General features: G+C 37.1%; 1 protein-coding gene across 1 annotated transcript; it reads right to left on the bottom strand.

The window, feature by feature from the left end:
• Positions 1-14907: 14907 nt before the first annotated feature.
• On the bottom strand, positions 14908-153204 carry Neto1 (neuropilin and tolloid like 1). The gene is made up of 10 exons (XM_052155444.1): positions 153046-153204; positions 150989-151042; positions 150608-150745; positions 144531-144779; positions 56813-56854; positions 56569-56696; positions 42437-42665; positions 19966-20079; positions 16116-16674; positions 14908-14976 (listed from the first exon to the last, which is right to left on the bottom strand). Exons 1-10 carry the CDS (start codon positions 153071-153073, stop codon positions 14916-14918), a joined length of 1602 nt encoding a protein of 533 aa, XP_052011404.1. The 5' UTR covers positions 153074-153204; the 3' UTR covers positions 14908-14915.
• Positions 153205-288358: the final 135154 nt, after the last annotated feature.

The following is a 288358-nucleotide window of genomic DNA, read 5'->3' on the forward strand; positions in this document are numbered from 1 at the left end:
TTCTGGAAAGACTCAGTGTAGTATAGGGCAAAACCAGAACAGGGAAGTGGGAAAGGGTGGGTGGAAGAACAGGGGGAGGGAAGGGGGCTTATGGGACCTTCAGGGAGTGGGGGGGCCAGAAAAGGGGAAATCATTTGAAATGTAAATAAAAAATATATTGAATAAAAAAATAAAATAAATAAAATGAAAGTATAGTTTCCTTTAAGGGACTCTCCATAGGAAATGAACCATTTTCAATTGCCAGCCCTATGTGCAACAGCAAATGGCTAACAACTAAAAACAAAAAACACAAAACAAGAACAAAATACAAAACAAAACAACAACAAAAAACTGACAGCAATTTTTTAGTGTTCTTTTGTCTCATAATGTGCAATCGGGGCATTCTTTTGATCTTAACCTTGTGGGTCCTTTGCTTTATGGCTTTGGGTTTTCCTTTTGTGGACTTCCTGTATGCTTGAACCCATGCACCTGTGCATCTACATGTGTCTCTTCTGACTTTTCCTTGACTACTTTTCTTCTGTTTGATTTGTCTTATTCAGAATATTTTGGTTATGCTTTTTATCTCATTTTATGTTATTATTACCTAGTTGCCTGTTTGTTTTAAATGTAGAGATAGAATGGCTGTGGATCTAGATGGGAGGGGAGTAGGGAGGAACTTGGAAGGGTCAGTAGAGGAGAAATTGTAAGCAGAATATTTCATATGAAAAATAATCTATTTACAATTTTTAAAAATGAGTTTGTTTATAAAATACAGAGTATGGATCTGATCCCCTGTTTTTTGACTCTAGAAAGAGAATCGTTAAATTGGCACTTTTAAAACTTAGTTCAATTACCTGTAAAATGGAGAGGATGAAAACATTTTTAGAAATATAAACAGGACAAAATTCATACAATGTAAGTCAAAAAACCTTTTTTAAAATAAGTTCTAATTTATTGTAAACTTATAGTCATTATGAATATATAGTCTACAAATGATAGAAATCAGATGTCTCAGGTTCCTGTTTTGGAAGAGCTTAGGTTTTCCATTGCTTACCTCTGAAGGAATTATGGGTCTACAGAAATAAGTGTGTGCAGAAAGACATAGGAGTGGAACTTTTGACTACATCACTGCTTTGAAATAAACTTCTAAAATGTATTCTTGAAGTCATTAAAAACATCTTTCAGCAAGTGACATAAAGATTCAGCTGTTCATTTGCAATTTGTATAGAATTGAACCAAGAAAATAAAAGAACATCAGAAAAATTCACAGGATTATTGAGGCAGTTTTCCTTGATAAGCCTCTAAGAGAATGTAAATCTCTAAACTTTTCCTCATTAAATACTTGAATTGCAAATAAAAAAAGATTAAAGAATAGTTTTATTTAAAAATGCTAAACAAGTGGAGAGTAAGAACTAGGTAGCCAGGCCTGTGACTGTAGACCTGTCACCTGGCCACACCCTGTTATATTTGACATTGATGACATTTTCCTGACATTATGAATTATTCTCTACCAGACAGTCAGATACTAGCAAGAATGCACTGCTCTGCTTGATTCCTCCAATGACTTCCCAGTTGCACCAGAAGAAAAGTATCTTTAAAGCAATACTCAATCATCCCATTTGATTTTACCTCAATTTCCCATAATCATTCTCTTATCCTGTACATTTGGCTTCCTCAGAAATTCATGAAACCTGCTTCTTGGGGACTATCTTAGATGTCCATGTCTCACCATGTTACTTTATTGAGAGTGTTGTTAAACCTTTGCCCCTCAGATACATTATGACTCTTTCAGCAGCAATCTACCTCCATACTGGATTCTCTCGTATGCCTGTTTTTTATAAACCAAGACACAGTGACAATGTCGCATATTTTAGCTATTTTGGCTGTTGTTTTGTTCTCTGTTTGTCTTACACTACATTAACTAAAACAGTTTTTATATGATTAAAATGATTTTGTGTAAATAATCTGTACATACGCAGCAAGTATTTATTGAATGAGTTGCTGGTGAATTTGTCATGTTGATGTAAGCACCAAGAGAATCAAGAAAAACTAGGGGTTTTTTTTTTATGATTTTTCTTTAAGCACCGAAGAACTTGAAATTCAACAAGGTTTTCCATGTTGGAGATCATTGATTAAACCATAAAAGTGATACTACTTCATCATATTTACACAGATAATGTATCTTACATCTGACCAAAAGGTATCACTGCCTGAAAGAACATGGACTGTGCACAGGAAGTATGAGGGCATGTAGATCTTCTACAGGATGTACTAGCACCATCTTTGCCACCACTTGCAGTTGGTCTAATGCAGGCACAGTACCACTTACACAGGAGGAAATATTTCCTTTATACTGAAAATATTAAATTGTCCAGGGAATCACCAGATGACTGTGTCATTTAATTTCAACATAAATTATAACAATATTAAGAATATAATTCTAAATGTATTCAGTTAAAATACTATGGAGAATTGGTATCAGCGTGTTTAACAGAAAGAACAAAGATATTTCAGACTTTGGTTCCTTATAACCTCTATTTCTCTGCACTTCACATGCGGTAGTCATGAGTAAATTTTGGCTTCTCTCCAATTCTGAGGAATGAAGGAAAATGTAAAGAGAAGCAATCCAATCATGGTTAAGTCTGCACTTTATCCACATTACTTTGAAAGTTCAAATATAGCCTTAGAATTTATGAAGTCTATGATTCTGGGAGGGATTTTAAGCAGTTTGGGATTTCAGTTTATCTCTTATAAAATGAAGGTGAAAAATCATTATTTTACAGTGCTTTCCTGAGAAGTAACCAGATACTGTAAACTAATTGGCACAGTGCATTATATAGATGTAACATTTAATAATATGGTTTTATTAACCAAATGCAGGACTATTTTCTTATTGTCTATAATTCAAAGACAATGATTATTTGTTTTCTTTTTTGTACCTTCAAAATTAGCTAATTTAATATGAAAATTTACTATGGGAATTTATATATTCCCATAGGAAATATGTACATACAGATGTGAATGTGTGTGTGTGTCTATAAGAAATTTTAGAAATGTTGATTTTTTTGTACAAAATGAATTTGATGAAAAGAAGCTATGATTTTGTCTGATTAGGCTAAAATACTCATCTATATATTCTTAGGAAGTTATGGTTCCATCTGATTAAGAAAAATAAAATCCTTCCCCATATATTCTTAGGCTGTGGGAAAACTCAGCTTTAAACAGACCACAGAAGGAGTCAAAATTCACTAAATTCTATCAGTCTCCTTCAGTTGCCTATTTGCTTCAGATAAAAGTAAGATGATGATTGGCTCTAAATAGATTAAAATGGTTTTATCACCAGGTGATTTGATTTAAGGTTGGTTCCTGGGGAAAAACTGAGGTTATATATTCTTAAGTTTTTCAAACTCTGTGGTTGATTGGTTAAAGTCAAAGCTATTAATCCTCTCAGAAAAAGCTTTGTAGCTTGTAACAGACCAGAGCAGCTTCTCTTGGTTGCCCTTGAAGACAACTGCAGGCTCCTACTGGGAAACAAATTTGAAGTAAACTTTATTTGTAGATAAGAGTAAAATTGAACTAAATACTTCAGTAAAGCTACAAATACCATCATGTGAGTGAAGAGGCATTCTGCTGAACGGGAAAAAATGTACCAGCCATACATCCAACAGAGGGTTAGTATACAGAACAACAAAGAACTCAAAAAACTAAACCCCAATGATAGAAACAACTCAGTTATACATTGGGGCATACAGAAATTCACTGAAGAAAAATATTCAAGAACTATTGGAAAGGTTTTCAACATCCTCAGCCATCATGGTAACATAAATTAAAACATCAATTTCATTTTACCCCACACAGAATGATTAATCATAAAAATACAAATGTTGTACAAGTGCTGGCCTTGTAATTTACCCTTAATAATGATAACAAACTCTTAAGAACATTATGGAAATCAGTGTGCAGTTTCATCGAAATGCTGGAAGTACATGTGACATACAATCTTGGTATATACCATGTCTGTGACTATGCCTAGAAAGCTTTATGTTTTATTAAGGTATACTGTAGTGGCTATTCCTGGTTGTCAACTTGACTATATCTGGAATGAACTACAGCCTAGAATTGGAAGGCTCACCTATGATCCTAATTTGGAGGCTCAGATGTAAGTTTCTGACCTGGATCTTGGCATGGAGACCTTGAAGCATAGTGGCTAAGAAAAGGAGATCTCCGAGTTTAAGATCATTTGAGATTAAAGGCATGGATGCACACACCTTTAATCTGGGTCACACCCTCTGCTGGAGACCCACAGTCCAACAATCTGGGCCATACCCTCTGTTGGAGACCTACAGCCTTTAATCTGGGCTACACCCTCTGCTAGAGATATATAAGGACATTGGAAGAAGGAAGATTCTCTCTCACTCTTCCTTCCCTGCTTGCTTCATGGGACTGAGAAACTGCTAGATCCTTGGACTTCCATCCACAGCTGCTGCTGATCATTGTTGGGGAGTTGGACTATAGACTGTAAGTCATTGACAAATTCCCTAACTATATAAAGACTATCCATACGTTCTGTGACTCTAGAGAACCTAAACTAATACATATACTTCCTTATCTATGGTAAGTATTGCTCAATTTATAATAGCCAATATATGAAAACACTCAAAATTCCCATCAACAAATGATGGATAGTGAAAATGTTCCTATATATACACAATAATATTCAACTGTAAAATATTTCCAGATCACAGGTAAATGGATGGAGCTGGAAATAATCATTCTGAGATAACCTAGATTCCAAAAGACAAATAATACATGTTCCTTTCTCAAATATGAATGCTGGGAAGAATGTACTCATTACTCAATAGCAAGTGTTCATCCATGAAAATATATATACATGCAACATTATATAGACTCAACAGGATAGATTTAGGAATATATATGTATATTCCTTTGTATGTATAAATACATATATGCAAGTAACAACAAATGATTTAAAAATATTCAATGAAATTGAAATATAACAGGGAGGAATATATGGAAGCAATGAAGAAAAGGAAGGGGAACTAATTTAAGTAGGTTTTAATATTAATAATAAAAGAAAGAATGAAAATTGTGAATGCTAGCTTTGAACCTTTAGATATATATATAAAATGGAAATGCCCATGGAAGGCAAGAAATTAGTTAGGGTGCCATTGGTAAGGTAAGAGAATGGAATATAGGTGATAGGAAGGAGAAAAGGAAAATCATGAAGCAGAATGGTTTAAATTGGATGGGCAATGGGTAGGCTGCACAGGAAAAGGAGTATATATAGAGCCAACTAACACTAAAGACATTTTAAAAAGCTGCACATAAATTTAGTGTTATAAAATCTTCCTCAAAATGTGTACATATTTATATGAGAAAGTAGTGTAATTGGTGTTGCATTACGAAGAGGTCTCTAGGCACCATAGGTTACAAATTGAATATCTAGTGCAGGATTTGAGTTACCTCTTTACAAGTTATTGGATGGCGGGCTCTCAAAAAACACCCACCTCCAAAATAAAATTTATAAGCTGTTGTTATTGTTCTTGGCTACTCTTCAAATTTGGATCAAATGTCTGTATTGCTGAAGACAGAACACAATTGAGAAAATAGGGAAATCAAGCTGCTACTAATCTGGAAGCTTCATTCCCACTGGCTTGCATCATCAGTGCTGGAAACTTCTATTTATTCTGCCAGTGTACAAATCAATAAGTCAGTAGTCATACCCAGCTGTGAACTTTGAAAGATATAACCATAAGTTACCTAGAAAGACATGTATACTAATGTGATAACGGCATGAATGCTATATGTGTAAGTAACTACTTTCTGACTGTTTTTAAGGCCTAGTTCACAGTACCTGTGTGGGTACTGTTAACTGAACCTAAACCAAGTGGTTTGCTAGGTTGTAGGCCTGGGGTGTGGGCATTGCATGACATCATTATTTTGCTAAATGGAGAATATAGACTGATCCCTACTTTTTTTTTTTACACATATATTAGTATATCTTTAAACCCTCCATCAGAAACACTTGCTTCTGCAATAGATGGTTCATATAAAGACTGGCAATTGGCTAAAATAGAGACAAAGAAACTATGGAGTGCTCAACATTAACTGGAGCATCTATATCACACCTTCTACTACCAAGGCTAAAGGGTCATCATATAAGTAGAAGCAGAAACATTGTAAGAGATGAAAGTGATAGGTGTTTTCAGAACAGTGTTTCCAGGATATTACCAGTCATCATTTTCATGGTTTGCAGTACTTGTGATTTCACAAGGTGTACAAAATCAAGGAAATCATTGTTCAATGGGTGGAGGAGGGGCATATCAAGGGTCCCCCTTAGATGATCAATGTATCAATTGATGTGTTCTGGGCAAAGAAGATTCAGCTTTCTTAAGGTATGTAAACCCTCAGAGTCTATACATACTCCAGTATGTAGTCCTATACTCATGCATGTACAGGTATCCAAACTAGGCTAAATGAGTTTACAAATAGATTATATAAAACTGAAAAGGAAAACTATTAGCATTAAAGAAATTTGAGAGGAGGGAAAGGGGTTAAATTTGTTCAAAACACTTGTAAATGTATATAATTTTCAAACAATTAGAAAATTATTAAAAATATTCTGTGGTGCATCAAGATGGATTAGAGAGGGCCTTAAAGTAGACTGTAAGAGATACCAATTTACCCACAGAAAGGATGTGTATGAAATATGTAAATCAGAAATAAAAATTAATATTTTATGGTACATAGTTAATGTTCCATAAATAACCCTGTCACATACTTCATTCTTGTAGTAAGATTGGCAAATTGTCATAAATTAAACAAAATTTTCTTGAGAAAGAACTTCACAATGCCCTTAGGAAGGGAAAAGGAAATCAATGAAAATTCAGTTAGTTCAATAGTGTTTAAAGTATAAAAAACATTAATTTGCCAAAACATTAGTGGAGCCAATCTTACAAGTTTAATGGCAAAAACAAATAGGAGATTTGATTGTCACATAGAGATAATTGTCAGTTTCCTCCCACATATTCTGGACTTGAGGGAACAAGGAGGGAAAGAATGGTTCCTTCAGAACCTACCAAAGGCTCCAGGAAAGGAACCTTTGCAGAGTGCTCCAAGGTACTCCACCTGGGACTCATCTGCAGAATAGCCTTGTGTAATGAGAAAAAGCAGAGGAGAGCAACCAAGCGATCAGGGTATCTGTAGACCTTATTTGCTGACCTCTAACTAAAGCTCCTAATAGGTGAGGTTAATGTGGGTCAGCTGATAGAAAACTGGGTAAGCCAGGATAGAAAACACCTGGAAGAACCTGAGTTATTCAATCTACGGTGTTTTGATGGTGAGTTTTGAATATGGCCATGTAACCACATCCTATGGAAAGTAAATCCCATGGACAAGAAGTTACAAAATAAGCTTCTGATCTGTTGTATGTGAAATACTGTAAGTTATTGTGGTTACAAAGTCAATACACTTGCTTTAGTCAGTAATATTCATGTAGATACAAAAGTTTCAATTAGACGATATGCCCTTTACCAATGTAGAGTACAAAATGGAAAAATAGAGAAAAGTAAAGTCTTTTCTCTGGACCTATGATCTCATGTTTTTTACATTTTTACCCATTCTATCTCTTGCTCTTGTGGAGACTTTCTTCAAAAGATTTATCTTTCACTGTGTCACAAGGTGAAATTGAGAAGGGTGTTTTAAGGAGCACATGTATAGTAAAAACTGCAACTAAAATATGAACATTTGGAAAAATATCAATGGCAGTGTATGACACTATTATGTCATAATTATGGTCACAAGACTATACTTAACCTCCCTAACTCTCTTTTAAGTCTGCACATATGTGGAAAAATTGTCCATGGTTGAATATAGAACGCCTCTTTCTATGTTTAGGTTTGTGAACAAATTGACAACTATGTCATTGAGGTTACTTAAGATCCCCAGTATCACTGCTGCTCACACTCATTAGTGAGAAACAGCATTTGATATGAAGGTGCAAAGAAAGGTGCCCTGGTGGGAACACTATCCACAGGATGTCAAATTCAGTGGTTTCTGGAAGTCACATGTTTTACCCAGACATAAGAAGTGAATATTTTTTCTTGGTGTCTTTTTTAGATGTGTAGGTACCATGTTAATTATAAAATAAAGTTTACACACAAATTAAGAAAATGGTTTATTTTTACAATGCATCATAGAATATAAAAAATATCTTCCAGTACATGATCATTTGGTCTTGATACTTTCATGTGAAAAGAAGCTTTTATGATACACATTTTACAGATGAATAAATACAAAATTATGGGGCAATATGGATATGTTTCAACTTCTCTTGATGGAGTACACTAATTAACAGTTATATTTGCACATTGGTGGAAAACACTGCAGTAGTTAGTCAGCCCAGTATAAGAGATGAACTCACCACTTACAGAGTATTAAAAAAGTTATAAACCACTTCATATTCCTTGACTGCCCAAATGCTAATAACATACACTGCAGTAGTTTCATTTGCAGAATCATACTTTTTGTGAACAAGGAAAAGGTTTAATGTAAATCTCAGAGAATTGACTTTGTCATAAGACCCTCAGTACGTTTCCTCATTAACCATAACCATAGAATTAGCATATTGTAGACAATAAATAGGATGACAGGACATCCTCCTGCCCCTCCAATCATATGTTACCTTTAATGTCTTATTATCTATTATATTAATTGAATTTAGTATGTGTCATTCTGTACCACACTTAGTAAGCATAGTGTCTTCAGAGAAGTCTCCATTCACACCATCCAAAAACATACTAAATTCATCTTTGTACAAAGTGCAAACTCTGTGGTAAGCTCCTAGTGTGCTCAGAAACACAGCAGCAACTCTGTCTATTCTTTGAACTGCATTTTCTGTAACCCTTCATTACTTACCATCCAAATCAAGTAAATGGTTTTCAAACTTGTGTATGACCTTATTACTCTAAACCCAAGTGTTTTCCTTCACATGTTGGCAATGGTTTCTTTCACTGTGTTCTTAGGAAGCCTAAACTTTGTAGGGCTCCTCTGGTGCTCCTAAGAAAATGCTATTCTCATATTTCAACTTCTCACATCTTGATTATACAATATCATCTCTATTTTATTTGCTCAATAATCAATTATGTTTTGTGTTCAATATATGAGAAGGAGCTAGGGAAATATATTTAGTGTTTTAAGATGGGTCACATGGTAAAAAATACTTTGAGTGGAAGTGTCTTCCTTCTATAGGTCTTAGCACCATTTCTCCACCAGTCTTCACCATTATCCTTTTTCCCAATGTGCTGAAGAAGAGGTTTTAGGATACAGCCTGCATAGACACCCACTTCCCCCCCCCCAAAATCTAGCAATATTTATATAAGTTTAACTCTAGGGAAAGTGAATAAAGAATACGAATTTTATAATTTGATATAAAAGAAATAATTTTATTTTAAATAACTTACACATCCTGGTCAGCTGTAATTTTCATTTGAGTATTGGTGAGTAGTAAGAGACACCCCCCAAACAATTTTTCAATGAATGGCTGGAAAATAGCATGGCTCAGCAGTGAAGAGGGGGGAAAAGATGATAGGGACAAAGAATGTGCTGGCTGCACAACTGTAACGATTCCCAAAGAGAAATGCGACCGACAGTGTGAGCATGCTGGTTCACATGGATGAGGAACTTCTCTAAATGCTCCAAGCAAATGACAGAAGCTTGATGAAGCTTTCTTTTGCATTTGTTTCCTGACCTAAGGAAATGAAGGGATGTTAGAGAAGACCATGTACCTCTCTAGGAAAACAACAGAAAGAACAGCCTGGTGCCCCAGGGAAAGTCCTAAATTGTATTCTTGATATTACTTACTTATATTTCTTCCCTTTGTTTCTCTGTTGGTTTTATTCAAATAACACCATTTAGTTAAATAAATTTTAGAAGAATCTAAATTCATTACAAAATGAATATTTATAATTCTAAATTAAGCATTGCTTTGGATTTGTTGAGTTGTATAACTAATTTAAAAACACATCTTTTAGAAAAAATTTTGCTATGTAGTTTTCTTTATCCAATCTTTTTAAAGGGGATATAAGAAATGTTAACTAAAGAAATAAGGAACAACTAATTAATTCAAATTCAACTTATCATATTCTTTTACCTATTTGATGATATCTTGTCTGCATCTTTCTCATCAAGCAGTGATAAATAAAAATTGTTTAATGAAGAAATGTATGCATAGCAATTCACCATTGTGCTCATTAGATGAAAAAACCTCACTTTCCATATCATATCCATTTAGGATTCAGATGAATTTTAAATAATGTATTTATTTTACTTCCCTACAGAATTGATAATTACTATCATTTAAAATCGATAGTATCATTTATTTGATACTATACAAATAATGGTGCATTGTTTGTTGTTGCTACTCAAAGGTGATAGGACCCAGAACAATATTATCTAACTTATTTCAATAATTTCAGCTCAGAGAAATTGATTCTTGATCTAAAACCTAAAGAAGCAAAACCTGTAATGTAAGAAAGTCTTGACTTACTTTGGGCAATACAGAAGAACCTAATGCAAAGTTTAAGAGAATATTCACATAATTAAAAAGAACAAACTGAAAATGTTGGGAGGCAGAATTGTTAATCTATTCAATACCCTTAAGTATTTGTAATAGAACAAAATATAGGAAAACAATCAGCATCTCTAGGTCAGGGTTGATTCTCCTTTAAAGACTTTGTAACATTGATCTCCAGTTATGCTTACAGCACATTTTAATTATCTGATTAAATTAAGTTGTGACAAATTACATATCATGTCTATTTTGTGAAATGATGCATAAAATATGCGTGTTTATAACACCAGGTACAGAAAAATCAGAATTAGACATCAGAATATCAACCTTTCATTGAGCTACATCACTGCCTTTTGAAAGAATTACAAAGCTTAACTCAGGCTGATGTGGGTATTTCATATAACATGGGAGAACACCAATATTCTAAAGACTGAATCAACAAATTTACATAGTAATGTATTTAGAAAGAGCTCATTGAATCGGTATAGCTCTTATGCTAGTTCATTTTGATTCACTTTGTGAATAAAATATTAACTGCTAAATTTGTTTGACGGTTTTGAACACTTCATTCTACAACAAGTGTTACCCAATTTTTAAGATTTTGCAAAGGTGGATACTAAAGCAAAAATATCTGATGTAGTTAATAGGTATTTTTAATGTTAAAAAAATCTCAATATTGGATTTTATGAAGGCACCTGTAGGGAGCTCCAAAATATACTTGAAACCTTTTCTGAACTCTTCACACTCTATTACAAGATAGCATCTCTAATGGGGACAATCACGGGCCGCAAGGACTCTGGGCAATGATCCTAGCATCTCCTCTTTTGACAAGTCAATACGTGTTAATTCATCATGAGCCATAGGGAGCTCTATCTTCTAAGAGGGATTATTTTTCACATGGAGTTTTCACATATCAAATACATGTGAGCCATCCATCCTTAAATTTGTACTTAATTCAGTTTGATGTAAAAAAAAAAAGGAATCCGTTTCATGGGCTTGAGGCATAAATACATTTAAGTATAGAATAAGCAGATCTGCAGAATTTTATGAATCTGTAAAGAATTGGAAAAACCTGTAAATCTACATGCTAGGTGCATGGTGATTTATCTACTCAATTTAATTGTCTTCATTGTTGTGTAATGAAATACACAGAAACACATATAGCAAGTCTTTGCAATTCTTCATTCTAGGTTAATAAAGTCCAATGAGGACCCACAAAGAGATGACATAACCCAAAATAGTGGAACTAATTTAAATGATAATCTGGAGTGCCAACTTTTAGTTAGTGGGTACAGAATTACATGTGATAACAAATAAGTTGGCTAGCAAAATGGGTAAAAGTGAATTTTCTTGTAAGAGATATGTGTAAAACATGAATCATGTTAAAGAAAGAATATTCACTATGTCAGTACAATTTCTTCTTGGACAATTTGTCAAATTAAAGAATGATCTTTTGTATGCTATTTTCTTTTTATGAACATGTGTAGTGTTTGTGTGCATACATGTTGGTGTGTATGTGTGTGTGTGTGTGTGCATGTGCATGTGTATGAGTGTATGTGTGTGTGTGTGTATGTGTGTGTGTGTGTGTGTGTGTGTGTACAGGCCAGAAATCTACACTGAGTGTCTTCTTCACTCAGTTTTTACTGTTTGCTAAGGAAGGTGCTCTTGCTGAATTCAGGCTTCTCTTTTTCAGCTAGTTTAGTTAAATAGTTTGCCCTTCTATATCTTCAGATAGCTGGGATTACAGGGCGGCCAATGGGCACTCAAGTCCATGTACTTGTCAAGGTAAGTTGATTATGTTTCCAATATTCAAAAACTGCTGTATTTGTTTAGTTAGTTTTTCTAATACAATTTACTTTATCTGACTTTACTTGTTGTTGATGTTTTATTTATACTGTAATATATACTGGATTATCTTCCTATTAGAACTATATGACAAGGAATATCCTTTTAGATTGTAAATGCTGCTCCAGATGCTGGCAAACATTGTCTTAGACCAGATTTCTTTGCTATTTGAAGGTCCTGGTTTCATTATTGAGAATTTGGCTATTTTGAAGGTAGTAAGTAGGTTTACTGTAATTGTAATTATAAATTTAATTGTCTAAGAATACAATTTTTTACTTAAAAAGGTATCCATTCAGTGATTATGGTGATACATATAATTCAACAGATCTTCCATGTGCTATAGGGGTTTTAGAATCTCTTTATGAAACTTATTTCAACCATTAAACTTTCAGGTATAGGTGTTCATGGATAAGAAGTAACTCAGAATGGTATAGTCATAAAAGGGTCTATGATTTTTAAGGATTGACTTAGAAAGACTTTTAATATAAAAGAAAATATTTGTAAGATGTTAATAATCAAATATGTAGGGAAGTAAGCTCAGTATCAAATGGCATCCTGTAATCTAGAGAGTGGAGAGTGTTGAAAGTAATAAAGCATGGACTTATGTAGTTCTGCTTTTTGTCACAGTAGAAGAAACAATTCTCTTAACTCAAATTAGGAAATTATTATACATTTTATATATATTTATATAAAAGTTACAAGTAGCAAGCATATGACACAAAGAAATGGAACAGTAACAGCAGTATTTGAGAATGCATGCTTTTTACAATGTGTCTAATAAAGAGGGCATTTTTTCCCCGACCTAAATATCCAGTACTGACATGCAGGGTATTTTCTCAAACTGTCAGTTCAATCATATTGCTAAGTGCTTAATCAAATGAGATTCTGTTGAAGAGTTTGAATGGTAAAACACCTGATTTCAAAAAGCCTTTTGTGAAACTCAATATCTTTCCTAGGTGAAAACAAAAAAGGAAAGCGGGGATACATAGAAACAATAAGGGGTTAGACAAGGAAAAAGACAAAGAGAGAGGGAGAGAAATTTGTCTTATTGCAATCTAGATTTTTTACTCCTTATACTTTACTAAATTTAATTATAATAAAACAATGGGTGTGTACAGTCCATTGAGCCTCTTGATGGCGTTTTCATCATCCACCTTAGCAGGTTTCACTGCGGCTTGCTCAAAATCACGAAGGAACACACTATTCTAAAGCAGTCTATATAATGATAACAATGGACATGTAACACAAAGTTCACCGAAAGCTGTTTTTTTTTTCTTTTCCCATAGATCACATAGGTACAATCATGTAACAAAGACACACAAACAATGTATAAACAAATGTGAAACTGACAGTAAACATAGTGCTGGGGTAGTCTCAATCAGGAACTAATTTCTTCTTCAAGTTTCCATAAATCTCAGAATGTATTTAAAACCTAAGGAGCACTTGGTGATCAGCAACCAAATTAGGAAATGGACACATCATTGTGCAGCAGCAGGGTGTCTTGCCGAAAGAATAACACATGTCTGTAACTCTTAAGTTTGGATAAAGGCAGTGGAATGAATATTAGAAATATGTCCACTTTTCACAATTCACTATGGAATTTTCTTTTCACAGTCCCCATGTTTGTATAAATAGTTCTTCTCTGAAAATAAAGCACAGTTAAAACATTTTCTCCCAATGAAAAAGAAATGCAACAAACACACCAACTTATTAAGGTCAAACTGAGCATAGAATGTGTTCTCCTAATTCAAGAACAGTTGGTAGGCTTGAGGAGTTTTGAGGAGATTAGCTGTGAAGCAAATTTAAATGGAGATGAATTAGAGTAAAATAAACACAGAATACCAAGTGAAAATGTCAATCATGTGTGATGTTTCATGACACATAGCTGCACATGTAGACAACTGAAGGTTGTGAGTCTTTTAAAGAATAAAACATTCAAATTTTATATCATAAAACCTGATCAACATGCCACATTTAATTTTAATGAGATAAGCTAATTGTTCATGCAAAAATAAAAGCCTCATAAATTGTGTGAACATTACCAAATTTTTGGTCTTGCAATCAAATGGATTATTGTGTAATTATATAAATAATTGCCACTTTAATGAATTTACTTTAAGTACTTTAAGAGTGAATATTCTTGTATTTGATTATTTGAAAGCATAAGTCTCTTGCACTAGTTCTTGAGGAAACATTGTTGCTTTTATCATCTTTAACTTACAATGTGAAGATGAATTAGCTAATTCTGTTGTGAAAAATGCATGATGAAAGAATATTAAAATGTATTATTAAGCTATCTATCCTAAGAATAGTCACTCCATTACCATTGCATCTACTATATTTCTAAATATGAAAGTCCATGAGGTAGGGAGCTTAACCAATGATGAACACAAACCACATTCCCTGAAATATTGTGAGATGATTACAGTGAAACAGAACAAGACTGAATATGACAAAGGGAGCATGAGTCAAGGATGTTTTCTTACCTTGAATTTTCGTCTTAGACCCTAGTTGTGTTGTATTCAGATTCATGTTTGCTTAGAGATCCAATGAGGCAGAACCTGGAATGTTATGACTATTTCATTCAACAAGGTAATATTTGCAATACAAAATATAAATACATGTATTTTCTTAATGAACATTCCTAAAGTTAATAAAGCAATGAGACCCATGGTATTATAGGAGCATGCAAAGTATATTAGATATTTTAGATATTTTAGAAGTTATGAATAGGGGCTGGAGAGATGGATCAGTGTGTAAGAGCACTAACTGCTCTTCTGAAGGTCCTGAGTTCAAATCCCAGCAACTACATGGTGGCTCACAACCACTTGTAACGAGATCTGATGCCCTCTTCTGGTGTGTCTGAAGACAGCTAGAGTGTTATCACATATGATAAGTATATAAATCTTAAAAAAAAAAAGAGTGCCAACATAAAAAAAAAGAAGTTATGAATAAAGTATATATATCTATATAATTAAGTATAGTAAACACATGGAAATACAGTAAATTAAGCATGTAAACACAGCATAATTAAACTAGATAGATTTTGGAATTTAAAAATACATTATTAAATTTGAAAATTTTGTCCAAATACTTGTATTCATTTTTGGAATATTAACATATAACACACAACATTTTATATATGTATAACTGAAAAATAAATTAAAATGATTACCTGATTTCTATATCTAAATATAAATTTTCAGTATTTTAGCATTCAATGTTATAAGATATAATTTTTAATACAAATAGTGTGTGGAAAACATACTTTTGTTTTGTTAGCAAAGCAATATTCTACTAAAAATATTTTGAATTAAAAATGTTCAATAAGATGGCATAGCTGTCTTGGTAAACCAACCATTTCAGAAAATCATTTTATGTCCTAAGATATATAAATATTGATAAGATCAACAGCTATGACTGTGAAGGCAGGTTAGTTTTCTCAATCTCTGTCATAAATGAGGTGTCTCATTTGTGTAGAGAGAGTTTTTGTATGTGCAGAGATAAAAATCTCTGGTCTGTGTGCTCATGTGTCTTTGCACGGGTATATAGTTCATGCTCATGTATACAATATAAAAAGAGCTGACTTGCACACTATTATTCACAGAGCAAGTGAGGGTGAAGACAGATTAGAACTCAATGCTGTGGCAGCATTTCTGTCTTCAGTTACAGTTGCCATCAAATATCTATGTATACTGACCGCTGGACGGATTTTTCATGTCTGGATAGCCTGTGGCTCGTGGTGGGCACCTCCTCAATCTCGTCGATGTCACAGGCATCTGCGGCATCTTGTGAGTAGTTGTGTTTCATGACCAGGATGTTCCTTCTGTTCACGGGTGGGATGAGGGGCTTGACGGGCTGCGTGGGTATCTCTGCCAAGATGGAAGCATCCCTTGTGCTGAGGTTACTGCGACTGCCTTTCGTGCTGGACAGTTGGGATCCACAGTGATGGTCATGGATGCATTTGGAAGATGATCTTCGCAGTTTATGGTAATTTTCAAAGTCTTCTGCCACGTCTGCAAAGTCAGCTGTTGCTCCGGTTCCTCTGAGCGTACATAACTCATAGTGAGGAGGCTCAAAGACCTCCTGGAAAACGGTCTGGTCAAAGTCTGACTTCCTTTGGACGTATTTTTTACGAGGCTGTTTGATCTGTACAATGACAGAAACGATAATAAGGATGATCACAATGCAGGAAGTCACGCCAATGACCGTCCCACTGGTGTTGGTCAGCTGATCCAGCAGGCTGGTTTTCCTCTTTTCTGTAGGTAGGAGAGAGTGAAAACAACAGACAGACAAGAGGAGAAACAACCCACCATGTGTTAATATCACCTTCAAAATGCAAATTCAAAACTTCAAAGCAAAATAGGCGGAGTATACAATTTTCACAGCCTTAAATTATCACACAACAATTCTTCAAAATTAAGATTCTATTTTCACTATGTCTGTATTTCCACCGTTAAAAGTAAGCATTCAGTTGATCACACCTCCACTTTGAAAATGAGCTTATTCATATAACATAATCATGCAAATTTTGCATTGACTTTTAACACAATGTTTATGAATGTTGTGGTAATTTCTGGAACTATGACTTGTTTTCTTTTCTCAGTCATAAGAGGACCTCTTAAATACTGAACTGGTAATGAATAGTCTTTTTTTTTCCTCTCTATTTTTGCTTGACAGGTATAATTGAAGTTATAGGGCACACATCCTTCTGATACCAAGAATAATTCAAGACAAAATCACAGCAGACATTTTGGAATGGTTACAAGAGTTGAGCACTAAAGTTCTGGTGTAATGATGGTATGGAAAATTTCCTATTACTGGGTAGCAAATGGACACATAGAGATGTAGAAGAGATAATGCATTTGGGAGTTAGTATCTGCATGTACTGAAGGTTGAAAGAATATGTTATAAATAGTCCTAACAGAAGGACTGAAGGAATTAATATACTTCATAAAATATAATAAAGCAAAATAAAATATGAGAAGTTTCCTGGAACAGTGAGCATCTGTGGCATGTAAACAATTAGAGAAATTAGATCAAATAATTTTAATCAAAGTTCAAAACTTCCCATAATAATGATAAAAATGTAAATCCAAATTCAAAAACTCCAAGAAGAATAAATATAGTAGATATACCCAGACGTAAAGATTTTTAAATTCTAGAGGAAAACCAGGGAAAAATGATACATCAAAAGAAATGTTTCACACAGTTTATCCTGAGGTTAATAAGCACTAGAGGTCAGAACATGCTCACAGATTCAAGTTATTTCCAGCAAAATCAAATTAAAAACTGTAGAAATAACAATATACTAAAATTCTAAAAATTCTAGTAAATCTGTTTTATAAAGGAAAACAAATCATTAGTAAAATTATTTAATAAAACAAAAAAGATCAATAATTGTAGGATCTGCCTCATAAAGGTTTTTAATTTACACATAAGGAAAACCATGGCCATGGAAAATCCAAATGAATAAGAAGAGGTAGAGAGACAAACATATTTGTCTTCTTCATATTCAGTAATCTCTTTCATAAAGAATATAGTGAAATATTTATTATTGCAGTATAGAGCCCACACCTCATAGAACTGTGGTTCACTGGTGCCAGTAGTAGAACTACGTTTGCTGGGATATAAACAATTACATATAATAAAAAAAGAGCACAATGTTAAGAAAAAAACACCTAAGTATAGTTTAATCAATACAGAAAAAATAATCAAAATGTATTTACAGCAAATCATGCTAATATAGATTGCCCTTATTCTGTTACCACCCTGCACAGAGAATGATATAAAGTGTCAATTATTATGATGAGTTGTTGAAGTTGTAAGATATATAAATAATATGGATATTAATGAGAAAAAGAATATACAATAGTGATATGTGCAAGAAAAGCTCTACATTTTATTAGAATTTTCAGCCTAAATCATGAAAGCTAAGGTGTGTAGTTTAAGCCCTTAAGCCAACACAATACAATTAAATCAAAAAAAAATATTTAAAATCACTAAAATGTATGTATTTACTTAGTGTAGTAGACCTTATAAAAGTAGAAAATGATAAAAAGATATATGATACATACAGAAAACAAAAACATGTATAAATATCATTATATATGGATACATTAAATAATCTAATGAAATATAGAAACAATTAGAATGAACGAAAATTAATATTCAACTATTCATTGACTATAGCAAACATTTTCCTATATAAAAAGAATAATGAGGTTTTAAAAGAGTGAAATGTTAGCCAAAGAAATTTAGATGCAAACAAATATACTTTACAACAAAAGTATGTTACCAAACATTTAGGTCAACTTATGATGATAAAGAAGGTAATTTGGGGAGAAGTTTTAACAATCCAAACACTCATGCGTTCAAAACCACATGAAAGGGAAGCTTTATAAATGTAGAAAGGAAAGCAGGCCATGTAAAATGTGATGAGGAAAATTGTAATATTGTGTTTGAGTCATGTAAAAGACAGATAAGCCAATGGAATTAGATGTCTTGCACAATGCTATATGAACCTACCAGATATATAGATATAAAATCCTCTGCCCATTATCAGAAGGTATACACTCAGAACCTTCTTTTGTGGTATAGTATATGCTAAGCCATAAAACCAATCCCAGGAAATCACTAACGATCATAAAAGTAAGTTCTGCTATCACTAGAAAATTAAGACTTGAATGATGGTTTAACTCTCTACAATACATATGGTGTGCTATTATAACGAATTTTCCATCATCTTTTCTTGATTGCTCTTTTATTTCTGTCGCATTTACTCTCCCATTCGACAAACCTATCTTGATGGCTGCTCACTTTCACTAAGGTGTGAGAGTAAGTCAGAAACTATTTCCTTTCCTATTTATTCTCAGATGGTTCTTCAGACAGAAATCATGACTAACACTCATTATCAAAAAACATTTCCATTAGACAAACTTTTCTTGATGGACAAACCTAAAATTCAAGTGGAAAAAATGTTCCTTGTTTATATTCATTTGAACAGGGTTTTACATTCAGCCTTAATAATGGATGTTTTTATGTTAACTAAACTGGAGCATAACCCAGTCAACAAGCCCTACTTAAATACCAAATGCACAGGGCAAGGACACTGAGAACTATGTCATGGGAGAGGAAAGGGTCTTTTAGTTAACAAAATAAAAGTGGCTTCAATCAAAAACATAAATGACCTTTCTAAATATTTTATCTCTAGAGCATTGTACAAGAGATGAATTGGGCATATTTTGAATAAATGAAAGAGACCAGAAGAAATGGAAGAAGTTAAGATGGAGTCATAGAGAAGTGAAGCTCTTCATGGCTACCACTCTTTTTCTCCACTGTAAGTTCTTGTGAGGTATCTTTAATGTTGTAGCATGTAAGTAGAGTCCACTGTCTGTATAAATGAGTAAATATCCAAACACTGAGACTTGACAAACTGACATTAAGAGACATGAAAAGACAGACAAACTCATATCCTCTGTTTTTTTTAAGACTGGTGCAGATATAGTTCCTTCTGTAGCTCTAATTTCCTTTACAGTGATTCTAATTACCTTTACAGTGATTTTCATCCCAGGGATATACACAGTTCTGGAGCCCATTGCAGACTAGTGTGTTGTTAATACACATATTACTGTGGCAGAAGAATGTGTTGCCTTCACAGGGAGCTAAAGAAGAAACAGAAGGAAAGGGGAGAAAAAACATGACAAAGAAAGAAAATTACATTCTATGTTCTTCAATGCAATTCAGTTGGGATGTGCACTAAACAAGATATGTTACTTATTTCTCAAAAAAGTTGCCACAATAATCATTAACCCAGGTGACTGGCACTCCACTGTAGGCTCACATTCTTGGAAGGACACAATGTCTCCACTCTCAACAGGACATGTAATTCAGCAAAGTTTATGAAACATCCCTGGGCATATGATATGCCCTACACTGAAATTCTATGAATGAATACATAAACATAGATTACTCTAAAATAAAAAGTACTAATAAAAGTGCTTATGTTAAAAATATGTTTGACAAATACTATTGGTAGAAAATATATTAAACAAAACCCCACAACGCTTTTGAACATGTAAACTAAAAGCTATAGAGATCCAGAAACAAAAGTAAATTAATCTTCAACAACCTCAAAATATATAAAAATGCATATTCTGCTCATCCTCAGATGCAAATCACTGGTTTCTGTCTCAGCACCAAAGGGGAGGGGGACCTGGGACCTGTTTTAGGAGAGCACTGAAGCAGAGCTGATAGTCAAAGCATCTGATTTTGAAACCTAGTCCACCACTTCTTACCTTTGTGAGCTTGAACGGATGTGTTCTGATATAACCACTTTCAGTATACACCTATCTAAGCAGAGTCATGGGGGTTACCACAGAAGATCAACAATTAAATTTTTAAACCTTTAAAGGCTGTGAAACTGATACTGTGTGTCACAAGCAGGCAAAAGACAAATACCTGTCAGTTCTCTTATTGTGTTGAGGTAATAAGAGAACTAAGCTAGGAGCTTGTAGAGATGATGTTTTCCAGACCTTTCAACAATGCAGTGAGGAGGCAGTAAGAATAGGGTCAGGAAGTCACACTTGGCTGTATGATAAGTAATCTACATCAAAAAATCAATACTAGGGAAAACAATCTTGCAGCCTGGATAAGATGCATAATATAATGCAAACTGGCTAAGGGGATGTTTCCTTGTTAATTTGGAAAGTAAATATTTTTGGTTGTTTGTTCTCTTTTGCTTTTCTTTTTTTTTTTTTTTGATTCTTTTTTTTTGAGCTATCACTGCCTTTTGCTAAGTGATAAGTCATATTGGACTATACTACGAACATGATTTTTATTTATTTTTATCTTAAATATATTGCAAAAATCTAAGATGTTCAAGTCTATCAAAATGCAAAAATCAAGCTTATACGTATTAAATACCAAGAAAAATATAAGCTTTTAGCATGTATGTGTGAATAAGACTATAGCTTTAAAAGACCATATCTCAAGTACACATTTATACACTTTAACAGGATCATCAAAATAGCATGTATTTCTGTTCTTAAATATTAGCCACAAATATTCAAGTTTCATCTTTAAAAAACAATATTGACTAATCTAGAAAATATTTATATGGGTTTTAACCTCAATCTATACAAATTTAAAGGTTGAGATCCTGTGGAATTACAGGTTGATAAAAGTGACAATGTTGCTTTTTAATTATGGAAAAAGTATTCAAAATTTTCAGAAAAACATATAGTATATCTAGACTGTGAGTCATCTATAGGCACCTTCATTGCAGTTTAACTTTTATTACTGAAAACCCATCCAAATACTTCACTTGTGAAATGGAAGAAGAGCCCTGTGAGCTATGGGGTCTTCATGTCAACCAGGGGTATCAAATAGGAGCTGAGTTTTTGGGGAAGTTTCATCACCAAGAGCCTACTTACCTTTGTTTACTTTAAATAATTCCATTTGTTATTTAAAAGGGAAAACAATATTTAAAATTTAAGGGTCTTGTCCTCAATGTTATAACTTCATTTTAGCAGGCCCTTTCTTAATTTGTAAGGAAATACAGCTTAGTGTGGAGGCTTATCTATGTGCATGAAATTCTTCAAATAATGAAGTCATCAAACAAACACTCTGTGGCAAACGTACAACAAATATGTAGATAAATGCAAGTTATTTCTAGTGGCTATTTATAGAATTTACTGAAAGTGGTTTCTGTTTATCTCTTTTTGGGAACATTTCATTATTTTTATATGCATGTGTAAACTTGGTGTTGAAAACACATGAATTTTCATTAAAAATTTAAATTATTGATTAAAAATCAATTTTAGATTTCAGTTTTGAAGGATCTAAATGGCAGTTTTCATAGGTCATCTTTACTTCTCTACAGTGAAAAATAGTTAATGAACATATAATGTTATCACTGACTATTGCTTTCCTATCCTCTCAATTTGCATGTGTGCACACTCCATCCACAAGGTGGCAGCCGTCTCCCACATTTCACTGAAGCTTCCACAGGGCTGTTTAATGTTGCTGAGCATTGACAGTTGAAGAACCTCAGCATCAATGTTATGCCAGGTTAAAGGAGAGAAGTGCTAGAAAGACGCACAGTCCAAGCAGGATGCTGTTTAGTGACCTTAAAAATCCATATCTTATAAGATCAAAAATCTAGTCAGAGATGATTGTCTCCTAAGTTCATGAACACAGTTTCAGTTCCATAATTATGCAGTTTTAGATGTATAGCTACTGTTTTAATATTGACTTCAGTAACTGCTCAAATATACTCCTAAAGTCTTTCTTCAAATAGACAAAAATTGAGTAAATATTAAATCAAATGTGAAATAAAACATTTCTTTCTGAGCTGCTGATATTTCAACTCCCTGCATTTCCCAGATAAATAAATCTACAAGGGGTAGATAAAGTCACACAATTATCACATGACAGTGAGAAACTGAGAGAAAGGAGGCCGAGTTTGCATATATTGTTTTAAGAGTGATCTCACAGGCTGACTTTGGGCTTCAGCTCTGGTCTATCCTTGTACTCGCCTTCCTTTTATCTCCTTCAAAGTTTGTCTTAAGTGAGTTAACCTCTGCTTACTCCAGAGCTCACATAGGATGGTGAAACACTCATCACACACTCCCAAACTCACACAGGATGGTGATGCACACATCACACATTCACAGGCATAGCACACTCTTCTGGTTAGTCCAATTCTGCTTTGTCATATATTCAACCTTTAAATCAGTGGAAATTCCTTCAAACCTATGAAGAGGAGGAGGAAGACAATGAGGAGGAAGAAAAGGAGAGGAAGAGAATGAGGAGGAGGAAGAGGAGAAGGAGGAAGACAATGGGGAAGAAGAGGAGGAGAGGAAAAGAATGAGGAGGAGGAAGAAATTGTCCTGAGAATATTTGAAACTCGTATTTATTTCTTGAATTAAATGGTTATGACCCTTGATTACAGTAGTTTATTAAAACTTTTTGTAGAAATAAGGATTTATTAAAACTTCCTAATCTTTAAGATAATTTGGAATATTTTTGATTATTATTTTGAAGGAAAAATTATGAAAAAGTTCACAGTTATAATTATGTCTATGTGCTATGTATCTATATTTCATTTATATTTATGTCTATATTTCATAGCCAAATGCATAGTAAAAAGTCTTGTGAGACTGAAAACTCAGTCGATTTCACTTAGTAATGCTTTGTTAACATCATTCCCTCTGTGTTTCCAGGCCCCTAGCACAGTTTCTAGAGGCATCTATGGTTATATTCTCAGGCCTTTTTCCACTATGTCCTTTCTACATAGGTTTATTGTTTACAACGACCCCATTAGTTTGTACTCAGTCTGAGCTTAAACCATTGAACTCAGGATTCACCCTGAGCTCTGGAAACTGAGAAGCAGCCTTGCCCTGAGCATTTAAATTCCCACATAGCTCCTCTACTTGGAATGCTAATTAGTATCCTAATTGAATATGGCTAAATAGAGTCATGGAAATAGACTTTCCACCTGTTCCTATATTTCACAACCTCCCCCTTCACTCTCTCTTTTTCTTTGATTTTTATCATTGGATAATTGATTGGAACCTTTTTGGTAGCAAAAAATGATTAAGTTTGTGATCGCATACCATACTGCTACTGTGCCTTGACCTTGAAGTACATTTCCTGTACCCATTATTTAATTTTCCTTGTCTTCTATCCAGGTTCCTGCTAATCCACTTCAAAATTCAGATTATTATAAAAACACATTTTGTAAAATTACGTTTCAATTAAATTGAAAATACAAAAGGAATGAATTACTTTCTAGTATATATGACTACTAAAATTAAATCAGGAAGATAAAACAAACTAGACAGATTAAGAACAAGCAACTGAAAAAGCTGAGCAATTAATGTGTTGGATGGGTTGGTAACTAAAATCAACCTATCTTTTTACAAAAGCGTTAACATTAAAATTCTTCCGAATAGTTACACACACCACACACACACATACAACACACACACACACACACATACATACATACACACACACACACATACATACATACACACACACACACACACACACACACACACACATGAGATGCAATATTCCTGGTGAATGGGATGAAAAATTTGTAGAGATTCTTGCAAAGAGAATTCAACAACACATCAAATATAAAACACCATAAACAAGGTGGTTTCAAGATGCAAGAATGAATTAACATATGAAACTCAATAAAGGTATATAGCCCCAAAGTAGACTTAAAGAAATATACTACATGATCATCTTAATTGAAGTAAATAAAATGTCTTTCACTGAGTCCAGCATCTCCTCATGATGAAAGACCTGAAGAAATTAGAAGAAAGAATGTATCTCAACATAATGAAGGCTGAATATGGCAACCCTAAAGAACTGAAAACAGACCTCTAACAAGAGGAACAGGAAGGATTCTCTCTCCACTTACATCATTTTCATTATACTACCTGAAGTCATAGCCAGAACAACAAGGCAAGGGAGAAGGAGAAAAAAATAAAAGAATGTAAATAGGAAAAGGAAAAAGTCATCCCTATTTGCAGTTTTCACCCTACTCTATTCTTAACACACCTTAACCACTCGACCAAAAAATTCTTAGATCTTTTTAAAGTTCAGAAAAACAGCAAGACATAATCAACATCAAAAATTGGCAACTTTTTTATTACACTATTAATAAACAATACCAACCTATACCTTTCTGGCCCTGATTAAAGATGTTTTGATTCCTCAGCCATTCAGTCTAAACTCTCTGGAGTATATCAAGTCACCCCTGTATTGATAAACTTCTGCAATTATCCTAACTTGTTTGCTTTATCAGAAGCCAAAAGAGGATGTTGGGTAGCTGCTTCTTCTTCTTCTTCTTCTTCTTCTTCTTCTTCTTCTTCTTCTTCTTCTTCTTCTTCTTCTTCTTCTTCTTCTTCTTTTCTTCTTCTTCTTCTTCCCCTTTTCCATGTTACCCCACCCAAAACCCATTATCACATCCTCTCTCTCCCTGTTCACTCCCCCTCCCTAATTTCCTGACTTGCATTCCCCTATTCTGGGGAATCGAGCAGTCACAAAACCAATGGCCTCTCCTCTCATTGATGTCTGAAATGCTGCTACATATGTAGCTGGAGCCATGGGTCCCTCTATGTGTACTCTTTGGTTGGTGGTTTAGTCCTTGGGAGCTCTGGTGGAACTGGTTGGAATACATTATTGTTCCTCCTGCAAGGCTGCAAACCTTTTCAGCTCCTTGGGTCCTCTCCTTAGCTGCTTCATTGGGGACACTCTGTTCATTCTATTGGTTGGCTATAACCCATGGGAGTTTTGATCCACTTTCTAATAAGGATCAAAGTATCCACACTTTGGTCTTCCTTCATCTTGAGCGTCATGTGGTCTGTAAGTTGTACCTTGGATGTTCCGAGCTTTTGGACTAATATCCACTTATCAGTGTGTGCATACCATGTATGCTCTTTTGTGATTGTGTTACCTCACTCAGGATGATATTTTCTAGCTCCATTCATTTGCCTAAGGATTTCATGAATTCATTGTTTTTAATTTCTGAGTAGTACTCCGCTGTGTAAATGTACCACACTTTCTGTATCCATTCCTCTGTTGAGGGACTTCTGGGTTCTTTCTAGCTTCTGTCTATTATAAATAAGCCTGCTATTAACAGAGCATGTGTCCTTATTATATGTTGGAGAATCTTCTGGGTATATGTCCAGGCACTACTTTATTGAATATTTTTGCATCAATATTCATAAGGGAAATTGGTTTAAAGTTCTCATTCTCTGTTGAGTCTTTGGTTTAGGTAGCATAGTAATTGTGGCTTCATAAAAGGAATTGGGTAGGGTTCCTTCTGTTTCTGTCTTGTGGAATATTTAAAAGAATATTGGTATTAGGTCTTCTTTGAGGGCTGATAGAACTCTGTTTTGAACCCATCTCTTTCTTTTGGGGTTATGGGATTGTTTAGATCATTTATCTGATCCTAATTTAACTTTTGTACCTGGTATCTGTCTAGAAAATTGAAAAAAGTATAAATGTACTAAATAAAGAGAGAATATTAAAAGCAGTAACAGAAAAAGGTCAAATAACATATAAAGGTAGACCTATCAGAATTACATCAGACTTCGCACCAGAAACTATGAAAGACAGAGAAGCTTGGGCCAATGTCATACAGACCCTAAGGGAATACAAATGCCCACCCAGACTGCTATATCCAGCAAAATCTATCAATTACCATAGATGGAGAAACCAAGGTATTCTATGACCAAAACAAATTTACACAGTGTCTTTACACAAATCCAGCCCTTCAAAGGATAATGAATGGGAAACACCACCAAAATGAGGGAAACTACACACTAGAAAAAGCAAGAAATTAATCTTCATTCAACAAACCAAAAAGAAGATAACCATACAAACATAAAAATTAAATCAAAAATAGCAGGAATCAACAATCACTATTCCTTAATATCTCTTAACATCAATGGATTCAATTCTCAAATAAAAAGACATAGATGAACAGACTGGATACATAAACTGGACCCTACATTTTGCTGCATACAGGAAAGGCATCTCCGTGTCAATGACAAACACTACTTCAGAGTAAAAGGCTGGAAAACAGTTTTCCAAGCAAATGGTCCCAGGAAACAAGCTGGAGTAGCCATTCTAATATATAATAAAGTAGAATTTCAACCAAAAGTCATCAAAAAAGACACAGAAGGATACTCTGTATTCATAAAAGGAAAAATCTACCAAGAATTCTCAATTCTGAACATCTATGCTCCAAATACAAGGGCACCCTCATTCATAAAAGAAACTTTACTAAAGCTTAAAGCACAAATCACACCCCAAACAGTAATTGTGGGTGACTTCATTAACCCACTCTCCTCAATGGACACATCAGGGAAACACAAACTAAACAGAGGCACAGTTAAACTAACAGAAGTTTTGGACCAAATGGATTTAATAGATATCTATAGGACATTTCATTCTAAATCAGAAGAATATACCTTCTTCTCAGCACCTCATTATACCTTCTCCAAAATTGACCATATAATTAATTGGTCACAAAACAGACCTCAACAGATAGAACTAATCCCATGCCTCCTATCAGATTACTATGGCGTAAGGGTGAACTTCAATAGAAACAAAAACAACAGAAAACTCACAAACACATTGAAGCTGAACAATGCTCTACACAATGATGCCTTGGTCAAAGAAGAAACAAGTAAAGAAATCAAAGACTTTTAAGAATTTAATGAAAATGAATGAACAGCATATTCAAATTTATGGGACAAAATGAAAGCAGTGCTAAGAGGCAAACATATAGCTTTGAGGTCCTTCAAAAAAAAAAAAAAAAGCTGGAGATAGCATACACTAGTGGCTTAACAGCACACCTGAAAGCTTTAGAACAGAAAGAAGCTAATATACCCAAGAGGCTTAGAAGACAGGAAATCATCAAACTCAGGGCTGAAATCAACCAAGTAGAAACAAAAAGAACTATACAAATTATCAACAAAACCAGAAGCTGGTTCTTTGAACAAATCAACGAGAAAGATAAACCTTTAGCCAGACTAACCAGAAGGCACAGAGACAGTATCCAAATCAACAAAATCAGAAATGAAAAGGGAGGCATAACAACTGATACTGAGGAAATTCATAAAATCATCAGATCCTACTATAAAAGCCTATACTCAACACAACTAAAAATCTGGATGTAATGGACAATTTCCTAGACAGATATCAAATACCAAAGTTAAATCAGGATCAGATAGACCATCTAAATCTTACCTTAACCCCTAAAGAAATCGAAGTGGTCATTGATAGGCTCCCAACCAAAAAAAGCACAGGACCAGATGGTTTGAGAGCAGAATTCTATCAGACCTTCAAAGAAGACCTAACACTAATTCTCTTCAAACTATTCCACAAAATAAAAACAGAAGGAACACTACCCAACTCATTCTATGAAGCCACAATTTTGGTGATAACATAATCATACAAAGATCCAATAATGAAAGAGAAACTTAGACCAATTTCCCTTGTGGCTATTGATGCAAAAATATTCAATTAACTTCTTTCCAGCCAAGTTCAAGAACACATCAAAACAAACATTCACCATGATCAAGTAGGCTTCATCCCATGGATGCAGATATAGTTCAATATAAGGAAAACAATCAGTATAATCCATTACATAAACAAACTCAATGAAAAATACCACATGGTCATTTCATTGTATTCTGAAAAGAGATTTGACAAAATTCAGCATACTTTCATGTTAAAGGTCTTGGAAAGAAAAGGAATTCAAGGCCCATACCTAAACATAGTAAAAACAATATACAGAATACCAGTAGCCAGCTTCATACTAAATGGAGACAATCTTGAAGCAATCCCACTAAAATCAGGGACTAGTCAAGGCTGCGCTCTCTCTCTCTCTCTCTCTCTCTCTATATATATATATATATATATATATATATTTAATAATGTACTTGAAGTTCTAGCTAGAGCAATTAGACAACAAAGGGAGGTCAAAGGGATACAAACTGAAAAGGGAGAAGTCAAATAATCACTATTTGCAGATGATAAGATAGTATACTTAAGCAACCCAAAAATTCCACCAGAGAACTCCCCCCCCCCCTTTTTTTTTTTTTTGGTTTATTGAGACAGTATTTTTCTGTATAGGCCTGGCTGTCCTGGAACTCACTCTGAAGACTAGGCTGGTCTCTAACTCAGAAATCCAGCTGTTTCTGCCTCCTGGGTGATGGGATTACAGGTGGGCACCACCAATGCCCAGCCACCAGAGAACTTCTACCTACAACTGATAAACAACTTCAGCACAATTGCAAGATATAAAATTTACTCAAGCAAATCAGTAGCCTTCTTATATTCAAAGGATAAAGAGGCTGAGAAAGAAATTAGGGGAATGACACTCTTCACAATAACCACAAACAATATATAGTATCTTGGTGTGACTCCAACCAAACAAATGAAAGATCTGTATGACAAGATCGTCAAGTTTCTAAAGAAAGAAATCAAAGAATACCTCAGAAGATGCAAAAAATCTTCCATGCTCTTGGATTAGCAGGATTAATATAGTAAAAATGGCCATCCTGCCAAAGGCAATATACAGACTCAATGCAATCCCCATCAAAATCCCAACAAAATTCTTCATTGTGTTAGAGCAATTCTCAAAAGCATTTGGAATAACAAAAAACCCAGGATAGCTAAAACTATTCTCAACAATAAAAGAACTTCTGGGGGAATCAGTATCCTGGACCAAAGCACTACTAAAGAGCTATAGTGTTAAAAACTGCATGGTATTGGTACAGTAACAGGCAGGTAGACCAATGGAATAGAATTGAAGACCTAGAAATGAATCTACACACCTATAGTCACTTGATCTTTGACCAAACAGATAAAAATATGCAGTGAAAAAAATGCCTTTTCAACAAATGATGCTGGTTCAATTGAAGGTCAGCATACAGAAGAATGCAAATTGATTCATTCATGTCTCCTTGTACTATTCTCAAGTCTAAGTACATAAAGGACCTCCACATAAAAACAGACACACTGAAACTAATAGAAAAGAAACTGGGGAAGAGCCCTGAGCACCTGGGCACAGCGGAAAATTTCCTGAACGGAACACCAATAGCTAATGCTCTAAGATCAAGAATTGACAAATGGGACCACATAAAATTACAAAGATTCTGTAAGGCAAAGGACACTGTGAATAGGACAAAACAGCAACCAACTAATTGGGAAAGATCTTTACCAACCCTACGTTCTACAGATAACTAATGTTCAATATATACAAATAAGTCAAGAAATTAGACCCCAGAGAGCCAAATAACCCTAAAAAATGGGGTACAGAGCTAAACAAAGAATTCTCACCTTAGAAATATTGAATGGCTGAGAAGTACCTAAAGAAATATTCAACATCCTTTGTCATCAGGGAAATGTAAATCAAAACAACCCTGAGATTTTACCTCACACAAGTCAGAATGGCTAAGATCACAAACTCAGGAGACAGCAGGTGCTGGCAAGGATGTGAAAAAAGAGGAACACTCCTCCATTACTTATGAGATTGCAAGCTGGTACAACCACACTGGAAATCACTCTATTGGTTCATCAGAAAACTGGACATGAAACTACTGGAGGACCCTATTATACCACTTTTGGGCATATACCCAGAGGCTTTCCCAGCATGGAACAAAGACACATGCTCCACTATGTTCATAGCAGCCATACTTATAATAGCCAGAAGCTGGAAAGAACCCTCCTCAGAGGAGGAACAGATAGAGAAAATGTGGTATATTTACACTATGGACTACTACACAGCTATTAAAAACAATGAATTCATGAGATTCTTAGGCAAATGGGTGTAACTGGAATATATCATCCTCGGTGAGGTAACCCAATCACAAAAGAACACTCATGGTATGCATGCACTGATAAGTTGATATTAGCCCAGAAGCTTAGAATACCCAAGACACAATTCCCATATCAATTGATATCCAATAGGAAGGAAGGAGAGGCTCCTGGTCCTAAAAAGGCCCAATGCAGCAGTGTAGGGGAATACCAGGACAGGGAAGTGGAATGGGGTTGATTGTAGAACAGGGAGGGGGCAACCAGGAAAGGGGAAATCATTTGAAATGTAAATAAAGAATATATCTAAATAAAAAATATATTGTGCAACACTCCTAGAAATTTGTCATGATGGTATTGTAATTATTGACTAAGAATAATAATAAATATAAAATTAAAAATTATAAGATATGGGCCTGCTAGAATGACTTAACAATTAAGTGCAATTCATTGCTAATTAATAAGCGATAATGTGGAATAGAGTTAGGATCTCAGAATCTATACAACTAGCTACACATCTTTTCAAAGCCTTTAACTCCAATTCCTGTGACTCTGACCCACTGTTCTGGCCTCCATGCTAATGCAGGGAGATATACCCTCACACATGCAAGACACATTCATGCATACCAAAGTCTTCTTAAAATTATATACACATCTAACCATCTACATTGCCACCACAATTTTCCCCTCAAGTGGAATTTTTCTTGCTATCATATTGCAAACTAAAATTGGTCCTTAGATTTCGAGCTAGAATAAATGTCATTTAACTAAAAAATGTTTCCCAGACTGATCCCAGATATCGATTTATGCATCTTCCCTTCATGCATTTTATCTTCTTTCCATTTGTTTTGAAAAAAATCAATGTTTCTAAAACTCTGTGTTCTGAAATGATTTTTCACAAAATCATCCAGTCTTGGAAAAAAATGTATTTTTCTGAATCTATATGATATACAATATTCTGCTTGTAAAATGCAATTGAGTCTCACTGAATTATTAGATTATTAGATTCCTCCGAAAAGCTGTGATTAAATTATAGCATCCCATCCTTGAATTTTGTATTCAGGGGTGAAAAACATAATTTCATGTACACGTTTAATTCCATAGGTAGAGAAAATTCTTTCCTCTCTTATGATGTGAACATCACAAGACAACTACTCCAGTTTTCACTCCAAGGAACTATTGTAAGCCTTTCTACCATCATTATGTCTCCTCTGACTCAGCTGCATGATGATTTATTCATTGTGTGCAATTAGACATCACAATTATAATGAGGAGGATGTTGGATTGCTTTGCACTGGAGTTATTATTAGGCCCTGCACATTTGGTACAGAGTTTATTTTGTGACGATTTATGCGTGCCTGCAGCCACTGGTTAGTTTAGACACATTGTTCTTACAAAGGTACAATATTTGGCTTTGAAGCTGAACATTTCAAGTTCCAACAGAAGAACCTGCAGTAAACAGAGACTTGAGCCAAGCTTAACAGGCCACATTGCCTGGAGCTTGTAACTGGACCACTTCAAAAGCTCAAATACCAATCTTCCATCTCTATACAGAAACAGATAACGTGGATCTTTATTAACAAATAAACACTATACAATGGTTGTAAAATAACAACCAAAGCAGTTAATACGTAGGATTACCAAGGAGCCTCAGATGCCACATGGCTTCATGATTTTGAGTTCTACCCACACTCTTGCAGTCCCATATCTCACCATCTATATCACTCTCCAATGTGCAAAGAAAGAGCTTTAAAGACTACAAACTGAAGCTAAGTTAATTTTAATGAAAGCATTTGTCTTGTCCTCAAAAACTGAAGGAACTGATTAGGATATAATACAATTTCATTCTATGTACATATGGATATAGAAACTTCTTGGTGACTCAAGTTAAATGACTAAGTCAGTCATAAGAGCCCATTAAAATAATCATTAAATATTAAAGTGTTCTGGCTCTTGTTTTCTTTACAGTGCAATTGAAATGAAAGAAAGATTTGAGAAGGAATGAGAAAGTGGAAAGGAAGATACAAAGAAGGATGGAAGGGAGAGAAGGTTGGAAACTTTCAGATTATGCAATTTTGAATAATTTTCCTTGCCTCCCTGCATTTGGAAGAAACGTGGAAGCCTTTTGTCTATTCATTATTGCTCCTGTTTCCTGGAAAGTACACTGTGAGTCAGTCCAGTCATTGCTTATAATAAAGTAGAATTAACTAGCTCATATTAGGATATGGTATTAAATATTCATTGTTCTATTATAGCTTTTGTTTCAACAACAAACCCTGTATAAATAGCTGACAAAAGATTTATTTTCCTGAAATCAACTAACATTAATTTTGATATTATAAACATATGCCCATTTGTCAAAATTATATCGTTAATTTGATGCTTCACTTTTGTTTTGTAAAAATAAAATTACTTAATTTAAAAAGATAGTTTCTTTATACAGAAAAAGGATTATGTACTCCTAATTTATAAAAATGGACATGTTTTGGGTACATCACAGTTCCTTGACATTGATACATACAGGCTTCAAATCATATTCACTATCTTGTTTCAGCAAAGAAGGAGGAGCAGGGGCAGTTGCACCCCCATGGGAAGAATGACGATGTTGGCCAACCAGATGACCCATGGCTCCCAGGGACTAAGCTATCAACCAAGGGGTACACATGGTTCCAGCCAAAAGAGTGGCAGGGGAATGCCTTGTCGGACATCAGTGAGAGGAGGGGTCCTTGGTCCTGTGAAGACTCAATAGAGGCCCCATTGTAGGGCTATTGAGTGGGGCTCATGGGAGTGGGTTGGGTGGAGGAGCATATTCTTGGAGGCAGGGTGTGGGAGGATGGATTGGGGGTTGTCAGGGAGGTGGGAAACCGGGAAAAAATCAAAAGAGAAATAATTCATATGTAGTAACATAACTGTCAACATCCTACCAAACTACAATCCTGTCTCACCAATAATAATAAAAGAAAAAGAGGCCATCAATTTGAGAAAAGTTGAGGTTGAGATGAGATAAGTTGGAGAGAAGAAAGATGATAGGAAAAGTGATTTTTAATTAAAATTTTTAAAATATATTATATTAAATAAAATTAGCTTCTGAATTTGTTCATGTTATGATTATTTTACATGTCAAAGGGAATTCACAAGTGTCATGAGATTAGTAATTTCAAGAAAAGGATCTGATTATCTAAGATATATAGGTAGGCTCACCTTGAGACAGAGGATGTTACAACAAAGCAGATGGAGCGAAGGGCAGCCTGCTGCTGGTGGAGGAGAGCTGAGAAATACAGCTGTTAAACTGAAACTGATCAGGAGAGATACTCTCATCAGGAGTCTCAGGAGACTATGCGACGAGACCAGAGTGTCACTAGTCTTAGCCCAATCAAACCATCCTTAAAACTCTGACTTCAGAAATACAACAAGTTTGAAAGAATGGAATTTCTGTTACAACATCAACAGATAGCTTATACACATGATAAACAAGACAATTTTGTAGTAGGTAAATCTGATCATTTTGTGTCCACATTTGCTGTGAAATGTGCCAGATTAACATCTTTTTAAATTATTTTTCCATCTTTGAAAACATTAAAATGAACTCAGGGGTGTAGTTACAAGTAACAGAAAATTGTCATTGTTATATCAGAGGCTATTGTAGTTTGATTTCCTTGTTACTTTGATAACCAACAGAACCAAAAGCAACTTAAGCAGGAAAGGATTTATTTGGCTTTGATGTCCCTATCACAGTTGATTACTGAGCAGTCAGGGAAAGAACTTAAGGCAGGACCCTGGCCTCTGTAATTGAAGCAAAGAAGTTGGAGGAGAAGCACACACTGGCTTGCTCCCCAGGATTTATTCAACTTGCTTTCTTATTCTACTCTGGACCTCCTGCCCAGGGATAGCACTACACTCAGTAGAAAGGGCCTGCCCACATCCATCATTAATCATGAAAATTTTGCTAAATTTGCCTAGCTGACAAAAGCAATTGGACAATTAAGTTTCTTTTCCACAGATGACTCTACTTTGTGGAGTTGGCAAAACAACAATAAACAAAATAACAACAACATCATCAAAACACTAACTAGCTCAATGACATTGTAAAACTGAGGATTTACCCACTGAAGATTGTCACACACAATTCAGTCATCAGCTGAGCATCTATTGGGAGTTGGTGGAATACCACTGTGGTGGATTCATAATACCAACACACAAGGCACAATGGAACAATGGGGTTTCTTAAGCAGTAATATAAGCCATATTGATTAACTGCTTTCTGATATTATAAATTATTCTACCATAAAATATAATGTGGGTAATCTTATTTACTTAAATACAATTTATCACTTTGGAAAGTCTATCTCTAGCTTTTAATATTTCACTAGAACAATACATATTCCATGTAGAAAAGGCAAAAAACAAAACAAAATAAAACTAAAATGATTAGTAAAAACTGAATCCTATAATTTTCTATGTATATGCTCAAGATATATAGTGGGCATTTATGTTACATAATTATCTATTGTAATTTCAAGAATATGTATATAGTAGAGACACCTTCTGTTAACTGTTTTAGCATCCCATGTTTAATATCGTTTGATTCCATTCTCCACTATAATGTTATTCTAAATAGAAAACATAAGTGCATTCTCAGAAATATTTAACCTTTCCACTTAAGAACATCAATTTGGGTTAGCAATGGTAATATAAGCCTTTAATCCCAGGCTTGAGGTGAAGAAACAGACAGATACTTGTGAGTTTGAAGCCAACTTGTTCTGCTTGCTCTACATAGAGAGTTTCAGGCCAGCAAGGGCTCCTTTCAAATAACAAACAGTTAAAAACATCTCTCATGTATATTGTTTGTTTAATTTCTTAAATATTTACATTTATTTTTAAGTGTGTGTGTGTGTGTGTGTGTGTGTGTGTTTATGTGTGTGTGTGTATGTTTACATGTGAATGCAGGTGCCTGTGGCCTGTGGAATTCTTAAGAGGAATTGGATTTATTGGAGCTTGGTTGTACAGTTGTGACCCAGGATTGGTTGTGCAGTTGAGATCATCCTAGCATTTTTTGGGAAAGGCACTAGGATCTCTAGCCATACACTATGAGCTCTTCACCAGTGAACCGTCTTTCAGCTCCAGTCTTCACAGTTTTAAGTGTGTCCTCTGCTATTGTATAAACTACTTATCATTAAAAAAACATTCTAAAATGTAATGGTGCATGTTTTAGTGCGAGGTATTGGACTATCCCTCAGGCACCTTGTTTCTTAAGAGAAATAAAAAAGTTTTCATTACATTTGGCCACCTCCAAACCATGTTCTTTGTTTCCTACTCTGATAGAGGAAAAGCAAATGCCATACTGAGCACACAGTCTTCTTTTACCACTGTATGGACTCATTTCCCATGGAGAAGGGGACTTTATGGGAAAGCACATAGACTACTTTATGATTAACTACTTACTTCTTTTTTTCTTCATTTCTAATATAGTCCATCTTTTTCTCACTGCCTTCTTCAATTCCTACTTCTTGTAGAGTTAAAAACAAGATTTTTCCTGCCAGTTGTTCACGCATTCATATTTTCCTTCAATTTTAGCTATAATGATTTTTCATCAATACAAATATTAAATACCACGCACATAAATATAGTGAATTTTATTACCCACATTGTGTTTTGCATCTGCTTTAGAAAGACTTGCCAAATTATGACAAATATCCAGCAATTTTCTCAGCATATCTTGTGTACTGTTGATATTTAAATCTATGCCATCTGGTATTTATGTTACTGTATGACATACACAAGTAAATATTTCCTACAGTAATAAAGTGCTCTTAATCTACTTTAAACCCAGCAATTTATAATGGTGAGATCTTGAAATCTAACTCACCAAGACATCAATTTATAATTTGAATAATCATAACTGATGGCATTTCTTTCCTTAAAAAAATGAAAGTTACTTGGTGAAACACAGATTGAATATAGTCCCTTTGGATCTCAGTAATCATCCATAGTTGATTATCGTACCTGGCATTATGTTTCTAGAAAAGAATGTTATTATTGATTAAATATCTTAATGATATTTTATAACAATATAATTTATAACTACAATCAAATGTTTATCCTAATATCTGCAGATAAGTGTAGTTCTCACTGCCAATCAAAGGAGCCTCTTTTTGCCACAGACGGAGACCACAATTGCTCAAAATGCAGAGCACAACTGGTCAAAGGTACCTGGTCTCAATTCATAAGTCTACAATACAACTCCTACATCTCAGCCCAGAGGACTAGAATATCTGCTGTGACAGTAATGATATCCCCACTAAATCTCAACAATTTGTGGCTCTAAAAGACCAATTGAATGATTAGATGATAGTATCAGTTAACAAATTACCAGAATCTTTAAACATCATCCTGTTATTTGCACATAATCTCTATAAGATCACCACAGAAGTTGCAATGCACTTCAGCTGCAGCTATGATCAACTTTGTGCCAAGAGTCCTCCTTCTGTGTTTTTAGTCTATGTAGAATTCATGTTCTTGGAGTTGTCTGACTCAATTCTACATTTTCCTTCTTATTGGTGGCCAGACACTTTTTGGTCTGCAGTGTCTGATGCCCTAAGAAGCCATCAGTTCAACTGGCTGTAAGATATATATCTGGATTAAGTTTCATTTTCACTCATAGTATTACCTAGTTAGGTCAGAGTTTCCAAGGTGGCCTTCCCTTTTTTTTTATCACCTTTTAACTATTTGATTAAGGATACACATTCTGAGGGAAAACTTTGTTATACAAATTTAACACCATTCATGTCAGAAATGTCAGAAACTAATTCTAGGTACTGATGTATCATGGGCATTATATGTTGTCTTCATACTCTGAGAATTTTTAACACATCTAAGAATCATTCTTCATATATCTCTTGAAAAGCAAAGGATATCGCTTTCAATTTTAATCATAAATATACCTACTACGTTGGCTTGTCTATATACGTTGACATGAAATGTACAACATAGGGTTATTTGAGCAGATTATTGTAAATAATTTCTTTATGACCTTAAAGTGTTCACTATATAAAAATATCTTTGTTTAGCTATTTATAATGCACATATTCCACTCATCAGTCAAGATAGTTATGATGCAGTACCTGTGCATGAAAGCAAAACAGCAAACAGCACTCCGTAAGTGAGAATTGTACAGAGTGATGGGGTGTGCCCATCCCCATTACTGAATTCATGCACAAAATCCAGAGCAGAGTGGCTTGGGAAAGGCAGTCATTGATTCGACCTAGACAGGTGTTATTTACCAGCATCTTCATCAGTCCCATACTGACATTCTTCAGTTAATGTTAAATAAGTATGACTGCCATAATTTGATGTGAATAAATGCACTTGAAAATAAATTTTACTACATGTAGTCTTTTTTATTATTCGATATAATTTTATTTACATTTCAAATGATTTCCCCTTTTCTAGCCCCCCACTCCCCGAAAGTCCCGTAAGCCCCCTTCTCTTCCCCTGTCCTCCCACCCACCCCTTCCCACTTCCCCGTTCTGGTTTTGCTGAATACTGCTTCACTGAGTCTTTCCAGAACAAGGGGCCACTCCTCCATTTTCTTGTACCTCATTTTATGTGTGGATTATGTTTTGGGTATTCCAGTTTTCTAGGTTAATAACCACTTATTAGTGAGTGCATACCATGATTCACCTTTTGAGTCTGGGTTACCTCACTTAGTATGATGTTCTCTAGCTCCATCCATTTGCCTAAGAATTTCATGAATTCATTGTTTCTAATGGCTGAATAGTACTCCATTGTGTAGATATACCACATTTTTTTGCATCCACTCTTCTGTTGAGGGATACCTGGGTTCTTTCCAGCATCTGGCAACTATAAATAGGGCTGCTATGAACATAGTAGAGCATGTATCCTTATTACATGGTGGGGAATCCTCTGGGTATATGCCCAGGAGTGGTATAGCAGGATCTTCTGGAAGTGAGGTGCCCAGTTTTCGGAGGAACCGCCAGACTGATTTCCAGAGTGGTTGTACCAATTTGCAACCCCACGAGCAGTGGAGGAGTGTTCCTTTTTCTCCACACCCTCTCCAACACCTGCTGTCTCCTGAATTTTGGAATGGTTCTTCAAGATAATAAGTGACTATGGAAAGAGATGTAAATGTACTAAGCTGTGTTATTAGAAAAACTTTGGCATAATTCAGTAAGATATACCTCAAACTTTCAGTAATAATTCTATTTAAGAATGGCTCAGAATTACTTTCCCTAATAATATAGAGATCCTTTTTCTTCCTGTCAAATAACTGGACTTTGGGGTCACTGGATAACTTTACTTCTGAGTTTGTTCATCTTTAAAAAGTGTTCATCTGTCAAAAACAGCAGCATATGCCATAATTCTGGTAATGTCTCTGGTGAGAGTGAGAGGGACTGTAGAGGATACTGGTTTTTGTTTTATTTTGTTTTATTTTTATTTTATTTTCTGCCTCAGGAAGCCACTAAACAGTATGATTTCACAGCCTTCACTATGGGAAAATCCTTTTCCATTTCTGAGGACTTGCATCTACTGTTAATTAGTATTATTTCTGTGGCAGATATGGTCTTGCAAGACAGACTTTGTAATAAGTTTCTAATGGGCTTGTGCAAGCTAAATATCTGCTGACTCAACAATGGACTCACATCCTCATGATAAATACATTTTTCCCATTATCTCAACTAATTTGGATGAGAAGAGATAAAAGTTTGATGATTTAAAAATGTATATACTGGTATTTCTCAGCCATCATATTTGTAGAACCTGTAGAATGTGTTTATTTTTATTTTATGTATGTTTAATAGTAATGTGATGCTGACATGCTATAAGCTCTGATTTTAACCTGTGACTAGGCTATGCAGCCAGAATTTGGACATGATGAGGTCAAAGGATCAAATCAGGATTGAGAATCATGTAGAAGTCTGCTAACAGACACTGGTGGTCACCTATTTTCATCAACCTATGATGAATAGACCATACATCAACAATAGATATACTAAATATATGTTGTTAGGTATACATTTACTTTGGGCATACATTTGCATTATGTATTTTGTGATTAAAAAAACAATTTGTATATCTATGGATCTTGTTTGAATATTATTTGTCTAGACATGTTCGTGCTTAAGTTCTGTGGTAACATATGTAAGATATGGAGATATATTTGTCTTTGATGTATGCTAGGAATGGAGTCTTTGGGAGGGAATTATGATGAAAAAAATCATCTCTATGGAGTCCTGTCATTGACTGCTGGAGCCTCCATATAAAACAAACAACTGATAGTACAAAGAGAGGAAGACAAAGAGAGTCCCACACATAATCATGTATATACATATATACATATATGCACCCAGGTGCAGATGTGATTTTATTCGGTGGCATGAGATGCTTTGTGCCACTTTGGACACTACCAGAAAATCATCCATATCAAGAACAGGCATAAACTTTGCACACTCTGCACATTAATCACTCTAAAACCTTACTTTGCCTCCCTCCTTTATGACATATTCTGTGTACGCATATTGTGTTATTAGCAACAAAAAACAAGATAACATACACATACACTATATGTATAATATATATAAATATTATATATATATATTATATATATATCCACAGTCATCACCACCTTTCACAATGCAATTCTAAATTATCTGCCAAAAGTAATGTTTCATAAAGCCACATTAGGTAAGGAACCTGAAGCCTCTTCAGTAAGTCACCTTGATGCCTATATAGAGACCCCAATTCCAACTAAAGTCCTCTTTGTTTTATCTTATTTATTTAAAATCACAGTTTAAATTGAACAGCATAGTTTTCATTTATCTGCATTAAATTTTACAGAGCAGTAGATAAAAATTGCAGATTTTTCATGATACTTAAGAGATAGCATGGTATTTGCCATTCCATATTTTTTGACAGTTAAATTAGATAGGTGACCTCAGTAGGTCATGATTCCAAACTGAAAAAATATTAAAAAAAAATAAAAACCATCCAGGCAGGGATCAGGTTAAATGGTTGAGCAGCTAAAAAATGCACATGCCACATAAATCTGGTAATCTAAGTTTGATCCTTCAAACGAAAGAACTAACTGCACAATGTCATCCTTTGCCTCTCCAGAGTTCATGCTCACATATCACAGAACCCTTTAGCAGGAACTAAAAATATAAAGTCATCACATGACTTTATGCCATGGCTACTTCTAGCCCATCAATGTGATCATCTGAAATTTTTCTCTCCTTAGTGAGAACAATTGCTATTCCTTTCTTGGCATTCCACAAGAGACAAATACATCATTAACAGTTTTGTAACATATACGTACTTCAAAATTTCATGTTATGTATGGCAGATATATTGTGTTATATAAATAAAATATACCAAACAAAACATTGAGACTGAAATAACTGAAATGATAGATCTCCTATTAGCTATATTCCACAATACATGTAAATTGCAATTAATAATTTAATGATGGAGTCTATAGAATTCTCTTATCAGGCACATAGCACTAAATATGACTAAGCTCTGCAGCGTAAGTGACCATAATTTTCAGTAAGAATTTCGTTATATTATAGTCTTCGAACTACAAAATGAATCTTTTTTAAATATCTAAATGAATTAAAGATCCAAAATCTCCAGAAATTAATCAAGCCCTGAGATGAAGACAGAGATTTCAACATGTACAAACAACCCACAGCTGGGCAGGATATCTAACTCAGTTTAAGTTTATGGTACTATTTAGAAAGATCAAGTGTCACTCAAGGATTCTGGCACCCTGTCAGAAAGGAATTTAAAGTCAAATGAATTTGTGTGTTTCATAAAATAATTACCTATTTTTTTTTTACAATCCTAAATGGAAAAATCGTGCCCCCTGTTCTGTTTACAACAATATTTTTAAGTAGGGTCCAAACTTTTTGTTGTTGTTGTTTCTATTTAAGCAAAACAGCACTGCGTGAAAGTATAAGACTCTTACCCTTTAAAGCTGAATTTCTTGGGGTTTTTTTTTCTCTTTAGTTTTGAACCATGAAATAGCCAAAGTTCTCTAAGAATATCCTAATATATCCACTCAGACACCTCATTATTCATTAAACTGTAATTTCCAACGTGGGGGAAAACAAACTTCTGTTCTTTACAGTAACTTTAAATATCATTCTAGAACTTAGATATTTTCTGAAGTTATTCCTAATTCTCTGTCTTCCCACACAACTCTTTCTCCCCTTACTTTAATTGTGGCTTTACAGTAGGAACCTGTTTAGTTTAAAGCAGACTGAAGGAGAAACTTATGAAAGCTAACAAGTCACATGTTTTATGCAGTTTTGAAAAACGATATTTAAACTCAAGCTTCATCAGAAACTGCAGCACTACCTCCAGGTACTTGGGAAGAGCTAAACCCCAAGACAAACAAAACCCATTTCCCAATGGACAAGTTAGCACTAGCTTAGGAAAGGCTATGATGCACTTTCAGAGATAAGTACCCAGATTGTAATATGTAACCCTCACTTGTCACTGAATCAAAATGAGGGCGAAAGAACCTCACTTGTGTTAAAAGCTTATTAGGGAATACCCTGCTGTGTGCAGGCAGCATGAAGAAAACCCCATTAGCAGCTGAGGAGATTTGCAGCTATGACACTTCTGAAGGACAGTCAAGTAAGGGAATCTTACGTTCTTGAAAGGATGTGAAGAGCATCTGAAACCTGCTGTTGCGGCTGCCCTCATCTGCCCACATGCGGATCACCCCAAGGCCTGTGCGCAACATGACATCATTAGCCACTGTGCTGCAGAACTTGGCCTTCAAATCTTCCACAGAGCTGCTTCCGTCATAGACCGCCACAAAGTTTCTTTTGCACTCATTTGAATTCTGCATCTCATAGTCCAAGAAACGTAAGTAAATCTGTAAAATAAAGACAAAACAAACTGTTCATTTAAAGATGCGGAGCAGGGCTAGGGCTTCCTTCCTTTCTGTTCGGTCGCACAAGACAGCCTTGATTGCAATCAGCCCCATTATTTCTCCTTGTGGGCCGTAGGCAGACAAACTAGTGCAAAGCAAATTACCTTTAATATTTTTTTCAACTGTTATTATGGTGTTTAAGAAAATTGTAGATGCACCATTTCCTTTTGCTAAGCTTTCAAATGCTCCACACCCCCATCCCCCACCCCACCTTCAATTATCCTTATGTCATCCCATGATGCATCTGAAATCAACTATTAGCTCTTAAAACTTAAACTCTCTTTTGCTTGGTTATGGAAGTAACTTTAAATTCTTCTTTATGTACTATTGTTTTTGTGCCCTAGTTGCTTTGTTTGGGGAAAAAATGTCTATAAAAGAATGATTTACATTAAAATTAAAGAAAAGCAAAAGGGATATTGAAAGTCAGATTTTTTTACTTTGATATTAAAATATGAGTATCATTTTGCCTTTCCTTCCTTCAAAACCTGCAATATACCCCTCCTTGCTCTCTTTCAAATTCATGGCTTCTCTTTTCATTAATTATTACTGCATGCATATAAATACATGTGTATACTATATCTTCCTAGGTATAACCCACTAAGTCTGTTTAATGTTATTCTATGTATGTTTTCAGGGTTGATAAGTATGTATTGGACAACTAGTTATTATGCTCTTCCCTGGAGAAAAGAAATCAATTTTTCCCAATCACTGCATTTTAGTTGCCTGTAGTTCTTTGTGTGTGATTTGAGCCCTTGGGGGCCCATTATCTAATTTAGCATTTTATTTATTTATTTATTTATTTATTTATTTATTTATTTATTTATTTATTTATTTATTTTTATTGAGTATCTTCTTCATTTACATTGCCAATGGTAAAACCTTTCCCAATTTCCCCCCTACAAAAAGCTCACCTCCCCAAAGATTCCCTACCCCTCCTCCCACCCCCTGTCTCCATGTATATGCCCCTCTACCTGACACACTCCCACCTCCCCCCCACCCCACCTCTGTCCGTTTCCCTTTGTTGAGGCCTCTAGTGAGCCTTTACCTGATCAAAGACCACTCTTTTCACTGATGCCCAACAAGGCATTGTTCTGCCACATTTTTGGCTAGAACCATGTGTACCCCTTGGTTGAGGGTTCAGGCCCTAGGAGTCTTGGGGTGTCTGGGTGTCAGAAGTCATTGTTCTTCCTATGGGGCTGCAAACCCCTTCAGCTCCTCCAGACCACTCTCCAGATCCTCTGTTGGGGACCCAAAGCCCAGTCCAATAGTTGGTTGCTAGTTTCTACCTCTGTAATTGTAGGGCTCTGGCAGGGCCCCTCTGGAGACAACCACGGCATGCTCCTTTTGGTACACAATTCTTGTCATAGTGTCGGGGTTTGGTGACTGTTTATAGGATAAATCCCCAGGGAAGGCAGTCTCTGGGTGGCCTTTACTTCAGACTCTGCTCCACACATTGCCTCCCTTATTGCTCCTGTGAGTATTATGTTCCCTTTCTCAGAGGAAATATAGCATCCTCACTTAAGTCCTCCTTCTTCTTGAGCTTCCTGTGCTGCATGAATTGTAAACTGTTTATTTTGAGCTTTTGAACTAGCATTTGCTTATTAGTTGGATGCATACCATGTGTGTTCTTTTGTGACTGGGTTACCTCTCTCAGGATGACACTTTCAAGTTCCATCCATTTGCCTAAGAATTTCATGAATTTCTTGTTTTTAGTAGCTCAATAGTACTCCATTGTGTATATATACCACAGATTCTGTATCCATTCCTCTGTTGAGGGACATATGGGTTCTTTCCAGCTTCTGGCTATTATAAATAAGGCAACTATGAACATAGTGGAACATGTGTCCATATTACATGTAGGAGCATCTTCTGGGTATATGCCCAGGAGTGGTATAGCTGGCCTTAGGTAGTACTATGTCTAATTTTCTAAGAAATTGCCAAACTGATTTCCAGAGTGGTTTTACCAGCTTGCAATCCCACCAACAATGGAGAAGTGTTCCTCTTTCCCCACATCCTCTCCAGCATCTGCTGTCCCCTGAGTTTTTCATCTTAGCCATTCTGACTGGTGTAAGGTGGAATCTCAGTGTTGTTTTGATTTACATTAACCTGATAACTAAGGATGCTGAACATTTCTTTAGGTGCTTTAGAGCCATTTGAGTTTCCTCAGTTGAGAATTACCTGTATAGCCCTGTACCCCATTTTTTATTAGGGTTATTTAATTCTCTGGAGACCAACTTTTTGAGTTCTTTGTATACGTTGGATATTAGCCCTCTATCGGATGTAGGATTAGTAAAGATCTTTTCCCAATTTGTTGGTTGCCGTTTTGTCCTATTGACTATATCCTTTGCCTTGCAGAAGCTTTGCAGTTTTATGAGGTCCCATTTGTCAATTCTTGTTCTTAGAGCATAAGCCATTGGTGTTCTGTTCAGAAACTTTTCCCCTGTGCCCATGTGTTCAAGGTTTGTCCCCACTTTTTCCTCTATAAGCTTCAGTGTGTCTGATTTTATCTGTAGATCTTTAATCCACTTGGACTTGAGCTTTGTACAAGGAGATAAGAATGGGTCATTTGCATTTTTCTGCATGCAGACCTCCAGTTGATCCAGCACCATTTGTTAAAAATGCTGTCTTTTTTCCACTGGATATTTTTAGTTCCTTTGTCAAATATCAAGTGACTGTACGTGTGTGGGTCCTTTTCTGTGTCTTCAACTCTATTCCATTGATCTTCCTGCCTGTCTGCATACCAGTACCAAACAGTTTTTATCACTATTGCTCTGTAGTAGAACTTGAGGTCAGGAATGATGATTCCCCCAGAATATCTTTTTGTTGTGGAGAATAGTTTTTGCTATCCTGAGTTTTTTGTTATTCCAGAGGAATCTGAGAATTGCTTTTGATTTCAATCTGTTTAGATTACACTGTTTCAATTTTGAGGTGGCGCATATCAAAACATTTTTAAAAGACCAATCTGTCAATTTATCACACTAAAAATCAGTCCATTTAGCTAAATGTATGCAAATAAAATTTAAGTTAGCATATAATAGGTGCAATGCACTGTGATACCAATTCGTCTTTAAAGCTCCCAACAATTTTGTGACTCTCAAGCTGCTGTACTCAGATGTGACAACAGAAGCTCACAGAGTATAAGATGCAAGTGAGATGTGAGGCCTCCTTTCACAAGGATACCCTGCTTCTAGCATACTTGATCTTGATGAAGGGACATTCTCTGACTCTTGCCAATGTGTATTCAGAACAATAAGTGATGGATTCCAGCAAGAATCAGATTTCCACAATTTGTTTGTTCATTCATCCATCCACTCAGCAACAGCCACAGCCTGGTCTTTTAGTTGGTTGCAGCCATAATGGTGGATTGGGCGAACAATAGTAATGAATGGAATTGAAAACATGTATTAACTAAATCATCAAACCAACATGGAATGTGAAACTAGAGGAATAATGTAAAGAAAAAGAGTAAATAAAGCAAATTAGTGAAGGATCAAGGAGAATGACATCTGAATGAGCCTGTCTCCTTTAACACATCGATTATTATTTTATTTTCTAATCATGTGCATGTAGACTATTTCCTTTAAATTGTATTTACTTCATCTAACATGCACACAAACTGAAAGTATACATTTATTTTAAGTTTACTTTTGCCTTTCTACATCTGTTTTCTCTAAATTTATTATTTCAAAAACCGTGAAGTAAATCAGAAAACTTTTTCCAGATCTGCAAATGTCTATCCTGCTCAAAACTTCAGTATTTCAATTAATAAAAATATATTAATTGCCTTCAATGTTATTATAAAATAGGCATTGGTCCCTATCATTTCCCTTACAAGTCAAGTAATTGTACGTTATGTTTCATGAAACCGTATATTTTAACAATTGCCTCAACAGCCTGTGTGTCTGTCAGGTTCAGTTTCTGGAATGTGGCTCAATTCCCAATCCAGGTAAATTAACATCTGTAAGTACAAAGTAGATGATCCCATGCCTTTAATCCAACTTCTCACGTGAGGCAAAGTAAAATCATTGAGAAACCTTGAGTTTCTACTTCCTATCCTTCCCTCTCTCCCTTTCCCTTTTGGCCCTTCCTTTCTCTTCTCTTCCTTTCTCTCTCCTTCCCTCCTCTCCCCTCTACTCCCCTCTCTTCCCTTCCTTTAACTTCCCTTCCATTTTCTCCCAATGTTTTTTTTTTTTTGTCCCCATCATCCCAAGTTTTATTCCTCAGATGCAGACTTTCATTTGAAAGAAGTCATCCCTACTGTGTGTTGCAACTTCTTCTGGATGTGAAAAAGTCTAGTTCAGTTATTACATTCCAAAGAAACAACCTCCCCCTTGCCTAACTACCTAACTCTAGCTGCATTCTCTCTAATAGCCTCCACGCTCAATTTGAATTGAATGTATTTTAAGTTACAGTCCCTGTGGTACTTCCTGTTGACTTAACTAACCAGAAATCCTATTTCCTTTATTAATTTTATTTGTTCAGTGTTCATATTGAGTATCCTTAAATCCAATATAGTTTTAGGTGCTATAAATAATAATTATGGATACATTCTACTGCCAGGGGTGATGATTATTTAAAATAACTATAAAAAAAGACATATATCCAAAGAATATCAAGTGTAGGACAATATGCTATAGGCCTGTGTAAGGTAAAAATGAACTGTGATATCTCACATCAGGTCTCCCTGATATAACTTTGAGAAGACACAGAGAAATATGAGCAGATGAATCGAATAGAAACACTAAGGAGAACTGGAGTTTTACTCTTATTTTCATGCAACACAGCAGCTTTGTGGGGCTCCCAGCTTAGCCAAAGCAGCTTTTTGTTGCTGTAGATAACAGAGGGACAGCTCAGTAGCATATTGCTGTCCAGCATACTGAATGTCCCTAGAAGTACTCAGTTGTTGATTTGTGTTTATCTACCCCTGCTGAGGTGCTATTAATGGCCTCTGTGGGAGGAATAGTCTTTCTTCTTTAGACATGTAACATGTGGCCATTCTCACATCTCTGAAGTCAACCAATTCACATATGCATCATGAATTGAACTTAGATGGTGAAAATAAATAAATAAATAAATAAATAAATAAATAAATAAAATAAATAAGCAAACACACTGCAAGGAGATATGAAGTAGGAAGATTGTGCTACGTGTGTCTTAGGGACAGTTAGAGTGGATAAGAGGCATACATATGATTAAATAACATCTGTGCCTATGAAAATTTCAGGCAACAAATAAAATTATGGAAAAATAAATCTCAAAAAATGTTAAATCTGCCAAATTTTTGCCATGTGAAACACTCTGTCTTTCACATACTCACATTAAGTCCTTTGTGAAATAAGACATTTTTCAGGTGACCTTTATTAAGAACCTGGAGGAAGTAATAAAATCATAACTTACCTAAGAAAACTAATCGAATCAATGTGAGTTCCTAAAATAAGAATCATAAGATCTATCTTTTTGAGTCGTTTCATCATGTTCCTTTGCTATCTTCTGGATAAAAGTCATCAGTCTGAAAGGTCTATAAAAGCTAAAAGAGAATCTGCCAATTTTTGTAAGATAACAACAATAATAAATATTTGGAATATGTGTATATTATAAAAGACTCCACAATATCCCTAACATAGTTTATCATCTGTCAAAACAACATGCAAATTCAAGAAAGGAATACACAGGTTTACCAGCAAGAGATGCATCTACAAGTATATGTGACAAAGCACAGTCCACTTTTTGAAATACAACACAAAATGACCATGGATATCACTAGTTTTACAAAATTTAACAACAAAATACCTATACTTACAAGAAGAAAAATGCTGAATGAAAATGATTAACTGAATCAGGAAGGAAAATAAGTTTTTCATTTGACATTTTTAAGTCCAGATATTTCATGACATAATATATCTAAGCACTTTCAAATTCCTTATACTGCAAATAGAAACACAGATTGGAATACTAATTTATTATTATTAGAAAGGAGTCACTAGACCTCAAATTAATTATTTTGTACAGTTCCCTAGGCAACAAAAGATGTAAACGTCACTTTTATATTTTCACATGAAGGGATGAGATGAGAGTCATACCCACACTGTGTGGACAAACACCCTGCGCTAAGCCCAGAGCATTTTTACCCCTGTGGGCTTAGCTATCCCTTGACCTAGGCCTGGGAGCTTCTAGCTTTCAGACAATCTAATCTTCCTAGCTTACTGATTCAATTCAGCTACTCTTGGCTTCTGACTCTATTGTTCTGCTGAGCCTCATACTAACTTTGGCAATATGATCTGATCTTGTGGCACCTTCTCTAGCTCATTTGGTCTTCACCTGTGTTTAGATTGGTCTCCCTGTCCCAGTAAAACTGGCACATGCATTTTCTCTTACTGTGCTGCTCTTAACTAGCTTCTCTTTCCTGCCTGTTCTCATGAGTGTTGGTCTTAACCTATCTCCGACTTATTCTGTCAAATCTTTCTCTGATTTGTCACTTTGTCTGCTCCTCAATTAGACATCACTTTCAAACATGGATTCTTGCTTCCAGAAACAAATCATAATTTCATTGTTAGAGATTAAACATGTGTACTAAGGGAACATCTGTATTCCAATCAGTACAGTTAATAGTGTGCTTTTCCAGCTGGATCATATAGACCTATAAGTCTTTGTATGTGATGCCTTACCAGTACAGTGATGTTACTGGATTTAAATTCCTCTATAAGCAGATTCCTGGAAGAACTGTTAAAGACAGAGAGAAGTGGGATACAGGAAAGTCAAGTCTTTTATTTTTTGAAGTGACACAAGCACTGTCACTTTTATAGTTTTATCTTTGTACACATTTGGATTTAAATTTGCTTGACACCAACCTGCTCAGTATTTTCATTGAATCTTAAGAAGTCTTATGGAAAACTATAAGGAAACATTCACATCAGAAATTGTGAATGTAAAGTTAACAAATTGAAAAGGGGGGAATGGGAAAGCATGTAAAGTTAACTCTTTCCATTTTCCTAAAGAAGTTCTGAAATCTGTTGATGAAGGTAGCAATGAAACTCAGATAATAAATGTGCCCCTTGAAGTAAATTACTATCTTTAAAAAGCATACACAATAAAGCTAGGGCTACTACTTCATTTTGTAGGGATGCTGTAGTTAGAAAATCAGATTGCATGCTTGGCTCAAGCTTTGACTTTTGACATTTCGTAGTGTGTTTGCGTTGTCACTGTAGTCACTGGCTGTCATGTGTTCATGATGAGCAGTGATGGGCAATGCCTGCTGTCTCAGATGCTTCTGTATAGCAAAGGCTCTCCTCACCCACAAAGACATATTTATGGAGGAACTATACAACTGCCTTTACTGGACTTTTCATGAACACATATGAAGCATATAGGATTATTTTAAACCTCAATGTTTGTATTTACTAGAGAAATAAAGTGTAAGAGAAAGGCAAAAGCTAAATTTCTTTCAAAACATTATGATCAAGATTTTTTTCACTAGCTACAGTCTCTGTCATATAATATCTCTCTGAAAATTTCAGAAATATCTTCCTTGCATTGGAGAGCAACTGCCAACATCCTCCCATAAATATTGGTCCAAATCGCTTGTCATTTTGTGTATTTTTTCTGAGAATAAATTTAGTTATTTCTATATTCAGGAGGAGAAGAATAAAAAAGGAATAATTTTAATTGTGAAAATAATACTGGAGGTTTTCTAACTCCATGGACATCTAAAGTTTTAAGTATATATATTAAGTGCAATATGCTAGACATTTTATATTATTATATTTTCCTTAAAAAATAATCCACAGTCAGAAAAAAATGGTTCAGAGATTGAAAGCACTTATTGCCATAAGCGCTTGCAGAAAAGGCTCAAATTCAGTTCCCAGCACCTACCAGTGGTGTGTCAGAACCACCTGTATATCCAGCTCCAAAGGATCTAAATTCCCTCTTCGGTCTCTGAGGGCACCTGTACTCATGTGAACACACAGATACACACACACATGCACATGCATAATTATAAAAATAACAAACCATTCAAACCCTTAATTCGATCTATGCTCTATTCAATTATTTTGAAAACTTTCACTTTAATACAACGAGGTTGTGTTTAGCCCATGTATTCTGAATTTCTTATCATACAAATACCTAATATAAAGCAGTATCATTTTAAACAGTTTCAAGATGAGCAATATGACTGGAATCATTGTTTAAGATTTGTGACATAGTGGCTCCAAGAAAAGACTTATTTCAGAGAGCAAATGAAAAATAAAGTCTCTTCACTCCCTCTGTGAGGGAAGGCAAAGTAAAATATAACTCTAGTGAAATAGTCAGATCCAAATCTCTTCTCAGTGAATCATTTTGATGTGTTTTCCTTTTTAATCAATCACAAAGGGTTGGAACTCACAGGATGATTTATTGAAAAAGACATGGGCAACTTCAGAACATAAAAACCATTTTTGGTAGTATCTATTTTGCAAACTGCAGCAATATAGAAGGCAGTCCTGTGTTTATATGCAAAGCAAGTAAATTGAGCTGAAAATATTACATGATTCATTACCAAAAAATTAATACCAGCTGCTCAAAAGTCCCTCCCCTTGTGTCATAGTGACATGAAAAGTAAGGACTGAAGCAATTATTTGAGTCTCAAAAGAAAATTTTATTTGTAACAAATAAATGTTTAGTTACCTCTGGTCTGCTATATGTTATTCATGAATTCAAGATAACTGGACATCTTAATATTTGAAGCACAGTCTAAAAGCATGTGCCTAGGGCTTTGCAGTTGCTGTTTGTGACTGGAAAGTTCATGATTACATCAGATGGAATATTACATGAATTTGGAAGGTTGTAAAATCTTCACTTAGGAAACATAAATATTCTTTTTTTTTCCCTTTGGTTTTTAAAGACAGGGTTTCTCTGTATAGCCCTGGCTGTCCTGGAACTCACTCTGTATACCAGACTGCCCTCGAATTCAGAAATCTGCCTGCCTCTGCCTTCCAAGTGCTGGGATTAAAGGCGTGCACCACCACTGCCCAGCAGTACTACTATCTTCTAAAATGTTAAAATGTAAAGCCTCAAAAACAAATCTTGGTATAAAGATATCAAAATGGTATTTAGACAGTTATAGAAAATAGCAAAATATTTGAGTAGCCTTCTACATTCTTACATTCTACAACTAATATTTCCTTTTAAAAGTTGTACTATAACTCTCATTGGCTATTTACTAAATTAAATTTTCAATTCTTATTCTTCTCATAATTTGAGATAATGAAGGCAAACTTGGTGCCTAAAACCCTTGATACTTTTTATGCTTTCAACTCTAATCATTACCCAGAGTGTATTACATTTACCTTCTAATGTTACATATGAAATTCATAATATTTAGTAGGTCTGTTTATTACTACACAAATCCAAGGTTAGAAGGACTCCAGATTTAGATTTAATTATCTTTTCAAAGTCTGAAATTCCATGCTCTTGGACTTCTGAGACCAACACCACCATTTACACCCATGGTAATCATCATGCTGAGGAAGTTCCTTCTGACTCCATGGCTCCTTCCTTAGCCAATAAAAAACCTGTTTTTAAGGTCTATGTGATCAGATCAGACTCAGCTGGGCTACTTCCCTTTGCTCAATGGCACATGAATAACAGTTTCACAGGTATCCCTCAACCATCCTTTACCAGGCAAATTAATATAACCAGATATGTGTTTCTTTGATATACTTACAAAGTTAGAACTGGAGCTGGAAACTGTAGAGTTCTTATAAGCTCCTACCCCAACACATAGATCATCATATAAAAGTGTTAACAGCATGATAGAGTTTGTAATGAAATACTGAATTATTTTTTAACTTTCCATGTTGATTGAGTATAAGCAGATTTGCAATATTTTGGTTTTATACAAAAATTAACTTTAATTTGAAATAAGAAAAATAATATGTAGCTATCAAAAGATAGATCTTTATTTTCCCCAAACATCAATGATTCACTCTTCTTGGCACATGTTTGGTGATTCTTTTGACACCATCTCCTATCTCCTTGGGTAAATTGGATCTTTTTCCTGGCTTTGTAATATCAGCCTGGCCCAGGAGTTCTGAGATTATTGACCTTGCTCCAGCCCCTGCTAGTAGTTAGCCAAATGTCTGAGCTAGTCACAAACACATATTTATGGGATTTGGATTTGAACAGGATTTTCATGTGATGTTGGCCAAAAAATTATTTGATGTAATTATTAAGCAAGACCCCTGCCAAATTCTGCTCTCATTCTGTCCCTGGGATATCATTTGATCCCCATCACAGAACCCTAAGTATATAGAATTAATAGATGTTTATCTCTCATTTCAAATAGACAAAGTAGAGTTCCCAAAATAATGTAGATGACTGTTAGGCTCTTTTTTTCTAGATATAGTTTAGTGTAAATGCTATATGAGTTTTCTAAATATTATTTGTAAGAATTTCTATTGTCCTATATGTATAGACATATAATGTATAGTAGCTATATTCATCTCTCCAGTATCTTGTTTTATCCCCTCCTTACTTTTACTGCCCTTTTCCAAGTAGTCTGTCTCCTATATTCTTGCAATTTTTAAAAGAACCAACTTTAGATAAAGTCTCTTGCAGGAAGAGGACTAATAGGCTATTTCACTAGACCGTGGTTAATTTGGCAATAGCTATGAAAGGGCTTAAAAGGGGGGAGAGTATAGGGGGTTAGGGGAGTGTGGTTAAGCGGTATGGGGGAAGGTGTCCAGGCGGGCCCTTGCCTGGGCACCTCTGCCCCTGAGGGACCACACACACACACACACAGGCATAGTATAGAATAGAGTTTATTCAGAGTAGGGGATGAGAGTTAGTGGTAGAGAGAGAGGGAGGGAGGGAGGGAGAGAGAGAGAGAGAGAGAGAGAGAGAGAGAGAGAGAGAGAGAGAGAGAGAGAAGAGAGAGAGAGAAGAGAGAGAGAGAGAATAGAGAGAGAGAGTGGAGGCTGGCCATGACCACCACGTGGAGGATGGAAGAGCCCCAGGGGCAGAGAGGTGAGAGAATGTGGGAGAGAGCTGAGAGCAAAGAGGGAGAGGAGGGGCAAGTAGCCCCTCTTATAGTGGGCCAGATCTCTGGGGCGGGGCATACCTGGCTATTGCCAGGTAGGTGTGGGGTGGAGCTTAGACAGAACCCCAAAAATAGGCTATTTCACTAGACCGTGGTTAATTTGGCAATAGCTGCAACAGAAGAAAGTGGTATATCTTCTTCTGGAAACCATTGACTGCCAATATTCCTCAGAAAACCTCATGAGTCCACCCCCAGGCAGAATTGAATGGATAATGGTTCATTTTTCAGGTGCTGCATTCCACCTAATGTGGTTATCTAAAAATACCTGAAGTTCAGTCCTCATGGAATTCAGGTTTAAATTCTTACCATCGTTAGGTCTTGAATTATTCCCCAAGGTGACCTTTCTCTAGATAATATCTACAACTGGACACACTAATGTCTTTTCTATAACCTTGTTCCAGAATCTCCATCCAAAAAGTCTGCTTACAAAAGTGTATTTGTACCCAATGGTTAACTGAAAAAGGCCTCTACTGTCCTGACACTGCTTATTCTGTTTGTAAATGGCCCCATCATGATCAAATTTCCAAAAGTAGTTTTTCTCTGATTTTCCTTGGGGATGCTGAATGATGATGTTAATAATTAAAGGGGTCATCTACATTAGTAATGAAGATATTGGTACATTTCCTAATTATCAAATGCTAAGGAACAACCTGTAGTATATTCAAATTTTAATCCCATTGTGTAAACTCTTTAGCTTTGTATTCTGTGGTAGGAGCATGAGATAGCATTCAGATAGTTACAGTGAGCCATTTCAAACTCGACTTATGCTTTGAAAGCTTATACTCATAATTACTAGGATATCCACAAAAATAGGAAGCCCTCATCGGCAGTAAGCCTTGTTTCTTGGTTTTCTCCAGAGCATTCAATACCACTTCCTGTCTCCTCAACCTCTAATTGAACAGAAAAAGGCTGTCATAATAGAACCATCTTAGTTCAGCTCTGTAGGAAGCTTCCCCTTTGGGTCACAGACTGCCAGATTCTGTGACAGGCAGGTGCACTAGGCATTGTTGTTCTGGGACTATACAAAAGATGGATTATTTGCCATCTGGAAGAAGGAGGCGTGTGTTTACACTCCACTTTAACACTGAAGTGACAAGGTGCTGCTAAAGACAGCAAGGTGCTATGCTTACAGTTCCTGTTTATGAAAGTTGGCTTTTAAAAAAAGATTTTCATTCATAAAGGTGAAGAAAAACAAGCACTTTCCTGAGAATCCACAAATTGTATAGAAGATAAATTTAGCTCTCTGATCATCCAGGTGAGTGTTTATGACTTTATATTACAAATACCAGTTACTTCCTTAAAAATCCTTCTGGTATCAAGGTTTGAATCCAAGGCCTGCCCCAGGGTAAGCAGGTATTCTATCACCAAGCCCTCTTTGCCTTTGTTTTAGAGATAGGGTCTCACTAACTTGTCAAGTCTAGTAAACACACTCCCTCTGTAGTCAAATCTAACCTTGAATTGAACTTGTAAGCAACAGAAAAAAAGAAAAAGAAAACCAGTGTCTGAACTGTTACAAAGCAAAAATATTTTTTAGACGTTTTACTCAGATGCAAAGAGACTTGTAGCTTTCAGAGCTGTGAACAGGACTGTGCTTTCTTCCATCCCATTACATAAATATGAAGTATATATAGTATACATATATACCTCAAGAAGTACTTTGGTTTTTTTTTTTATACATAAGCACTTCTTGAAGGTCAAACTCCCTTCAAATTCTAAAGAGAGAAGACTGTAGCATTGTTTTTTGCTTAATCTCAATATACCACCACCAAATTCTGTGATATTATTTTTAGTATTTTCTTCACTAGCTGCCAGAAAAGAGTGAGTTCTGTCATGGACTCGCTGTCTTCTCCCTAACAAGGCTTCTGCTCTTGTCAGTTTACCTATCTTACTTTCCCACATGTTTCCAAATTCCATTTCTAACATGCAAACCTAGTCACATTCCCTTTCTGTTTACCTTCCTTGATATTACTAAACATTTGTGGTAAAATCTCCATTCCCAGCAAAGACCCACAGAGGTTAGACTTTACAGACTTGTCTCCCTCCACACCCATTGGCTCAGTAGATCAAATGCTACTGAGTTAATTCCTAAAAGGTTTGCTGTTTTCTCTACACATAAAGTTTCTAATATGCTCTCTATTGTCTTGTGTACCTTCCTACTGTCTAGTTGCTCTCCTGCTGTTTCTTATGCCTTTCCAATGAGACCCTGGCTACTACTGACTTTTTTCTTTATGTAGTCTTTTCCTTTATAATTTCCTTACCAACAGCTCTGGATAAGGCTGATTTCTTTATATGTGTATATATATATATATATATATATATTACTAAATATAGTACTTATACTCTTAGTACTAAATATAGAAAACATGAGGAATAAGTATATAGTAGTATATGTATATTTCTCTGTGTGTATGTGTGTCTCAGAGATCTCATGGACATGTGAATGTGTGAAGGTCAGATTTAGAAATTTGTTCTCAAGTTTCATTTACACTCTTTTGGAGTCAAAGTATCTTAGACATGTTTCAGGGTTTCTTGTTCAAATAGCTCCTACTGTATTATACAGTACAATTACACAATCTGTTCACCAGGTCCTATACTCCCATTCATGCTGGAAAGCCAGGTTGAACAGGTGAACACAATTCTCATTTCAAAGCACAGGAAACTAACTGCTACCTAGTAGCACATTTGACACATGCCCTAGTGCTACCAGATAATGTGAAAAGTAAATGCTTCTCAAGTTCACTAATAGCTGTGGTTTTCACTTTTGGGACTGACCTTGGATCTTGGTGGGGCTCGGATGTACCATTTGCAATCGACGGCTTCACTGGCAGAAGCTTTGCCTTCCTTCAGAATCTGTATGGACTCCACAATTCCTTCTGGACCGCCCATCTCAAACTCACACGCTAAATAATAAGATGCCAAACACACACAAAGATGGATCTTGAATAATAAACCCAAAGTATATTTCATTACAAAAAACAAAAACCTCTGGACATTATCAAATTTCTCTTTTACCAACCTGGCAATGGTTTCAAAACTCCAAGGTCCTTAAAGTCAGGATCTTAAAAATTGAAAAAATGACAATTAGTTCTATTCTGCATGGATTCCTGACAATGACAATGAGCAACATTCCATAAAATTATCCCGGAAGAAGCCTGCATATACATTTGGAAAATTTAAGTGATAAAATAAAAAGTACATGCTAATATTAAGTCAGAAATTTCAGGCATATGTCAATACAACTGTTTATTGCTACTGGCATGTTTTCTTACTACAGTAGGAGCTGTTTGAAACTTTCAACATCATTACTGTATCTTGAACTTGAACTCATTATATGTTTCTTATAGTATATCAACAGATAAGTCACGGTTTGAGTCACTTCTATATATCACAGATATAATTTATGTTCTAGTTCAAAGGATTCTGCCATTGTTGAAACACATTCTTGCCTGGGTGCTTAACAGGCAGGTGTTTGACTTCATGTATCAAAGTGAAAACAAACCTCTCCCTCTAGTTAAAACATTTGTTCTGTTTTCCTGCCATCTCTGGCTTTCAAGATGCTGTCTTTTATGGTATTCCTCAATTTTCTACTTTGTAAAGTTAACAACTTTTTCTCCTATCTTTTTCTGCGAACCTAGTTTCACAAACCCCTCCCTTTTTGTTTGTTTGCATGCTTCATGGGAAGCTGGAGTTATAAGTTTCCTAAGTGTCCTTGTTAAAAGGCAAAACCCATATCCTCATTCACACTTTTCAGATAGGAACCCAGCCCATGCTGTGAGCCTGAATCAGAAAAATTTTCCCCATGAATACACAAAGCATTTGTAGCTTCTTTTTTTTTACATTGGAGATCCTCTGAAATCATTTGCAGTGGACCACTTCATCGTTGAGAGGCCCGAAAGTCAGAACACACCAACTGTGTTGACAAGCTGAATGAAACGCTTCATATGAAGAAAATTTCTCTGATTTGAAATGGCCATAGAGCCTGGACTTTTTGAATAGAATTTTCTCTTACCTGTGGTTTAATTATCAATGGCTATGGTATACAATTAGAGACTTTGAGTAATTTAAAATTAACTGTGGAGTTTAATATGTTTTTTTTGTAATAAAATTTGTAGTGGATAAAAATGTTACAGATTTTAAAATATTTTATAAAATACCTTTCAAGGATGAATGTGAAAAGTCATATTTTGTTATGATACTAATTAGGTGTATTTATTAAGACCATGTGATTCTTTGATATCTGTGTCTGTTTGTACCACATCTTGAAGGACTCAATGCCCTTGTACGTGAACATACTGAACATGCATGTGCAGGCATGTGTTATTGGCTTTCATTGTTTCCTATTTATGTGAACTTCCCTGTTGGCAGTGGGAAATGCAGTATTAAACATAATATTCCCCAATTGGATCAAGGATTTTCACTCAGCTGATTATAAATACTACGAGAATTTATGTATGCATGCTGAATCAAGTATAAAACACTTTTAACTAATAGACCATTATTTTTAGAAATACATGAAAATGATTTCTTTTAATGTTATGGGACAAAGAAAATGCATGTATATAATCTCCCTATAAAACACAAGAAAAAGGTATTGAGTAATTTAAATCACTACTTGCCAGTAGTGATTTCTTTTCTTCCTTTAGCATCAATGGCCATGTATTCAATAAACCTCTATTAAATTCCTACATTTTATATTTTATGTAAAATTATTCATGTTCTCACCACTAAATAGTCTACTTACCAGTAGACTTCCTCTTCTTAGAAAAAAGTTAGGGTTAAAGTTAGGAGTCAATCATATTTTTTGGAAAAGAATCCTTGGAGTAGGCTGAGATTGTATGAGTGTGTAAGCCAGCACTCCAGATTCAGAGATTGGAGTATCACTCCAAGTTCAAGGGCACATTGGTCTGTACAAGTTCTAGGGCTACATGAGGCAAGTGAGGCCTTGTCTCAAGAAGTAATAATGAAAATAAAATCAAGACAATTCATGAGCAGTGCAGTTCATGTGAAGGTCATATTTGGGACTGCAGTCTTGGGGTAAAGCTATGGTTTAATTCTCAGCAGCAGCATCAAAAAATATTTAGCAAGATTTCCCACATCATGTATGTAGATTTTTCTTATTCATTTCCCCCTTTTTACTCTTTTGCGTTTTTAAAAAACAATGTCTCTTATTAATGTATATTATTGCTTTCTTGATCAGAAAGTTTTAGCTGCACATGGTTATAATTTTGGGGGAAACACTTGTCATTTTTATAACTCATACTACATCAGGTTGCTATGAAAGCTAGTACTGGGAAAGAAAAAATTATTTTTGATTCATATTAATGGTGATGGTAACAATGACTTAATGTATTGTGGAAAATTGTTTTTGCAGCTCCATTTTGGTAAACTATAATTACAAATTCCTTATATGATCTGCAGCCAAACAATCAAAATCAAATCAAAAGAGCCTGCGTTGAATTTAAGAGTATAAAGGTTGATTGATCAGGGTTATTTGGGAGACAATGACACAGATTATTATGTAGATGGTCAGTAAAGTTGAACATAATAAGCAGCTTCCTCTCTCGCAAATGTCTCTCAAAATGGGTTCTCCACAATGAAACCTGAATCAGTTTTCACCATGTAAATGAACTCGTGAGGGTTACACCACATCACACTGTCCTAAGTTCTGATCACAGCACTCCATCTGTTCCTCATGTGCCCCAGAGGGAGCCCAGAAGTGTCATGTTCTTTTCCCACCACTCTTACTTCCTCTGATAGTACAATCTCATAAAACTTTCCCAAACTTCCCAGTTGAAAAGAACAAATTTTCTTTCATTTTCTTTTGCAGTTGCTGTTTTTATAAGAAGTTGTAGTCATTTTTCTCTGTACTTCTGTTTTTATTAACAATCTATTTCCCTTCCATGAGCTCAAGACAAAATAAACTCTATGATATAACATGTTTAATTAGGATTTACAGTATTGTGGATGGCCAATAATGTTAATGAATTAAACATAATTATATATGTACAGAAAATTATATCTGTACAGAACTTTATTCCTACTTCTTGTTCTATATGTACAAATGCTTGCAAGTTTTTATACTTTTACTTTTCCTATCAATATATAGGGTCAGGCTCATAGATATGCTTTTACTGTAAACACATCAGTGTAGGTGCCCTGTGAATACCCAAGACACAATCCACATATCAAATGATGTCCAAGAAGAAGGAAGGAGTATCCCCTGGTTCAGAAAGGCTCAGTGCAGCAGTGTAGGGGAATACTAGAACAGGGAAGTGGGAAGGGATGTACGGGGAAACAGGGGAAGGGAAGAGAGCTTATGGGACTTTGGGGTAGGGGGCATCCAGGAAAGGGGAAATCATTTGAAATGCAAATAAAGAATATATCAAATATAAATAAATAAATAAATAAATAAATAAATAAATAAGTAAATAAGAAAGACCACTTTATGATGACATGGTTTTCTCATATATGCAGTTATGCCTTTTTCACTCAGCCTTTTACAAGTGCATGTTGTCATGTAACAATTCTGACCTAAAACATAATAAGGAAAGTTTAAATTTGGCAGGTGAGCTTATAAATCCTTCCTAAGAAATCCTCCATATTCTTTTCCTATAGTCTTGGAGCAACGTCTATGCAATACTTCTAACTCTGTCAGCTTCCTTTCTGAAGTGCATTTGTACAGTACATACATGCATACACAAACATATATAATCAATTAATGCAACTAAAGGATGCATGACATGTTATGAACATTAAATCTCATATGATAATATAAATATGATTATAAAAAGAAGCCATTTGTTGGTGTTTCCAAAGAGTCCCTGAGGTAGAACACTTTTGCTTACAAATTCACATGTGTTTAGAAACTATCTCACATTCCTTGGTACCTGCTGTTTTCTGTGTTCTTCCTGGAAGCAACTATGGTATCACAGTAGTCTAGGCGCTACAGTGCTATGCCGAACTGCATCTACTCTTGACTTTACATGAAGAACAGCAAGTATTAAGATTTTCTGCCCATGTTTTAAATCTGCTTCTCAATCTACATGTTTTCCTATCTGTAAAACTTAAATATTTTATATATTCTCAAGTTTTTTTAAGTATAGTTGTTAGAAAACTGAATTGAATTGTTTACCGTAAAACAGAAGAAAATGTGTTCCTATAACATCCCTCTTCTGGTGAAAACATATTTTTCTTAGAAAAATGAAAATAAAAGGCTTCCTCATTTGCATCTATGCAGTCTTATCTCAAGGCAAAAGGATGAATACATTGCAGTTTAAACAATATTCTTACTATGGAAGACATAGAAACTACATAGAAATGAATTTATATCAAAATGTCTTTCAGGCTTACAGATATTACAAATTGATTTTACAGAGATTTAGACAAATACTCTATGCTGATTTTATTATGCCCTTTCATAATAATACAGTCTGTGTCAGATATTTAAGCATTCTGGAAAGCAGTTCTAGATATGTACACATACACATCATTACCTTTTCAAAAGCCAGATATTACTGAGAAAACCATAAATGGGTAAGTCACTGAGGCATCACACAGAGTAAGAAACTGTGCTCCCTGATAAACACACACACAGAGACACACAAAAGGCTCAACAATAAAGCTGCAGAACCTGCCTTTGCTGAATGCATACTGGCAGAGATCACTGAAGGAAAATGGGACTCGGCTATATCCACCTATTTACAATTACAAAAATTCCTCGACTAAAGATTTAGCTCAAACAAGAAGGTAAAGTTCACATTATCAGTGAAGCACTACTCTTGGGTGCTCCAGAGTTAGATATTGCTGTTCATCATGTTTTACTAGAATTTCACAAGTATTAAGAATGGATAAATCAGCAAAAAATGATCTACTATTTGAATGTTTGGTAATAAATGCAAGCTACATTAAATACCAAAATTGTCATTTTATTTTAAACCTCATATACTGTATGGATTGTACTACAGGTATATTTGCATCAACTGTGTGAAAACCATGGTGTTTCTAAGAATTGGTTCTTAGCCATGAGACAAGATGGCATCACAAACCACAGCAGCTAGTATCCGTGGTACAGAGCCTTTAAAGGTACAAGATTACTTAACTTCGAAGAAGCAAAGATAAATATCCACATTGAATATCTGAGCCCTAGAAGAAGTGTCTTAATATTCCCTAGTGTGAAGTGCAAACCATCAATAAGGCATCATCACTCTCAATTGTCTGGTCTGCTGGTTCTCTTTAGAAAATCACTTTCACAGTTGTTTATTCTGTGAAGTGATGTGTACATTTTACTCATGAAACATCATTTTTGCTTGAAAGACAAATTGTAATTATTCAGATGTAGATGCTTGCCAGAACTTTTCTTGAAAATGAACAAAATGAATCTGTTGACTTGAATCACAACTGACAGCATTGCCAATGATAAAATCTGAGCTTCCATGGAAGAGAATGCATTTGTCATTGTGTGCCTGACAGCGTTCTCATATTTGGAGAATTTTAAATTATGGTAGTTACTGACATGAGAAAATACAGTTTTTGATATTTTATAAGTAATTTTGTCAACATTTGTTAGCTCTTCATAGTAGAAATGTAAAGACTGCCCATCAGACATTGAAAACCTCTTAACATGCCTGCAAGGGTATAAAAATGTGCATGGCCTATTTCAAGAAGAAAATACAGGTGTACAATTAATGTATTAGAATACAAGTTAGTCATTGATGTAGCTTCATTAATCTTATCATGAATAGCCATATTAAAACTGTCACTAGATGCAACTTCATGTTGCTTAAGACAATAACCACTGATATTTGAAAACACCATGAAAGTAATTTTCCTTTTATCCACTAAACATCTCTATGAAGTTGGATTCTCTCTATAACCACCAAGACCAAAGTATACTATTAAGCAGATATAAAAGTCTAGTTATCAGAGAATTAGGGAATTCCATTTGTTAAATTATAAAAAGCAATGTCAATTTTTGCTAATTTGTCAATGGTATCTTAATGTACATTCTGCATTCTATGTCAGTAATTGGCTTACTGGAGTAATATTTTCATGATTTACAAGCAAATTTTAAAAACCTTCTGAATTTAATTAGATAATTTGTCAAACATTGCATGGCACAACTTAATGTTCTTTTAGGCTTTGAAACCATACCTTCACCAAGCCTATCAGTATCTAATGGACATCCCTTTCCAAAGAATCCAGGAATGTAAGCGAATACCAGAGGGCTAGGGATGCATTCCTCTTATTGTCTCAAGAAATTTCATATGTCATGAACAACTTACTGTTTTTGAGATGAATATTAATGAATCTGTCACAGGCTTTTCTTAAAGTGATATCTGACATCTTCACACACACAAATGACTGTAATCGGCTGAAACCTTAAGCAGTGCCAGTGTTTTCTCTGGAAACTTGAAGATAGCTTCAAACATTCTTAAAGCTATTTCCTTAACTATGTTAACATGAGATCTGGTTGTTTAGCTTTGTACAATTCACATATGCCAGTCTCCCACAAAACACAAAGCTGTTTCCAGACAGAAGCAATTCAGGAGAAAATGGGGCTCTCTGACATAGTTATATACTATATATGTTTTAGTATTTTACTTCTGTGAACAAGCACCATGAGTAAGGCAACTCTTAAAAGAACAACATTTGATGGTGTCCTTTGCCTTACAGAAACTTTGTAATTTTATGAGGTCCCATTTGTCAATTCTTGATCTTAGAGCATAAGCTATTGGTGTTCTGTTCAGGAACTTTTCCCCTGTGCCCATGTCCTCAAGGGTCTTCCCCAGTTTCTTTTCTATTAGTTTCAGTGTGTCTGGTTTTATGTGGAAGTCCTTGATCCACTTGGAGTTGAGCTTAGTACCAGGAGATAAGAATGGATCAATTCGCATTCTTCTGCATGCTGACCTCCAATTGAACCAGCACCATTTGTTGAAAAGGCTATCTTTTTTCCACTATATGTTTTCCGTTCCTTTGTCAAAGATCAAGTGACCATAAGTATGTGGGTTCATTTATGGGTCTTTAATCTTATTCCATTGGTCCACTTTCCTGTCACTGTGCCAATACCATGCAGCTTTTAACACTATTGCTCTGTAGTATTGCTTGAGGTCTAGGATACTGATTCCCCCAGTTCTTTTACTGTTGAGAATGGTTTTAGCTATCCTGGGTTTTTTGTTATTCCAGATGAATTTGAGAATTGCTCTTTCAAACTCTATGAAGAATTGAGTTGGGATTTTGATTGGGATTGTTTTGAATGCAAAAGACACAGTCAAAAGGACAAAAGAGCAACCAACAAATTGGAAAAAGATCTTCACCAACCCTACATCTGAGGGCTAATATCCAATATATACAAAGAACTCAAGAATTAGACCCCAGAGAACCAAATAACCCTATTAAAAATGGGGTACAGAGCTAAACAAAGAATTTTCAGCTGAAGAAATTCAGATGGTTGAGAAGCACCTTAAGAAATGTTCAACAGCATTAGTCATTAGGGAAATGCAAATCAAAACAACCCTGAGATTTCACCTCACACAAGTCAGAATGGCTAAGGTTAAAAACTCAGGAGATAGCAGGTGTTGGCGAGGATGTGGAGAAAGAGGAACACTCCTCTACTGCTGGTGGCATTGCAAGATGATACAACCATTCTGGAAATCAGTCTGGAAGTTCCTCAGAAAACTGGGCATGACACTTCTGGAGGACCCTGCTATACCACTCCTGGGCATATACCCAGAGAATTCCCCAGCATTCAATAAGGATACATGCTCCACTATGTTCATAGCAGCCTTATTTATAACAGCCAGAAGCTGGAAAGAACCCATATGTCCCTCAGTGGAGGAAAGGATACAGAAAATGTGGTATATTTACACAATGGAATACTACTCTGTAATTAAAAGCAATGAATTCATGAAATTTTTAGGCAAATGGTTGGAACTGGAAAATATCATCCTAATTGAGGTAATCCAATCACAAAAGAATACACATGGAATGCAATCACTGATAAGTGGACATTAATTAGCCCAGAAGCTCTGAATACTCAAGACACAATTAGCATATCAAATGATTCCCAAGAAGAAGGAAGGAGAGGGTCCTGGTCCTGGAAAGATTTAATTCAGCATTGTAGGTGGGTTCCAGGACAGAGAAATGGGAGGGGGTGATATGGGAATGGGTGGAGAGAAGAGGGCTTATGGTACATATGGGGAGGGGAAACATTTGGAATGCAAACAAATAATATAGAAAATAAAAATAAAGAAAGAAAGAACAACATTTAATTGGAGCTGGCTTCGAGGTTCAGGGATTTAGTCAATTATCTTCAAGGCAGGAGCATGGCAGAGTCCAGGCACAAATGGTACAGAGGAGCTGAGAGTTCTACATCTTTATCTGAAGACCACTAGAAGCCTGGCTTCTAGTCAGCTAGGATGAAGGTATTAGAGCCCATGCCCCCAGTGACACCTCCAAATAGTGCCATTCCTTGGGCCAAGCATATGCAAATTACCACAACATCCAATGCTTTTTCAATATAACAATCAAGGTTGGTATGTTCTTATATTTATATTCAAATACCTGATAGTGCTCTCTCTCTCTCTCTCTCTCTCTCTCTCTCTCTCTGTGTGTGTGTGTGTGTGTGTGTGTGTGTGTGTGTGTATGTGTGTATTTGGATCCTTGGCAATTTTTCTCTTTTTTATTTTTTATACCAGCTTTATGATTTGACAATTATATTATTTCCTCTACATTAAAATTTGAATTCTTTTTTATTAGATATAATATTTATTTACATCTCAAATGATTTCCCCTTTCCTGGTTCCTCCCTCCCTGAAAGTCCCATAAGCCTTCTCCCCTTCACCTGTTCCCTAATCAAACACATCCTGCTTCCCTGTCCTGGTATTCTCCTTGCATAGAACCTTTCCAGGAACAATGGCTTCTCCTATCTTCTTAGACATCATTTGATATGGAAATTGTGTCTTGAATATGCCTACCTTCAGGACTAATATCCACTTATAAGTGAATGCACACCATGTGTGTTCTTTTGTGATTGGGTTACCTCACATAGAATGATACTTTACATTTCCACACCTTTGCCTAAGAATTTCATAAATTCATTGTTTTTAATAGCTGAGTAGTATTCCATAGTGTAAATATACCACAATTTCTGTAGCCATTCCTCCATTGAGGGACATCTGGGTTATTTCCAGCTTCTGGTTATTATGAATAGGGCTGCTCTGAACATAGTGGAGCATGTGTCCTTATTAAATGCTGGGGAATCCTCTGGGTATATGCCCCGGGGTGGTATAGCAGGGTCCTCCAGTAGTATCATGATCAATTTTCTGAGGAACCACCGGACTAATTTCACGACTGATTGTACCAGATTGCAATCTCACCAGCAGTGGAGGAGTGTCCCTCTTTATCCACATCCTTGCCAGCACTTGCTGTCATTCTGCCTGGTCTGAGATGAACTCTCAGGGTTGTTTTGATTTGCATTTCCCTGATGACTAGGATGTTGACATTTCTTTAGGTACTTCTCATCCATTCAATATTCCTCAGGTGAAAATTCTTTGTTTAGCTCTGTACCCCATTTTTAATGGAGTTATTTGGCTCTTTGGAGTCTAACTTCTTGAGTTCTTTATATATATTTGATATTAGCCCTCTGTTGGATGTAGGGTTGGTAAAGATCTTTTCCCAATTTCTTGGTTGCCATTTTGTCCTATTGACAGTGTCCTTTGCCTTCCAGAAAAATTGTAATTTTATGAGGTCCTATTTGTCAATTCTTGATCTTAGAGTATAACTACTGTTGTTCTGTTCAGGAAATGTTCACCTGGGCCTGTAAACTCAAAGCTCTTCCCCCGTTTCTTTTTTACTAGTTTCAGTGTGTCTGATTTTATGTGGAAGTCTTTGATCCACTTGGACTTGAGCTTAGTACAAGGAGATAAGAATGGATTGATTTGGATTCTTCTGCATGCTAGGTGCCAGTTGAGCCAGCATCATTTGTTGAAAAGAGTATCTTTTTTTCCACTAGATAATTTTAGCTCTTTTGTCAAAGATCAATTGACTATAGGTATGTGGGTTTATTTCTGGCTCTTCAATTCTATTCCATTGATCCACCTGACTGTCACTCTACCAATCCTATGTAGTTTTTAACACTATTGCTCTGTAGTACTGCTTGAGGTGTGGGATAATGATTCCCCCAGAAGTTTTTTATTGTTGAGAATAGTTTTAGCTACCCTGGATCTTTTGTTTTTCCAGATGTATCTGAGAATTGCTCTTTCTAACACAATGAAGATTTGAGTTGGGATTTTGATGGGGATTGAATTCAATCTGTAGATTACTTTTGGCAAGATGGCAATTTTTACTATATCAATCCTGACAATCCACGAGCATGCAAGATTTTTCCATATTCTGAGGTCTTCGTTGATTTCTTTCTTCAGAGACGTGAAGATCTTGTCATACAAATCTTTCACTTGTTTAGTTAGAGTCACATCAACATACTTTATATTGTTTGTGGCTATTGTGAAGGGTGTAGTTTCTCTAATTTCTTTTTCAGCCTGTTTATCCTTTGAGTATAGGAAGGCTACTGATTTGCTTGAGTTAATTTTATATCCAGTCACTTTGCTGAAGTTGTTTATCAGCTGTCGGACTTCTCTGATAGAGTTTTTTGGGGCTCTTAAGTATACTATCATATCATCTGCAAATAGGGGTAATTTGAATTCTTTATTACTAATTTGTATCCCTTTGATCTTTGTTGTCTAATTACTCTTGCTAGAATTTCAGTTACTGTATTGAACAAATATGGAGAGAAAAGGTAGCCTTGTCTAGTCCCTGATTTTAGTGAGATTGCTTCAAATTTCTCTCCATTTAGTTTGATGTTGGCTACAGGTTTTCTGTATATTGCTTTTACTATGTTTAGGTATGGGCCTTGAATTCCTGTTCTTTCCAAGACTTTTAACATGAAAGGATGTTGAATTTTGTCAAGACCTTTTTTAGCATCTAATGAAATGACCATGCATTTATTTCTTTGAGTTTGTTTATGTAGGGGATTACATTGATGGATTTCCATATTTTGATCCATCCCTGGATCCCTGGGAGAAGCCTACTTGATCGTAGTAAATGATCATTTTGATGTGTTCTTGGATTAGGTTAGCAAGAATTTTATTGAGTATTTTTGCATTAATATTCATAAGGGAAATAATTGGTCTGAAGTTCTCTTTCTTTGTTGGATCTTTGGTTTTGATATCAGCAAAACTGTGGCTTCATAGAGTGAGTTGGGTAGTGCTCATTCTCTTTCTATTTTGTGAAACAGTTTGAAGAATAATGGTGTTAGGTCATCATTGAAGGTCTAATAGAATTCTGCACTAAAACCATCTGGTCCTGTGCTTTTTTTGATTGGGAGACTGTCAATGATCACTTCTCTTTCTTTATGGATTATGGGACTATTTAAATGGTCTATCTGACGTTGAATTGACTTTTGCAGTTGGTATCTGTCTAGGAAATTGTCCATTTACTCCAAATTTTCCAGTTATGTTGAGTATATCATTTTGTAGCAGGATCTGGTCATTTTTTTAAATTTACACTGTTTCTCTTGTTATATCTCCCTTTTAATTTCTGATTTTGTTAATTTGGATACTGTCTATATGACCTCTGATTAATCTGGCTAAAGGTTTATGTATCATGTTGCTTTTACCAAAGAACCAGCTCCTGGTTTTGTTGATTCTTTGTTTAGTTTTTTCTGTTTCTACTTGGTTGATTACAGCCCTGAGTTTGATGATTTCCTGCCTTTTACTCCTCTTGGGTATATTAGCTTATTTCTCTTCTAAAGCTTTCAGGTGTGCTCTTAAACTTCTAGTGTATGCTCTCTCCAGCTTCTTTTTGGAGGCACTCAGAGCTTTGAGTTTTCCTTTTAGCACTGCTTTCATTGTATTCCATAAATTTGGGTATGTTGTGCCTTCATTTTCATTAAATTCTAAAAAGTCTTTGATCTCTCTCCTTATTTCTTCTTTGACAAAGGTATCATTGAGTAGGTCATTTTCAGCTTCCATGTGTTTGGGTTTTCTGTTTTGTTTTGTTTTTGTTTTTGTTTTTACTATTGAAGACAATCCTTACTCCACAGTTGTCTGATAAGAGGAATGGGATTAGTTCCATCTTCTTATACATGTTGAGGACTGTTTTTTGACTGATTATATGGTCAATTTTGAGACGATACCATAAGGTGCTGAGACAAAATTATATTCTTTTGATTTAGGATGAAATGTTCTATAGATATTTATTAAATCCATTTGGTCAAAAACTTCTCTTAGTTTAACCATTTCTGTGTTTAGTTTGTGTTTTCCTGATGTTTCTTTTAAGGAGAGAGGGGTGTTGAAGTCACCTACAATTTTTGTGTGAGGTTCACTTTGTGCTTTAAGTTTTATTAAAGTTTCTTTTATGTATGAGATTTCCCTTGTATTTGGAGCATAGATATTCAGAATTTAGAGTTCTTCTTGGTAGATTTTTCCTTTGATGAGTATAAAGTGTCCTTTCGTGTCTTTTTTGATGACCTTTGGTTGAAAGTCTATTTTATTGGATGTTAGAATGGCTACTCTAGCTTGTTTCCTGGGACTATTTGCTTGGAAAATTGTTTTCCAGTCTTTTACTCTTAGGTAGTCTTTGTCTTTGACACTGAGATGCACTTCCTGTATGCATCAAAATCTTGGGTTCTGTTTATATATCCAGTCTCCTATTAGATGCCTTTTTATTGGAGAATTGAGACCATTGATATTAAGGAATAGTGATTGTTGCTTCCTGCTATTTTTGATGTAATTTTTATGTTTGTGAGGTTATCTTGTTTTGGGTTTCTTGAAAGAATATTAATTTCTTGCTTTTTCTCATGTGTGGTTTCTCTTCTTTTGTTAGCATTTTCCATTTATCATCCTTTGAATGACTGGATTTTTGGAAAGATACTGTGTCAATTTGTTTTTGTCATGGAATACCTTGGTTTCTCCATCTATGGTAATTGAGAGATTTGCTGAATATAGCCATCTGGGTTGGCATTTGTGTTCTCTTAGGGTCTGTTTGTCATCTGCACAGGCTCTTTTGGTTTTCATAGTCTCTGGTGAGAAGTCCAGTGTAATTCTGATAGGTCTACGTTTATATGTTACTTGACCTTTTTCTCTTACTGCTTTTATAGCATTCTTTCTTCTTCTTCTTCTCTCTCTTTTTTTTTTGGTTTTGGTTTTGGTTTTGGTTTTTTTGAGACAGGACTTCCATGTGTAGCCCTGGCTGTCCTGGAACTCACTCTGTAGACCAGGCTGGCCTCGAACTCAGAAATCTACCTGCCTCTGCCTCCCAAGTGCCAGGATTACAGGCGTGCGCCACCACGCCCGGCTCTCTCTTACTGCTTTTAATATTCTTACTTTGTTTAGTACATTTTGCATTTTAATTATTATGTGATGGGAGAAATATCTTTTCTGGTCCAATTTATTTGGAATTCAATAGGCTTCTTGTACATTCATGGGCACCTCATTCTTTAGGTTATGGAAGTTTTCTTCTATAATTTTGTTGAAGACATTTACTGGCCCTTTTAAGTTGGAATTCTTCACACTCTTCTATACCTATAATCCTTAGGTTTGGTCTTCTCATTTGTCCCGGGTTTCCTAGATGTTTTGAATTATAAGTTTTTGCATTTTGTCTTTTCTTTGACTATTGTGTAAATGATTTCTATGGTAACCACCTTATCTGAGATACCCTCTTCTATCTCTTGTATTCTGTTGTTGATGCTTGGATCCATGACTCCTGATTTCTTTCCTAAGTTTTCGAGGTCCACAGTTGTTTCCCCTTTGTACTTTCTTTTTTGTTTCTACCTCCATTTTTAGATCCTGGATCATTTTGTTCAAATCCTTCACCTGTTTTGTTTTGTTTTCCAGTAGTTCTTTAAGGGCTTCTCCCTATTTACTTGTGTTCTCCTGTATTTCTTTAAGGGAATTAATTATGTCCTTCTTGAATTCTTCTACTAGTATCATGAGCTGTGATTTTTAAATCTAAATCTTAATTTTCTGTTGTGTTGGGGTATCCAGGACTTGCTGTTGTAGGGGAATTGGGTTTGGATGATGCCATATTGCCTTGATTTCTGTTAGTTGCTTCCTGCCATTTTTGATATAATTCTTCTACATTTGACTTTTGTCATCTGGTTATCTTTGTTATCTAGTGTTAGTTGGTCCTGCTGTCACTGGCTAGGGCATGTCCCTCCTGTGTGTCTGCCAGCCTATTTTAGCACTCCTGGGTGACCGACTTTCCCCTGGCACAGAGTGCTGTGTGACTGCCCATTTCCTGGGTACAGGTGGGGCCCTGGCAGATAGAGTCCCAAGTGATTTTACACTCAGGTGTTCTCTGAGTTCCTGGTTGTAACTCCTTAGAAATTTTTATAAAATTTTCTTTATTATTGAGATTATAGTATAAGAATAAAATGAAATATAATGATCTTATTGATCCCAACCCTCAAAGTTTCCCCATATCCTAAAAGACATTTTCTCTTACCACTTCATATCATCTTATAATTGCTGATGAAAACCTACTAAACCCAATTCATACTACACAAATATTCATGAATTAGGGCCATCAACAAGAGCATGGGCCTGCTATCTATGTATAATCTTTCCATGAGACTGATTCTCCCTTTTTCAGAAACTGTATTCTGCTAAGAGCTCCTCAGTAAGGGGTGGGGTCTAGATACCATCTGCCTCTCCATGCCTGGATGTTGGTTTGCTAGGTCTTATGCAAATATTATGCAGGTAACCACAGGTGCTGTATGCTAATGAGTATAATTATGATGCCATACCCAAAAGGCAGCAGTTTCCAGTACTCCTTCACACCTTTCTCTTTTATATGTTTTTTTTTCAAACTTGTCTTCCTTGACAAGCTCTAATCTTAGGAGGAAGAGATTTGACATACATAACTGAATATTTAGTCTCTTATTCTCTTTACTTTTGACCTGTTATAATCTCAGCCTTTACTACAGTATATTACACAAAGAAACTACTCTGACTACAATTGACAGCAACATAGGTATCCTAGAATAAACATAAATACTTAGGAAGCAATTTGACAGCATGAACATTGAACCAAAACCAAATTCTAATATAGAACTTCAGATATAAAGAAAGGTCACTTACAGATTTTCAGGAAAATAGATGGAACCTGAAAAAACTATATTGATTAAGATAGCTCAGGCTGGAAGACAAACATCCACATGTTCTGTCTTGTATCAATGCCCTGATTTCAAATCTTATTTTGTTTATTTAACATGGAACACAATAGGGACTCCATGAAGGAAAAAGTGGCCTGGGGTATGAAGAGAGTATGGTCAGTAGATTATAGTAAAGCTAAAAGTAGAGAGGTATAATACTCAGGATAGAAACAGTTAAGCAGGACATAGAATATGAGATGAGTCAAAAGAAGGCAGTTGAGAGAAGCCATCTGAAAGCTGACTTTCTCACAAGCCAATTTAAGTCACCTGCAGAGATATAAAGCATATGAGAAATGAATGAAAACAGGGGATACATATGGCTAAAGAATTAAGCAGTAATGTATAATGTAATAAGACATCTCCTGTCTCCAGTGGATGAACTAACCCAAAGTAGATCTCTACGAAGAAACAATCTTGTATAATCCCACTAGTAAGCAGGCTCATTTCAGAACAAATTTTAAAACATTTAAATTGAAATGCCCTGAATGGGTGGACAATGTCTCTTTCAAAAGCTTGGGCCCTTACATGTAAACTGCAGGATAAGGCACATTCTTGTGGTTATTGAGAACCAGAGGTCTCCAAACTAACACAGACTATTGTCACTACAGAGCAACAACAAAATGACTACAGAGTAAGATACGATTCTTCAATATACTTTAAACTTTTGGCTTTAGAACACAAAGAAATCAATCTGAAGCTGACTAGGAAAAAAAAAAACCTTCCTGTTATCAAGCTTTTAGATTGCTGGAAAATGCTATGCAGTCTGCTATGGGACAAGTGTTATTAGTGGACATAAAAAATGTTAGACCCTGCATACTCGAAGAGCAACCAGCCAGATACAGAGTATGCCCCTTGATACAATAGTTTCCTGTTGTTAAAGGGTGAATAAATGCTTTCTGGTTAGATGTGAGGCCTACTCCACAGGAGGAAACTTTATGCCAGATAGGATGATCCTGGTCAAAGCTCATGGCTCGGACATCACAGGACAGTCTTACAGAAAGTTAGTAAATCCTACCACCAGGTTCCATGACCACGGACATTCTGAATTATGTCTTTCACTCTCATGATTCCCTCTCTCACTGAAAACTAATAAATGCAACACTAGACTGAATCCTTATTATTTCCCGAATTATCCAACAACTTCTGCTGTCCACATTGACTTTGGCAAAACAGGGCATTTTCATGGCCATTAGCATTTTATGTCTTCCTCAAATGGATGAGAAATCAAATACCAAGATTAAAAAAAGTTACAGTGTTATTTTCAGTTTCCATTAAAACAGTATGAAATAATATAACATAAATATTTAATTGCAAAAGATATTGGTCATAGGAAAACACACAATATTTTGGCAGAAAATCACATTTATCCTCCAAATAAACATGCAAGATCTAGAATTAATTCATATTTTTAAGCAATTCACAATTTCTGCATCTATAATTTTCTGAAACGTTAATAAAATAGAAATAGCACTATGGATTTTTATGAGTGTTTATAAGTGTTCACAAGAATGACAAGGTTTTAAATATATTTCTAATTTATAAACCTAATTGATCAAAGATCGTTTATCATTTAATCACCTCTAGCTGAGAGATACTGACTGCTGGTGGCTGCTGAAGATGAGAGAGGAGAGAAACACATTTTACCACTGTGAGTCTACCTATGCCCTACAGGCAGCTGTATGACATGGACATATCTGCAATAAGACTCTGTAGATTATAAAAAATATATAGGAGATAATAACATAAAACCAGAGGGGAGAGTCCTCTAGAAGAAATGTAACGTAAAAGATAGAAATGATCAAAATGTTTCTTTTATATACATGGAATACTCAAAAGGAATACTTTCACATGTGGAAAATAACATTATTTTAATTTAGTTATGTTATTATACAGCCAACAATACTGAACTAATAATATCTATGAGACATGATTTATTTTATTGACTTTAGATAAGTCCTTTCTGCTCCAATAATGTGATCTGAGATATGTAGCAATATTACTCCTGTTTTAGGCTAAGGAGGCAGACAGAAAGAAATCAAACAACTCACCTAATGACATACTCTGTCATCTAATGGCATACTTCTTGTAAATCATGAGGCTTGGCATCAGAGTTAAGTAGTCTAATTTCTTTTCTTTCTTTCTTTCTTTCTTTCTTTCTTTCTTTCTTTCTTTCTTTCTTTCTTTCTTTCTTTCTTTCTTTCTTTCTTTCTTTCTTTCTTCCCTCCTTCCTTCCTTCTTTCTTTCTTTCTTTTTTCTTTCTTTCTTCCTCCTTTCCTTCCTTCCTTTCTTTCTCTACTTTCTTCCATGCCATGTCTTCTCCTTGCTCTCTTTCTTCCCTCCATATCTGTTTCTGATGCTCCCCGCCTCTCTTTCCTGCCTTCTTCAAGGTCATCCATGGAATTTTGGCTTGATGACAAGGCCTCCCTCCAATCATCACTGTCACAGTGGTCTTATATATTGCCTAAAGTAACCAGGACAGAGGTCATTTAGAACTTGACATTATGTGCCCATTGTATAGAGCTAGTTGAATGGAGCACATCTTGGTGGTACTGTGGGTAGAAAATGTAATACCTCAGCTGACACTGCTCTATTAATTTCTTAGTATTCATGCCCATCCTTATACTTTCATTGACATGAACAGAAAGGCTTCCATAGTTATCAGGGGAAATTAAGCATTGAAGAACATAAGGACGTAAGAGCTGATATGGTAGCAGTGTTTGGAATTGAGCTAAGATCTGTTCCTACTCGAATAGTAGGAGGAAACAGCATTCAATAGCAAACCTGAGAGTTCAGAAGTTACAGATTGTACTTTGGGAGCTGAGTTCACAAATTTATCACAAGCCATAAAGGGGGAGAATGCCCTGGCTTGCAACATCTAGAACATCCTGAAAAGCTGAAACTGGTGGCACATTATAGAACAGTCTGTCTGTGGTGGAAAAGGTTTACTCTCATGCTGCATCCTAATTGTATCCATATTACTTAAATAAGCCACTCTAACTGAGCTAAAGTTGTAATATGTATTGTTTTTTCAATAATATTTATAAATATATATAACCATAAAGGTATCTATCTTGTTAGATACCAATATGTAGGCTAAGAGAAAAACTAAAGCTATATAAGTCATGAAAATAGAGCTTGAATAAAAGATATATCCTCTGTTCAGTAAATTTGAAGTGCTTTGGTCTCATCTAAACAGAGTTGGAACCGTTTCTTATTGGAAACACTAGGAGAGTCCTGTGATAATTCCCTTGGCAAAAATACCAGGACTTCTATGCCATGCATTGGAAATGCACATGGGCAGGTGGAGCCATCAGGGATGTGGAAGAGAACAAATACAGAAGGCCAGATACTGCTACTGCCAAGAGTTTGGGATGGAAGCTTGCAGGAGATACCTCTTAGTAAATCCCAGAGCATCTCAAGGATGCTTTGAAGAGCACATTTCTGCCAATGTGAATGAGGAAATTAAATTGTCACATTTTGTTTTGACCTTACTATTCCTTGGCTTTTTAAGTTTTGGTGCTAGTGGTTAGTCACAGGATTTTATGCTTGCTCATCACATGTTGTCACTGAGTAACAAACATCACCAGCTCTCCAATTTTTCTAATTGAGTGTAATCTACTCTCTGAAGTTTTACTTGTTCTCCACTAAACCATTGTAAGAAAAATATACTTGATGTGTTATTAAGCAAAATACTTGCAATATCTGCTCATATTAGATACTTGATATGATACTAGATAGTAGATGTTAGATACTTGCTAAATATACAAGTATTGACCTCCCTTTTAACATATGGTATCACAGCCTATGTATAAAAATCTATTTGGAATAATTTGGTCCAATATTTGAGACAATATGTAAAATTATACCAACACCAAGCTAATCAAAACAGGTGTGGCACAAGTGAGACTGTGTATCTGATGTCACATTTCACAACATAAGTAATTCTTTCTAAATATATACAATCATATGGGAACTTAAATGACTTGATTGTGTTCCAACATCAAGCAATATTTTTAAGTAGTGTGATAGTTATCTTCACTGTAATTTCCATGAAAAACAGAATCATCTAGAAGAAGCACCCCTAGGTATATTTACTACGATGTTTCATGACATGTTTAATGGGGAAAGCATACCTATACTATATGTGTACTCCTCTATCACATGGACTCGTATGAATAAATGGGAAAACAGAGGAAGCCAGACAATGTTTGTCAACATGTTATGTGGTTTTTGGTCTACATGGATGTGAAGATTCACAGCTGCATGTTTCCACTATATCTGCCATGCCTCCCATTCCATGATTGTCTGCTATCCCCCAAATTCTCATAAAACACAATCTTATTTTTCCCCCCCCGAGACAAGATTTCTCTGTATAGCCCTGGCTGTCTTGGAACTCACTCTGTAGACCAGGCTGGCCTCGAACTCAGAAATCTGCCTGTCTTTGCCTCCCAAGTGCTGGGATTAAAGGTGTGTGCCACCACCGCCTGGCTAAATACAATCTTTATTAATCTGTTTTTATCACAGCAAAGACAATAAGTAACAAATGCAAATAATGGAAGTAAAATGTTATCTGAAATTTACATGTTCTGCTTTTATTTAGTATTTTATGTTTGCATTCTCCTGGATTCATCCTTGCTGACTTGTTACAGAGCTGCAGAAGGTGTGTGTGGGTGTAGGAGGCTGGTATTTTTTATGTGTGGACCTCTGCAAAACAGGTGTGATGCATATTATGTTAAGGAAGGACCTTCTGTTAGTAAAGTTTCAGTTTTTGAAAGTAGTTTCCTCCTTAGAGACTGGGAAGATCCAATCTGGAGCTAAATCAGAACTATATTCTCAGAGTAGTCAAATGCTTCTCTATTATGTCTTCTCAAGGACTAAAAGACACAAGGGCATTCCCCCCCTCCTGTTCCCAAATACAACTGTAAATATGGACTGAAACTGTTGTCTTGGAATATTCAATTATTTACAATTTTGTAACAGTTTCTTCTGATTACCATTTAAAATGTGCAATGATTTGTTTGTTTATTTTTTTCTTCTCAAATGTATTTAATTAGTAGTCATTTTGGGCTTAGTATTTTTGTAGTGGAATGTCCATATGATCATAAAGCTCAAAGAGTTACTTGGGCTAAGTTGTATATATATATGTATGTATGTATGTATGTATGTATGTATGTATGTATGTATGCATTCATTTGTGTGTGTGTGTGTGTGTGTGTGTGTGTACAAGGCTGTAGTGTTGACTTCAAAGTAAAACTTGCAGACTGTAGTTTTCTCCTTCTACCATGTGGCTCTAGGCATGAAGTTAGGTCCCCAGGCTTGGTGTTAGGTGCCTTCTGATAGGACTTTGAATGGCACATTAACAGGGTTCAGGCAATAAAATGCAACCATTTATGGAGATAATTGCCAAATCTGTGGTTCTATACAAGTCTGTGATCTTAAGGCAATCAGAATAACATAATACTATGCAGTTGTGTGATTTAAAGTTCCTTTATTTTGTTTTGTTTTTGTGGGGGTTTTTTGGTCAGTTATTAGCTTCTCCAGAGAAACTGAGTTGGAAACTTCAAGAACAAATTAAATGCCTGCTCTAGTGATAATATTCTCATCAACAGTCTCTGAACACTCATTCACACACTGATTTTCTCTACATTGTTTTCTAAGAATCATATGCCAAAACTTAGAAGTTCTCTTGTTCCCACACACCAAAGGAAACTCCCTAGACAAACCACCTTCTGGAATGGCCGAACTTTCCCCATTTCCAGCCCCAAGTTCTTTCTTTCACATGATTTGAATTGCGAACTAATTTTCCTTATCTCTTTAATTTCATGTGGTTGAATTGGAAGAAGATAGAAGGTGATAAATAGGTTACTTCCTGTCTGGGCTGATCTACCTTGGGAGGGAACTTCCCAGCCATCCCTGAAACACTGAGCGGAACCTCTGACCCCAGGTACTCTAACGCACCCAGGATCATAGGAACAGAGGTGAGGAGGACTTACCATCTGGGGAGGACCCTTGAGGACATCGGTACAGGGAGAAAGTTTCTGAACAGAACACCAATAGCGTATGCTCTAAGAGCAAGAATTGACAAATGGGACCTCATAAGGTTACAGAGTTTCTGTAAGGCAAAGGACACCATCAAGAGGACAGATCGGCAACCAACAAATTGGGAAAAGATCTTCACCAATCCTACATCAGATAGAGGGCTAATATCCAATATATATAAAGAACTCAAGAAGTTAGACTCCAGAAAACCAAACAACCCTATTAAAAAATGGGGTACAGAGTTAAACAAAGAATTCTCACCTGAAGAACTTCGGATGGAGGAGAAGCATCTTAAAAAATGCTCAACTTCATTAGTCATTAGGGAAATGCAAATCAAAACAACCCTAAGATTTCATCTTACACCAGTCAGAATGGCTAAGATTAAAAATTCAGGAGACAGCAGGTGTTGGAGAGGGTGTGGAGAAAGAGGAACACTCCTCCACTGCTGGTGGGGTTGCGAATTGGTACAATCACTCTGGAAATCAGTCTGGCGGTTCCTCCGAAAACTGGGCACCTCACTTCCAGAAGATCCTGCTATACCACTCCTGGGCATATACCCAGAGGATTCCCCACCATGTAATAAGGATACATGCTCTACTATGTTCATAGCAGCCCTATTTATAATTGCCAGATACTGGAAAGAACCCAGCTATCCCTCAACAGAAGAGTGGATACAAAAAATGTGGTATATCTACACAATGGAGTACTATTCAGCCATTAGAAACAATGAATTCATGAAATTCTTAGGCAAATGGATGGAGCTAGAGAACATCATACTAAGTGAGGTAACCCAGACTCAAAAGGTGAATCATGGTACGCACTCACTGGTTATTAACCTAGAAAACTGGAATACCCAAAACATAATCCACACATCAAATGAGATACAAGAAAAAAGGAGGAGTGGTCCCTGGTTCTGGAAAGACTCAGTGAAACAGTATTCGGCAAAACCAGAACAGGGAACTGGGAAGGGAAGGGAGGGAGGACAGGGGAAGAGAAGGGGGCTTACGGGACTTTCGGGGAGTGGGGGGGGCTAGAAAAGAGGAAATCATTTGAAATGTAAATAAATTATATCGAATAAAAAAATTAAAAAAAAAAAGAAAAAAAAAGAAAGTATGTTGCAACCCCCCCCCCAAAAAAGAAATGGATATTAACCTAGAAAACTGGAATACCCAAAACATAATCCACACATCAAATGAGGTACAAGAAGAAAGCAAGAGTGGCCCCCTGTTCTGGAAAGACTCAGTGAAGCAGTATTTGGCAAAACCAGAACGGGGAAATGGGAAGGGGTGGGTGGGAGGACAGGGGGAGAGAAGGTGGCTTGTGGGACTTTCGGGGAGTAGGGGGTTAGAAAAGGGGAAATCATTTGCAATGTAAATAAAAAATATATCGAAAAAAATAAAAGACAAAAAATAAAATTATGTTTAGCTTTCTTTATGTAATTAATACAGTTTAAATGTGTCTAGAATTTAAAAAAAAAGAATAGACTAGAATGAAGATTCCCAACTTAAAGGGTCAGTAAATATCTTCAACAAAATTATAGGAGAAAAATTCCCTAAAATAAAGAAAGAGATGCCCATGAACATACAAGAAGCCTACAGAACTTCAAATAGACTGGACCAGAACAGAAATTTCTCCCACCATATAATAATCAAAATGCACTAAATGCACTAAACCAAATGCACTAAACAAAGAAAGAATATTAAAAGAGGTAAGGGGAAAAGGTCAAGTAACTTATAATGGAGGACCTATGAGAATTACACCAGACTTCTCATCAGAAACTATGAAAGCTAGAAGATCCTGGGCATATGTCATACAGACCCTAAAAGAACATAAATAACAGCCCAGGCTACTATACCCAGCAAAACTCTCAATTTCCATAGACAGAGAAAATAAGACATTCCACAACAAAATGAATTTTACCCAATATCTTTCCACAAACCAAGCTCTACAAAGGATAATGGGTAGAAAATACCAACACAAGGAGGGAAACTATACTATAGAAAAAACAATAATGTAATCTTCTTTCAAAAAACCCAAAAAGAGATAGCTACACAAACTTAATTACACATCTAACAACAAAAATAACAGGAAGTAACAATCACTTTTCTTTAATATCCCTTAACATTAATGGACACAATCCCCCTCCCCCCCAAAAAAAGACATAGACTAACAGACTGGATACATAAGCAGGCCCAACATTTTGCTACATACAGGAAACAGACCTCAGTGACAAAGACAGACACTACCTCAGAGTTAAAAGTTGGAAAACAATTTTCCAAGCAAATGGCCCCAAGAAACAGACTGGAGTAGCTATTTTAATATCAAATAAAATCGATGTTCAATCAAAAGTTCTCAAAGAAGACAAGGAAGGACACCTCATACTGCTAAAAGAAAAAAAAATTATCAAGATGATCTCTCAATTCTGAACATCTATGCTTCAAATGTAAGGTCAGTTGCATTCATAAAACAAACTTTGCTAAAGCTCAAAACATACATTGCAACAACCCACACAATTACAGTGGTAGACTTCAACACCCCACTATCAGCAATAGACAGATCATAAAAACAGAAACTAAACAAAGACACAGTGAAACTAAGGGTTGTAATGAACCAAATGGATCTAACAGATATTTATAGAACATTTCATCTTAATGCAAAAGAATGTACCTTCTTCTCAACATGCCATGGGACCATCTCCAAAATTGACCATATAATTGGTCACAAAACAGGTCACAACAGATACAAGAAGATTGAAATAATCCCATGCACCCTATCAGATCACCACAGTCTACGGCTGGTCTTAAATTCCAACAACAATGGAAAACACACATGCTCTTGGAAGCTGAACAATGCTCTACTCAATGAGAACTTGGTTAAGGGAGAAAGAAAGAAATTAAAGACTTTATGGAATTTAATGAAAATGAAGACACATCATACCAAATTTTATGGGACACAATAAAAACAATGGTAAGAGGAAAACTCATAGCTTTGAGTGCCTCCAAAAAGAAGCTGGAGAGAGCATACATTAGCAGTTTGACAGCACACCTGAAATCTCTTAAATAAAAAGAAGCAAATACATGCAAAGGAGTAGATGGCAGGAAATAATCAAATTCAGGGTTGAAATCAACCAAATAAGAAACAAAAGGAACTATGCAAAGAATCAACAAAACCAGGAGCTGGTACTTTGAGAAAATCAACAAGATAGACAAACCCTTAGCCAGACTAACCCGAGGTAACAGAGACAGTACTCAAATTAATAAAATCAGAAATGAACAGGGAGACATAACAAGGAAACTGAAAATTCAAAAAATCAGCAGATCCTATTACAAAAGCATATACTCAACAAAACTGGAAAATCTGGATGAAATGGATAATTTTCTAGACACATACCAGGTGCCAAAGTTAAAATAGGATTAGATAAATGACCTAAATAGTCCCATTACCCCTGAAGAAATAGAAGAAGCCACTAATAGTCTCCCAAACAAAAAAAGCCCAGAACCAGATGGGTTTAGTGGAGAATTCTATCAGACCTTCAAAGTAGACCTAATACCAATACTCTTTAAACTATTCCACAAAATAGAAACAGAAAGAACACTACCTAATTGGTTCTATGAAGACATATTTCAATTTTACCTAAATTTAACAAAGACCAAACAAAGACAACTTCAGACCAATTTCCTTTATGAACATTGATGCAAATATACTCAACAAAATTCTGGCCAACCAAATTCAAGAACACATCAAAATGATCATTCACCATGATCAAGTAGGCTTCATCCCAGGGATCCAAGAATGGTTCAATATAAGGAAATCCATCAACAAAATCCACTACATAAACAAACTTAAAAAAGACAAGAGCATCTCATTATATTCTGAAAACTCATTTGACAATATTCTGCATCCCTTTATGATAAAAGTCTTAGAAAGATCAGGAATTCAAAGCCCATGCCTAAACATAGTAAATATAATATACCGAAAACAAGTAGCTAACATGAAAACACATGGAGAGAAACTTGAATCAATCTCACTAATATCAGGGACTAGACAAGGCCTGTATCAACTCAATACAGTACTTGAAGTTCTAGCTAGAGCAATTATACTACAAAAGGAGGTCAAAGGGATACAAGTTGGAAACGAAGAAGTCAAAATATCACTATTTGCAGATGATAAGATAATATACTTAAGTGACCCCAAAAATTCCACCAGAGAACACCTTCAACAAAGTGGCTGGATATGAAATTAACTCAAATAAATCAGTTGCCTTTCTTTACTCAAAGGATCAACAGGCTGAGAAAGGAATTAGTCACTAGTCACAAATTATATTACATATCTTGGTGTGACTCTAAGCAAACAAGTGAAAGATCTGTATGACTAGGACTTCAAGTCTCTGAAGAGAAAATTAGAAGGTCTCAGAAGATGGAAAGATCTCCCAAGGATTGGCAGGATCAATACAGTAAAAATGGCCATCTTGCCAAAAGCAATATAAAGATTCAATGCAATCCCCATCAAAATTCCAAATCAATTCTTCATAGAGTCAGAAAGAGCAATTTGCAAATTCATTTGGAATAACAAATCACCCAAGATAACAAAAATTATTGTCAACAATAAAACAACTTTGGAGGAATCAACATCACTGACCTAAAGTTATATTACAGAGCATTAGTGATAAAAAAAAAACAAAAAAAAAAAACTGTATGGTACTGGTACAGAGACAGGCAGGAGGATCAATGGAATAGAATTGAAGGCCTAAAAATGAATCCACTCACCTATGACCCCTTGATATTTGACAAAGTAGCTAAAAACATCCAGTGGAAAAAAGATAGTATTTGTAACAAATAATGCTGGTTTAACTGAAGGTCATGTATAAGAACACAGATCCATCCATTCTCATCTCTTTGTACAAACCTCACGTCCAAGTGGATCAAGGACTTCCACATAAAACCAGACACACTGAAACTAATAGAAAAGAAACTGGAGAAGAGCCTTGAGCACATGGGCACAGAGGAAACTTTCCTGAACAGAACACCTGTGGCTTATGCTCTAAGATCAAGAATCAACAAATGGCCCCTCATAAAATTTCAAAGGACACTGTGTATAAGACAAACTGACAACCAATACATTGGGAAAAGATCTTTACCAATCCTACATCTGATAGAGGAGTAATATTCAATATATACAAAGATCTCAAGAAGTTGGTCTCCAGAGAATCAAATAACCCTATTTAAAAATGGGCTATAGAGTTAAACAAAGAATACTCAACTGAGGAATATTGAATGGCTGAGAAACACCTAAAGAAATGTTCAACATCCTTAGTTATTAGGGAAGTGCAAATCAAAACATCACGGAGATTATACCACACACCAGTCAGAATGGCTAAAATAAAAAACTCAAGTGAGAGTCGATGCTGGCAGGATATGGAGAAAGAGGAACAATCCTCCAATGCTGGTAGGATTGCAAGCTGGTACAACCACTCTGAAAATCAGTTTAGTGGCTCCTCAGAAAATTAGACATATTACTACCCGAGGATCCAGCTATACTACTCCTGGGCATATACCCAGAAGATTCTCCAACATGTAATAAGAACACATGCTCCACTACATTCATAGCAGCCTTATTTATAATGGCCAGAAGCTGGAATAAACCCAGATGTTTATTCAACAGAAGAATGAATACAGAAATTGTAGTATTTTTACACAGTGGAGTACTAGTCAGCTATTAAGAAGGATGAATTCATGAAATCCTTAGGCAAATGGATGGAACTAGAATATATCATTCTGAGTGAAGCAACCCAATCAGAAAGGAACACACATGGCATGCACTCACTGATAAGTGGATATTGGCTCAAAACTCTGAATACCCAAGATACAATCCACAGACTACTCAGGAAGAATGAAGACCAATGCATGGGTGATTCGGTTCTTATGAGCATGGGACCAAAATACTCACAGAGGCAATTATGGAGATAAAGTATAGAGAAGAGACTGAAGGAAAGGCCATCCAGAGACTGTACCACCTGGGGATTCACCCTATATACAGTCACCAAACCCTGACATTATTGTGGATGCCAAGAAACACTTGCTGAAAGGAGCCTGACATGGCTGTCTCCTGAGAGGCCCTGCAAGAGCCTTACAAATACAGAAGCAGATGCTCACAACCAACCATTGGAATGAACACAGGGTTCCCAATGAAGGAGCTAGAGAAAGGACTAAAGGAGCAGAAGGGGTTTGCAATCTCATAGGAAGAACAACAACATCAAGCAACCAGAATCCCCAGAGCTCCCAGGGACTAAGCCATCAACAAGAGGTACACATGGCTCTAGCTCCATAAGTAGCAGAGGATTGCCTTGTCAGCCATCAGAGGGAGAAGAGGTCTTTGAGCCTATGAAGGTGGATTAGATGCCCAATAGGAGGAGCATCAAGGGTGGGAAGTAGGAGAGGCTGGGTGGAGGAACACCCTTGTAGAAGTAGGGGGCAGAGAGAATGGGATAGGGACTACTTGGGTCAGGGGAGAGGGGACTGGGAAAGGGGATAACATTTGAAATGTATATAAAGAATGTATCTAATTTAAAAAAAAAGCATGTGTGAAATAAACATGAATTTAAAACATCTTATTAAAGAAACCACAAATCTGAGATCTGTGATTTTCTTTGTTGTACAGAGCCATATTGGGGCAGTCATGCACTTGGTTGGAGTTTGACATTGGTCAAGGACAATCCCTGGCTTCGGGCAGGAAATCTCCCTTTAGGACATAATAGGGAAGTAGGTTAAAGCAGGAATTTTTATCTGTGGGTGGAGTGCTAAGAGTGTACTTGACTATGGTCAAGGTTAACTTCTCCCAGATAGCCAGGATCCTGCTCCACCTAGGGTGGAGTGCTAGAAGTAAAGGTTAAATTCATTGTTCCTCCAGGTCTAGGAATTCCTGAGTTAAGCAGGTGACCCACCCAGCTGCAGGAGCAGTTAAGACGAGGACCTACAAGAGAAGCTAGACAACTTCCACCAGAACTCAGCCAGGAGTCTAGGGGGAAGGGTTTGCCCAAACTGTTAAAAGGTCTGGTGCCATTAAAGTTTCTGGCTTTGATCAGTGAATATTGTCTTGGCCCTTATTCCTTTCACCCCTCTCCCATTCATCTCTTAGCTTCTGTTCCAGCAACCCAGTTCATAATAGCTGCTGGCAGCTATGAAATCCAACACTTTGTGATTGTGGGTGACCTTTCATTTGGCTGTTTCATTGATACCCACACTTTTGAAAACAGTTTGATGACTCCCACTTCTACAATGTGTGGGAACTGGGCAAGCAGATCTGGGCATAGATTTATTGATATCATAGTGGCTCCTAAGGTTATTGCACTCTTACAATTATAATCATAGATCTTAAAGCATTGTTATAGAGGAACTACAGTGTGCAGAGCATGGCCACATGATTGCTTTCTTCTTTAAGACATGAGTTTACTATGTGATATACACACAGTTATTCTTATTAAATACAAGAGAGTAAATAAAATTCCGAAGAAGTCATACAAAGCCAGCATGTCTATAAGAAGAGCCAGTAGTACATGCCATGGCCTTGTTTGCCTCACTGCACAGCTCTTCTCAGTGCTACTTATCAAGGTCTATAAGTAACAAGGGCACCAACTTCATAGTCAGTCCACCCACCTCATCAACATTTCAATTAATATGAAGGCACGTGTCATTCCAGCACTACACTCATAGGGCTGAGGCAGAAAGATTATGAGTTCAAGGGAGTAGCCTGGGATTCCAAGATTCATAATAAGAGCCCATCTCAGAAAAATAAAAAAGAAAGTAAAAGAAAAGAAAAGAAAGAAACTTCAAAGAATTAAAATATGTATTGTAACATTAGTGACTATTTTAGGATTCTAAACTAATTTAGTAATATATATATATATATATATATGTGTGTGTGTGTGTGTGTGTGTGTGTGTGTGATTTTAATTATATACACTTCATTTAAATTTATATATACTGCACTTATAATGTCCATGGCAAGTGCTTCTTCCCACCAAAGACTACTCATGAGTTGAAAACTCTGTCATCACCAGGTGGAGCTAGTGAGTAGTAATGAAATAACTGTATCTCTGCTGAGAGTTTAATACATTATAATAAATGATCTGGGTTATTAGAAATCCAGGCCCAGCTGAAAAATCAAGCTCTAGTCTGTACTGTCTGATGATTTACTGCTTCCCCAGAGCATTCCTTCATCTTGATCTCCCCTCAATACTGGCTTCTTTTGCTTGTTTGCTCATGTATTTCTCCACTACCCTTTTAATCTGTAAAATATCTTGCATGAAGTGGCAATCATCCCATCCTCACAAGGTTCCTAAGATAATGTTGTGTCTCAACCACATCATGGCTTAGAAAAAAGTTAGCGAGTCTGTGAATCCTGAATTCTCTGAAATGATGAGTTCAACATACTCCTTTACATTCTTAAGTGGTTTCTATCCTTGTCCTGTCAGAGCAAAGGAAAGCTAACATAATCATTTTATGCATAGCATCACTTCTATCTAAATATGCTTAGATAACCTCAAAGAGATCTAAATGTTAATTTACCTAGTATCATTTGTGTATTAGTAACTTTTCTGTAACAAAACACTGAGCTGGGTGTGGTGACTCACACGTATAATCCCAGAACTTGGGAGGCAGAAGCAGGCATATTTCTGAGTTCGAGGCCAGCCTGGTCTACAGAGTGAGTTCCAGGACAGCCAGGACTACACAGAGAAACCCTGCCCCCCCAAAAAAAACACAAAAAAGAAACAAACAAACAAACAAATAAAAAACCCAAAACACCATGACTAAGTTAGCATAGGCAAGAATGCATTGAAGTTTACTTTTTGTGGTTCTACAGGTTTAGATGTCATGATGGCAGGGTAAGGCTGTGGAAGCAGGTACAGCTAACAAGTAGCATCTTGATTCACAAGCAGAAAGCAGCAAGAACAATGGGAACTGCATGAGATTTTTAAACCCCAAAACCTGCTCCCAGAGACATACCTCAAGCAAAGACATACCTCCTAGTCCTTCTTAAACAGTTCCACCAAGTAAGTACCACCAAGTATGTAAACCTATGACCCTAAGGTCACCATGTTCATTCAAACTACCATAAAAGGCTACAACAGTGAGTCTTGAAGTGTAGAAAAATGGAGATACAGAGATGATTTTTAAATCTTTCCTAACTTTGCTCTATACATTATGCATATATCATAGAGACATGTAAACAGCTGTGATTTTCTTTTTTTCTATGTTGAGCATTCTGAGGCCATGCTTAAGAACAGACCCTCATGACTGTTCAATATTCTAGTCATCAGGAAAATACTAATCAAAATAACTTTGAGAATTTGGATAGCCAAGATCAATAAAACAAATGACTATTGATGCTGGTGAAATGTTAGGTAAGAAGCAAACTCAGCTGTTAATGACAGAACTTCAAACTTGTACAGATACTGTGGAAATAAGAGAGGCAGCTCCTCAGGAAGCTATGAATAGATCTGCCTCAAGATCCAACTGTAACATTCCTTGGTATAAACCCAAGTAACTTTACATCCTACTACAAACACACTTCCTTAAACATGTTCAGAGATACCTTATTCATAACATCCAGAAATTTAAAGAGAGTAAATATCTATCAACAGATGAATGTATAAAAAAATGTGGTAATTTACACAAGGGCAAGACTATCATATCATCTGCAAATAGTGATAATTTGACTTCTTCCCTTCCAATTTGTATCCCTTTGACTTCCCTTTGTATTCTGATTGCTCTAACAAGAATTTCAAGTACTATATTGAATAAATATGGAGAGAGAAGATAACTTTGTCTAGTCCCTGATTTTAGTAGGATTTCTTCAATTTTCTCTCCATTTAGTTTGATGTTGGCTATTAGTTTTCTGTATATTGCTTTTACTAATTTAGGTCTGGACATTGAATTACTGTCCTTTCCAAGACCTTTAACATAAAAAGATGCTGAATTTTGTCAAATGCTTTTTCAGCATCTAGTGAAATGACCAGTTGGGTTTGTTTGTTTGTTTGTTTGTTTTTTAGTTTGTTTATGTAGTGGATTACAGTGATGGATTTTTCTATATTGAACCATCCCTGCATCCCAACGATGAAGCCTACTTGATCATAGTAAATGATCATTTTGATGTGTTCTTGGATTCGGTTGGCAAGAATTTTATTAAGTACTTTGCTTTGATGATCATAAGGGAAATTGGTCTAAAGTACACTTTCCTTGTTGGATGTTTGTGTGGTTTTGGTATCAGCATAATTGTGGCTTCATAGAACAAGTTGGGTAGTGTTCCTTCTGTTTCTATTTTGTGGAATAGTTTGAAGAGCATTGTTGCTAGGTTTTCCTTGAAGGTCTGATAGAATTCTGCACTCAATCCATGTGCTTTTTTGGTTAGGAGACTGTCAATAACCACTTCTATTTCTTTAGGGGTTATGGGACTGTTTAGACGGTCTATCTGATCCTGATTTAACTTTGGTATTGATATCTGTCTAGGAAACTTTCCATTTCATCCAGATTTTTCAAGTTGTATTTAGTATTGCCTTTTGTAATAGGATCTGATGATTTTTTTAATTTCTTCAGTTTCTGTTGTTATTTCTCCCTTTTAGTTTCCTATTTTCTTACTTTGGATACTGTCTCTGTGCCCTCTGATTAGTCTGGCTAAAGGTGTATCTATCTTGTTGATTTTCTCAAAAACCAGCCCCTTGTTTTGCTGATCCTTTGTATAGTTTTTTTTTGTTTGTTTGTTTCTACTTAGTTGATTTCAGCCCAGAGTTTGATGATTTCCTGCCTTCTACTCCTCTTGGATGTACTGGCTTCTTTTAGTTCTAGAGTTTTCAGATATGCTGTTAAGCTTCTAGTGTATGCTCTTTCAAGCTTCTTTTTGGAGGAACTCAGAGCTATGAGTTTTCCTCTTAGCACTGCTTTCATTGTGTCCCATAAATTTGGGTATGCTGTGCCATTATTTTCATTAAATTTTGAAAATTCTTTTTTTTTATTGTTATTTTTTTATTCGATATAATTTATTTACATTTCAAATGATTTCCTCTTTTCTAGCCCCCCCCACTCCCCAAAAGTCCCGTAAGCCCCCTTCTCTTCCCCTGTCCTCCCTCCCTCCCCTTCCCAGTTCCCTGTTCTGGTTTTGCCGAATACTGTTTCACTGAGTCTTTCCAGAACCAGGGACCACTCCTCCTTTCTTCTTGTATCTCATTTGATGTGTGGATTATGTTTTGGGTATTCCAGTTTTCTAGGTTAATAACCAGTGAGTGCATACCATGATTCACCTTTTGAGTCTGGGTTACCTCACTTAGTATGATGTTCTCTAGCTCCATCCATTTGCCTAAGAATTTCATGAATTCATTGTTTCTAATGGCTGAATAGTACTCCATTGTGTAGATATACCACATTTTTTGCATCCACTCTTCTGTTGAGGGATACCTGAATTCTTTGCTTTCTTTCCTTATTTTTTCCTTGACCAAGTTGTCATTGAGTAGAGCATTGTTCATCTTCCATGTGAGTGTTTTTGCTGCTATTGAAGACCAGCTTTACTCATAGTGATCTGATTGGAGGCATGGGATTAGTTTGATCTTCTTATATCTATTGAGGCCTGCTTTGTGATCAGTTTGTTTTGTGATCAGTCTGTTTTGTGATCAGTTTGTTTTGGAATCAGGTCTGTTTTGTGGTCAATTTTGGAACAGGTGCCATAATGAGCTGAGAAGTATGTATATTCTTTTGGCTTAAGATGAAATGTTCTGTAGATATCTATTAAATACATTTGGTCCAAAACTTCTGTATATTTTACTGTGTCTCTGATTAGTTTGTGTTTTCCTGACATTGAGGAGAGTGTGGTGTTGAAGTCACCCACAATTATTGTGTTGGGTGTGATTTGTACTTTAAGCTTTAAAAAAGTTTCTTTTATGAATGAGGGTGCCCTTGTATTTGGAGCATATATATTCAGAATTCTTCTTTGATGAACACAGGTGTCCTTATTTGACTTTCTTGATGACCTTTGGCTGAAAGTCTATTTTATTGGATATTAGAATGGGTACTGCATCTTGTTTCCTGGGACCATTTGCTTGGAAAACTGTTTTCCAGCATTTTACTCTGAGGTCCTGTTTGTTTTTGACACTCAGATGTGTTTCCTGTATTGCAGCAATATGTTGGGTTCTGTTTATGTATCCAGTCTGTTAGTCTATGTCTTTTTTATTGGTGAATTAAGTCCATTGATGTTAAGAGATATTAAGAAATAGTGACTGTTGCTTCCTTCTATTTTTGATGTAATTTTTATGTTTGTGTGGTTATCTTCTTTTGGGTTTGTTGAAAAAACATTAATTTCTTGCTTTTCTAGCAAGTAGTTTTCCTCCTTTTCTTGGTGGTTTCCATTCGTTATCATTTGAAGGGCTAGATTTGTGTAAAGAAACTAAATTTGTTTTTGTCATGGAATACCTTGGATTCTCCATCTATGGTCATTAAGATTTGCTGGATTTAACAGTCTAGGTTGGCATTTGTGGTCCCTTAGGGTCTGTATGATAACTTTCCAGGATTTTCTGGCTCTCATAGTCTTTGTTGAGAAGTCTGATGTAATTCTGATAGATCTACCTTTATATGTTACGTTAACTTTTTCTTTTACTGCTTTTAATATTCTTTCTTTGTTTAGTACATTTGGAATTTTAATTATTATGTGACAGGAGGAATTTCTTTTCCGGTCAAATCTATTTGGAGTTCTGTAGGCTTCTTGTGTATTCATGGGCATCTCTTTCTTCAGGTTAGGGAAGTTTTCTTCTATAATTTTGTTGAAGACATTTACTGGCCCTTTAAGTTGGAAATCTTCACTCTCTTCTATACTTATAATTCTTAGGTTTGGCCTTCTCATTTTGGCTGGATTTCTTGGATGTTTTGGGTCAGGAGCTTTTTGCATTTTGCATTTTCTTTTACTGGTTGTGTCAATGCTTTCTATGGTATCTTCTGCATCTGAGATTCTCTTCTATCTCTTGTATTCTGTTGTTGATACTTGGATCCATGATTCCTGACTACTTTCCTAAGTTTTCTATTTCTAGAGTTGTTTCCCTTTGTGATTTCTTTATTGTTTCAACTTCCTTTTTAGATCCTGGATTTTTTTCAATTCCCTCACCTGTTTTGTTGTGTTTTCCTTTAGTTCTTTAAGGGCTTCTCCCTCTTAAGTTGTGTTCTCCTGTATTCTTTAAGAGAGTTATTTATGTCCTTCTTAAAGCCTTCTATCAACATCATGAGCTGTGATTTTCAATCTAAATCTTGCTTTTCTGGTATCCTGGTTTATCCAGGACTTGCTGTTGTGGGAGAATTGGGTTTGGACTGTGCCATGTTGCTTTGATTTCTGTTAATAATGTTCCTACCTTTGCCTTTTGCCTATCTGGGTAACTCTGGTGTTAGTTAGTGCTGTTGTCACTGCCTGGTGCTTGTCCCTCCTATGTGCCTGCAAGCCTATCTCAGTACCTGTGAGTGACCGGCTTTCTTCTGGCACAGATTACTGTGGGTCTGCCCAGCTCCTGGGTGCAGGTGGAGTCCTGGAGGGTTGTGTAACAAGTGATCTTCAACTTGAGTGATCTCTGCATACTTGTCTTGATCTTAGCTCTTAAGTCACAAGAGAGAGAGGAGAGGTTATGGAAAAGAAGGAGAGGGAGGGAGATTAGGTATAGAGTAAGAAATTGTGGGTGGTAGTTGCAGAAAAATAAAATAGACATTTATGGATGACTGAAGGCTGGAGACTGGAATGGGAGCATCAAATGGGAACAAGAAAGAAAAAGGGAAGAATGGGAGAAGCTCCCTCCTGCAGGTGATGGGAACAGATATAGAGACCCACAACAGGGCAATATGCAGAGTGTGGGACCATGAAATACTCTATTGTAAATTGGGTGTCTTCATTAAATCCCTTCCCCTTGAGGCTCATAGAACTCTGCGAAAAAGGAGGTAGAAAGATTATAAGAAAGATGAAATACAGGAAGGGACAGATAAAACTGAAATTTACTTGAGGGATTATATGAAAACCTAATACATTAGAAGTGTCTTAAAATATATTCTCATATGGAAGAAAACTAAACAGTATCACAAACAATGGGAGAGTGAAAGATCCAAATGGACACCCTTTGCCAGCAAATGAAACCTTCAGTGTAAGGAATGGGTTACATCTAAATATTTCTTTGCCAGAGGAGTCTCATAAAAACCCCTAAACAACCCAGACCTTTTCCACTGCTATTGATTGCTCTCCACAAACTAATAGTAAGGCCCTATTGCTGAAAAAATCCACATAACTCACTAAACATTGAGAAGTTGAGCTCCACCCATACTGAATAGTGTTCACATCATTATAAGTAGAGTTTTACTCATACTGAGTAGTGTTTATATTATTAGAAGGCACTCTGCTAACCACCAAATAAAAAAGGGAAACACCAAACCAGCTAGCTCTCTGATCTACAGCTGTGACTTGCCTGTACAGAGAAAGAAAGTGACTCCTAACAACATTCTCTTATACTGATAGAGAAGTCATCATCAGAGAAGCTTCTTCCTAAAGGAGATGGGAACTAATATAGAGACCTACAATTGGACAATATCAAAAGAGTGAGAGACCATGGAATGCCCAGTTGAAAATGAGGCATCTCTATCAAATTCCTCTCCTTGGGGCTCTAAGAACTCTGCAGAAGAGGAGATAGAAAGATTATAAGTGCCATTGGGATTGGAAGAAGAAGCAGTGCATTCCAGACACATCTGGACTGATAAATATATGAACACACAGACTGTGGCAGCATGCACAGAACTCTACAGGTCCAATCCAGATGGGGTCCCAACACTGAGAGGGGGAGCGGACACTTGCTCCATCTCTAATACAGTAACAACTTCCAATTTGAAGCCACTCACAAAGAAAATAATTAGTGCTTTCCAATGGATTCTCTCTCAGAATATTAACGATACTTCAAGGCAAGCCCTATGCCCAGCAGTAGAGGGGTAAAAACAAAAGAAATTCAATTATGCTTTTGAAGATGTTTTGTTTCATAACACTTTGTTTAGGCATTATTTTACCTTACCTATCTTTGGTTCATCTACTATGGTTTCAGATTTGTGTTTTTATGGGCTTTGTTTGTAAACATGTGTTTGTGTGTATATGTTTTTCTTTGTTTTGCTTTTTGTTGCCTTTGTTATATTCCCATCAGTTTGGATTTTAATTGACCTGCCTTTTTGTTTGTTTCTAAAGAAATGGATAGAAGGCCTGGAGCTGAATTGGTGAGAAGGTGAGGGTGATCTGGTAGTAGACAAGAAGAGGAAAACATGATCAGAATATACCGTATGAAAAAATATTTAAGATATGAACAAATCAAAGAATTACAAATGTTAATGGAGTTACCAGTTTCACAGAGCTTAAAACAGAATTTGTGTCAGTCAGTGTGACACTCTATTCTACATTTGTAACTTCTCCCTGGATGTAGAAAATAATGTCTATTGCTCTTGAAGGAAAATTTAGCATAGTATTCAATGGTATTAAGAATGTGACCAAACAAGTGGAAGATCTGTATGACAAGAATTTCAAGACTCTGAAGAAGGAAATGGAAGAAGACCTCAGAAAGTGGAAAAATGTCCTATGCTCATGGATCGGCAGGATTAATATAGTTAAAATGGCCATCTTGCCAAAAGCAATATACAGATTCAATGCAATACCCATCAAAATCCCAACTCAGTTCTTCATAGAGTTAGAAAGAGCAATTTTCAAATTCATCTAGAATAACAAAAAACCCAGGATACCTAAAACTATTTTCAACAACAAAAGAAATTCTAGGGTAATCAGTATCCCAGACTTCAAGCAATACTATAGAGCAATAGTGTTAAAAACTGCATGGTATTGGTACAGTGACAGGCAGGAGGATCAATGGAACAGGATTGAAGATCCAGAAATGAACCCACACACCTATGACCACTTGATCCTCTACAAAGGAGCTGAAAACATCCAGTGGAAAAAAGATAGCATTTTTCCACAAATGATGCTGGTTCAACTGGAGGTCAGCATGCAGGAAAATGAAAATTGATCCATTCTTATCTCCTTGTACTAAGATCAACTCCAAATGGATCAAGGACCTCCACATAAAGCCAGACACTCTGAAGCTAATAGAAAAGAAACTGGGGAAGACCCTTGAGGCCATCAGTACAGGGAGAAAGTTCCTGAACAGAACACCAATAGCGTAGGCTCTAAGGTCAAGAATAGACAAATGGGACCTCTTAAAATTACAAAGTTTCTGTAAGGCAAAGGATACCATCAAAAGGACAAATCGGCAACCAGCAAATTGGGAAAAGATCTTCACCAACCCTACAGCAGATAGAGGGCTAATATCCAATATGTAGAAAGAACTCAAGAAGTTAGACCCCAGAAAGCCAAATAACCCTATTAAAAATGGGGTACAGACCTAAACAAAGAATTTTCACCTGACAAAATTCGGATGGCCGAGAGGCACCTTAAGAAGTGCTCAACATCATTAGTCATTAGGGAAATGCAAATCAAAACAACCCTGAGATTTCACCTTACACCAGTCAGAATGGCTAAGGTCAAAAACTCAGGAGACAGCAGGTGTTGGCAAGAATATGAAGAAAGAGGAACACTCCTCCACTGCTGGTCGGGCTGAAAGATGGTACAACCACTTTGGAAATCAGTCTGACGGTTCCTCAGAAAACTGGATATGACACTTCCAGAGGACCCTGCTATACCTCTCCTGGGCATATACCCAAAGGATTCCCTGGCATGCAATAAAGACACATGTTCCATTATGTTCATAGCAGCCTTATTTATAATAGCCAGAAGCTAGAAAGAACCCAGATGTCCCTCAAAGGAGGAATGGATACAGAAAATGTGGTATATTTACACAATGGAATACTACTCAGCAATTAGAAAAAATGAATTCACAAAATTTTTAGGCAAATTGTTTGATCTGGAAAATATCATCCTAAGTGAGGTAATGCAATCACAAAAGAATACACATGGAATGCAATCTCTGATAAGTGGATATTAATTAGCCCAGAAGTCCTGAATACCCAAGGCACAAATCGCATAACAAATGACTCCCATGAAGAAGTATGGAGAGGATCTTGATCCAGGAAAGTATTGATCTAGCATTGGAGGGGAAAATAAGGACAGAGAAAAAGGAGGGAGGTGATTGGAGAATGGATGGAGAGAAGAAGGTTTATGGGACATATGGGGAGGGGGGATCAGGGAAAGGGGAAATCATCTGGAATATAAACAAAGAATATAGAAAATAAAAATATTTAAAAAAAATGGGGTAGAGAGCTAAACAAAGAATTTTTACCCGAAGAACTTCGGATGGCTGAGAAGCATCTTAAAAAAATGCTCAACTTCATTAGTCATTAGGGAAATGCAAACCAAAACATTCCTGAGATTTCTCCTTATACCAGTCAGAATGGCTAAGATTAAAAACTGAGGAGACAGCAGGTGTTGGCAAGGATGTGGAGAAAGAGAAACACTCCTCCACTGCTGGTGTGGTTGCAAATTGGTACAACCAATCTGGAAATCAGTCTGGAGGTTCCTCAGAAAACTGGGCACGTCACTTCTGGAGGAAACTGCTATACCACTCCTGGGCATATACCAGAGGATTCCCCAGCAGGTAATAAGGATACGTGCTCCACTATGTTCATAGCCGCCCTATTTATAATAGCCAGAACCTGGAAAGAACCCAGGTATCCCTCAACAGAAAAATGGATGAAAAAAATGTGGTATATATACATTCAGTCACTAGAAACAATGAATTCATGAAATTCTTAGACAAATGGATGGAGCTGGTGAACATCATACTAAGTGAGGTAACCCAGTCTCTAAAGATTAATCATGGTATGCACTCACTTATAAGTGGATATTAGCCTAGAAAATTGTAATACCCAAAACATAATCCACACAGCAAATGATGTTCAAGAAGAATGGAAGAGTGGCCCCTGGTTCTGGACTCAGTGTAGCAGTATAGGGCAAAACCAGAACAGGGAAGTGGGAAGGAGTGGATGGGAGAACAGGGGGTATGAAGAGGGCTTATGGGACTTTCAGAGAGTGGAGGGCCAGAAAAGGGGAAATCATTTAAAATGTAAATAAAAATATATCGAATAAAAAATATTAAAAAGAAAAGAATCTCAAGAAGCAGGTATTCCACATAATTTCTCATTTCAAAATGCTCTCAAAATGTTCAGAACATTGATAATAATCCCTCACATAAAAAGATACAGTAAAATGTCATTAATTCATCTCTAAACTGTTAAAATATAGTCATGACTATATATGAAAAAATATATTTTGTGGATATATATGTATCTACAATATTGAACGTCAACTTGTTTTTCCTGTTCATGTACAATTGCAAATTAAAATAGAGCAAAGCAATAAGATATTAAATTCTATATATAAACATAAAGCATAAAGCTACTATTAATAATTTTAAACATAATAAAGTATTAATTTACTAAAATAGGAGAAAATGTGGTTAAATAAGTGTATATTAATTATATCTAATTCTTTTAAGTTGAAATAAGCAATGCCAATGGCATTGTGTAAAAACAGGCATATGTATATATGTGTGTGTGTGTATGTGTGTGTATATATATATATATATATATATATATATATATATATATATGTTTAACATCAAGGCATTTAATTGAACATATAATGTACAAAAATGTCTGTTTTGAAGATATAAGATGAATGAGACAAAGCTAACCATGGACTCTCTCCCTTTGGGGAAAATCAAGTTGTTTGAATTGGTAAGTAAAAGATACAATATATTCAAGTGTTATAAATTACAGTATATGGAAAATAATAAAATCATCATATATTTAGAAAGGGAAGAGTTTTTTTTAAAGAAAGCATCATTTGAGCTCATGTATACAACTATTTTAATATATTAATAAACAGAATATTTAAATCAAAAATTGAAATTTATCCTGAATGTAAAGTCTTTTTAATTATCATGTGATCTATTTAATAAAAGTTGATAAAATGTATTTAATGCCAGATTTTCATGTAAAATTAACAATTGAGATATAAAAGAGTTACCAAGAATTAGAAATAAGAAAATAAGTCTACTATAAATTTGGAAGAATCAGAGATTGATATTTACCCTCTGCAAAATGACCAGCAACAAATAAAATGTGCTGGTCATATTTCCATAATAGTTTACATTCTGAAGCTATATATTAGATAACAATATGACAAGCATCAGACTAGACTTTCTGTATACTGTTTTTACAATTTTTAGTTTTGTAGTATCACATCTCATATGTTATAAGATGAAGTCTAGAGTCTAAATAAGGTCAAAAATCTGAGAGAAACAATGTTTAAGAATCTGAAATTATACAATACAATAAAATACAATATGTTATACAAGCATGTGATTGAGCAAGGATCCTCATGCCATGCTAATTTTCCAACAACTTCCAAAGATGGTGTGGGGAACTCATAAAAACAAACAAGAAAATGAAAACATTGCTGCTAAACAGTGAGATGAACATGCAGGAGTCCTTTTTAAACCATGTTTCTCCACTTGGATATTTGCAGTCCACATGGAAATAATTATAAAAATATCTTCAACCATCCTACACTTACATGGAACACAAGATAATACAGCCAAAGAAAACAGAACTTCTTTCTGTAATTGTTACTCCACTCTATGTACCAAACAATTGCCAAAAATAATTATTAAAAAGACACTAAATGTTTTATGACATGCTAAGATCAGGACTTAATGGAATGGGCATCAAACTTAATGGAATGGGCTGAAGTGACATATCACCAAAACTGATGACTCCTGGAGACAGAAAGCTCATACATAAACTGTAAACTAAATAAGAATATCTTAACACATAAGAGATATTATAAGTACAAACCAGCAAGAAGAATCATCTATATCTTAGAAATATGTAGACTTCAATATGGGAAATTTTGTAATCTAAGTTAGCAACTCGTTGCACAGATTTTACAGGTGCTTGCAATTCATGCTTTGAAAGGGCCTTAAGAAAATTCTTCACTGTAGAATTTATGTAGAGAGCGAATAAGGAGAAATGTAATGAAATGAAAAGACAAAATAGGATAAAGACAAAAACCTCCACAGACTTTTCAAGGATGAATTATAAAAGTATTAATTGCTGGAAATTGTCTAATGTTCAAAAAGGGGTTATCTTTATAAGGTCCAGAGAGGAAGAAGAATACTTTCTCCCAGGGTGAGATGGGGACACATTCAATTGTTTCACTCTGTATGCTAAAAGTGAGTAGCAACCTGGGTTCTAATGCCTCAGCCAAACGCTCTCAAGGATAAGAGCAAAATAAAGTGGTTTCAGACAAAACTGGGATTGTTTCTCAAAGCCAATTTTCACTTAATACATCTCCGAAGGACGTAACTCACCAAAGGTAAGTGACACTTGGAAGTTGATTATTATGTGGGAAGGAATGCAGAATGACAGTGCATGAGAGAACAAGAGTGGACACAAATCTGATGACACACTGAGAACGGAACAAAACAACAAGACTGAAAGATAATAACACGAGATCCAAAACTCAAAGAACTTTTGAATGTATTTCCTAAGAAGAATATAAAGTCAGATCACAATGTACATGTATGTTTGGTAACTACAATGGGTATATGCAAACAGGATGATTTATTTGCAAATATAAATAGAGATACCTAGACATCATGATTGGGAAAATTAAAAAGAGAACACTACAGTGAAGAAAAGATCAATGGAATACTACAATACACTACAAGGGAGAGAATACTATGAAGGCTGACACAGTGCGATTCATCTAAGTCAATTATACAGGTACAAATGAACAAATGAGATGAATGTACTATTGAGAAACAGACCAACTGACTGTGGGAGGTCATAGGTCTAACATGATGCTTTTCTTAATAGTTATCTAAAAATATGGAACACAGTAATGTTCACAGTGGGCACTATTATAACTGCTGCAATAGGTATCATCTTTGAACAGAGAGTCATTCAGAATGTCTGTGTGTTTGTGTGTTATTGATACAAACAATATTAATTTTAGTTATATTTTCTTGTAGCAATAGCATATTTTTACTCTATCAAGGTTTCCTGTGAAGATTAGATGTGCTTAAGTTTCACATTGTCCATTTCATCAATAATTTTTGAGACACAAAAACTTTCATTTATCAAAATCATGTGGGGATTATTTTTATCAGTTAAAAACCATAAATCAAAAAAAATTTATCATAGCAATAATCATAAGACCAAAAATACTAAAGGGGATATTAACACTATTTGATATTAGCTGAGCAATTGCAAAAGTTGAAATGATTCATTTCACTGAAATGTTGGAAGATTTTAAACTCTACGTGCTCTTATTCAATAGATGCAATGTTGTTTTATTAATGGATTATTTCTGGAATCTAAAAAAACCTTAGAATCTACAATTGAGCTGACAAGATGAGTCACCTGGTACAGTTATATACTGCAACCAGGAAGATTTGAGTTCAATGCATAGCACCCACGTGATGGAAAAAGAGAACCAAATCTTAGCTGTTTTTCTCTATTTCTATAATTGCTCTGTACCATATGCATACACACAAATACTCACACACAAATACACACACACACACACACACAAAGTGAGACAGAGAAAAATTACTAAATTAATGTAAATAAACATTTTTTTAAAATATACAGCTGTAGCAACATAGATTTGTTACTGAGAAAAACTTAAGCATCACTATAACTTTCTAAAGTCATTGTAAAAGTATTACATAAGAACATGTTTTTCTGTAGCTGAAATGGGAATCAAAAAGAAACTCTTAGTGCAAATCCACATGTTAGTAGGTAGATACTTCTCAACTTTCTGCAACAGAACATTCTTTGGGGGATCTTCAGCAAATATTTGTGATTGTATACTTGTAATCCATGGATTACACAAGAGAAAAGAGTTTAGCTTAATTCAACATGTAAAACCCTAGGCTAAAAGTAAGTAAATATGCAATCCCCACACGATTTTGATACATGAAAGTATTTCAATCACAAAATTATAGATAAAAATTGATAAAATGAATAATGTGAAAACTGAGAAATTTAATCTTCAGAGGAAACCTGAAGAGAGTGAGTAAACATTTAAGCTATGTACCAGAAAATATAACTAACATCAGCACTTTTTGTATCAATTGTGCACAAATATACAGACTTTCTGAGTGAGTTTCTGTTCAGGGATGATGCCACAGATGGGTACTTTATACAGGAGGAAAACTAGGTCTTCATTAATTGCCAAGGATACAAATGCTATCCTGCTTCTTCTCTACAGGTCTCCTGAAAGGCAAACAGGACTTTTAAAAAGTCAGACTAAGACAAATGTTTGCTGAAATCTCCAGGCAATGTGATCCATGCATGCTGATGTTAGAATTCACTAACAAGCTAATGAGGAGGAACATGGACATTAGCTGTGGGGATGGGTAGGATAGTAACTAGGGGCTCAAAAACCTCTAGAAACCCAACAGCAGTGGTTCAGAAAGCAGTTTGGAAAGTCTACTGGGACACTACTATATATAGCGGAAGGATATCCATTCACTACTACTGGGGTGAGTTCAAGGAAATGAGTCCTGAATGAACTTGAATATCTTCAGGAGACTCAAGGAAAAATGCTTAGAATATGTAGTGATTTCTTTTAGATACTTATGAGTATCCATGGAGAGAAAGAAACCACAGAAGAATTTTTGTCACAACTGTAATAAACTTTCCCAAATTGGGACTCATGGGGAGTAGAACTACCTTGTACTGTTGCACAGCCAGGACTGAAGTTCAGGGCACCTTCACTGCACTTCTTAAAGAATACTTAATGAGACAAACTGTGATGAGATCGATTCAAATCATAGAAGTCTGAGGACTCTCCCTTTAGTTCGAACAGTTAGACATTTGAATGGTAAAGAAATATATTCTTTTAAAAAATCACTACCATAACCAGGAAAAATGCTTTCCTCTAAATGTATATAACTGAAAATGTCCAAATTTTGAAAGCTCCTATGAAATTATAAGAGAGGTCTATCAATACAAAGACAATCCTTTAATTTCCATTTATCTTATATCAAGACAATGAAACAAGAGTAAGTGGTCTTCACTACTTTTTACGTAAAACCATGTGAAATGAACGAGAACAATCATGTGTGTAAAGTTCTAAATTATTAGAAGACACTCCAAATTTGAACAATTAAATGAGATTGCCATGTTTTAAATATTTTAGAAATGTAGGTCTGTGATCTCCTTTGATATCTTTATTAGTGAAATTGTCACTCTTCAACCCATACTATTAACACTACTATCTCTTATTGCAAAGATGCTTCTTCCACAATTGCCTGAGCTCCTTGTCACACTTTTGCAGTGCCCATTGTGGTAGGATAGCTCATTTTATATACCAAGTCTGCTAGAACAATGGGTCACCAACCTGTAGTCTAGCATTAGTCTACAACTGTATCAGAGGGAAGGGACTGCATGAGGAAATAATTTTAATTGAGTGAGAATAGAGGATTATGCTAATCAACATGGAAAGACCTAAGTCAGTGAATCTAAAATCCATAGGAACAACTAAATAAAAGGCAATTCTTATGCCCTGATGCATGCATGAACATCAAAGTTGGTCCTTTGTCTTTGGACTCAAATAACAATCTAAGTCTTTTGTCTTGAATTTAACAGAGTTTAGACTAAAACAAACTACTGGCACTTGCATGCTTTCAGTTTTATGGTTTCATCTCTTGAAATGCTCCCATAACCATGCGATGTAATCATGTAAGTCAATTCTGATAAATCCTTACAGATTGACAAATAGACTCCCATTCAAAACATTTAGAAACACAATGACAAAACAGCCTCTGTGATCTTCCCCATAAATTTCTTTGCACATCCATTGCCTTGAACACAACTTCAGCTTTCTGAGCTGGAAGTGGTTTCCACAAGAAGACACTATGCATCTTGTTCTTTCCTGAGCTCCCTGCCCTGAGTTCCTGAGTTCCTGAGTTCTTGACATGTCCCTTTCTTTATATAAAATGTTTAATTGGGAACATTCTCTACAGGAGTAACATACAGTAATAGCAAGCCCTTACTATTGCCCTAAAAGACACTAAAACTTTAACAAATTGGTGCATTACTCTTGATAATAAAGCCTATTACATAGGCTTCACCTGGTCAGGTTTGAAGTCAAAGGGAGATAATTGGTAAATGTCACAGAACAGACAAATGCCATAACTGGAATTGGTGAAAGGTTGTTCTATTCTTGAGCCGAAACTTTTAACTGCTATGCTACCGAAGTAAAGTGACTTTCTAAATTTAGTATAATGGAAAAATTAGCACAATGGAAACATTAGCATAATGGAAATATAACAAAGATACATCCATAAGGCACAATGTTCATGAATAACCTAGGTTCCATGCTTAACTTTCTTCCTGTCAATTGACAGTGTTCCCCTGAAGGTGACAGTGTGGGTACTGCGGTGTTAAGTAACTGCTGGCATTGGCCTATCCCAAAGCATGTGATGAGGAGAGAATATTCTCCACCAGATTTCTTTGTCAAATTTTCCCAGGATGTAAACAAGTCAAGAGAGGTTGTGGTACCCATACCTTACCTTTCCCCCAGAAAAATCTTAAGTTACCTAGGCTCAAATAGGCTCCTCTCAGAGACTGCATGGAGTTGAGAAGAAGCAGGTGGGAGAAAGAAAGCAACATACAAATGGGCAGGTAGCCAAGGCTAGGAAGCCAAAGCCCCATGAGTTTGCTAAGTCAGGAAGCTGTAAAATGTTTAATATTTCTTATCAGGCAGCAGGGATGGTACAGAGAGGAGTGCTGTTGGCTTGATACCCCTCACAGTAAGTCTACTGACAGAGCAGAGAACAGGATAGGCATGTTATTGCTACAGGAGCTCAAACATTGAGTGAATTTGATATTAAATTTGATATTTACAGTAAAGAAAAAATAAAGATCTTAGTAGATAAGATTGCATTTCTAATGATGACAAAAACCATGAGTTCAAAGCCAAGGAAATCACTTAGTTATAATGAAACAGGAAAAACTATGAACTTAAAGTCCAGTAAATTATATTAGTTACAAATAATTGACATTTTTCTACTCCCAAGCTTTGTCAGTCTTGATCCTCTAAATTATCTACTAATAGTTCTACTTTATTGAAATGTTGACTACTTTACATGAATAAATCTGAAGATTTATCTGCTGGTAATGACTGTTTTATAAGCTTATGTGTAAGTTATTTAATTTCCATATATATTATATTATTAAATTATTAGTGATCAATTGTTGATTATATCCATATATATTTGCTTTCCTCTGAGAACAAGAACACATTAGCAGCAGTCCTCTGAAAAGATCAGAAAAGATGCAGAGCTGTCTATATGCTGTATACTCATTTATACTCATTTATACTCTTATGTATTGAATATATAGAACAGTATGAGAATTTACTAAGTAAACTGTTTACAATGCCTCAGAGAAGTAAGAATAACAAAAGTATGTTGGATTTACTTTTTTTCCATGCATTTTTGTAGTTTTTGGTGTCTTCAAGGGATATACTACTTTGACAGTAGAAAATAGATATGTATACAGAAAAATCTTTCTGCTAACATCTTCACATAGCTGGGCACAGCTCTGTCACAGCTCATGTCCTCCCTGTTACCCTTTACTTGCATCTTATTGAACAAATTATCCTGAGCACTTTATAAATTCTAGTTGTTGAGGGAAATGTATATGTATAAAAGCCTTGCAAAGTTCCTAATATGGTATACAAAATATCCTTACTGCAAAAAGCAGTGGCTACAATTTGGGAAATTAAATCAGATAATGGAGATAATTTTAGAGCAGCTCAGTATATGGTGGAAAAGAAGATGTAGCAAAGAAAATTCTACCATAGCTACAACAAAGCAACATTTCTAGAGGAAGGGGAGACAGACATGCTGACAACAGAAAGATGAAGAGCACCAGAGAGAGTTGAGTACATCTGAGCATCACTAGACTAGATTAATAAGTAGCATTGGTGAGGACAGAGTAGCCTGCGCAATGTCAGAGACTTAAGTTCAGGTAGGAGTGTGGGTCAGTGGTGATGAGGAGGGCAATGAAGAATGTTCTCTGACCACTATTTGCTCTGTGAAAATCAGAATCCAAAAGTGCTTTGTGATTTTATATAAATTTTACAAATAATCAGAAGGCACCATTTTGTGACATGAGTAAATTAAGAAATTCAATTTTGAGGGCCTTCGGTACATTTTGAAAGAGATCATATACAGCCACATATTTCTGCTTTCTGAAACAATGGTTGAGACAAGTGGGTAGCTACCACACTGATGACATTGTCCTAAGGAAAATGTTAAGTACCTGTTCTTTTTCCAAGAGAAGTTTGGTAATAGCTAATATGCATCAAAGGCAAAGTTTAGACTTGTCTATTATTACACAGTGTGTTGGAAGAGAAGTTACTTGATTCTGACTTTAGTTAAAGCATTGTGCTGCTTGACTCATGAAAAAACTGTCCCATAAGGGTATGACTATAATGCATGGTTTTATGCAAGTATCCTAGCACTTTGGTCTTAGTGTTTGGTTTACTCATCTAAAACTCAGAACAGGTTAGCTAAGCATATTTAGAACAAATAGATTTGTTTGTTTTAATATCTCGGGATAAAGCTCTCAAAGTTCCTCACATTTAGTGAGTTCTCATTAAAATGTTGTTAGGAGCTAACATACTCTAATCATTGGCTAGAAGGTGACTGCTGGCAAATTCATTTCTAATTATCTTGCAAGAGTTTTCAATTATTAATATGTTTCTTTTCTTGTGTAATTTTTGTGAGTCCAAATTTTAAAATTACAACATCAAATTGAATTTATAATTTTTTGACTTCATGTACTATGCATATATGAGTTAGTGGTTCTGACTGGACAATAAAAAATGTGTTCTTGAGGACGCTCATGAACTCGGGTGGTATATAACCCAAGAATAGAATAGATCACAAGCAGCCATTTCATTTCTAAGATTTGGATGCAACTAAATTATGACAAAGAAGATTTGGAATTAGATTTTTTCCTCTGAACCTTAGGAAAAAAATATAATTACATTGTCAATTACATTTTGGCATCCAAAAAACAATATAGACATGGAAATATATTAAAGATTCATGAAAATAAAATGAAGCTATAACAATTTAGTATATGAGTTTTCATATCGACAGGAAAGACCCACTCCATCTCTAGGTGGCTAGTCTAAAGGGACCCACTTCTGGGAAGGATTCTCTCAGAGTTCAGCTTATTGACCAGTGTTTTGACACATATTTGCCTCAAATAATAGCATCTTCAGGGTATCTGTTTTTCCTGGGTGATTTGAGGAGTGAGGTATCTAAGAGGTGTATTTATTTATTTATTTATTTATTTATTTATTTATTTATTTATTTATTGAGAAGCTCAAGAATAATTTTTATCAGTTTAGAAAATTATAATGAAATGGAACTTGGATTTGTCAGTGTCATTAAAATACAGCATAACATTTACAATATCTATTCGCTGATATCTAAGACAATTTCAGAAATTACCAGAAACAAGACAATGATCTAGAAGGTATATTATTAGTGCTCACACAAAAAACAAGCCAAAGAGCACACATAGACAGAGCACACTGAGATTGAAAAAGGCATAAGATGAAGATAAAATCTTAAGTAACAGAAATAAAGCCCATGCCAGTGAAAGGAAATGAATGTACACCACAACAGTACAAACACCATCTACCAATGGCACAGAGGTGGGGGTTATCAATCTGTAACTGTCAATCAAGTAAAGGTGCTTTCAAGAATGAAAGGGAGATGAAGATATTCAGAGAAAAAACCAATAGGTGTTGTTTCTAAGAAGCATGATCTAAGAGAAATTTCAAGTATTATAGTGTAAGAAGAAAGATAATGATGCAGACTTGTGACAGATGAGAGACAACATGAAGAAGGTGATCTAGTCTCTGATCATAACACTTATATTACAATTCAGTAACAAACATGACTTTCTCTTAGGAATTGAGAAGTATAGTCACTTTAATGACAGAATGAATTAATTGAAATAATTGCAATGACTTTGAAAGTAGTGTTTTACTAGCAGATACTTATTTAGGCATGATCTTTGTTCTATCATACATATCTAAATTATTTAGCCTATTGCTGAAATGTCTTCTAAAACATGTTAGAGCAGGGACTCTGTGGAAGCAGACAAGATTAGGTAGGCAGCCATATGACTCAGGGTGGGGCAGCCTTGAGGAGGCATTCCTGGTCAGTAGGACAGGGCAGCATATATTTATCACATCAGTACTGCTCTCACAGCTACACATCCATAAAAGGATTAGGAACACAGTCCTGTTCCACAGAAATTTGAATCCATTTTACCCTGGGGTTGACTCAGATCCTTTGAAATGCTTCCAAATACATTTGCAGTATATTTAGAGCAATAATTTATTTCATTATTTTGAGCCAATAAAGGTCCTTGAGAACATGGCTTAGGAAAGAGCATTATGTGTGCTTTAACTTGATTTCCAAACTGTGCACATAACTGGTTTCTTTCTTTCTTTCTTTCTTTCTTTCTTTCTTTCTTTCTTTCTTTCTTTCTTTCTTTCTGTCTGTCTGTCTTTCTTTCTTTCTTTCTTTATTTATTTATTTATTATCACATATTGTTATAAATAGCCACAGTACTGGTCTCATTGTGGTTCAAGACAATGAACAGAGATCCAGTTCAGAGGCTGCCTGGTCTGGAGGAGCACCATTGAATCATACTTCATGGTCACTCAGAAGAAGAGGGTGCTCCAACATAGAAACCCAACAAGAAGGAAGCAGTGTTATAAATAACAGATTTCCAAAAAATTTCTCTTTAATTAAAGAGGATGCCAGGGTCTTCTAGAAGCAACTTCTGCATTGAGAGAAGAAGGTGGGGTGGGTTATGTCAGGAGAGTAATTGGGTTGATTCTTTTAATTTAATTTCTTATTAGTGTGTGGATGTGTTGAGTGTGTGTGTGGTATGTATGTGTGCATGTGTATGCATATGTGTATTGAGTGTCTGTGTATGTGTGTTTTGTGCTTGTTCATGTAGGGACATTTGCATGTGTGAGTGCACATGTTGAGTGTGCATTTGTATGTGCGTTGGAGTGTGTATGAGATATATCGGGGGCTGTAAGCCATAGAACCTGTATGGCAGTCAGAGGACTTATTTTTGGAGTCAGTTCTCTCCTTTTACCTTTCAAAAGACTCTGAAGTTGGGACTTGGGTCACCGGGCTTAGCAGCAAGAGACTTTACTTGCTGAGCCATCTCCCTGGCTCCCCCTTAGTTTACTCTTAGTCATCAAGTAAGTGCAGGATGAGCTTTAAAAATTCACTTTAGCAGAGTTCTGGTGGTGGCAGCGGCGGCAGCAGCAGTGCAGCAGTAGCTGGTCCAGCTGAAGGGCCATCAGCAGTGGAGCCAGGGCGACACAGGGACCAGTTAGGCCCTGCGCCCACGACCACTGACCTTCGCCGACCAGCCGGGTGGCAAGCAGCTGCAGTTGTGCTGCGCCTTTCCTGCACGGAGGCCACTTCAGAACTCGGCCTCCCACCAGTCAGGAGAGGTGCATCCATCTTGGTTCCGGACTCCGGGGATCGGACAGACTGAGGTACACAAACATAATCCGAGGCCAACACTGCGGTGGTCTGAGCCCGACGGGCGTTGGCCTGCACCCAGGCCCTGGGCTTGTCGGGGGGCCATCGGGGTGCCAATCCAGCCAGGGGTTTTTTTGCCCAGGCCTGTGCACGCGCCGCCGCCATTTTGCCTGCAGGACAACAGAGAGCTCTGGCAGGCAGACCTGTAACAGGCATACCCTGAGGCTAACAAAGCAAGGGTCTAGGCCCCAAAAGGCACAGGACTGACCCCAAGGACTGGGCGGCTTGGTGGGCCATCTGTGAGTCAGTCCGCCCAGGGGATTGTTAGCACAGCAGACTCTCCCAGCGCTTTCGGGGAGCACGGGCGCGCACGCCCGCCAGCCTAGTCACCTGGCAGACCCAATTAACAGTCATAGCCCTAGGGGAACTTTGCTCAGACCTTGGCCTCCCAGGCTTTTGCCTGGACTCAGGGACTGGGCGGCCAGGCTAACCTTGTGTGCGACAGCCCAGTTGGCGGATCGGCTGCCCAGCGGAGTGAGTGGAACACAGGGGAGATCACAGCAGCATACATCATCGGCACTCCCTGGGGGTGCACACAGGCTCCATCTGGTCCACAGACACAATCTGGGGCAAGGCCTCAGGCTGAAGCCCTCAGCTCTACTCCCTCCGCTTCCGGAACCAGATCAGCCTGGGCGGCAGCACCACATCTCCAAGTCCTGCAAGTGGCTAGCTGGGCTTCCGGGAGGCCAGCTGGGAGAAGTCAGTGTGCTCCAGTGAATCCAGCGGGCCCCAGCGGGAGCCTTCGGGTGCCTGCTTTGGGATCTGAACAGCCTGGGCAGCCTTCGGGTGCCTGCTTTGGGATCTGAACAGCCTGGGCAGCAGCACCCTGTCTACAGGCAGTGCAGGAGGTAAGCTGTGCACCAGAGGCCAACTGGGAAGGGGCAGCTTACACTGGTGAGTCCAGCACTGACAAGACAAACTAACATCAGTGAGAACTAGATGGCAAAAGGCAAATGCAGGAACGTCACTAACAGAAATCAAGGCAATATGGCAACATCTGAACCCAATTCTCCTCTACCAACATGTCCTGGATACCCCATCACACCAGTAAAACAAGATTTGGATTTAAAATCACTGGTCATGATGCTGGTACAGAAACACATGAAGGACATACTTAAAGAAATTCAGGAGAAAATGGATCAAAAGTTAGAAGCCCTTGCAAGGGAAACACAAAAATCATTGAAAGAAATCCAGGAGAATACAAAAGCCAACAAGGAGGAAATGCAAAAAACACTTAAAGAAATACAGGAGAACTTTGGTCAACAGGCTGAGGTCATGAAAAACGAAACACAAAAATCTCTTAAAGAAATACAGGAGAACTTTGGTCAACAGGCTGAGGTCATGAAAAAGGAAACACAAAAATCTCTTAAAGAATTCCAGGAAAACACAAACATGCAAGTGAAGGAGCTAAGCAAAACCATCCAGGATCTAAAATCAGAAGTAGAAACAACTAAGAAAACTCAAAGGGAGACAACTTTGGAGATAGAAAGCCTTGGGAAGAAATCTGGGGACAGAGATGCAAATTTCAACAACAGACTACAAGAGATAGAAGATAGAATCTCAGATGCTGAAGATTCCATAGAAACCATGGACTCAACAGTTAAAGAAAATGCAAAATGCAAAAAGCTTGTAACCCAAAATATCCAGGAAATCCAGGACACAATGAGAAGACCAAACCTAAGGATTATAGGCATAGATGAGAGTGAAGATTTACAACTTAAAGGGCCAGCAAATATCGTCAATAAAATTATGGAAGAAAACTTCCCTAACCTAAAGAGAGAGATGCCCATGAATATACAAGAAGCCTACAGAACTCCAAACAGACTGGACCAGAACAGAAATACTTCCCGTCACATAATAATCAAAACACCAAATGTTCTAAACAAAGAAAGAATACTAAAGGCATTAAGAGAAAAAGGCCAAGTAACATATAAAGGAAGACCTATCAGAATCACAGCAGACTTTTCACCTGAGACTATGAAGGCTAGAAGGTGCTGGGCAGATCTCATGCAGACTCTAAGAGAACACAAATGCCAACCAAAACTACTATATCCAGCAAAACTCTCAATCACCATAGATGGAGAAACTAAGATATTTCATGACAAAACCAAGTTTACCCAATATCTAACCACAAACCCGGCCCTGAAAAGGATAATAGGAGGACAACACCAATACAAGGAGGGAAACTTCACCCTGGAAAAAGCAAGATAGTAACCTTTCATCAAACCCAAAAGAAGATAAGCATTCAAATTTAAAAAATAACGGCAAAAATGATAGGAAGTAACAATCACTATTCCTTAATATCTCTTAACATCAATGGACTTAATGCCCCAATAAAAAGACACAGACTAACTGACTGGATACGTAAACAGGACCCTACATTTTGCTGCTTACAGGAAACACACCTCAGGGTCAAAGACAAACACTACCTTAGAGTAAAAGGCTGGAAGACAATTTTACAAGCAAATGGTCTCAGGAAACAAGCTGGAGTAGCCATTTTAATATCAGATAAAATTGGCTTTCAACCCAAAGTCATCAAAAGGGACCCTGAGGGACACTTCTTGCTGGTCAAAGGAAAAATACAAAAAGAAGAACTGTCAATCCTGAACATCTATGCCCCAAATGCAAGGGCATCCTCTTTCGTAAAAGAAACTTTATTAAAACTAAAAGCATACATTGCACCTAACACAATAATTGTGGGTGACTTCAACACTGCACTTTCCTCAATGGACCGATCAGGAAAACAGAAACTAAACAGGGACACAATGAAACTAATTGAAGCTTTGGACCAATTTGATTTAACAGATATATATAGAACAAAAGAATATACCTTTTTCTCAGCACCTCATGGTACCTTCTCCAAAATCGACCATATAATTGGTCATAAGACAGACCTCAACAAATATAAGAAGATAGAACTAATCCCATGCCTCCTATCTGATCACTATGGAGTAAAAGTGGTCTTCAATAGCAACAGAAACAACAGAAAACCCACATACACGTGGAAACTGAACAATACTCTACTCAATGATACCTTGGTCAAGGAAGAAATAAAGAAATTAAAGACTTTTTAGAACATAATGAAAATGAAAACACAACATACCCAAATCTATGGGACACAATGAAAGCAGTGCTAAGAGGAAAGCTCATAGCCCTGAGTGCCTCCAAAAAGAAAATGGAGAGAGCATACATTACCAGCTTAATGACACACCTGAAAGCCCTAGAACAAAAAGAAGCTATTTCGCCCAGGAGGAGTAGAAGGCAGGAAATCATCAAACTCAGGGCTGAAATCAATCAAGTAGAAACAAAGAGAACCATACAAAAAATCAACAAAACCAGGAGCTGGTTCTTTGAGAAAATCAACAAGATAGATAAACCCTTAGCCAGACTGACCAAAGGACACAGAGAAAGTATCCAAATTAACAAACTTAGAAATGAAAAGGGAGATATAACAACAGAAACTGAGGAAATCCAAAAAATCATCAGATCCTACTACAAGAGCCTGTACTCAACACAACTGGAGAATCTGGAGGAAATGGACAATTTCCTTGACAGATACCAAATACCAAAATTAAATCAGGACCAACTAGACCATCTAAACAGTCCCATAATGCCTAAAGAAATAGAAGGAGTCATAGAAAGTCTTCTAACCAAAAAAAGCACAGGACCAGATGGCTTCAGTGCAGAATTCTACCAGACCTTCAAAGAAGAGTTAACACCAATACTCTTCAAACTATTCCACAAAATAGAAACAGAAGGAACACTACCCAGTTCCTTCTACGAAGCCACAATTACGCTGATACCAAAACTACACAAAGATCCAACAAAGAAAGAGAACTTCAGACCAATTTCCCTTATGAACATAGATGCAAAAATACTCAATAAAATTCTTGCCAACCGAATCCAAGAACACATCAAAATGATCATCCACCATGATCAAGTAGGCTTTATCCCAGGAATGCAGGGTTGGTTCATTATACGGAAATCCGTCAATACAATCCACTACATAAACAAACTCAAAGAACAAAACCACATGGTCATTTCATTGGATGCTGAAAAAGCATTTGACAAAATTCAGCATCCCTTCATGCTTAAAGTCTTGGAGAGAATAGGAATTCAAGGCCCATACCTAAACATAGTAAAAGCAATATACAGCAAACCGGTAGCCAGCATCAAACTAAATGGAGAGAAACTTGAAGCAATCCCACTGAAATCAGGGACCAGACAAGGCTGCCCCCTTTCTCCTTATCTTTTCAATATTGTACTTGAGGTACTAGCTCGGGCAATTCGACAACATAAGGAGGTCAAAGGGATACAAATTGGAAAGGAAGAAGTCAAACTATCATTATTTGCGGACGACATGATCGTCTACCTAAGTGACCCAAAGAACTCCACCAGAGAGCTCCTACAGCTGATAAACAACTTCAGCAAAGTGGCAGGTTATAAAATCAACTCCAGCAAATCAGTGGCCTTCCTATACTCAAAGGATAAGCAGGCTGAGAAAGAAATTAGGGAAATGACCCCCTTCACAATAGCTACAAACAGTATAAAGTATCTTGGGGTGACTCTTACCAAACATGTGAAAGATCTGTATGACAAGAACTTCAAGACTCTGAAGAAGGAAATGGAAGAAGACCTCAAAAAATGGGAAAACCTCCCATGCTCATGGATCGGTAGAATCAATATAGTTAAAATGGCCATTTTGCCTAAAGCACTATACAGATTCAATGCAATACCCATCAAAATCCCAACTCAATTCTTCACAGAGTTAGAAAGAGCAATTATCAAATTCATCTGGAACAACAAAAAACCCAGGATAGCTAAAACTATTCTCAGCAACAAAAGAAAATCTGGGGGAATCAGTATCCCTGACCTCAAGCAATACTACAGAGCAATAGTGTTAAAAACTGCATGGTATTGGTACAGTGACAGGCAGGAGGATCAATGGAACAGGATTGAAGATCCAGAAATGAACCCACACACCTATGGCCACTTGATCCTTGACAAAGAGGCTGAAAACATCCAATGGAAAAAAGATAGCCTTTTCAACAAATGGTGCTGGTTCAACTGGAGGTCAGCATGCAGAAGAATGCGAATTGATCCATCCTTGTCTCCTTGTACTAAGCTCAAATCCAAATGGATCAAGGACCTCCACATAAAGCCAGATACTCTGAAGCTAATAGAAAAGAAACTGGGGAAGACCCTTGAGGACATCGGTACATGGAGAAAGTTTCTGAACAGAACACCAATAGCGTATGCTCTAAGAGCAAGAATTGACAAATGGGACCTCATAAGGTTACAGAGTTTCTGTAAGGCAAAGGACACCATCAAGAGGACAGATCGGCAACCAACAAATTTGGAAAAGATCTTCACCAATCCTACATCAGATAGAGGGCTAATATCCAATATATATAAAGAACTCAAGAAGTTAGACTCCAGAAAACCAAACAACCCTATTAAAAAATGGGGTACAGAGTTAAACAAAGAATTCTCACCTGAAGAACTTCGGATGGCGGAGAAGCATCTTAAAAAATGCTCAACTTCATTAGTCATTAGGGAAATGCAAATCAAAACAACCCTAAGATTTCATCTTACACCAGTCAGAATGGCTAAGATTAAAAACTCAGGAGACAGCAGGTGTTGGAGAGGGTGTGGAGAAAGAGGAACACTCCTCCATTACTGGTGGGGTTGCAAATTGGTACAACCACTCTGGAAATCAGTCTGGCGGTTCTTCCGAAAACTGGGCACCTCACTTCCAGAAGATCCTGCTATACCACTCCTGGGCATATATCCAGAGGATTCCCCACCATGTAATAAGGATACATGCTCTACTATGTTCATAGCAGCCCTATTTATAATTGCCAGATTCTGGAAAGAACCCAGGTATCCCTCAACAGAAGAGTGGATGCAAAAAATGTGGTATATCTACACAATGGAGTACTATTCAGCCATTAGAAACAATGAATTCATGAAATTCTTAGGCAAATGGATGGAGCTAGAGAACATCATACTAAGTGAGGTAACCCAGACTCAAAAGGTGAATCATGGTATGCACTCACTAATAAGTGGTTATTAACCTAGAAAACTGGAATACCCAAAACATAATCCACACATCAAATGAGATACAAGAAGAAAGGAGGAGTGGCCCCTGGTTCTGGAAAGACTCAGTGAAACAGTATTCGGCAAAACCAGAATGGGGAAGTGGGAAGGGGTGGGAGGAAGGACAGGGGAAGAGAAGGGGGCTTATGGGACTATCGGGGAGTGGGGGGGCTAGAAAAGGGGAAATCATTTGAAATGTAAATAAATTATATCGAATAAAAAAAATAAAAAAAAAAGAAAAAAAATCACTTTAATTCTACACTGAATTCAACACCCTTCTTGATCCTTCTGCAATGGTTTCTTTCATAGAAAAGGATCTTATGTGTCATCTGTAAAGACTGCTTAGTTTCTTATTCATTGCTGTTTTCTCTCCAGTTTCTATTCTAAGTTTATATTGGAAGGGAAATCATATTTTTTAAGGCTCTCAATTCCTCTCATAGTTGCAAAGCAGTCTTCCACATTGCATGCTGTATGCTAATTTGACTGAAGTTTGTTTCTTCCCCCTGCAAATTTTTAATCTAACTTCACTTTGATGACCACCCATGTCATGGTTTATTTTTGGCTCCTGAAACAGCAGCCCATCTCTTTCCTTGCCAGAACACCCACACAAATGTCCTGTCTTTATCTTTCTTGATACTTCCTTGCTTAGGAATGAAATGCATGTTTTCTACTACCACCTCCGTGCCAGTGACTAACACTTTAATTCAACAAACCAGATCTCTCAGATGATTTAAAGTTCTCAAGAAGTTGAGCTCTATCAATGCACTAAGATGATCTATTTCTTCAGAGTTGCACTAGTCTGCCAGATAGTGACAGGTTATTTTATATATAAATTTCAAAGGTACCTGAAATGCAAGTTGTAACAATATAAATTATCATGTCCCCCCGCAACAGGCAATCAGACATAATATGCCATAAAATTCAACCTCTGCAGAAACACTGATGATGATGGATCTCTCTAACAGTATCTAGTGTAGCTCTTAGTATTTGTTCTAATTTATTGGAATGCTTTTTTCTGTTTCCCATATCATCAATACTTCTATATTGTCTTGGAGTTATTTTCCATCTATGAATCAAATAGCCTTTCTAGATATACAGTACAAATTTTATTTCGTAAAATATTTTGCTGGTCCCTATTATTTGCAGGCTATGCTCAATAATAAACCACCCCAAACACTAACACTCATGTTGGATATCACTTTCAAACATGTCATTCACTATGTATGCAAGTTAGTTTTTTTTAACTGCTTATTTTATATTTTACTAAAATATAAAGATTTCATTGTTTGCTTTGATTTAATCCCTCAGCATACCTAAGCTGCTTGTGGGTTTTCCATTTATTTATTTGTTTTGTTTTGTTTCACGTAGGGTTGAAGCCTCTTTAGTTTCCCCCTCTTGAATGCCTCTTGGTGCTCTCGTTCATGTTTAGTGTTCATGCTTGGATAGGCATGTTGCTGACACTCTATAGGTATAATTTCTGACACTACTAGGTGACACAATCTCACAGTAAACTCTGATCCTCTGGTTCTTACAGTCTTTCTACTGTCTCTGCAGTATTTCCTGAGCCATAGATGTGAGAATTGTTTTGTAGATTACTATATTCTACAATGCTGAATTTTGATTGGTTTATAGTTTTAAGACCTGTTTAACTAGAAAAAAAATATTATTCCTAATACTGGAAACCTAGCCAGTTTCAGTGAACTCATGGGTCTTGGAAAAGAACCTAAAATCAGCATTTTATTAAACCTGAATAATCCCTATGTACATTCTAAATATCTACGCTCAGACCTAGAGATAAATGAAGACCTCACATATCTTCAAGGAATCTATTTGGTACAGATGGAGACCAATATAAAAATTCATAAATAGTCACGATGTAGGTTGGTTTGTAATGGTCAACTTGGCACAACCTAGAATCACATGAGGAGAATTTCTCAGTGAGGTATTATCTAGGTCAGATTGGCCTAAAGACATATGTATGTGGAATCCCCTTGATTGTCAATTGGTGTAGGAAGACCCAGACCATTGTGGGTAGACCAATTCCCTCGGCATCGTGATCTGGAATAGTATAAGAGAAGAAAATGCTAGATGTCAACAAGCAACATTACAAACAAAAAGAGAAAAAGACTAGAACACCATGTTTCTGTGCACAGTATTTATTTTAGCTGAACAAAATCACTTGTGGTTTATCTCCTAGAAAACTGCAAGGACAGCATCTCAGCCTTTGACCATTGCAGTTCTACAGCCTAGAAGGCCCATTCTTGCCTCTCTTCCAGGAAGTGTTCCAGGTAATTTAAGATCAGAGCTCCTGAAAATATCTGTCAATCAAGTAATGTAGCTCAAGTGACTGTTCCTTAACTTCCTCAAAGCAATAGGCTTACCATTGTTACAGCCTATGAACCAAAGAAGTGATTTTTGCTGAAATCAGTATTATGTCTTTACTAATATATCTAGCCAGGTGACCACAAGAGTCCATAACAATTGCATTTTAAAATCTGGGATTGAAGAAGGGCCTCTACACCCATGCCTTTCTACATGCGTTTTGGTGATCTAAATTTTGATAATAATTATTGCAGAGGAATGTTTTGCCCACTAAACAGTCTGACCAGTCCATCTGAATCAAATATATTTGAAAAAAAAAAACTACTTGAAAAAGTTGTCAGGTTTCTGGAATTACAATCACTGATCCACACCCACAAGAAACAATTTCTTGAAGGAAATGTAAGCATTTGAGATTTTATTTAGTTATATTTTTCAATCAGGAAGAGACACTTCTATATTTCACAGCAAAATAATTAAGAAATAGCCATGGAATCTTGCTTCAAACTTTACTAATCAGTACCCTACTATTACTAGCTTCTGACATCTCAGACTGCTAAGCTCCTGTGACCCCTGAAAGTCAGTGTGTCTAAGTTACATTATATAGCATTCTCTAGCTTGTTAGTACTGTCTAAGGAATTGATATGTGAGTGAACAAGTCCAACATTCTTTGCCTGTTCCCTTGTTTATAGGTTCTATAATGGATGGACAGAAGAGTACCTTATTATAATTCAGTTTTTAACATAAAACTTTATAGTGTATATAATAATGTATACTGTAGGATGATAAAATCATTCTTAATGTTAACATATTTTCACTAGAAAGGGATGCTAGCTTGTGTTTTTATGTACAGCTTGTAAATTCTGTTTCTTTGCAAGTTTGGATAAGGGAAGTAAGGATTAGAGATGTTCTTAAAGAGACTTTGTTGCAGTAACAGGAAACATATCCTGAAGAAATAAAACCTTCCATATTATGGTTTTATTTCTGAAGCTTAGATATATGCAATAGACCAAAACAGCTTTGAAGTCACTAATTGTCATCTTATAAAACTGCAAGCATGTATATGGTCTGTTACTGACAGAGTTGTCCTTCATCTGTTATTGATTGCAGTTAAATATTGTTTAATGGAAATAACTAATAAATTAAGTATTTGAAACTGCTACTTTTTCTACATTATCTTCCCTAGTGATCAGCCTGAAATTATTTACCAATCAAGAAGATGGCTAGAAGTTATTGTATGAACTGTTGTATATTAGTACAAGGAAGTCCTGCCTAGAACTATGCTCTGCAACAGCATAAAACTGTAAATAATATTGCATAACCATACTAAGTATGGATTTTCATATGTAGATTATTCAACTGCTGCCATGTATGATGGAATGATTGTCAGGAGAGTATAAAATAGACCGCAGGTGTTGGGATAGGAGTGTGGCAGATTGCCATCCTGGTTGAAGGAATACGATCTTTAGAGAAAAGAAGACTAATTTTTCCTGACACCATTGGGTTATATTTCTTTTGTGCTTGAATACTTATGCTCATTTTAAAATCTTTTTTGAGATTATAACATAATTTAAGCATTACCCACTTCCTCTTTTTTTTCTTCAAAGCTTCCTATATCCATATACTCCTCTTATTCTCTACTATTTTTCCACATGGCTTGCTTTTAGCCTTCTTTGTGTCCCTTAAAATTAGAGAGCAAATTTCAAAAAATATATTGAAATGAAGGAACATTAGATAGATCAAACACTTCTTTGAATAATTAATTAAAACCGAGACTAGATGAGTTGCATGTAGTTTAGAAATAAATGTGACACTAGGGCCGTTTTGTCCTGCCCTGCAGACATAGACCCTGGAATTTGAGTGCTTACTTGAATTTCTAGCAGAGTCTTCATGGCAACACATACTCGCTAAGTAATATGGCTGGGTGATGTTTTCCAAACTTTTCCACGTCAATCAACTTAGTGAGTTGATGATGTTTCCATTCCATATATGGGTGATAGATCTGAAGTTTCTTAATGCCAGAATCATGCCATCTCTACTTGGCATCCCAGATACCCTGAAATGAGGCACTTTACCACTATTATATTTTATCCTAATAAACTCCTAAGAACAGCAGTTACAGAGATATAAGGATGAGCTATTCTTCCTGTATTTCTACTTAGTGTTCAACTCTAATCAACTATCATGAAGTATAGTGGTATAGACAAAAGTAGATCGCATTAACACCAACTAGCCTTAAAGATGTTTCCAAAACAGTTTCAGAAATCTTATAGATCTTTCTACTCATCATTTGTGTAATGGTGAGTTAAAGATTTTTACTTCTAACATTGATGATATTTTAGTAGGTCATTTAAATGTCTCTTTTAAGTGTTTATCATGTACTTAATCCTCATAGACATGTAAGTTAATTGAACTCGAAGCTTCTACAGATATCTACATTTTTTGAAACACACACACACACACACACACACACACGCACACGCACACGCACACGCACACGCACACGCACACACACACACACACACACAATAGATCTGAAATCCCTGACACTGAGAATTTTGAGAAGCAATACAGCTTTCTAGAAGCATGAATCTGCTGATTTCTGCCTCCTCACCTCGTGAATCATGGATATTCTCAGCACTTGAATCTTATCCACCATTAGGTCTGCACTAGAGTTGTTTGGTAAGGAGGCTTCCTCTGATTCTGCCACAATTTCTGCCACCAGGTTGCTAGAACAATATGTTAATCTCTTGTTTGTACCCCTAATCTTTAAACTCCACATTCTTCATTTCAGTTACTTCTACTTAAAATGAAACCCTTCACAATAGTCACAGGTAATGTTACAAAACTTGGTGTGACTCTAAGCAAGCAAGTGAAAGATCTATATGACAAGAACTTCAAACCCATAAAGAACGAAATCGATGAAGATCTCAGAAGATGGAAAGATCTCCAGTGCTCACAGGATTGAGCAGGATTAATTGGCAGGATTAATATAATAAAAATGGCCATCTTGCTGAAAACAATCTAGAGATTCAATGCAATCCCCATCAAAATTCCAACTCAGTTCTTCACAGATATAGAAAGAGTAATCTGCCAATTCATTTGAAAAAAAAAAAAAAAACAGGATAGAGAAAACTACTCTGCACAACAAAAGATGTCCTGGGGAAATAACCATTCCTGGCCTTAAGCTCTACTACAGAGCAATAGTGATAAAAAACTGTATGGTATTGGTACAGAGATAGGCAGGAAGATCACTGGAATAGAATTGAAGGCCTGGAAATGAACCCACACACCTATCGTCACTTGATATTTGACAAAGGAGCTAAAAACATCCAGTGGAAAAAAGACAGCATTTATAACAAATGGTGCTGGATCAACTGGAAATCAGCAGGCAGAAAAATGCAAATTGATCCATTCTTATCTCCTTGTACTAAGCTCAAGTCCAAATGGATCAAGGACCTCCACATAAAACCAGATACCCTGAAGCTTACAGAGGAGAAAATGGTGAAGAGTCTTGAACACATGGGTACAGGGGAAATTTTCCTGAATAGAATACCAATAGCTTATGCTCTAAGAACAAGAATTGACAAATAGGACCTCATAAAACTTCAAAGCCTCTGTAAGGCAAAGAACACTGCCAATATGACAAAAGGGCAATCAGCAGTTTGGGAAAAGGTCTTTCCCAATCCTACATCTGATAGAAGTCTAATATCCAATATATACAAAGAATTCCAGAAGTTAGACTCCAGAGAGTCAAATAACCCTATTAAAAATGGGGTACAGAGCTAAACAGATAATTCTCAACTGAGGAAACTTGAATGGCTCTGAAGCACCTAAAGAAATGGTCAGCATACTTAATTATCAGGGAAATGCAAATCAAAACAACCCTGAGATTCTACCTCATACCAGTCAGAATGGCTAAAATGGAAAATTCAGGGGACAGCAGATGTTGGAGAGGATGTGGAGAAAGATGAACACTTCTGCATTGCTGGTGGGGTTGCAAGCTGATAAAACCACTGTGGAAATCAATTTGGTGGTTCCTCAGAAAATTAGACATAATTCTACCTTAGGATCCAGTTGTACCACTCCTGGGTATATACCCAGAAGATGCTCCAACATGTAATAATGACACATGCTCCATGTTTATAGCAGCCTTATTTATAATAGCCAGAAGATAGAAAGAACTCAGATGTCCTTCAACAGAAGAATACATACAGAAAATGTGGTATAGCTACACAATGAGTACTATTCAGCTATTAAAAACAATGAATTCATGAAGTTCTTAGGCAAATGGATGGAACTAGAAAGTGTCATGCTGAGTGAGGTAACACAATCACAAAAGAACACACATGGTATGCACTCACTGATGAGTGAATATTAGCCCAAAAGCTCAAAATAAACAAGTTATAATTCACAGACCATAGGAAGCTCAAGAAGAAGGAAGACCAAAGTGAGGGTGCTTCAGGTTTTCTGAAAAAAGGAACAAAATACTCACAGGAGCAATAAAGGTGACAAAGTGTGGAGCAGAAACTGAAGGAAAGGCCATCCAGAAATTGTCCTACCTAGATATTCATCCTATAAGCATTAACCAAACCCCAACACTATTTTGGATGACAAGAAGTGCATGCTGAAAGGAGCAAGTTACAGTTGTCTCTGGAGAGACCCTGACAGAGCTTTACAGATTCAGAGGCAGAAGCTAGCAGCCAGTCATTGGACTGAGCACAGGTTCCCCAATGGAGGAGTTGAAGGGCAGACTGGAGGAACTGAAGGGGTTTGCAGCCCCATAGGAAGAACTAGGATGTTGGCCAACCAGATGCCCCAGGCTCCCAGGGACTAAGCCATCAACCAAGTGGTACACATGGTTCCAGCCAAAAGTGTAGCATCAGTGGGAAGAGAGGTCCTTGGTCCTTTGCAGGTCTGACGGATGCCACAGTGTGGGGAAATCGAGCAGGGTAGGTGGGAGTGTTTTGGGTGGAGGGACATATTCTTGGAGGATGGGGTGGGAGGATGGGGTGGGGATTTTCTGGGAGGGGGAAAACCGGGAAAGGGTATAACATTTGAAATGTAAATTAAGAATATATTCAATAAAAATAACATAAAATTTGGCTTAATGAATAAACATACCCCTCAACTGTCTGTGACTAATTCCTGATCTACAACATATTCCTGATTTTCAGGACGTGCTTGACACCTAAACTCAGATGTACTTCATGGTTCATTCTTTTTAGGTCCCCATTTCTGAAGGAGGGGCCAGGAAGATATAGCCTGTTGACAACATACAAGAAAGGCTCTTGCACATATTTTCTGAATCTTGAAAATTAGAGACTAATGGCTCATTTGGGTGCCTCAGAAAATGGTTATTGCTTCCAAATAACTACAAAATTAAGGATGCTAAAATGTGCCTGCACAAAAATAAGTGCTTCGACTTCCTCTCACAAAACAGTATTCCATCTACCTACCCAAATGAATCCAATTCTAAAAATATTTGATCCAAGATAGGTTCTTTCTCTACAGCATTGTTCTGTTAAAATTAACAGGAATCTTATGAAGATAACACTATAGAATTTAGATTTTTCAAAAGGCATATTATTTAACTTGAATATTTATTATTTAATGAAAAGTTTGTTTTATTACATAGATTAACAATGTATCAGAGTATTTAATAAAATACTGATATTAAAATCAATATTTTAGTTTGCAGAATTTCAAATTCTTATATATGGAATCATTTAAAACTGTGATTAAATATGCATAGCCTATTATATCATTAAAATTTTCACAGTCATAGAAGGAAATAAGATTTATCATCCCTACAGTAAAAAATTATTGACAGCAACAAATAAGAAAGCTATAATTTAACATTATACAACCTTTCAAATAGACCAAAATTAACTATGAAGTGGCTATGTAACTTGATGGACATGGACTTATAAAGAAATTAAAAAATGTAAATTCTATTTCCACATTTAAATTCCATGCTGTTGCTAACAGTTCATCGAAGATTTTGACTTTTTATCTCTGCATAATATATACAATATAATAAAATTATATTTATCTAATTTAATAAACTTGTAATTGCTCAGATAATTATATTAGAGTAGTAAAAAATTTGTGTTTTAATATATTAATATTTGGTCCTTTAAGAACTTCCAAATTTCTCATAGAATGTAATAGAAGCTAATATTATTGTCTACATTTACCTCTGAGTAAAACTTGGGTAGGGGTCTGTGTCTCGGAGGAAAGTTCTTGTGTTGAAAGTATCAGAACATGAGTTTGGATGCTCAGGATGCATATACAAAATTCAATGCAGTCATGTATGTCTATTAATAGGGAGAAGGAAACTAGGAACATCCATTCGCTCACTGGCCAGTGAGTCTAGCCAAATTGATGAGCTCCACAATGAGTGCTAATGCTCCCATACACACACACACACACACACACACACACACACACACACACACACACAAATAAATTAACTGCACTAACTATTCTAAAATATGTTGACTGTATAATTATTCACACTCAATAATAACAAGAAAATATAGTACAATCTCTAGGCTGAAAGAATATGAAGACTTTCTAAATACAGAAAATTGAATGTCTAGGGAATAAATTACTGTGCCTTACACACTTTGGGCCAACCAAGCCTGAACTAGATCAAAATGATAGGCACTACATCATCTAACGAGGAGATGATGGGGAACTAAGGTGGTCATGAACCGTTTTCCATGTCCCCAGAAGGAGCTGATTTGCACTGCAAGTAAAGAAATCAATAACAACGTTTAGACTCTGACATATATATTTTCACCTAGCTGGTCACATGAAGACTTCCCAAGACCATTATCAACCACCTTCTTCATGAAATATATTTCTTTTACTAATTTTAGACCCATGCAGTGATCAGTCCATTAGCCACTATTACTATGTTACAGATAAGTGCTCTCCAAATTTTATTATCTCATTAGCCAATTGAAGGAGCAGCTCTCATGTAAGAATAAAAGTTAAAATTTCAGGTAAGAAATGAAATGGTTCTTCCATTAATGCTGAAGTAATAAGCTTAGCGCAGAAGAAATACTAGAAGCTATTTCTGAAAGCTTTGACGTTTAACAGGGATAGCTCATAGTTGTTTGCCCAGAGGACTAGAAATTGTCATTATCATTACCCCCAAATTAACTGAAAAAGAAAGAAGACATAATTTTATAGCAAAAATATGGATATTCTTGATTTTTGAAAAACAAATGAATCAGGAAAGTAAAAATAACAGTGGGTTGAAAAGCAAATTGGTGAAAAAAGGTAATCCTTGGAGTACATTCTTCCATATGTTGATACTATGGCTAATGTTTGGCACTCCAATATGACTCATAGTTACTTCCTGAGAAATCTCACAGTTCAGCAGGAGAAAAAGACGTAAACAGATAATTACAGAGCAATGTGAGAGAGCAACAGAAGAGGGGTGTGTTAGAGTGTGGGCTCAGAAACGAGAGAGTGGAGGGCTTATAGGAAATGAACAGTTTACGGGAATAGCTTATCAAAATTTAGCAAGTATCTCTCAAGTAAACTATTGGAATATCTTACTTACATGCCATGCATGTCTGTCTCCCTTAGTCTCAAAATGAGCTACATCCTTTGCACTTTGAAATTTCACACAGTCTCTCTCCTAAATCCAGGAGAGCTCCCAATCATTTACCAGCCCATGATTTCTCTTTTTTCCTTCTGAATTTTGACCCCAACCAACCTGCAAACTTCAGCTCAAAGTCTCCATTTCAAGGTTGTAAGTTAATTTTATAAAGTAAGTCAATTTTTTAAACTATGCCCATTCCATATTTTCTGCTTACTTAATATTCTATTTTCTTTTATCACAGACATATATACTTACATATTTATTATACATAATCAATTATTTAATTGTGTCATTTAATATCTGCAACTAAATATGTAAGGTCTTAGAGATTATTATCAACACCCATGGAGAACATCTCTACTTCAGTTACCAGCTGCCCAGATCAAAAACCCTTCCACAAACAGTATAACATATATGAATGAGCTGAGAAATACACAAGAATCAGGAAAAATCTATGAAAATCAAACTTTTAATTCATAAATGATAGAACATCATAGAAGAAGATTATGTGTAGTAACAATCTTTGGTATGAGTGGTTTTATTTTGTAGATGTAAACAATTAGAATGTCATTTCATATAGCTTTCATCTATCTTACTTGGATAAATGAGAAAGGCAATTATGATAAGGAGATATAGGTTAGTATGTTGGGGTAGATGAGAAACCATAAGGCAAGAATATAATTCATGTCAGCAGGATAGAGTACACAATTTTAACACTTATTTCCCAACACTCAGCAGGTGGAGGTGGAGAGTAGGAAAAATGAAAGTCAAATACATTTCCTTTATTCTGAGCCTGAATGGCTACCATGCTGATTTTGACCAACTGTGAACAGATAATAGGAAAGCATTTTGTCTTGTGTATTTTTCAGTGTGTAGTGTTCATTTGCAGCATGGAGTTCAAGTTTGACCACAGCAATCATACTATCTAGAGTCCACATAAGGAATTCCTAGTAGATTTCTGACTGGAGAGCTGAATTTCTATGCAAATGTCAGGAAGCAAGAAGATTCAGACACTTTAGTTCAAGAAAAAGCAGCCATGATATTAGCCAGCTCGGTAGGAATGGAATCAGCAGCATTCTTTCTCTGTCTTGTGAAGACATTAAAGAACTATTACCTATCAGTAAAGAGCAAGTGTCAAGGGCAAAATTGTAATTTGAATTTTCCTTCCATAATTTGCAAATTTAGATATCCAAAGTTTTTCAAGCTTTTCGAGGCCTCTAGTTTCTTAATTCTAATTTACTTTAATATTTCTAATATATGTATCTAATTTATTGGACCTGTATCTATGGAAATCAAAGAGGACAAATCTTAGCAGCTACAACTGAAATGAATTACATTCAGATATTTTAACTCTTTAAAATACAATAGCTGAAGATATAACTTCCCATATATCAAGTACTGTTGTCAGGAACCTGTAGAGTAAAAAGGGTCCTCTTCTCCCTGCTCTCCCCTCCCCCTTACAATCAGCAACTTCCTAGTTAGACATGAGATAAAAACAAAATTTAGGAAAATCATGAAAGCTAACATCTTTAAAGCATGATCTGTGAGGCTGCCTTTAGTTTATGTTGGATACAATTTAGTTAGAAGGTATCTAGGGTAAGTCTCACAACACAAACATGGTTAATAGCATTTCATCTTTGAATGATTTTCTAGGACTCAATGTGATTTCAATTACCACATAGTCCACAAGAATACATATTCTTTTCAGATTGTTTCAGAAGGGTCCTTTAAGTTACCCTTAAACACTTAAACCCTTAAACAGGAACTTAAACACTATTGCTACACTTTTCACATAGGGTAATCCATGTCCACTTCCAGGTTACATTGAAACCCCAGACTGCTGTACATACGCTCCAGACAATCACATCATCCCAGCAAACAACAGGCCAACTTGGCTTTGCCCAGGCTCAAAAAACAGGGACCTACGAGCAATCCAGTTGCATGTCTCCAGACCATTTTGATATCCAGCATCTTTAGAGATGCCCTCAGGAGAACCTACAGACTAGGCTGTATCTGGAGAGAGCCTTCCAGCATAAAAATTTTCCTGCTCAAAGATATTCTGACTATTATCAACACATCCTGCAGTAGAGCCTGTTGAGAGATCTGAAATTAAAAAAGATAATCTGTGCAAGTTTGACTACTTGAGCTCTATATCAATAAATTTAATGATCTCATTAGAATTTTGGATTTATTTGATCACCCATTTGCAGATTTCTAGGCAACAGTAAAAACAGTGCCATGTAATGTTTATAGTAATGGTTAAGCTTCCTAACTTTTGAGATTAATGGGAATAAAGAAAAAAGAATATAAATTCTCTGGATGTATTGTGACTGTAACTAAACATTTAGAATCAACTGACCTTAGACAAATAAATTTGCATTAGTGTGGAGAGACAGTAAACAGAGTATAGAATTAATGTATTATTACTGTAGAGAAGCTGTGAAGAAACCATTGTATCAAGAATTTCTGAATGCATGAAAGGGTCCTGAATGTCTCAACTTCTAATTTGAGTGAAAAGAACCCGATCAAAATATGGAATCATTGAGAGTGTATTTGAATGTTAGCTTCTAGAGCAAACCATTTACCACTCCAAATTTCAAGTGACTCATATATAAAACCAGGACACAGCAAAAAACAGTGTAATTTTGTTTAGGAAAAAAAAAACTCAAGTGATCTGTGTTTCTAAAATCAGTTTTATTGGAAGGAATAGGAAATGATTGTGTAATTTTGGAACAGTGGTGATACAGTAGTCTTAAATAACATGCACAAATTCCTATACATAGAGGCCTCAACTGTGGAGGTTTATGTGTGGTCACATAGCCAAACTGCTAGTTCAGGATCCTTCTGACTATAGTGTTATGTGTCCCAAATGTGAGTGAGCTCTTCTATTTCATTCTCTTTAAATTGCTTTAAAATGACTAATTATTTGAATTGTTGTCACACGAAATGTACAAATTATCTATAAAATAGAGTATAAGTAGAATGATATTATCCAAGTAAAATTATTCTAAAAAGAATAGAGGCCAGGAGGTGGTGGCGCACACCTTTAATCCCAGCACTTGGGAGGCAGAGGCAGACGTATTTCTGCCAGCCTGGTCTACAGAGTGAATTCCAGGACAGCCAGGAATATACAGAGAAACCCTGTCTTGAAAAAAAGAAAAAAAAAAGAAAGAATAGAGAATAGGTTTTCCATTAATTCAAATGAACATGCACATTTAAGAAATACAAGATTTTTTTTTTAATTTAGTCCTAATCTTTTGTGTTACAGATGGTTGTGCCATTCTAACTTTTTCCAGAGAATTTCTCTGGGACTATGTACCTCTTCCTTCAAACTTGACATACAATCAGTACTCTATGAACATCTCATTTATGAATATGCACATAGTGTGTTAAAGGCTTTGCAACTGGTTTGTCATTATCCAAAGCTATTTCAGTTTCTACATCCATTGTCCCATTGCTCAGATTTATCCTCCATGCTGCATTCTTTTGGAACCAGTATGGGTTTCAGTCTTTCTGATCTCTGTCACTGCAAACTCAAATGACCTTGGCTGGTTTGAATAATACTCCTCCTGAGATGAAATATCTCATTAGAAAATAAAGGCACAGGGTTTAATGCTATTATGCTTAGTGGGTGCTCCCTGCCTCTTTTATTCCCAGGCTTTGCATCAAGTAGTATCCAAAGAATGCAGTCCTTTCTCCCACTCCCTCTTAAGAACCTTGAGTCTGAAGAGCAGTAGCGACTGGAATTTGAGCATTGCCTGGATTTAATGACAGCTCTTCTTGGGAAAAAATGATTTGAACAGTAAGATAAATTTACTTGTGAAAAACTCAGAACAGCACTGTTTCGATTTCATCAATAGAGAGGTAGCATCCTGAAAGGCTCGCCCATATGTGCACTGTATTTGCCAGTGAGGAGGTATTTTAGCTAATACTGAGGTCTAAAATCCTAAAATCACCATGCTTTTCTAAGACAAAACCGGGTGGTATTTGTCCAGTGTACAGGGACCTCCAGAAAAGGCAAACTGAGCTAACCTAAGGCTCATTCTATGTTGGCACTCATAGCTAAGGAAATGCAGTTAAGTGAAGGCATACTTCCTTCCTTCTGAAGTCTAGTAAAAAAGGCAAAACTTATTAAAACAACATCAACTTACAGGATCTATTAAATGATTCATGTACAGGAAGGATGGAGGGGCTATACTATCGTGCATGCAACTTATAGGAAAGTTAACTTTATGAAAGTAAGTTCACAAGAATATACAGTAGTAACTGTGGGGAAAATATTCAAAATGAAGGAAGTCAAATAAATAAAGAAAACAAATCTTGAATTGCGGTTTAGCATGCTCTACCTATTAGTAACACTGATTAAATTAACTCTTTTCCCATGAAATGTATAAACTGTACATACATGAATAATGTAAAAATTGTCTTTAAAGGTTTTTAATTGATTCATAAAATAAAATTGTAAATGTGTATATGAAATTATCAAATGACTAAAAAATGGAAATTCTAAGTAGTAATATTAATATTTATTTCTAATGGGATTATGTGAATATCTCTGTGTGCATTGCTTACATGTGTTTGCATATACAGGACAGTAGTGGTTGAGTTGATGGTATAGGTCTGCTCTTCCTCTGCTGCACTTAGTCTTCTTTTTTTTTATTTTTTTTTAATTTTTTATTCGATATAATTTATTTACATTTCAAATGATTTCCCCTTTTCTAGCCCCCCACTCCCCGAAAGTCCCGTAAGCCCCCTTCTCTTCCCCTGTCCTCCCACCCACCCCTTCCCACTTCCCCGTTCTGGTTTTGCTGAATACTGCTTCACTGAGTCTTTCCAGAACAAGGGGCCACTCCTCCTTTCTTCTTGTACCTCATTTGATGTGTGGATTATGTTTTGGGTATTCCAGTTTTCTAGGTTAATATCCACTTATTAGTGAGTGCATACCATGATTCACCTTTTGAGTCTGGGTTACCTCACTTAGTATGATGTTCTCTAGCTCCATCCATTTGCTTAAGAATTTCATGAATTCATTGTTTCTAATGGCTGAATAGTACTCCATTGTGTAGATATACTACATTTTTTGCATCCACTCTTCTGTTGAGGGATATATATATAAAGAACTCAAGAAGTTAGACTCCAGAAAACCGAACAACCCTATTAAAAAATGGGGTACAGAGTTAAACAAAGAATTCTCACCTGAAGAACTTCGGTTGGTGGAGAAGCATCTTAAAAAATGCTCAACTTCATTAGTCATTAGGGAAATGCAAATCAAAACAACCCTTACACCAGTCAGAATGGCTAAGATTAAAAACTCAGGAGACAGCAGGTGTTGGAGAGGGTGTGGAGAAAGAGGAACACTCCTCCACTGCTGGTGGGGTTGCAAATTGGTACAACTACTCTGGAAATCAGTCTGGCAGTTCCTCCGAAAACTGGGCACCTCACTTCCAGAAGATCCTGCTATACCACTCCTGGGCATATACCCAGAGGATTCCCCACCATGTAATAAGGATACATGCTCTACTATGTTCATAGCAGCCCTATTTATAATTGCCAGATGCTAGTCTTCTTTCTTAAAGCACAATCTCTCACTGAATCAGGAGTTCACCAATTCATCAAATCTAATTATGCAGTAAGTTCCACAGATCCTCCTTTCACCATGCCACTAGGACAGGGCTTATCAGCATGAGGAGTATGCTTGCATTTTCTTGAGTGTTGTATATCAAAAATTACAACCCCATGCTTTCATAGTATGCATTTTACAAATGGAATTATTTTATCAGCCCTGATATTGAGGGTTAATGATAATGTGGAATTAATGAAAAAAAGTTATTCAAATTAAGATTCAGAAATTCCAGGTGATTTTTGGTCAAATTGCTATAAGAGGACAAGAGCTGTTGTGAATGGAAAGGGACAGACAGACAGACCACGCATACACACTCAAATCTATCTATATCTATATCTATATCTATATCCATATCTATATCTATATCCACATCCACATCCACATCCACATCCACATCCACATCCACATCCACATCCACATCCACATCCACATCCACATCCATATCCATATCCATATCTGAAACATTAAATACTTTTGGAGCATAAGAGAAATATATACATATATATAATATATATGTACATGTATGTATAATGCACACACATATGTGTATCATATATTCATATACATGCAAACACAGACACACACACACACACACGGTTCTAAATCTAAGGTCTGAAAGATTCCCAGAAAGTTCATAAAGGAAAGAAAAATCGGACTGTGAGCTGTTAATCATGAAAATGAATGCACTTGTTTACTCTGGAACACAATATCGAAATCGTATTCAAATCTCATCTATGTTAGTGATATGAACTTTTGTATATCATTTAAGCATTTTACATATTTAATTTGTGAAATTCTGAACTTATATGAAATTAATATGTCTCACAGGTGGCTGGTAAAAATGCTACATGATAATGCATGCAAAGTGCTTATTTTAATATCTGGAATGTAATAAAAATTCAATAATTCATTATTATTAAGATGAATTTCTTATAATGAGACTTTTAGAAAGCAGGAATCACTGCTTAATTATGTCATATTTCACCTGAATTAATTTTGAATGACTACATTTATCACATTATTCTGCAGGGCAATTTTTGAATAACTTGCAAAGGTATATTGGCTAGTTAATATAATCAAATACATTTGAAGCAATGAAGAAGCTTTATAACTATGTAAGATATAAATAATTTGAGATAGCTAGAGTTATGCACATAATAGATATTAGGATATTTAATTAGATATTTGATAATTAGGATACATTCTTAATTAGATAAAAATAAGTGGGGAGATTTCTGAAAGAAAACATGACAAAGGTATTCAGAAAGAAAAGTTAAAAGACGAAGTGATATATTTCTCAATATTTTTTTTCATTTTTATGCATTATAGTTTGTATCTATGCAGTGCCTTTCAAAAATGTTCCGAGAAAGCTCTTTAACCAGCATCGGGAGAGCATTTGGCTACATAAATCAAAATATTTTTCTCTTTAATTTAAAAATCAATGTGCAGTATAAAAATCTGCCTACCCTCAAAGAAAAGCAAATGTCAGTTGGTAAATTAGATCTATAAGGAAAGAAGCCAAGAATGAATTGAAGGTAAAAATTTTTAAATACCTAATTTTATCTTTTAATTTGCTAACACAAGGGACCTGGCTCACATTCAAGGTCTGTCTTTTTAAAAATATATAAGTATCATGATTCACTTGACTTTTCTCCTTAGTTCTCCCCTAAACTGTGCTTTATCTTTTTTGGCCACAATTTTCACTCAGCTCTAAACTCCTCCTATGCACTCAAAGGTATTTAATTGACTAATCTCTCAACATATTTCAAAATAAAGGAAACACTTTCTAAGACTTGGTTCTCCAGGGCAAATTTTACCACAACTTAATCAAGGAAAAAACCATTGACACTTCACTTTTTAAACACTACTACTGAATTTCTTACAGACTTTTTCTAATTCCGGGTTTCTTTTACAGCTCATCACATCAGACCGTTTCTTTTACAGCTCATCACATCAGACCGTGCTATCAGCACTGCCTGCATTCTCTTACCCGGTAGCTTTCACTGTGCTTTGATTGTATGTGTCTTGTATCTGTGCTTCTGTGTTCTCTGTCAGGCTTCCCTCACATCCAGACAAATTATCCTATCATAAAATACAGCCTCGAATTTCACTATTCAATCAACCCATTATTGTGTTTCCCACTTCTAAAGTCACATGTGTGAATCTTTTGCTTGTCTCCCAGAGTCCTTAATCATAGGAATCAAAGTACTAACTTCTTAGTCTTAACTTCTCCCCTTCCAAAGTCGCATACTACAAATGGTTTTCACTACAAAATAGACATCAATACATCAGCATTTCTTCTCAAATATGGAGTCTTACACAGTATTTCTTCTTTGATTATTGATCCTTGCCCTTTCTTTCACAACCTCAACAAGGAATGCACACAAAATTTATGAAGTGCCAGCTATTGCCTACAACTTCTGAGTCTGGATTGTAAAGGTGTATTACAAGGTCCCCTTTGTTCCAAGCATGGTGTCAATCTAAGGAAAGACTATTTTGTTGTAATTCTATTCAGGGAGACATGACTGGTTATGGATGCATGGGTACATGAATACTCCTCATCCATCTCAGTGAAATGAGGGAATGCTTTGGGAAGAAGCAGCTCTGACCCACAGGAATCTCGGCTCATCTAGTTTATACTCTCACTTTGCCTGAAGCATACATGATACTGTGCTCATACCAACGTACTCTATAAGTTGGAGATAAACATTTATTTTTTTTAAATGCTGTTAAGCTCAAGACAAAATTCTACATTTCATTAAAGTACCTATCTCAGCATATAACAAAAAGCTGGAGGCACGTAGGTGCCAGTTACCACCTGTTCTGCTTAAAGGGTCTGTGCAATATGAGCCAGAGGTCTACAAATGCTCTCACCTGATGCTAAGGTAGCAACATGCACAACTATACTTGTCAGGTTCTGAGATAAAAAATTAAAAAGTTACAGAAAATAAAGTAAATGGAATGGATCTGACTCTAGGTTCACAGAAAATGGTGTGATGGGAATTGTTTATATTTTATGATCTATGATACATCCAGCAACGATATCAGCACATATACTATGAGAATATGTGTGGTAAAATAAATTACTACAAAGAGAAAAACATTAAGCCCTACACAAACAGACTCCAAAAAATGTCGCATCATATTGTTAAAATCCTTAGAAAGAATGATTACACAGTATTTTTTAAAGGGAAAATCTTTAACACAAAATGTTTCTAGTTAGGTGCAATTAATTATGGCCAGGACAAATGTGTAACATTTTGTGTGTGAATGGAACTAGAATTTAGCCATATTCATTGTCTCTTGGTTATGGAAGATTTCAAAATTAGGTAATGAGAACATATTAATAACATTTTGCCTTAACAGAAAGTTGGACTTTGCAGTACAAACATTTGGTAATTTCAAAGAGAATACTTAAAAGCTGTAGTGAAAGGAAAAAAAAAACTTTTCCAATCTAAGATGAACATTAAAAAATCCAGTCCAGTGAGCAGAAATGCCAGTGGTAATAGTCCGCACAACAAACTAACACTTGTTCTATTTATAGAATTTGCATTGAGGAATTGTTTATAGTTCATATGCAAGTGGACATATAATATTTTCTAGATGCGTGGGAACAGCTCAAAAGCATTAAACAGGGCTGGCAGCATCAAGAAATATGATTCCTATGCAGAGCTTAAGGAAGGAGCAGGCAGAAGACTGTGAGAGGGAAATGTAAGACTTGGAGTTGTCAAGGAACAAAGTGTACAGTCCTGGAGAAATTCCTGCAAGCAGAATCAGAATCCAGGAGAAAAAGGCCTGCCATGGAAATGATACTGAAGTGACAAAAGTGCTGTCAACTGCAAATCACCATGATCACTGTTTGAAAGTAACCTCATTATTTTGTTTTAGAGTAAGAGGCAAATGTTACTTGAAAATAGTTATGAAGACAAAGCAATGTGCTCCTCAACACATAAAACTGGCTATCTTTTTCCTAAGAGTTAAGTCACTGACAGCAGGAGACCTCTGCAGAGCCAATGCATTTTCTGCTGCTGCCATATTTATATATATAATCTTTTTGTATTGCTTGTCCTTGTCACAGCAGCTCTCAGCTGTGTTTCCCTATCAGTCCTGCCAAAAGCCACTCCGCTTTCTGCTTTGTTCACATCTGCCAGGGGAAATCACATTCTCTCAGATGAAAGTTTTTGCTGATTTCTTACCTTCCCTGTTATATGATTCTCCCTCCGTATCTCTTAGTGAAACCCCTTGGAGTTCTTTAGTGCTGTTTTCTGAAGAAATGCTTCCAGGGAGAACATCATCTGATTTGGATTGCGATCAACTCAGAGTAGAAGTGACATATTTATGACTAATATGTCCTCCTGTCTAAAACAGTCAACTATAACTCTGTTGTGGGCTCATGTTCTGCTAGGTGTGAAATGTCATGCTGAATTAGAATCCCTCTGTTGCTCCTAGGCCAGACTGGGTGAAATGAGTTGTCTGAAAGGGACTGTGAAGAGAAAAGTGCCATAAGGGACACAGAGAATTTCAGGCAAGTCAGCAGAGCTGTGGACTGGCGGGAAACTAGCCAACAGAGCAGGCAGGAACAGACAGCCCTGGTTGCTGAAGCAAATTCATCAGGCAGATATGCCACAGAGGCAGAGCCTTAAAGGGTGCCAGTTCCCACAAATAGCTATTATTTGTCAAAAGCAAAATTACCACCATCCCATGTACATCTCTGAAAAGGGGGTTGCAGATTTTTTTTTGGTGGGAATTGCAGTCAAATTTGTGCATAAAGATGGGATTCACATAAAATCAAATGATGTAAAATACAAACAAAGAAACAAACACACACACATCTAGATACACATTATTAATTTTTATGCAGAAAATTCAGAGTAAAAGGACATTATGAAAAGGGTTATTTTAACATTTGAACTGGAAGTAAGCATCTGTTCTCTGTCTCCATAGCTAATGTCTTACTTTAGTTACCCTTTCTTCATCATCCGTATTCAACACACCCTTTAAACATTTAGTTTCAGGCTACATGTGAATTCTGTTACAACTGCAACAATACACCACAATATCAGTGGCTTTAGACACATTGAAACTATTATATCTACAAGTCAGGGTCATCTGTATTTTCTCTTTGGAAGAGCTGAAGGGAGAATCACTCTACCTGCCTTCCAGTTTCTGGAGGCTGGCCACATTCCTTGGTATGTGGCTTTTCATCTTCAAAGGGCAGAATAACCTGTTCTATTTCTTAAGCTGTGATCTGACCGAGACATTTTGCTTTATTCTTTCACACTGAAGGACTTGGTGTTAGTTCCCTGTGACTTCACATGAGACACAGGAGAATCTTCCCATCGTGAAGTCAGGTGTATATCAACATTCAGGCCATGGGGGTCAGCTTTATTTTCTCTGTTATTTACCATGATAATTTCAGAGGTTTCAAAATCAAAGACATGGACATCTTGGTTTATTAGGTTTTTTTTTTCTCTTTCACCTGTAGATCTCTGACACATCAAGACAGATTTCTATGGCAAAGGCAGACTGTGTTCCCTCCTTCACGGTACCCAAAGTTCCCAGCCTATTAGAGCATCAACTCAAAGCCAGGGTTGCTTTCAGTTGTCAGTATCTGCATCCTCTAAATCAGCTGTTTTGTGGTTACGAATAGGATGTTCTCTGAGGTACAACTTTACTCCATCTCTGAACATATAATATTCAAGAGACATGTTACTTGACTCAAAAACAGAATGGTGATGTGGTAGGTATAGCATAACATTCCTTCCCAATAGAAGTAGAAAACAGAGAGTGAAAAAAATATCACCAGTATAAATAAAATTTGAAATCCAGCTGAAGAATTCCATTTCGTTTTATTGAGTTTCTGGGAATTACCTGCAATTCAACTAACTATTTCTATACTAAGGGCTGTATTGCAACTGCAGAATCTGCATGGTTCAGTCTATTATACCAATCATATTTGAGTTTGAATCTTGTTTGGAAATAGTGGGTGGGGCATTCTCTTTTATTTTACTATCTTTCTATCACCTGTAGCTCACAAGGGGAATGTTTCTGCTGATACACATTCTCAACAACTGTGCCTCCCGTGGATATCATAGAATTTATTTAGCTTTTCTTACGTGTCCTTGAGAGACTTTTCCAAACTATTATGATCCTTATTTTTGGCTTCTGCTATAATGACTGAGGTGATTTATCAAATTGTATCCAGAATCTCTCTCTCTCTCTCTCTCTCTCTCTCTCTCTCTCTCTCTCTCTCTCTCTCTCTCTCTCTCTCTAAAGAAGTGATTATTTGTGATCTTTAATACTGTGATCCCACTTTGTGATGAGTTCGAGAAGTGATTTCCAACTTCCATTTGCTCTTTTTGGAATGTGTGTGTGTGTGTGTGTGTGTGTGTGTGTGTGTATGTGTGTGTGTGTATTTGTAAGGAATTGTCCATGTTGCCTTTTGAGACACACTCCACCCCCTTATTTATTACCTTGGAGTTCACCAAGGCTAAATTGGCAATCCCAGAGGTACCCCATGTCTCTGTCACTATAGCACTAGAATTACGAGTACAGTCCACATACCTAATTTTTAAAATCTGAGTTCTGGAAATCAAGTCTTGGCCTTTATTTATGCATATATGGCAAGCGTTTACTGACTGGGCTATGTCCCGAATCCATCTGTTTGTTCTGGATTCCCATTTCCTTTAAGGTAAGCTTTTCTAGTTATATCCAAAATTACCTAAATTTTAATTGACAGTGAATTTCTTAAAACTGTAAGTAAATGTTAAAAGTTCCACCTTACATGTAAGTCTGGAAAATGACTAAATTCAACAGTGATTCCATTCCTCTCATTTCCAAATTCTTGTTCCTGATTTCCTGTGAATCTTAATTACCAGATTTCAATTTTCATATTTTACCAATATTTTACTTAGGTATGTATATGTTCTAAAAAGCATTAATGTTTTTTCCCATGAGCCTTACTTCCTCAGAAATCCCAAATGACAGTCAGTTTATGCCATGTGTAATCCAACAGTCCACTTAAACAATGTAAACTTTTTCTGTAGTATATTTCTCAAAATGCTTCCAGATTTTTAACACTGTTAATTCCTATTCCATTTTGAAGATTTTTTTTTCTTTTTTTCTTTCTTTCTTTTTTTTTTTTTTGATTTTTTTTCAAGACAGGGTTTCTCTGTGTAGCCCTGGCTGTCCTGGAACTCACTCTGTAGGCCAGGCTGGCCTCGAACTCAGAGATCCGCCTGACTCTGCCTCCCAGAGTGCTGGGATTACAGATGTGAGCCACCACCGCCCGGCTTGAAGATATTTTTATAGCAACATTTTACTTCCAAGAAGTAAAATCACTATTTGTCTCACACCAATGTTGGAATAAATTACCACAAACTTTGTGGTTGGTTTTAAGGAACTCAAGAATATTATTTTGCATTTTTGGATATTAGAAGTCTGAAATGTCAGTCATGCTTTCAGGGGATGTATTGAATAATCCATTTGTTCTCATTTTCTGTTTCTAGAAACTGCCTATCATCTTGCTTTTTTTTTTCATCCTCCTTTAAAGCTCACTGGGTCTTCATTACATCACCACATGTGACTCAAAGTCTTCTGGCTCTTTAGTGCAAAAGAAACAAATTTGAGCTTTGTTCTGCCAACTCAGAAAATCTAGAATAATCCCCCAGTATTAAATTTGACTGATACATGTCTTAAATAAGGCATATTGCCTATGATTCTAACTCCTCTTTGACATATAATGACCCATTCATGGATGTATGGGATTCCTGAAAAACATATTTGGGGAGGAGGGAGAAGAGCATATCCTGACCATTTACTACGACTACGACTACGACTACGACTATGACTACGACTACTACTACAAAAGATAAAAACAAAACAGGTATGATCACAGATAATGAATCAATTGTATGTTTGCCATAAATGAGTCATAGGGTAGTTTTATCATCATGATCAACAGAGTGGACAAGAAACATCCACTAAATAAGTGGCTAAGAGAGTGAGATGACAATCAACTTAAGGTGTGCATTCAATTAAAGTACAGAACTGCAAGTCTTTCTTCTATAGCTGTAATGACATCAAACACTAAAATAGAGAGCTATTTTCTTATAATTCCTTAAGTCATTTCATACACAACTAAATTAAAAATAAGCCTCAATCTGTATGTAAAATGCTACAGAAGACAATGATTTAAATATAAAGATTTAAAGATATTTTCTTAGGCAAAATATATATGAAATTCATAAATTGAAGTGTATATTTATTAAAAATGCAATGATAAACCTAATGTTCTTCAATGGATTATGGTAAAGATTACACTAGTAACTTCTTCCAACTATACTGGACATAAAATGTGCTGAAATGTACTACCAATACCTTTGTTCTATGTTTTACTTTGGTCAGATTTCTTGAGTTTTTAAATTGTTGCTATGTATCTTAACAATTAAAATGGAGGCTAAATGTTAGGGACTTAATGATGGTGTGGATGCAGAGGTTATCTCATAACCTGTTGAGGCATGGTCTCCACTTAGCTTATCCGACCTCCTTTCTATACATTAATACCAGGCCCATTCCTACTGTTAAGCCTCCTCTAGGAGATTAGACAATATCCCTCTCTCTCTGAGCTGAACTACTTACAGCAGCCTTAGATAAAGATGCATGTTTGCAGTGACTAGATGCAACTCGTAGTACAGATAAACCTCGAAGGAAGATAGATGATAAAGAGGATGAAATTGAGTTATACCTTAATGAAGATACTTTCATTTCCTCTTGAATATTAACAAGTGAAGAATGTGTTTAAACACAGGGTTATATACATACAGAATCATGTCAACAGGAACAGATAGAAGAGATGAACAATAGAGCAACTGTCTACTTAATGAAGAGTTGGGCAACGAAGGCATACATTTTAAGAGATGAACAAGAGAGTGAAGAAAACATTGTTAACTTAAAGACATTTCTGACAACATGAGAAAAGTGATTTTTTCAAGTAATAGACTGTAGTGACCTGGGATATGGTACTGTAGGTTTCTCTTACTAACTTCCTTAATACAACTACACTAAAAGAAATTCCAATATATGTGATAAAATTATGGTAATAATCACTACTCTTTGCAGAAGGCACATCAGCATAGAGTTCACAGCTATATAAACTGATAAGGAAAGAAGAGCTTAAAATCATGAGGAGTTTACAAGCCAGTCAGTGAGTTCTCCCAAGTCCTTTCTATGTGAATTCTATGTGAAGTTTTTTCTTTTTTCTTTTTTCTTTTTCTTTTCTTTTTTTTTTGTATGAAGGTGTAAGTGAAGGTTCAGAACTCTAAAGTCTTTTTTTTTTCAAATTCAAAGAAGATCCATAACTATGGTGAGATCTTTGCGGCCCAATTGAAGGACATACCATGTTTCAAACAATCACTGCAAACAGCACACCCACACCTGGACACTATCTGTCCTAGACAAGCTGATATCTGTATTGTACAGGAAACTGCTCAGCAATCTTTCCTTTCCTTTTATGTTGCTTTCAGTGTTCTCTGCACAGATGGGAGCTAATCCTGGAAAGTCTCTCCCACTCTCAAGTTCTCTCCTGAACACCCACCTATACCAAGCAGCAGTTTCATCTTGCTGACTTTCTCAACTCTCAGCCTGAGTCTTCTATAATCTATCGATGAGATGAACCAGTTAATGGTCTGGCTGAGTGAGAAGTAGGAACAGAAGAATTGAGTCTCACATGACCATCAATGCTACCTGCTCCACACTTAAAATTTTTGTTACCATGCTTCAAGTTTTGCATCTTGATTCTTAAAACAATATGTCAAATATGAAATATGACTCAACTCAATTTTGTAGTTCATAGGAGTTCCTAAGATGAAGTGAAACCAGTTTGAGTCAATATTGTAAACATGATAGTTTAAAAAAAACCACTAATATAAAAATAATATGTTTGTTTGTATGCTTGTTTTACAAATCTTAGACTTATAAAATTTCTATCATTCAGGTAAAAGTCAATCCAATCTATAAAGAAATTATTTTTACTTTATATCAGGATAGATACCAGAACTGTAATTATCTACCTCTAAGTGATCACCTGTGCTGCTGAGAAAAGAGTCAGTCTTTTCTAGGGATGGGGCTCCTGCTAAGTTATTCAGTCCTAGTGCTTAGCCCTAAGTGCATCTACATACATGTAGTGTTAGAGGAAGCTGTACTGATAACTACATATGTATGTCGATATAGTTTGTGCTTCTGTGCATATATGTGTATATGTAAAAATAGTAATTGAAGAGGTTTTGACCTTGAAAGGGAGTGGGGAAAGGATTTCTCAAGCATCTGGGGGAAGATGTGAATACAGTGTAAAAATACTCATTTGCAAAGTTCTCAAAAACTAATCTAAATTTTTGGTTAAGTATCCATAACTATACATTCACTCTTGTCATAAACAGGAGGATAAAGTTGCATGAAATAGTCGAGGAAACATTAAAAGCAACCCTATTTCTATTCAATAGTACACTTCATCTACTGTGTATAGGGGTATGTTAGAAACACTTGGCTTAAACCCCTGCTGACAGTGTACTCTTTGAAGTCAATCAGCATGTAGTTTGCAAGAGGCTAGGATTCAGCCTACTGTCCCTAAAAGACTTTGAGCTTCTTAGATGAAAGGTGTTATTTAAGTACAAAGTATCACAAACATCTCAGAGTATTTAAAAACTCTACTCACTTCAATGGGGGTGACTAACTCAACTTCACCTCTGTTACTGTGAGGTATAGAACTTTAGCTAAGCTTTTTTTTTTTTTATTTTTTTTAAGTAGGGTGTATGTAACTCCTCATGAGAATAGTATAGAAAAATATCATCAAAAGTTGAAAATTTTATGTTTTACCTTCTTTGTCTGGAAATAACAGGCAAAAAAAAATATTCACTTGTGTTCAATGGAAAGAAACGTAAAAGACTAGCAAAATATACGTGTAACTGAAGGAAAAAAAGGTTGCCTTCCCCAGAAATATAACCTCCAGGGTGTTTTTGTTCACTGATGTAGTCAAGAGTACCTGCCACCGATTGAAGATATCCAATGGTATAGTTATGTTAATGCCACTGATCAAGGAGGTTTCCAATGGTACAGCTATGCTTTTCTCTGATTAAGTTAGATTTTCTAGTGGGAAAGGAAACCATGCCAAGGAAGCAGCTGGCTGCGGAGAAGTGCTATTCCTTGCTCAAAAGGCTTTCTTAGGTTGAATTTACAAAATGTGGAATTGAGAAACAACATTCTTCATTTAAAACTATTTAACTAGAGTAGCTCCTATTTATATTTTTATCTTAAATCATTTGTTTATACAAATAATACCAAAATTATAGAATCTGCTTCAGAGGGACCTTAAACTTTTACTGATATCTCTAAGTTATATTTTAATATAGTTCTATCCAAAAATACCCCTCTTTTGCCATTCCATACCTGGGTTACCCATTATTATGAATTTGATGTACATTATTACAGTTTTATTCAAGGTATTATAAATATTACTAGTTATTTGAGTTTCTGTGTTGTTTAAGTATTTTTAGTGAGACACCCTGTTAAATGAGCAAATATACAGTTTTCAAACACTGTACATGTTATATGTTTAATATGATTTCTTGTTGAATTGGCTGTGAGTTATCATATTGTACAAAGTGTAGTCCTTAACATTTTTCACATCTTAGCACTTAGCACTGGTGTTTCATTTTGATTTGGTTTGGTTTGGTTTGGTTGAGATAGCATTTCTCTGCCTAGCCCTGACTGGCACGGAGCTTGCTACACAGACCAGGTTGGCTTTGAAGTCATAGATATCTACATGCTTCTGCCTCCTCAGTGTTGAGATTACATGTCTGTGCCACCACACTCAGCCACAGCAACATAGATCTGTTCTTGAAACCCAGAAAATGTATGGCTGTTATGTATGCACTTCACAGGATGCAAGGGAAATCTCCCTAAGTTCCTCCTCTGTGAAGTACTCAGAGGCTCTGTGCACATCGGCACTTGTTTATGTTTCATGCAAACCCTAGAACCTGAACTCCTTGATTGCTGCCTCATCTTTACTGTAATTTTTAGATATGCTAGACAGTAGTCCTGGGTGATTCATCCCTGTACTCAAGACCTGAATGATGACACAGGTCAGTGAACCATCAGTAAACTAAACACTAAAGAAACATTAACATGTTTAGGAAGAACAGAACACCTCCCTCAACATCATTTCCATGATATTTTTGTTGGCTGTCTCCCCACCCTTCCTATCCTATCCTGGTGGACTGATTTTCAGACATCACTAAGAATTCAAAGCCCAAACACTAGGGCCAGCAGGAGCTAGAGATGAAAAGGCTATTTATTTTATTTTTGAAGTGAGTAAAAAAGAAAGTCAAACAGTCAGATATTAAGAAATAGAAACAATTTTGGAGTGAGTGAAGGCACAATTTAACATGCTAGCAACGAAAGATGGAAGCGGGAAGATAGAAAGATAGGAGAGGATATGACAATAAGAAAGAGGAGTTTAAGTTCTAAAGCAGCTCTGGAAATTTGATGCATACCATAGTGACAAACTACCAAGTACCTTAGCTCAGTTATGTAAAATCTATCTATTACGGAATTTGGCATCAAAACTCAGAATGCTCATAGAATCCCCTTGGGTTCAGTCATCAGTTCATAAGCTGGATATGCAGGAAAGTCTGCATGTGGGAAACATTACACTCTCAGATCCTGAAATCCTGGCTGGAAATGTATCCAAATGAAAATGTATTCAGATTTTAGATTGTGATACATAAGAGAAGTTGCCTGATGTTTCTGCTGTTATTTCTTCCAGTATATATTTTATGATTATCATCAGAAATGGACAATTTAGCAAAAGCAATCTGACATAGGATTAGTTTTTCCTTCATGATAACACGTACAAAACCCACCAAAAGCATAGACAGAGTACATACTTCCAAACTATCTAGGATACTTGTTTCCCAATAACATAAAATATTCTTATTTTTTAAGAATGCATGGTCTGATTCATTTTTTAAAAGTAACTATAGGACAATTGAAATCTTTTAAACATTCAAACAGTTTTTATCCAGAACTATATACTGGTTGATGTATACTTAAACAATTCTAAGGTATTCAATAATATTCATTTCAATATTATTTTTAGTTTTTTACAAAATAATGTAGCAAAAGGTAAAAATATTATGGGCTATGTCTAAGGTCAATGGCATGGAAAAGAAAACTAAAGCCAGACCTGTAGACCTTGCCTGGCCCTGAAGCTGCTGTGCCTGCCTCCCCATGCCCTCTGCTGAACCAGGTTCCAGCCTTAGACCTGGTGAGTTGGCCCTCCCTCTCCACTCTGGTTATTGTTATGAAAAGGTGATATTTACAATCATTAATGCAACCAGCGGAACTCTTTCATCCTCAGTTTTGCCAGCTTACCATGCATGTCAAACAACCAAGTAAAATTTAAACAAAGTGAGAAGGAAATCAGGACTCTAGGTTGAAATGCTTTTTCTGCGTCTGCCTATTCTTCCTTGCTTCCTTAATCCCTCATTCTTATGAGGAATGAGCTGCAGGTTGCTTTGACATACTTACTAGGCCTTCCATAATACATCTTCTGAAACCATGAAAGCAGTGTTGCCCCCCTTCTTATGGTCCTACTGATTGTCTGAAGACAATAGTTCTCCTGAATTTATCTAGTAAAGACGAACCCAAGGGTATTGGTAAGTCATTCTAGTTTCCTGATAATTTTCTCATAAGTTTTCTTCTGACTGAGTTGTTCCTGGTAATGAAACACTGTAGTAAACATGAAGGCTGTAGTTCCAACTAACCCACAGAAATAACTGATACTCAGATTCCCCTATGACTATTGGAAACCTGGGATAACAGAGAGGCGCCATGATTTATGTTGTGCCACAGAAGCTGGCAGGGTAGATGATGTTGCTTTGTTGTTAATCATTTGAAATATAAATAAAAAATATATTGAATAAAAAAAAAGGTTCTGGCTGATGTGAAATTTTTTTTTTAGAAGAGTATACTTTCAAACCCTGGACATTATATTCACAATCAAAAAACTCATATTGAAAATATACTCATAAAACTCTAATGTAAGCATTTCTATTATAGGTTATATTCAAAATACTCACAAATAATACATTTAAAAATCCAACAAAAATATGCTAGCCAAGATAGTATAGAGGTCATGAACACATGCGATAGTAACTTTAAAGATTTTGCTTATATTGCATGTTTCTTCTTGTTTACGTAACTGGAATAAAATAACACACACAAAGTGATAAGTCTGTCAACATGTGTAAGTTTTGTGCTGTGTGTAATTTGAGTGATTTTCTTCAATTTGAAAAAACAATGGCTTCACTTCATCAAATATGTATTAATGAATATGGAATGATTTTTGAGGTTTATCAATATAATAATATATTTTTGTAGTAACAAAAGACAACTTTTAAGAAAATGAGCCTGTCACCATCACAGAATCCTTTGAATATCTGATGAAAATCAACATAATCTATAATTCTGTGAGTACTTCTAGTTCCAGCTAGACTTTAGAGTGAGTGGCTAGCTCCCATTGGCTCCTGTTTTCTTTTCTTCAAACCTCTGCAAGATTTCCATTTCTAAAAAGAAATTAGGCTATTGTGTGTCAGGATGCCTTTGACTTATAAATAATAATATTAAGAACAGATACATTTTTATTTTCAAGTTCTTAAATTTTATTTTAATGAACATCCTTTTTAATACTTTTTAATTGTCTTTTAAAGTTTAGTGAGATCCTACCTAGAATTAGTTTCCATATGACAGATTGTCTATCAGATTACACATTTCAGTATAATGGAAGTTAATTTGATTAGTTGTGTTCCAGTTGACCACATGGACTTCTGATTCTTTCTTTAGTAAATGATAGCTAAGGTTTTGTGATATTTTTTTCAGGATTTGTAAAGCATAAGGAAAGGAGTTTTTTACAGATTGTATTTTAACCATAATTGGAAAATTCACTGAAAATTTTAACACTTACAAAAGATCTTTTTACTATGAAAATAAAAAAGGAAAGGGGGAGAAAAGCAAGACAAAATTGAAAAAAGAAGCTTTTACTTACCAGGTGTGAAATTATACCGAGCTGAAAATCCCATAGACTCCAGCTCGCCATCAGCAAAAAATTTAATCCACAGAAATCTTCCACTAGATTTTATTACAGGTGGATTCTGTTGTCCACAGAACCTTCCAATTATTGGAGAAAAGCCAAAGGGTCCATCTCGAACTTCAATATGATCAAATTTGCACTCCCAAGATGGTTCGATTGAGTATTTTTCATCAAAATAAAGTTCAATGCACTGCCTTGGGGCAGCTGTAAATAACAAAAGAAAGATTACATGTAGAAAACAGTTTCTTAACTCTTGAGGCTAATTTACTGATTCTACATCAGGTCCTATTTGTATAGTGTCAATAGAACTCAGTAGAAGAGTTACAGGGAAATGCACAGAAAGGAGATGCTTACTGATGCAGGGATATGTTCACTAAAAAGCACGTAAGGGTTGGCCTTAAAACTGATGATGTTGTAATGTGAAATGACTGACAAGGAGCAAACCCCAAGTCAGCAGTGCTGATAGCTCATGTTAGGAGAAGGAGGGGTGTAGTTCTCTCTCTTCTTAGAATCTGCAGTTCTCACATGAAAGATCAGAAACCACTTGAGAATTATTACCCAGGCAGCTATGTAACTACTCAAGTAGTTGCCACCAGATGCATATGCAAGGTTCTAAAGATAATGGCTCCAGAAGGCAAAAGTGATCTCCTCATTCCAAGGCACTTGACAGATAAAGGTGTTGTGGACACCCCACTTCCATGATCTACCCCCTTCAGAATCAGCAGATCAAGGCACTTGGCATAGGTCTTCTTTTCTATGGCAAAGTCCTCTCCAATTGGGGTACATTTACTCACTCTGTTCCATGTCTAGACACCTATAAGTTAACTTCTGCTATGGGGGGGGGGTATTTGTTTGATTTCTATTGTTTGCTTTTGTTTTGTCTTGTTTTTCAGTGTGGGTTATTAAAAGCAAAGCCTGGCACATGATAAAGAATGTTCTACCACTAAGCTATATCTTCAGGCCTCTAAGACAATCTTCATTAGTAGAAATCCCTCTCTCAGTCTAATCATTAAAGACAAGAACTCTATTTGTTTCTTTTCATGGTACTTAAGTATAATATATGTCATTGAGAAGCTTTTTAAAGATTATTTTGAGTAAATTAAAACTAGTTTAATCTTTATAAATATTTCTATAGCTCTCTGAAGAATAGAAGCATCCTCTGGCTTAGCAACCATATAAATCAGCACATTAATACATATTTTAATATTCCCTCCTTCTTTTCCCTTTCATGACCAAAACAGTAATAATCACAATTCCCATTATACTCATCTAGGATGTTCCACAGTAGGCATAGCATTGCTAGAAATATCAGTGCACATAGAGTCAGTCCAGGAAATGCTGCTTCCTTGATGCCTTTAAGAAGAATTCTTGCTACCTGATCTCCTGCATGGGCTAACCCTTCCAAAAACATGGGCACATCAAACCCTGCTGCCTCTGTGGTTACTAACCATTGGTAGTGCCAGCTCTCCATGCTCCTCTGTTTCCTAAATGTATATAGATCACCACAAATAATGACCTAAAAATTAAATTTGTACAGGCTTTGATGTCAATGACTTATATAGAATTACGATAATTTAGAAATCAGAAACATTTGTAATAAAATAAAAACTTACTGGTCTTCAGCTCTAAAATTTAAAATCAGCACCAAAGAGGCCTACTTGTGTTATTCTCTAAAAAGGCTTTACTCGGTAAGATATTTCCAATTCATTATCCACTGAAAAAAAGACATTTATAATCCAAGCCACATTTTTTTTTTACATTAGATCTAAGGTCAAAAGAATGAGGAAGTATGAGAGAGTTGAAAGAATTTCCAATAAATTTCTAAAACTTCCAAATTGAAAAAATATTCTTTTAAGCTACCTGAGAAATCTTGGCTTTATTGAGCATATTACTCTACAAACAGAAAGATTTATGTTTAACGAATGGGATGTTTATAAACAGCATCAAGTGTATTACTTGAGAACATTGTAATCTACAGTATGAGTCTGCTTGTATATCTGATCTTTGATAAGTCAGAGGAAGATTTTAAGAAAATAAACTACTTCAGCTTATCAGTCATTTCTTTTAGATGCAAATAATATGTGGCAAAGGAAGAGCAAGCCTAGAGGACTGTCCTGTGCTGACTTACTCAGCATTCAGTATGTCACCTATCAGCTTGTGCTGGATCTCCTACGCTGGTCCTCAGCCAGCGAACTGCCATCATTTGCACAGAGTATGTTTCTTTTCCTTCTCCCTAAGGCCCTTACTGTCTGCAGCATGGAACACAGATCGCGTCCAGCAGCACACCCTCACGCAGCTTCCGGAGAATCCTGTTACTCACAGATGATTAGTTTCTCTTTCAGCCAGCATGCTGAAGCTAACCACACATAAGCTCATGGAAGAAAATTCCATGAGCTCAATTTTAGGAAATAGCAAATAACTTTTGAAAAAGTAAACATGCTATACAGAGTTGTTCTCATCGATGTACAAATGGTTGGTGACAGTATGAGTGAATTGAATCTGTCAGGTTTCAGATCTATAAACTCTCTTTTTCTTCTTCGCCGACTTGGTAGAGTCACAGCCCCCTTCACTCTATTTCCCCTACCGGATGTGCAACTGGAACCAAAGTTCCGTTAGATTTCCACCCATCTCTCTGAGGCTCTTGGGATACTGTGTCCATACACACTCATTTGCTATACAATCAGTAGACCTTGCTAATCTGATCGAGTGTTGATACCATTTGGAATCTACAAAAGGATCTTGCTCTCCATGATTGAGAGTATACATGACTTTGTTAAACACACTTTCGCTTATTTTCAGCAACCTAGCTATTTATTTATCCATCTTAGTTTTCTTTCTTGTTGCTATTATGAAATATCCTGGCAAAAGCAATTGGAATGGGAAAATGTTTATTAAACTCGTAGTTCCAAGTTAGAGCCCTCATTGTGAGAGAACATCCAGGTAGAAGGAACCTGATACAACTTGTTACATTGTATCCACAGGAATAGAAGGCAATAATAGAATGCACTGGCTCCGTCCTTTTACAATGAAGAGCCAGGCTAAAAAACAGTGTCAATCACTTTCAGGATGTGTCTCTTACTCACCTTACCCAATTATGAAAATCCCTCACAGATATACTCACAAACACAAACTAAGTCCTCCTAAACAATCCTCATTGAAACTACATTGTGTCAACAATAAAAAAATAATGATGCATTTCTTTCTAATTTTCAATTTACTTATTTTTCTACTGCTCCAACAATTCCTTTTAGAGATAATTATGTGTAATTTTCCTCTTAAAAAAATCCCTGATTACTATGGCCCCTGCATCCTCCATCTCCACGGACTGTTTCCTCTCAGTCTTCTACTGACTGGGAGACCGTTTCCTCGATCACTGTATTAACCACCAAGCTAAAGTCACAAGCAGACTTTTACTTGCTTCAAGCGATAAACACATATGCGTGTTTGCCTAGTTTTTTCTTGTAACAACTGCCACTTGGAAACTGATTCTTGAATCTCACTCACACATACTCCATGATATCCCTGCATGATTCCTCTCCTCATGGTAGCCTCCTTCTGGGAGCCATTGGGTCTCCCTATTCAGTCCATTCCCAAAATGTTATGTTGCAGAAACATAACACCCAACCTCTCTTAATTCATCAGATGCCAGTGCTCTGGATGGTGTTAAAATCCAACGGGATGATTTCACAATCAGATGGTGCTTGAGCCTCTGTCTCCAAAAAAGGCAATCTAGGGAAAGCTCCAGACATCTGCATTTTTAATACATTGAAATATTAGTCTTCTAAATGCTTCCTTCCAGTATTTTTATCCATATGAAACATTCACAGACAATCTCTGTATTTATATCCTATAAATATGAAGAATTGGCATAGAACTAAAAATCCACAGATTTGTTCACTCCAAAAGATACTCATGTATATGGCAAAATTGAGCATTTATCATCTTTTAAACCCAGTTATCTCCTATCGCACTCAATCATTTGCATTTCAATTTTCTAAATTCATGTCATTTCCTCCCTTTGTCCTGTCATCCCTGCCAACATCTGTAGTTTCAGGTTTATTGCCTTTATTTGGCTATTCACAGTAGCCCCTTGGTTAGTGTTTCTTTTCTTCAGTTACTTTTCCACTGTAGTCACACCTCATTAGTTCTCTGAATTCTTTCAGTGGTACTCCATTGCCTGCAGTTACTGTATGAATGTCCAAAGACTTGGCCTCTAGAATACAGATCTTTTTAGGATCATCTCCCTCTTGCCTGTTCATCTCTTTACTTTTTGAGGAGTCCTAGGGATCCCCACCTCTGCAATTTAGTACATGGTATTCTTAACGAAAGAAGACTACCACCTAGTATCCACAAACAATGAAGAATAACACCATAGTTCTATTTTTGTCTTGTTGATCCAGCTATCCTATATAAACCTTGAAGTCGCCCATTTGCTCTGACTTCCCAGCACCATAATTCTAGTATCTTGTAAGTTGTGTGCAATGCTTATAACAAGTCCATAAAGAGCTGCTACAACATCATTTGTACATGTGGAATGTTCGTGGGCTCACTAATAGCAGATATTCTCCTCCTTTCCTCACTTTATTTTGTCCTTGGTATAAATACAAAAATAAATGAGACTATATGAGTATATTACATTCAAAGCTGGTAGAACTTGTTAAGGCACCAAAGAAATACACGAGAAAACACAGCAAACAGGCAACACTCCATTTCTGAGTCAATTAATCTTTTAAATAAGATAAAACACTCTGACTCTCCTCCTTAAGAGTCTAACAATTTTTAAATTTTACTCTTTCAAATACAAGTATTTTAAATTTCAGTCAGACATTCAATTCATAATTCACAACATTATGTTATTTTCCTATGAGGAAGTGTTTTGGAATATAGTAAGTTCTTCAAAAGTTCATGATAGTTTAATTTAGATTATTAATAAATATATAACATGAACTTGATAAAAATATCAGCTGGCTTCAACCAAAGTGTTAATTTTCTAGCAATCCAAACTTCTAGTTATTTGTTTTAATTGGTTTGTTTTGTCCTATAAACATCAAAGTTTATATAGTTTTGGGTTATGTTTGATTTCAAAACAATCCCCACTTTGGACAATACAAGAAGAGGAAGGCTCCTGACTTATGTATGAAAATAAGAATTAAAAAAAATCATAAAATCAGGGAAACAGAAGTTAGAGATATTTTTGAATGATCTACTATGTGTTCATGAACCTGGCTTATGAGTGGACACTGAGCAGTCACATTTTTCTCATTACCATCACTTATGCTGCATCTGTACACGTTATAGATGATACCGAGTTCTAGGTTATCTCAACACTTAAAATTTAGCTTTCATCACTGGAACACATGATCACCTATTTTAAAGTTCCTTCTATATTTAACATATAGGTGGCTCAAACTCAGAAGAAATGCAAAATACTCAGAAGGGTGAATCTTCTTTTAGGTACTTTCTGTCCTTTAGATTGGGAAAAAGATGAAAACATCCTATGTTAGAACCCTGACTGACTTGAAAAATTGTATCATGTCACTTCCAAGTAACACACAGCTACAAAACTTCAGAAAAACATCATTACAGATCCCCCTTTGCCATTCACATGGTCTGTCTTGCTTGTTCACATTGAAGAAAACATTAGAAACATATCAGATATTATAATTATTGTTAAACTAGTAAAATACTAGTTTCTCAAAATGTCATAGATTGGCAAAGTCTGTCAAATACACAATAATTCTATTGTTTTAGAGTACTGCAAAATAATCTTTTAGGTTGTGGGTTTGTGTCATTTGCTAGATATTTGTCTATTTATAACCAATTTCTAATAATTTCAGTAATCACCCTGAATCTAGATTTATAATTATTTGTTCATGGAGAAATATTTTTGTTCAATATCTCCCAAATCAGCTTTGTAATGTCTCTGTTCACATCACATACTCAGAGACTCTCACGAGCCTGGAGAAGGCCGGGCTTGGGCGTGTCTCCCAGGCTTGGGCGTGTCTCCCAGGCTCTGCCTCTTCTGCTCTTACCTTCTATGATGTAGACACACTCTCTGTCTGGGGGATATTTGCTGGGATAATTGGGAGAGGTAAAGACACCTCCCTCTGCATGCTTTGTCCACGTTCCACACTGCACTGACTTCTGGGTTTCTGGGGTGATTTGTTTTTCTGTAAAACAGAACAAATTTTAAAAAGAGCCAACATTCAATGTTGTATAATATGAAAATAGATAAAATAGTCTCATATTATCCATAAGTAAATTAAATTTGAAATGGTCTTTTAGTCAAAGCCAATCAATTATATATACTATATGATGTTCAGGTATTCTGGAATATAATGCATTTAGTGAAATAAGAAAATGAAAAATAATTAAACATCTCCATTAGAACTTTTCCAAAGAAACATACATACCTGTTCCTTTCTTGGTTGCTCCAGAAGAATGGAGAATGATTAAACTTGCTATAACTGAAACAGAAAAGAATAATTAGAAGTTTAGAATTCACACACACACACACACACACACACACACAAATGACCAAATCTTATAAAACTATAATATAATTTGTAGATATGTTGATACCGAAATAGAATAGTGTTTTCATTACTAATCCTACAAATATGACTCAAAATTTAGGAAATCTAAGTCAAAGTGCTCCTATTTAGATTGGTCAATATTTAAACACTTCAAGGCTTGAGACCATGTTGCACTCTGCAAATGTTACACAGACTGCAAAGAGGATTCAAGATCTCTTAGTAAAGGGTTACTTCCTATGAGCTTGCCAGTGTCTTTCGAGATAATGGAGGCCACTAGCTAGCGGATAGAAAACTGAAGAGCCACGTCTCCATGATCCACCCTAACATATTGTTAATGAGCTTAGATATTAGAACATAAACAGTCCTGCAAAGCCTAGGACAGGTAGGATGTGAGAGCAGGAGGAAACAGATCCAAGTGGATTGGCACTTACTTTGAAACAGAACTACAGGAAGGGATTGGTTCCTTTGTCTTAGTCTAGCTTTTGTTACTTTCAAAACTCTACCAACTAGCTCTTTTTGTGACATTCTCCAGCTGTTCAAACCGTAATTTCTAACTTTTACTGTGATTCTAAATTGATGACTACCCAGAAGCAGACAATACTTTTGAGAACAGGGATTTCTAGAAGCAGGCACAGAGTCAGTGCGGGGTCAGACACTGGTCTGTGGCTGACCAGTGGATGTGCAATGCCACAGCAACCTAAACTTCTGTTTACTTATTCTTGCTTAACTCAGAAAAATGTCTAGAAAACCTGAACCTAGAAAACAGTTATAAACGTCTATTCTTAGTAATAACTAACATTTTGCCTTTGTCATTTTTATTATTTATTTTGACCAATTACATAAAAGACCTTCCTTTGCCCATTTCCACTTAAAATTAATTTAGGGAAAAGGAATGGGGACATAATTCAGTCATCTTATCTAAAGTACATCACAGGAGCTGAAGTATTGATGCCTAAAGATTATTCTCAGAAAAAAACATTTTCTGAGTCTTGACATTAAGTTTTGAGGAATTATAAATTGCAGTACTTTATAATTTGGCCAGGCCATCCATATACCCTTAAGAATCAAAGATTGTCGGTGTGTGGGGTATGTGTGTGTGTGTGTGTGTGTGTGTGTGTAGATCGTTTCTACCTCTTAACATGCTGTCATTCTACAACTCCCTCCCCCACCTACAGACACACAGAGGCAGAGGCTCCAGGCTTATCAGCATACACATTTGGCCTTCTTACCCTGTTTTTCACTCTTTTGATGGAATCACACAGTGGACCTGTACAGTGTGGAACTCGTGGATTAAGTGGATCTCTTAACTGACAGTGGCACAGGTTTTGCTTCATAGTGTGAGATCCTCAGCACATGTTTTCCGTTTTCTGACATTCTCTTTACTGACTTCTGAACCACTGGCCTCCACTCCTCCCCACCTCACCCCCAGGCTTGACCACACTCCCAAAGAGAATCAGAGCTATAGAGGGCAGCGGCTGCACTCCTCCTGAAGCACCTGGGTTCAGGTATACATTAGCTTACCTGGGGATGAAAGGTGGGCCCTTGAACCCCTGAACCCCACAAAGGAGGATTAGTTCTTCTTGCCCAGCATAGATCAACCCTGCTGCCTCCCTCTTTCCACCTGCGTCCTCTCTGGGGACCATCATCTCCCGCACGTGTCCACTTTTTTAACTACACGCTCCTCTGAACCACCCAGAGATCCTGCCTATGGAGAGATGGTTTCCCCTGACCAACTCTGAGGTCCAGCGCCACTCTGTGAGCCGCCCCCGCCAGGCTGTATGATGCTGCAGTACCGAAAGTTTACATCTGCCCCAGACTCCAAGGGACTGCGGGATCTGGCTGGAGTGGTTGGTAGGGCTTTTCCTGGCGCATGGGTCCAAGAGGAGAGGTGGCAGCACCCGGGGAACTGACTGGCACTCTGGAGAGGTACTCACTGTGAAACAAACTGCGTCCATAGATCATGTCTGTGCGTTACACCAGAGGCTCCGATCTCCACTAATTCCATTTAGAAACGGGGAGACTTCGGTGGTAGGGAGAGGATTGAGTCCAGAGATTTTAAATATGCAAACCACGGGTAAAATACAGTGCGGGGAAGCGACAGAGGAAAGGAAGCATCGGAACTGGTCTGTCTTCCGCCCTTGGTTGGCTCTCACCCTGGTTTGCTCTCTTACCGCCGCGAAGCCAGCATCTCCACCATGATGCTCGCATTACACCCGGGCGCCGACCGCCACCATGAGCACCGCCGCCGGCAGCGCCCTCCTCCTCTGCATCACCGCCGCCGCAGCTGTCAGGAGGACGCGGCGGGCAGTCGGCGCGCGGGCGGCGGCAGGCGCGGGGCGAGCCCCAGGGCGCCCGAAGCCCGGACCTGATCTGGGGTGAAAGGCAGAAGCCGCAAGGTGGGGACCGGTCCCGATCGACGGCAGCGACTGGGCGGGCGACAGCGAAGGCAGAGGCAGGGACTTGTTCAATCGCCAGTCTCATCCACCACTAGCACCAGGTCCGAGCAGCGTCGCCCGGAGACTGTCCAGCCGCAGCCCTCCTCTCTCCAGCCTTTGGGGGTCTTCTGCTGAGGCATTGAAGGCAGGAGGCAGGGGTCCGTCATCGGCTCGTCGGGCTGCGCGCCACCTCTGCGATCTTGCAGGAATAGGAGTCTAAGGGTGGGCGTCTGGGGGCGGGAGAGGGCTCAAGGGTGGTGGAGGGGAACACGGGGGTGGTTAAGGGGGGAGGGGAGGAAAGGGGGGAAATAAGGAATATGGCAGAGTTACCAAGTGAGCGCCTTAGTCATAGCTATGGGTTGAATGACCCTCCAGGAAGCCCGAAGCCTGGGTGAGACTCGGCAGCTGAGCACAGCCGGTGCCCCCAAGGCTGGTGCGCGGTGGAATGGGGCGGCGGCGACAGCAAGGACATCACAGCGGCTTGGTTCGTGGGGGATGGGGAAGGGGTGAGGACCAGGCTGGGCTCTTTCACTCAGCCAGCTCCAACAGAAGGGGCTAGAGGAGCTAAATGAATTCCCCACAGGATCTCAGTGGAGGGTGAAAGGGGGAGGGGCTATCATGCAAAAATGCTCCTTCGAGTTCAGTTTTTCACTTTTTAAAGGTTAGAAATGACTCTGTCTCCCGTCCCTCCAACTGGAGCTTTCTAGTGCCCTTTCTTCACCCTTTAGCCAACTGGTCTAAGAGTGAAAGCCCGGGCGCTGGAAGAAAAAGGAAGAACGGTGAAAGTTTCACAATTAATCGTTAGAGGAGATTCGCTGGAGAATCCTCCCAAACTGCTACTGCAAATACGCAGTTCCTTGGAATGTACTTTTCTCTCAGAATAATACTCAAAATCATCCAAAAGCAATCACAGATCACCCCTCCCTGATACATCCAAACGCGCGCACCAGGCTCATGAAACTCACAGGAGAGAGAGGAGTTGTTGGAAAACAGCAGGACGAACCCCCAATTCGGAAAATTACGAAGAGATGAATGCGAAATCACAGTAAACAGGATGAGGCAGCTCTGTTGAGTTGGTGAGGTTGGCGGGGAGGGGGCTGGAGAAAGCAGCATCTAGGAGTCCTCCTCCTGCTGACAGTACAGCACCTCCGCCCACCCCTGCCTGTCCAGGAGCACTAGAATGGCGCGCTGGCTCCTAGATCGCTGCTGCCAGGCCTGTGCTGACCACAGCGGAACGAGCTACAAGCTGTCCGGGTGAAAGACCCTTGGGCACCTGCAACACTACAGCTCAGACTGTACCAGCTAGGGATCACAGTAGTGTGAGAATGAGGGCGGGAAGAACTAGAGTGAGAGACAGTTACAGATGCTTGAGGTGGCTAAGAGGTACTCTCAGAGAAGTCCAAGAACTGGGACCTACAACAGAAAGGAGAGAGAGAGAGAGAGAGAGAGAGAGAGAGAGAGAGAGAGAGAGAGAGAGAGAGAGAGAGAGAGAGAGAGAGAGAGAGAGAGAGAGAGAGAGATCCAAAACCAAAGCTACAGTCACGCTGCAGCAGCTACCTGCTGCTGCTGCTGCTACTACTGCTGCTACTGCTGCTGCTGTGGCAGCGGCGGCGGTGGCAGCGGCGGCAGTGGCGGCTGGAGAGGACCACGTGGGTGTGTGGGTGTCTGCCCAGTGCGTTGAAGGCAGGTGATGAGGTCCACCAGTCCACCGGTTCCCATACTGGAGCTGGAGAGGGTGGCACAAGTCACGCCGCGGTGCAGAATGAATGACTCTAGTCTAGAGAGGATCAACACTGAAGTTCAAGCATCTGGTTCCTGGATCTTCAGGACAGCAAGTCTTGAATGGTGGAGTAAAGGAACCTAACAGCCCATTTAGACTAGGTACTAAGCATATGTGTCTAAGGAGACAAGAGAGCTATAAAGAGAATTAGGGAGAGGGAGAGAGAGAGAGAGAGAGAGAGAGAGAATATGAATCACAGGAAAGAGTACCATTCCTCAGCAAACCAATTTCTCTTGAAGTCAGGCCTGTAAGCGGAGCTATGAGCCTGAAAAAGAGAAAGCTGTGCCCATGGCTGCTTCAGAGCTGGTGAGTCTCTGCACACAACTCCTTGCACAAGGACCCCGCAGAATGTCCTATGGAAGTCACATGACCCACATGTGCACCCTGTTGGGTTTGGGAATGGGAGTAGGAAGAGCATACTAGAGCCAGCAGCAGTAAGAGATGCTGCAGCAGTAAGATGTGTGACAGGGAATGCCTGTGAGAAAGGCTTCCTGGAAACCGGGTGACCTGCTGCGTACAGGGTGGGCTTCAGGCCAAATGGTGGTGGCTTGAGAGGATAGCTGTGCTGTGCGTGGGAACTCTTTAAAGGAAGTGGTCGTTAATAGACAGACCCAAAATGACAAGCTCTTCAAAGAAACGGTGGCAGCACTTGAAATGGTTTTAGAGACTTTTCGACTACAAATTAAATACAGGAAAAAAAAAAAAAGATCTGATCCTATACTAAACTCCCATTCCAAGTACCCTCTTGTTTCCTATTTATCCAGTTTGTCCAGTCAGGGAAGTGGCCACACAGCTGCTCCTAATCAGGTGGTCCTTGTATCAGAAAATAAGGGCACACTACAGACTACACTCCACAAAAGTCTATCATGAGAAATTCAGAGAGGAAATCCCAGGAAGAAAGGGAGTGGCAGAAGAAAGGGTCAGGGGGAGCCTGACTTGTGCCCATGCCTTTGTTGTTAAGTCAAAATCTCACAGCGGCTTGCCTAGTTTTCTGCGCCTACAGCACTTGTGGGCAGTACCTGAGCCTGATCATCTTAGCCTTGGCTCCAGCCTAGGTACTAAAGGAGCAAATATGCATGTCTGCCCATACCCCTCTCCCCACACACACCTAGATCTTAGCAACACCCTGGAGCTCTCCCCTGAGATCGAGTCAAGGCAGATGTACAGGCTATTAATCTGCTCTACCGAACTTCCCAGGCTGCAAGAGCTTCCATTTCATTACATAGCACACTATTTTTCCTTCTGCACTTTTACTCACATCTTCAACCTTCTCCTACATCCTGCTTGCTTTACAAGTTACCTCTAATTCCTCCTCCTCCTCCTTCTCCTCCTCCTTGTTCTTCTTCTTCTGTTTATTTATATTACAGATGTTGCCCCACATCCCAGAATTCTTCATCCCATTCCCCATCCCCTTTGGCTCTGAGAGAGTGTTCTTCCTCTAATTCCCCTTCCTCCCTTCAGGTATCTCTCTTCCTCCCTTCAGGTATCCCTCTTCACTGGGGCATCAAGTCTCCATAGGATGAGGCACTCTCCAACTGAGGCTAGACAAGGCAGTCCTCTGCTACATGTGTGCCAGGGACTTCAGAGCAGCCTGTTTATGCTCATTGGTTGATGGTTAGTCTCTGGGAGCTCCCAGGGGTCCTGATTAGTTGACCCTGTTATTCTTCCTATGGGGTTGCAATCCTCTTCAGTACCTTCAATCCTTCCCCTAACTCTTCAATAGGTGTCTATAACCTCAGTTCAATGGTTGACTGTAAATGTCTGCATCTGTGTCAATCAGCTGCTGATAGAGCCTCTCAGAGGACAGCAACACTAGGCCCCTGTCTAATAGTGTCAGGGTTTGGTACCTACAGATGGGATGGATCCCAAGTTAGGCTAGTCAATGGTTAGCCATTCCTTCAGTATCTGCTCTGCTTTTTGTCCCTACAGTTCCTTTAGACAGGAACAATTCTGGGTTAGAAATTTTGAAGGTAGGTTAGTGTGATAGTTTGTATATGCTTGGCTCAGGAAATGATACTACTTGGAGGTGCGGCAGTGCTGGAGTAGGTGTGGCCTAGTTGTGTCATTGTGGACATGGGCTTTAATAAGACCCTACCCCTTTTCCCCAAGAAAGCCTACTCCTAGCTACCTAGAAGCCAATATTCTTATGCTTTAAGATGAAGATGTACATCTCTCAGCTTCTCTTGCACCATGCCTGCCTGAATGTTGTAATGTTCCTGCCTTCATGATGATGGACTGAACCTGTAAGCCAGCCCAAATTAAATGTTGCCTTTATAAGAGTTGCTCTGGTCTTGGTGTCTGTTCACAGCAGTGAAACCCTAACTAAGACAGAAGTTTGTACCAGGGACTGGAATATTGCTGTGATAGGACTGACCATGCTTCTGTTTGCAAGAATGTGGATTTGGAGACTTTGCATTTGGAAAGCATTGGAATGCATTAAGTGAGGCTTAATGGCCTATCCTTGTAGGAATAAGGAAAACTTTGTTAATAATAGCATTTTGAACTGTGTAGACCTGGCCCAATTGGTTTAAATGGAGAATATGTCACCTAGAGATTGTTTTAGTGATATTTTGGTGAAGAATGTGTCTGCTTTTAGCCCTTGTCTGAAGAGTCTAGCTGAGGCTAAGGTAAAGTGATTTATATTAAATGCAATGACAAAGGAAATCTCAAAAAAAAAAAAAAAGCTCAGCAGTGACTTTGTTCTCTGGTTAGGTCTCATGAAGAGCATTTTGAACAAGTGTAGCAAGCTTAGAAAGAAAAAATATAAAATATGTGGTTCAATTATTAAAGTGGCACCATGGAAGTGAAATTGAGCTGAATCCAGTGTTCAAAGATATTAAACTGAATTAAGAAAGTGGTAACCTTGGGTCAAGATCCTACCTAGCTAAGTTTAGGAACAAGCATGGTAATACAAGCCTTTAATCCCAAGAGGCAAAGCTAACTAGATCTCTGCTTTCAAGGCCAGCCTTTGCCAGAGCAAGTTCTAGGTGAAGTTTAAATTTAGGGATGGTGGTATACCCCTGTATTGGCTGGTTTTATGTGTCAAGTTGACACAAGCAGGAGCTATTACAGAGAAAGAAGCTTCCCTTGAGGAAATACTTCCATAATTTCAATTAGTGATCAAGGGTGGGTGGGCCCATTGTGGGGAGTACCATCCTTGGGTTGGTAGTCCTAGCTTCTATAAGAAAGCAAGCTGAGCAGGCCAGGGGAAGCAAGCCAGGAAGAATCCTCCCTGACCTCTGCATCAGCTCTTGCTTCCTGACCTGCCTGATTTCCAGTTCTGACTTCCTTTGGTGATGAATAGCAATGTGGAAATATAAGATGAATACATCCTTTCGGCCCTAACTTGTTTCCTGGTCATGACATTTGTGAAAGAATAAAAACCCTGATGAGAAACACCTTTAATCAAAGCTTTCAGGAGACAGAGCCATGCAAATCCCTGAGTTCAAGGTCAATTTACAGAGCAAGTTCCAGGACAGCCAATCTTAGGCAGTAGAAGAGTTGGAAAACAGGAAGCTGGTGATAATATAATGGACCAAAGGTGACCATGTTCCAGCTGCAGCATACAGCATGACTAGGCAGCGTCAGACATGACACTCTGGCTTTAGAGGCAAGAATAGAAGACACCAAAGGGACAATTGATGTCTTATCTGACAGTATTTTAGCTTAACCATCAATTGATGGTTAGCTGCAGTTAAAAATTTAGTGAGGTGAAATTTTCTGGGAAGTGTTTTCTGAAAGCACAAAGAAGCTGTTTTCCAGAGGTAGCCAAAGTTGTATATCATGGTACAACTGAACTTGGTAGGTTGTACGAATCACTCAGGTGGTACCAGTTCTGAAAATATAAACAGGTCATGAACAACTGAGGCTTGGCACTATGAGAGGCCAGGAAAGGCTATTGGTGAAGGTGCAGCCTTAGTTGGAGTTGATAGTCAAGAACTGAAGAGTTATGCAAAAAGGTTGAGGCTTGGCACCTAGAGCCTAGGAGAGGCTATTCATGAAGTCTAGTTTAAGTGGAAGACCCCAGTTGGAGATGCCAGTACCATAGGATGATCATGAAAATCAGCAGCAGCAGTGTAATGGAGCCTAGAGTTCTAGAGCCTAGAGAGCAGAGCTGGAGATGTGACCCAAGCAATTTGGAAAATCCAAGATCATGTGTGGATTGCAGACACTGGAATAAGAAATAGTAACATTGAAGTTGCCTTGGAAATCTCAAGGTGTTTGAGATGCCAAAGCTATGGGATATCTGCTTAGTAAAGCTACTCGCAGTGAGTGGGATCAGCCCAGGACAAGAAATTGAGTGGGGAGCCAGAAAGGGGGAAATAATTTGAAATGTAAACAAAAAATATATCGAATAAAAAAAAAAGACATGAAAAAGGAGTGAAAATCTGAAGATTGCTTTGACATTAGACATGGAGACACAGTTTAAAGTTTGCTGGTTTCCTGACTTGCTTTGGGAATTACAGTTAAGTGATTAAATGAATCTCAGAAGAGGCATTGAACTTTGGACTTTTACTATTGTTGAGACTGTTGTACACTATGGGGAATTTTGAAGTTGGACTAAATGTTCAGGTTCAGAGGTTTTCATTATGCTATGTAAATGTTTGGCCCCCAAAGGCTCATGTATGTGAAAAGCCTATGGGGGACAGGGACTGGAATATGATAGTTTGTACATGCTTGGCTCAGGAAGTGACACTATTTGACATGTGGGTGTGGCATAGTTGGTGTAGGTTTGTCACTGTAGGCCTGGGCCTTAAGACCCTACTCTTAGATGCCTAGAAGCTAGTATTCTGCTAGCAGCATTCAGATGAAGATGTGGAATTCTGAGCTTCTCCTGTACCATACCTGCCTGGATACTGTCATGTTACTATCTTGATGATAATGCACTAAACCTCTGAACCTGTTAGCCAGACCCAATTCAATGTTGCACTTATAAAAGTTGCCTTGATCATGGGGTCTGTTCACATCAGTAAAGTCCTGACTACTATAGTTAGTGACCCCATCCCTGCACTGGGGGCCGTGTCTATCTACTGGAGGTGGTCTCTTTAGGTTCCCTTTTCCCATTGTTAACTATTTTGTCTAAAGTCATCCTCATTTTGTCCTGGGAGCCTGTCATGTCCCAGGTCTCTAGGACTTTCTAGAGGTTCCTCCCATACCCACATCCAGATGCTGTGTATTTTCATTCATTCTCCTGGTCTTCTGGGCTTCTCTCCTAAGTGGATTGAACCATCCTCACTAAGGCCTTCTTTCTTGTTAAACTACTATGGTCTGTGAGTTGTATGATGAGTATTCTGTACTTTATGGCTATACACATTTATCAGTAAGTATATACCATACATGTCTTTTTGGGTTTAGGCTAGTTACCTCATTTGGGATGAGATTTTCTACTTCCATCCATTTGTCTACAAAATTCATGATTTCCTCATGTAAATGAATCATATTTTCTGTATCTATTCTTTTGTTGAGGGACATGTGGGTTCATTTCAGTTTCTGGCTGTTGTAAGTAAGGCTGCTGTGAACATAGTGGAGCATGTATTCTTGTATGGTATAGTATCTTTTGGGTATTTGGCCAGGAGTAGTATACCTCGGTCTTGTGGTAAAACTATTTCCAGTTTTCTGAGGAAGCACTGGATTGATTTCCAGAATGACTGTATCAGTTTGCAATCCTGCCAGCAATAGAGGAGTGTTCCTCTTTCTCTACATCCTGAGCATGTACTGTCCCTAAGCTTCTTATTCCTAAGATTAATGGATTGATTGATTGCTTGCTAAGTAATGTTACTTGTGTAGGAAGAGCCTATAGGTTTGCTGTTGCTGTTTTATTTATTTGTTTTTGCTTGTTTTAGTTATAAAGAAAAATCAGCTTCCATAGAAGACTATGAATACATACAATACATTTGCATGGTGTGGCAGTCGGTCACATTTTGTGGCTCTAATCAGGAAGCAGAGATATGATTGTTGGAGCTCAACTTGCTTTCTCCTTTCCCCCTTTACTCAATTCAGAACACCATCCCTTAGAATAAAGGCCCTAATTTTGAGAGTGAATCTCATCAATAGGGACTCATTTTGGTGCACTGTATAAGAGGATCTGTCGTCTATCTTAATGGGGAAGCCATGGTGGCAACAGTGTAGGTGGCTAGTCACAGGGCAAGGCAGGCAAACAGACAAGGATAAATGTTTGTAGTCATTTCATCCCAACCGCTTTTATTCAGTCTACAGTCCAACCAAGGTCATGTTACCCTTCACACTCACAGCCTAAGTTCTTCTCTGTGAAGTCTCTTTGGAAACCTCTGAGAGATATTTTCATAACAGTCAATTAAGGTTCTAACAACTTGGTTCAGCCTTATTTGGATTACCTGAAAGTAGATATTCAGCACCTACATAACAAAGGCAGATTTAGTAGAATAACATTGGGACTTGAAGACAAGGCCTGAATGAACTGTAAATCTTGCTGGTTAATGAGTTCCATATTCATTGAACTCTTCCATGGATTCTGTATCATTCATTCCTTTGGGATCCTGGCCTGTTTGAGTATCTGTCTGGACTTCCTTCAATGACAAAGAATGATGTGAAATTACAACCTAAATAAACTCTTTTCTCCCCAAGTTGCTTTGGTCATTGTATTTCATCACAGCAGTGGTAACCCCAACATGAGGTAAGTCAGATGCATAGACAAATAGATAAATAGATAGATAGATAGATTGATTGATTGATTTGGGAAATTGCAAGATGGTTCTTCTAGTAAAGATGCTTGCTGAATAGTCTAGAGACCTGAGGTCAATCCCAGCAACCTGCATAAAGGTGGAAGGAGAGAAGTGACTTCACACATTTGGAGTGACATGCACTGTGAAACACATGCACATATGCAAAAAAACAAAACAAAAAACCCTAAGCATGTGAGTAACATCATTTCAGCACTATGAAGTAAGAGTGTAATCCCAGCTACTCTCCAGCTTTGGAGAATCACAAGTCTGAGATGTGTTTAGGCACATACTAAGTTCAAAACCATGCTAAGCAACTTAGTGAGGTTTTATGTTAAAAACAAATATAACAAGAATTGTGCATATAGTTCAACAATAGAGCACTCACATAGTATACACAAGGCTCTGATACCAATCTTAAGTATTTTAATGCAGCCAAATGAAACCACATAAATAACAACAACAAATTACAAAAATAAACAAAACATGTAATCAGGGACAGGGTTAGAAGCATGAGGGAAAGGGGAGTAGGTTAACCAAAGTTAATATTAATGAAAACCTATGATATCCACTATCCAATAGTTTGTAAGTTAATTTTATAAATTAATAAATATATAATTACATATTAGTTAATTATGTAGAGAGATACCTATACACATGTGCATGTATATATACATACACACATACGCACATGCACACACACATATGCACATTTCTCCTGGGAATCATGGTTTTTAAAAGAAAATCTCAGTTCTAGGCATAGGTTATTGGCCCATGAGTTCTTGATCAAAAAAGGCTCTGGAGACTCCCAGAAAGGACACAGTCTGTTGCCATTGCTCTTTGTCATCTGTCATGGGTAGTTGTCAAGAGTCTTTTGTGAAGATACTACTCACTTTGAATTTAGGACAAGAGAAATAAGGCTTGTAATGACTGGAAAACTCTTCCAGCTGCTTAGTTCTCATAATTCTAGCAGGTTCTATAAGGCCAGTGAGGATAAAAGACACCAATAGTGTTGTCAAGCATTAAATCCTTCTTGTTCTAATACTAACTAGATGGGCAAGATATGGCCCCTGGCACAGCAGTGGCCAGAGTGTATATGGAGTTTAGCAATTGTTCCTTTGACTGGATATGAGTAAAGCATTTTTCATTAAAAAGATTTAATATCTGATGGCAACTCCATAGGAAGACCAACAGTCTCAATTAGCCTAGACCCCTGGGAGCTCCGAGAGGCTAAGCCAACAACCAAGCAGCATACATGGTCTGGTTCTTGACCCTTGGCACATATGTAGGCGAGGATTGCCTTGATTAAACTCAGTGGGAAAGAATATGTCAAATTCTATAGAGACTTGCTGCCCCAGGTAAGGGGGATGCTGGAGGAGTATTGGGAGAATGTGGAGGAACAAATGGGGGATGGGATGAGGAACTCTGGAGCAGAAGACTGGGAAGGGTGGCAACATTTGGAATGTAAATAAATAAAAAAATTAAAAAAAATTAATACCTGCTATTCTGAAAATGGTCAAAATAACTATGGATATAGAAGGTTTAGACCATAGGGAGTACCTATTGATGTTACTTCTCTAAATGTTCATGTTGGAAAACTCCCTTCTACATGGTGATTTTTATATCTATAGATTTGTATTCCTCCTCCCACTTTTTGACAGAGCTACATCTTATTCCAGTGGGCAGTCGTTGGTTAGTGCAGAGTTCACAGACTTAATTCCTGTTCATAGAATAAGCAATGGTGAATGTTCAGCTGTATGCGAGTCATGTGTATCAACATTTTCCCCCAGGGCTCAGAGTTCAGAAATATTAAAAAATGTGGATTGAAACAATGTAGAAGTTGGAGGATGTGGCAAAGTGTTGTATAATACTGTCATCTGGACAGAGCTTGGATATTAGAAAATGGCTTCAGAGTAGTTGTGGTTGTTCACATAAGTCCTGCAAAAGCTGAGCTGGTTAAAAGTCCAGCATGAAGGGGCAAGGAATCCTAAAACCTTACTAGTGAAATCATTAGCAGTTGATGGCTCCTAGGTTCAGAAATTTACTTTTTTTTTTTTTTTCCGAGTGTGGTTTACCATACTCCCAGTATGAAGGGCTTATGAGCAGCACTCACTGGATACAGTGGGTTAATTTTGTTGAAGCTAAATACATGATTATAAAAGGAAGACATGAACTTAGGAGGGAGATGAGATGAGTTTTCTGGGAAAGTTAAAGTTGAGGAGTGAGGGGTAAATATGACCAAAATACACTGCACAAAGGTTAAAAAAATTGCAAGACTAAATAAAATATAAAAATGAATAAGAAACCCAGACTAAATAAAACTGGACATTCTGGGAATCAATATAAATGAAAGGAATATATATGAAGGTATATCCCAAGATGGGAAAAATATGGCATCTGTGTTCTGGGCTCTCTATATACCATCACTTTTCAGATACTTTCCACTAAGTCTTCAGGAGGACAACACACATTTTCAATAGTTGTTAAAAAATAGATTTGAAGAGTCCACCATCTTTGTTCCTGTGACTGAGCAGACCAGTGCAGCCAGGAACGCAGGGAACAACCTATTGAAAGATCACTTGGGACACAGTCCGCCAGGGCCCCACCTGTACCCAGGAGCAGGGCAGTACCACAATCATCTGTACAACTATCCTGGCAGGGGACATCTACTCTGTAACAATTCCCCCATTTAGAGGGAGTCCTGCCTTTAGAGGTGAGGCCACCATCTTTGCTCCTGTTACTGAGCAGACTGGTAAAGCCAGGAACACAGGTCCACCAGGGCCCCACCTGCACCCAGAAACTGGGCAGTACCACAGCACTCTGTGCCAGGGGAGAGCCAGTTAGACGGGGTGCTGAGACAGGCTTGCAGACACACAGGAGGGACAAGAACCAGCCAGAGACAGCAGGACCAACTAACACCAGAGAAAACCAGATGGCAAAAGACAAACATAGGGACATTACAAACAGAAATCTAGGCAACATGGCACCATCCAAACCCAATTATCCCACAACAGCAAGTCCTGGATACCCGAACACACCAGAAGAACAAGATTTGGATTTAAAATCACAGCTCATGATACTGATAGACGGCTTCAAGAAGGACACAAATAACTCCCTTAAAGAAATACAGGAGAACACAAGTAAAGAGGGAGAAACCCTTAAAGAACTACAGGAAAAAAAAAAACAGCATAACAGGTGAAGGAATTGAACAAATTCATCCAGGATCTAAAAATGGAGGTACAAACAATAAAGAAATCACAAAGGGAAACAACTCTGGACGTAAAAAACCCAGGAAAGAAGTCAGGAGTCATGGATCCAAGCATCAACAACAGAATACAAGAGATAGAAGAGAGAATCTCAGATACAGAAGATAAGCATTGACACAACAGTTAAAGAAAATACAAAATGCAAAAAGCACCTGACCCTAAACATCCAGGAAATCCAGGACAAAATGAGAAGACCAAATCTAAGGATTACAGGTATTGAAGACAGTGAAGATTTCCAACATAAAGGGCCAGTAAATTTCTTCAACAAAATTATAGAGAAAACTTCTGTAACCTAAAGAAAGAGATACAAATGAACATAAAAAAAGCCTTCAGAACTTCAAATAGATTTGACCAGAAAAGAAATGCCTCCTGTCACATAATAATTAAAACACCAAATTCACTAATCAAAGAAAGAATATTAAAAGCAATAAGGGAAAAAGGTCAACCTATACCTATCGGTCAACAGGACCCAACATACAAAGGTAGACCTATCAGAATTACACCAGACTTCTCACCAGAAACTATGAAAGCCAGAAGAGCCTAGGCAAGTGTCACAACAACCCTAAGGGAACACAAACCCAGGCTGCTATAAGCAGCAAATCACTCAATTACCATAGGTGGAGAAGCCAAGGTATTCCAGGCCAAAAAAAAAAAAAAAATTACACAGTAACTTTCCACAAATTCAGCCTTTCAACGGATAATGAATGAAAAACACCAACGAAAGGAGTGAAGCAGCACACTAGAAAAAGCAAGAAATTAATCTACTTTCAACAAACCCAAAAGATGATAACCACACAAATATAAAAAGTTCATTAAAAATAACAGGAAGCAACAAACACTATTCCTTAATATCTCTTAACATCAATGGACTCAATTTCTCAATAAAAAGACATAGGCTAACAGACTGGATATTTAAACAGGACTCAACATTCTGCTGCAGATAAGAAACAGATATCAGTGTGAAAGACAAAAAACTACCTCATAGTAAAAGGCTGGAAAACATTTTTCCTAGCACATGGTCCCAGGAAACAAAGTGGAGTAGCCAATCTAATATATAATAAAATAGATTTTCAACCAAAAGTCATCAAAAAAGACACAGAAGGACACTTCATACTCATCTAAGGAAAAATCTACCAGGAAGAACTCTCAATTCTGAATATCTATGCTCCAAATGTAAGGGTGGCCTCATTCATAAAAGAAACTTTACTAAAGTTTAAAGCACACACTGAAACTCACATAATAATTGTAGGTGACTTCAACACCCCACACTCCTCAATGGAGACACAAACTAAACAGAGACACAGGGAAACTATAAAAAGTTTTGGAACAAATGAATATAATATATACTTTCTTCTTAGCACTTCATGTTACCTTCTCCAAAATTGACTGCATAGTTGGTCACAAAACAAACCTCAACAGATATAAGAAGACTGAATTAATCCCATGTCTCCTATCAGATCACTGTGGAGTAAGGGTGGTCTTCAATAGCAGTAAAAACAACAGAAAGCTCACATTCACACGGAAGATAAACAATGCTCTATTCAATGACACCTTGGTCAAGGAGATATAAGGAAAGAAATCAAAGACATTTTGCAATTTAATGAAAATGAAGGCACAGCATACCCAAATTTATGGGATACAATAAAATCAGAGCTAAGAGGAAAACTTATAGCTCTGAGTGACTCCAAAAAGAAGCTGGAGAGAGCATACATTAACAGCTTAACAGCACACCTGAGAGCTCTAGAACAAAAAGAATCTAATACACCCAAAAGGAGTAGAAGTCAGGAAATCATCAAACTCAGGGCTGAAATCAACCAAGTTGAAACAAAAAGAACTGTACAAAGAATCAACAATACCAGGAGGTGGTTATTTGAGAAAATGAACAAGATAGACAAACCCTTAGCCAGACTAACAGAGGGCACAGAGTATCCAAATTAACAAAAGCAGAAATGAAAACGGATAAATAACAACAGAAACTGAAGAAATTTAAAAAAATTACCAGATCCTACTACAAAAGCTTATACTCAACATAACTGGCAAATCTGGATGAAATGGAAAATTTCCTAGACAGATACCAAATATCAGAGTTAAATCAGGATCAGACAGATCATCTAAACTGTCCCATAACCCCTAAAGAAATAGATGTAATCATTGAAATTCTCCCAACCAACAAAAGCACAAGACCAGATGGTTTTAGTGCTGAATTCTACCAGACCATCACAGAAGACCTAACACCAATACTCTTCAAACCATTCCCAAATCATTCTATGAAGCCACAATCACTATGATTCCAAAACCACACAAACATTCAACAAAGAAAGAGAACTTCAGACCAATTTCTCCTATAAATATCTATGCAAAAGTAGTCAATAAAATTCTTGTAAACCTAATCAGAGAACACATCAAAATGATCATTCACCATGATCAAGTCAGCTTCATCCCAGGGATGCAAGAATCATTCAATATAAGGAAATTCACCAATTTAATCCACTATATAAACTAACTCAAAGGAAAAAAAAAAGAAACACATGGTCATTTCATTACATGCTGAAAAAGCATTTGACACAATTCGACATCCTTTCAGCTTAAAAGTCTTGGAAAGAACAGGAATTCAAGGCCCTTACCTAAACATAGTAAAAGCAATATATAGCAAACCACTAGCCAACATAAAACTAAATGGAAGGACTCTTGAATCAATTCCACTAAAATCAAGGACTAAACAAGGCTACTCTCTCTCTCTCCATATGTATTCACTATAGTACCTAGCTACAGTAATTAGAAAACAAAAGGAGGTCAAAGGGATACAAATTGGAAAGGAAGAAGTCAATTTTCATTATTTGCAGATGATATGATAGTATACTTAAATGACACAAAAATTCTACCAGAGAACTTATACAGCTGATAAACAACTTCAGCAAAGTGGCCAGGTATAAAATTAACTCAAACAAATCAGTAGCCTTCCTATACTCAAAGGATAGGATAAAGAGGCTGAGAAAGAAATTAGGGAAATGACACCCTTCACAATAGTCACAAACAATATAATGTAACTTGGTGTGATTCTAACCAAACAAGTGATAAATCTGTACGACAAGAACTTCTGAGTCTCTGAAGAAAGAAATCAAAGAAGACTTGAGAAGATGAGATGGAAAGATCTCTCATGCTCATGGATTGACAGGGTAAATATAGTAAAAATAGCCATCTTGCTGGAAGCAATCTACAGATTCAATGAAATCCCTATACAAATTCTAACTCAATTCTTCATAGAGTTAGAAAGAGCAATTATCAAATTCGTCTGGAATAACAAAAAACCGAGGATAGTTAAAACTATTCAATACAGTAAAAGAACTTCTTTGGGAATCAGTATCCCAGACTGTTCTACAGATCAATAGTGTTAAAAACTGCATGGTATTGGTACAGTGACAGGCAGGTAGATGAATGGAACAGAATTATAGACCCAGAAATGAACACACACACCTATGGTCACTTGATCTTTGATAAAGGAGCTAAAAATATCCAGTGGAAAAAGACAGCCTTTCAACAAATGGTACTGGTTCAACTGGCAGCTAGCATGCAGAAGAATGCAAATCGATCCATTCTTATCTACTTGTACTATGCTCAAGTCCAAGTGGATCAAGGACCTCCACATAAAACCAGATACACTGAAACTTTTAGAAAAGTAAATGGGGAAGAACCTTGAGCACATGGGCACAGGGGAAATTTTTCAGAACAGAACACCAATAGTTTATGCTCTAATCTCAAGAATTGACAACTGGTACCTCATAAAATTACAAATTTTCTGTAAGGTAAAGGACACTGTCAATAGGAAAAAAAGGCAACCAACACATTGGGAAAAGATCTTTACCAACCCTACATCCAACAGAGGACTAATATCTAAGATATATATATAAAAAAAAAAAAAACCCTCAAGTAGTTAGACTCCACAGAGCCAAATAACCCTATTAAAAATGGGGTACAGAGCTAAACAAAGAATTTTCACCTGATGAATATCGAATGACTGAGAAGCACCTAAAGAAATATTCAACCTCCTTAGTCACCAGGGAAATGCAAATCAAAACAATCTTGAGATTTTACCTAACACCAGTCAGAATGGCTAAGATCAAAAACTTGGGAGACAGCAGACGCTGATGAGGATATGGAGAAAGAGGAACTCTCTTCCACTTCTGGTGGGATTACAACCTGGCTCAACCACTCTGGAAAACAGTCTGGTGGTTCCTCAGAAAACTGAGCATGATACTTCCAAGGGTCCCTGTTATACCACTCCTGGGCATATACCCATAGGATTCTCCAGTATATAATAGTGACACATGCTCCACTATATTCATAGCAGACTTATTTATAATAGCCAGAAGCTGGAAAGAACCCAGATGTCCCTCATTGAAGGAATGGATACAGAAAATGTGTTATATTAACACAATGGAATACTACTCAGCTATTTAAAACAATGAATTCATGAAATTCTTTGGCAAATGGTTCAAACTAAAAAATATCATCCTGAGTGTGTTAACCCAATCACAAAAGAACATACATGGTATGCATTCACTGATAAGTAGATATTAGCCCAGACCTTGGAATATACAAGACACAATTCACATATCAAATGATACCCAAGAAGGAAGAACAAAGTATGGATACGCTGGTGCTTCCTTTAAGAGGGAACAAAATACACACAGAAGGAGATACAGAAACAAAGTGTGGAGCAGAGTCTGAGAGAAAGCCTATCCAGAAACTCCCCCACTTAGAGATCCATCCCATATACAGTTACAAAATCCAGACACTATTATCTATGCCCACAAGTACTTCCTGACCTGAGCTGGATGTAGTTATCACCTGGGATGCTCTGCTAGTGTATGACAAATACAGAGGGGGGCACTCTCAGTCAGCCATTGTACTGACCACAGGCTTCCCAATGGGAAAGCTATAATAAGAACCCAAGGAAGGGGTTTTTAGCCCACCCAGTAATCCAAGAGCACCCAGAGACAAAAATATCACCCAGATGGTACACATGGTGTTATCCATGACTCCAGAGGCATAGGCAGCAGATGATGGTCTTGTTGGACATCAAAGGGAGGAGAGGTCCTTGGTCCTAGAAAGGCTTGTTGCAGCAGTGTAGAGGAATAGCAGGACAGGAAGCAGGAGAAGGCTGATTGGGGAACAGACTGAGGGGAGATAGCTTATGGTACTTTCCTGGCAGGGGTAGGAGATGGGGTGGGGACCAAGAAAGGGGAAGTAATTTGAAATGTAAATAAAGAACATATCTAATAAATAACACAAAAAATAGATTTGAAAAATGTATGGAAACCAAAGATATATAGTATATATATATATATATATATATATATGTAAAGCTGAAGATAAATCTGTCAGAATGTAATTTTCTGTCAAAATGTAATGATTCAAAACATTGCATAAAGCTGATAGGTCAGATTTAAAAATATTATTTGATGGCAGAACACATATTTAGCTCAATAAATTAATTGTAAATAACTTATATATTTATTGAGCATAGAACATAATGTTTATTTCTTTTTATGTGATGAAGTAAAATTTTAAAATCCAATAATTGCTTGTAGAAAATAAACTTGCACTGTAAAGTGAAATTAGATCAAGAAGTACATTTTGATTAGAAAAGAATGTTTGGGCTCATGAAATAAAAGGTAATCTAAATGTTGATTTAAAAAAAAAAAAGGCTGGGCTTGGTGGTGCACACCTGTAATCCTTGCACTTAGGAGGCAGAGGCCAGCCTGGTCTACAGAGTGAGTTCCAGGACAGCCAGGGCTATAGAGAGAAAACCCTGTCTTGAAAAAAACAACAAAAAAATGTTGATTTCTTAAATAACAAAACCATTCACTCATTTTTGTGCGTATTCATTTCCTTTTCTACTGTATATAATTTAAGTGTATTTGTCATAAGACAAATTAAGTAACATTTGTAAGATGAAAAACAGAGATAGAAAACTGCTCTAGTCCTAGATTTAAAGTAACCACATAATAAAAGGATGCAATTGCTTACAGTAGCCATCCTCTAGATCGCAAATACATACTGCTTACAGTGATGATAGTCTTAAAACAATCACTCAGAGTACTATGATGATGTTTTGACCACAATGTCATTTAAAACAATCAATTGTTCTCTAACTGATGTACAGTTATTTTATTAATTTATTTCTCTCGGACCTAAATGCATGTCTTGAGTTTATCTCCATGTTACCTAGACTCCCCAATTACTCTTGTCATTTTAAAGTGATTTCTTGCTAATGATATAAGAAGACAGAGCAGATTACAGGAACTGACACATTGCAAGGAGGACACTGACAGTCGGGTTTACAAGGCCGGTGGAAGGAGTGTGGAGTTTTCAGATAGGCAGTGGTAAGAAAATACAAATTTTATATGTGCATATTGTATAGATTTAAATATTTTACTCTGTAAAGATAGGTTTTATTTTTCTTTCTTAGGGTACATTAAGTAGGATTTGTGATTTTTCACATCAGAGGATTTGATTATTCTAGTCTAATTGTCAGAAATGATCTTACATCCGAAGTAATATCTGAGATAACCAAGTTAAATAATGTTAATTTATAGCTGGAAAGCATAGCAGCCTTTGATCCAAAGGTTATATAAGCTTCTGCTTTTGAGTCACGCCTTTTATTAGCCTAATTATGGATAACTTCTACTTCCTTCAAAAGTTCTTAGGTAGGAGAAGGAGGCGAGGAAGATAACTAATTCTGTAAGAACACTGAAAGCACAAGCAGGAGGAGCTGTGCTCAAAATACATGTAAAACCCCAAGTGTGGTCCTATGTCCTTGTAAATCCAACTTGCAAAGGAAGAGACTGTACAGAGCCATATTGGGGCAGTTATGCACATGGTTTATTCAGAGCCATATTGGGGCAGTCATGCACATGGTTTGAGTTTGACATTGGTCAGGGACAATCCATGGCTTCGGGCAGGAATTTGCTTTAGGACATAATAGGGAAGTAGGTTAAAGCAGGAATTTTTATCCTTGGGTGGAGTGCTAAGTGTCTACTTGACTATGGTCAAGATTAACTTCTCCCAGATAGCCAGGATCCTGCTCCACCTAGGGTGGAGTGCTCGAAGAAGTAAAGGTTAAATTCATTGTTCCTCCAGGTCTAGGAATTCCTGAATTAAGGTGACCCACCCAACTGCCGGAGCAGTTAAGATGAGGACCTCCAAGAGAAGCTAGACAACTTCCACCGGAACTCAGCCTGGAGTCTGGGGGGAAGGGTTTGCCGAAATTGTTAAAAGGTCTGGCGCCATTAAAGTTTCCGGCTTTGATCAGTGAATATTGTCTTAGCCCTTCTTCTTTTCGCCCCTTCCCTATCCATCCCTCAGCTTCTGTTCCAGCAACCCACTTCGTAATAGCTGCAGGCAGCTATGGAATCCAACAAGAGACATATAGAAATCTAAGTGGGGTGGGGGGGGGCAACTTAGTTCCATGTTGTGAAAGACCACGCCTTAAAAAATAAGGTGGTGAATTATATATTCAATATATTTTTTGTCCTCATCTGGTCTATGTACACACATGGGCAAATATAAATCTCAATGTATGGTGCATGGTGAGAAAATGATGAACCTGTACCCTTGTCAACACTTTGACTTTTCAAATAGGCTCTTTTTTATTTTTATGGTCTTGTAAACATGACTGTCAGTGTTCTTGTAATGTGTCAATTCCTGTATTCTGCTCTTTCTTCTCATCCCATTAGCAATACATCACTTTAAAATTATAAGATGATTTGGGGAGTCTAGGTAACATGGAGATAAATTCAAGACATGCTTTTAGGTCCCAGAGAAATATATTCATAAAATAACTATACATCAATTAGAGAAAAATTAATTGTTTTATGACAATGAGGTTGAAACATCATCATAGTGCCCTGGGTGATTGTTTAAAGACTATCATCACTGTAAGCAGTATATATTAATGATCTACAGGGATGGCTATTATAAACCATCTTGAACTTGTGATACTCGATACTCGTGTTTCAACCGCTAGAGATCTGGCATTATATTCCTGCACCATTCACCCAAACTCTATCAACATTTTCATGACACATATTTGTTTTCATTTAGGGTCCTGGATATAGGTACAATGTATCAGACATTATTCACCTGCCAGCTATGTGCATTTTACTTATAAGCCTATGTAATTGAAGTGAAAATGAAGAAAAGCAAGACAGAAAAATTACAACAGTTTCTATGTCTATTTATTTTAGGATAGCTGATAGAATTCCAGATCTTCCTAAGGCTGAGGACAAAATGAGGTCTCAAATGATCTCTTTAGATTTCAAACATTTTCTGCACTTTTTCCCTTGCTTGCTACTTGCTGGAGTATCATTACACACATGCTGGATTAATCAGTATATATGAGGGTTAATATACAAACAATACAATTCATTGTGAAAGAAAACACAGAGAGCAGAATTTGCTTACTAAAATGGTGATCTCCTAGTGGTATTGTCCATTCTTATTATAAGCACACACACACATCTCTACACACAGAAATTCACCTTTAAAAGGAAGTAGGGATCTCACACATACACACACACACACACACACGCACATGCACACGCATATGCACACACACACACACACACACACAGACTTACATGTATAAGTCATATACACTTACCACTCTCAATATTACAACTTCAACCATTAGAAACCTCAATCCTTTAGGAGAATTGTTATTTTCTTTAAATGTGATGGAGGAAATTAAAAAGATTGGAGTCAGTAACATTTTTCTAAATTTCACTTCTGCTGAGATTTAATAAAAATTGCATAAAATTTCTTTTTTAATTTTTTTGCATAAAATTTCTTAACCCCAATGTTCTCATCTGTAAGTCAGCACAGAAACTATTTGATTGCATATGGAACACTAAATAAAGTGACTATTGTATAGAAATAATATTGCTATTTTCATTAACATAATGATCATGTTCTTGATGCATAGCATATGAAAGCAAATATAAGCAGGTCTAGGTAACTGGATGATATCTATACTTATATACATAGTATAAGTGAGGGATGTACCCTCACTTATTTCTCAATCACTGGCTGTCATAGGTAGTGTTCTATTGCTGTGAGGAGATACCCTGGCTATATGAACTTTTATAAAGGAAAACATTTCATTGGGGTTGACTTACTCTTCATAGGTTTAGTCCATGATCATCATGACAAGAAGAATGGTGGCGTGCAGGCAAACACTGTGTTATGAATGTAGCTGAGAGTTCTACATGCAGATCAGCAGATATCAGGAAGGGAAAGTCTCAGTAGATCTGGTTTGATATCTGACACTTCAAAGCCCACCACTAGTGACACATTTTCTCTAACAAGGGCACATCTCTAACAAGACCACACCTCCTAATAGTGTCATTTCTAATGAGCCAAGGAGGCCATTTTCTTTAAAACCACTACACTATTTCAATCTTTTTATTTACCTATGTATCTTTATCTCAATCTCTAGATATATATCATATCTATAGTAATATCATACAGCATTGAGTTAGTTGTTTTGAATGATAATTGATACAGATCTAATTTCAAACTGTATCTAAACATCTTCTTTTCCAAGTACCATGTGTTAAAGATCTCTTTTATCCAGTCTATCTTTTTGTCATTTATGTCAAATATTAGATGGCCATAGTAATGTGTACTCAAGGTTGGGTCTTAGCATTTTTCTCAATGGGATTACATATCTGTTTTGGTGTCTGTACCGCCGTCTTATTGTTATGACCCTGTGATATATCTTGCCATCTCTGATGGTAATGCCCCCAACATTATTTTTTGGCTTAGGCTTGTTTTAGCTATACAGTGTCTTTTTAGTTTGTTTCTTTGTCTGTTTATTTTATATGAACTTCAGTGTTTCTTCTTGTTCTTTGAACAATGAAATAAATTCAGTGTCCTGTTACGCATAAAATTTTAATAATTTCTAGATGGTTTCTGGTAGAAATTTTGGGTTCTTTAAGGTATCCTATCACTCTGTAGTTTGACTCTTTCTTTCCCGTTCTGTGTTCTCTTGAATTGTTTTTTTTTTCAGCTGGTGCTTCAAATGCAATATTAAAAGGGAGTGAGGATAGTGAAAACTCTATCTCATTTCTGACTTCAGTGGGATCGTTTAATGTTTTTCTCCATTATGAAAATGTTGGCTGTGGGTTTTATTTATTTATTGTTTTATTTTTTCACTAAACAGACTTTATCTGGTTGAAGTATGTTCCCACTCATATTAAATTCTCTAAAACTTTCATCATGGTATTGAATTTTGTCAAATGCTTTGTAGGCCTTCATGGAAATAATAATTTGTTTTGTATTTAATTGTATTTATGTAATTTATTACATATATGATATATATATCTTGTGTGTGTGTGTGTGTGTGTGTGTGTGTGTGTGTGTGTGTGTGTGTGTGTGCGCACATATCTGTGCATGTAGCTTAGATTTTTTAAAATCTACTTTAAAAAGGGTTCTCAGAGCTCCAATCCAACTCTAGGGCCCAAAGGTAGGGAAAAAAAATTGATTGTAAGTAGGACAAAGAGATGTGAATCTGTTTAGTAGTAATTCTTTGGGGTGATTCAAATCTCCACTTTCAGGATACCAGCAGTTCAGTAATTTCAAGACACCAAACAAGAATCAGCAGCTTCAATCTCCTCATTTCTTGCTGCTTTTTAGTTTCTTAATTTTTTTTGGCGGGGGGGTTAGTTTTATAGGTTTGGCTGAATCTTGAAATCCTTCATTCCTTTTAGGTTTTCCAACTTAATGGAGCATTTTTAAAGTGTTATTTGACAAGATTCTGAAATTTCTTAGTGTCTACTGTAATGCTTCCCTGATCATTTCTGATTGTATTAATCTGAGCCCTATCTTTCTTAATTTTGGTTAGTTGGGACAAATGACTATTGATCTTCTTTATCTTTTCCCAGAACCAGCTCTTAGATTCAATGATTTTTTTGCAGTTTACTTGATTATGTTATATTAATTTGGCCTCAGATTTTTTGTTAGTTCTTACAGTCTGCTGGTTTTGTATTTGATCGGTTCTTGTTTTCTCAAATTCCTGAATTAAATTATTAAAACATTCATTTGTGTACTCTCTGATTTTTATATGCAATTTATACTTTATTTTAATTTTTTTACTAGATATATTCTTTATTTACATTTCAATGTTATCCCTTTTCCTTGTAACCCCCACCCCCAAAATCCCATAAGCCATCGTCCCTCTGCCTGTTACCTAATCCACCCTTTCTGTTCCTGCTTCTCTGCCCTGGTATTACCCTACATTGCAGCATCTAGCCTTTCTAGGACAAAAGGCCTCTCCTTCCTTTGATGTCCAACAAGGCCATCCTCTACTGGCTATGCATCTGGAGCCATGGGTAACTCAATCTGTACTCTTTGGTTGATGGTTTAGTCCCTGGAATCTCTGGAGATATTGTGTGGTTCATATTGTTGTACCGCTAATGGCACTGCAAACCCCTTCAACTCCTTGGGTCCTTTCTCTAGATCCCTCATTGGGGACCTCTCGTGCTCAGTTCAATGACAGGCACAGAGTGCTCCCCTCTGTATATGTCATGCACTATCAGAGCATCCCAAGTGATAGCTATATCCTGCTCAGGTCAGCAAGCACTTGTGGGTATCTATAATAGTGTTGGGGTTTTATAACTATATAGGACGGATCCCTAGTGGGGTAGTCTCTGGATGGTCTTTCCCTCAGACTCTGCTCCACAATTTGTCTCTGTATTTCCTTCTGTGGGTATTTTGTTCCTCCTTAAAAGAAGTACCAGAGTATCCATATATTGTTCTTACCTTTTCTTGGGCATTATTTGATATGTGAATTGTGTTTTGTGTATTCCAAGCTTCTTCGCTAATATCTACTTATCAGTGACTGCATTCCATGTGTGTTCTTTTGTGATTGGGTTACCTCACTTAGGATGATATTTTCCAGTTAGAAACATTTACCAAAGAATTTTATGAATTCATCATTTTTAATAGCTGACTAGTATTCTATTGTGTAAACATATCAGATTTTCTGTATCCATTCCTCCGATGAGGGACATTGGGTTCTTTCCAGCTTCTGGCTATTATAAATATGGCTGCTATGAACAGAGTGGAGCATGTGTCATTATATTCTGGAGAATCCTCTGGGTATATGCCCAGGAGTAGTATAATAGGGTCCTCTGGTAGTATTTTGCCCAGTTTTCTGAGAAAATACCAGGCAAATTTCCAGAGTGGTTGTACCACCTTGCAGTCCCACCAGCAGTGGAGGAGTGTTCCTCTTTCTCCACAGCCTCACCAGCATCTGCTGTCTCCTGAGTTTTTGATCTTAGCCATTCTGACTGGTTTGAGGTGAAATCTTAGGGTTGTTTTGATTTGTATTTCCCTGATGATTAAGGATGTTGAACATTTGTAGTAGGATCTGATTATTTTTTGAATTTCCTAAGTTACTTTTGTTCTACCTTTTCATTTCTTATTTTGTTAATTTATATACTATCTCTGTGCCCTCTGGGTAGTCTGGCTAAGGGATTATCTATCTTGTTCATTTTCTAAAAGAACCAGTTCCTGGTTTTGTTGATTCTTCGTATGGTACTTTTTGTTTCTACTTGGTTGATTTCAGTCCTGAGTTTCATGATTTCCTGACTTTTATGCCTCTTGGGTGTATTAGCATCTTTCTGTTCTAGAGCTTTCAGGGGTGCTGTTAAGCTGCTAGTGTATGCTATCTCCAGCTTCTTTTTGGAGGCACTCAGAGCTGAGTTTTCCTCTTAGCACTGCTTTCATCGTGTCCCATAAATTTAGGTATGTTGTACCTTTATTTTCATTAAATTCTAAAAAGTCTTTGATCCTTATTTCTTCCTTGACCAAGGTAACATTGAGTAGATAATGATCTGATAGGAGGCATGAGATTAGTTCAATCTTCTTAGATCTGTTGAGATCTCATGTGTGACCAATTATATGGTCAATTTTGAAGAAGATATGATGAGGTGCTGAGAAGAAGGTTTATTCTTTTGATTTAGAATTAATGTTCTACAGATATCTGTTAAATCCATTTGGTCCAAAACTTCAGTTAATTTCACTGTGTCTGTTTAGTTTTTGCTGCCCTGATGTGCCCATTGAGGAGAGTGGGGTGTTGAAGTAATCCACAAGTATTGTGTGAGGCACAATGTGTGCTTTGAGCTTTACTAATACTTCTTTTACAAATGAGGGTGCCCTTGCATTTGGAGCATAGATGTTCCAAATTGAGAGTTCTTTGTAGATTTTTTTTTTATGAGTATGAAGTGTCCTTCAGTGTCTTTTTTGATGATTTTGGTCGAAATCAATTTTATCCGACATTAAAATGGCTACTCCACCTTGTTTCTTGGGACCATTTGCTTGCAAAATTGTTTTACTACCTTTTACTCTGAGGTATTGTGTGTTGGTGACATTGAGATGCATTTTCTGAATGCCTTTTTATTGGGGTATTGAGTCCATTGATGTTAAGAGATATTGAGGAATAGTGATTATTGCTTCCTGTTATTTTTGTTATTATTTTTATATTTGTGTTGTTATCTTCTTTTGGGTTTTTTGAAAGATTACTATCTTGCTTTTTCTATGGTATAGTTGCCCTCTTTATATTGGCGTTTTCCCACTCTTATCCTTTGTAGGGCTGGATTTTAAAAACATATTGTGTACATTTGGTACCCATTATAAAATATCTTGGTTTCTCCATCTATGGTGATTGAGAGTTTTGCTGGGTATAGTCGTCTGGGCTGGCATTTGTGTTCTCTTAGATCTGTATGAGATCTGCCCAGGATCTTCTTGCTTTCATGGTCTCTGGTGAGAATTCTGGTGTAATTCTGATAGCTCTCCCTTTATATTTTACTTGTTTCTTTTCTCTTACTGCTTTTAATATTCTTTTTTGTTTAGTACATTTGGCGTTTTGAATATTATGTGACAGGTGGAATTTCTTTTCTCGTCCAATCTGTTTGGATTTCTGTAGGCTTCTTGTATGTTTGTGGGCATCACTCTCTTTAGGTTAGGGATGTTCTCTTCTATAATTTTGTTGATGATATTTCCTGGCTCTTTAAGTTGTAAATCTTCACTCTCTTCTATACCTATAATCCTTAGTTTTGTCTTTTCATTGTGTCCTGGACTTCCTGGATGTTTTGCATTACAAGCTCTCTTCATTTTGCATTTTCTTTGACTGTTTAGTCAAGGCTTTCTATGGTATCTTCAGAACCTGAGACTCTTTCTTCTATCTCTAGTATTCTGTTTTTAATAATGGCATCTATGTCTCCTGATTTCTTTCCAAGATTTTCTATTTCCAGAGTTGTCTCTCTTTGTGATTTCTTAATTGTTTATAATTACATTTTTAGATCCTGTATGGTTTTGTTTAATTCTTTCACTTGTACGCTTGTGGTTTCCTGTAATTCTTTAAGGGATTTTAGTGTTTCCCCTTTAGGGACTTTTGTTGACAGATGTTCTCCTGTATTTATTTAAGTGACTTTTGTGTTTCCTCTTTATGGGTTTTTACCTGTTGACCCATGTTCTCCCATGTCTCTTTAAGTGATATTTATGTTTCCTTCTTAATGTCTTCTACCTGTTGACCCATGTTCTCCTGCAGTTCTTTAAGGAGGTTATTTACATCTTTATTGAAATCCTCTATCAGAATCATAAGATGCAATTTTAAATCCAGATCTTGCATTTTTTTTTGTGTGTGTTGGGTTGTCCTGGAGTTACTGTTGTGGGAGGACTTGGTTCAGATGGTGCCATGTTGCCTTGGTTTCTGTTGGTAATGTTCTTGCATTGTTCTTTTGCCATCTGTTTTTCTCTGGTGTTACCTGATATTGCTGTTTCTGACTGTGGCTTATCTGTCATGCAAGCCTCTGTATCTGTGCTCCTGGTAGACCTGTTCTCTCTGTGTACATAGGTATGTAGGTACTCTTTGAGACCTGCTCTCTTGTTGCTATATTTGGGTATGTAGCTCTGTGGCCCTAGTCAACTCTGGGTGCAGGCAGAAACATGACACTGCAGGACAGTGCAGAACAGTGCAAGACAGTACAGGGACAGTGTGGGGACAGAGCAGGGAGAGTGCAGGACAGTGCAGGTCTCTACATTGTCTCATTAGCTCTGCTCAAACAATTCAACTACATTTCTAATGTACATTATAAAGTCTTTCATTGTCTTACCAATAACGTCATGCTCACATTGGCCAAAGAACTCTTAGAACAACTTCTTAGAGTTACTATTGAGGAAACATCATGACCAAAGCAACTTTTTAAAGAAAGCATTTAATTAGTGGCTAGCTTACTTTTTCAGGGGAATAGTTTATTGATTATCGGTGCAAGGTTTCTGGTGGCAGGTAGGCAGTCAAATAGGCAGGTCCCTGGAAATATTAGTTGGGAGAGTATGTAATCTGAAAGTTGTAGGCAGAGAGAGACAGAGAGAGAGAGAGAGACAGAGAGAGAGAGAGAGAGACAGAGACAGAGAGACAGAGAGACAGAGAGACAGAGACAGAGATGGAGACAGAGAAGACAGACACAGAAACAGAAACAGAAGCAAAGACAGGGACACACAGAGAAAAAATGAGTAGTTAGACTTGGCACTGGCTTTGAAACCTCAAAGGTCACCCTATATGTCATATTTCCTCCAACAAGACCACACCTCTTCCAACAAGATTATGGTTCCTAATACTTTATATGCTGAGGGTCAGGCATTCAAACATAAAAGCCTATTGGTGAGGGGGGCTTTATAATTCAAACAACAGCAGGATGACGAGTTGAACTTACCTTTCTATATCCTGGTGAGAGAGATATGGAGGACTTGGCTAGGCAGAGAATTTGGATGTGGCACATGAGGTTATTGTAGGTTCATGGTTAGTTAGTCCTCTTCTGTTCCAAGGTTGAAAGTTGAGGATGACAGAAGCTGAGGTGTCCATACTATGTTAAAGCACTAGCTGAGACTTGTGGCAGATCTGAGAGATGGATGAGAGCACATTAAATAGAATATCAGGAGGAATCCTCTCCATCCTTCTCTGTCCTGATTTGTTTCTTACAAAACCTATAGCTTATTGATTAGCCTACATGGGTTGGCAACAAGTTTCAGGAATCTGTCTCTACCTTGTTTTCTCCCCATATATTAAAGCTTAAGTCAGCATGTCTGTGAGTTTAAGCAGATTCTGAGAATCCAGACTCAGGCAGAAGCATTTTCTAGGCAAGAACTTCACCAACTAAGTTATCTATCCAGACTTCACATACATCCTTACAGTATTTTATTATCCTCAAACCACTCTGCTTTTCCACCATTATAGTTGCTCTTTCCTATCAAATAATTCTCTCCCTTAGATCTCTAAAACAAAACAAATAAATAAAAAATGAACAGCTTATTGTCTTCTTACTCAGTGTGGCTTATTTCAGTAAACATAATGATTATTACTTTTATCCATATTATTCAATATATAAGCCTTGGCAGAAATTTTCAAAAAGTATAGAAATAGAATAAGGAGTAACTCCCATAACTAGCAAATTGAAATGCATGAAAGATCTTTTGTGTGACAGAAAATAACCACCAGAGTGAGTCTACAGAGTAGGAGAAAAATATTGATGATGATTATATATTAAGAGTTCTGGCTCATGTGACTGTGTGGAGGGGCAGAATGTAGGCAGGAACCATCAGAGTGGAGGTTCTTTTGGGGTGCATGCCACCAGGACTCCCCCTGCACCCAGGAGCTCAGCAGATCGACATTCAGCCAGCTGGACACCTACCCTGCTCAGGTTCATCTGCTCTGCAGGGAGGCAGTTAGAGGGAGTCCCGCACTTGGAGTTGGGGCGCCACCATCTTTGCTCCTGTGACTGCGTGGGGGGCAGACTGGTAGGGAGGAATCGCAAGAGTGGAGGATCTCTTGAGGTACACACCACTAGGACACCCCACACACCCAGGAGTTCAGCAGCACCACAACAATATGTGCCAGGGAAAGAGGGTCACCCACTGTTGCTGAAATAGACTTGCAGGCACATAGGATAGGCAAGCACCAGCCAGTTACAGCACAACCAACTAACACCAGAAATAGCCAGATGGCAAAAGGCAAATGTAGGAACGTTGCTAACAGAAATCAAGGCAATTTGGCACCATCTGAACCCAACTCGCCCACAACAGCAAGTCTGAATACCCCAACACACCAGGAAAGCAAGATTTGGATATAAAATCACAGGTCATGATGCTGATAGAGTTCTTCATGGAGGGCTTCAAGAAATAACTAACTAGATATTATAACTAGTAATAAATATATAACTCCCTTTAGAAAATACAGGAGAGCACAAGTAAACAGGGAGAAGCCCTTGAAGAATTGAGGGAAAACACAACAAAACGGGTGAAGGAATTGAACAAAGCCAGATCCAGGATCTAAAGATGGATGTAGAAACAATGACGAAATCACAAAGAGAAAGAACTCTGGACACAGAAAAGCTAGGAAAGAAGTCAGGAGTCATGGATCCAAACATCAACAACTATTACAAAAGATAGAAGAGAGAATCTCAGAAGCAGAAGATACCTTAGAAAGCATTGCTACAACAGTCAAAGAAAATGAAAAATGCAAAAAGCTCCTGGTTCCAAACATCCAGGAAATCCAGGACAAAATGGGAAGACCAAACCTAAGGATTATAGGTATAGAAGAAAGTGAAGATTTCCAACTTAAAGATCCAGTAAATGTCTTCAACAAAAATATCGAAGAAAACTTCCCTAACCTAAAAAAAGAGATGCTGGCAAACATACAAGATGCCTACAGAACTCCAAATAGATTTGACCAGAAGAGAAATTCTACCTGTCACATAGTAATTAAGACACCAAATGTACTAAACAACATTAAAAGCATTAAAGGAAAATGTCAAGTAACATATAAAGGTAACCCTATCAGAATTTTACTGGACCTCTCACCGGAGACTATGAAAGCCAGGAGATCCTGAGCAGATGTCATGCAGACCCTAAGGGAACACAAATGCCAACCCAGACTGTGATATTCAACAAATCTCTCAATTACCACAGGTGGAGTAACCAAGTTATTTCATGACAAAAACAAATTTACACAGTATCTTTCCACAAATCCAGCCTTTCAAAAAATAATGAATAGAAAACACCAACAAAAGGAAGGAGACTCCACACTTGAAAAAGGAAGAAATTAATCTTCTTTCAACACGCCCAAAAGAAGATAACCACACAAACATAAAAATTACATCACAAAAGAGCAGGAAGCAACAATGACTATTACTTAACATCTCTTAATATCAATGGACTCAATTCCCCAATAAAAAGACACAGACTAGCAGACTGGATATATAAACAAGACCCAACATTTTGCTGCATACAGGAAACTCATTTCAGTGTCAAAGACAAAAACGACCTCAGAGTAAAAGGCTAGAAAACAATTTTCCAAGCAAATTGCGCCAGGAAACAAACTGGAGTAGCCATTCTAATATATAATAAAACAGACTTTCAACCAAACTTCATCAAAAAAGACACAGAAGGACATTTCATACTCATCTAAGAAAAAATCTACCAGGAAGAACTCTCAATTCAGAACATCTATGCTTCAAATGTAAGGGTGGCCTTATTCATAAAAGAAACTTTACTAAAGCTTAAAGCACACATTGCACCTCACACAATAATTGTGGATGACTTCAGCACCCTACTTTCCTCAATGGAAACACAAACTAAACAGAGACACAGTGAAACTAAGAGAAGTTTTGGACCAAATTAATTTAATATATACTTTCTTCTTAGCACCTCATGGTACCGTCTCCAAAACTGACCATATAATTGATCACAAAACAAACCTCAACAGATATAAGAGTGAACTAATCCCATGCCTCCTATCAGATCATGATGGAATAAGTAAAAGCAAAAAAAATCCCACATTCACATGGAAGATGAACAATGCTTTTCTAAATGACACCTTAGTAAAGGAAGACATAAGGAAAGAAAGCAAAGACTTTTTGTAGTTTAATGAAAATGAAGGCACAACATACAAAAAGTTATGGGATATAAAGAAAGCAGTGTTAAGAGGAAAACATATAGCTCTGAGTGACTCCAAAAAGAAGCTGGAGAGAGCTTACATTAGCTGTGGAACAGCACACCTGAAAGCTCTAGAACAGAAAGAAGCTAATACACCCAAGAGGAGTAGAAGGCAGGAAATCATCAAACTCAGGGCTGAAATCAACCAAGTGAAAACAAAAAGAACTATACAAATAATCAACAAAACCAAGAGCTGGTTCTTTGAGAAAATCAACAAGATAGACAAACCTTTAGCCAGACTCACCTGAGGGCACAGAGATTGTATCCAAACTAGCAAAATAAGGAATGAAAAGGGAGAAATAACAACAGAAACTAAGGAAATTAAAAAATTATCTTATCCTACTACAAAAGCCTATACTCAACACAACTGGAAAATCTGGATGAAATGTACAATTTCCTAGAGAGATATCAAATACCAATGTTTGATCAGGATCACCTATACCATCTAAACAATCCTATAACCCCGAAAGAAATAGAAGTGGTCATTGACAGTCTCCCAACCAAAAAAAAAAAAAAAAAAAGCACAGGACCAGATGGTTATATTGAAGATTCCATCAGACCTTCAAAGAAGACCTAAAATCAATCTCTTCAAACTGTTCCACGAAATAAAAACAGAAGGAACACTACAAAATTTGTTCTATGAAGTCACAAATTCACTGATAAGAAAACCACACAAAAATTCAACCAAAAAACAGAACTTTAGAAAAATTTCCCTTATGAATATTGATGCAATTATACTCAATAAATTTCTTGCCAACTGAACCCAAGAACACATCAAAAGTTTTAAACATCTGTGCCCCAAATACAAGGGCAACTGCATTCATAAAGGAAACCTTACTAAAGCTTAAAGCACACATAGCACCTCAAACAATAATTGTGGGGGATTTAAACACCCTACCCTCTTCAATGGACAAATCAGGGAAACACAAACTAAATGCAGTCACAGTGAAACTAAGAGACGTTTTGGACCAAATGGACTTAATAGATATCTACAGAACATTTCATCCTAAATCAAAAGAATATACCTTCTTCTCAGCACCTCATGATACCTTCTCCAAAACTGACCATATAAATGGTAACAAAACAGACCTCAATAGATATAAGACAACTGAACTAATTCCATATCTCCTATCAGATCACTATGAAATAAAGGTGGTCTTCAATAGCAACAAAACCAGCAAAAAACTCACATACACATGGAAGCTGAACATTTCTCTACTCAATGATAGAAGGAAGAAATAAGAAGAAAAATCACAGACTTTTTAGAATTTAATGAAAATGAAGGCAAAAAGTACTCAAATTTGTGGGTCACAATGAAAGCAGTGCTAAGAGGAAAACTCATAGCTCTGAGTGACTACAAAAAGAAGCTGGAGAGAGCATACACTAGCAGTTTTACAGAACACCTGAAAGCTTTAGAACAAAAAGAAGCTAATACACACAAGAGGAGTAGGAGGCAGGAAATTATGAAACTTAGGGCTGAAATCAACCAAGTCGAAACAAAAAGGACTATACAAAGACTCAACAAAATTAGGATCTGGTTCTTTGAGAAAATCAACAAGATAGATAAACCTTTAGCCAGACTAACCAGAGGGCATAGAGACAGTACCCAAATTAACAAAATTAGAAATGAAAAGGGTGAAATAACAACAGAAACTGAAGAAATCCAAAAATTATCATATCCTACTACAAAAGCATATACTCAACAAAACTGGAAAATCTGGATGAAATGGACAATTTCCTAGACAGATACCAATTACCAAAATTTAATCAGGATCCGATAGACCACCTAAATGGTCCCATAACCTGTAAAGAAATAGAAGGGGTCATTGACAGTCTTCCAACCCAAAAAAGCAAGGACCAGATGGCTTTAGTGCAGAATTCTATCAGAAATTAAAAGGATACCAAATGGCAATACTCTTCAAACTATTCTACAAAATGGAAACAGAAGTAATATTACACAATTCATTCTATGAAACCACAATTTCGCTGATACCAAAACCACACAGAGATCCAATAAAAACAGAGAACCTTATACCAATTTCCCTTATGAATATTGATGCAAAAGTAATCAATAAAATTCTTGCCAACGAAATCCATGAACACACCAAAACAATCATTCACCTTGATCAAGTGGGATTCATCTCAGGGATGCAGGGATGGTTCAATATACAGAAATCCACCAATGTAATCCACTACATAAAAAACTCAAAGAAAATAACCACCTGGTCATTTCATTAGATGGTGAAAAAGCATTTGACAAAATTCAGCATCCTTTCATGTTAAAGGTCTTCAAAAGAACAGGAATTTAAGGCCCATACCTAAACATAATAAAAACAATATACAGCAAACCAGAAGCCAACATCAAATTAAATGGAGAGAAACTTGAAGCAATCCCACTAAAATCAGGGTCTAGACAAGGCTTCCCTCTCTCTCCATATTTATTTAATATAGTACTTGAAGTTCTAGCCAGAGCAGGTAGACAACACAGGATGTCAAAGGGATACAAATTGGAAAGGAATACATCAAACTCTCACTATTTGTAGATGATATGATAGTATACTTAAGTGACCCAAAAATCTCCTCCAGAGAACTCCTATAGCTGATAAACAACTTCAGCAATGTGGCTGCATATAAAATTAACTCAAGCAAATCAGTAGCCTTCCTATACTCAAAGGATAAACAGGCTGAGAAAGAAATTAAGGAAATGACACCCTTCACTCACAATAGCCAGAAACCATATAAAGTATCGTGGTGTGACTCTAACCAAACAAGTGAAAGATCTGTATGACAGGAACTTCAAGTTTTTGAAGGAAGAAATTGAAGAAGACCTCAGAAGATGGAGAAAATCTTCCATGCTTTTGGATTGGCAGGACAAATATAGTAAAAATGGCCATCTTGCCAAAAGCAATATACAGATTCAATACAATTCCCATCAAAACCCAAGTCAATTATTCATAGGCTTAGAAAGAGCAATTCTCAAATTCATATGGAATAACAAAAAACCCAGGATAGCTAAAACCATTCTCAACTGTAAAAGACCTTCTGGGGAAATCAGTATCCCTGACCTCAGGCAGTACTACAGAGCAACTGTGTTAAAAACTGCATGGTATTGGTATAGTGACATGAAAGTAGATCAATGGAATAGAACTGAAGACCCAGAAATGAACCCAAATAGCTCTGGTCACTTGATCTTTGATAAAGGAGCTACAACCATCCAGTGGAAAAAAGATAGCCTTTTCAACAAATAGTGATGGTTCAACTGGAGGTCAGCATGCCAACGAATTCAAATTGATCCATTCTTAACTCCTTGTACTAAACTCAAGCTCAAGTGGATCAAGAACCTCCACATAAAATCAGACACACTGAAACTAATAGAAAAGAAACTGGGGAAGATCCTTGAGGACATGAGCACAGGAGAAAATATCCTGAACAGATATTTATTATAGCTTATGCTCTAGGATCAAGAAATGACAAATGGTATTTCATAAAACTACAAAATTTCTATAAGGCATATGACATTGTCAAAAGGACAAAATGGCAACCAACAAATTGGGAAAAGATCTTTACCAACACTACCTCTGACAGAGGGCTTATATGCAAGATATACAAAGAATTCAAGAATGTAGACTCCAGAGAGCCATATATCCCCCTTAAAAATTAGGGTACAGAACTAAACTAAGAATTTTAATCTGAGGAATATCAAATGGCTGAGAAGCACCTAAAAAAATGGTAAATATTCTTAATCATCACGGAAATGCAAATCAAAACAGCCCTGAGATTTCACCTCACACCAGTCAGAATGGCTAAGATCAACAACAGGAGAAAACAGGTACTGGCAAGGATGTGGAGAAAGAAGAACACTCCTCCACTACTGGTGGGGTTGCAAGCTGGTAGTACCACTCTGGAAATCAGTCTAGGGGTTCCTCAGAAAACTGGGAATGATACTTCTAAAGGATCCAGCTATACTACTCCTGGGCATATACCCAGAGGATTCCCCAGTATGTAATAAGTATACATGCTCCTCCTTGTTCATAGGAGCCCTATTTATAATTACCAGAAGCTGGAAAGAACCCAGATGTCCCTCAACAGAAAAATGGATACAGAAAATGTGGTATATATACACAGTGGAGTACTATTCAGCCATTAGAAACTATAAATTCATGAAATTCTTAGACAAATGGATGGAACTGGAGAACATCATCCTAAGTGAGGTAACCCAGTCTCAAGAGAACACTCATGGTATGCACTCATGGATATTAGCCTAGAAGCTTGGAATAACCAAGACACAATTCACATATCAAATGATGCCCAAGAAGAAGGAAGGAGTGGCCCCTGGTCCTAGAAAGGCTCAGTGCAGCAGTATAGGGGAATGCCAGGACAGAGAAGTAGGAAGGGGTGGATTGGGAAACAGGGGGAGTGAAGATGGCTTATGGGACTTTCAGGCAGGGGTGATGCATGAAAGGGAAAAATCACTGAAATGTAAATAAAGAATATATCGAATAAAAAAATGGGTCACAGAGCTAAAGAAAGAATTTTCACCTGAGATGATCAAGAATTGACAAATGGGATCTCATAAAATTACAAAGTTTCTGTAAGGCAAAAGACACTGTCAAAAGGACAAAATGGCAACCAACAAATTGGGAAAAGATCTTTACCAATCCTACATCTGATAGAGGGCTAATATCCAATATATACAAAGAACTGAAGAAGTTAGATCCCAGGGAACCAAATAACCCTATTAAAAATGGGGTATAGACCTAAACAAAAAATTTTCACCTGAAGAAATTGGGATGGCCGAGAAGCACCTTAAGAAATGCTCAACATCATTAGCCATTAGGGAAATGCAAATCAAAACAACCCTGAGATTTTACCTTACACCAGTCAGAATGGCTAAGGTCAAAAACTCAGGAGACAGCAGATGTTGGCGAGGATGTGGAGAAAGAGGAACAGTCCTTCACTGCTGGTGGGATTGTAAGATGATACAACCACTATGGAAATCAGTTTGGTGGTTCCTAAGAAAACTGGACATGACACTTCCAGAGGACCCTGCTCTTCCTCTCCCAGGGAATATACCAGGATGATTCCCCAGCATGCAATAAAGAAACATGTTCCACGATGTTCATAGCAGCCTTATTTATAATAGCCAGAAGCTGGAAAGAACCCAGATATCCCTCAATGGAAGAATGGGTACAGAAAATGTGGTATATATACACAACGGAGTACTATTCAGCAATTAAAAACAATGAATTCATGAATTTTTTAGGCAAATGGATGGAACTGGAAAATATCATCCTAAGTGAGGTAACACAATTACAAAAGAATACACATGGAATGCGATCATTGTAAGTGGATATTAATTAGCCCTGAAGCTCTGAATACTGAAGATACAATTAGCATATCAAATGATTCCCATGAAGAAGGAAGAAAAGGGCCCTAATCCTGGAAAGGCTTGATCCAGCATTGTAGGGGAGTACCAGGACAGAGAAAAGGGAGGGTGAAAGATAGGAGAATGGATGGAGAGAAGAGGACTTATGGAACATATGGGGAGGGGGGAACTGGAAAGAGGAAAGCTTTTGGATTGTAAACAAAGAATATAGAAAATAAACATATATATTTAAAAAAAAGAAATATTGAACGTTGGAGAAGCACCTAAAGAAATGCTCAACATTCTTAGTCATCAGGGAAATGCAAATCAAAACAACCCTGAGATTGCACCTCACACCAGTCCTAATAACTAAGATCAAAAACTCAGGAGAAGACACAGCTTGCTCCATTAGTTTGGCACCACAGAGCTTAGGTTCCAGTCCTGAGGCCTCTGGCGGGTGCCATCAGATCTCCACTTCAGACCCAGAACAGCCTGGGCTACAACACCACATCTCCATGTCCTGCCAGAGGCCAGAGGGACACCCAGGAGGCCAGCTGGGAGGAGTCAGTGTGCTTTGGTGAGTCCAGCAGGCCCCAGAGGGAGCCTTCAGGTGTCTGCTTTGGGATCTGTACAGTCTGGGCCACAGCACTCAATCTCCAAGAAGTACAAGAGGCCTGGTGTGCACACGGAGGCAGACTGGGAGCACACAGCTTGCTCCGGTGGGTAGCAACACAGAGCTTAGGATCCAGTCCTGAGGCCTCTGGCGGAGCCTTCAGATCTCCCCTTCGGGATCCAGAACAGCCTGGGCTACAAAACCACATCTCCAGGCTCTGCAAGAGGCCAGGGGGCACCCAGGAGGCTGGGTGGGAGGAGTCAGTATGCTCTGGTGAGTCCAGCAGGCTCCAGGCTGGAGCCTTCAGGTGTCTGCTTCAGGATCTGAACAGCCTGGGCTGCAGCACCCTGCCTCCAGGCAGTGCAGGAGGTCAGCTGTGCACAAGAGGCCAGCTGGGAAGAGGCAGCTTGCACTGTTGAGTCCAGCATTGACAAGATCAACTAACACCAGTGAGAACTAGATGGCAAAAGGCAAACACAGAAACTTCACTAACAGAAATCAAGGCAATATGGCAGCATCTGAACCCAATACTCCTTTAACAGCTTGTCATGGATACCCCATCACACCAGAAAAACAAGATTTGGATTTAAAATCACTGGTCATGATGCCGGTAGAGGAACACATGAAGGACATACTTAAAGAAATTCAGGAGAAAATGGATCAAGAGTTAGAAGCCCTTACAAGGGATACACAAAAATCATTGAAAGAAATTCAGGAGAATACAAAAGACAATAAGGAGGAAATGCAAAAATCACTTAAAGAAATACAGGAGAACTTTGGTCAACAGGCTGAGGTCACGAAAGAGGAAACACAAAAATCTCCTAAAGAATTACAGGAAGGCACAAACAAGCAAGTGAAGGAGCTAAGCAAAACCACCCAGGATCTAAAATCAGAAGTAGAAACAGCTAAGAAAACTCAAAAGGAGACAACTTTGGAGATAGAAAACCTTGGGAAGAAATCAGGGGACATAGATGCAAATATCAACAACAGAATACAAGAGATAGAAGAAAGAATCTCAGAAGCTGAAGATACCATAGAAACCATGGACTCAACAGTTAAAGAAAATGCAAAATGCAAAAAGCTTGTAGCCCAAAACATCCAGGAAATCCAGGACACAATGAGAAGACCAAACCTAAGGATTAAGGCATAGATGAGAGTGAAAATTTACAACTTAAAGGTCCAGCAAATATCTTCAATAAAATTATGGAAGAAAACCTCCCAAACCTAAAGAGAAAGACGCCTACAGAACTCCAAACAGACTGGACCAGAACAGAAATACTTCCCGTCACATAATAATCAAAACCCCAAATGTACTAAACAAAGAAAGAATATTAAAGGCAGTAAGAGAAAAAGGCCAAGTAATATATAAAGGAAGACCTATTAGAATCACACCAGACTTTCTCACCTGAGAATATGACAGCTAGAAGACCCTGGGCAGATCTCATGCAGACTCTAAGAGAACACAAATGCCAGCCAAAACTACTATACCCAGCAAAACTCTCAATCACCATAGATGGAGAAACTAGGATATTCCATGACAAAATCAAGTTTACCCAATATCTATCCACAAACCCAGACCTACAAAGGATAATAGGAGGAAACCACCAATACAAGGAAGGAAACTTCACCCTGGAAAAAGCAAGATAGTAACCTTCTTTCATCAAACCCTAAAGAAGATAACCAATCAAATTTTAAAAATATCATCAAAAATGACAGGAAGTAATAATCACTATTCCTTAATATCTCTTAACATCAGTGGGCTCAATGCCCCAATAAAAAGACATAGACTAACAGACTGGATACTTAAGCAGGACCCTACGTTTTGCTGCATACAGGAAACACACCTCAAGATCAAAGACAAATACTACCTTAGAGTAAAAGGCTGGAAGACAATTTTATAAGCAAATGGTCTCAGGAAACAAGCTGGAGTAGCCATTCTAATATCAAATAAAATTGACTTTCAACCCAAAGTCATCAAAAGAGACTCTAAGGGACACTTCTTCCTGGTCAAAGGAAAAATACAACAAGAAGAACTCTCAATTCTGAACATCTATGCTCCAAATGCAAGGGCAACCTCATTCATAAAAGAAACTTTACTAAAGCTCAAAGCACACATTGCACCAAACACAATAATTGTGGGTGACTTCAACACTGCACTTTCCTCAATGGACCTAAAACTGAACAGGGACACAGTGAAACTAATTGAAGCTTTGGACCAATTAGATTTAGTGCATATATATATATATATATATATATATATATATATAACATTCTATCGTAAAGCAAAAGAATATACCTTTTTCTCAGCACCTCATGGTACCTTCTCCAAAATCGACCATATAATTGGTCACAAGACAGACCTCAACAAATATAAGAAGATCGAACTAATCCCATGCCTCCTATCAGATCACTATGGAGTAAAAGTGGTCTTCAATAGCAACAAAAACAACAGAAAACCCACATACACGTGGAAACTGAACAATATTCTACTCAATGATACCTTGGTCAAGGAAGAAATAAAGAAATTAAAGACTTTTTAGAACTTAATGAAGATGAAGACACAACATACCCAAATCTATGGGACATAATGAAAGCAGTGCTAAGAGAAAAACTCATAGCCGTGAGTGCCTCCAAAAAGAAAATGGAGAGAGCATACACTAACAGCTTAATGACACACCTGAAAGCCCTGGAACAAAAAGAAGCTATTTCACCCAGGAGGAGTAGAAAGCAGGAAATCATCAAACTCAAGGCCGAAATCAGTCAAATAGAAACAAAGAGAACCATACAAAGAATCAAAAAAAACAGGAGCTGGTTCTTTGAGAAAATCAACAAGATAGATAAACCCTTAGCCAGACTAACCAAAGGGCAAAAAGACAGTATCCAGATTAACAAACTGAGAAATGAAAAGGGAGATATAACAACAGAAACTGAGGAAATTCAAAAAATCATTAGATCCTCCTACGAAAGCCTATACTCAACACAAATGGAGAATCTGGAGGAAATGGACAATTTTCTAGACAAATATCTGACACGAAAATTAAATCAGGATCAAATAGATCATCTAAAGAGTCCAATAACACCCGAAGAGATAAAAATGGTCAGAGAACGTCTCCCAACCAAAAAAAAGCATGGGTCCAGATGGCTTCAGTGCAGATTTCTATCAGAACTTCATAGAATACTTAACACCAATACTCTTCAAAGTTTTCCACAAAATAGAAACAGAAGGAACTCTACCCAACTTGTTCTATGAAGCCACAATTATGCTGATACCAAAACCACACAAAGATCCTACAAAGAAAGAGAACTTCAGGCCAATTTCTCTTATGAATATTGATGCAAAAATACTTCATAAAATTCTCGCCAACCGAATCCAAGAACACATCAAAATGATCATCCACCATGATCAAGTAGGCTTCACCCCAGGGATGCAGGAAATATAAGGAAATCCATCAATGCTATCCACTACATAAACAAACTGACTGGTGTAAGGTGAAATCTCAGGGTTGTTTTGATCTGCATTTCCCTAATGACTAATGATGTTGAGCACTTCTTAAGGTGCCTCTCAGCCATCCGAATTTCTTCAGGTGAAAATTATTTGTTTAGATCTGTACCCCATTTTTAATAAGGTTATTTGGTTCCCTGGGGTCTAACTTCTTGAGTTCTTTTTATATATTGGATATTAGACCTCTATCAGATGTAGGGTTGGTCAATATCGCTTTCCAATTTGTTGGTTGCCATTTTGTGCTTTTAACAGTGTCCTTTGCCTTACAGAAACTTTGTAATTTTATGAGGTCCCATTTGTCAAGTCTTGATCTTAGAGCATAAGCTATTGGTGATCTGTTCAGGAACTTTTCCCCTGTGCCCATGTCCTCAAGGGTCTTCCCCAGTTTCTTTTCTATTAGTTTCAGTGTGTCTGGTGTCCAGTGCCAGAGGGGTTCAAAACTAGTATAATCACCCTGGAAATCAGTCTGGTGGTTCCTCAGAAAACTGAAGACCCTGCTATACCTCTTCTGGGCATATACCCAGAGGATTCCCCAGCATGTAATAAGGACACATGTTCCACTATGCTCAGAGAAGCCTTATTTATAATAGCCAGAGGCTGGAAAGAACCTAGATGTCCCTCAACAGAGGAATGGATACAGAAAAATGTGGTATATTTACAAGATGGATTACTACTCCACTATTAAAAACAATGAATTCTTGAAATTCTTAGGCAAGTGGGTAGAACTGGAGAATGTCATCCTGAGTGATGTAATCCAATCACAAAAGAAAAGACATGGTATATACTCAATGATAAGCTGATATTAGCCCAGAAGCTCAGAATACCCAAGAAATAATTCATATATCAATTGATGCCCAAGAAGAAGTTGAGGCCCCTAGTCCAGGAAAGACTCAGTGCAGCAGTGTAGGGGAATACCAGGACAGGGAAATTGAAATGGGGTTATTGGGGAACAGGGGGAGGGAAGAAGGTTTATGAGACTTTTGGTGAGGGGGCTCCAGGAAAAAGAAAATCCTTTGAAATGTAAATAACAAGTATATCGAATAAAATAATTTTTCTACATATATAATATATAAATAATGGCAAGGATTAAATATCCTCATTCCCCCAAAAGTCTCCAATCTGTAATTGAACTGATTAATTCAATAAGATGTTCTCAAATATCAAAAAATATTGGAACATTTTCAATATTCTTATGTGTCAAGGAGATGAAAAGTTAAACTACTTTAGGTATCCATCTCATTTCAGTAATGACAGCGTCTATCAAAAACAAACAAACAAACAAAAAAACAATGTAAGTAAGGATATAGAGAAAGGGAAACATCATAATGCACTGCTTTTGAGAGTATAAACCAGTGTGGTTATTACTGACATCAGTGCATAGTTGTCTTAGTAATCCCAAGAAGTAATTTAGCATTGACTTTTCAGCCCTAAAATTGTCACTTGAAAGTCCCTCAGGCTATCAGCTCCAGTTCAGTCCACAACCCAATATCTCCTGCTGTGTAAAGCCTTTTCCTATGGTGGTGATGTGTGTGCACTGTGTGAAATCAGCTGCAGACATCTTCTGCATTTCTGTGTTTCTCTGTCACTCATGTCTGCTTTCACTACTCTACAATAATTCTCACCCTCCCATGTTTTACTGATGCCATGACTTCTCAACACACAATAGTCTAAGATCCTTTACACTTTTGCAATGGTTTCTGATGTACAGGTAACAGGAAATGTAAACGCTGAGCAAGCATACATCTAGAGGAGGATTATTGTCAGTTCTGTCATATCTAACTGATAACATGGGCCAGACATTCATGTAGGGTCAAAGGATAAAATGTATTCCATTTATGCATAGTCACATTGTACAACAGCTGTAAAGATTTGGGGTATTGTGGTGGCCTTATAACATAATCCACCACCTCTGACTCATGGGCCCCAGGGCTAGAAGCATGAGGATAAGTGGGAAGCTGAGTGCTATTGAAAGAATAGCAGGATGAAGTGACAGTGCAAAACTATAGACATAATGCATGAATATTCAGCCAAGGGACAGGAGAAGGTGGCTACAGTACCGATCTTGTAGATCTGCAAAACAAGTGTTTAGTCATGAGACAGAGGGGTGTGGTAATAATGCTGAAACCTATAGGTAACTCACAAAAATCCATCATCCTTCTGGTACACCAGTCCTTCTAGTGATGGAGATTTACAAAGACAGAAAGAAGTCTTGGACAAACAGTAGGGATATGATGCATGCATTACAGGAAAGTGTTGAATGAAGAAAATGCTACGTTTCTCTACTAAGACACATTCCAAAACATCAACCCCTAAACACAAATGGAGAACAAGCTAAAAGGTGGGTTTTGCTTATGTTGTGTTCCTAACACAAGTTTCACATCCAGAAGGGGTGCTAGGTTCAAGGGATTAAGGAGTCATTTCACAGGAAACAAACAGCCTGACAGGAGAACTGCATCTGATACTGATACACATAAGGAAACATAAGCAACAGAATTATATAAATTATAAAGGTATGGCCAGGTTTCAGTTCTATCTGAAATAGTTTCTTCATCCCTGTCTGCCTGTTGCTTTAAAACATGACTTTGCTCTTCCTCCTAAGAAGATTAGAGTTTACTTTCCTATCAATGACATCTTAGCTGGGTCACAAGACTTACTTTAGGACTTTAGAACGAGTGATACATAGAGAAACTGCACAAGCACTTGGAAACTTGAGCTTTATTTCTACTGGTGACATGTTTTCCATTTTCAGTGGAGAAATCTATTTTATTTCATAAATATTGTAACTACTAAGAGCATAGAATGGTCATACCAACAGAAAACACCCTAGGTTGAGGAGTAAGTCTCCTAGCCATTAATTTTGAGTAGTTTATTTTACAGCAGTAGTTAAGTGATAGAGAGGAAAAACACACTAAGTGCCAAGTGTAACAATGATCACTAATGAAATGAGCATCTTAAAAACAATCAGTGGGTAGATTGGAATGAATGATGTGAAATATTTTTTCTTTAATACCTTGTTGGAAAAGCACATTGTAGTTATAGAAATAAATACCAAAGGGTACACATGAGTCTCAACATAAAAGATGAGTAAAATAGTAACAAATTGGGGAAAATATTTTAAGTACATAATAACATAATGTAAAGAGACATAAAAATGAAATCAAAAGACATACAGAGAATAAAATTTTTTAGGATAAAATACATATCAGAAATTGTAAAAATAACATTTATAATAATAAAATAATAAAGTAAATAAGAGACTTTTTAAAGATTATAATGTGAAAAAAAAAGTTATGATCTATGAAAGTTCAGATTTGGCAACCAGCTTTTGAAAAATAATAGTGGATACCAAGACTGTGGAGATATGATATTAAAATTCTAAACTCCTGGAACCTAAAATGTGCATGTTTCTAAGATTTCACTTATAATCAAGAAAGGAAAGTGTCTAAAGTTTATATTGCTGTGATAAAATATGGACTTAAGCAAATAGGGCAAGAAAGGATTCATTTCACCTTTCAACATGTGAAAGATCTGTATGACAAGACTTCAAGACTCTGAAGAAGGAAATGGAAAAAGACCTCAAAAAAAGGAAAAATCTCCCATGCTCATAGATCGGCAGGATTAATATAGTTAAAATGGTCATTTTGCCAAAAGCAATATACAGATTCAACACAATACCCATCAAAGTCCCAACTCAATTCTTCACAGTTAGAAAAAGCAATTCTCAAATTCATCTGGAATAACAAAAAATCCAGGATAGCTAAAACTATTCTCAACAACAAAAGAAATTCTAGGGAAATCAGTATCCCTGACTTCAAGCAATACTACAGAGCAATAGTGTGAAAAACTGCATGGAATTGGCACAGTGACAGACAAGTGGACCAATGGAATAGAACTGAAGACCCAGAAATGAATCTACACACCTATGATCACTTGATCTTTGACACAGGAGCAGAAAACATCCAGTGGAAAAAAGATAGACTGTTCAACAAATGGTGCTGGTTCAATTGGAGGCCAGCATGCAGAAGAATGTGAATTGATCCATTCTTATCTCCATGTACTAAACTCCACTCCCAGTGGATCAAGGACCTCCACGTAAAACCAGACACACTGAAACTAATAGGAAAAAAAAAAACTGGGGAAAACGCTTGAGGACATGGGCACAGGGGGAAAGTTCCTGAATAGAACACCAATAGCTTATGCTCTAAGTTCAAGAATTGACAAATGGGACCTCATAAAATTACAGCTTCTGTAAGGCAAAGGACACTGTTAAAAGGACAAAATGGCAACCAACAAATTGGGAAATGATATTGACCAATCCTACATCTGATAGAGTGCTAATATCCAATATATTCAAAGAACTCAAGAAGTTAGACCCCAGAGAACAAAATAACCCTATTAAAAATGGGGTACAGATCTAAACAAAGAATTTTCACTTGAAGAAATTCGGATGGCTGAGACTCACCTTAAGAAGTGCTCAACATCATTAGTCATTAGGGAAATGCAAATCAAAACAACCCTGAGATTTCACTTTACACCAGTCAGAATGGCTAAGGTCAAAAACTCAGGAGACCGTAGGTGTTGGCGAGGATGCGGAGAAAGAGGAACACTCCTCCACTGCTGGTGGGGCTGTAAGATGGTACAACCACTTTGGAAATCAGTCTGGCAGTTCCTCAGAAAACTGGACATGACACTTCCAGAGGACCCTGCTATACCTCTCCTAGGCATATACCCAAAGGATTCCCTTGCATGCACTAAAGACACATGCTCCATTATGTTCATAGCAGCCTTATATATAATAGCCAGAAGCTGGAAAGAACCCAGATGTCCCTCAAAGGAGGAATGGATACAGAAAATGTGGTATATTTACACAATGGAATACTACTCAGCAATTAGAAACAATGAATTCACACAATTTTTAGGCAAATGGTTTGATCTGGAAAATATTATCCTAAGTGAGGTAACCCAATCACAAAAGAATACACATGGAATGCAATCTCTGATAAGTGGATTGGGAAAGGATAGTGATCAATCCTACATCTGATAGAGTGCTAATATCCAATATATACAAAGAACTCAAGAAGTTAAACCCCAGAGAACAAAATGATTCTATTAAAAATGGGGTACAGATCTAAATAAAGAATTAATTAGCCCAGAAGCTCTGAATACTCAAGGCACAAATAGCATAACAAATGACTCCCATGAAGAGGTATAGAAAGGATCCTGATCCTGGAAAGGATTGATCTAGCGTTGGAGGGGAGTATCAGGACAGAGAAAAAGGAGAGAAGTGATTGGAGAATGTGTGGAGAGAAGAAGGTTTATGGGACATATGGGGAAGGGGCATCTGGGAAAGGGGAAATCATTTGGAATGTAAGCAAAGAATATAGAAAATAAAAATATAAAAAAAATGGAAATGAGTCTTGCTCATCTCATCTCACCAACCATAATGTAGGAATGATAAATGGTCAGCAAATGTATAGTGAAAAATAAAGAGAAAAAACACTTTTAAAGATGTTTTTAATTGTCAATGTTATTATTATTTAGTATCTATGTGATCTAGCACTCCACAGCATGTATGTGAGATTAGAGAAAATTTCAAAAGTCAGTTCTCTTCTGCCTTTTGCGTCAATGTCTTATTTTTGCTGCTCTGTGCTCTAAGTGGGGTGACCACTAGTGATGTGTTTCTCCTGTCTCTTATTTCTCACTTCCCCACAGGAGTGCAGGAGTTACAGATGCACACAACTGCATTTAGCTTTTTCACATCTGTCTTTCTGGGATGAAGCTCAGATCATCAGCCTTGCATATAAAATACTTTTACCAATGTGATTATCTCACAGGCCCCCTTTAAGTTCATTTTATGACAATTTTTATTTCTAGTCATGTGACAATTTAGCTTTCTTAAGTAATATTTATAAATGAAAGGTATTTATAACAGAGAAAGAAAACTATAAGAACTAATATCATGAAGCTTGTGTAATCTTAGCATGAAAGTCAGACATCCCAAATTCATGTATTCCTCTTACTAATCTAGAGTAAAGGGGTATTATCTACTACCAGGAACTGCAAACCTACCTTCTGCGGTTTATCTCAAGCTGCTGAGTCCTTTTAGAACTAGGCTCACCACAGGGAGGGTTGCAAGCAACTTTTGTCAGAGACTGTAGAGAGCTGGCCTTCCTTGGCATTCATGCGATGCAATTAGGCCATGCAAGCTCTAACTTGTCTTGCAGACTTCTCAGCAGGGTTAAGGACTCATTTCACACAGTAATGACATGCTTGGTGAAAATTACGGGACCATCTTATATCCTGGGATCAATGTCTAATATACTTCCAGTATCTTCAAGGAGAACACCCAAGGACTTAAGATTATTAGCACTGATGCTATACCACTAGGTGCTAGATTTTCTGAAGAAAGATAAACAGCATAATCTATCTACAGTTTTCCTTGGCATCTGGTCTCAAAGACCAAATCCTAAACATCGATTGCTCACTGTGCATAGGATACAAATATTCCCATTGTGGAAATGCTTGGACCAAAGAAGATTCCAACTTACTAGAACATCATGGTTATTAAAAATGTTGCCAGATGAGCTTTCAGATATAAAATAGAATTAAAATCTCTGGTTTATGTCATACCTTTCATATTTCTTTTGTAGGAAGCCTGAAGAGAAAGAAGTCAACCATTAAATCCTATGATGAAGTCTCCATGATGAATATACTTGAGAATATTGAGAGTAGTTCCCTTAAATTCTAAGTTTCAGTCTTGGTCTTGGATATGTGATTTACTGTCTTAAGACAAGGACCATCGATGGGAAAATGACTTTACCTTCTGTGATATTTGACCCCACTTCTATCCATGACTTCAAAATTAAAGTCTCAGTTACAATCAGATCTGACTTTGAGGGGGAAGTCTTGTCTCTATTTCAAAAAACACATTATTACTAGAACATGATACTTGATTGTGCACTATACTCTCAATATTAGGGTCTTGTAGGCTATTATTTTCTTGAAGATACAAGAAGATATTGCAGTAGATTATTAGCAGTTTGTCCACAGGACTTACTTGAGGTGGCCATGTCAAATCATTCAATTTTGAGTCACAGGAATGTCCTTGACATTCTCTTCTGGATGTTTCTACTTGTCTCCACAGTTGTGCCATACCAACCTAGAGGCCAAGAACTGCTTCCCTTATTCTGTTATAATTATTTGTCTGTGGATCTTATAAGGACTTGTGTAGCTAAAATGCCAAGCCATTCATCCAGAATTAGCTTAAATTACAAAAGACCTGTTCCCTTTAGTTAATAAATACATTCCCAATCATTTGATAAACATTATTGTGGAATATAATGTTTTTGGCACACTAATTTTACAATATATTTCCATGAACCAGATCCTTCCTGCTGGGCCAGATTCCTAACTGGTCAGCTCCCTTGAAGACAACATTCTGACTCATCCTAGAGAACCTGCTGCACTCAGAGCATTTGAGAACCCTGTCACCCTGCTTTGGAGTCCCAGAGATGCTGCTGTGAGCCCTGTGGACTCAGGAGTCAACACCCACAAAAAGCCCCAACCTTTGAATACCACTCCCCTTCCATCCCTTCTGCTCCTTTAACCAGATTCTTTCTGCTGGTTCATACTTCTAGCTGGTCTACTCCCTTGAAGACACAATATCCTGACCCACCCTAGAAGACTCATTGTACTCAGAGCAGTTGTCAAAAACACCTCAACCCTCAGCCCCATCCCCAGAGTCCCAAAGGTGCTGCTGGGAACCTGGTGGACTCAGGAGCCATCAACCACCAAAACTCCTCTCTCAAAAACCACTCCCCTTGGATCCCTTCAGTGCCTTCTACTGGGTCCTTTTGTGCTAGTACAGACTCCTAGCTGGTCTGCTTCCTTGAAGACACAATGTCATGACCCATCCTAGAAGACCTGCTCTACCCAGAGTAGTTGAGTAGCTGCTGTACTCAGTATAGGACCTGCTCCAATCTGAGCAGTTGAGGACAAGCTGCACTCTAAACAGTTGAGAACCTGCTGCATTCAGAGCAGTTGAGGACCTGCAGACCCAGAGCATTTGAGTATCCACTGTATTCAAAGCAGTTGAAGATCAGCTGCAAAGCAGTTGCACAACAGCTTGACTACTCTACTGAAGACCCAGCAGTCTAAAGTCCTCCCAGGAGACATACTACACCCAGTACAACAGATCAGCAGTTTCTCTGCTCCTGTTAAGAGTCCCCAGTTGGAAGGCTTCACAGACGGCTGGCTACAGCCAAGGCTGCAGGCCTATCCAGAGACCTGAAGCAACCCGGGGACAAAAGAGGCAGTCTCTGGACAGTCACCCAGACAAACAAATACCAGGGATATCCAGATGGTGAAAGGCAAGTGCAAGACCATAAGCAACCGAAGCCAATATATGGGGGCATCATCAGAACCCATTTCTCCCACCACAGCAAGTCTTGAATACACCAACACACCTGAAAATCAGGAATCTGTTCTAAAATACTATCTCATCAAGAAAATAGAGTCCTCTAAGGAGGATATAAATAAATTAACTGAAAGAAACACAGGAAAACACAAGGAAACAGGTGAAGGAATTGAATAAAGTGATCCAAAACCTAAAAGTGGAAGTAGAGACAATAAAGAAAATACAAATAGAGGCATACCTAGAAATGAAAAGCCTAGGAAAGAGGTCAGGAATTACAGAAATAAGTATCACCAACAGAATACAAGAGATAGAAGAGAGAATCTCAGGTGTAGAAGATAATGGAGAAGAGATTGACACAACTGTCAAAGAAAATTCAAAACAAAAATTTAACATGAAGTATCCAGGAAATTCAGGACACAATGAAAAGACCAAATCTAAGAATAATTGGAATAGAGGAGAAAGAAGATTCCCAGCTCAAATTACCTGAAAATGTCTTCAACAAAATCATAGAAGAAAACTTCCCCAACCTAAAGAAAAAGATGGCCATAAAGGTACAAGAAACCTATAGAATACCAAATAAAGGGGACCAGAAAAGAAAATCCTCTCTTCTCATAATAATCAAAACACTAAAGGCTCAGAACAAAGAAAGAATATTAAAAGCTGCAAGGGAAAAGGGTCAAGTAGCATAAAATTGTATACCTATCAGGGAACAGATACTATTAAAGTGAGAAGAGCCTGTTCAGACGTCATGCAGACTCTAAGAGAACTATACCCAGCAAAACTTTCAATCAATATAAATGGAGAAACCAAAATATTCCTTGAAAAAACAATATATTTCTACCAATATCCTCTTTAAGAATGAAAGGATGCGGCATTTTGTCAAATGCTTTTTCAGCATCCAATGAAATGACCATGCCATTTTTTTTCCTTTGAGTTTGTTTATGTAGTGGATTGCATTGATGGATTGCCTTATATTGAACCATCCCTGCATACCTGGGATGAATCCTACTTGATCATGGTGGATGATCATTTTTATGTGCTCTTGGATTCGGTTGGCAAGAATTTTATTGAGTATTTTTGCATCAATATTCATAAGGGAAACGGTTCTACAGTTCTCTTTCTTTGTTGAATTTTTGTGTGGTTTTGGTATCCGCATAAATGTGGCTTCATAGAAGGAGTTGGGTCATGTTCCTTCTGTTTCTATTTTGTGGAATAGTTTGAGAAGTATTGGTGCTAGGTCTTCTTTGAATGTCTGATAGAATTCTGCACTAAAAACAGCTGGTCCTGTGCTTTTTTTGGTTGGAAGACTTTCCATGATGCTTTTTATTTCTTTAGGAGTTATGAGACTGTTTAAATGATCTATTTGGTCCTGATTTAATTTTGGTATTTGGTATCTGTCTAGGAAATTGTCCATTTCCTCCAGATTCTCCAGTTGTGTTGAGTACAGTCTTTTGTAGTAGGATCTGATGATTTTTTGAATTTCCTCAGTTTCTGTTCTTATATCCCCCTTTTCATTTCTAATTTTGTTAATTTGGATACTTTCTCTGTGCCCTTTGGTCAGCTTGGCTAAGGGTTTATCTATCTTGTTGATTTTCTCAAAGAACCAGCTTCTGGATTTGTTGATTCTTTGTATGGTTCTCTTAGTTTCCACTTGGTTGATTTCAGTCCTGAGTTTGATGATTTCCTGTCTTCTACCCCTCCTGGGTGAATTAGCTTCTTTTTGTTCCAGAGGTTTCATGTATGCCATTAAGCTGCTAGTGTATGCTCTCTCTCATTTCTTTTTGGAGGCACTCAGGTGCCCGAGTCATCTTACACTCCAGTGTTTCCTGTGTATCTGTCTACACCTATCTGCTAAGTCACAGGAGCAAAGAAGATCACCTAAGTTCTTTTCTGCTACCTGTTTTCTAATCCAAATTTGCTGTTTCCTCTGCATTTCAACAGCAGATTCTCTTGTAATCTTGACTTGAAGACAAAGCCTACATAGTGAGGTAGAAATAAGAAGCCTGGAGACTTTTAAACATATGGACTCCTAGCTCAGAAATGTGTACCCAAAGCTACTTCATTCCCAAGGTTCTTATAAAAATGTGCATCATCCTTGGAGTTATGTTACTGTTTGTTCTTATTTCAAAAAATTATCTTCAAAATGGTCAGCTATTGAATGAGTAAAGAAAATGAGATACATAAAATGAAAAATTGTTATGGGAAAATGGATCCTTGAATATATCATTGCTACATTCAGAAATATTGCTACCTAAGCATGCAGACCAGGGATTAAGTCTCTAGGACCCATATAATGCTGGATTCAGTAGAGCTCCTAAGGGTCATTTGAAAGGCATATGAAAGATAATCCCTTAAAACTTGCAAGCCATATAGCCAGAGTACACATCAGTTAACTACAAGGGATGCTGCTGCTAACATGTGGAAGCTGAAAAGCAATACTGAAACTTGTTCTCTGATCTACACATATACAATGTGCTACCTGTGCATCCCCATTAGCATCCATCATAAATATGTAAATACACACAGTTTAAAAATGGGATGCTTTTCATCTGTACTAGGGATATCACCTAAACACTTATCCTTTTATCTTCAGATAATTAAATCTCTCACCCTTGGTCAAGAAAGCTTCCTCTTACTAAAGTTATGCACCATCAAAGGAAACTACAAATGATCAACATAGAGATAACAGCAGAACCCCTACAACTAAGGCTCAAGGAACAACATAGTTTGAACAGTAGAGAGAGGGTAAGAGCCAGTGCACCATCATATCCACTCCAACCTAGTACTGCTATTTATGCTATGGAGGTACATCCACTAACCCTTAATGTGCTCATGCAAACAAGACCTACACAATCACAATACCATCCTAAATTAGATGGAGGAACTTCACAAGGTCCTAGACTTAGAAAAAGGCTGTGGAGATGGCTCAGACATTAAAGTGATTGATATACTTGTATAAAAAATCTGAATTTATTTTAAAAAATATAATGCTTTGGAATGGTAGAATTTTGCTTGTAATTTTAGTGCTGAGTTGATGAGGTAGGAATATCATGGGGCTTACTAGACGCTGAGCCTTCCTTTTGTTCATTTATTCATTTTTTTTTATTCAATTTACATCTTACTCACAGCCCCCTTCTTCCTCTCCTCCCAGTCCCACCCTTAGAAATCTGTCCCCCATTCCCTCTAACCTCAGAGAAGGGGAGCCCACCTTCGGTACCAATCTACCCTAAGAGATGTAATCTCCGCAGGATTAGGCATGTTCTCTTTCAATGAGCCCAACCATGTGGTGCAGGTAAAGGGAAGGGGATCCAATGGCAGGGAACAGAGTTCAAGACAGCACCCAATCCACTTAGTAGGGGACCTATATGAAGACCAATCTGCACATTTTCTACAAATACGTAGGTGACCTGGGTACAGCCCCTGTATATTCCCTGGTTGGTGATCCAGTCTCTGTGTAGTCTCATGGTTTCAGATTTGTTGACTCTGTAGGTTTTCTAGTAGTGTGCCTGACCTCTATGGTTTGCTCAATTCTATCCTTGCTCTTCCTCAAGACTCTCCAGTCTCCCACATGATTTTGGCTGTGGATCTCTGTATCTGCCTCCATTCACTGCCAGATGAAGCCTCTCAGGATACAGTTATGTTAGGTTTCTGTCTACAAGCATAGTGGGGTATCATTAATAGTGTTGACTCTTTCACATCGGATAGGTCTCAAGCCAATTGGTTGGCTGTTCCTAGTCTCTGCTCCACCTTTATTTCTACACATCTTGTAGGCAAGATAAATTTTGGGTTGAAGGTTTGGTGAACTCCAATTTTAACTAGAAACAGTCTTATAAAACAAAGACAAAAGACAGTAGAGAATGGCTAAGGAAGACAGCAGTGGTGGTTTGAGTATGCTTTGTCCTTGAGAAGTGACACTATTAGAAGGTATGACTAGATATGGTCCCAATAGACTGATGTGTTTGAACAAACCTTTGGGGAACAGACTGTTGTGGTTTGATTTGTTTGGCCCATTAGATGTGGAATTATTCAAGTAAGTGTGGCCTTGTAGAAGGAACTGTGTCACTGTGGAGGTGGACTTTGAGGTGCTATGCTCAAGTTCCTCCTAATGCAGACGAAGCCCTCCACTAGGCCTTGCAAAAGAGAGTCTCCTGTTTCCTGTGGATTGAGAAACTGTCTTCCACTCTTCAAGCACCCTGTCTGCCTGAATGCTGTCATTGATTTCCACTATGATGATAATGGACTGAACCTCTGAAACTGTAAGTCAGCCCCAACTAAATGTCTTCCTTTATAAGAGTTACCTTGATCATGGTATTTCTTCACAGCATTAAAACCCTAATTAAGAGAACAACCAAAGCTGACCAATGGCACCTGCAAGTATGTGTAGACATGTGTTCATTTATATATATGAACATACATGGTCATGTAAACATGCTTACACACAAAATAAACAAATTATGTATATTCTTCTATACCTATGTTGAAACACATGATCAGGTGCCATGCCTCCTTTCTGAGGCATATATCATTATATATTAGTGAAGGAGTTTTATAATCTACATATATTCTTTGGTATACTTGTTTTCCAGGAGGACACAGTATATTAAGTGATTCACCATGACTCCAACCTCTACTGCATGCTCCACAGTCCACGTTTAAATATTAAATGATAATGATTACCCAAAGTGTTGTCATTTGTTTAAATAAACAAGTGACTGCATTAACACATTTATGTTAGGATCTAATCATTAAATCAACAAGTATTAAATCATTAAATCAACAGTTTACTGATAATAAAATAAAAATAGAGATGATGTATATTTATAAATATTCTAGTATGATTATTATTATTGAGAAATATTTTAAGATAAGTGAATGAGGGTTGGCATATGGCTCCAAGGAGAGAGGTTCTTGACATCTATACTGGCCATCTGAATCTGATCCTACGAACCCACCGAGTAGGAGATGAGTGACTTCTCAGTTTGCTCTCCACACATGCACTGTGGGGTATACATCCCCCACAAATGTATATCAATAAATTCATAAAGAGAAGAAAATTAAAGATATTCCCATTTTAATTATACTATTAGCTCAGAGGCAAATCTACAGCAAGTATGGAATTTTCATATCAGTCTTGATAAAGTCATATATTCTGAGCAGAATGAGATGGTTTTGAGGTTATTTTGGAATACGTGAGCAAGCTTACAGTCAAATTTGACATTATTTGATGGCACTAGAGAAGGAGGAGTTATTGTGCTGTTAAAATTCTCCTCTAAGTTTCTGTATGTGAGTAGAATGTGACTGTATAGGTCAAATGTTCCTGTAGTTTTCAACACAGCAGATGATACTTTTAGAATTCCTCAAGTCCTCTCCAGATTTATGTGTGTGCATGTGTATACATGTATACATATGCATGTATATGTGTGTTTATGTGTGTAGTAGAGATATTAATGTGCATTTTTGTGTGTGTAAAGGTGTGTGTATGTGTGTGTGTGTGTGTGTGTATGTGCAGTTATGTGAATGAAAACTTCTGAAAACAAAATGTCTGCAGAGAGTGAAGCAAGGAGTGACTAACTTATTACAATTTTGCTATTGAGGAAAACTTAGAATATGGAAGGTTCAAAAACTAGTTAGTAACCTTATCATGAGCTAGTACTAGCCCCATGGATCAGCTGCTGCCTTACTATTTCTGTGTCAGAATCCCATTATGTAAGATAAAAATCTTTGGAATCTATGAACTTAAGGGATTGCTAGTGTCCTGCAACCCACAAGCTCAGATAGCATCTTTGGCCTATAGAATTGCTTCCTTCACTTCACTGTACCTGCCTCTCTGTTGTAACCAGCTTTTAAAATTGTCTTGATTTATGGATATCTTTGTTCTGAAAAAAACTGGAAAACCTTCATGAAATTGCTTCCACACTGGAACATGTAGTTTTGGACAACCTAAATCTGTATTACATAGCCATGGTCTCTCAAATGGTTCCAGAATAAACTATTTTTATTCCCTTTAAAATGAGATTTGTGTATCTAATTTTACATTCATTGCAGGGGATCAAAATAAAGATTCTAGGCCATTTCCCTAATCCCAAATTAAGGTACATTTGAAATACATTCATACTTTAAATATGTAACCATAGGGAAATGGATTATGGATTAGAAATTGAGATGATCAAATGAAACACCTTCAGCAAACCACACCAGAGTTACAGCCTTTTTCATTCTTCTCTCTTTAAAAGGTCTCTCTAAAGAATTACCAAGTAGCAAAAACATTGTTATGAATAGACACATGCTGTATGTAGGTGGTAAAAAGCTGAGACTGGCTAGGAGAGGGACCAGGTGTCGGGGAAGCAGAACAGGTGGAGGTGAATGGAGCAAAATGCACCAATCATGATGCAAACAGGCCTGAGGTCTTCACATACACATGCTCATGAGAATCAGTGTGCGTGTTGGACTCTTCATGCTTGCCTGCCCCCTCCTGACTCATATATTTGCTCTCACAGTATATTCTCATTTTTTTGTGACATAATGTCTTCCTACTTTTATATTTGATGTTGCTAGACGTTTCCCCTCATTTACATTGTATTAAACTGAAATGAAAGAAGAGAAACAGCTAGAATAAATCTTATCTGCTATAAGTTGTTTTCCTGCCACTGGTGCCTAAGGACAGTTTCTAATATCTGCTGAGAAGATGAATGACAAGCCTGAGTATTTGCTTCATTTTGTAGGCTGCAGGAGTCATGTCCGGACTGCATTAATGAGTTAGCTCACAATCCCATATGCCTGTTCCAACTTCTATGCTTGACTGTTGATCCAGGGTATTCAGTCTTCATCTGAGTCAACTTTGATACATGCTGAGATGTAACTATCTAGCAACAGAATGCAAGGAAAATAGAAGTTTGTTTTCCAAATTATTTTCCCTGTCTCTCATTTATAAAATAAAATGAAAAGAAAGATTCAACTCCAATTACATAAATCTTCCTATGTTATTAGATAGTTAGCATAGTACTAAAGATGAACGCTACAGATGATTAATGAATCTAGCAGACCTTCAATTTACCTTAAAAAATGTAATTTACTCACAGAAATCCATTATTAGGGACAAAATAAAAATTTTATTAAAAGCCCATCAGTGAAAATATGACCATTTTTTCTTTCGTCTTTTTGTCCATTTAATGCCAGTACTATAAAGCAAAGACAGTTGGATTCCTGGAAATCATTGGCCAACCAACTTGGCCTATGTAGTGAGGTCCAGGTCACTAAGATCTACTATCTCAAAATGAGAGTGGGGAGGGGAAAGGAAGGAAAAGGAAGAGGGAGAGTTAATAAGAGGGGGGCAGGGAGACTGAAAATGTGTGTGAGCCATATATGAGGAATGAATGACCCCAGAGAGTTTACGGACATTCTCTGCATAGACCTGAACCTAGACCCAGATATGCATCCACATACACACATCCTCACTGGGGTTGGGCATCTGTGAGAACACAAAGCAACACAGGGTATTTTTCAACCCTGGCTGTTTACAAGTACACAGTAGCAGATAGGAATCTATCAGTGTAATTACAGCAGCCAAACTAAGTACAGCTTTTCCTTTCCTTGTATCACTTAAACACAGAGTGAATTTATAAAGAGGAACATTTGATTTTATTGGTATCTATTACTTTTTCTAATGTTCTGTTTATTTTGACCAAACCACAGTCTCTTTGATTAAGATAAGCTGCAAACAGATCCTTTCCATATTATATAATTCTAATTAAATGCAGTTAATTGAAAAACTGAAGGAAGGTTTTATTTGGCAGGTTTTAGGAGTAGAGTATTTTAATTAAGTAGAACTTCCAAGGGATATTGATAATAGTGTTTGGTTTTAAATTGAGAATATAATCTCTTCAACTCTTGAGAATGAAGGCACACAGCGGCTATATTTCTTTTTCATTAATGAACAACCATGTTGACTCTGTTTGTAAGACATTTCAATGCATCTGGTGATGGGTATGCTTAAGACATTAGCCCCTGAAGTCACAGGAAGATTTCTGGCAGAAATGGGAAGAAAGCTAGAGCTGAAAGGTTTTAATGGTCAACAAACCTTTCTTGCTACAAAAGGATCTACTGGACTCTGAATTAGCACCTGCCTGATGGGAATCACAAAATTAATCATAAAAGTTCTCAAATACTGAGTGTACATGAATATCTCTCTGCTTTATTTTGTTTGCTAATTATTGATATGATCATCTCTAATGAAAGAGTTATTTGAAATTAATATTATGCCATCAGCTGGCTACTTTTTTATAAAGTAAACAAAATTGGTAGGTGTAATTTATTGCATCCCTATATCATACTGTCTTTTATGCTTGCTTAAATAAGGCCCAATCACTTTGTCCTGCCATCTTTATGAGCACATCTTAGCTCCATTTTCCCATTGCTGTGATGCATTATCTAATAAAAACAATTTGGGTCAGTGGCCAAGGAAGCAGTCCATTCTGGCATGGAAGAGAAGATGTGAGACAGCTGTTCTCAGCCACAATCAGGAAGCAATGAACTGTGAATGCATGGTGCTGTTCAAAACCTTATCGCCACAAACAGTCCCACCTCAGTCAACATGAGCATGGGAATCCACCACTGAAATGCCCAGAGATCTTTCTCACAGGTGGTTTTGTATTATCATGTTGAAAATAAATATTAGTCATTGCAGTGTGGTGAGTAGATGCCTGATGGAAGTGAGGATAATGAAATAGAGATAAAAATAAAAAGAAAGGTGGAACACTGGGCAAGAAATATGAGATCATAGAGAAGAATGAGAGATGAAAAAATGAAACACTGGCAGGGGTTTCATTTGGGGTTTAACCCAAATGAAAACACAAGGTGAACATGCAAGATATTCCAGCCCACAGAAGAAATCATGTATGTGGCATGAAGGGATCAAAGAAATACTCAAGGTTGAAGAATTCAGTGGTGTTGGGGGAATTATGATTAAAGAGAAGATGGGGAAAGTTAGCCAAAGCTATGGATACACAAAGAAGCCTATGGAAAAATCACTATTTTGTAAGCTAACTTTAATTGCATAGAATATTTTTATATGTAATATGTATTTATGGAATATAGATAGGAATTTTAAAAAGTATACAAGTGTGATCAATACTATTTCTAGACAACAGAGGTTATTTTTTCTTTCTTTTTCTTTTTTAAAATTTTATATATCCTTTATTGATATTTGAAATGATATCAATTTCCTGGATCCCCCCCTCCCAGAAAGTCCCATAAGCGCTCTTCCTCCCCCTGTTCCCCAATCAGCCCCTTCCCGTTTCCCAGTCCTGGTATTTCCCTACACTGCTGCACTGAGCCTTTCCAGAACCAGAGGCCTTTCCATCCTTCTTCTTGGACATCATTTGATATGTGAATTGTTTCTTGTGTATTCCAAGTTTCTGGGCTAATATCTGCTTATCGGTAAGTGCATGCCATCTGAGTTCTTTTGTGATTGGGTGACCTCACTCAGGATGACATTCTCTAGTTCCACCCATTTGCCTAAGAATTTCATGTATTCATTGTTTTTAATAGCAGAGTGGTATTCCATCGTGTAAATAGACCTCATTTTCTGTTTCCATTCCTCCGTTGAGGGATATCTGGCTTCTTTCCAGGTTCTGGCTATTATAAATAGGGCTGCTATGAACATAGTGGAACATGTGTGCTTATTATATGCTGGAGAATACTCTGGCTATATGCCCGGGAGAAGTATAGCAGGGTACTCTGGTAGTATCATGCCCAGTTTTCTGAGGAACCACCAGACTGTTTTCCAGGGTGCTTGTACCAGCTTGCAGCCCTACCAGGTATTGGTGCAATGACAGGCAGTTAGATCAATGGAATAGGATTGAAGACCCAAAAATGAACCCACACAATCGTAGTCACTTGATCTTTGACAAAGGAGACACAACCATTCAGTGGAAGAAAGATAGTTTTTTCAACAAATGGTGCTGGTTCAAATGAAGGTCAGCATGAAAAAGAATGCAAATTGAACCATTCTTTTATTATTATTATTATTATTATTATTTTCTAAATTTTTGTTTACATTCCCAATGCTTTCCCCTTTCCCAGTTCCCCCCTCCCCATTTGTCCCATAAGCCATCTCTCCACCCATTCTCCAATGACCTCCCTCCTTATTCTCTGTCCTGATACTCTGCTACAGTGCTGGATTAGGCCTTTCCAGGATCGGGGCCCTCTCCTTACTACTTCATGGGAGTCATTTGATATGATACTTATGTTTTGGTTATTCAGAGCTTCTGGACTAATTAATATCCACTTATCAGTGATTGCATTCCATGTGTATTCTTTTGTGATTGGGTTACCTCACTTAAGATGATATTTTTCAGTTTCAAACATTTGCCTAAAAAATTCATGAATTCATTGTATTTAATTGCTGAATAATATTCCATTGTGTAAATATGCCACAGTTTCTGTATCCATTTCCCCATTGAGGGACATCTGGGTTATTTCCAGCTTCTGGCTATTATAAATAAAACTGCTATGAACACAGTGGAGCATGTGTCCTTATTGAATGCCGGGGAATCCTTTGGGTATATATACCTAGGAGTGGTATAGCAGGGTCCTCCAGAAGTGTCATGTTGAGTTTGGGGAGGAACTGCCAGACTGATTTCCAAAATGGTTGTACCATCTTGCAATCCCACCAGCAGTGGAGGAATGTTCCTCTTTCTCCACATCCTCACCAACACCTGCTGTCTCCTGAGTTTTTAAACTTAGCCATTCTGACTGGTGTGAGGTGAAATCTCAGGGTTGTTTTGATTTGCATTTCCCAAATGAATAATAATGTTGAGCATTTCTTAAGGTACTTCTCGGCCATCTGAATTTCTTCAGGTGAAAATTCTTTGTTTAGATCTGTACACCATTTTTTAGTAGGGTTATTTCATTTCCTGGGGTCTAACTTATTGAGTTCTTTGTACATATTGGATATTAGCCCTCTATCAGATGTAGGGTTGGTAAAGATATTTTCTCAATTTGTTGGTTGCTGTTTTGTCCTTTTGATGGTGTCCTTTGCCTTACAGAAATTTTGTAAATTTATGAGGTGCCATTTGTCATTTCTTGATCTTAGAGCATAAGCTATTGGTGTTCTGTTCAGGATATTTTCCCCTGTGCCCATGTCCTCAAGGGTTTTCCCCAGTTTCCTTTCTATTAGTTTCAGTGTGTCTTATTTCACATGGAGGTCCTTGATCCACTTGGAGTTGAGCTTAGTACAAGGAGGTAAAAATGGATCAATTCACAATCTTCTGCATGCTGACCTCCAGTTGAACCAGCACCATTTGTTGGAAAGGCTATCTTTTTTCTACTGGATGTTTTCTGCTCCTTTGTCGAAGATCAAGTGACCATAGGTGTGTGGATTCATTTCTGGGTCTTCAATTCTATTCCATTGGTCCACTTGCCTGTTGCTGTGCCAAAACCATGAAGTTTTTAACACTATTGTTCTGTAGCATTGCTTGGGTTCTTGGATACTGATTCCCCCAGAAGTTCTTTTACTGTTGAGAATGGTTTTAGCTATCCTGGGTTTTTTTGTTATTCCAGATGAATTTGAGAATTGTTTTTTCTAACTCTATGAAGAACTGAGTTGGGATTTTGATGGGAATTGCATTGAATTTGTATATTGCTTTTGGCAAGATGGCCATTTTAACTATATTAATCCTTTCAATCCAAGAGCATGGAAGATTTTTCCATTTTCTGAGCTCTTCTTCAATTTCCTTCTTCAAAGATCTGAAGTTCTTCTCATACAGATCTTTTATTTGTTTAGTTAGAGTCACACTAAGATACTTTATATTGTTTGTGGCAATTGTGAAGGGTGTCATTTCCCTAACATCTTTCTCAGGCTGTTTATCCTTTGAGTATAGGAAGGCTACTGATTTGCTTGAGTTGATTTTATAAGCAGCCACTTTGCTGAAGTTGTTTATCAGCTCTAGGAGGTCTCTGGTGGAGTTTTTTGCATCACTTAAGAATACTATCATATCATCTGCAAATAGTGATAATTTGACTTCTTCTTTTCCAATTTGTATCCCTTTGACCTCCTTATGTTGTCTAATTGCTCTAGCTAGAACTTCAAGTACTATATTGAAAAGGTATGGAGAGAGAGGGCAGCATTGTATACTCCCTGATTTTAGTGGGATTGCTTCAAATTTCTCTCCATTTAGTTTGATGTCGGCTACCCATTTGCTGTATATTGTTTAACTATGTTTAGGTATGGGCCTTGAATTCCTGTTCTTTCAAGGACTTTTAGCATGAGAGGATGCTGAATTTTTTCAAATGTTTTTTCAGCATCTAATGAAATGATCATGTGGATTTTTTCTTTGAGTTTGTTTATGTAATAGATTGCATTGATGGATTTCCTTATATTGAACAATCCCTGCATTCTTGAGAGGAATCCTACTTGATCATGCTGGCTTATCTTTTTAATTTGTTCTTGGATTCCTTTGGGAAGAATTTTATTTAGTATTTTTGCATCGATATTCATAAGGGAAATTGGCCTGAGGTTCTCTTTCTTTGTTGGATCTTTGTGTAGTTTTGGTATCAGCGTAATTGTAGCTTCATAGAACGAGTTGGGTAGTATTCCTTCCATTTCTATTTTGTGAAATAGTTTGAAGAATATTGATGTTGGGTCTTTTTTGAAGCTCTGAGAGAATTCTGCACAAAAACTACCTACTCCCATTTTTTTTGGGGGGGGGACTTTCTATGACCCCCTTTACTTCTTTAGGGGTTATGAGACTGTTTAGATGATCTATTTGATCCTGATGTAATTTTGGTGTTTGATATCTGTCTAGGAAACTGTCCATTTTCTCCAGATTCTCCAGCTGTGTTGAGTATAGGCTTTTGTAGTAGGATCTGATGATTTTTTGAATTTCCTCAGTTTCTGTTATTATATCTCCCTTTTCATTTCTAATTTTGTTAATCTGGATACTGTCTCTGTGCCCTTTGGTTAGTCTGGCTAAGGGTTTATCTATCTTGTTGATTTTCTCAAAGAACCAGCTCCCAGTTTTGTTGATTCTTTGTATGGTTCTCTTTGTTTCTACTTGATTGATTTCAGCCCTGAATTTGATGATTTCCTTTCTTCTACTCCTCCTGGGTGAATTAGCTATTTTTTGTTCCCAGGCATTTAGGTGTGTCTTTAAGCTACTAGTGTATGCTCTCTCCATTTTCTTTTTGGAGGCAATCAGGGCTATGAGTTTTCCTCTTAGCACTGTTTTCATTGTGTCCCATAGATTTGGGTATGTTGTGTTGTCATTTTCATTAAATTCTAACAAGTCTTTGATTTCTTTCTTTATTTCTTCCTTAACCAAGGTATCATTGAATAGTTTATTGTTCAGTTTCCATGTATGTGGGCTTTCTGTTGTTTTTATTGCTATTGAAGACCACTTTTACTCCATAGTGATCTGATAGGAGGCATGGGATTATTTCGATCTTCTTATATTTGAGGTTTGTCTTGTGACCAATTATATGATTGATTTTGGAGAAGGTACCATGAGGTGCTGTTAAAAAGGTATATTCTTTTGCCTTAGGATGAAATGTTCTATACATATCTGTTAACTCTAATTGATCCAAAGATTCAATTAGTTTCACTATGTGCCTGTTTCACTTCTGTTTTCCTGATTGGTCCATTGAGGAGAGTGGAGTGTTGAAGTCACCCACAATTATTGTGTTAGATGAAATGTGTGCTTTGAACTTTAGTCAAGTTTCTTTTACAAATGAGGGTGCCCTTGCATTTGGAGCCTTGATGTTCAGGATTGAGACTTCTTCTTGGTGTATTTTTCCTTTGACTAACAACAAGTGTCCCTCAGGGTCTCTTTTGATGACTTTGGGTTTAAAGTCAATTTTATCTGATATTAGAGTGGCTACCCCAGCATGTTTCCTGAGACCATTTGCTTGTAAAATTGTCTTCCAGCCTTATACTATCTTGCTATTTCCAGGGTGAAATTTTCCTCCTTGTATTGGTATTTTCCTCCTATTATCCTTTGTAGGCTGGGTTTGTGGAAAGATATTTCTTAAACTTGGTTTTGTCATGGAAAATTTTCATTTCTCTGTCTATGGTGATTGAGAGTTTTGGTTGGCATTTGTGTTCTCTTAGGGTCTGCACGATATCAGTCCAGGATCTTCACGCTTTCATAGTCTCTGGTGAGAAGTCTGGTGTGATTCTAATAGGTCTTCTTTTATATGTTACTTGGCCTTTTTCTCTTACTGTCTTTAATATTCTTTCTTAGTTTAGTACATTTGGGGTTCTGATTATTATGTGACAGGAGGTATTTCTGTTCTGGTCCAGTCTGTTTGGAGTTCTGTAGGCTTCTTGTATATTCATGGGCATCTCTATCTTTAGGTTAGGGAAGTTTTCTTCCATAATTTTATTGAAGATATTTGCTAGCCCTTTAAGTTGTAAATCTACACTCTCATCTATGCCTATAATCCTTAGGTTTGGCATTCTCATTGTGGCCTGGATTTTCTGGATGTTTTGGGTTACAAGCTTTTTTGCATTTTACATTTTCTACGACAGTTGACTCCATGGTATCTATAGTATCTTCAGCATCTGAGATTCTTTCTTCTATCTCTTGTATTCTGTTGTTGATATTTGCATCTATGGACCCTGATTTCTTCTCAAGGTTTTCTATCTATAAAGTGTCTCCCTTTATGATTTCTTAGTTGTTTCTATTTCTGTTTTTAGATCCTGGATGGCTTTGGTCAGGTCCTTCACTTGCTTGTTTGTGTTTCCTGTAATAATTTAAGAGATATTTTGTTTCCTCTTTAATGACCTCATCCTGTTGACCAAATTTGTTCTGTATTTCTTTTTTAATTTTTTTATTTGATATATTTTTTTATTTACATTTCAAGTGATTTCCCTTTCTCTAGCCTCCCACTCCCCGAAAGTCCCATAAATCCTCTTCCTTCCCCCTGTTTTCCCATCCACACCTTCCCACTTCCCTGTTCTGGTTTTGCCCTATACTGCTACACTGAGTCTTTCCAGAGACAGACCCCTCCTCCATTCTTCTTGTACATCATTTGATGTGTGGATTATGTTTTGGATATTCCAAATTTCTAGACTATCCACTTACTAGTGAGTGCATACCATGATTAATCTTTTGAGACTGGGTTACCTCACTTAGTATGATGTTCTCCAGCTCCATCCATTTGTCTAAGAATTTCATGAATTCATTGTTTCTAATGGCTGAATAGTACTACATTGTGTATAAATACCACATTTTTTGCATCCGTTCTTCCATTGAAGAATAACTGTGTTCTTTCTAGGTTCTGGCTATTATAAATACGGCTGCTATGAACATAGTGGAACACGTATCCTTATTACCTGCTAGGGATTCCTCTGGGTATATGCCCAGGAGTGGTATACCAGGATCTTCCAGAAGTGATGCGCCCAGTTTTCTGAGGAACTGACAGACTGATTTCCAGAGTGGTTGTACCAATTTGCAACCCCACCAAGAGTGGAGGAGTATTCCTCTTTCTCCACATCCTTCTCAACATCTGCTTTCTCCTGAATTTTTAATCTTAGCCATTCTGACTGGTGTAAATTGAAATCTCAGGGTTGTTTTGATTTGCATTTCCCTAATGACTAATGATGTTGAGCAGTTTTTAAGATGCTTCTCAGCCATCCCAAGTTCTTCAGGTGAAAATTCTTTGTTTAGCTTTGTACCAAATTTTTAAATAGGGTAATTTGACTTTCTGGGGCCTAACTTCTTGAGTTTTTTGTATATATTGGATATTAGCCCTCCATCTGATGTAGGGTTGGTGAAGATCTTTTCCCAATTTGTTGGTTGCTGATTTGTCCTTTTGATGGTGGCCTTTCCTTACAGAAACTTTGCAATTTTATGAGGTTCCATTTGTCAATTATTGATCTTAGAGCATAAATTATTGGTGTTCTGTTCAGGAAATATTCCCCTGTACTGATGTCTTCAAGGGTCTTCCCCAGTTTCTTTTCTATTAGCTTCAGAGTGTCTGGTTTTATGTGGATCCATTGGGAGTTGAGCTTAGTACAAGGAGATAAGGATGGATCTATTTGAATTCTTCTGCATGCTGACCTCCAGTTGAATGAGCACCATTTGTTGAAAAGGCTATTTTTTCCACTGGATGTTTTCAGCTCCTTTGTCAAGGATCAAGGGGCCATAGGTGTGTGGGTTCATTTCTGGATCTTCAATCCTATTCCATTGATCCTCATGCCTGTCACTGTACCTAATCCATGCAGTTTTAAACACTATTACTCTGTAGTATTGCTTGATGTCAGGGATAGTGATTCCCCCAGAATTTCTTTTGTTGTTGAGAATAGTTTTAGCTTTCCTGTTTTTTTTTTGTTATTCCACATGAATTTTAGAATTGCTCTTTCTAAATCTATCATAGAAAGTCTTCCAACCAAAAAAAGCACAGGACCAGAAGGTTTCAGTGCAGTATTCTATCAGATCTTCAAAGAAGACCTAACACCAATACTCTTCAAACTATTCCACAAAATAGAAATGGAAGGAACACTACCCAACTCCTTTCACGAAGCCACAATTACGCTGATACCAAAACCACACAAAGATCCAACAAAGAAAGAGAGGTTCAGACCAATTTCCCTTATGAACATCGATGCAAAAATACTCAATAAAATTCTTGCCACCCAAATCCAAGAACACATAAAAAACCATCATCCATCATGATGAAGTAGGATTTATCCCAGGGATGCAGGGATGGTGCAATATAAGGAAATCCATCAATGCAATCCACTACACAAACAAAGCAAAAACCACATGGTCATTTCATCAGACGCTGAAAAAGCATTTGATAAAATTCAGCATCCTTTCATGCTTAAAGTCTTGGAAAGAACAGGAATTCAAGGCCCATACCTAAACATAGTAAAAGCAATATACAGCAAACCAGTAGCCAACATCAAATAAATGGAGAGAAACTTGAAGCAATTCCACTAAAATCAGGGACTAGACCTCGCTGCCCCCTCTCTTCTTATCTTTTCAATATTGTACTTGAGGTACTAGCTCAGGCAATTAGACAACATAAGGATGTCAAAGGGATACAAATTGGAAAGGAAGAAGTCAAACTATCACTATTTGCAGATGATATGATAGTCTGACTAAGTGACCCAAAAAACTCCACTAAAGAATTCCTATAGCTGATAAACAACTTCAGCAATGTGGCAGGTTATAAAGTCAACCCAAGCAAATCAGTAGCCTTCCTATACTCAAAGCATAAGCAGGCTGAGAAAGAAATTAGGGAAAGAACACTCTTCACAATAGCCACAAACAGTATAAAATACCTTGGTGTTACTCTGACCAAACAAATGAAAGATCTGTATGACAAGAACTTGAAGACTCTGAAGAAAGAAATGGAAGAAGGCCTCAGAAAATGGAAAAATCTCCCATGTTCATAGATTGGCAGGATCAATTTAGTTAAAATGGCCATTTTGCCAAAAGCAATTTACAGATTCAATGCAATATCCATCAAAATCCCATTTTCTGTATTTCTTTAAGTGATTTTTTGCATTTCCTGCTTATTGTCTTCTATCTTTTAACCGGTATTCTCCTGACTTTCTTTTAAAGATTTTTGCGTTTCCCTTGTAAGGGCTTCTAACATTTAATCCATTTTCTCCTGAATTTCTCTAAGATATTTATTTATGTCCTTCATGTGTTCCTGTAACAGCATCATGACCAGTGATTTTATATCCAAATCTTGTTTTCCTGGTGTGTTAGGATATCCAGGATTTGCTGTTAATGGAGAATTGGGTTCAGATGCTGCCATATTGCCTTGATTTCTGTTAGTAACATTCCTACATTTGCCTTTTGCCATCTAGTTCTCAGTGGTGTTAGTTGGTCTTGTTGTCACTGGCTGGTACTTCAACCTCCTTTGAGCCTGTAAGGCTATTTCCACAACACTGGATGACTGGGTTTCCCCTGGCACAGATTGCTGATGTGATGCCCTTCTCTTGGGTGCTGTTGGAGCCCTGGTGTGTCCTGCCCCAAGCAATGTTATGCTTTAGTTGTCTCCGTGAACTGAACCTGGTGCTGCCCGTCTGCTCTGTCAGGTAGTGAAGATGGTGGCGGGGATCCCACAGGGCACTGGTCCCATGCCTGACTGGCATATAGACAAACTGCTGCTCTCCCAAGTCCTGGGCACAAGCCGCAGCCTGCAGCTTGGTGGTCTGTGTCCCTAGAGATCTTAGACTTGGGATAACTCAGTACCTGCGTTGCCTGTCCCGTCAGGCTGGGGACAAAGATGGCGGCTGCTGAGCTCTCCAGAGCAGACTACCCACACCTGGCTGGCACACAGATGAACCTCTGCTCTCCCAGGTCCTGGGTGCAGCCAGCAGCCTGCAGCTCGGTGGTCTGTGTCCCCAGAGGTCTTAGACTCGGGATAACTCAGTACCTGGTGTCGCCTATCCCATCAGGCTGGGGGAAAATGTGGCAGCTGGGACTTCTCCACAGTAGAGTATCTGTGCCTGGCTGGCACACTGACAATCGGCTGCTCTCCCAGGTCCTGGGCACAGGCAGCAGCCTACAGCTTGGTGGTCTGCATCCCCAGAGGTCTTAGACTCAGGATAACTCAGTACCTGGGGTTGCATGTCCTGTCTGGCTGGGGACAAAGATAGCAGCTGATGACCTCTCCACAGCAGAGTTAAGCTTCGGAAATGGAGCCATTCTTATCTCCTTGTACTAAGGTCAAGTCTGAGTGGATCAAGAACCTCCACATCAAAACAGACACACTGAAACTAATAGAAAAGAAACTGGGGAAGAGTCTTGAGCAGATGGGCACAGGGGAAAATTTCCTGAACAGAACACCAATACCTTATGTTCAAAGATCATGGATTGACAAATGGGACCGCATAAAACTACAAATTTTCTGTAAGTCAAAGGACACTGTCAAAAGACAAAATGGCAACCAACAAATTGGGAAAAGTTCTTTACCAAGCCTATATCTGAAAGAAGGCTAATATCTGAGATATACAAAGAACTCAAGAAGGTAGACTCCAGAGAGCCAAATACCCTATTAAAAATGGGGTACATAGCTAAACAAAGAATTTTAACCTGAGGAATATCAAATGGCTGAGAAGCACCTAAAGAAGTGTTCAACATCCTTAGTCATCAGGGAAATGCAAATCAAAACAACCCTGAGATTTCACCTCACACCAGTCAGAATGGCTAAGATCAAAAACTCAGGAGAAAACAGGTGCTGGTGAGGATGTGGAAAAAGACATAGGAGGCTATGTCAGTAACTCAAACAACATAAGCTACTGCTCTCACTTCTGCTTTCCTACCGTAACTGCATGGAAATGTCATATTGCTGAAAACATTATTCAATTTGGATTCTAGACATGGAGAAACTAACCTTGAACTGATCAGGAAACTTTCTCTTTGCTGGCTAGATTTCAAAGTACCAGAAGGCTGATGAAATAATCATCAACAGTCTTATTCAGTGTTGGGCCATGCCCAGTATAGGCCTGACCTGTAAAAAAAAAATTATGGACCTGATCCAATGGTGGCATAATGGTTTGTAGATAAGCAACTGCTTTCTAATTGGGTAAGAAGTCTGATTTTCAGAAAGGATTTAATGTCTGGTATGGTATGTGGTAAACCTGGTCATATCCTATGGTAGGCAAATCTATTTGGGGAAGCCTATTGCGGTTTTGCTTAATAGTCATACTATAAAACTGAATTCTACATAGTTATGTTTATGTTATGTTCTGCTTTGGATTTTGGTTAGAAAAAAAATTGTATTACACTGGCTAAGTGTAATACAAATTCTTTACTCAGAGACAAGTAACTGATTGAAGTACAAATATATATCTAACAGTGAGTGCTCAGTTGTCAGTGGGTCACCTTAATGAACCTCCTAACATCCAACACTTGGGGAACTTTGCTGAAAAGATCAGAGAAAATATAAGGACCAACTGATGGGAAGAAAAACTGCATATGCTAACTTTTGGACGTAGTATGAATGTTGCAACCATGAACTTAAAAAAGTGGAGGGTTTACTTGACTAAGAACTGATTAAGATGAAGCCAGTGAATGTTCTAGTATGGCTGGGATCGTAGAGGCCTGGCTCTAACAGCTATTGGCAGGAATGTGGATATTGGTAGGTTACTCATACCCTGGTGTATGGCCATGCTCTCTTGTGCATGTGAGAAATACTAATTGGAAGTCAAGAACCATTGAAAACCATGAAAACCACAAACAACAAATATAGTACATGAAAAAGAGCAGGAGAAGGGATGGCAAACACTAAACAAAGTTTGAGTAAGGAAGTGATAGATGGATATGATCAAAATCTAGTGTATCAATGAACTAAACATTAAATGTAAAATACCTAAAAAGGACTAGTAAAGACAAGAAATGTAGTAATGACAGATTTGGAATTAATGGTGAAGTTGTGGTGGAAAACATAAATCTTTACCCAGAATGTTTACATATGGAAAAAAATAAAAAAAAATTTAAAAGAATATTACTTCAAAAAGGAAGTTAAGAAAATGAATCCTAATGATATTCTGCTATGCACATAGAATTTCCAACAGTGGGAGCAGGGGCTGTTTCTGACTCTGACTCTTTTGGGAAACTTTTCCACCTACTGAGCTACACCATCCAGTCTTAAAAGGAGAGGAGGTGCCTAGTCTTATTGAAATTTGATATGACATGGTTCACTGACATCTATGGGATGCCTGCCCTTTTCTGAAAAGAAATGGAAGGTAAATAGATGGGGTAGTGGAAGGGGAGGACTTGGAGGAGAATAAGAAAGAAAAATATGAGGCTTGGCGGTGGTGGCACAGCCTTTAATCCCAGCACTTGGGAGGCAGAGGCAGGCATATTTCTGAGTTCGAGGCCAGTCTGATCTACAGAGTGAGTTCCAGGACAGCCAGGGCTACACAGAGAAACCTTGTCTCAACACCTCACACACACACACACACACACACACACACACACACACACAATGAAAGAAAAATGTGGCTGGGATATACTGCCTGAAAGAAGAATAAATAAAAATCATAATAAAATTTTAAAAAGAGTGAAAATAAGTAGCTGTTTTCTGAATCAACAAGGTATATCTTAATTTACCAAACACTTATTTACATAAAATGTCACTGACATATCATGTAATTGTAGAAAGTCCAACTCAGAAAGGCCCAAAACTATTTTTTATCCCTCTTTTCACGTTTTCCTGAGATGAATACTTAACATGTAAGGCATTATTAATAATTTTCAATGTAAGAAAATTTCTTTTTGTGAATTCTGCTTCATTTAGTTTGACAGTGAAGTCAAAATCATGTTTCTATGAGTTTATATTCACTGAAAATTATTCTCTGTAATGTTACCCTTTAGTATATTACAAGCAAAGAGGCAAGGGCAAGTTCCATGCTGTAGCTATGGATACAGTGGAGTCTCAAACACAGTAGCAAATGTTGTTTGAATGTGAAGCAAATTTATCTTCAAAGGACATAGCAACTTCACAATTCCCTGAGCTTCTGACAAAAAATGTTACTGTGCAAATATTGGTAATTAAATTCAAAATACTCCTTAGGCTTTTACCAGTGTTCCAAAAGGCTCATGGGACAATGCTATGTAAGTTATGAAGATTATAACATAAATTTTTTGAAACAAAGGTGATTGAAATATATGTAGTTTATATGAATATTTCAAATTTATTATATACATTTTATATTTTTATTTAGGAATGACTTAGATATAAATATTTTTGTTCATCCCTTTAAAAGGCTTCCAATATTTTACAAGTTTGACTTATAACTAAATTTCTTATGTTTACCTTGTTATACATGGCTTATATTTAAAATGAGGCTATCAGTGTAACTTGAAGAGTATCTAGTTATAATAATTGATATATTCATTCTCATGGCCATTTGTCCATCCCCCCTGCCCCTCCCTTTACCCAGCCCCCAATTGCCTCTCCTCCTCACCCTTCTCCCATTTAGTTCCTTCCCTCCTTTGGCTTTCCAAGACTATTCCATTTTTCCCTTCCAAATGAGACTCAAACAACCTTATTTCTGTCCTCCTTCTTGTTCTGGCTCTGTGGGTCTATGGAGTGTAGAATGGACATGCTGTATTTTATGGCTAATATCCACTTATAAGTGAATACATATCATGCAGCCTATTCTTTGGGGAATGGGTTACCTCATTCAGGATAATATTCTCAAGTTCCATCCATTTGCCTGCAAAATTCATGAGGTCCTTGTTTTTGATAGCTGAATTGTATTCTACTTTGTACTACATTTTTTATCTATTCTTTAGTTGAGATATATCTCTAGGTTGTTTCCATTTTCTGGCTATGTAAGTAGCTATGAAATATTTGATCAAGTATCTTTATGGGATAGTGGAGCATTTGCAATTTATGGGAGGAGAGGAAACATCTCCAGGAAGAGACTCAGACCTAGGATAGGGTATGTGTCCAAGAGTCAATGGGGTATCCTTAACTGTGACTCAGCATTGGGAATATGGAGCCTGGGGAGGTTGCTTCCTCTGGCTAGTAGAGTGATAGGGACACCAAGCCACCCACAAAACTTTGGACCCAAAACTTATTCTATCTACAAGGAATGCAGGGATTTCAATGGGCCAGATACTGAGAGAATGGCCAACTAATAACTGGCCCAACTTTTAACCCATCCCATGGCCAAGCACCAATCCCTGACATTATTAATGATGTTCTATTATTGCTTGAAGACAGGAGTCCAGCATGGCTGTCTCCTGAGATGCTCCACATACCAACTGACTCAAAAAGATGTAGATAGACAGAGCCAAACAGTTAATGGAGTTTAGAGACTCTGATGGAAGAATTGGAGGAAGGATTGCAGCCCCTAAGGGGATAGCAACTCCACAGGAAGAACAACAGAATCAACTAACCTGGATCTTTGGGGGCTCTCAGAGATTGAACCACCAACCATACAACATACAATGGCTGGACCTAGGCTTTCCCACACATATATAGCAGATGTGGAGCTAGGTCTTCATGTGGGTCCCAACCAACTGAAGCAAGTATTATCCCAAAAGCTGTTGCCTGTATATGGGATATTTTCTTTTAGCTGAACTACCTTGTCTAGCCTCAGTGAAAGGAAGCACCTAGCCACACAAAGGCTTGATGTGTCAGGGTGGGAGGATCCCCAAAGCTGGCCCCAACTACTCAGAGGAGGAGAGAAGGGATGAGGGGAGGATTGCTTGAGGGTGATCTGGAGGAGGGCAGAAAGCAAGACGTAAAGTGAATATGTAAAAAAATAATTAAAAATAATCGATATATTCAAATAGCAATAACTGTTATTGTATGATTCATGATTCAAAACCCGCAAAGGATAAAATTGACATTATTTTCTTCAGAATGAACAAAGAGTTGCACAGTATATAACAAAAGGAATCTAGAGAAGTCAGTGTGTTCTGGTGAATCCAGGGGGCCCCTGCAGGAGCCTCCAGGTGTCTGCTTTGGGATCTGAACATCCTGGGCCACAGCACTCAGTCTCCAGGAAGTGCGGGAGACATGGTGTGCACACAGAGGCAGTTTGGGAGAGTGTACAGCTTGCTCCGGTGGCACAGAGCTTAGGTTCCAGTCCTGAGGCCTCTGGCAGGAGCCCTCAGATCTCTCTGCTTCCGGATCCAGATCAGCCTGGGCAGCAACACTACATCTCCAGGTCCTGCAAGAGGCAAGATGCAAGAGGCAAGAGGGGCTTCCAGGAGGCTGACTGGGAGGAGTCAGTGTGCTCTGGTGAATCCAGCAGGCCCCAGCGGGAGCCTTCAGGTGTCTGACAGCCTGGGCAACAGCACCCTGTCTCGAGGCAGTACAGGAGGTAAGCTGTGCACCAGAGGCTACCTGGGAAGGGGCAGCTTGCACTGGTGATTCCAGCACTGACAAGACCAACTAACACCAGTGAGAACTAGATGGCAAAAGGCAAACCCAGGAACATCACTAACAGAAATCAAGGCAATATGGCAATATCTGAACCCAATTCTCCTTTACCAGCATGTCCGGGATACACCATCACACCAGTAAAACAAGATTTGGATTTAAAATCACTGGTCATGATGCTGGTACAGGAACACATGAAGGACATACTTAAAGAAATTCAGGAGAAAATGGATCAAAAGTTGGAAGCCATTGCAAGGGAAACACAAAAATCATTGAAAGAAATCCAGGAGAATACAAAAGCCAATAAGGAGGAAACACAAAAAAACACTTAAAAAAACACAGGAGAACTTTGGTCAACAGGCTGAGGTCATGAAAGAGGAAACACAAAAATCTCTTAAAGAATTACAGGAAAGCACAAACAAGCAAGTGAGGAGCTAAGCAAAACAATCCAAGATCTAAAATCAGAAGTAGAAACAACTAAGAAAACTCAAAGGGAGAAAACTTTGGAGATAGAAAGCCTTGGGAAGAAATCAGAGACCATAGATGCAAATATCAACAACAGAATACAAGAAATAGAAGAAAGAATGTCAGATGCTGAGGATTCCTTAGAAACCATGGACTCAACAGTTAAAGAAAATGCAAAATGCAAAAAGCTTGTAACACAAAATATCCAGGAAATCCAGAACACAATGAGAAGACCAAACCTAAGGATTATAGGCATAGATGAGAGTGAAGATTTACAACTTAAAGGGCCAGCAAATATTTTCAATAAAATTATGGAAGAAAATTTCCCTAACCTAAAGAGAGAGATGCCCATGAATATACAAGAAGCCTACAGAACTCCACTCAGACTGGACCAGAACAGAAATACTTTCTGTCACATAATAATCAAAACACCAAATGTACTAAACAAAGAAAGAATATTAAAGGCAGTAAGAGAAAAAGGCCAAGTAACATATAAAGGAAGACCTATCAGAATCACAGCAGACTTTTCACCTGAGACTATGAAGGCTAGGAGGTCCTGGGCAGATCTCATGCAGACTCTAAGAGAACACAAATGCCAGCCAAAACTACTATGTCCAGCAAAACTCTCAATCACCATAGATGGAGAAACTAAGATATTCCATGACAAAACCAAGTTTACCCAATATCTATCCACAAACCCAGCCCTACAAAGGATAATAGAAGGAAAACACCAATACAAGGAGGGAAACTTCACCCTGGAAAAAGCAAGATAGTAACCTTTCATCAAACCCAAAAGAAGTTAACCAATCAAATTTAAAAAATAATGTCAAAAATGACAGGAAGTAACAATCACTATTCCTTAATATCTCTTAACATCAATGGACTCAAGGCCCCAATAAAAAGACATAGACTAACCGACTGGATAAGCAATCAGGACCCTACATTTTGCTGCTTACAGGAAACACACCTCAGGGTCAAAGACAAACACTACCTTAGAGTAAAAGGCTGGAAGGCAATTTTACAAGCTAATGGTCTCAGGAAACAAGCTGGAGTAGCCATTTTAATATCAGATAAAATTGACTTTCAACCCAAAGTCATCAAAAGAGACTCTGAGGGACACTTCTTGCTGGTCAAAGGAAAAATACAACAAGAAGAACTCTCAATCCTGAACATCTAAGCTCCAAATGCAAGGGCACCCTCTTTCGTAAAAGAAACTTTATTAAAGCTCAAAGCACACATTGCACCTAACACAATAATTGTGGGTGACTTCAACACTGCATTTTCCTCAATGGTCTGATCAGGAAAACAGAAACTAAACAGGGACACAATGAAACTAATTGAAGCTTTGGACCAATAGGATTTAACAGATATATATAGAACATTCTATCCTAAAGCAAAAGAATATACCTTTTTCTCAGCATCTTATGGTACCTTCTCCAAAATCGACCATATAATTGGTCACAAGACAGACCTCAACAAATATAAGAAGATCGAACTAATCCCATGCCTCCTATCAGATCACTATGGAGAAAAAAAATGGTCTTCAATAGCAACAAAAACAACAGAAAACCTACATACTCATTGAAACTCAACAATATTCTGCTCAATGATACCTTGGTCAAGGAAGAAATAAAGAAAGAAATTAAAGACTTTTTAGAACACAATGAAAATGAAGACACAACATATCCAAATCTATGGGACACAATGACAGCAGTGCTAAGAGGAAAACTCATAGCCCTGAGTGCCTCCAAAAAGAAAATGGAGAAAGCATACACTACCAGCTTAATGACACACCTGAAAGCCCTGGAACAAAAAGAAGCTATTTATCCCAGGAGGAGTAGAAGGCAGGAAATCATCAAACTCAGGGCTGAAATCAATCAAGTAAAAAAAAGAGAACCATACAAAGAATCAACATAACCAGGAGCTGGTTCTTTGAGAAAATCAACAAGATAGATAAACCCTTAGCCAGACTAACCAAAGGGCACAGAGACAGTATCCTGATTAACAAACTTAGAAATGAAAAGGGAGATATAACAACAGAAACTGAGGAAATTCAAAAAATCATTAGATCCTACTACAAAAGCCTATACTCAACATAACTTGAGAATCAGTAGGAAATGGACAGTTTTCTAGACAGATATCCGACACCAAAACTAAATCAGGATCAAATAGATCAACTAAACAGTTCTATAACACCTGAAGAAATAAAAAGGGTCATAGAAAGTCTCCCAACCAAAAAAAGCATGGGACCAGATGGCTTCAGTGCAGAGTTCTATCAGACCTTCATAGAAGACCTAACACCAATATTCTTCAAACTATTCCACAAAATAGAAACAGAAGGAACTCTACCCAACTCGTTCTATGAAGCCACAATTACGCTGATACCAAAACCACAGAAAGATCCAACAAAGAAAGAGAACTTCAGGCAAATTTCTCCTATGAATATTGATGCAAAAATACTTAATAAAATTCTTGCTAACCGAATCCAAGAACACATCAAAAGGATCATCCAGCATGATCAAGTAGGCTTCATCCCAGGGATGCAGAGATGGTTCAATATAAGGAAATCCATCAATGCTATCCACTACATAAACAAACTCAAAGAAAAAAACCATATGATCATCTCATTAGATGCAGAAAAAGCATTTGACAAAATCCAGCATCCTTTCATGCTAAAAGTATTGGAAAGAACAGGAATCCAAGGCCCATACCTAAACATCGCTAAAGCAATATACAGCAAACCGGTAGCCAACATCAAACTAAATGGAGAGAAACTTGAAGCAATCCCACTAAAATCAGCGAGTAGACAAGGCTATCCTCTCTCTCCATATCTTTTCAATATAGTACTTGAAGTTCTAGCTAGAGCAATTGGAAAACATAAAGAGATCAAGGGGATAAAAATTGGAAAGGAAAAAGTCAAATTATCACTATTTGCAGATGACATGATAGTCTACTTAAGTGACCCGAAAACCTCCACTTGAGAACTACAGCTGATAAACAACTTCAGCAAAGTGGCTGGTTTTAAAATCAACTCAAGCAAATCAGTTGCCTTCCTATACTCAAAGGATAAGCAGGCTGAGAAGAAGTTAGGGAAACGACACCCTTCGAAATAGCCACAAACAATATAAAGTATCTTGGTGTGACTCTAACCAATCAAGTGAAAGATCTATATGACAAGAACTTCAGGTCTCTGAAGAAGGAAATCGAAGAAGACCTCAGAAAATGAAAAAATCTTCCATGCTCGTGGATTGGCAGGACTAATATAGTTAAAATGGCCATCTTGCCAAAAGCGATCTTCAGATTCCATGCAAACCCCATCAAAATCCCAACTCAGTTCTTCACAGAGTTAGAAAAAGCAATTCTCAAATTCATCTGGAATAACAAGAAACCCGGGATAGCTAAAACTATTCTCAACAACAAAAGAAATTCTGGGGGAATCAGTATCCCTGACTTCAAGCAATACTACAGAGCAATAGTGTTAAAAAACTGCAAGGTATTGGCACAGGGACAGACAAGTGGACCAATGGAATAGAATTGAAGATCCGGAAATGAATCCACACACCTATGGTCACTTGATCTTTAACAAAAGAGCTAAAAAAATCCAGTGGAAAAAAGATAGCCTTTTGAACAAATGGTGCTGGATCAATTGGAGGTCAGCATGCAGAAGAATGTGAATTGATCCATTCTTATCTCCATGTACTAAACTTCACTCCAAGTGGATTAAGACCCTCCATGTAAAACCAGACACAATGAAACTAATAGAAACGAAACTGGGGAAGACCCTTGAGGACATGGGCACAGGGGAAAAGTTCCTGAACAGTTCACCAATAGCTTATGCTTTAAGATCAAGAATTGACAAATGGGACCTAATAAAATTACAAAGTTTCTGTAAGGCAAAGGACATTGTTAAAAGGACAAAATGGCAACCATCAAATTGGGAAAGGATATTCACCAACCCCACATCTGATAGAGGGCTAATATTGAATATACACAAAGAACTCAAGAAGTTAGACCCCAGGGAACCAAATAACCCTATTAAAAAATGCGGTACAGTTCTTAACAAAGAATTTTCACCTGAAGAAATTCAGATGGCCGAGAGGCACCTTAAGAAGTGCTCAACATCATTAGTCATTAGGGAAATGCAGATCAAAACAACCCTCAGATTTCACCTTACACCAGTCAGAATGTCTAAGGTCAAAAACTCAGGAGACAGCACGTGTTGGCGAGGTTGTGGAGAAAGAGGTACACTCCTCCACTGCTGGTGGGGCTGTAAGATGGTACAACCACTGTGGAAATCAGTCTGGAGGTTCCTCAGAAAACTGGATATGAGACTTCCAGAGGACCCTGCTATACCTCTCCTGGGCATATACCCCAAAGATTCCCCAGCATGCAATAAAGACACATGCTCCATTATGTTCATAGCAGCCTTATTTATAATAGCCAGAAGCTGCAAAGAACCCAGATGTCCCTCAAAGGAGGAATGGATACAGAAAATGTGGTATATTTACACAATGGAATACTACTCAGCAATTAGAAACAATGAATTCACAAAATTTTTAGGCAAATGGTTTGATCTGGAAAATATCATCTTAAGTGAGGTAACCCAATCCCAAAAGAATACACATGGAATGCAATCTCTGATAAGTGGATATTAATTAGCCCAGAAGCCCTGAATAGCCAAGGCACAAATTGCATAACAAATGACTCCCATGAAGAAGTATGGAGAAGGTCCTGATCCTGGAAAGGATTGATCTAGCATGGGAAGGGAATATAAGGAAAGAGAAAAAGGAAGGAGGTGATTGGAGAAGGGATGGAGAGAAGAAGGTTTATGGGACATATGGGGAGGGGGGATCCGGGAAAGGTGAAATCATTTGGAATGTAAACAAAGAATATAGAAAATAAAAATATTTAAAAAAAAGGAATCTAAGTCATAATACCAAGATTATATCTGGACACATGTGTTTACTGTTTTTGCAGTATTAGAAATAGGTAAGATATTGAAGCAGCCTAGGTATCTATCACTGGATAAATGGATAAATAAATGTGGTCATAGATACAAGGGAGTATGTATACTCAGCTATAAAGAATTATATATATATATATATATATATATATATATATATATATATATATATATATATATATATTCTGTAAGAGTTTTACAATGTAAATATTCAAAACTTAAAATCTATCAATCTCTTAGCAATCTATCAATAGTCTTCTAAGTATTAATTAGAGTACAATTTAGCATCATTAAACTATTAAGTGTTGGATATGATCTCCATATTTTGTATCAACCACAAACAAAAAATTGACCACATTTGGAATAAAATATATCCAGATTACACCAAAATATAGTGGTTGTTGGGAGATCATTCTGCAATGGAACCTCAAGTGGCATTTTTTTCCTTAGTGAAATCCAGTGAAACAAAATGGAGTACCTAGAGCTACCAGGATCTAGGGGAATGAACTAAGTTACTTATCATTACTGGTGGAAAATACTTGATCTAAACAAGTATTTAGAACTTGAAGAATGAGTGATTTTTAGGCTCTTGGTTACAGAAGGATCTATCTGTGGCTAGTCAACCCACACTTTTGGGTAGAACTTCTCGACTATAGGAGTGTCCAATGGATGAAATTATTCACGTTGTGGAAGATAGAAGACAGAAAGCAAAGCAATAATAGTGTCTAGATAAGACCTTCAAGGGCACATGCCCACTGGTCTTTTTTTCCCAACTATATTCCACCAAGTAGGTTATTTTTGCCTTATTTATCCATTTACATGTTTGTCTTAATTATGCAAAAACACAGAAGAAAATAAAACAAGCCTGGGCTTCTTCAAGGCCTCTTCTCTCTACGGAGGATCAAACTGGTGCCTATTAGCCGCTCCTCCTGTCTCATTTGCCTCACAAACTTAGGCCACATTTAGTTAGCTCTGGGATGCCCCCTTCCAATAAAAGCATTGGAGTACAACATCTGCCACAGGATCTGTTTCTGGAAAACATAAACTAGGAAACAACGTTGTTAATTATCTATGGTTTGTACATTGGATCTGGAACCCACACCACACCCCTTCATTCCTTTCTATATGTTGGACAGCTCAAGGAAAATTCCTATCCATCATTGCCCTATGAGAAAGTGGAACATTTAGCTTCCATTTGGTCAAAGATAAAGCCTTGGAAGTAATTTTCAATTTTTCCTTCATACTACAGAATCCAATAACTAGGAATCATTACAATGATGTCCTTCCTTTATTTAGAGAAGTTATTTTTAGTTTATGGCAGTTCAAATATTCCTAGTAATTGAATAATTCCTCAAGCTTTCAGCTCATATCTTATTTCTCTCTAAATTCAGTAAAAAACTCAGAGTAGAGCTCACATGATCTGTGATGTTCCTTAAATGCTTGGCCCAGATTCACTAATCTGCAAGGCAATAAATTTCATACATGCAAACTATGGTGAATCAAGAGTCCACATGAAGAATGAATGCATTTCTGTAGCATAGGTAATGTTTTGGGATATTGACTGTGACAAATATTTATAGGTTTTATTTGATTAAATGCAAAAGTATCACACATATCATTTTGTGGTACAGATATTTGGCCAAAGAAGAGGATATACCATTAATAAGCATTATTAGATTTACCATCTCCATGATTTGAGTTAGTATTTTCTTCTATATAGATACAAAATATACATAAAATATTGGAAATCTATACAAATTAATATAGCAATGGTGTTCTTAAAACCAAATGATTTGGCTATTTAGCACTTCCTTTTAAATAAAAATAATAGATATGTCTAGAATTAAATATGGCCACATTCAACCAAACCCTTATATATTTATGCAATTTGCACTTTACACAATTATTATTATTATTATTTGCTTTTAAATCTCTGGAAAGGTTCTCATGCTCGGCAGATGAAATTACACCTGTACAATATAGGCAACAGTAACTGGACATAGTGCATTAATATGAAATAAAGAGATACCGTGAAGTTGGTGATAGTGAGGTCTGGGAAGAGTAGTTAAAAGGGAATTTGCAGTATGATCAAAATACATTGTATTCATGAATAAAATACTGAAGGAATAAAAATAATTACATAAAATGCTCATAAAATTAATTAGTATGTTGTTAATTAATATAATTATAAAATATAGCTTTATGGTCATATACAAATTTGCACAAGTTATACATTTTCATTAAATATTGATGAAAGTTGTAAGGAATTGTGACATCAATTCATTTATTTCATAGGTATTTGTGTGATGACTGTGTTTAAATGATCCAGACTCTCCATCATTACTCAGAACAGAGCTTGTCTTTATCCTTTGCTTAGGATGTAGAATAACCTCCCAGTTTACAGCTGAGACACTTCTCCATTTTTTAAAGGATGTCAGCTACTCGTCAAAATGCCAGTATAGCATTTATTAGCTTTAGTATATATAATGGTAAATTTTAGGGTGCAGAGAGAAACACATGCTCACTAGCACAAAGGAGTTCCAAGCTGTCCCAGTATCCCTGGTCATGATCAGACATTTTCAGTCACAAATGTATCTTCCATGACTGAAAATACTTAAAAGAGAATTTTAAAAATAGTATGAATAGTATTTCAAAGTACAATAAATAGGAAGGTCAGTTTATAAATAGATGCTTTTCAGAGTCATATTTAGCTACTTTCCTCTGCAAAAAGCAAGGTATTAAAGAATGAGTTAAAATGTTCATCTGTACTTTGAAGATATTGCACACACATTGTCTTCAAACAATAACAATTCACATCATTCAACAATTGCTCCTAGTCCTCTGTTCATTTAAAATGCAGAAACACAGAAAGGAGTGTGATCTTCTTTCTATTGTTATGCCCTTCCTCCTCAGGTGTCTTGCAACTCCTAATTTACCCAAATATGAAATATTTGAAAAGAAGGCTTACATATCTCTTATATTTCAAACCATATTTCAGGACAAGGAACTGACAACACTTCTTCATTGTCCCCTGATAGCAGAGTGCTGCATAGATTCATCACCATGTATGTCTATTCCTTGTAGGTAAGTGTGGTCAGTCTGCTGTGAGCTCCTGAGCTGTGCTTCACTCTCTCACATCTAAGGGACTCCTGCGGCTCTCAGACACACTTAGAACATTCATTATTGTCTTCACACAGCCCTAAGGTCTAATTAGTCCAACTCATGACAAAACTCTTCTATCGCTTTACTCCTATATAGTCAGAGGCCATTCTTTGACATGCTGTCATTACTGAATTCAAACTACTAAAGATGAGACAAACTACAATACTTTACCTGATTTCAAAATGATGAAGTATGAGTGCCAAGAAAAGAATATGACTCATGGGAAATACAGAACAAAACTATACCACAGAAAATAATACTAATGCTATTAGCCTTATAGATTTCATTTTAGTGGTATACTTCTAATATTTTAATATCATATTTTTCTACAGCAGCTGAATTTTACAGAATAGAAAGGAGGAGAGTTAAAGTTAGAATTTTTTATTTACTATGCATTGTTGACTTTGTACCTTAATGACAGTTAACTATAGTGCATCCCATAGGAAATGGTGCATTGAGCTGAGCCACAGTGCTAGAGTTGGCTCACACTGAATGATTACCACTGGGATTTTGAGAGTTATCTAGAATTATTCTCTTACATAATTCCAACGGTATTATCAATCTGACAGTTGATTTAAAATTTAAACTTGGAAATATTTGATCTAATTTTTTTCTAATGCATCATCCCCGTGCAATGCCCACACAGTTCAGTTTTTCCAGTGCATTCCCCTGCAGCATTTTTATTTTATTCATGGTAATAAAGGATGAGAGAATGTGATTGTGGGTAAACACTCTGGCTGTTCCCTCCTACCTGAATCTAAATACCTTTGACAGTATGAGAGTGGTTTTAAGAACACACCGTACTGCTGTTATGGCTTTTTACCATATCATACAATGACACTAAGATAGAGTATTTTTTGTAATATATAATTACATTGGTAGGTTCATTGTTTTCTGAAGACAGCGCATACACTCTGCACTAAGAAGCAGCTTGCAAAGGAGTGTACTGTTTCAAGTGCTGCTCGTAATCTACTTAATTGTGACACTGGCAGAGAAATGGAAAACCAGCAGAAAATGGGGCAACAGCAGAATAAGCTATCCTGTAGTCTGGTGGGGTTTTAATCCAACAATCTAAAGGAATTAAGGCTTATCAAATTTTCATTTCTTTAGGCCATTTCCAGTTGCAGTTGAATAGCTTGTAGATCAGCATTCAATAGTATAGGGAAATTATATAAACTGCAAACACAATTTAAGAAGTAAACATTGGAAAATGACTCTTGTCAGTAAATGCAATAAACACACAGATTTTGGCTGTGTACCTGTCTCTTGGATCCTATGGATGCTTTTACAATTTATTTTGTTGATAAATATTATTTTGCAGTTTTTTGGTGTTCTTTGAACATTTAATTATTATATTGTTGCACTTCAATTTGTATTATATTCACTGATGCCTTATTTCTTATATAAGCAGGTTTACATGTTTGTCGAGCTTACTTATGGCTTTTAGATATTTACTATATTGCATATAATTTCCAGGCTCAAACACAAAAATTTTTAAATAGAATGTTATTTGATGGATATACTGAATTTACTCTTAGATGCTAAGCAAGAGGACATTGTCATAACTGAATGAATAAGAATAAACATGTTAGCCGGGCAGTAGTGGTCCACACCTGTAATCCCAGCACTCTGGGAGGCAGAGGCAGGTGGATTTCTGAGTTCGAGGCCAACCTGGTCTACAGAGTGAGTTCCAGGACAGCCAGGGCTACACAGAGAAACCCTGTCTTGAAAAAAGCAAATCCAAAAAAAAAAAAAAAGAAGAATAAACATGTTTTGACACAGTTGTACTTTATGTCTCCTTAGTATCACCAATTAGCATCTTTATGTATCTACAAATTATGAATTTCTCAAAAATCTGTGAAAGAGCTGAAATTACTCTATTTTATTGAACAATAACAAAACCATATAATTAATTACTTACAGTTCTTTTTACATAAATTAGCCAGATTCTTCAATTTTTCCTCTTTTCATTTTTTACTTTCTGATATCTTTAAAAATAATGTTTAGTTTCATAGTATTTCTCTTATCTGGTTTTTAACAAGAAATGAGCACTCTAGACTTGCTTTAGGCAACTGTCTACCTGCAAGTTAGTAACATAAGTCATATAGACATCCATAGACAAAGCCTTCTTCACCAAGCCTCTAGTATCATCTGACTTATGAAGGCTCCTGGGAGACTCTTGAGCACACTAAATCATGGCATGGCACATTTACTCACTCTCTGAAGAAATATATATATACTACCTTTTAGCCTATGGCTTAATATTCAAGTTTTAGTAATTGAAATTCTGAGAGTTGAAGATCCTTTAAATATTTCAAGCAAGGAATTTAAAATTATCAAGTAGCTGCAGAGGAACTGGGAAGAGATTTGTCTTGGCTGAAGACAGACTGAGGTAACAATGATGACAATCAGTATGAAGAGGAAGGCATACAAAGAATTCACAAATACAGTGGGTGGAGATAGATGACAAAAGTGTCCTTTTGGATAAAGAGCATACTTTGTTCCTTTAAATCTAGCCTAAAGCCAGAGATAGTTAGTCTGAACAAGGAATGCATCTGCTCTTGAGCAAAGCTTAATTTAAGGAAGTAAGGGTTGTAAAGAAGAGTGAACCAGTCTGTGACTCTGAGAATTCCTTAACTGGTTGAGAGGAATTATGCTGCCATCTAAAGACCTTCTATTGATCCAAGGGAAATGAGATGCAGATCTCTAGCACAAAGTAGGGCTGGTTCCCAAGGGGCAAAGCTGGTGGGCATCACAGAAAGGAGAGACAAGACTGTAGAAAGTCTAGCTGTCCTGTGAGGTACTGAGAGATAATCCTATACTACCAAAAGATCTTTATGGGTTACCACCTGTGAAGAATAGCAACAAACAAAAGATGAAAACAACCATGGACTGGAATTCCTTCCTCTTCCTTTGATAAGAACAGTCATATTTCTCTGAGTTTAGCATGCCTAGTAGGTGAGAAAATACAAGGAATTTTAAGTAATTTTCTAGGCCATATAGATACATTCCTTTAAGTGTAGCTGGCTTTCTTTCCATTTTCATGGCATTACTAGAACTTGAAGCAAGGATGGTCTACTTAAATAACATTGTTACTTTTTCTCTTGAATCTTGCTTTTCTGCTCTTTGCCTGACTGACTTGTTACAATTTAACTGGAGGTAGAAAATAGTATGTTTCATTGCAAGTGCTTAGGGTGATGCAGGGTACTTTAAACCTTCATTTTATTTCCAGTTAGATTGGCCATGACTTTTCCATTTTGAATATCTTTCTCTAATTAAAGGAAAATGAAACAGCATTTTAGTTGTTTGTTCTCTACATGTCACAGTTGGCACTTGCTGTTGCATTAAAGCACACGGTAATAGCTCATCTTAAAGGGACTTGAAATCTCAGTCACTTAGACAATTGAGGCTTTATTATTTAACACGTGTCCAGAACCACTGACACCAAGGAAGTGAAGTTGTCTCTTTGCATGCTGACAGACTCACTGCAGTTCTCCATAGCTGGTCTTCAGTCAGCACCCATCAAGGCAGGGAAGTGGAACTGCTTGAGAAATATTTGTAGGGCAGGGGAGGCACATGCAAATCATCCAGGAGTCAAAGGAGTTAGGAAATATAGTCCTTACATGGAAACTTTACCAGCAAGCCTTCATGGAAGGCTCAGTAAATAATGAGGGGTAGTAGACATGTCTGGGAGATCCAACATCCTGTACACAGAAAATACCTACCATTTCCAGGAGGCACATTAAAAGCTTTCCTCTATTTCTCTCTTTCTTCATGAATTTGTTGATTACACAATAATGCATGATTCTTCATCCACCCCAATATTACTATGCAATCTTTTAAAAACATCACACACACACACACACACACACACACACACACAGAGAGAGAGAGAGAGAGAGAGAGAGAGAGAGAGAGAGAGAGAGAGAGCCCTGTACATAGGAAGACATTCACATTATAGGCTTATCATGGTAATGGTAGACAACCTGCCATTTTTTCCCTAATTAAAATCTTAACTCACTGGCTTTTGTAGGATACAATTACATACCTAACTAAAATTGTAACATTGCCCACACAGCTACTGTGTCATCTTCACAGCAATGTTAACATTGTGGGCCATAGGTGCACACAATGATAGAAATATTAAAGTTATTAAAAAATGTTCTTAAAATAAATCTATTAAAAGTTTGATTTACTTTCAAAGTATTTTGATGCTGTACAGAAGAAAAATACCTATGTATAAAATCAAATTTCACAAATTTTCATACAATCATCTAGGGAACAAAGTCTTTATGATTGTAGAATACTGCCATAGCCTAGTTTGCTTGTTGTATTGATGTCATAAATGCCACTACGATGAGCACCTTGGTGAGGAAAAGGTCGATTTCATCTTATGGGTTATAGTCCATTAGAAGGAAAACTAAAACTGGAACTTGAGTCAGAAGTGTGAAGAAGAACTCATGGAGGAAGCTAATTACTGGTTTCCACTTCCTTTAGCTACCCCTCTTCTACATCTCTGGCCCACCTGACTATGACAGTCCTTTGTTGGCCCTGGCTCTCCTGCCTCCAGTAAGCAACCAAGAAAATATCCCTTAAACACACTACTGGTCAATCCATGAGGTGACTCTTCAGTTGGCATTTGCTTTTCTCAGTTGACTCCAGGCTTTTATCAAGTTGACAGATGTTGTTCACTATATTGGTTGGGAATCTTTAAGTGAAATTAAAGAAATAATTACAATGAAGGAAAGATCGAATAACTGGATCTCAATTAAATAAGTAAAACTTCATGAAAGGATATAGTAAAAGATATTAGGACTGAATGATGTTGAGTCTGTGCAGCATCAACAGAAAACTGCCTTTAGTATGCTAGTACCTCTCTGTATATAGGTACCTACATACTCTCTCAATCAACACTGGGATATGACACTCAAGTGCAATTAGAAGGCCCAGAGAGAAAGGTGACTTGCTCCAGGCCAGCAGAAACCACAGAGCAAGGGCACTCATTAGGGAAGGTTCCAAATCTCTGCTTTTCAAAGATATGATTCTGAGACACATTATTGAGATTATGTATCTCAGAGAACCCTGCAAATCTGAGTACCTGCAGTGAAAGTAGTTAGTCTTAACCAGGAGAGAAAAAAGAGGCAGAAGTTAATCAAAGAACCCATGTCAGGCAGCTCATCATTACCAGATCACAATCCAGTTCCTGGGAACCTGATGTCTTTTTTCAGTCTCTGTGGATACCTGTACTCATATGCATATATCTTCATATAGACATACTCACATACAAATAACTAAAAAAGAAACATGTGAACAAAATAAATCTACCATGAAAAACAAGGACACACAAGATACCACTGTACTCTAGGAATGTGAAAATAAATTTACACCTAAAAGATTTGTCTTTAATCAAACCATTGCGTACATTTTTTAAAACAACTTTCAAAAGCAAAACAGCCAAAATGACATTTCCCTTAATAATCAACTTTAATGTTATTGAATGAAATTTTGAGAATATTTAACATGCATAATTTCCCTACAAAATTGTTCCCAATTGAATCAAAATGCAAGAAAATGTACTCTGTAATAATCATGTCCTGTATAATTAATTTTCATCATGAATTGCATATGAACACATATAATCTTTCATTTGTCTTTTAGTCATCTTTGTTATGATCCATTATTGCTGTGTTGACAAGGTACATGAATATAAGTTAATAGGAAATAGACATTGTAATATAAAATGTAATTTTCAATGCTAGCTTTGTCTTCTGAAAAGCCCTAAATGGTTTGATTTTATTTGAATGTCTAGTCAATATGACATGACTATTTCTATAAGTCAGCACATGTTCTGTGTTTTTCCTCCCCATTGCTATGCCCAGATGTACTCTTATTATACTCTCCATCAGAGGAAGACATTTATAAATTGGTCAAAAACAACATTCTACCTCTGTGATTTCTTGATCCAAATATCAAGAGGGGAATGGAATCAGAAAAGAGAAAAAGGTGTATATACCATTTTCCCCTTTCCCTTCAGATAGGGCTTTGAATTGGCTTAGTGCCACACTGTATCATAGACAGTACATATATATATACATGCATTTATTAAATAATTTGTTTCTCAAAATCAAGGAGGGATATGCCTATAAGGTGGAAGAGGAGAAATCACAGTTCAGGGAGGAGCACAGTATATGAACTGGAGAACTGTGCTCCCTGCCCCTTTGGCAGACTATCTGTGCAGGGGTGCATGCTGAAGCTCTCAGGTGACAGCGTGGAATGTACTGGGCTCTCTGCTGAGCAGTATGGAATGCATCTATTTCCTTACCTTCTCTCTGTTTTTATTCACTGTTGCCATGATAGAATACCACCATCACCAGTGGTAGTATTCTATTTATCAAGGATAAAAGAGTAATGTAGTTTTGTTTAGTGTATGGTTCCAGATTGCTGGAGATTCTCCTGGCAGCAAGGGCAAGTCAAGAGTCTGGGAATGTGTAACAGCAGGAGTCTGTGGCAGCTCTGCCATTAAGGAAACAAAGATTTTACCTACCTAGGGAAGTGGGCTGTGGCAGGGAGCAGAAAATCAAAGCCTGCTCCCAGTGACATACTTCTATCAGCAAACCAAATCTCCACCTCACAGAGGTTACATAACTTTTCAATAGTGTCTCCAAATGGGGACCAATTACTCAAATACATGAGCTTTGGTAGGGATATTCCTCAATCAGACTACCATATGATTAAAATGTGATACAACCTACATTATATGGGCATATAAATAAGGGGAGCTGGTGGGTGGAATCCTCTCCCTCTTTAATGTCATATGGTTGCTATACTAGGCTTGAATTATTTACCTCAAATATAATATCACATGAAAAAATAGAATAAAACTACTGTTTTAATTATCATTTTTCATTTCTGCTGCCAGAATTCAAATGCCATGAAAATCATGATCAGAATACACTTCAATGTGTTATATACTTTCAGTGTTTGCATATCCATGGGAGTTCCTGTGAAAATCATAGAATACAATTTTGATCTAACATATCAATGTAGAACAGAAGTATCAAAGTATGAAGCTTATCTATAATGGCTTTCATTTTATAGTTGAAAATAAATATGCTTCATCTAACTAATTTTTAGTGAACAAATATAGCAAGAAATAGAAGCATATAAATTATATATACACAAAATCCATATCACAGTTATGTAAATAGATACATCTCATGAAATTCTACATGATTCTTTGATAAAGTTATATATACTTATAGATGTAAATATACTGTGGGTTTAAGTTTCCAGGCAACAAAGCCAAACAGAGATATTTTATGATTCAATAGTGGGGATGAGAAGTGCAATGAGCCATTTAATGTGAAAATGTTGTATCCTGACTTTAACTCTGAAATGGAAGGACCAGATGGCACTGTACTTAAATCAAGTTGAGATCAGGATAAGAGGAGATCTACACATGTGACTGGCAATGAGGAGATGCACCACCTTCCAAAAGTTGGCTTCCTGGGACAACATCAGTAAAAGTCAATGAGGCTGTTTAAATATCCTAAACCTTCACTGATCTTTAGTGGAAGAATTTACCCTGTGTTGAAATTTGCCTCTTGACAATTTGTTGTTACCAGTTTTGCCCGATGCTGTTTAAGAAGCAATTAATATGAAAAGCTATTGCATTAATCACAGATCACATTTAAGTCTGAAATACAACCTAACTTTCATTGCTTTCTGAAGACATCTTGGACTTTCAAAAGCAGAAAGTCAAATTCAATTTGGGTAATGCCTCCCATCCCACACCCCCAAAATGGAAAACTAGAATTGCTTTTTGGTATAAATATGTACAGGCAGACATTCATACTGATAAAATAAACAATTCACATCAACCTGTTGATACACCTGTGTAATATAAGGGTGAATTATTAGGGTATATGATCTAAAACTACACATGTTCAACTGAGAATTTTCAGTGCAAAGTTAATTATCAATATGAGAAAATGGGAAAGTATTAAATACCTGACAAATCACATCATGTACAAAGACAATGACCTGAATTAAGAATGATAGTCAAATGCTGACATGACTGTTCTGCTGAGCTCAAGGTCCCCAGCCTATTACTTTCTACATAATTTTATTTCTCTGGGATCTGCTCAGGTGTAGGATTAAGAACCCTTTGTTCTAGAAAATCTATATCTAAATGGTCATGTTTTAAATGAAGATTATTTTTGTGCATGGAAAATATCTTTTGATTTTTTTTGTGCTGTATTAATGGATAGTCCATCACCACAGGATGAATTCATAACATGGACAAGTAAATCAGATAGACATCAGCATTTTCTTTTCTTTTCTTTTTTTTTTTTTTTTGGTTTTTTTGTTTGTTTGTTTTTTTGGATTTGGTTTTTTTTCGAGACATGGTTTCTCTGTATAGCCCTGGCTGTCCTGGAACTCACTCTGTAGACCAGGCTTGCCTTGATCTCAGAAATCTGCCTGCCTCTGCCTCCCAGAGTGCTGGGAATACAGGCGTGCACCCCCAGTGCCCGACTGACATCAGCATTTTCTATGTATTCTATTAGTAGTAACTAGGGAGAAATGAAATGATATAGGAATATTCAATAAGATATGTGTGGTGAACTACTGCTTATGCACATCCTAATCAATGGTAAATTGCCTGTGATCTTAAATTGGCAAAGATAGAGGCAGAAAATCCAGTACCTTAGTGTCTCTGCAGATCAACCAACTAATGAATGACAGAAAGTCCAGGATGTTTTGAAATTTCCTTAAAAATTAAGAAAAACGAACATTTGCATTTGGTTCTTCTCCTACCAACAGGCAAAAACAATAAAGAAACCACAACAAAAAGGAAGAGTATGGGATCACCTTGGAAATAACTTATTGTCATCATTGAAACACACTAACATCTGCTCACATATTTTCATATCATGAAAAGTGTAACCTTTAAGCTTGGTACACCTGGGTTTTCCAGAATTATCTACAGTAAACAAATCTGCAAGTTAATGGTGGATAGGACATGACTCTAAAAATATTACATTAGCTCACAGAAATTAACCCCCTCAATAAAAAGATTTATATAAATAAAATTTTATTGAATCAACAAGTTATGTTTAGTAAAATGTAGGTATTTTGAAGTGTTTGGAGTTAGGATAGGGAATGGGAAATGTTTTGACTAAATTACAGTCTAAAAATTTAAAGGTAAAAGAAGAATCTCCTCAGGACCACATGATGGTTCCATACAAACGCTATGTACTTCAGAGTACTCATTCAACCTCCACCTATGCTCCAAGGTAAGACAGACATGGAAAGGGAAATTAGGTCTTTCCATCACAGACTTCTCTCTTTGTAATTATGAAGAGCAATACTTCCTGTTATCATGTTTCTGTGAATCTAATTTAATGTTTTAACTCTACCTTACTTCAGCAATGTACTTGACTTCATTGAGTCATCATTATAAATGGCTGGGATGAAAACTTTCATGTGACCTACCTTATTGACCTTTAATATTTTCTGTAAATGTAACTAATTTTTCTGCACCCCAATCTTGCTTTTTCTCCTTTCCTGATTCTTAATTTCACAAGTTTTTTTTTGTTGTTGTTTTTGGTTTAAATGGATCAAATATTTTAATCTTGTCAAATAAACATATTCTGGGAAGATATTGTAAAACATTGTATCTACAGCTAATAATGCAGTATTGAAAGTTGTACAGTTAAAATATAAACTATGAAAAAGATATAATTTATGTTAATTGTTCTTTGCACACTAAGATTTTTTTAATAATCTAAAAGGGACTTAAAAATAGTAGTTGAGTAAACATGGATTTCTAAGGTAAGATTATTATCTAAATTGGTACCAATTTGTCTTAGTCAGGGTTTCTACACCTGAACAAACATCATGACCAAGAAGCAAGTTGGGGAGGAAATGCTTTATTTAGCTTACACTTCCACATTGCTGTTCATCACCAAAGGAAGTCAGGACTGGAACTCAAACAGGTCTGGAAGGAAGAGCTGATGAAGAGGCTATGGAGGGATGTTACTTACTGGCTTGCTTCCCTGGCTTGCTCAGCTTGCTTTCTTATAGAAGTCAAGACCACCAGCCCAGAGAAGGTAGCACTCACAACCCCACCCTCTAGATCACCAACTGAGAAAATGTTCTACAGCTGGATCTCATGGAGGCATTTCCTCAACTCAAGCTACTTTCTCAGTGAAAACAGCAACCTGTGTCAAGTTGACACACAAAATCACCCAGGAGAATGGGTTGCAGATCCTTCAGCTCCTCCAATGCTTTTTCTAACTCCTCCAGTGGGGATCCCATGGGGAACCCTGTGCTCAATACAATGGTTAGCTGCAAGTATCTGCCTCTGTATTTATAAGGCTGTGGCAGAGCCTCTCAGGAGACAGCTATATCAGGCTCCTGTCAGCATGAACTTCTTGGCATCTATAATAATGTCTGCATTGGTGACTGTATATGGAATGGATCTCCAGGTGGGGCAGTCTCTGGATGGCCTTTCCTTCAGTTTCTGCTCTACACTTTGTCTCCACATTTGCTTCCATGAGCATTTTGTTCCCCTTTTTAAGAAGGACCAAAGCACCCACACTTTGGTCTTCCTTTTTCTTGAACTTCATGTGATCTGTGAATCATATCTTGGGTATTCTGAACTTTGGGGCTAATATTCACATATCAGTGAGTACATGCCTTATGTGTTATTTTGTGATCGGGTTACTGCACTCAGGATGATATTTTCTAGTTCTATCCATTTGCCTAAGAGTTTCATGAAGTCATTTTTAATACCTGAGTATTACTCCATTTTGTAAATGTACCACATGTACTGTAACCATTCCTATGATGAAGGGCATCTGGGTTCTTTCCAGCTTCTGGCTATTATAAATATGAACATAGTCGAGCATGGTATATGTTGGAGAAACTTTTGAGTATATTGAGTATATGCCTGGGAATAATATAGCTGGGTTTTCAGGTTGTAATACTACATCCAACTTTCTGAGGAACCCCCCAGGCTGATTTCCAGATTGATTGTATCACCTTGCAATGCCACCAAAAATTGATGAATGTTCCTCTTTCTCTACATTGTCAACAGCATTTGCTCTCACCTGAGTTTTTGATCTTAGCCATTCTGAGTGGTGTGAGGTGAAATCTCAGGGTTGCTTTGATTTGGAATCCCCTCGTGTCTGAGAATGTTGAACATTTCTTTATGTACTTCTCAGCCATCCATTACTCCTCAGTTGAGAATTACTTGTTTCGGTGTGTACCCCATTTTTAATAGGGTTATTGGATTCTCTGGAGTCTAACATCTTGAGTTCTTTGTATACATTGGATAATAATCCTCTATTGAATGTAGGATTAATAAAGATATTTTCCCAATCTGTAGGATGCCATTTCATCCTATTGGCAGTGTTCTTTGCTCTACAGAAGTTTTGAAATTTGATGAGGCTCCATTTGTTTATTCTTGATTTCAGAGAGTAAGTCATTCCTGTTCTATTCAGGAACCCATGTATTCGAGGCCCTTCCTGACCCTCTTTATTGGTTTCAGTGTATCTGGTTTTATGTGGAAGTCCTTGAACCACTATGATTTGAATTTTGTACAAAGAGAAAGGAATGGGCTGATTTGCATTCTTCTGGGAAAGGGCTGGTTTGCATTCTTCTACACGCTGACATCCAGTTGAACAAGCACCATTTGTTGAAAATTCTGACTTTTTCCCAGTGGATGGTTTTAGCTACTTTGTCAAAGATCAAGTGATCATAGGTGGTGTGTGTGTGTGTGTGTGTGTGTGTGTGTGTGTGTTCATTTCTGGGGCTTCAATTCTATTCCATTGATTTACCTGGCTATCATTGTACCAATACCTTGCAGTTTTTATTACAATTGCTCTGTTATAATGCAGGTCAGGGATGGTGATTCCTCCAGAAGTTCTTTTATTATTGAGAATACTTTTTGCTATACTGGTTTTTTTGTTATTCTAAATGAATTTGAGAATTGCTCTTTCTAACTCTATGAAGAGTTGAGTTGAAATTGTGATGGGAACTGTATTGAATCTGTAGATTGCTTTCAGCAAGATGACCATATTTACTATATTAATCCTGCCAATCCATGAGCATGAGAGATCTTTCCGTCTTCTGAGATCTTCTTTGATTTCTTTCTTTCTTTTCTTTTTTTTATTATTTTCTAAATTCTTTGTTTACATTCCAAATGCTTTTCCCTTTCCTGGTTCCTCCCTTCCCATATGTCCCATAAGTCCTCTTCTCTCCACCCATTCATCAATCACCTCCCTCCTTTTTCTCTCTGCTGGTACTCCCCTACAATGCTGGATCAAGCCTTTCTAGGATCAGGGACCTCTACTTACTTCTTCATGGGAGTCATTTGATATGCTAATTGTGTCTTGGGTATGCAGAGCTTCTGGGCTAATTAATATCCACTTATCAGTGATTGCATTCCATGTGTACTCTTTTGTGATTGGGTTACCACACTTAGGATGATATTTTCCAGTTCCAATCATTTGCCTAAAAATTTCATGAATTCATTGTTTTGAATTACAGAGTAGTATTCCATTGTGTATATATGCCACATTTTTTGTATCCATTCCTCCATTGAGGGACATCTGGGTTCTTTCCAGGTTCTGGCTATTATAAATAAGGTTGCTATGAACATAGTGGAGCAGGTGTCCATACTGCATGCCGGGGAATCTTCTGGGTATATGCCCAGGACTGGTATAGCAGGGTCCTCTGGAAATGTCATGCCCAGATTTCTGAGGAAACACCAGACTGATTTCCATAGTGGTTGTACCATCTTGCAATTCCACCAGCAGTGGAGGAGTGTTCCTCTTTCTCCCCATCTTTGCCAACACCTGCAGTCTCCTGAATTTTTAACCTTAGCCATTCTGACTGGTGTGAGGTGAAATCTCAGAGTTGTTTTGATTTGCATTTCCCTAATGACTAATGATGTTGAGCATTTCTTATGGTGCTTCTCAGCCATTCAAATTTCCTCAGGTGAAAATTCTTTGTTTAGATCTGTACCCCATTTTTATTAGGGTTATTTGGTTCCCTGGGGTCTAACTTCTTGAGTTCTTTGTATATATTGGATATTAGCCCTCTACCAGATGTAGGGTTGGTGAAGATCTTTACCCAATATGTTGGTTGCTGTTTTGTCCTTTTGACAGTCTTTTACCTTACAGAAAATTTGTAATTTTATGAGGTCCCATTTGTCAATTCTTGATCTTAGAGCATAAGCTATTGGTGTTCTGTTCAAGAACATTTCCCCTGTGCCCATGTCCTCAAGGGTTTGTCCCAGTTTCTTTTCTTTTTTTTTTTTTATGTTTTTATGTTTTTATTTTTTCCCTTTTTTTTATATTCAATATATTTTTATTTACATTTCAAATGATTTCCTCTTTTCTAGCCCCCACACTCCCCAAAAGTCCCATAAGCCCCCTTCCCTCCCCCTGTTCTCCCACCCACCCCTTCCCACTTCCCTGTTCTGGTTTTGCCCTATACTGCTTCACTGAGTCTTTCCAGAACAAGGGGCCTTGATCGTCTTGTACCTCATTTAATGTTTCCCCAGTTACTTTTCTATTAGTTTCAGTGTGTCTGGTTTTACATGGAGCTCCTAGATCCACTTGGAGTTAAGCTTAGTACAAGAAGATAAGAATGGATCAATTCACATTCTTCTGCATGCTGACCTCCAGTTGAACCAGCACCATTTGTTGAAAAGGCTATCGTTTTCCACTGGATGTTCTCTGCTCCTTGTCAAAGATCAAGTGACTATCGGTGTGTGGATTAATTTCTGGGTTTTTAATTCTACTCCTTTGGTCCATTTGCCTGTCACTGTGCCAATACCATGCAGTTTTTAACACTATTGCTCTGTAGTATTGCTTGAGGTCTGGGATACTGATTCCCCCAGAAGTTCTATTATTGTTGAGAATACTTTTAGCTATCCTGGGTTTTTTTTTACTCCAGATGAATTTGAGAATTGCTTTTTATAACTCTATGAAGAACTGAGTTGAGATTTTGATTGGGATTGCATTGAATCTGTATATTGCTTTTGGCACGAAGGCCATTTTATCTATAGTAATACTGCCTATTCATGAGCATGGAAGATTTTTCCATTTTCTGATGTCTTCATTGATTTCCTTCTTCAAAGACCTGAAGATCTTCTCATAAAGATCTTTTATTTGTTTGGTTAGTATCACACCAAGATACTTTTTATTGTTTGTGGCTATTGTGAAGGGTGTCATTTCCCTAACTTTTTTCTCAGCCTGCTTATCCTTTGAGTAAAGGAAGGCAACTGATTTGCTTGAGTTGATGTTATAACCAGCCACTTTGCTGAAGTTGGTTATCAGCTGTAATAGTTCTCTAATGGAATTTTTGGGTCACTAAAGTATACTATCATATCACCTGCAAATAGTGATAATTTGACTTTTTCCTATCCAATTTGTATCCCTTTGACCTCCTTATGTTGTCTAATAGCTCTAGTTAGAACTTCAAGTACTATATTGAAAAGATATGGAGAGAGAGGGCAGCCTTGTCTAGGCCCTGATTTTAATGGGATAGCTTTAAGCTTCTCTCCATTTAGTTAGATGTTGGCTACCAGTTTGCTGTTTATTCCTTTATCTTTAGGTATGGGTCTTGAATTCCTGTTCTTTCCAAAACTTTTTATCATGAAAGGATGATGAATTTTGTCAAATGCTTTTTCAGCATCTAATGAGATGATCATGTGGTTTTTTTTTTCTTTGAGTTTGTTCTTGTAGTGAATTGCATTGATGGATTTCCTTATATTGAACCATCCCTGCAACCCTGGGATGAAGCCTACTTGATCATGGTAGATGATCATTTTGATGTGTTCTTGGATTCAGTTGGCAAGAATTTTATTGAGTATTTTTGCATCAATATTCATAAGGGAAATTGGCCTGAAATTCTCTTTCTTTGTTGGATCTTTGTGTGGTTTTGGCATCAGCATAATTGTGGCTTTGTAGAACGAGTTGGGTAGAGTTCCTTCTGTTTCTATTTTGTGCAATAGTTTGAGTATTGCTATATTGAGTATTGCAAGAGTATTGGTGTTAGGTCTTCTTTGAAGGTCTGATAGAATTCTGCACTGAAGCCATCTGGTCCTGTGCTTTTTTTGGTTGGGAGACTTTCTATAATGCCTTTTATTTCTTTAGGGGTTATGGGACTGTTTAGATGATCTATTTGATCCTGATTTAATTTTGGTGTTTTGTATCTGTCTAGGAAACTGTCCATTTCCTCCAGATTCTCCAGTTGTGTTGAATATAGGCTTTTGTAGTAAGATCTGATGTTTTTTGAATTTCTTCAGTTTCTGTTTTTATATCTCCCTTTTGATTTCTAATTTTGTTAATATGGATATTGTCTCTGTGCCCTTTGGTTAGTCTGGCTAAGGGTTTATCTATCTTGTTGATTTTCTCAAAGAATTAGCTTCTGCTTTTGTTAATTCTTTGTATGATTCTCTTTGTATGTACATGATTATTTTCAGCACTGTGTTTGATGATTTCCTGTCTTCTGCTCCTCCTTGGTGACTTAGATTCTTTTGAAGGATCCCTGTTTCAGGGAGACCCCACTTGAGTCTCGGGTCGGCGCACACCCAAGGAAACACCAGAGACAGGCTTGATGTAAACACAAGAGGTAGTTTAATACAGGACCTCCAGGCCAACACGTGTCTCACACAGGAGACAATGGAGTCTACTCTGAAGCTCAAAAGCCAGGAGATTATATAGGAAAAGGGGGGGGGGGGTTGGCACGCTTACACATGATTGGTTGATTCAAACATTGGTGGGATGAATTGGCACGCAATTGCATCAGCAGGTAGTAAGCGAGGATCAGCAATGTAGGAGGGCGAACAGCTTATCTTTGTTATTGAGGGTCTGGTCAACGTTAAACTACATCAAAGAGGCTGGGGGTGGGGTGGGGTATGCTAGACCAGATGGCTCATGACTCAACAGGGATTGTTTAGGCCTTTCCTTTATCTTTATGATCGGGCAGTTCCTGGAATGTCTTAACAGCCTTGAAAAAAACAACCTGTCTGGGCTAGCCGGGGCTTGTACTGTTCTGTTCTTTTCTCTAGGCCCACTTTCTGCCTGGATCATGGATTCTGTGAAGTTCTAATTCCCTTTCACTTTTTGTTCCAGGGCTTTCAGGTGTGTCATTAAGCTGCTAGTGTATGCTCTCTCCATTTTCTTCTTGGAAGCACTCACGGCTATGTGTTTTTCTCTTAGCACTGCTTTTATTGTGTCCCACAGATTTGGGTATGTTGTGTCTTCATTTTCATTAAATTCTAAAAAGTCTTTGATTTCTTTTTCTTTCTTTATTTCTTCCTTGACAAAGATATTATTGAGTAGAGTATTGTTCAGTTTCCATGTGTATGTAGGCTTTCTATTGTTTTTGTTACTATTGAAGACCACTTTTACTCCATAGTGATCTGATAGGTGTCATGGGATTAGTTCGATCTTCTTATATTTCTTGAGGTCTGTCCTGTGATCAATTATATGATTGGTTTTGAAGAAGATACCATGAGGTGCTGAGAAAAAGGTAAATTCTTTTGTTTTAGTATGAAATGTTTTCTCTCTCTCTCTCTCAATACATACATATATATATATATATTAAATCTAATTGGCCCAAAGCTTCTATTAATTTCACTGTGTCCCTGTTAAGTTTCTGTTTTCTGATCGGTTCATTGAGGAGAGTGGAGTGGTGAAGTCACCCTCAATTATTGTGTTAGGTGCAATGTGTGCTTTGAACTTTAGTAAAGTTTCTTTTATGAATGAGGGTGCCCTTGCATTTGGAGCATAGATGTTCAGGATTGAGAGTTCTTGGTGTATTTTTCCTTTGACTAGCAAGAAGTGGACACCTCAGTGTCTCTTTTGATGACTTTAGGTTAAAAGTCAATTTTATCTGATATTAGAGTGATATTAGTGTTAGTCTATGTCTTTTTATTGGTGAATTGAGTCCATTGATGTTAAGAGATGTTAGTGAATAGTGATTATTACTTCCTGTCAGTTTTGAAGGAATTTTTTTATATGTGATTTGTTATTTTCTTTTGGTTTTGATGAAAGAATGTTACTATCTTGCTTTTTCCAGGGTGAAGTGTTTTCCTCCTATTATCCTCTGTACAGCTAGGTTTGTGAAAAGATATTTGGTAAATTTGATTTTGTCATGGAATATCTTGGTTTCTCCATCTATGGTTATTTAGAATTTTGCTGAGTATAGAAGTTTTAGTTGGCATTTGTGTTCTCTTAGGGTCTGCATGTGACCTGCCCAGGATCTTCTGCCTTTCATAGTCTCTGGTGTGATTCTGATAGGTCTTCTTTTATATGTTACTTGCTTACTGCCTTTAATATTCTTTCTTTGTTTAGTACATTTGGGGTTTTGATTATTATGTGACAGGAGGTAGTTCTGTTCTGGTGGTCCAGTCTGTTTGGAGTTCTGTAGGCTTCTTGTATATTCATGGGCATCTCTCTCTTTAGGTTAGGGAAGTTTTCTTCCATAATTTTGTTGAAGATATTTGCTGGCCCTTTAAGTTGTAAATCTTCACTCTCATCTATGCCTATAATCCTTAGGTTTGGCCTTCGCATTGTGGCCTGGATTTCCAGGATGATTTGGGATACAAGCTTTTTATATTTTGCATTATCTTTGACTGTTGAGTTTATGGTTTCTATGGTATCTTTGGCATCTGAGATTGTTTCTTCTATCTCTTGTATTCTCTTGTTGATATTTGCATCTATGGACCCTGATTTCTTCCCAAGGTTTTCTATCTCCAAAGTTGTCTTCCTTTGTGATTTCTTAATTGTTTCTACTTCTGTTTTCAGATCCTGGATTGTTTTGCTCAGTTCCTTCACTTGCTTGTTTGTGTTTTCCTGTAATTCTTTAAGAGATTTTTGTGTTTCCTCTTTCATTACCTCTGCCTGTTGATCCAAGTTCTCCTGTATTTCTTTAAGTGATTTTTGCATTTCCTCCTCATTGGCTTCTATCTTTTGACTCATATTCTCCTGGATTTCTTTAGATGATTTTTGTTTTTCCCTTATAAGGGCTTCTAACTTTTGATCCATTTTCTCCTGTATTTCTTTAAGAGATTTATTTACATCCTTCTTGTGTTCCTCTAACAGCTTCATGACCAGTGATTTTAAATTCATATCTTTGTTTTCTCATGTGTTCGGGTTATCCCGGACTTGCTTTTGTTGGAGAACTGAGTTCAGATGATGCCACATTGTCATGATTTCTGTTGGTAAGGTTCCTACATTTGCCTTTTGTCATCCTGTTATCTCTGGTGTTAGTTTGTCCTGTCGTCACTGGATCGTGCTTGAACCTCCTTTGAGCCTATAAGGCTATTTCCACAAGACTGGATGGCTGGGTTTCCCCTGGAACAGATTACTGATGTGCTGCCCTCCTCTTGGGTGCTGTTGGAGCCCTGGTGTGTCCTGCTGCAAGCAATGTTATACTTGGGTTGTCTCTGTGAACCAAACCTGGTGCTGCCTATCTGCTCTGTCAGGAATCGAAGATGGCAATGGAGATCCCGCAGGACACAGGGCCCACGACTTGGTGGCACACAGATGAACCGCTGATCTGCCCAGGTCCTGGGCATAAGCAACAGCCAGTAGCTCGGTGATCTGCATCCCCAGAGGGCCTAGATTCGGGATATCTCAGTACCTGGGGTTGCCTGTCCAGTCCCACTGGGATCTAAGATGGTGGCTGCCAACTTCTCTGGGCACTGGACCCATGCCTGGCTGGCACACAGATGAACCACTGCTTTGCCCTGGTCCTGGGCGCCGGCGGCAGTCCGCAGCCCAGTGGTATGCATCCCTAGAGGTCTTAGACTCGGGATATCTCAGTACCTGGGGTTGCCTGTCTGGTCCCACTGGGATCTAAGATGGCAGCTGCCAACTTCTCCAGGCACAGAACCTGTGCATAGATTTTGTTCTTTTTTTTTTTTTTTTTTTTTTTTTTGGTCCTTGGGCACTTAGATATTTTTTTTCTTTTCTTTTTTTTAATCGATATAATTTATTTACATTTCAAATGATTTCCCCTTTTCTAGCCCCCCCACTCCCCGAAAGTCCCGTAAGCCCCCTTCTCTTCCCCTGTCCTCCCACCCACCCCTTCCCACTTCCCCGTTCTGGTTTTGCTGAATACTGTTTCACTGAGTCTTTCCAGAACCAGGGGCCACTCCTCCTTTCTTCTTGTACCTCATTTGATGTGTGGATTATGCTTTGGGTATTCCAGTTTTCTAGGTTAATATCCACTTATTAGTGAGTACATACCATGATTCACCTTTTGAGTCTGGGTTACCTCACTTAGTATGATATTCTCTAGCTCCATCCATTTGCCTAAGAATTTCATGAATTCATTGTTTCTAATGGCTGAATAGTACTCCATTGTGTATATATATACCACATTTTTTGCATCCACTCTTCTGTTGAGGGATACCTGGGTTCTTTCCAGCATCTGGCAATTATAAATAGGGTTGCTATGAACATAGTAGAGCATGTATCCTTATTACATGGTGGGGAGTCTTCTGGGTATATGCCCAGGAGTGGTATAGCAGGATCTTCTGGAAGTGAGGTGCCCAGTTTTCGGAGGAACCGCCAGACTGATTTCCAGAGTGGTTGTACCAATTTGCAACCCCACCAGCAGTGGAGGAGTGTTCCTCTTTCTCCACACCCTCTCCAACACCTGCTGTCTCCTGAATTTTTAATCTTAGCCATTCTGACTGGTGTAAGATGAAATCTTAGGGTTGTTTTGATTTGCATTTCCCTAATGACTAATGAAGTTGAACATTTTTTAAGATGTTTCTCTGCCATCCGATGTTCTTCAGGTGTGAATTCTTTGTTTAACTCTGTACCCCATTTGTTAATAGGGTTGTTTGGTTTTCTGGAGTCTAACTTCTTGAGTTCTTTATATATATTGGATATTAGCCCTCTATCTGATGTAGGATTGGTGAAGATCTTTTCCCAATTTGTTGGTTGCCGATCTGTCCTCTTGATGGTGTCCTTTGCCTTACAGAAACTTTGTAATTTTATGAGGTCCCATTTGTCAATTCTTGCTCTTAGAGCATACGCTATTGGTGTTCTGTTCAGAAACTTTCTCCCTGTACCGATGTCCTCAAGGGTCTTCCCCAGTTTCTTTTCTATTAGCTTCAGAGTGTCTGGCTTTATGTGGAGGTCCTTGATCCATTTGGATTTGAGCTTAGTACAAGGAGACAAGGATGGATCAATTCGCATTCTTCTGCATGCTGACCTCCAGTTGAACCAGCACCATTTGTTGAAAAGGCTATCTTTTTTCCATTGGATGTTTTCAGCCTCTTTGTCGAGGATCAAGTGGCCATAGGTGTGTGGGTTCATTTCTGGATCTTCAATCCTGTTCCATAGCAACAGAAACAACAGAAAACCCACATACACGTGGAAACGGAACAATACTCTACTCAATGATACGTTGATCAAGGAAGAAATAAAGAAAGAAATTAAAGACTTTTTAGAACACAATGAAAATGAAAACACAACATACCCAAATCTATGGGACACAATGAAAGTAGTGCTAAGAGGAAAACTCATAGCCCTGAGTGCCTCCAAAAAGAAAATGGAGAGAGCATACATTACCAGCTTAATGACACACCTGAAAGCCCTAGAACAAAAAGAAGCTATTTCGCCCAGGAGGAGTAGAAGGCAGGAAATCATCAAACTCAGGGCGGAAATCAATCAAGTAGAAACAAAGAGAACCATACAAAAAATCAACAAAACCAGGAGCTGGTTCTTTGAGAAAATCAACAAGATAGATAAACCCTTAGCCAGACTGACCAAAGGGCACAGAGAAAGTATCCAAATTAACAAACTTAGAAATGAAAAGGGAGATATAACAACGGAAACTGAGGAAATCCAAAAAATCATCAGATTTTGTTCTTAAGAGCCTTAAAGTTCTTGTCTTACAGATCTTTCACTTGCTTGGTTAGAATCACACCAATGTATTTTATATCATTTGTCAATATTGTTAAGGGTGTCATTTCCCTAATTTCTTTCTCGACCTCTTTATCCTTTGAGTAGAGGAAGGCTCCTGATTTGTTTGAGTTAATTTTATATCCAGCCATATTCCTGAAGTTGTTTAAAAGCTTTAGGAGTTCTCTGGTGGAGTTTTGGGGGTCACTTGTGTATACTATCATATCATCTGCATATAGTGATCTTTTTACTTTTTCCTTTCCAGTTTTCATTCCTTTGACCTCCTGTTATTGTCTATTGGTACTAGCCAGAACTTCAAGTAGCATATTGAATAGAGAGGGAGAGAGTGGGTAGCCTTGTCTAGTGCCTGATTTTAATGGGGTTGCTTCAAGTTTCTCTCCATTTAGTATGATGTTGGCTTCTGTTTTGCTGTTTATTGCTTTCACTATATTTAGGTATGGGCCCTGAATTCCTGATCTTTCCAAGACATTTAACATGAAGGGATGTTGAATTTTATCAAATGCTTTCTCAGCATCTAATGAACTGATCATGTGGGTTTTTGTCTTTGAGATGGTTTATGTAGTGAATTACTTTAGTAGTTTTCCATATATTGAACCATCCCAGGATCACTAGGATGAAGCTTACTAGATTGTGGGAAATGATGTACTCTTGAATTTGGTTTGAAAGACTTTTATTGAGTATTTTTCCATCAATGTTCTTAAGAGAAACTGGTGTGAAGTTCTCCTTCTTGTTTGGGTCTTTGTGCAGTTTAGGTATAAGTGTAATTGTGGCTTTATAGAATGAATTAGGCAGTGATCCTTCTGTTTCTATTTTGCAGAATAGTTTGAAGAGTATTGATACTAGGTCTTCCTTGAAGTTCTCCACTAAGCTCCTCTGGTCCTGTTCTTTTCTTGGTTGTGAGATTTTAATGACTGCTTCTATTTCTTTAAGTGTTACGGGACTGTTTAGATGGTTTATTTGATCCTGATTTAACTTTGGCACCTGGTATCTTTCTAGAAAACTGTCCATTTCATCCAGATTTTCCAATTTGGTTGAATATAGGATTTTATAGTTGGATCTGATGATTTTTTGGGATTTCCTAGGTTTCGGCTGTTATGTCTCCTTTTTCATTTCTGATTTTATTAATTTGGACACTCTCTCTGTGCCCTCTTACTATTCCAGCTAAGGATTTATCTATCTTGTTGATTTTCTCAAAGAACCAGCTCCTGGTTTTCTTGATTCTTTGGATAGTTCTTTTTTTTTCTACATGGTTGGTTTCAGCCCCAAGTTCAATTATTTCCTGCTGTCTTCTCCTCTTGGGTGTATTTGCTTCTTGTTGTTCTGGTTCTTTCAAATGTGCTGTCAAGGTACTTGTGTGTAGCTTTTCTCAAGTTTAGTTTATTTATTTATTTATTTATTTATTTATTTTTTTTTTTGGATGCAGTCAAATCTATGAGTTTTCCTCTTAGCACTGCTTTCATTTTGTCCCACAAGTTTGGCGTTCATTTTCATTAATTTCTGAAAAGTCTTTAATTTCTTTCTGTATTTCTACCTGTTATTGAGAAGAGCATTGTTCAGGTTCCATATGTATTTGAACTTTCTATTGTTTTTTTGTTTGTTTGTTTGTTTGTGGTTTGTTATTGAAGACCAGCCTTAGTCCATGGTGATCTGATAGGATGCATGGGATTATTTCAATCTTCTTATATCTGTTGAGGCTTGCTTTGAGACCAGTTTTGTAGATGGTACCATGAGGTGCTGAGCAGAAATTATATTATTTTGTTTTAGCATGAAGTGTGCTATGATTATCTGTTAAATCCATTTGGTTCATAACTTCTCTTAATTTCACTATGTCTCTATTTAGTTTCTTTTCCATGATCTGTCAGTTGCTGAGAATGGGGTGTTTATGACTCCCACTATAATTGTGTGAAGTACAATGTGTGCTTTGAGCTTTAGTAAAGGTTCTTTTACGAGTGGCTGCCCTTGCATTTGGAGCATAGATGTTCAGAATCAAGAGTTCATCTTGGTAGATTTTTTCCTTTTACCAGTATGAAATGTTCTTCATTCTTTTTTGAAAACTTTTGCTTGAAAGACAATTTCATTCAATATTATAATGACTACTCCATTGAAACTATTTCTTGAAAACAATTTTTCCAGCTTTTTACTCTAAGACAGTGTCTGTCTTGGTCACTGAAGTGTGTTTTCTTTATGAAACAAAATGTTGGGTCCCATTTGCAGATATAAAATGTTTATATCTTCTTATTGGGGAATAGAGTCCATTGATGTTAACAGATATTAAGGAAAAGTGATTATTGCTTCCTATTATCTTTGTTGCTAGAGGCAGAATTATGCTTGTGTAGCTATTTTTTTTTAGGAGGGTCGTTGAAGGAAGATTACTTTTTTGCTTTTTCTAGGGTATAGTTTCCCTCCTTGTGTTGGAGCTTTCCATTTTTATCCTTTGTAGGGTTGGATTTGTAGAAAGATATTGTGTAAATTTTGTTTTGTCATGGAATTTCTTGATTTCTCCATCTATGGTAATTGAGAGTTTTGCTCGATATAGTAGTCTGGCCTGGCATTTGTGTTTTCTTAAGGTATGTATTATATCTGCCCAGGATCTACTGACTTTTATAGTCTCTGCTGAGAAATCGGGTGTAAATTCTGATAGGTCTACCTTTATATGTTACTTGACCTTTCTCCCTTACTGCTTTTAACATTCTTTGTTTAGTGCATTTGGTGTTTTAATTAGTATGTGAAGGGAGCAATTTCTTTTCTGGTCCAGTCTATTTGGAATTCTTTAAGCCTCTTATATATTCATGGTCATCTTTTTCTTTAGATTAGGGAAGTTTTCTTCTATAATTTTGTTGAAGATGTTTACTGGCCCTTTAACTTGGGAATCTTCCCTCTTTTATACCTATTATTCTTAGGTTTTGTCTTCTCATTGTATCCTGGATTTCCTGGATGTTTTGAGTTAGGAGCTTTTTGCTTTTTGCATTTTCTTTGACTGTTGTGAAAATGTTTTCTATGGTATATTTGGCACATGAGATTCTCCCTTCTATCTCTTGTATTCGGTTGGTAATGCTTGCACTTATGACTCCTGATCTCTTTCCTAGGTTTTCTATCCCCAGGGTTGTCTTCCTTTGTGACTTTTTTTTATTGTTTCTAGTTCAAATTTGAGATCATGGACGGTCTTGTTCAATTCCCTCTCCTTTTTGGTTGTGTTTTCTTGTAATTCTTTAAGGGATTTTTGTGTTTCCTCTTTAAGAGTTTCTACCTGTTTTACTGTGTTCTCCTGTATTTTTTAAAGGGAGTTATTTATGTCCTTCTATCATCATCATGAGAAGTGATTTAAATCCAAATCTTGCTCTTTGTATGTGATGCATCCAGGACTTGTTATGGTGGGGGAACCGGGTTCTGATGACACCAAGAAACTTTGCTTTCTGTTGCTTATGTTGTTGTGCTTGCTTCTTGCCTCTGGTTATCTCTAGTGCCACCTGCCCTCGCTGTCTCTGGAGCCTGTCCTTCCTGTGAGCCTGGTTGTGTCAAAATTCTTCAGAGTCTAGCTGTTTCTGTGATCCTGTGATTCTGGAATCTTCTGATCCTGAGATCCTTTGTGTGTCAGAGCTCCTGGGAGTCAAGCTGCCTCTGGGATCCAGAAATGCTTGTGTGACTTATCTCCTGAATTCCTATGATCCTGGGCATGTCAGAGCACCTATGATCCTGGGCATGTCAGCACACCTGGGATTTGAGCTTCTTCTGGATGTTGAGGGACTGGGATCAGAGCTAGCACCCATGGTCTTCACAGGGCACTGGCTCAGATTGGAAGGAATCTGTGTTACTGGCCAGGAAGAGGTTCCTGTGTCCCTAGATCCTACTGGTCCCAGTTACTCCTAGTGTTAGGGTGTTGGGGCAGATATTGTGGCCTCCTTACCTATGATCCTGGCGATATTACAGTACCTGAGAGTCCTCACTAGAGGTTTTTGTTTGTTTGTTTGTTTTGTTTGTTTTTAAATCCTTGATCTTTTTTTTAAATACAACATGAGGATATATGTCATATATGATACATATGGCAGATTATTTACACATGACTATATTATTCTGAATGTGTAGATGATAGATGCTTTCTTTGGTCTTTCCAGATTTCTATTTTACATTTGTTCATGATATTATATTGTTTTCTGAATGATCAATCATTTTCTATTAGTTTTCTGTTCATAAAATATTTGGATGCTATAACAATTTGTAAAAGAAAAAACAAAAATCAAACAAAACAAAAAACAGAGCATGAATGTGAAGAAGAACATAGAGTGGGGTATGGAAGAATTTAGAGGGCAGATTAGGAAGGAAAAGTATTGTAATTATATTATACAAATCAAAAGTTAAACCATTTTAATTGAAATATGATTATGTCACTTTCGTTCTTCACCTATTGTCATCCAGACCATCTTAAGAACTTTCCCTCAACCTCAACTCCTTCTATGCTTCCTTTAAACTAATTGATTATTTTTTATTTTAATATATACACATAGAACACACACACACACACACATGCACAAGTATGTAAATATACCAGGATATCATCTGTGAATCAATTTGTTGTTTTTATTCTATGGAACTTACTAACAATGGGATTTCTTCTAGTTTATAGTAGTCAAGTTGTCTCAGGACATTTTTAAATATATTTCCAGTTTCATTGAATCATGAATTTAAAAGTCTGTATTTATGAAAATTTTGTATTCATAAAATTTTGTGTGATTGGTGCTTTTGAAGAGTGAATAGACACATACACACATAAATTCACATACACTAAAGTCTATAGTCACCAATGCATTAAAATTACCTAAAAATTTTCTAAGCAAACAAGCAAACCAACCCCAACAATAACAAAATAAACCCACTTCCAGAAAATCTTCCACAGAGATTATCCTTGAATCTCCATAAACTCTGATATTCTATTTGTCTCCCCGTGCCAGTGTTTTCGGTTACCTGCCTACAGACTATGTCAGTATAGTTTTTCATAAGATTTCTGCTCTTTGATATTTTCATCTTTCCTTTTTCTTTATAAGGCATCGTTAGTTGCATGTGACTGTCATGATTACAGTTGGTTGGAAACCTGTACGTTACTCTCCATTGCTAGGAACAACCTGTACTCTTGGGCTTCTACTAACCCTAGCCACAGGACGAGAAAGTCTCAGCAGGTACTCCTGACCCAGACCTGTGTCTATTCTAATCTTTCCTGGAAATTCTAAAGCCCATATTTACCCACTTGCCCAGGAGACTAGGGAAAGACCTGAGCAGAGACTTTAAAGGAGTTATTTCTTTAAAGATTTATTTATTTATTTATCTATTTATTTATTTATTTATTTATTTATTCATTTATATCAAGTGCACTATAGCTATCTTCAGACACAACAGAAGAGGGCATTGGATTCCATTACAAATGGTTGTGAGCCACAATTTGGTTACTGGGAATTGAACCAAGGACCTCTGGATGAGCAGTCAGTGTGCTTAACCACTGAACCATCTCTCCAGCCATTGTGAAGAAATTATAATAATAATTTAATAACTATAAATTACATAATTTATAAATAATTGCATAATTATAAATTACATAATTTCTATTCACTCCTCAAAAGCACTGATCGCGCAAAATTTTATGAATACAAAATTTTCATAAATACAGGAATTCTTCAACTTTGGACTTGACTTTCTTCCTACAATCTAGGAAAAAATGGGTATAAAGTGAGATTCGATGTTCCCATGGGTAGGAAAGCATCTCTCCTGAGGACCAAGAAATCAATTAGTAGATTAAGCCTGTAACTATCTGGGCCTTTTCCATGTCTGCCCCAGTTCCCCTATTATGACAGGAAGGCTTAGATTTATTTTTTTCCTAGATCTTAGGCAAGCATGTTCCCAACTAGATTGTAACTCAAATATTCTGCTTACACAAGTTCCTAAGTTATTTTAGTTAAGTTCTCCTTTAAGTTACTAAGTTCTTTCATAGAGCTAGTCACCTCTCCTTAGTTTCACAATTCTGACTTCCTCTGATTCTCTGTGGCAAATCACCAGAGCCTGACTCTTTCTTAGAGTTCCTCTCTCGCCTGATTGAGATTCTACTTTACTCTCCTGTGTTTTCCTATAGGCCATAGGATTTTTACTTTAACCAATTAGAAAGTGTCTTCAGCAGGTAAGGAAGTACAGAGACATATCTTCACACAGTGTACAAACATCAGTCTGACAAAGCCAATACCATGGAAGACCTGGTTGAAATTCGCTGTTGTCATTCAGCTAATTTATTCAGCTAACACCAGAATGCAATAATTTGTACTTAGATATACTACCTGTGGTGTGTCAACTGTGAAATGATGGAGAAATGAACACTTCTTTTTCATATCAATGAGTTCTGTGATTGTGTTACAATTATGCAGTAAGGGTAAGCGTGTGTGTGTGTGAGAGAGAGAGTGTGTGTGTGTTTGTACACTTTATCTCTTAATAACAGTACATATAAAATGGTCTATTTCTTTACCTGCCAACAATTAAACATGTAGATCTTTGTCAATGGCACTTAATTGCCCTTTTGATTTGTATTTATAACATAAATAACCATTGTAAGTTGATTAAAAATCATTCTCACTTATAGAGAACTCCATAGTTTATTTATTCCTCTACTTATTTCCCATTGTGTGTGAGCACTTGTGTGTGTGTGTGTGCACATGTGCACATACTCATAATTGCATTTCAAATAGCTTGTTTTTCCTAGTTGCCAATACTAAGTTTGATGAAAGTAAAACATTAACAAAACTATGCATTTCTCAGGTGATCAAGTTCATACAATTCTCTAAGATTGTGGTGGTTTGAATTTGATTGTCCCAGGGAGTTGCACTATTAGAAGATTTTTGCCTTGGAGGAGGTGTGGCCTTGTTGGAGGAAGTATGTTACTGTGGGCATGGCCTTTAAGACCTTCAACTTAACTGTCTGGAAGTCATTATTCTCCTGTTTTATGTTCTGAACAAGATGTAGAACTCTCAGCTCCTCCATCACTGTGCTTCCTGCCTTAATGATAATGGACTGAACCTCTGCATCTGCAAGCCAGGCCCAATTAAATGTTGTCCTTTGTAAGAGTTGTCTTTGACATGTTATGGAAAGAGTTCCATGGTCAGAACAATGGAAGCCCTAACTAAGACAAAGACGTTATGGTTGTTATAATTTTTCATTATTTAGGTAATTGTGATATTTTGGTAATAAAAATTTAACATGTTTTAAGATGATTTTTGATTTGTTTCATGCTAAAAGAAATATTTTATATTCCAACCCTTTTAATGACAGATAGCCTCCTGGCATTTGATGATTCAGCTTATTTGAATGAGTGATATCTGGAATTTATATTCTTAAAGGCTGAAAACTTGTTAAACACCATTACTTTCACTAAATGGCATCACAATATTTGTTGCATAATCTAGTTTTCCTCCATAGATTTAAAAACCATTTTCAATATTAACTCTGAAACTTAATATTCAAATAAAGGGAACCCTGTAAATTCAACATCAGAATGCTGTAATTTGCACTAATAATACAGAACTCCAGTTACATCTGTGCCTCCCTGTAGTATATTTCTGATGAAGTGAAATTTCAGAAAGTGTGAATTTTAGAATGGTTTTGAGAGAGATCAATAAAGAACCACAAAAGAGCACAGTAAACATTAAACTCTAATAAGGTGCAATTACAAAACAAAATTTGTTTTCTTTCTCACCTCCCTACTTTGGGGAAAATACAAATTACCTGCAAGATGTTTTTATTTCCCCTTTACTAAGATTGATCTAAAATATTACTTCATAAATATTGTTCCACAGTGGGCTCACTGAATCTATATCTACCTGTGGAAATAATAAAGCATACATGTTGACTTGCAATGGCTTGGTGTTGAAATTAAAATGAAAGAAACTCAAAGAGAAGTAATCTCTGATTGGCATATGTTCTCTGTTGATTTGTCTTGAATTGCCCCTCAAATGAGGAGCTCTTCTCTGAGGATATGTCTGCAAGACCCTAACAAGTTTGGATTCGTGAGAGATTTTCTAGTTTATTCAGCACATCAATGGAGTGTGATTGCTACTTGTATAGGCTGAAATGATTTAAAAATACTTTCAAATTATTCTTCTGCAGACAACTGAGGAGTCTTAATTCAGATGAAACAGAGAATATTGTTTTCAAGATTGCTGCACCTGCAAATTAAACAGTGTTCTGATTTAATTGAAGGCTTTGACATAGAGAAGAATGCAGAAGTTTTTCCAAGGAAATATAATTCAGGAATGAAATGTCCACAGTGTGGTAGAGAATGTTGGTCTCTGGACATCTGGAGTTTCATTGTGGAATCCAGTTGATACTTCTTCTACAGTGATGAAATGCTTAAGGATTATTTCAAGCTGGTCTACTAAGCATGTCCAAAAGTTTCTTCAAACAAATGCTATGTGAGGTTCCCTAAGAATAACTTTAGTCAGTAATACTGAGTATAATACCATCCTTTGCCCATTGACTGATGGCTTTGGGAACTGAGAGAAATCCTCTAGTTTAAGAACCTCTACTATTCCCTGACTATGCTAGCCTTTCCTCTTCATCAAATTTCTAGATTGAGATTTTAGTGAAACATAATTTCAACCTGTGAACAAAGAATCCCAAGGTATCAAAGTATCTCTCCTGCTTCACTGACTTCTTAATCCCTGTGGAATAATATTAACAATATTCTTTAAAATAAAAAACAAATGAACAAGAATACCAGGGGAATGGATGGAGAGAAGAGGACTTATGGGACATATGAGGAGGGGGGAACTGGAAAAAGTGAAAGCATTTGGAATGTAAACAAAGACTATAGAAAATAAAAAATATATATACAAAAAAAATACCAGGAATAATTTCCATGCACTGCACAACCTGTAAAAGAAGGAAGCAAATGTTAACTTCCTGTTCCTTCTTTGAAGTAAACTTGAAATAATGACTATATTTTCTTCCTGAATATATTATTTTTATTTTGCTTATCGTGTATATACACAGAATTTTGCTCTACTTTATTGTTATGACTGTAAAAGGTTTTTATTACTATTCAATAAATCCTTCTCCTGTCACTTGCTCCTGATGGCCCACAGCTTATATGGCTCCCATGACTTTGCAGGTCATCCTATGCTTTTCATACTTAGTAAGCCTGAGTCCTTGATTACATTGCTTTTCTGAACATTCTGTATTTCTGCTCTTGCTTTTGTTTAATCTTGCTAACAGAGAACCCAAAAGCAAGTGCAGATCTCAGCCTCACTCCATGGTATCTCCGGGTGAATCCTTTTGACTAGCTTATGATGATTTTCCTATTTATCATCTCAAATTGAGATTTTCCCTAGGAAGGCCAACAACTGCTTTTCCCTGGATTTCATGTGACTTTATATACATTCATCTTTTATTGTATAATTCTGAACATTAAGTAAGAGTATGTTATAGAAACAGAAGTATGTAGACAGGAAAAAAGTGACTGTGATGGTTCTCATAGGAAAGCATCCTTAGTCTTCACCATGGAAGAATATGCTTGAACGTACTGTTATTCAAAACAAATAGCTTAAGGTATTTAAATGAAGAATTATATTTACAGTATGTATTGATGATCAATAACATAGTTGTGTAGCTTCGTTTCATTTGGGAATCTTAACATTGGGAGCAGGAGTTGTCTTTGACTTCCTCACTCTCTGTTGGGACCTGTTTCCTCCTATTGGGTTGCCTAATTCAGCCTTAATATGAAGGTGTGTGCTTAGTCTTATTGTAACTTGTTATGCCATCTTTGGTTGGTACTTGGGAAGGTCTGCTCTTTCTAAAAGGAATCAAAGAAGGGAGTGGACCTTGTGAAGAGAGACAGGAGAGTGGGCCTCAGAGGAGTAAAGAGAGGAGAAATAGTGGTTGGAATGTATTATATGAATGAAGAACAAATAAAATAGCAAAGGAATTAATTTATACATGCTTTTGGTCACATTGTTGAGTAGCTACGATATTCTGGCAGTTTGACAAGTACCAAGAGATCACCATGAACAAATACACATAAACCTGTATTTGTTAAGCTAGATGCATCTAGATGCAAAGATCAATGAGTTCAGATATTGGTAAGTGCTAGAATGAAGAAGAAAACTGCAATCTGTTATGACAATGGACTATAATTTCTTTTAAGTAATAAACATTGCAGATATTTAGTAGTATATCCTAAATAGTAATTTTTACATTCGTGTATCTTAAGCAGTATATCTTGTATATCCCAAATGTGTTGCAGGACTTTTCCTGTCCAATTGCATTAGTGCAGAGGATGCCTGTGATTTGGCAGGGAAAAGGGAGACAGTGCTAAGAGTTGAAGAGACAGAGGGTAACTTGGATGAGGGGAGACAGGAGAATGGAGGCCTATCTGAACAGCATGGCAGGAACCAGCTGCAGATAGTTATAATAATTGGGTTATAATAATTGGGATAAAGCGTTTATCATCAATTGGCTCTGAAATTATTGTATTGGCGTCTTGTAAATTGTGATTTTATTGATACATAAACCTGATTGGTTAACTATAGCTTTAAGAGGTTTTTTTTTTTTTTTTCAGTATTTTTTTTATTCGATGTATTATTTATTTACATATCAAATGATTTCCCCTTTTCTGGTTCCACACTCCCCGCAAGTCCCATAAGCCCTCTTCCCTCCCCCTGTTCCTCCATATACTCTTTCCCAATTCCCTGTTCTGGTATTCCTCTATACTGTTGCATTGAGTCTTTCCAGAACCAGGGGCCACTCCTCTGTTCTTTTTGGACATCATTTAATATGTGGATTATTTCTTGGATATTCCAAGTTTCTAGGTTAATATCCACTTATCAGTGAGTGCATACCATGATTGATCTTTTGAGACTGGGTTACCTCACTTAGTATGATGTTCTCCAGCTCCATCTATTTGTCTATGAATTTCATGAATTCATTGTTTCTAATGGCAGAATAGTACTCCATTGTGTAAATATACCACATTTTTTGTATCCATTCCTCCATTGAGGGACACCTGGGTTCTTTCCAGCTTCTGGCTACTACAAGTAGAGCTGCTATGAACATAATGGAACATGTGTCCTTATTACATGCTGGGGAATCCTCTGGGTATATGCCCAGGAATGGTATAGCAGGGTCCTCCAGAAGTGCCAAGCTCAGTTTTCTGAGGAACATCCAGGCTGATTTCCAAAGTGGTTGCACCACCTTACAATCCCACCAGCAGTGGAGGAGTGTTCCTCTTTCTCCACATCCTAGCCAGTACCTGCTGTCTCCTGAGCTTTTGACCTTAGCCATTCTGACTGGTGTGAGGTGAAATCTCAGCGTTGTTTTGATTTCCATTTCCCCAATGATTAATGATGTTGAACATTTCTTAAGGTGTTTCTCAGCCCTCTAAATTTCTTCATGTGAAAAATCTTTGTTTAGCTCGGTACCCCACTTTTTAATGGGGTTATTTGGTTCTCTAGTTTCTACCTTCTTGAGTTCTCTGTATATATTAGATATAAGCCGTCTGTCAGATTTGGGTTGGTGAAGATCCTTTCCCAATCTGTTGGTTGACCTTTTGTCCTTTTGACAGGACAGTGTCCTTTGCTTTACAGAAACTTTGTAGTTTTATGAGGTCTCATTTCTCAATTCTTGATCTTAGAGCATAAGCTATTGGTGTAATTCTGATAGGTCTTCCTTTATATGCTACTTGCCCTTTTTCTCTTACTGCCCTAAGTATTCTCTCTTTGTTTAGTACCTTTGGCGTTTTGATTATTATGTGATAGGAGGTAGTTCTGTTCTGGTCCAGTCTGTTTAGAGTTCTGTAGGCTTCTTGTATATTCATGGGTATCTCAATCTTTAGGTTAGGGAAGTTTTCTTCCATAATTTTGCTGAAGGTATTTGCTGGTCCTTTAAGTTGTAAATCTTCACTCTCATCAATGCCTATAATCCTTAGATTTGGCTTTCTGATTATGTCCTGGATTTCCTGGATGTTTTGGGTTACAAGCTTTTTGCATTTTGCATTTCTTTGACTGTTGAGTCCATGGTTTCTATGGTATCTTCAGCATCTGACATTCTGTTAGTAACGTTCCTATGTTTGCCTTTAGCTATCTAGTTCTCACTGGTGTTAGATGGTCTTATTGTCACTGGTTGGTGCCACAACCTATTGCGGATCTTTAGGGCTATTTCCGCAACACTGGATGACTGGGTTTCCTCTGGCACAGATTACTGATATGTTGCCTTCCTCATTTGTGCCTTTGGAGCCCTGCTCAGTCTTGCCTTAGGAAATGTTATACTTGGGTTGTCAAGGTGAACCAGGTGTTCTCAGACTGCTCTGTTATGGAGCAAAGATGAGGAGTGGGGGTCACTCCCTCTGTTGATTCTCACATAGGATACAGGCCCCACGAGCAACCAGCTTGCAGATAAACCTTCTATGTTCTCAGGTCTTGAACGCAGGCAGACCCCTGGAGATTTGCACCCCGAGAGATCTTAAGCTTAGGATAATACAGTACCTAATGATGTTTTTCTGCCTTGGCAGCCACAAAGTTGGCCACAGGAGTTGCTGTTCTCTGTGAAGGATACAGGCCCCAGGACCTACCAGCTGGGAGATGAACCACCTGTGTGCTCAGATCCTGGGTACAGGCAGACCTTGGCAGTTTGCACCCCGAGAGATCTAAAACTTGGGGTGATACAGTACCTAGTGATGCTCTTCTGCTCTGGCAGGCAGCGAATATGGCCACTGTGGGGATTCTCTCTCTCTCTGCTGGTCTCCAGGCAGTACACAGGCCCCATGCCTGGAGGTCTGGTAGATGAACCGCCTATGTGCTCAGTTCCTGAGTGCAGGCAGACCCCTGGCAGTTTGCACCCCCAGAGATCTAAAGCTAGGGGTGATACAGTACCTAGTGAAGTTCTTCTGCTCCAGCAGGCAGCAAATATGGCCACAGGGATTCTCTCCCTCTGCTGGTCTCTAGGCAGTACACAGGCCCCATGCTGGGCGGACTGGCAGACAAACTGCCTATGTGCTCAGTTCTTGGGTGCGGGCAGACCCCTGGCGGTTTGCATCCCCAGAGATCTAAAGCTCTGGGTGATACATACCTAATGAAGCTCTTCTGCCCAGGCCAGCAGTGAATATGGCCACGGGGATTCTCTCCCTGTGCTAGTCTCCAGGCAGGACACAGGACCCATGCCCGGAGGTCTGGCAGATGAACCTCCTATGTCAGCTTTAAGAGTTTTAATTCTACCTAGTAATTGAGTGTTGTGATGCCTGACCATGGATTGCATAGGATGTTGGGTGGTAGCAAGAGGAACTCTTGGCCCCTGCCAGAGAGTTGGCAGGCAGAGAGACCTCTGAGATTGGAGTACTCAGCAGTAGCCCTGTGGCCTGGCAGGGCTAGAGAGTTGGCAGGTTGAGAGAAGCAGGAGTGTGGAGAGTTGGTGAGTTGTTTTTTACTATTTCTTGCAACACAAAGGTTAAAGAATTTAATTGATTTGGTGTTCTTTTTAATGATCACATGAATATTAAACTCATTTCTTTAAACATCTACCTATAAACATTGCATAAATAAATTTTTATTGATCTATTATCCCTTATTTTGACTCATTCATCATGAGTATGTGGAGCAACATTTTCATATTTGGAAACAGGATTTCAGAGCATTTGTGATTATATTGTCTGTGAGTAAGCAGCTCTGTTCAAATACACTGAGGAAACCCCTCTCAGGAAAATGCAAGCATATGATGTGCATTTCTGGAGTTGATGGAGAGAGGGTAAGAATGTCAGTCCTATCCTCCAGGATGAGACACTCAAATATTTGCTCCTGCAATTTCAGCCCATGACCATCAACTGACTTCCAAGTAATGCATCTGACAGGCTGAGAAACTTCTCCATAGTCAATTTTAGGAATTGTTACTTCTTCAGAATGGGTAGTGTCCCAGTTAGTTTTGTGTCAACTAGACACAGCTAGAATCATATTGAAAGAGGGACCCTCAATTGACAAAATGCTTATAGAATATTGGTTCATGGGCACATCTGTGAGGGACATTTTTTTAAATTAATGATTGAGATTGGAGATCTCAGCTCCATATGGATACTGGGTTACCCCTGGGCAGGTAGTTCTTGGTGGTATAAAAAAAGCAGGCTGAACAAGGAATCCAAGAGTAAACTAGGTATCATCACTCATCCATGGTGTCTTTTTGGTTTCTGTCTCATTTCCTGCCTTAATTTTTTGTTCTGGATTCCCTCAATGGTGTACTGTGATATGGAAGTAAAACCGAAATGATCCCATTTCTCTTCAAGTGTCTGTTGACCGTGGTCTTTATCACAGAAATAGAAAGCAAACTAGGTAACTGAAGACAGTTGCACCCAACAAAAATACCTTCCAGGTTAAGTCCTCCTCATGCCACATTTAATCCAGGGTTACATAGCTAATGGATGTCTATTTTATGAAAGTATGGCAGTTCCTTCTGTACTATGCCACTGAATTTGATGAACTGCAAATAACTTGTGCATCTTGAGAAGGGTGTATGTCTATCTCTTCCTCAAAATATTTTCTTTTTCTTTTTTATTCGATATAATTTATTTATATTTCAAATGATTTCCCCTTTTCTAGCTCCCCACTCCCCGAAAGTCCCATAAGCCCCCTTCTCTTCCCCTATCCTCCCACCCACCCCTTCCCACTTCCCCGTTCTGATTTTGCCAAATACTGTTTCACTGAGTCTTTCCAGAACCAGGGGCCACTCCTCCTTTCTTCTTGTACCTCATTTGATGTGTGGATTATGTTTTGGGTATTCCAGTTTTCTATGTTAATAACCACTTATTAGTGAGTGCATACCATGATTCACCTTTTGAGTCTGGGTTACCTCACTTAGTATGATGTTCTCTAGCTCCATCCATTTGCCTAAGAATTTCATGAATTCATTGTTTCTAATGGCTGAATAGTACTCCATTGTGTAGATATACCACATTTTTTGCATCCACTCTTCTGTTGAGGGATACCTGGGTTCTTTCCAGCATCTGGCAATTATAAATAGGGCTGCTATGAACATAGTAGAGCATGTATCCTTATTACATGGTGGGGAATCCTCTGGGTATATGCCCAGGAGTTGTATAGCAGGATCTTCTGGAAGTGAGGTGCCCAGGTTTCTGAGGAACCACCAGACTGATTTCCAGAGTGGTTGTACCAATTTGCAACCCCACCAGCAGTGGAGGAGTGTTCCTCTTTCTCCACACCCTCTCCAACACTTGCTGTCTCCTGAATTTTTAATCTTAGCCATTCTGCCTGGTGTAAGATGAAATCTTAGGGTTGTTTTGATTTGCATTTCCCTAATGACTAATGAAGTTGAGCATTTTTTAAGATGCTTCTCCGCCATCCGAAGTTCTTCAGGTGAGAATTCTTTGTTTAACTCTGTACCCCATTTTTTAATAGGGTTGTTCAGTTTTCTGGAGTCTAACTTCTTGAGTTCTTTATATATATTGGATATTAGCCCTCTATCTGATGTAGGATTGGTGAAGATCTTTTCCCAATTTGTTGGTTGCCAATTTGTCCTCTTGATGGTGTCCTTTGCCTTACAGAAACTTTGTAATTTTATGAGATCCCATTTGTCAATATTTTCTTAATGACCACTGTCTACTTCATCCATATGATACAGCAGATACTACCCTCAACCAAGATCAGAGCCGGAAAGAATCCTGGCTGTAATGACACCAATGTGCAGGTATGTACCTCTCAATAGTTTTGCCCCTTCTGCTAGAGACTCACTATTCCTGGAGAGGCATAATAAATGTACAATACACTGTGCACAGCAGAAATTCCAATTTAGCAGTTTTCTTGGGACAAGAATGTACCTTGAAACCCATTTTCTGGTGGTGTTGGTGCTGGTCTGGCAGTCTTGCTCTCAGGACATCCATGCAATGCACAACCTGTTAGATTTCAGGTATTATACATGTGCTGGGGATTTGCTGTGAAGGAGTGTTGAATGAACTATTCCAGACTAAGCTTTCCAATGCTGGGTATCAATTCACTCCTTTTGCAGTTGAAACATAAAGGGAATTAAATAACTCTGCTACTCTGGACAATAGGGATGAAGGAGAATGCAGAGTGCACTCAGTACTATCTATGGAAATTCTTAGGTGGAAGATTTACCAGTTGAGCAGCATCTGGCCTTCCATGGCTTGCTCTTTCTTCATAATTGTTTTAGAGCTGTGAATTTGCAATTTCATTCCAGTGCCTTGCCAGGCCACAGACATCATAAAGCTCTTGATGATCTTGGAAGACATCTTGCCAGATAATTTTAATATGTGACTTTCAAGTGTTGAAGTTAAGTGAAAATAGAAGGGAGAGTAAATCTCCTGGGTTTATATTTATTCTAGAATAACATCTGCTCACATGTCTTATCTGTGGTCATGCCTTATTCTTGGGAAGATCAAAATACTCAAGACATAACGTCAGTAAGTGAGAAGGGCAACCCATTACAATGTACCCTTTGTGGTATAAAACTTTCATGACAACCACTGTGTGTTAATACCTTAGACCATGCAACCAAACAATTAGGTGAGACTTAAACAGATGAATGATTGATTGTGCTAATGACATCTTGAGGGTTACTTCTGACATCTAACTGTATGAGAAAAATCTGAGGCCAACTTATTTTCCTCTATGTGATAGGAAGTTGGCAGAAAAACAATCATGTAAGTTTAGACGGAATGTCTGCCTTGATGAGATATGACACAGTATATGGAAGATTCTTTAGGGCTTGTGAAACCCCTTTTCATCCTGTCTTCTATAAATGTAAGTTTTAATTATGCTGTTGTCTGTCAAAGTTCCTGTGCTTGCTCTTGTATTTCAACTGGAGTCTTGAGTTTTACAAATATTGATCACATGAACTACAACTACTTGATTTCACAGATGATAAAAATTACTGATGTCAAGGTCATTCTACAGCCATTGCATTCATTTTGATCTTTTAATTTCATTTGACTTTCTCCACACAATTTCTTCCATATTCAGTATGTTGCTACTTTGTACCGAGTTTTACTGACAATAATACTTTTCTCAAAACATCTATAAGACCTAGGAAGTGATCTAGAAACTCTAAATTATTGTTAAGGTTTTTTCCCCCAATTAGAATTGTCCTTTGTCATACTGATGTGAGGTATGTCAATTTTGTATGTTAACATCCTTGCTTCTGCTCCTTTATCTCTAAACAGAACTATTGATAGAAAAATGTTATGAATGTTTATGACTATACAGAGTTAATAAGAACCATACTTATATATTAGCAGAGATGTGTTGTAAGTATGAAATAAATTTGAGCTACAGTTACATTTAATACTATCATGAAATATTTACCTGAATCTCACCACTCATTTGGTATTTATCTCCTTCAATGGGATCATTTATATTTTTCCTTTTTTTTTTTAATTTTGGAAAGCACTCAGTAAGTTCTATGTGTTGAGACTAGTACACTTGACAGCACAGGTCTCAGCTTTGTAACAGAGTGACCGAAACAGATCTCTTTTACATGAGCTGTGTTTTTATAATGTATTCTGTCTAACAAAGGAAAGGACACCTTCACTATAGGTCACTAAGAATGATGTGTGATCCCTTAGAGAGCACTTGATCTTGAGTCTGGCTGGTTTGTACTTGGCATTTATTTCCACTGGTTCATAACTCTTGATGTATTGGATGACATTCTTAGCAAGTATGGTTGACTCAACATCTTTGAATATATAACATTCTTTCTATAAGATGATGTTTCTTTTTAGTTCCCTGACACATAACCTACTTTTTTAATAAAACCTAGTATACAGGCTTTTTTTATGTGTCATCTTGACACAGGCTGGAGTTATCACAGAGAAAGGAGACTTAGTTGGTGAAATGCCTCCAGGACGTCCAGCTGTGGGGTATTTACGTTGTTGGTGATCAGGGGGGAAGGCCCATTGTGGGTGGTGTCATCCCTGGCCTGGTAGTCTTGGGTTCTATAAGAGAGCAATCTGAGTTAGCCAGGAATAGCAAGCCAGTAAGAAATGTTCCTCCATGGTCTCTGTGCCAACTCCTGCTTTCTGACCTGCTTGAGTTCCAGTCCTGACTTCCTTTAGTGATGAACCAAATGTGGAAATGTAAGATGAATAAACGCTTTCTTCCACAACTTGCTTCTGGTGCAGGATGCTTGTGCAGGAATAGAAACCCTGACTAAGACACTTAGTGTCATCTTCAGTTTTACTTTCTATTTTATAGCTAAATGTAGAAGAGGCTATGGGTTAGAGTTCAGTAGCCAATGATCTGGGATGCTACAAAACTCACGTTCCAACTGAATCAGCATGATAAAAATCAGAACCTTTGCAATGTCAGCCATTGCTCCATAACAATGTAGCCAGCATCATGGATTCCAAAAGAATCCCATTGATTCACAGTCAGTGATGAGGAAAAGTCTTATTCTAAGTTCATTTTCTCATTAGCATTCAAAGTAGTCACATGGGAAGATTTCATCATCTGAAAAGAAGAAATTACAAGCTTCATGGGGAAATGTATAGAACTAGAGTTCAAAATGTTCGTGAAAATGATCAGATTCAGAAAGATAAATGCTGCATATTCTCTTTCATAAGTAGATTTCAGATTACAACTTACATAGCTGCAAATGTGTGTGTGTGAGTGTGTGTGTGTGTGTGTGTGTGCTTGTGTGCTTACGTGTGTGTGTGTGTGTGTGTGTGTGATTAGGCTGAAAGTAGAAGGGGAACTGTGAGAGGGTAGAAAGAGCACATAGGGAGAATAACAAAAGAGAAGAATGGAAGATATTTAAATGGAAGTAATAGAGGAGGTTATTTGGGAAAAAGAAAGTAATCAGCAAGATTACAAAATAAGTTATAGGTCTGAATAAGAATATATAACACTCTACATGCACATGAAGATTCCACAAGTAATACTATTTGTATGCTAACTAAAAGAAGAAATAAATAAATAAACAACACATTATCATTCAATACTTGAATGATTATCCTAATTAGATGACCTATTTACCTCCTTTCTATGATGTTAAACTAAAGCCACTTTTCATTATCAGTACATTCAAATTATTATTAGTTCCAAGATTTTAGTGACAATGAGTAGTAGCTTACTCAGACCATTTTAACAATAATTTCATTGAGGGACTGGAGAGATGGCTTGGATTAAAAGGGCTGATCATGCTTGCAGATTACTGGAATTCATTTTCTATTATCGTATCAGTTGGATTACAAACACCTGAATTCAAGCTTCAGGGATCCAAGAACTACTTGTGGTTCCAGCTACATCCTTACACATGTGGCAATAGTACATACACATTCATGCTCACAGAAACACACATACTCACACACACACACTTAAAATTGCAAAAAAAAAAAAAAACCTCAAGAGCATAATTTAAAGGTATTTCAATACAACATTTATTTAACTAAAAGAGAGCTCACTTAAAATTTCAAGTTTTACTGCATTATAACATTCAAAAACTTTTGGGTGGTATTGTGCAATTTTCATGTTGCTTAAGTAAACACTAAAATATTTTACGTTAGATTTAAAAAATAATTCTGTTAGGTTCTTAAAAGAAAAATATTGTTGCTAATTTCCTGTTATAATTGATTATAAATCATATTGAATTATAGACTTGTACATGAATATATAGTTAGCATTAAATTTTAATAGAATTTAACATACTTGGTCCATGTAAAATAAATTTCAACCTAAGTAAGTCTACCAAAATATCTGTAAAATAAATGTACAACTGACTACACAAATAATTTGAATGATACTTTCAGAAACTAATCACAAGAATAATACCTGATTGTGCTGGCAATGAACTAGTATAGCATTCTTCTTAAAGCACAGTGAGAGAACATATTAATGTCCAATGGATGGGATAAATCATTAGGACAGTGAGAATTCTCACTAAGTTTATGAATATAATAAAAATTCTCCAATTTTCAAATAATTTGTTTGTTTTCTGGGTCCTCAAGACATGTAGAAGTGTTAGAAACAGTAAAGTAATCCCAAATAAGTTGTGTATATATAAATAACATATCTCTCATTTTCTTTGTAGGCAAAAAATACAATGTATTTAAAGCACATAAATAGAGAAGGAATTAGATTATTCTTTGGAGAACTTAGAAAAGGTAACAATATAAAATATTTTTGGAGCAATATACATATTCAATGCAATCCCCATCAAAATCCCAACTCATTTCTTCACAGAGTTAGAAAAAGCAATTCTCAAATTCATCTGGAATAACAAAAAACCCAGGATAGCTAAAATTATTCTCAACAGTAAAAGAACTTCTGGGGGTATTAGTATCCCAGACATCAAGCAATACTACAGAGCAATAGTGTTAAAAACTTCATGGTATTGGCACAGGGACAGGCAAGTGGACCAATGGAATAGAATTGAAGACCCAGAAATGAATCTACACACCTATGGTCACTTGATCTTCGACAAAGGAGCTGAAAACATCCAGTGGGAAAAAGATAGACTTTTGAACAAATTGTGCTGGCTCAACTGGAGGTCAGCATGCAGGAGAATGTGAATTGATCCATTCTTATCTACTTGTACTAAGCTCAACTCCAAGTGGATCAAGGACCTCCACATAAAATCAGACACACTGAAACTAATAGAAAGGAAACTGGGGAAATCCCTTGAGGACATAGGCACAGAGGAAAAGTTCCTGAACAGAATACCAATAGCTTATGCTCTAAGATCAAGAATTGACAAATGGGATCTCTTAAAATTGCAAAGTTTCTGCAAGGCACCATCAAAAGAACAAAATGGCAACCAACAAAGAATTCAAGAAGTTAGACCCCAGGGAACCAAATAACCCTATTAAAAAATGAGGTACAGACCTAAACAAAGAATTTTTGCCTGAAGAAATTTGAATGGCCAAGGAGCACCTTAAGAAATGCTCAACATCATTAGCCATTAAGGAAATGGAAATCAAAACAACCCTGAGATTTCACCTCACACCAGTCAGAATGGCTAAGGTTTAAAACTCAGGTGATAGCAGGTATTGGTGAGGATGTGGAGAAAGAGGAATATGCCTTCACTGCTGGTGGGATTTTAAGATGGTATAACCACTCTGGAAATCAGTCTGGTGGTTCCTAAGAAAACTGGACATGACACTTCCGGAGGACCCTGCTATACCTCTCCTGGGCATATACCCAGAGGATTCTCCAGCATGCAATAAGGACACATGCTCCACTATGTTTGTAGCAGCCTTATTTATAATAGTCAGAAGCTGGAAAGAACCCAGATATCCCTCAATGGAGGAATGGATACAGAAAATGTGGTATATATACACAATGGAGTACTATTCAGCAATTAAAAACAATGAATTCATGAATTTTTTAGGCAAATGGATGGAACTGGAAAATATCATCCTAAGCGAGGTAATGCAATCACAAAAGAATACACATAGAATGCAATCATTAATAGGTGGATATTAATTAGCCCTGAAGCTCTGAGCACTGAAGATACAATTAGCATATCAAATGATTCCCATGAAGAAGAAGAGGGCCCTAATCCTGGAAAGGCTTGATCCAGCATTGTAGGGGAGTACCAGAACACAGAAAAGGGAGGGAGAAAGATAGGACAATGGATGGAGAGAAGAGGACTTATGGGACATCTGGGGGGGGGGGGACTAGGAAAAGGGAAAGCTTTTAGGATGTAAACAAAGAATATAAAAAAATAAATAAAAAATAGAAAAAAATGAAAAAATAAAAAAAATATTTTTGGTTAATGTCTTTGTTGGAGTTTTTAGTGATTTAAAAAAATGATGAAAACCAAGTTAGGGAGGAAAGGGTTCATTTAACTTAAAACTTTCACACCATGTAATATCATTGAAGGAAACCAGGACAGAGATACATATAGGGTGTGAATCTAGAGGTAGGGGATAATGTGAAGTTCATGAAGGACTGCTGCTTATGGAATTGCTTCTCATGGTTTGCTCAGCCTGCTTTCTTATAGAACCCAGAACACAACAGCAGACTGTGATTTGCCTCATGCTCTTGCAAGGAGTAGTTTTTCTAGCTTCAGATAGTTCCTGCAAGTGTATGACATTTGGAATTCTGGAGGTTCTTGAGAGCCTATGTACATGCAAGATCCCAGAAAAGGGTACAGCCACTTCTGCTGCTGCTGCTGCTATTGCCATTTGGTTGTTGGTTGCTGATTTCTGGTTGCTGGAGATAGCCTGACTATCAAAAATCAAAATTTCCCTAAGGAATTAAATGTCCCCAATCAGCAGGAAAAAGTCAAATGTTATTGATATTGGCACCCCATTTCCCTTCTACCCTTTTTGCTTTTCTACCTAGTATTGGAGTGGGTTGGAAAGGATAAGGGTATAGAAGGGTGGTGGAAATATGAGCCCATAAAATAGCCCAAAGTTCCACTATAGCAGGCAAGAAAGAACTGCATTAAAGGCTCTACCAGAAGCCGCATGAGCCTGTGCTGGGCTTACATGGAGCAGAACACGATTGAGGCCAAAATCAGTACTATCACCCCCAGGTAAGTTGCTTCTTCCCCTGTGACACATGGAGCAGAGATTCAACCACTTTCCAAACCATCCCCACCAACTGAGGACAAGTGTTCAAGCACAGAAGCCTGTGAGAAACACTTCACAATAAAGCATAACAATTACTACCCTAGTTAGGATTTTATCACTGTGAAGGGACACCATCACCAAGGCTACTCTTAAGAAGAAAAACATTTAATTGCAGCTGAATTATAGCTACAGAGCTTTAGTCGATTATTAGCATGGTGAGAAGCATGGCCATGTCCAGGCAGACATGGGCCTGTAAGAATGGGGTGTTCTATATCTTAATCAGCAGGAATCAAAGGAGGGCAGTGCGTCCCACTGGCATACACTGGCATAAACGACCTCAAAGTCCTGTCTCCACAGTGACATGCTTCCATTAATAAGGCTATATCTCCTCCTATAAGGGTGCATATCCTAATAGATCTACCCCTAAGGCTAAACACTCAAAACAGATAAATATATGGGGGTTATACCTGTTGAAACCCCACAGTTATCTATTTTCTGAAGACTTAAAATATCAAAATTCCAATATTAAATTAAGAAAAAGATCTGTTTCATCAGAGGCATTGCAGGATTCCTTCATTTTGAAAGGTTATATAAGATAGGTTGACTGTTATCAAGTCAAGTCTATGGAAAACAACTATCACTGACTGGGCAAGTCACCAGCAAGATCATATTTTTTCTCATGGTTGCTTCTCCCAGTGCCAACAAAAATACAAATGATCTATCACTAGACCAAAAGTCATTTTATTCATATTTTGAGAATACATGACTAACAGAAAATGAAGTCCTACAGTCACAAATGGGAACTCACTAACATCTGTTAAAACTGGCTTTGTCTGCATAGTGCCCTGGATATGAGACATATCACTCTGTGCCAACCCTATCAGCATTTTAATCTTTATATTCTATAGTCCTCATTATTATTGTCAGTATAGATCATTTAACACTAACTACCCAAAACAAATCTTCAGGCATTTAAAAACTATTGTCTATATATTATAAATGAGTTATAGACACAGCCATGCAGCCAGCATCAGTAGTGTAGTAACAGACAATCCAGGAAAGGTACACAGAGAAATCCCTATGGGGGGCAGAGGAAGCCAAAAGAGTGTTGTAGGGTTAGGTGGAGAGAGAGGAAAAATCTGTCAGGAGCTTTCACTTGTTTATGGGCAATAACAGCCATAACTGTAACATGCATTAATTTCATGGCCCACTGCTAGAAACCTTAGACTCACATACACTATTTCTGACAAAACTGAAGGATATACTAAACCCACCAAGTATTGTTATTTCAAGTCACTGAAATAATTTCTTACTATTCAATTTGTAAATCCCTTATTACTAAAATTGTGAAAAATAATATAGAGACAAATGTTTTAAATTTGCTTTTTAAAATTTTAATTTGCTTAACATAAGCTATTTTAAAAATTTGGGAAGTAAAAGAGAACCCTGACTTTCATATAAAAAATATTCATCTAATTGACATGAAAGGCACACAAAATGTCCACCTAGACTACAAAATATAAACTGGGAAGAGAAAGTATACTGCCTCTGTTGGTTAGCTTTTTTCAACTTGACACCATCTAGAGTTACTTGGGGAGATGTATCCTCTATTGAGTAATCACCTCCATCAGACTGGCTTGTCAGTATGTCTGTGGGGCATCTTCTTGATTGCAGATTGGTGTGAGGATGCCTGTTCTCTTTTTCTCTGTCCTCCCCACCACCTCACCACTCCCATTCCCAAACCCATTCTCTTCCCCAAACAGTGCCTTCCATCCATCCACCCTGAATGTCTAATATATTTCCCCTTTTCAGTGAGATTCAAGAGTCTTCCTGGGGCCATTTTTGTGACTTAGCTTCTTTGGGTCCATGGTTTGTAGCGTGGTTATCCTGTACTTTAAGACTAATCTTCACTTATAAGTGAGTACATATCATGTTTGTCTTTCTGAGCCTAGGCTACTTTACTCAGGATCATCTTTTCTAGGTCCATCCATTTGCATGCAAATCTCATGATGTCTTTTTTTAATGATTGAATAATTTTCCATTGTGTAAATGTACCAAGGTTTTTAATACCTTCTTTGTTTGAGGGACTTCTAGGTTATTTGCATTTTCTGGCTATTAGGAATGAAGTTTCTCCAAATAACCCTATTAAAAATGGGGTACAGAGCTAAACAAAGAATTTTCACCCAAAGCACTTCGGATGGTGGAGAAGCATCTTAAAAAATGCTCAACTTCCTTAGTCATTAGGGAAATGCAAATCAAAACAACCCTGAGATTTCACTTTACTCCAGTCAGAATGGCTAAGATTAAAAATTCAGGAGACAGCAGGTGTTGGCAGGGATGTGGAGAAAGAGGAATACTAAAGTGGCCCCTTGTTCTGAAAAGACTCAGTGAAGCAGTATAGAGCAAAATCAGAACAGGGAAGTGGGAAGGGTTGGGTGGGAAAACAGGGGGAGGGAAGGGGACTGATAAGACTTTCGGGGAATGGGGGTCCAGAAAAGGGGAAATCATTTGAAATATAAATAAATATATCAATAAATTAAAAAAATAGAAAAAAAAGAAATCAAGTCAGTGAAAAAAAAAAGAAGTGCACAACAACAACAACAAAAAAATCCACTGCTGGTGGGGTTGCAAACTGGTACAATGAGTCTGGCAGTTCCTCAGAAAACTGGGCACGTCACTTCCGGAGGAAACTTCTATACCACTCCTGGGCATATACCCAGAGAATTCCCCAGCATGTAATAAGGATACGTGCTCCACTATGTTCATAGCAGCCCTATTTATAATAGCCAGAACCTGGAAAGAACCCAGGTATCCCTCAACGGAAAAATGGATGCCAAAAAAAAATGTGGTATATATACACAGTGGAGTATTATTCAGCCATTAGAAGCAATGACTTCATGAAATTCTTAGACAAATGGATGGAGCTGGAGAACATCATACTAAGTGAGGTAACCCAGTCTTTAAAGATTAATCATGTTATGCACTCACTTATAAGTGGATAGTAGCCTAGAAAATTGGAATACCCAAAACATAATCCACACATGAAATGATGTACAAGAAGAATGGAGGAGTGGCCCCTGGTTCTGGAAAGACTCAGTGTAGCAGTTGAGGGCAAAACCAGAACAGGGAAATGGGAAGGGGTGGATGGGAGAACAGGGGCAGGGAAGGGGACTTATGTGACTTTCTGGGAGTGGGGGGGCCTGAAAAGGCAAAATCATTTGAAATGTAAATAAAAATATATCGAATAAAAAAATGAAACAAAAAAAGGAATAAAGGTTCTATGAACATACTTGAGAAAGTGCTCATGGTAAGGTAGAGAGAGATCCTTTTGGGTATATGCCCAGAAGTGATATAGCTGAATCTTGAGGTAAATCTATACCCAATTTTTCCAATAAACCACCAAATTGATTTCCAAAGTCCTTGTACAAGTTTGCATTCCCACAAGAAATGGAAGAATGTTAACCTCCACAACCTCACAAGCATGAGCTGTCACTTGAGGTTTTGGTCTTAGCCATTTTGATGGGTGCAACATGGAATCCAGTGTTGTTTTAATTTTCATTTCTCTGATGACTAGGGATGTTTGTGATTGCAGTGCTTCTTACCAGGGACGTTTCTAAGCTTGGATTCCATGAAGCAAGTATAGTATGCCAAATGCAAGCCAAACTTTTTCCCTGGCCACTTTTTTTCTCCAGAATAATGACCCTGAGACTAATTATTTATTAATAAATGTTTATTCCTTAAACTTTGGCTTGTTCTCCTACTAGCTCTTTACTTATATAACCAGTTTAAGTTGTTCTGTATCTTTCAAATGTTTTTATTACCTCTCCTGAGGTTTATGGGATCAACTCCTCCAGAATTCAGGGTGAATCTCTCTCACCTGTGTCTATCACTATCCCAGAAATCTTCTTCCTGTACCAGAATGTTCCCCTCCCTATTTCCTGCCTAAGCTAATATGCCAATAGCATTTTATTGAAGGTGATGCTGTCATATATTACACAACAGTTGTCTCTCTATCCCCCCATTTAACCCAGTAAAAGGTTCTTTCTCTTATAATAATAAATTATATAAAATAATACTGATTAAAACTACCTTTTATTCCAATTATTCCTGTATTATTTCTGTGTTTATATATTTCTTTTCATCTGTCCCCTGCTAACAGTAGACAGGAGAGAAAGAAGGAAAGAAGAAAAAAGAAAAACAAAAAGAAATCACTGAATCTAATCTCCCAATTTCATGCCTAAGTTCATAGTCAAACAGCATTTTATTGACAGGTGATATTTCTGATATTTCTATACACTACCTAAGGGATTCTCTCTACAGATGATGAACATTTCTTTAAGTGCTGCTGGGCCATTAGAGATTTTTCTATTGAGACTTCTCTGCTTATATCTGTTCCTCATTTATTAATTTGGCTATTTAGTTTGTTGATATCTAGTTTCATGTGTCATTCATGTATTATGGATACATAAGCTAAAATGTGTTCATTTGAAATTTTCAAGGCTCTGAAAAGTGAAGCAAAAGTTCAAAATATACTTCAAATTTATCTTTCAAATATCTTATCTCTATTAGGAGTAAAAATCTAAAAGAGAACTTGTGAGAAATTTTTCTGTTCTATTTGGCTCTCAATAGCCACATACTGGAGGGATTAGAATAATTTCCTACTGTTACATTTAGTTAAATGCAGGTGGCTCTGCACATCAAATAGAACATTAGTATTCCCAAACAGGCCACATATTTCAAAACTTTCAGAACCCTCTATCAAATCACAGACTTGGAACACTGGAACACAAACAGAAAAGCTCATCTCTACCCCACCATACAAAATAATAAAATAGTAAAATAAATTAAAATGTTTCAGTAACATTTATTGAAATAAATATTCCATTTTGGGGACATTTTCAGACATTTCAGTTAAAAGCAAATAACTAAAATATTGAGTTAAATAAAAGAAAAATTGATAGAACAAATGTACTCCACATAACTGTACATAAGCTTAATCAAAGGTATATATATATATATATATATATAATATCAAACATAAGTATCAAACTACAGGCAAGTGTGGAAGTGCATTTGTATTTATATAGCCATTAGTAGAAAACTAAAAGCTAACAGGTATTGTTTGCCTACACTACAGATTTAATACATTAGAAAATAATGTATTAAACATGTTATTGAATTGTCTATAAGGAGAACTTGATACTGTACTATAGTTTAGAAAATAAATAAACATGGAATTTGTAAAGGTTTAGAGAAGTAAGCTAAAATACGTTTGACCAACTAATTTAAAGTTTTTCTCATATAAACTGACAAAATATTTTAAATATATTTTAATTAAAATAAAATTACAGGAATTTTCTTCTTTCCTTTCCTTCCTCCAGTCCTTCGTAGATATCATCAATCCAACTCCTCCAACACCCTCTTACTCTCTAGTTGATAACCTCTTTTATTTGATTTTTATTAACTTATTATTACATACATGTATGTATATATATGTATGTATGTATATATGTATGTATGTATGCACAGACATATAAAAGCAACATGCTGATATTATATTTTGCTTTATATTATATCAAACATCCTTCACAAGAATTTTAGAGGTCATAGACTGTTTATGAAAAATAGTTTGTTGTGGACCAAGAAGATCTCATCATTTTTTTAAAACCATACTTGGTTATAAGATAGGAAAATAGTATAATTTAGTATCACATTTGAAATAAAGTGCTATGCTTACCTGAAAAAAGCATGTGTAATGTTGATTCTATAAAGACTATCACAGGATAAAGACATGCTTCAGAAAGAATGATACGGAGAAATATCCTACCAATCCTAGATAGCTCACAACCACCTGCCTGAACAGTCTTCTAAAAGCAGGACTAGAAAAATGACATTTATTGAAAGAAATGTTAAAGCATAATTCATTAGGGGGGGGGTGGAAGGAACCTAATCATGAGAAATAGTTCACAAAAATGCATATGGAATACAGATCAGAGGTCTCATCATTAGCAAGGAAAGGGAAATTCAGTTTCCTTTCCTCCTACACCAGTACTGTGTCCCCAGGTGATTGGACAAGTCTCCTAACATCACAGGACTCTTCTGACAGGAAGCAAGGGGAAGCAGAGGTCCTGGAGGCCAACTACTGCACCTGAGCTGCCTTGCCCTGATGTGCATCTCTCTTTATTCATGCCCCATCAGCCAGAAGTAACAATCCCTGGCCACCTCTGAAGTTACTAGGTATTAGCAGGTTTCGGCTTCTCCATTTCACACAAAACTACAAATTTCCAACCAGCTCTTGCTAATGGCCTATGTGTTGACTGCAGTAAAATTCCAAATTGAATTTTTTAAATTTGTGTATATATATATATACATACATACATAGGCTATTAGGTGCCAAAAGTTTTATTTATTTTATAAATTCCTAACATTGATCCCTTCATAAAATTAAAGATTCCCTCTCCATGATGCCTCATGTCTTTACAAGTAACATTGTTACTGCTCACTGCTCTTGAGTTTGTATCAAAATATATTGCTTTACATTTAAGGAGTGTTGAAGTAGAAATTTCTGGTTTCTTTGGAGACTCAATGTGTCATGTGATATTTCTCTGGAATCTGCCTTATGAGAAGAAAAAAAAGTGCAAGTGATATTTTACTTGAGTGGATGCTTGAGAGAATATATGATATTTGAAAAGGAAATAACTATAGCACAACAGGCAATGGACAATGCTGAATAATATTATATGCCTTGCCATTCTTTGCTGGCAATTTTTAGGTTTTGTTGACACAATGAAGTTGATCTTTGCTGACATTGCTGAGTAGTATGGGTACCATTCTTTGGTGTTCATCATTTGTTGTGACTTCACAGAGAGAAACACACCCAAAAATTTCTGGACATATTCTGGAGGCTTCTTGCTGCCTGCAGAGGATTTGGTTCCTTATAGACCTAACTGCTGCTGTTGCTGATTAGTGAATGGTGCTTGCTAGTCCTGCCCTTGTTGATTTGTGAGTGGTATTTGTGAGTTGCTCAAGGTGCTTCTGCTGATTTGTGTAAACTGAACTGCTGATATCCTAAGACTGTGGATTTATTTTGCTCCAAAGAAATATTTCTAAACAAATCCATAATCTCCTTTGCTCTGTGAACATTTTATCCTACTTTATCTCTCCTGAGTGGTGGGCTAGCAGGGATATTAAAGCATTTAAGAATCCTTATGAATTTTGTTCTCCCTACTAAGTGAGGTTGAGATGTCCTCATTTGGGCACTTCAGCTTGTTGACCTTTATGAGTTCTGTGGACTGTATCTTGGGTAGTCTCTAAATTTTTTTTTGGTCTAATATCCACTTATTATATACCATGCATGTCTTTGGGTCTGAGCTATCTCACTGATGATGATATTTTCTAGTTCCATCCATTTTCCTGCAAAACTCAGGATGCCCTCATTCTTAATAGCTGAGTAGTTGAATATCTTGTGTGAATTGTGTGAATATCCCTGCTGTCATGGGGCATCTGGGTTGTTTATAGCTTGTGGTTATTATAAATAAGGCAGCTATGAACATAGTGGAACAAATGCCCTTGTGGCATGATGGGACATCTTTTAGATATATTCCCAAGAGTGGTAAAACTGGGTCTTCAGGTAAATGTATTTCCAGTTTTCTGAGGAACTTCCAGACTGATTTCCAGAGTATTTGTCCTAGTTTGCAGTCCCACCAGCAGTGGAGGAGTGTTCCGCTTTCTCAACATCCTCTCCAACATGTGTTGTCACCTGTGGTTTTGAGTTAGCCATTCTGAATGTTGTAAGGTGGAATCTCAGGGTCATTTTGATTTGCATTTCTCTGATCACTAAGGACTTTGAATATTATTTTAGATGCTTCTCAGCCATTTGAGATTCCTCTGTTGTGAAATCTCTATTTAGTTCTATACCCCAATTTTGATGGTGTTGTTTGTTTTTTGGTGGTTAGCTTCTTGAGCTCTTTATTTTGGATATTAGCCCTCTATCAGATGTAGGGGTTAGTGAAGATTTTTTTCCAATCTGTAGGGAGGTGATTTGTCTCATTGACTCAGTGTATCTGGTTTTATGTTGTACTCCTTGATCCACTTGGATTTGAGCTTTGTGCAAGGTGACAAATATGAGTCTATTTTCATTTTTTACTTACAGACAGCCAGCTAGACCAGCACATTTATTGAAGATGATTTCTTTTTTCCATTGTATATTTTTGTCATCCTTGTTAAAGATCAAGTGTCCATAAGTATGTGTGTTTTTATTTCTGGGTCTTCAGTTCTATTCCATTGATCAACATGTCTGTCTCTTTACCAGTACGATACAGTTTTTATCACTATTACTTTGTAGTAAAGCTTGAGGTCAGGGATTGTGATTCCCCCTGATTTTCTTTTATTGTTAAGAATTGTTTTGACTATTCTGAGTTTTTTGCCTTTCCAGATGAAGTTGAGAATTGAACTTTCCACATTTTTGAAGAATTGTATTGGGACTTTTATCATGATATTACTGAGGCTATGGAGTGCTCACAAAAGGTACCCAGCATAACCACATTCCGGAAGACCCATCAAGCAGCTGAAAAAGTCAGATGCAGATATTTGCACCCAACCAATGGACAGAAGCTGCTGACTCTTGCTGCTGAATTAGAGAAGGCTGAAAGAACGTGAGGAGACCAATCCTATAGGAGGACTAGCAATCTCAATTAAACTGGATCCCCAAGATCTCTCAAACACTGGACCACCAAAAAGGCAGCATACACCAACTGATATGAGGCCCCCAACACACATTCAGTACAGGACTGGCCAGTCTGTGTTCATTCAGAGATAATGCACCTAATCTTCAAGACACTGGAGGCCCCAGGGAGTTTAGAGGTCAGGTGGGGTGTGGGGTGGAGACATCCATATGAGACAGTGGTAGGGATGAGGTGTGTGATGTGGAGCAGTTGGAGGGTGAACTGGGGTGTGGAGGAATAAAATATGAAGTGTCAAAAATTAATTAATTAAAAAAGAACCCTTATTAAAAGTAAGTTTTGGAAAATCTAAACATTCAGGATATACCATATGGAATACCTGTTAGCTTTTAACTTGTCACATGAAGATCAATTCTGATATTTTCATGCTCTGGTCTTGGTGGCTCTCCTTGCTTACTTATCCAGCTCACTTCTCCTTTAAGGGGTCTCCTTCGTCCCGCTCAATAATCCCTTTGGCCTTGGCTGCCTGTCTTTCACTCCCTCTATTCTCCCTGTCAACACTCAATACTGGTTTATCTCCACATGGTCCACTTTCCATGTTCATGACCAATAAACCTCCCCCAAAAATATATGAAGAATATCATCTTAGATCAACATGAGAGAAAAATATATGAAGAATATTATCTTAGATCAACATGAGAGAAAAATCCTCAGTGGTTGTTGACCCTTTGAATGAAGCATATTTTATTTAGAAAATCATATTTAAAGGTTATCTTCATTCTTGGAAATGCTGCAATTCCATATTTTGTCAGTAGGATGAATTTACATTGCGCTTATGTTCTACATAACAGCTAGGCTTTCATGTGTTGATGGAAGTAATGCTTGTTCCATACTTTCTTTAAAACCTAACTAGACAATGCAGGATTGCAATTTGAGATTTTGGTATAATCATACCTTTACATTTTTATAATATGTACTTTTTCTTTAATTTTTGAGTTTATACTACAACTACATAATTTCATTTTTCCATTTCCTCCTACCATACCCTCTCATATAACCTTGTTTCCTATTTTTCAAATTCATGGCCTTTATTTTTTCATAAATTAGTATATATTTGTATATATATTCACTAATATGATTATTATATTGCTACAATGAATATATCAAATATTATATAATATATAATTATATTGATTATAAGTATACTAATAAAATTATTATAATTAATATGATGCTAACTCTGTATAATATTTCTCATATCTATAATTTTCAGGCTGATAATTTGCTATTGGATCATCAATTGATGTGCTCTTCCCTAGCAAAAACTAGTCTCTCACTCAGCATTCCTTGTTTGGTTGTTTTTTTTTTGTTGTTGTTTTTTTTTTTTTTTTTTTTTTTTTTGTATAAGGTTGAGGCCTCCATGGGAAGTCCCTGTCCACTTTGGTATGTGAATTCTCATGGGTCATATTCAGCT

This window comes from Apodemus sylvaticus, chromosome 13, assembly GCF_947179515.1.
Source record: "Apodemus sylvaticus chromosome 13, mApoSyl1.1, whole genome shotgun sequence".
Taxonomy (NCBI): Eukaryota; Metazoa; Chordata; class Mammalia; order Rodentia; family Muridae; genus Apodemus; species Apodemus sylvaticus.

What these genes read in the sequence shown, in the direction of transcription:
- Neto1 (XM_052155444.1), bottom strand. Translation starts at nt 153,073, where the DNA reads ATGATCTATGGACGCAGTTTGTTTCACA. An exon ending in AGCAACCAAGAAAGGAACAG is followed by an intron (nt 150,746 to 150,988) that starts GTATGTATGTTT and finishes TCTGTTTTACAG; the next exon opens with AAAAACAAATCACCCCAGAA. An exon ending in GTGTGTCTACATCATAGAAG is followed by an intron (nt 144,780 to 150,607) that starts GTAAGAGCAGAA and finishes TGTTATTTACAG; the next exon opens with CTGCCCCAAGGCAGTGCATT.